At 46.4% G+C, this 228,245-nt stretch overlaps 4 protein-coding genes across 5 annotated transcripts; 2 read left to right on the top strand and 2 right to left on the bottom strand.

Annotated features, from left to right (window-relative positions):
- Positions 1-32,893: 32,893 nt before the first annotated feature.
- NPLOC4 (NPL4 homolog, ubiquitin recognition factor) lies at positions 32,894-122,763 on the bottom strand. Its single transcript, XM_066586668.1, has 17 exons — positions 122,626-122,763; positions 115,991-116,071; positions 108,503-108,615; positions 95,318-95,500; positions 87,449-87,497; positions 87,272-87,366; positions 85,005-85,128; positions 84,233-84,412; positions 82,719-82,805; positions 80,647-80,718; positions 76,839-76,965; positions 71,465-71,625; positions 70,940-71,011; positions 66,146-66,241; positions 55,106-55,222; positions 37,074-37,176; positions 32,894-34,708 (listed from the first exon to the last, which is right to left on the bottom strand). Exons 1-17 carry the CDS (start codon positions 122,638-122,640, stop codon positions 34,548-34,550), a joined length of 1,836 nt encoding a protein of 611 aa, XP_066442765.1. The 5' UTR covers positions 122,641-122,763; the 3' UTR covers positions 32,894-34,547.
- Positions 122,764-129,072: 6,309 nt separating this feature from the next.
- On the top strand, positions 129,073-136,138 carry TSPAN10 (tetraspanin 10). Of its 2 annotated transcripts, none has more exons than XM_066586245.1 (3): positions 129,073-129,192; positions 132,413-133,023; positions 135,471-136,138. In XM_066586245.1, exons 1-3 carry the CDS (start codon positions 129,100-129,102, stop codon positions 135,775-135,777), a joined length of 1,011 nt encoding a protein of 336 aa, XP_066442342.1. In that variant the 5' UTR covers positions 129,073-129,099; the 3' UTR covers positions 135,778-136,138. The 2 variants fall into 2 exon arrangements, with proteins under 2 accessions (XP_066442342.1, XP_066442343.1); XM_066586246.1 differs by having other exon boundaries at positions 129,099-129,192; positions 132,416-133,023.
- Positions 136,139-145,729: 9,591 nt separating this feature from the next.
- PDE6G (phosphodiesterase 6G) lies at positions 145,730-149,519 on the bottom strand. Its single transcript, XM_066586550.1, has 3 exons — positions 149,374-149,519; positions 146,996-147,036; positions 145,730-145,806 (listed from the first exon to the last, which is right to left on the bottom strand). The coding sequence occupies exons 1-3, from the start codon at positions 149,517-149,519 to the stop codon at positions 145,730-145,732; spliced, it is 264 nt and encodes an 87-aa protein (XP_066442647.1).
- Positions 149,520-186,960: 37,441 nt separating this feature from the next.
- On the top strand, positions 186,961-202,530 carry CCDC137 (coiled-coil domain containing 137). Its single transcript, XM_066586093.1, has 7 exons — positions 186,961-187,086; positions 189,451-189,578; positions 193,934-194,168; positions 197,275-197,357; positions 198,499-198,578; positions 199,483-199,681; positions 200,002-202,530. The coding sequence occupies exons 1-6, from the start codon at positions 187,016-187,018 to the stop codon at positions 199,678-199,680; spliced, it is 795 nt and encodes a 264-aa protein (XP_066442190.1). The 5' UTR covers positions 186,961-187,015; the 3' UTR covers position 199,681; positions 200,002-202,530.
- The last annotated feature ends 25,715 nt before the right edge of the window (positions 202,531-228,245 follow it).

Raw genomic sequence — 228,245 nt, 5'->3', positions numbered from 1 at the left:
TCTTTTAACTTTTTTTTTTTTACTATGTATACACGATTTACTATTATTGCGAGATGCACTAATCTCACACAAATATGATCCCATTCTTTGGAATGGGGTCATACACATGAGCGATGTGTTCCTGCATGGCACCGCGATGCCAGAAACAAATGGCAGCATGTTCTACCTTGCTACATGCTCTCGCATCACAGCATGCATTGTTTTCAATGGTGCCGGTGGCAGTACCGCTGGCCCCATTGAAAGCAATGGGAGAACTCTGCGATCCCCTGCTGCGGCTGTGACAGCTACATCGGAGGATCTCCGAAGTGATGGGAGGCTGTTTTCACATGAAAATGCCTCGCATTCTTGGGGAATTCACATGTCAGGGAGCGCAGGATTCACAGCCCCATATCGCACTCGCCCGTGTGAAGTTAGTCTAAGGCCGGGCTCGCATGAACGTATCTGGCAGGCTGCGAGATACACACACAACACGCAGTTAGTACACAATGACATTGCATACAGGCTGCATGCCGCCCATAGCCATGTACTATCGTAGCATGTATACGCACATAAAATGTGCCAAGACAGAACATGCTACGATTTTTCTTGCACAAGTCGTGTGAGCGGCAGCATGGCTGCCTACAGACCCACACGCAGAATACACTGTACTGACACACTTGTCTGAGCCCGCCCTACTGTCTGAAGAAAGCAATATGCAGACCGTGATGCCATACTCTCGGACACTTTACGGATCGGCCCTCTCCACGCGGTTCTGTTTTGTACGGCTTCTTTCAGTTCGATCATTTGCGCGTTGGTGTCGGCCTTGACAGTATCCAGCCAGCGCGTTCCTTGACGCCGGGTCTTCTTTTGCCGCTGACCACTCCAAGTATTATCGATGGTCCCAATGAATTAGCTCACATTATGTGTCCGAAGTATGAGAGTCTGTTTCCTAATTTCGCTCTCCGATGAACACTGTGGTTGGATGCCGTCTAGGACCGTTTTGCTTGCTATCTTGGCGGTGCAAGGAATTCATAGGAGTTTCCTCCAGCACCAAAGTTTGATGGCATCAATCTTCCTTTTGGTCTGTTTTCTTCATTGTCCATCATTTGCAGCCATAGGTTGTGATTGGGAAGATGATTGCGTTGACTATCCAGCATTTCATTGCAATGCTTATCTCTTTGTTTTTCCATATCTCATCCATACTTAACCCCTTAGTGACCAAGTCTGTTTGCTCCTTAATGACCAGGCCAAATTGTGGAAATCTGACATGTGTCACTTTAACATAGAATAACTCCGTAAAGGTTTTGCATATCCAAGTGATTCTGACATTGTTTTTCGGCACATATTGTACTTCATTTAGGTGGTAAAAATTGGCCGATAATATTTGTGTATATTAAAAGTGCCAAAATTGGGAAAAATTTAAAAAAAGCTATATTTTTTCACATTTTCAACTGCAATATTTGACATATGTGCAAACAGTCTACACATTTTTGATGAGAAATATATATTCCCTCTGTTTACTTTATTCTGGAAGAGCTTTTAAAAACTTTATTTTTTTTCACAATTTAACATTAATTAATAAAATTTTGAGGAACATTTCATTTTCCTACACCAAGACATGATTGCAAAGGCTCATAGGTGTCAGGATGATAGATACCACCACAAAGACCCCATTTAAAAAATACACCCCTAAATATATTCACTGAGGGGGGCCAGGAGTATTTTGACCCCACAGTTTTTTTTTCAGGAGTTAATGTAATTTAGAAGAGAGAAAATAAAATTTCATATATTTGCAAATATGTCATTTTAAAGATTGTTTTTTTTTCTTTGAGTGCACAAGGATTTGCACCCCAAAATAGATACTCCCTATTTTTTCCATGTTCAGAAACATATGCATTGTGGCGCTAATCTTATGTCTGTATACACAACAGGGCCCAAAACGAAAGGAGCAGCCAGTGGCTTTCAGAAAAAGCCAAAACGAGTGGCCAAAACGACAGAGAACCTCCACAAATGACCCCATTTTGAAAACTAGACCCCTTAACGCATTCATCTAGAGGTGTACTGCGTATTTCTACCCCACAGTTTGTGAATGAATCTAAGCAAAGTAGAAGGAAAAAAATTACAATTTTAATTTTTTTTGGCAATTGTGTCATTTTAAAAAGTTTTTTATACAGCACACATATGAATGAAGATTTGCACCCCATAAATGGATACCCCTTTTGTCCCGTGTTCAGAGACCTACCCATTAGGCCTACAATGGAGGGAGCACCCTTTGGCTTTCAGGGCACAACTGAATAAATTCCAGGCCCCATTGCTCACTTGTAGAGCCATCAAGCTGCAAAAACGATAGAACGCCCATCACAAGTGACCCAATTTTTAAATCTAGACCCCTTAGCCCATTTATCTAGGTGTGTACTGAGCATTCTGATCCCATAGTTTTTTGCTAAAATTCCTTTAAAGCAGGTAAAAAATAAATACAATGACAGTTTTTTCACAAATATGTCAGTTTCATGTCAGTTTTCTTTGTTTTAAGCAGGAAAGACTGGGGAGACGCACGCCAAATATTATAGCACTAGTTCTTCTGTGTTTAGCAATGGCCCATTATTGCCCCAATTTACTTATAGGACAAACGGCTAGGCCTATAATGGAGGGAACACTTGTTGGATTTCAGGGCACAACTGAATAAATTCCAGGCCCCATTGCTCACTAAGGCCGCCTGCACACGGGCGGAAATCCCGCCGCGGGATTTCCCGCGGGATTTCCGCCGCTGAAAGTCTGCATAGGAGTGCATTACAATACGCACTCCTATGCAGACGGCCGCGGCATGTACTATTTTTCTGCGGGGCACGCACTCACCCGGCCGCCGGCTCCGGTCTGCGCATGCGCCGGCTGCCGGCACATAAAAGAGCTGGGGCCGCCAGGTGCGGGTGAGTACGCGCTCGTCCCTGCAGCCTCTCGGGTCGGGTCCGGCGGCGAGAATTCTCGCTGCCGGATCCGACCCGCTCATGTGCAGGCGGCCTTCGGCAGAAAAAAAATTTACTCCTTAAAAAGAATCCCCCCCCCCTTCCCCGCGTCCTTTTTGGTATTCCCTAAATCTTAGATAAAAGCAATAATGTAAACTGTGTGGTATGTCTGAGAACAGGCGTGATTATGAAAGCTGGTTGGGATAGGCAAATAGGGCAATAAAACTGGGTATCCTCCTCCTCCCATGCTTGCTGACACTTTTTTGGGGGGTACTTCTTGACCTCAGCGGCAGGGATGAGGTGTACAAAGTGGTGCTCTGTGAAGCTTCGTCAGCTTGCTGAGCTACGGTGGTAGCACACAGAAGGCGGTCAACAAGCTGCAGGAAGGTGAGCGCTCCTGGGGACTTCTTGTAAATTACATAGGCATTACGGGTAGCGATCTAAATAAGGTAGATCGCTACATTTTTTATACCATTGGATAACAGTGATCATGTGACCGGGGACCGCTCATCAGGGCCTTTGGTCACTGCTCCAGGCTCTGGGCTACCTTTGCTAGCTGGGGTGCAAGGAGATTTAGAATTTCTTGGGCCCTCCCGACTTCTGTGCATGTGGCGGCCATTTTGCTGGCTAGCACATGTGCAGAAGCCGGATAAAGGTCTGTGGAGCAACATCACATCTGAGGTCATCGTTAGAGGCCTTAGGTGAGTAGTTTCTGCTCTCCTCACAGATCAGATCTCTGAGAGGAGATGAAACTTTAACTTTTTATACTTTTTTCTATACTTCACGTGATCACCATTATCTATTAAATGATGGCAATCACGTAACCGGGGACCGCACACCACAGCCCCCGGTGACAGCTCCAAGCTGTCGGCCACATCGGCTAGCCCATAGCAGGGAGCTGTCGCATTCCCTAACCCAGGGGCTTTATTCTACAGGGCCAACATGTTTTCATGGTCCTGTAGAATAAAGCCTAGACACCCAGGATGTTAAAACACGTATGGGTGGTTGCTAAGGGGTTAATATTGCGCTGAGACCTAGTGCGATTCGCCGTTTTTATTTCGAGACCTGATTTTCCATTGTGATCAGTTTTAGATTTGAGGAAGATGAAGTCTTGAACTGCTTCTAGTCTTCATTGTAGATTTAGACTTTTCCCGTACCGTTACCGGCTGTTGTAATCCACGTATTAATTATCCACCCCAAACTGCAGCTCACTTTGGTGCTTGAACTGTTAGGCTGGCTTCACGGGGTGTAAGCGCAATTGTGCGCACCTCAGTGCTGCATTTTGGCGCAATGGAAAAGGCTTTTTTGCACGACCGAAAAGCATGTGCAAAATATGGAAATGTGAATGAACCCATTGAAATCAATCAGTTCTATTCTCTTCGTATTGCAGAGAATAACCAACTTAGGCGCATGGGAAGCCAACCTAAGTAGTTTATGGTAATTTATGCAGGTGGCAAGTTCCTTTAAATGACTGATAATTGTAATTTAGTCACAAAAAAAAAAATCTTTCAACTTAAAGGGGTTGTCCCGCGAAACAAAGTTGGGGTATACACTTCTGTATGGCCATATTAATGCACTTTGTAATGTACATCGTGCATTAATTATGAGCCATACAGAAGTTATTCACTTACCTGTTCCGTTGCTGGCGTCCTCGTCTCCATGGTGCCGTCTAATTTTCAGCGCCTAATCGCCCGATTAGACGCGCTTGCGCAGTCCGGTCTTCTCCGTGTTGAATGGGGCTGCTCGTGCCGGAGAGCTGCTCCTCGTAGCTCCGCCCCGTCACGTGTGCCGATTCCAGCCAATCAGGAGGCTGGAATCGGCAATGGACCGCAAAGAAGACCTGCGGTCCACCGAGGGTGAAGATCCCGGCGGCCATCTTCGCAAGGTAAGTAAGAAGTCACCGGAGCGCGGGGATTCGGGTAAGTACTATCCGTTTGTTTTTTTTCAACACATGCATCGGGTTTGTCTCGCGCCGAACGGGGGGGCTATTGAAAAACAAAAAACCCGTTTCGGCGCGGGACAACCCCTTTAACTGCAACAGTGAGTGAAGTTGGGTAAGGAAAATGTTCTACTATGTGTTCATCTATTGCACCATGTGAACTCTGCTACAGATTGCATTACTGTAATGTGGTGGCGTCTATCCTGGGTAATAAGGGTGGGCTGGGGGCCAGTTTGGGCGCACGACACTTTAATAGGAAGCATAGGTGAGGAAACTGGAGTGATGTTTACGGCCTTATTCACACAAACGTTTTATCGCAGCATTTGCCACGATAAACCGTCGGCCAAAAATCGCGGCCATCTGAGGATTAGATTTCAATGCATTCGTTCAGATGGGCAATTTTCTGGCATGTAAATACGCTGCGGATTCCGGACGGACACTTTTACATGCAGCTGAAAAAGATGGATCTTGCCCTTTCTTTTGGCCGCGTTCAGCTGTCAGCTGCCATAGAAGCCTATGGGAGCTGGTGGCAGGGGAAGGGAGGGTGAGACCTAAACTCTTTCCCCAAGCCTACAAAATTCCGGGCTGCGGCGTATATTTGCTGTACTGACCATGTGAATGGGTGAGAAAACGCAAAATTTAGCTTTGACTTAGTCGGGCTTTCTTTCATTCATGAGATTTACGGATCGGCCCTCTCCACGCGGTTCTGTTTTGTAAGGCTTCTTTCAGTTCGATCATTTGCACGTTGGTGTCGGCCTTGACAGTATCACAGTATCGTGTGATTAAAGCCTGCACGGGCAGATTTGCATTGTGAAATCCTAAATGGGTGTCCACCTCCGGATTCCGCAGCAAATATCTCCCATAGCATGCTATGGAAAAGGGATTCTTCATGCACATGAGCGGAAAATAATTGCAGTTTCCGCTTGCGGCTGAAAAACCGCAGCATGCTCCAATTTTGCGTGGATTATGTGCAGATGGCTTCCATTGACATCAATGATCCATTGACTCAATTGACATTGCGGAAAGGTCATCGATTTCACCTAGCGCAGACACGGGAAAAGGAGGAGTTTAAAAAAAAAAATCTGTACTGCGCATGTCCGACGGCGAGCCATGCGGACCATCCACAGTACAGATTAAAGAAAAGAAGAGCAGGTACGCCGCTGCTGCCAGGGCCGGATTCCGCTGCGGGATTACACATGGGGAATCCGACCTGCGGCCTAAAACAGAGTTGGATGTTGCCTGAATAATGGTCCTTTTACACCGAACAGGAACCTGATAATTTCCATTTGCCGGAGCGAACTAGCTGGTAATGTCGTCATCACCGACTCGCTCCCGCTCCTGCAGCCCATTTAGACTTTAGACAGGCAAATCATCATTTAGACTAAGGCGGACGCTTAAAAACCTGTAAACGAAAAGTGAGCGATTTCTGTGCATTTATACTGAACGATTATTGCTCAAATTCATTCGTTTGAATGGATTTCGAGCGATAATCATCCCATATAAATGGCTCATTAGCCTGCAGTATCTATATACAGTGATACATAGAAGCTGCAGAAGGCAAACGGTGCTAAACCTTTAATTAAACCCTATTGCAAAAATGATTGTCAGCCCAAAATGCATGCATTTAAAGGGAATATGTCAGCTCGAAAACAAACTGCAAACTGCAGGCATGACGTTATAGAGCAGGGGGAGCCAAGTAGCTGGATATATAGTTTTATGGGGTAAGATTCAGTATAACTTGTATTTTATTCATTTATACCTCTGCTCCTTCTGAGCTGAACAGTCCAGTGGGCGGAGCTATCAGTGATAGACCGTTATGTGTATGACTGTACATAGAGTGAAGGCTGTCAGTCACTGATAGCTCCGCCTATTGGACTGTTATAAATGAATGAAATACAAGTTATACGGAATCTTTACCCATGGAATTATATATCCATCTGCTCAGCTTCTCCTGTTCTACAACATGACAGCAAGTTCAAACCAATAGATTACCTTTAAATTTTAAAAAATGCGTTCCCAAAGATGTCCATAGCCTTTAAGACCTCGCCCTAGAGAACAATTCAGGAATACATATATTGAGGCAAATAGCTTTGCACTATAAATGCACCAGATACATGTATAGAATATATTTATTATAAAACTATGTATGTTACATACATTTGTCATACATTAACCAGGTGGTCAGAATCAGAAGGTGACCTCACTGATGAGAAAGTAATAGTTAAAGGGCACCTGTCACCACTTCTTCCCATATGAAATAAAGTTATAGGTCCTGTAAAAAACCCGCTCAGGGTTAGAACTCATGTCCACAGGCGGTTTTCCATCACACATTATACATGTGATGCACAGTCACGTAATACATGGTGAATGGGGTCAATGGACTTTCATTGATCCATGTATATGTGCGTGTAGATACGCTTGAGAAATAGATTGCAGCATGCTCCATTTCTGAGCCCTATACATTTGTATAGGCGGTGTATGCAATGCTGTCCTAATGCAATACATTGTGTATGGGTGGCGTTTTCTGCCAGCAGACCCAGTATTTACAAACATCGGTAAATCGCTGCAGAGAGACCAGCAGGGTTTTATCAATACGGCCACGGACATAAGGCCTAACTCTTCATTTTATAAATTGCTGTGTAGGGGCTATTACAGCCAAACTACATTTGGTTCCACAGGCAGATAGGAGTCGCCCTCTGGTGGTCATCTGCAAATTTCTAGCCAATGATATGACAAATAGGCAACCCTCAAACTCATGTTGGCCATAATTAGTAGAGGGGCTGCACCCTGCCTCGGATCTCAGCTACAGTAATTTGTATTAGAAGTGTAATACATCTTGAGGGCTCCAATGTCCTCCATAGAGACGTTAATAAGAAACAAAGAGGAGAGTGGTCACCATAGTAAAGTTAAAATGGTTCCCCATCTGGTCCTGGTTGGCACCACTACATATCTAATCACTATGGATAGAAGAGACTTGGTGCTTGTTTGACCTGAATGTCCTTTTCATGAAAGCTTTATGCCCTGTAGAAAGGCATGTCTGTACCCATTAAAATAAGTCCAGCCAGGTCTGGATCCGCTCTCCCCAGGTACCCCACAACAGCTCTATGGTACACATGTCCTTGGAAAAGAGGTAACCTTGAATTGTCTGAAGTAATGGTCTACCTGAGGATGTCCAGCTATCGGGGCATACTGATAGTTGTAGTTGCCAACAACCGGAGTGCCCCACATTGTAGACCCCTATTTTGAAGGACCCATGTCTATTCTACAAGGGAAGATGTGGAAAGCCTGCCCAGCAGAAGAGTACATTGCAGATCAAGAGTATGAACTGTCCATTTAAATGCACTAGACACAGGGCTAATATAGCAGAAAGAAGTAGAGAAAGACCTGGTGTAAATCCTGTCAAGCCTCATTGCCCCTTCTCCACCCTCAGTTCTTCTTTAACACCTGAGACAAACTTGACCCTAGGCACCCACGGCTTGGCAATCATATTGCAGAAGACAATTGTTGTTGGGCAGTATATCCCTAGTAACCAGAATGTAAAATATTACTCAGCCATTCAAGTGGAAGCAAAGAAGGAGACAAGGAGCTTGAAAGCAGTAGGGCCATGCCATTTCCAACACCCCAAACCCCCATCATTGTTGCGTTTTAACTCTTTTCACTCTTCCTGTTTGACCACCTCGGTTTGTCAGGATGCCAGGTTGCAACTGAAGAGTTGGCACATTTGAGTCAACAGCTGTTGAGGGTGGCCTTGCAGGTGGGATTTGTCGTCTAGCATTCATCTGGTCCACAAAAGCTTCCACCCCATCAAATTTGGTGGTGAGCTCTCCAAGACGTTCCTTTAAGGAGTTAAACTCTTTATATAAGTCGTCAAGTGCCTCAGAAAGTGACTTGATTCTATTGGGAAGAGAAGGGCATCAAGATGATTAGACATTTGTTACAATTTCCAGTAAAGCTAGATCCTTTTTGCCTTTCAGTATTTTCTTTCCCTTCACAGATCTAGACGAAAAATAACTTTATTCTGATCCTTTAAAAACATATATGAGCCGACAAACAGACTAAACCCTACAGACAAGGGGATCGCTGATGATAAACAAGATAACCACTAACACTCATCAGGTAGATTTCAATGATGAAGTGTGATGACTATACGGTCTCTCTGTTTATTCAACTAGAATGTCACTTCGGACACGAAATGTGGAGATTATAGACGTTGGATCTAAATAGAAGGATTCCAGCATCTGCTTTAGTATAGAAGAAAACAGCCAATAATAGCTCAGTGTGTCTTATTATAGATGCTCAGACATAGATGCCGATCAAAAAGCTTCAAAAAGCCAACAAAGGAACAGCTCGACGCGTTTCCCTGCTTTAATATCAGCAGTTCATCAGGAGCTAGCGGTAAAGGCTGGTCAAAACCAGATATGTTCATTAGAATTTACTGAGCGTATAAACTACTAGGTAAGTAGCCCTTGTTATGATTGAACAGCAAAGCTTGGTGTTCTAAAGAACTCTGGCACACTGTTTTTGGCCTTCGTGCTGACACTATTTAAGCCATTTGTCTCTAAGGCCGTTTTCCGCTTAGCGGTTGTTACTGCAATCAGGGGCTCATCACCCCTGGGCAGCCTACCATACAATCCATCTCCCCCACACTTCGGATTGGTGGTACTACATAACCCAATTATATATAAAAAATCCCTATCTAATGTTACACTCTTCCGGGTACTCTGCCGGATGATGTGATACACTGGCACCGCTATATCAGTGTGAAGACTAGTTCAGTAATTTCTTTGTTGCAAATTCCACGTTTGGTCTGAAACAGAGGTGTGCAACCTGCGCCTGGGGGCCCACAGTGCCGCCCTTTGTGGCCCCCAGTAGCACCGTGTGGCTGGCACTACTGGGGAGCAGGGCGAGTTGTATTTTAAAGGGGTTGTCCCGCGCCGAAACGGGTTTTTTTTTTTTTTTTAACCCCCCCCCCGTTCGGCGCGAGACAACCCCGATGCAGGGGTTAAAAAAACAAACCGCTCAGCGCTTACCTGAATCCCGGCGGTCCGGCGTCTTCATACTTACCTGCTGAAGATGGCCGCCGGGGTCTGCTTCCTCCGTGGACCGCAGCTCTTCTGTGCTATCCATTGCCGATTCCAGCCTCCTGATTGGCTGGAATCGGCACGTGACGGGGCGGAGCTACACGGAGCCGGCATTCTGCACGAGCGGCTCCATTGAAGAGAGCAGAAGACCCGGACTGCGCAAGCGCGGCTAATTTGGCCATCGGAGGGCGAAAATTAGTCGGCTCCATGGGAACGAGGACGCTAGCAACGGAGCAGGTAAGTAAAAAACTTTTTATAACTTCTGTATGGCTCATAATTAATGCACAATGTACATTACAAAGTGCATTAATATGGCCATACAGAAGTGTATAGACCCACTTGCTGCCGCGGGACAACCCCTTTAAGCAGGAGAAATCTAGCCAAAACTGTTTCTGCGTTATGCCTAGTGCAGGACATAGAGGGCAGTATTCTCTTTCTGATGTTCTTTAACCCCTTAACACCGTAGGACGCAAGTTTATGTCTTGGGCAGATAGTACTTAATGCAACAAGACAAAAAACTTACGTTAGCATGACTGACAGCTGGCCTCCCACTGTTAACCCATTACATGCTGCAATCAATGTAGAGAGCTGCACCACCAAACTGGGCCACTGTGCTACAGCTGACATTTTCACAGTTCTGGCAGCCAAAATAGCTTGTCATCAGCTGATCGGTGGGGCTCTTGAGTGGTGCAACCCCACCGATCTGCTATTGGTTTAATCCTGAAAAAAAAAACCTTAAAGGGGTTGTACCACAATTCTAAATTATTCCTTATCGACATGATAGGGATAACTTGCTGATCGGTGGGGGTCTCACTGTTAAGACCCCCACTGATCTCAAGAACGGGACTCCCATGTCCTGCTCCCCTGACACTTTGGAGGTTGTTTCTCCTCGCTGCGACGTTACTCTATATGGAGCGTTGGATCAGCATGTGTGGTCAGTGCTCAATTCATTTCAGCGGGGCTGACCAAAATAGTGGAGCAGCACATGCTTCTGTATCTCAGCAGTCCTATTGAAAGTGAATGGAATGCTAGTGTGCCTGTGCAACCAGCACTCCATTCAGTCTCCTCCTTACTACTTGGGGTGCAGTAACCCTGCAGTGAGGAGAATGGGGGACAAGGGACCCCTGTGTTAGAGATGTGGATGTGGACATGGATCCACTGCGTCAACCTACCGGATATGCGATGACCCGATCCAGCAAGGCCGGCAGCTTATCCTCTAGCGTGCGGAGGAGAGATCCCAGATGGCTGTGACCCAGTCCGGGGGTGAGAACTAAAGGAACTAAAGAAGGTACCTAGCCCTGAGCTAGAATGAAAGGAGAAGGAAGACCCTTGCCTATAAGCAGGGCTGATGTCCTGATGAAGACGACCTACGGTCTTGCACTAGGCGCTAGCTGACCCTGACAGGACAGAACACCTATACAACAAAAGACAGAACCGGACTGGGAAAAATAAAGAGACAGGAGGAGAGACAGGTTTGCAAGGAAACACAGAGGAACAGGTGAAGACTATAGACAGAGGAATGCAAGTATGGACAGAACAACAAAGCACAGGACACAGAATGCAAACCGGATAACTGTTCAAACAGGAGCTAAGCAGGAAGTTAGAGAGCAGAACTCAAAACAACAACTCTGCAGCACTGAGGGAAAGTCCCAGCTCAGCTATTTAGGAAGGAGATTAGCAAAGAGCCTACAGCAGAGCTCAGGTTACAGAGAAAGCAGGACGACGCCCGCGTCTGCCAGAACCAGGGAAAGAGGAGTTAGTCTGAACAGTGGCTCTAACACCCTGTTCAAGATCGTCAGGGGTCTCAGCAGTGAGACCCCCACAGATCAGCAAGCTATGCCTTATCCACAAGATAGGGAATAACTTTTAATTATGGTACAGCCCATGTATTGATAATGTTCAATTAATAATCTAGCAAGGTCCTGAAACAATTAAAGAAGCACTCCAGCAAAAATACATTTTTCCATCTCTGCAAGCAGTACAATCTATCACAAGTCTTCTATGTAAATTGTTCAGATATAAATTAATAATTAAACAAGGTATGATCATGGCTAGATATTTCTCAAGTACACACGGCGGCTTATTCTGAAAAGTTATCTGAAAGTGTAGGTACGCTTTAATGTGGCATAGGGGGTAATCCTCTTGGTTGGAGACAGACAGCAAAAGCAGGGTGTTATTTGCTTGACCTCTATTGCAGTTAAAGCAAAGGAAGGAGGTTTCTGATGAGCAACCTGCCCTCCAGTTAGAGGCAGAGCTACACATTACATGGCATACAGTAGATATGCAGGCCTCAGAAGCTCACCTTCCGTAGTCCGGAAGTACAGTGTGATGGTCATATAGAAGCAGGTTCCTGAACTGCGTCAGGATGGCAAATTTCCAGTTGTCCAACACATTGGTTAGATTAGCACACCCCCGCATGTTCACTTTCTCAGCTGTGGAATGAAAGAAATGAGAAATCTCTGTTGTGTGTCCATATCCAAAAAACAGCAACCCACATCACACACGAATCACATATGCTTCAGCTTGGAATCTGCAGATCATGTGTTGAAAGTGGATGATGGCACCGAGGTCCTCCAACATAGAGACGTAGATATTGACTAGGGCTGTATGATTATTCAAATTAATTTGATTAGTTCATCGCTTTAATGCCACACAATTCACGTTTTCTTCTGAATCGTGAAATTGATGTTAGACCTGTGTGCGGGGCTAAGATCAGGCCCACAGGAGGTGGCAGCAGGAAGCAATATACAACCAGCAGTGGAATGGAGGCCAGGAGAGAAGGGACAGCATGTAGCGCTGTGATGATCCAGTCTACGGAGTGATGCTGCAAGTAAGCATGGCACTGATTGGCTGGGACTTGGCCAGTCAGTGCCACGCTTGTATAGTGTGCCGCGCGGTTTTCCATCTCTTCTTCTCAGAGAATACTGGGTGAATCTGGGGATTGGACAATACTATGCTGCAGAGGAGAATAATATGTGTGGAGGTTGTGGAGAACACTAGAGGGGGGACTGTTGAGAGGAGTCTGTGAAGAGGACAGTGTGGGGGGCTGCAGAGGAGAACACTATAGGGGGCTGTGGAGAGGACACTACAGGGTAACTGCGGAGATCACAGTATGGGGGGCTACAGAGGAGATGACTATGGAGAGTTCTCTCCGGCTCTGGCCATTGCAAAGCGCTGTCAGTCTTATATTACAGCTGGTACTTGCTGTTGAGCATGCAGGCACAGCTCCTACGCCCATGCCATCTACTGGGCATATCATTATGTCCTATTATGGTCAGAAGACTACAGTTCCGGTATAATGGTATGCACATTTGTGTGAACCGGTTAAAGGGGTCTTTTAGTAGGCACAGCACTGTAGTTGTATCTGTGCCATACATTAAATTCTGGCATATTTGGTACCGCAGGTCTCTCTTATTTAAGTGAATGGGACTGAGCTGTATGTAGTCCCCTGCTCACTGGAGTCCCACACCTCTACATTCAGCAGACTGATGGGGATAGCCGGGTTCTGATTCTAATGGATCAGATATTTACTATCTATCCTAAGGATAGGCCAGCAACATCATAACCTAGGAAAATCCCTTTAAATTCTCTTTTTCCAGAATGTTTCTTGATATCCCCGGTGTTAACCTGGATAATAGGAGAGGCAGGAGCAGTGGTCCCCTCTGTAAAATGTCCATATGTCCTAATAGGAAACCCCTTTAAGAGCATTTCCTCTAAAGATTTCTGCAGATTTGCCCCTATTGTATTCCCTGTGTAGCCATGACTAATGAGGTTTCATAGGTCCATCATCACTTATCGCTTTTGAAAGCCTTATAACTCACCTTCTGACCGATAGTCCCACTCTAATGGCTCTCGTTTCTGCTTAGAGGCAAAGCCTATGGCCAAGACGAACAACAGACATAGAAGGATCTTCTCCATGGCTGTTCTTGAGACTAGAGAGACAAGACTAGAAGTTATATTCTGCTAGACTAACCTGAAAACTGTATGGCCTTGGTGAAGAAACATCACTCAGCTATGATGGGTCCAAGACTTGGACTACTAGAACTTCTAAGAAGTGACTGACTCTATGAGTATTGAAAACTGGTGTTCAGGTGTTGTCTTGACTTTTTGACCTTCTTGGTTGGAAGCTGAAGCATCTCTTGATGTGATAAAGACGACTTTTGTGGTGGAAGTTCTGAGGGTTTATAATAGGACTATGAGAAGTATCCCAGACCAGGGGCGTAACTATAGGGGATGCGGTTGCATCGGGCCCAGGGCTCTTAAGGGACCCATAAGGCCTTTCTTGTCCACAGAGGAAGCCCAGTACTTTGAATAAAGAATTATATTTGGGGGCCCTGTTACAGATTTTGCATTGGAGCCAGAAGCTTCAAGACACGCCTCTGTCCCAGACCCTTTTGCACCAGCTGATGCCAACCAATTTGAAAGCTGTGCACCTTTGAGGCTGACCAGGATTGGGCAAGCTTAAAATTATACTTGCGCATGAGTTCTAGAACAATTGAGACTAAATAGACTAGATCCACCTGTGTGAAGAACATGAGGATATTGGAGAGAGTACAATGTCAGTGTAACATGGGGATGAAAATGTGTGACAAGACGCATCTGCTCTGGGAACCATGAAAGCATTCAGAATATTCTGTATCTCCTTCCTGCATTTTACTAGTCACATCCTGTACAGAATCATTTCCCGTAAACAGATGGACACCTACCCCAACAGACTTTAACCCCTTGGGGACGCAGACCTTTTTTTCCCCCTTTTTTTCATTTTTTCTCCTTCCTTATTAAAAAATCGTAACTCCTTTATTTACCCATCAATGTTGCTGTCTGAGGACTTGTTTTTTGCCGGACGAGTTGTATTTCTCAATTGTACTATTTAACCCCTTCCCTCCCCATGATGTAAGGGTACATCATGGGAGCAGGGTACTTTCTGCAAAATGGCATACCCTTCCGTCATAGGGATAGCGCGAGATCATGACAGATCTCGTGCTATCCCGCAGCAGACGCCGGCTGTCACTAGTAGCCAGCCCCCCACTGCAGCAGCGGGGGTGCATCGGAGATGCGCCCCCGCGCTGTTAACCCCTTCCCTGCCGCGATCTATGTAGATCAGGGCATGGGAAGGGTTCACAGAGGGAGCACGCTCCCTCTGTGAAGTTGGCGGGCTACCGCGATATAATCGCAGAGAGCCCGGCCTGTTGCCATGGGAACAGGACGCCAGATATTGGCATCCTGTATTGCCAGAGTCTATGATCGCTGTATAAGCGATAAGGCATGGCAGGACAGAACTCCTGCCATGCCTTATCTCAGCGATCATCAGTGCTGTACTTTAAGTCCCCCAGAGGGACATAGTGTAAAAAAAAAAAAATGTAAAAAAAACCTTTATGCTTTTTCTCATATTAGCATAAAAAAGGTAAAAAAGAATTAAAATGGCACATATTTGGTATCGACGCGTCCGTAACAATGTGTACAATAAGTTGAATATGCTTTTTATTCTGCATGACAAAAAGCGTTAAAAAAAATACAAAAAAAGAGGCAAAATGCTAATTTTTAGCATTTTGCCTCCCAAAAAAATGCAATAAAAGTGATCAAAAAAGCTGTATATTGCCCAAAATGGTACCAATAAAAACTACAGCTTGTCTCGCAAACAATAACCCCTCAGAGCTCTGTACATAGAAAAATAAAAAAGTTACAGGACTTTGAATGCAGCGATTTAGAAAAAAAAAAAGATTTCCAAAAAAGGGTTTTTATTGCAGAAAAGTGGAAAAACCTAAAATAAATATAAGTATTTTGGTATCATTGTAACCGTACCGACCTGCAGAAAAAATGTATTGTATCATTTATACTGCATGATTAACGGTGTTAAAAAAAACCCCAAAAATCTATGGCAGAATTAATGCGTTTTTTCTCGGTTATAAAAAAAAAAAATAAAAGTTTTACAATATAGTCTATGTACCCAAAAATGGCCGCATCAAAAACTACAGTTCGCCATGCAAAAAACAAACCCGCGTCGATGGAAAAGTAAAAAAGTTATGGCTTTTGAAAAATTGAGATGAAAATCCGCCAAAAATCGCTGTGTCCTTAAGCCCAAAATAGACATTACGGGGTTAATGTAATGAAAAATATTTAAAAAATTTTAACTGGAGTAAAATGAAAAACAAAAAACATTTCACCGTCTTTCTGTGCATCTTCTTTCTACAGCGCAAGAACTGCAACAAAAATGACAGGATAACTTTATTCTATGGGTCGGTACAATCACTGCGATACCAAACTTAGTTTTTTTTTTTCTTTTTGCTGTACTACTTTTATTTATTTTTCAAAAATTTCATGTTTTAAAATTATTTTCTGCCGCCATCCCCCTAGTGCAATAATGTTTAATTTTTCCATCGACATAGTTGTGCAAGGGCCAGTTACATCCTGTAGTTTGTGTTGATACCATTTTGGAATACATACGACTTTTCTTGGAGACAGGTTGGCACGTGTGATTATTGGGAGTCCGACCGCTGGGACCACCAGCAGTCCTGATGATTGCACTCCAAATGCCTTATGTAAATAGAGTAGCGGTGTGTATGCTCCACTGCTGATCCCTTCACTTGCGGAGGTTGACGCACTCAGCAATCTCCATGCGTCCCATAGAAGTGAATAGAGCGGTGGTCGCGCATGCGCACCATCATTGCATTCATAGGAGCGTTCGTGGGCACAGTTCTCTGGCTCGCTGGGGTCCCACTGGTCAGACTCCCAGCAATCAGACATGTATCTCCTATTCTGTGGATCAGGAATAAATATCTGTGATGGTAAAAACTTGCAATAATAGGAGCTTAGTAGTCAGTGAATGATTGCTGCGTTACAAATGTAACAGAGCTAAGTTACTTATTAGCATAACTCATGTTAGTCTGCTCTCACACCGGCGTTCAGCGTTTCTGCCTCTCACCTCTGTTTTTGGAGGAGAGAAACCAAAATAAAACGGATTCATTGATTTCATTTCGTTAGGTTCCATTCTGTCTGCTTTCAGTTTTTTTTTAAACTTCATTGAGATCAGTGGGGGGAAAAAACGGATCCCTTTTTTCCATTTTTATTTTAATGTATCTCCTAAAATGAAGCAGAGAGACAGAAACCCTGAACTGACCCCAGCGCAGGTGGGAAACAGATTCCTGTCATCTGTGGTTTCCCTTAGCACTGCATTATCAGACCCAGAGTAGACGCTGGTTAATGACCCACTGAGCTCTGCTACATCACTCTGAATAACAGCCGGACTCTTATGTAACAGAATGTTTTTCCGTGATGTGAGATTTCTCAGCTGCTGCCCAGATCTTCAGAGCGCTGCAGAGGGGAAGGTTCCTAAGTGCGCCAAGAGCCGGACTCCAGCTGGTTAATCCTACCTGCCGTAGCGCCGCTCATCCGTGTATCCCCCTTTCGTGGTCCTGGTTCCTCCAGATTGTCTCCAGTCCACGCAGTTTATAGTCTTCGCCCCCTTTGGGCTTCTCTGTCTCCTCCCTTTCTTGTCGGAGATCCAAACTTTTGCTCTCACTAAGTTTCCTCCAATAATTTCCAGGAATGGATGTGGTCATTATTGTGGCGGTCATCGTCTTCTGTTACGGCGCTCCTGCGTGTCTGTTGTAGTACTTGTATCTTCCATAACATCATCCTAGAACAACTTGGTGCCGTTCCTCTGTGATGCCTCCTAGAAGTTTATGAATAAGGCTGCATTCACACGGGCGAGCGCGATATCACTCGGAGAACCTCAGACCAATATCCAGCTTGGAAAAAAGTGTAATCCGGGATGCGAACGCAATGCGTTTTCGCTCTAGAAACGCGTCGCCTCGCAGCTATGGACTTCTGATTTTCATGCATGTAAAAAGATTGCAAGCGCTTCCAGAAGATTTCAATGCTAAAAATCACTCGGATGCAAATTGCGTGGCATGGAGGTGCTATTTTTTTAAGATCTCATAAGAAATATTGTGCGATTCCTTACAAGGAATTGCCCAAAAATAGGACATGCAGTAAATTTTCAATCTCGCGACATTGCTGTGAGCGAAAAATCAATGTGTTAACACGTACGAGTTCCTGGCTCTATTGCTATTGGACGGAACTCATGTGTCAAATTCGTCCGTGTGAATACACCCTAAATTGAGCCCTAAGTGCAACCAGTTGGGGGTGTCCCTACATACCGGTACATTGTACAGTGCTGGTAGTGGCAGACTGTGTAGTTGCAAAGCAGGTGGCACAGGACCCAAAAGGGTTAAATTGTAGACAGTATATATTAACTGCAGGGTGGGCGGTGGTACATGCGGCTGTGTGCTCTTGTCCCACAGTATATGTTGGGAAGTAGGTACAGGAGCTCAGGAAAAGGATTTGTACATTTTCCTGGAGGCGATACGCCTGTTACAAGACATATCAATATGGTGCGCGGGGTGAGGTTGACATTTCAAAATTTGGGGGCATTGTACAAATTTGTTTGGGCGCACGGTAAGGTAGCTTAGGTGCAAAATTGGTTAATGCAGACGGCCGGGTCAGATCCCGCTGCGAGAATTCTCCATGATGCGAGCTGTGCCCCTGCAGTGACCCGCGGCTCACCTCCTTCAGCGTCTTCTCTCTGCTCTGGTATGTGCTGGCTGGCGCACAGCCGCACATGCGCAGAGCAGAGCCGACGCGTCAGCGGTGACGTTTCTGTGTGGACCTCTGCGAGGCTCGCACAGAAATAGGACATGCTGGGATTCGTTTTCCGCGTGGCTGTCTGCATAGGATTGCATAAACCAATGCAACCCTATGGCAGCGTACACGGGCAGAAATTCTGCGGGAAATCTCGCAGCACAATTTCCGCCTGTGTGCATTCACCGAGGAGGAGAGATGGATTTTTTGCTTGAAGAGTAAAACACCAGATGGTCTGAATGAGGGCTTCTTATTTGTGTAAACGCTACATTATGTATCACCGGAAGTGATTATTTTTGTTTTAAAGGTTTATTTACTTAGTTGTGACTATTAGCACATTTGATCGCAGCTTGGCATGACAGTATATAATCGTGGAAGCGAACCTATGGCACGCATGCCACGAGGGACATGCAGAGCCCTCCCTGCTGGCACGCACGCTGATGGCTGCTCGCCACGATACTGATTACCAGCAGGGGTGCCGCTTCCAGGACGATAATCACTCAGCGGCACTAATCTGACCTCTTCTCCTTGGTTCCGCTTGAGGAGAGGAGAAGGCAAGAGGAGGGCGGGCAAACACAGACGTTCGCAGCAGCAACGAGATGAGAGTGAGACTACAAGGAGGAGGTAAGTATATGGGTCTCAGGGGGGCTGGCACTATTACTACTGAGGTTGATATAGGGGTCTCTATAGGGGTCTCTTACTGAGGGCCACTGCGGGGGGGGGGGGGGGGTCACTATTACTACTGAGGGCCACTGCTGGGGGTCACTATTACTACTGAGGGCCACTGCGGGGGGTCACTATTACTACTGAGGGCCACTGCGGGGGGTCACTATTACTACTGAGGGCCACTGCGGGGGGGGGGGGGTCACTATTACTACTGAGGGCCATTGTGGGGGGGGGGGTCACTATTACTACTGAGGGCCATTGTGGGGGGGGTCACTATTACTACTGAGGGCCATTGTGGGGGGGGTCACTATTACTACTGAGGGCCATTGTGGGGGGGGTCACTATTACTACTGAGGGCCATTGTGGGGGGGGGGGTCACTATTACTACTGAGGGCCACTGTGTGTGTGTGTGTGGGGGGGTCACTATTACTACTGAGGGTCACTGTATAATTATGGGCTGTAGCTTATTTAGGTGAATATAGAAGATAATTATAAACTGTCCCCTCCCCTCCCCCCCAGCAGGCAAAAATGCTAGCCTTTCTTGTGCCATTTATGGCCCGAGGTAAAGAAAAAAAATGTTATCTCAACATTATGAAATGTAGAACTTATTTTTGCTTCCATACAACTTTATGAGCTCCTGGTATACGGTACTTTTTCTGTGTAATATTTATGTGAAATGTATTGGCCAAGCAAAAAGGAAAAAAAAATAACTATTTCAAAAACATACCTGATCTTACAGGTGAATTTTCTGAATAATTTGTCATTTTTGTACATGAAGAATAACTAGTTTTTGCAGTTCTAGAACGGAGGTTTCATATCTGCATTAAGGATTTCGCTTCTGCTGCGAGAGACAAATTGCACATGTAAATACACCCATTATAAAGATCGTCTTATATTTTTGTGCGTTTCACAACAAATAACACTCACACGATTTTCTTACCTGTGTGAACGCACCTGTAGTCTGCCTGGTCAACCAAGGCAGAATTTAGCTTATTTTCATAGTAAGTGACCAGTTTTGGAGGGCGGGAGAGGCAGAGCCTGGTAAGTGGAAGCATTTTTTCTATTTAGATATATTATAAGAGTTTCTTATATTTACCTTGTGAGAGAAGTCAACATGTCTTCTGTCCTCCATCTTGTATCTTATTCTAGGCTACTGTGTTTCCTTTAGCCCGCACCCAGATGCTGGCACCAAAAGACCGTCAGAATTAGGATGCAAGGGCACTGGGAAAAGGCTTTTCTTAGAATCCAATTAGTGTCTCCAAACTAGAGCAAACTACGCGCAGCACCCAGGGACAGGATGCAGGAGGAACTGAGCAAGTGATTAAAAAACTAGACTTGTTGGACAAAATATAAGCACCTGTGTAATTAAAGCTGGATAATAAAACAGATATACATAGTTCTTTCCCTATGTAACAAAGGAAAAGAAAAGCGCTTTGGTAAATACAAAAGACTGGCAGGAATTTTGTACAAATATAAAAACCAAGCATTACAAGCGAATCCACTGGAAGGGGGAGAGGAGCAAAACCCAAAAGAAACACCCGATACTATAATATTAGTGATCCGGGAAATACAGGCACCCACAGGAATAACCATGGAGGACAGAGGAGTCTGCGCTACTTATAAAACACAATTGTGAATGCAGGAAAAATCACTATAAAGAAAATCCAATGTACAAAAAGTGAGCCTGGTAACTACAGGCCAGTAAGTCTCACTAAAATAATTGGAAAAATATTCGAGGGGTTTCTGAGAGACGCTATCCTAGAATACCTCAACGAAAGCAATGGTATAACTCCTCACCAGCATGGGTTCATGACGGGTCGATCATGGCAGACCAATCTGATCAGCTTCTAAGATGAAGTAAGCTCTAAGCTGGACCAGGGAGAGTCTATTGATCTCGTATATCTGGACTTCTCTAAAGCATTTGACACCGTGCCGCATAATAGGCTAATATATAAAATGAGACAGCTCGGATTGGGTGAAAACGCGTATATTTGGGTAAAGAACTGGCTGAGAGATAGAAAGCAGAGTGGTAATAAATGGTTCATACTCTGATTGGGCCACCGTCGCTAGCGGGGTGCCACAGGGTTCAGTATTAGGCCCCATTCTGTTCAATATATTTATCAACGACCTGATAGAGGGGCTGCACAGTACAATATCAATATTTGAAGACGATACAAAATTATACAAGACAATTAAGACAACAGAGGACAATGAAGGCTACAAAAGGACCGAGATAAGCTGGGGGCTTGGGCAGAAAAATGTCAAATTAAGTTTAATGTTGACAAATGTAAGGTTATGCACATGGGCAGGAGGAACGGATGTCACCAATATATACTAAATGGGGTACTGCTAGGGAAAAGTGATATGGAAAAGGATCTGGTGGAATGTAGATTTAACTGGAGCAATCAATGCCAGTCATCTGCTGCAAAAGCAAATAGGGGCGAGGGACGAGAACATTATCCTCCCACTATATAAGGCACTTGTCAGGCCTCACATGGAGTACTGCGTACAGTTATGGTCACCGGTGCTCAGGAAAGATGTCATAGTGCTTGAGGGAATTCAAAGAAGGGCAACTAAACTAATACATGGAATGACGGGGCTAGAATACCCAGAGAGGCATCTGGGATTATTTATTCTGGAAAAAAGACGGCTAAGGGGCGACCAAATAACTATGTGTAAATACATGAGGGGACAATTCAAGGATCTGTTTATACCCAGGACTGCGACAGTAACGAGAGGGCATCCGCTACGTCTAGAAGAAAGCAGGTTTCATCACCAACACAGAAGGGGGTTCTTTACTGTAAGAGCAGTGAGACTGTGGAACTCTCTGCCTGAGGATGTGGTGATGGCAAAATCCATAGAGCAATTTAATAGGGGACTAGATGTCTTTCTGGAGCGTTATGATATTACAGGATATAAACATTAGGTGACCAGCGGGTTGTTGATCTCAAATGTTGATCCAGGGATTACTCTGGCTGCGATTATGGAGTCAGGAAGGATTTTTTACCTCCATAGAAGCTAACTGGCACACAGTTTTTTTTTCCTTTCTCTGGATCAACAAGTGGTTAAAACAAACTGAACTGGATGGACACAGTATGTCAGGCTGAATTAAGACAATGTTACTATTTTACTTACTTAGAAGGGGGTCTAAGGAACGCTGACCACTGGGAATAATGGTGAAGTAATCCAACAGGCCGATGTGACATAGATACAGATGTAGTGACATCACGGTCCGCACCCTGCACAGCCACACTATTTTTCTGCACTTTGTGCATTGATTGGTCATGTTTTTTGCTCATGGGACACTATCACACCCTGATTTAAATGGCCTTTTAGCCTAATGAAGTCCAGATGTGTTTTCTTTTTCACATAATTGCCCAGCATATTGTGCATTGAGTGCCTACTTGCACACCTCTCATACACTTCTATGTGGACACTTGGTGCGCACAAAAATAGTGCAGGTCTTTTTTTTGTGCACACGAAAAATATGTGCACAAAATACAGTGTGGATGGACCTATTGAAATCAAGGAGCTCCATTCTCTGAGTATTGCGCATGCAAATACGCCCGTGAGAAGCCCGCAGCTCGAAGGGTAGCAGGGGACACAGATGAAATCCTAAGGGGTTTGGGAATTGGCGGTCTGGAAACCATTCCTGGATAATGTCGAACAATGTGCTCATTAACCAGTTACATGCCAAGAAAGAAATATTGTGCTTCATAAGCCAATATTTGAGGATTGTACAGCTTTTTCCCCATAGAGAGGGCCACATCTGTCCACAGGTTTGGGCGAGTTATTGCAGCTTACCTCCATTCACTTTAGTGGAGCTGAGCTGCAGTACCTGACACAACCCATAGAGCAGGTGTGGCACTGTTCCTGGTATTAAGCACTACTGAGCTCAGCCATCCCTAAGCTTCTCTGCTTTCTACTACCAACACCCCCTTCTCTTTTGGCAAGTCTATACGTGTCTTCCTCCTTACAAGCCAAGTGTAGAGACAATTCGTTAGCATTTACCATATCAGTCCTGTATACTTCCCCTTTCAGTACATAAGGCTGCTTTCACATCTGCCCTGGAACCTCCGGTCAGAGCGCCCGTCGCAGATCCAGCACAAAGTACTACAGCGTTTCCCCGAAAATAAGACACTGTCATATTAATTTTTGCCCCCAAAATGGCACAGTGTCTTATTTTCAGGGGGGGGGGGGGGGCTTACACTCACCTGGTCTTCGGTGTCCCGATGGTCTTGGGCGGCGCTGCGGTAAACTGTGTTGTCCTCATCTCACAGCTGAGCTTCTTCCTGGTGACGGGGCTTTAAATACCCCGCCTCCTCAAAGCGAGCGCTGTGGTTGGCTAATCAGGCGCCAGCAGCCAATCACAGCCAGCGCTCGATGAGCCAATCACAGCTCTCCCTTTGCTGGAGGCGGGATATTCAAAGCCTCTCCACCAGCAGAAGCGGAGATAGCAGATGGGGAGGACTCAGCAGTTTGCTGCAGCGCCGCCGGAAACCATTGGGATGCCGTGGACCAGGTGAATATTGACTATTTTTTTGTGGGGAGTCATGTCATCTAGGTCCTATTTTCAGGGGAGGCCTTATATTTCAAGCCTTCCCGAAAACCCGGTAGGCCTTACTATCGGGGTAGGACCTATTTTCGGGGAAACAGTGTAGGATAGAAAGCATTGCATGCAGCCCTCGTTTGTCCAGTTAAATGCTGGACAGCTGAGCGGGAACCAGACAGACCCTATTATAGTCAATGGGGTATGTTCAGCGCTGGTCGGTTCCATCATAAGATGGATTCGTTTGGCCAGGGGATTCCCCTTTCCTGCCTTCATAACAGAACCCCTGATGCAGATGTGAAAGCAGCCCTAACTTGTTTAGTGCACACTCATTTCTCCCTTTTCTGTGATTGCATGGAAAGTGGAACAAGACGGCACGGTTATATAAATATAAGCCCAATGGTCCTTGGTGCTGCTCTTAAGGCGACCCTCCAAGCCCAGACAAATATGGCTGCACTGCTTCTCGTACTACCTGCTGCACGCTGTGTATAGCATGTATTGGTAGTCTAAGACACTACATGCGGGTCTGACTGGTCAAGCGAAGCAGGTGTAGTGTCTTAGACGGATGATGTATACTAATACACAGTGGGCACCAGGTAGTCCAAGAAGCTACTGGGCAACTTTGTTTTTCCAGGCCCGAATGGTGGCTTTTAAGTGCTGCATTTTGAATTGCTAAATCATATTATACCAGTTGTAAACAAAAATTACTCCCATACACATCTACTACAACGTCGAGCAGAGTCTGGCTGAGCCGCCAATCAATGCCGCAGGTCAGCCAATTCATAATTCCCGCCTCCACAACACGATTAGTTCTTTAAACTCTGCTCAGCCAATCAATGCATAACTGGATGAAACAATCACAACCCTCGCATTGGTTCATCAAGCACTGCATTGATTGGTTCATCCAGCGCTACTCAGCCAATCAGAGCCATCGTTACCTGGAGGCGGGATTTTTGAATTCCCACAAGCAGGAAGTGATCTTCTGTGTGCAAATGAGGACTGCAGGACGCCCGAAGCTTCAGAGTGCTCTGACCCGGACCGAGCCTTTTAGGTAAAATTTAATTTTTTTTTTTAAGGAATGCAGCTAGAGATTATTTTAGGGGTGGAGAAATGTAACGCATTGCATGAAAATCATTAGTTCGTAAGATGTGATAAACTAGGAGGCTCCACTGGGAAACATGCACCAAGTTGCAAATCGCGACTGTATAGAGCATGCCGCGGTTTTTCTCTCTCGCAACATCGCATCAGATAAGACATAGCTATTGAGAAGGAACCCGTAGGAAGGCTTCACATACATGCGATTGGTAGCATGAGAAAATCGTGAAAATGTTGTGGCCCGTGTGAAAGCAGTCTAAATCTCAAAGCCTACATTTACAAACCCACACAGCCACCGCACACCCTGTACCTGCTATACATCTGCTTCTCCTCACTGCTCTTCTCTGTGCTCCTCTTCCCAGACCTGTCCTTGGCCTTTGACAGTATACCACTCCATCCTGCTACACAAGGTCTCCTTCCTCGCCATCACAGACTTAGCTCATTCCTGGATCTCCTTGTACCTCACTGACTGAACGTATAGTCTCCCCACTCATACACCACATCCTCGCCTTTCACCCCAAAGTATGGCCTTCCCCTACTAGATTTAAGTAAGCAGAGAGATGGAACAAATTCAGTTTTTTTTTATGGTTGCAAAGGGGAGGAGCCTGACTGTATGACATCAAGAAGTTCTTAAAAGGCATAATGGAGAGGGTTGGCCTCATGAAATCATCAAGTTTTTAAAGTGTTTTCTATACTGCAAATGTCTTGTTGCCATAGCCCATAGTTGGAGGTGCTTAATTCTGCAAATTTATCACCAGGACTATACATTTTCAGGCGCCACCGCCCCTTTTACCTGGAATAAGAGGGTCCCAGTTCACAGATCTGCATCCATGTTATCTTGGAAAGGATCCCTAAAATAACGCCCCTAAAATTCATTGATGGAGTCTTAAAACAAAAAACAGAACAACAGTTGGTAATTTTCAAGCATTTATTCAACAGTGCTAAAATACACACAGGCCTACCTGATGCCACGTGTCCCACATTCCTGCAAGCCCCAGAAAGAAAATACACCAGGAGGATAGAAGAAAAGAAAAATCAGAGGTCATACACTCCAAAAAGTATCTGCGGCCTATAAATGGCAAACAACCAGTGGACACTACAAGAAGGGTGGTTCAGGTTTAGTCCCTCCTTCTTGGTCGACCAATCGATGCCTCGAGAGTGTTCACATGGTGGTTGTGCAGTCAATGCACTCAGAAATGGGGCCATTGTGTGAAAGCAAAAGTCCTTATAGACTCTGACTCGGTACCCCAACAGCCGATTCCCCGGTAATAGTATTGGTGACTAGTCATTACAGCAAGTAAGAGAAGAGTTTTAGTACTGGTCAACCCAAACAGTTTTCCATCAAATGGTGGTTCCAATGCTAGTAAAAGATGCTTATGTATATATTCAGCTGTAGGTTCCAATAAAGATTTCCTGGAGATTACTCCAAGTATTTGGAAGCACTATTCATGGTCGTTCTGATGAGCCCCCCCATACCATAGTGCACGGAGGAAGTCGATGAGTCTTCACGACCCATCCCAATGTTCTCAGCATACTTGGACTGTAGTTACATGTGACTAGAGATAGCAAAATAGATTCAGCAGAGTCTACTACCTTTTGGATATTTAGTAGACACGGGTCTACATGGAACCCTTTTCCAACTGTAAATTGTGTCGTTTTTACCTCACAAAGTTCGAGAAAGAAAGAAAAAAAAAAAAACACCATAAAATCATGAAAGACTTGCAATTGCAGGCCAGATTGCCTTTTTACCACATCACTACCACTCCATGTGAAAGCACCTGGACTCTTGAATTGTCTAATTTAGAAAGCTCGTTTTTATATAATTAGGGAATTCTGAGCTAAAGGGGTTGTGTAGGGTTAGAAAAACATGGCTACTTTCTTCCACAAACAGCACCCCACCTGTTCATGGGTTATCTATGGTATTTCAACTCGATCGTATTCACTTTAATGGAGCTGAGCTGTAATACCAGGCACAACCCATGGACTGAGGTGGCACTGTTTTTTGAGAGAGAGAGAGAGAAAAAAAAAAGCAAAACATGTTTATCTAATTATGTGGAACCCCTTTAATAGAGGCGATCCATTGTTCAGGATACCCATCTCCTGACCAGAGAGTCGAGTCCTCACTCTGAAGTACCGGTCTCATCTTGCATTACACAAACAATTGATATGAATGAAAACTGTAAATTACGAAAGCTCTTTTGTGGTGGCGCTCCAGAAAAATCAAAGATTCCATGCCTGGTTCTCTCAGACATTAGTTGGTCATGGGGTTCCCAGGAGGACAACACTTTGTGATCAGCTTATTGTCAAGGGACCCATTTAATAAAAAGGGATAGTCCAATGTGTGCAACACCTTTAAAGGGATTCTGTCATCAGATTTATGTTGTCTGAACCATAACCGTGGGCCTAGCTCCTGGTATAGAGCTGTTCTTGCCAGACGAAGACACGGCTAGCCATTTTCCCGGCAGCAACCTCTGCTGGAAATTATACTACATGGCCGCCCTCAAGTCCCCGCTCCTACACAATGGCTTCCTGTTCTGGTTCCGAGAGGGGGTTCCAAGTTCCAATAGGACATATGGACAGGCTGTGTCTTGATTAAACAATCCTTTTAATGGCTGATAACAGCAATCAGACTGCGGGTGCTTTTACATTAGCGCTAACAGCCATAGTGAACATTCGCAATTTACTGCTAACGGCTGGGTTGAAATTGCAAGTTCAGATGTAGCCTAGCAATCAACGGTAAATTGTCTGTTAGCAGAAGGGCCACTAGTGCTCAAGTAATGGCACCCTAAGGCTTTTCTATGGTGGACTAAGCTTATATAATACAGATAACTTTTCACTGTCAGTCATCAGTCGCCCCTCTCCCAATATAACAGCTGATCCTCTTTAGCCTGGAAGAGGGACGGACAAACACAGTTGCAATCAAAATTATTCACCCCCCATTTCAAATTAGATTTGCGTCACTTCACCGAACAGCACCATAACTTAGTTTATGTTCCTGTTCATTGGTGACAGGTGCCTTTAACCCCTTAAGGACCACCCCCTTTTTTCCATTTTCGTCTCCCCCCCCCCCCCCCCATTTAAAAAAATTCATGACTTCTTTATATAATAGATGTAGCTATACAAGGGCTTTTTTTGCGGAGCGCATTGTATTTTTCAATGGTAGTATTTAATGTACCATATAATGTACTGAAAAACATTTAGAAATTTAAAAGTGAAGTGAAATGGAAAAAAAAATGAAAATCAGCCTTTTTTTCGAGGGGTCTTTTTATGGTGTCACACTGCAACAACGACATAACTTTATTCTACGGGTCAGTAGGATTACGATACCAAAATTCATAGAGTTTTTGCTGAAGTTATCTTTGGCCAAACAAACTTCTCTTCTGACAGCCATAACTTATTTTTCCATCATCACAGTTGTGGGGCTCGTTGTCTGCAGGGCGGCCAGTAGTTTCCATTGGTATCATTTTGAAATACATATGACTTGATCGATTTTTATTACATTTATTCTCAGACATGGGGTGACAAAAAAAAACAGACAGCAATACCAAATATGCTTTTTTTTTACATATGAAAAAAAGTTGTTTTTTTTAAACTTGATACCTTTTTATTTTTTCTAATATAATTTTTAAACTCATTTTTACACTTTTTTCTTAGTCCCCAAAGTGGACTTGAACTTGAAATGGTGTGATCACTCCTGCACTATAATATAATACGATATGACAGGCAGTCTATCAAGCCTCGCCGCACTCCAATCAGCCATGGCAGATCTGGGGCCTTCAGAAGGCCCCAGGCTGCCATGGAAACCAAAAGGCACCAAGTGATCTCATTGCGGGGGGGATTTAAATGCCACTGGCATTTACAGGGTTAACAGCTTCAATCAACGTTAACCAGCAGGCGTCAGTGAGAAACAGACGGCACCCACATCGTATGGAGTCAAAACAGCTCCCAATCCCCCTCCATACAAACAGGGCGTCCGGTTTAATCCCTTAACCGCTCCACACAACTAACATAAGTAGTTTCTCCAAATTCGCCACAAAATTCAACTTTTAATGACTACTGTAGTCTCCGATTTATTGAACCCTTCAAGATATGCTTGGGATCACCGACCTGTTAGTAGGGATCACCGACCTGACGCCCAAACTTGAGCTTCCTCGGAGAAGCCAGGACATCATCTCCTAGGATTTCCTGATACTTGGTTGAATCCATCTTGCCCTCCACATGCTGCAGGTATCCAGTGCCATATGAAGCGAAGCATCACCGACCCACCGCCATGCTTCACTGTAGGGTAGGTTTTATTCCTCCTCCTTCAGACTTACCGCTGATCCACAGACCCGAAAAGTTCCACAGAAGATCGTGGTTTTGAGTTTACTGGAGATGACTTTTCTTGTGCATTTGGTCCTATAAAGGTGTATGTCTTGGAGCTCAGGTATGAAGATCCTCATTGTTTAGTATGCGCCTTACTGTGCAAGCGTAACCCTCACCACCCGCTGCCACCAAATCCTGCACAGATCTTTAGCAGTGACTTGATGGTTTTCGACCACCTAGAATCCTAGAATGGTAGAGTTGGAAGGGACCTCCAGGGTCATCGGGTCCAACCGCCTGCTCAGTGCAGGATTCACTAAATCATCCCAGACAGATATTTGTCCAGCCTTTGTTTGAACACTTCCATTAAAGGAGAACTCACCACCTCCTGTGGTAACCTGTTCCACTCATTGATCCCCTCACCGTCTAATATCTAATTTGTGTCTTCTCCCTTTCAGTTTCATCCCATTGCTTCTAGCCTTTCCTTGTGCCAATGCGAATAGGCTGTCACCTGGATTTTGGTGACAGCTGATAGCTTGCTCTTTCTGAGATGTCCAGGTAGTTTAGTCAGCGCTCCTTTAAACTTTGAACTTGCAAACCGTGCTTTCACCTGTATCTATAGGAACATTCAGCTTTTTTTTTTCCTTGTTTGTGCAAGCCAATGGCCTCATTTCAACCTTTTGGACCACTCGCTTAACTTATCTATATTTTTAGCATGCAATCAAATGTCACTGTCAACAAAGTCCGAGTCAGTCCAGGTATTTGATGCATTTTATTTCAAGCACACCTGATGCAACTAATGAAGCCCTGATTGGTTGTATCGGGTGTGCTTGAGACAACATATGATCTGCAAAGGTTTGCTCTTATGAGGGATTTTATTCAGGGGGTTAAATAATTCTGAGACTAAAGTAGTCATTAAAATGACATTTTGTGTTGAATATGGGGAAAATACTTGTTATATTAGTTGCGTTGAACTATTTATAGTGACCCTGGTAGACGTTTTTGCTAACAGATTTGCCAAATTTACAAAATTACAGCTAATTTGCAATGGGTGTTGAATAATTTTGATTACAACTGGATATTAAGAGTTGTTGGCCCATAACCTCCTGAGATCTGCAATATCTGCAAGTGGCAATAAAAGGTATCAACCATACTGAACCTCTACAATGCTGGCTACCCTGCTCATACATCTGCCATTGACGTTAGCAAAGAATGACCAAGTCTCCACCCTCTTCTTTCTTGTGGAAACAAGATGTTAAAGGGCCACTCCAGGGATTATGTAGCTATGCCCCAAGTATATACAAGTGAGATCGTTTTACCTTGGCTACTTATTTCTGTCTTAAACTCCTGTCCCCTTTTTTTCTCAGAGTGTCATGCGATTGCTTGACTTGGGGGTTATATATTCATTTTCTAGCCACATTCTCAGTTTGTGTGATGCTATTACATGGATTTACTACTGAAACTGTCTGCATGGGGACACATGCACGTCTATCGTACTTACTGATGATCACACAGGTATAATAGAGGAGATCACAGCTCATCCTCCTGACTGTATACTTATAGTCTGTAGCTTATATAGGTGAATATAGAAGGTAATAATTATAATTACACTGTCCTGAATGGTATAACATCAGCTACTGCTGTGCTGATACATCATGGATGGTGCCTGATAAGCATCCGACAGGGGGTTACATTGCAGCGCTGTGGCAGGAATACACAGAGGAGACCTCCAGCGTGTGGCAGGTAATCAGCTGAGGGGGTCAGGAATGGAAAAAATGTTTCCGCTGGAGTGGCCCTTTAAAATAAGTAATACTTTCCACATACATCACTCAGCTATTGCTTTATCCCTTAACATTAAAACCAGCTAACAAGGTCGTAGATTCACGAAGTCAATATACAAATCCTGGCATATATCTGAGTAACCTGTGAAGGGGAGCTGCTTTGCAGCACACCCCCTGACCTTTAAGCCTCAGGCCCCATTCGCAAGAGCATGCATGTGCGTGATACGGAAAGCATAGAACGCCAATGCTTTGCGTTGCTGCATTCAGACGTGTATTTTTCACGTCTGAAAATGGAACAAAACTGGATATGCTGCACTGTTTTCAAAACAGCCTATTAAAGTATATGCACGTGTAAACCCCCCACAGTGAATATGGAGGTTTTCACTGCGTTTACGCATATTGTCAGCAAACAGTGGTGGGAAAAAAAACGAGACATCAGTTGAGCCTCCTTAGAGGTTTTCTTTTTTCGCGTGTGTGAAAAACGCACCAAATACAGTGAAAAGGCGATGCTTTTCACAGACCAAAATTGCACCCGCCCTTGTGAATGAGCCGGGAGACGTCAATCTGGTTGTTAGCGCCACAACACACCCTGACCACACTTCTATCGTCTCCTGCTTTATTAATCAGATTCTGATACAATATAGCGGTAGATTCTCTATTCTTTAGATGCATATAGGTAAAAATAAAAACAACACTTCCCTCTCATATAATGAAATTAACGGGCTATTGGGAAAATAATGGTCAACCCACTAGGGCAGTACTAATAAGGCACTCAAAGTTATGTGATCGCAGTGGGTCAGATGTACTGATATGTGGACTTTATAACTCCTTACCTAAACCCTTGACTGGCTTCGCCCCACGAGGCTGGGAGTGATTGTATCCGTCGTGGATGTGCTACTGGGATATATGAATACATGGAGAAGATTTACTACAAGAGCCTTGTGCATACTGACTCTGCCATTTATTCCAATCGTCTGCTACGGTCAGAGGAATACAACATTCTGCTCGTTCCCTGTAGTTAATGGGCCTTATGCATCGGGGGCTTGGTGTGACCTTACAAAAAGCTACATTTAAAAAAAATGTACACCAGTAGAGGTTGTGACTAATAACTTGGATACAGATTCCTCTGGTACAGGGGTTGTATGAGATCAGATAATAGGGTCTGTTATTTTACCCCCCTGAACAGAAGCACTGCTGTCGTCTATGGGCGGTAAGCGGTACTGCAGCTCAGCTCCATCAGTGAGGGATACTGCCCACTGACCAGAGTGGTTCTGGCAAAAAAAAAAAAAGATAAGCGTCTCCCTAAGGCCGGGCTCACACGATCGTATCCCATAGCGTGCGGGCTGCCATGTACTATCTTTACACATATGCACGCGTAATAGGCGCCTAGATAGAAAAAAACGTAGCATGTTCTTACATGCTTTATGTGGGTAGCAACATGGCTGCCTATGCGATATTGGTACAGCGAATTATGTGTGCAAAACTCACACACATAATACGTAGTTACTAGAGTTGAGCGAACGTACTCTGCCGAGCTTGATGCTAGTTCGAGTATTAGTGTACTCGATGGAGGGAGAGGGAGAACCAAGAGAAGAAAAAAAAAGCTTGGGGACCCGGCGTCCCACATACAAAAATGCTCGAGTATCCCATTGTAGTCAATGGGGTTCGTTACTCGAGTAGAGGTCTCAAATTTTACGAAAAGCTCGACTCGACCAACGCGGACCCGAGCATTTGGGTGCTCGCTCATCTCTAGTAGTTACCAAATGCTCGTGTGAGACATTCCTAAGAAAGGGTTAAACACTATCTCATGCCACCTCTGTAGGTGGTAACTTGTATGTTAAAAGGGGTTGCCCAGTGAAAAATTGTGAAATATTGTTTCTACTTAATCCAGCCAATAATTAGAAACTTTTGTTTATTATCTTCAGATATTCCAGGACTAATGTCAGAATAGCGCCACCTACTTCCAGTCCACTGCAGTACAAGTCCCAAGTTAGTCACACCTATTCAGTCTGGCTTCTCTCCAGTAACGCTGCCTCACTCAGCAGCTCTTCTGACATCAGAGAAGATGCAGCAACCTCAGAAGCAGCCGCTCACCCCATCAGGATCCCTCCACATACCCAATGGAGCAGAGAGAAGCCAGACTGAGGAACAATTACTGAGGTGGACCTGGAATAGACAGCAGGTGGCGCTCTTCTAACATTAGTGCCTGAATATCTGAGAAGATAAAACACTTTATTAAGAAGTGTAAACACCAAAAATGTTTAAAATAACTGGTTAGATTTCACTATAAAAATATTTTGTGGTACAAACCCTTTAATGTTGGATACCCAAAAAGCATTTAAAACATGCAAAAGTGGTTTCACATCTGCATTCGGGGTTCTGCTTTCCTGCTGTGTCCAGGGAGAAGAAAAGGGGAATCTGTGGCCGAAAGGCTTCATCTCTGGACAGAACCGAACAGCGCCGGATAAACCCCATTGACTATAATGGTGTCCATCTGGTTTCTGCCGAGCCGCCTGGCCTATTGCCAATAGAAAGCGCTATTTCTTCCGGTATTTGAGCCAAATCTGTAACAGAACTTCCGTCTGGAGGTTCCGACGCAGATGTGAAATCAGCCTTAGCCAAACCAAAGACACGCAGCAATATGGAGTACATTTTTTTAAGTTCTTAATTCAGGTTCTGGCATGAGTCAACTTTGGGGTATAACACAGATTTAAAGTGTAGCCAACTATAGGTGGTGATGGAGAGCTGGAGAGTTCAACTTCTCCCCTCTGGTGGGGATCTATTCTGTCTCAAAGTGTTGAGTCCCACTATACTTGGAAGGCCCACACTCCAATAAATCCAGATACACCGGGTATCACTGCAGAAGGCTTTTTTGCTGTTGTTAAACTTTTCTGATTTAAGCATTTCCCTTTAAGGAAAAAAAAAAAAAAATTACCAATGACATGAAGTCTACCCAGAAATGTGCCTTTAATCTAAGATTGTTAGCAATTAAAGTAATACTTGCGGAACAGGGTAATGGTGGATAAAAAAAACAATTGTATCTCCAACGTTGGTATTTGCATGGCACAAATACAAATGTTGCCAGACTGAAAAGTAAAGCAACGCCTTGCCGATGGATGCAAAGAATGGGACAGGCGAAAGCCTCCTCTCAAATAAGTTACATCTTCAATGAGAAAAATAATAATCGTCAAGACATAACTACCTTAACTAGGCTCCATTTTCAATCAAGGAGGTGAATGTGTAAAAAGATATGCAGGAAAGGTCAGCGGTGCCAGCCCAAGCTGTAGAACTGGCAAGACACAGTCCTGTAGGCAAAGCAAGGAGCAAGACAACATCTTTTCAATCCACCCCCTCCCATAGTAATGGGCTGGGCTTCGGTCGTGGCCGGTGGGCTCTTAAGCTCGGCACCCTTACATACTACCCTTGGAGAATAGACACACTCAAGACGTCTCCTTTATGCAGCCCTACACAAGCAACATAAGGTGGGGCTTGCATAAGATCAGCTTTCTAGAGTAGTGCTTTCTTGCTAGCCCCGTGGTCAGAGCTCCGATGTTAGGTTCGGGGCAGGCGACACATCTCGCACTGGTCTGTCCCAGCCTGGTTCATGAAGGTGCAGTGTTGACAGGACCACATTGATGTTGAAGACACAGCATGCGTTGATCCTCCGATAGCCCCATAATCGTGAAGCTCTGATGGTTGTACCCCAACTGTGCCTGAGGAAGGAGACAGAAAACATTATTCTTAAGAACTGGGAAAGGCAAAAGGATATAAACTTCAAATGTACAGATATGAGATAAATGGAGACGAGTGAGATGAACTGCCAGGTTGGGGCAACTCAGGTGAATGGATTTGTTTTTGGGGAAATTTACAGACTGGGCATCTGTGGCCTTGTAGGCTGGGGGCCACAGTTTAACACCCCGGACAGGTGCAGAGAGAGGACTCCGGTGTGGACAATGTACTCAACCAGCATACTAGCCAGCAGCAAGACTCAGGTGTGGACATTGTACTCAACCAGCATACTAGCCAGCAGCAAGACTCAGGTGTGGACATTGTACTCAACCAGCATACTAGCCAGCAGCAAGAACTGTTGGAAGAGGTTTACCCTGCTGGAAAATTTCAGAAAGGGACAGTAATGGCTAGGTGCCCCCCCCCCCCCCCCCCCCCACCCCACCTCTTCCAATAAGTTATCTGGGGGACGACGGGACTGTGGCACCCACTGGTTTATCTGTATAACAGCACATCTTTCAGGTGCCTTTATACAAAACGGATGGCCCGAGTGTTTCCTCATTCGATACATTCGGAATACGGTGTGCACCTTTACAGATGTTTTGCAGTATGTACAGCGCAAAATTCTGTTTGCAGCGGGGCAACCATCCTCACATACAGCGAGCGCTCCGAGTTCATAGGCACGTGAAAATCTATTGATAGGCTATATAATAAGTAACAAATGTGGGACTGATATTTTCAGCATCTGTATGGAGGCCAATGATGTTATTCATTACTTCATTCAGATCAGCCAAAAATTCCTCTCCTAGCGATCATCATCTCCATGAACGTTAGATTAGAAAGGTCTCATTCCATCCAACAGAATTATGTAGTGTTACAAGATATCCTCAACCAAAATTATAGGCACAGACTCCCTTTAACCCCTTGAGTGGCACGCCCGGAAAATTTCCGGGGACGAGCTCCACTGCACAGACCCACACAGAGCAGTGCAAGGGCTTTGAAAAATCGGCAATGTCCTGCTTTGTTTACAAGTTGCCATAGAGACCATCGGCTTGTCAGAAGAAAGCCGATGGTCTCTGTGGCAGGGAGAGCTGGTTGTTAGCTGTCAGAGGACAGCTAGGTACTAGCTCTTACAGCAGAGATCAGAGAAAACCTCCGATCTCTGCTGTGTTAACCCTCTACATGCTGCAGTCTATGTGACTGCAGCATGTAAAGGGTTGTCACTGCAGCATGTAAAGGGCTGTCACCATCGGACCCCCGGAATGTGATCAGGGGGTCCTGATGGGTCCCTGTGGAAGTCCCCTAAAGGGACAAAAAAAAAATAATAATTTTTAAACATTAAAAAAAAAAAGTAAAAAAATTATTAAAAAAATAAAAAAACACTTGTCTCCCTTTACTTTGTAAAAAATCAAAAATACAATCACACATGTGGTATCCATGCGTCGTAATGACCCAGAGAAGGAAGTTAATACATTATTTAACCCCTTAATGACATGGCCCCTTTTTTTCTTTTTTCCCCATTTCTTTTTTTCCTCCCCCCTGTTTAAAAAATCACAACTTGTCCCGCAAAAAACAAGCCCTTATATGGCCATGTCAATGAAAAAATGAAAAAGTTATGGCTCTTGAGACGCCACTGCAAAACTAGTTGAAATTCAATGATTAGACCATTTTAAAAAACCTGCCCTGGTGGGCACGACAGGGTGGTAGGAAACCCGCCACTCAAGGGGTTAAACTGATTTTCTTAGACTAAAAGAAAACCTGCCTTTGTTACCCCCGGTGCTGTAACCAATAACGGAGCAGCTATTGTTTTGTATGCCAGCAGCTCCGTGATTAGTGGTTCTAGGCCACAGACAGCATCTGGCCCTGATGGATGCCAGAGTTCGTATTTACAGAACTCCCCCCCCCCCCCCCCCACTCCCATCTGAACTTGTTGGTGGAAATGCACATGAAATGGGTCATCTGAGAATGAGAAGCAGCCTGAACTCCTCTATACTGAGAGCTATACACCTAATATAGGTCTGCTGCGGTAACTTTGCTTTCATCATGTTTTGTGCGATTCTACTAAGTTCTAAGCCATATAGACCTAACAGATGCGCGCTCCACATCTGGGACGCTCTACCTACAGAACACTGCATTCTGCACAGACTTCAATGGAGAGGTGTTGGCGATTTGCTCCTTCTGTAACTCCCATGCAGACACACTTTTCCCTTAACTCTCATAGACTTCAACGAAGAGCGGTACACCATCACATTCTCCTGTGTTCAGGGATTTATGATATACCACAAAGCCCCAAATTGGGATTACCCTCCTAAAGGGGTTATAATTTTGGTTACCCTGTCTTCTAGTACTCACTGCACAGCTGCTCGATGGTCGCCCACTGCTCCGATTTCTTCCACGTCTGAGCAAGGTCTTCATTCCTGGTTCTCACAGCATCCAAAAGCAAACTAATACTGTCCTGGAGACAGAAGCACATAATGAGGACTCCCGCTTGCAAGGGGAAATACATATGAAATGTTATCTCTATTTGCTGTAGATGTACACGCAGTTCCTCCCCGCCGGCAGGTCGGAGGCTGAATGGGGAAACTATAGTTTAAAATACAAATGCTAGCAAAAAAAAGGCAATAACTCTTTACATAAAAAGGCATAAAGCTTCCAGGGTTGGTCCTGACCACCAGGCGAGCACGGACATCCCAGCTGCTGCGCACATGCTGCACACGTGCACAATCATTTCCTGTCTATAAATTAGGGACTGGTCCCCTTCCAGGGTCACAGGCTGCCAACTGCGAGAGTGAATGGGAAGGTCCCTGGCATACATTTGTGCATGAGTTGGGATTCGTGTGGCTCATGTAGGTGGAGTAAGAACAGAGGATACGCTGGGATCGTGTGGACAAACATACTTCTGATGTTCATATAGGTCTGATCTGGGCACTCGCCCCCCGAATTACTATAGGACTGGCATTGTGTGCTGGTGGTTGGCAAGGTACATGGGTGTTTCTCTGCAGTGCTGTATAGGTCTGCATTATAGAAAGGCAGAAAAGCCCTTGTGCCCATTACATCCCTCCTAGTTTACCTCTTAGTACAGCGAGAACTAATGATTAGACTACGAAGTGTACAAGGTGAATAATCCGACTGGAGAAGACTATATACAATACTGGAACATGAAAATGTATATTGGCACGTGCACCTTTTGGATGGCGCACACTGAGTGCCCACTTTATTAGAGACACCGGCCCGGTCACGTGATCCCAAAGTGCGGCACCAACGTTTGGGTGGATCGGTTTGCACAGAAGCACTTTGGGGCTCATTCACACGGCTGTATGCATTGCGCAGCCTTTACCTCTGAGCCGCCTAGCTCTGCGTAGGGCAGCGATTGTGCGCGGTGTGTGACAGCGATGCCCACGCACACCGTTAGGCGCAGGGTGGCTAGTCTCGCTTTTATATCTTTTTTTAATTCTCCGCTTTGTCTTCGTGGTGTTCCCTATTAAATGTATTGCACTGAGCAGGGGGTCGGACCCGATGACCCTGGAGGTCCATGAGTCTAAATGTACAGCGTCTGATACATAACCCATGGAGAATAGGGCTGTACGCACGTAATACCAGATAAAAGAGAACAACCCTGCGCTCTTTTTTTGCACAATAAAAAACCGCTAGCGAGAGGGTCAATGAGAATCAGCGTACTATCACTGACTCCATCCACCGCGTGCATCGTGAGCGCAATACGCAGTGAAATCACTTGTGTGAATGAGCCCCTTAGAAAGAGAAAAGCAAGTGATCTGAGTGATTTCGCAGAAGGCCTGTTCATTGGCACTAGACTAGGGTGGGGGGGGGGGCGGGTATTTAAAAAACTGCCAACCTTGTAGGTTTTTCTTGTGCGGGCGGAGGCCAGAGCGCATAGAGGGGGCGGAGGCCAGAGCGCATAGAGGGGGCGGAGGCCAGAGCGCATAGAGGGGGCGGAGGCCAGAGCGCATAGAGGGGGCGGAGGCCAGAGCGCATAGAGGGGGCTGAGGGCGGAGGGCATAGAGGGGGCAGAGGCCAGAGGGCATAGAGGGGGCAGAGGCCAGAGGGCATAGAGGGGGCAGAGGCCAGAGGGCATAGAGGGGGCGGAGGCCAGAGGGCATAGAGGGGGCGGAGGCCAGAGGGCATAGAGGGGGCGGAGGCCAGAGGGCATAGAGGGGGCGGAGGCCAGAGGGCATAGAGGGGGCGGAGGCCAGAGGGCATAGAGGGGGCGGAGGCCAGAGGGCATAGAGGGGGCGGAGGCCAGAGGGCATAGAGGGGGCGGAGGCCAGAGGGCATAGAGGGGGCGGAGGCCAGAGGGCATAGAGGGGGCGGAGGCCAGAGGGCATAGAGGGGGCGGAGGCCAGAGGGCATAGAGGGGGCGGAGGCCAGAGGGCATAGAGGGGGCGGAGGCCAGAGGGCATAGAGGGGGCGGAGGCCAGAGGGCATAGAGGGGGCGGAGGCCAGAGGGCATAGAGGGGGCGGAGGCCAGAGGGCATAGAGGGGGCGGAGGCCAGAGGGCATAGAGGGGGCGGAGGCCAGAGGGCATAGAGGGGGCGGAGGCCAGAGGGCATAGAGGGGGCGGAGGCCAGAGGGCATAGAGGGGGCGGAGGCCAGAGGGCATAGAGGGGGCGGAGGCCAGAGGGCATAGAGGGGACGGAGGCCAGAGGGCATAGAGGGGACGGAGGCCAGAGGGCATAGAGGGGACGGAGGCCAGAGAGGGGACGGAGGCCAGAGGGGGGACGGAGGCCAGAGGGCATAGAGGGGACGGAGGCCAGAGGGCATAGAGGGGACGGAGGCCAGAGGGCATAGAGGGGACGGAGGCCAGAGGGCATAGAGGGGACAGAGGCCAGAGGGCATAGAGGGGACAGAGGCCAGAGGGCATAGAGGGGACAGAGGCCAGAGGGCATAGAGGGGACAGAGGCCAGAGGGCATAGAGGGGACGGAGGCCAGAGGGCATAGAGGGGACGGAGGCCAGAGGGCATAGAGGGGACGGAGGCCAGAGGGCATAGAGGGGACGGAGGCCAGAGGGCATAGAGGGGACGGAGGCCAGAGGGCATAGAGGGGACGGAGGCCAGAGGGCATAGAGGGGACGGAGGCCAGAGGGCATAGAGGGGACGGAGGCCAGAGGGCATAGAGGGGACGGAGGCCAGAGGGCATAGAGGGGACGGAGGCCAGAGGCCATAGAGGGGACGGAGGCCAGAGGCCATAGAGGGGACGGAGGCCAGAGGCCATAGAGGGGACGGAGGCCAGAGGCCATAGAGGGGACGGAGGCCAGAGGCCATAGAGGGGACGGAGGCCAGAGGCCATAGAGGGGACGGAGGCCAGAGGCCATAGAGGGGACGGAGGCCAGAGGCCATAGAGGGGACGGAGGCCAGAGGCCATAGAGGGGACGGAGGCCAGAGGCCATAGAGGGGACGGAGGCCAGAGGCCATAGAGGGGACGGAGGCCAGAGGGCATAGAGGGGACGGAGGCCAGAGCGCATAGAGGGGACGGAGGCCAGAGGGCATAGAGGGGACGGAGGCCAGAGGGCATAGAGGGGACGGAGGCCAGAGGGCATAGAGGGGACGGAGGCCAGAGCGCATAGAGGGGACGGAGGCCAGAGCGCATAGAGGGGACGGAGGCCAGAGCGCATAGAGGGGACGGAGGCCAGAGCGCATAGAGGGGACGGAGGCCAGAGCGCATAGAGGGGACGGAGGCCAGAGCGCATAGAGGGGACGGAGGCCAGAGCGCATAGAGGGGACGGAGGCCAGAGCGCATAGAGGGGACGGAGGCCAGAGCGCATAGAGGGGACGGAGGCCAGAGCGCATAGAGGGGGCGGAGGCCAGAGCGCATAGAGGGGGCGGAGGCCAGAGCGCATAGAGGGGGCGGAGGCCAGAGCGCATAGAGGGGGCGGAGGCCAGAGCGCATAGAGGGGGCGGAGGCCAGAGCACATAGAGGGGGCGGAGGCCAGAGGGCATAGAGGGGACGGAGGCCAGAGCACATTGAGGGGAAAGGAAAGACTCCAGTGGGCAAAAGAGCACAAAACTTGTATCACCGAGCAGCGGAAAAACATCTTCTGGTCAGATGCACCCAGATTCCTGTTGCCCCGTGCTGATGAAGGACCAGAATTTGGCGCAAGCAGCATGAATTGATGAACCCTTAGGTATCAACAGCTCAGGCTGGTGGAGCTATAGTAAGGCTGGAATCATACGAGCGTATGCGTATTTGCACCACATGCGTTCCATATTTGCATGCGCAGCTGTGTTTTCACTGTACTTTTGCACGTCAATTAAATGGCTAATTTGAGTTCTGTCGCTGCGCAAATATGCAGGAAAATTGAGCGGTTTTTTTTTGCATGTTGGAACTGCGCATACCAAATGCGCGCATGGAAAGGAACCAATTGAAATCAACAGGTTCTAGTTTCTGAGTATTGAGTGCAAAAATTTTTCGCACGCAATACTCAGAAACTACAACCCATTGGTTTCAATGGCTTCCTTTCCATGCGCGCATTTGGTATGCGCAGTTCCAACATGCAAAAAGGAAAAAAAAACAAAACGCTCAATTTTCTTGCATATTTGCGCAGCGACAGATACGTTAGTGTGAATCCGGCCCCAGGCATGGGGAAGGTTTTCTTGACACTCTGGGTCCTCCGATACCTGTGGATTTGAAGACCAACGGAGGTGGAACACTGCAAGAGGGGCGTCCCTAATGAAGCGGGCATTAAGTATATCTAGGAGCGGGTACAGAATTGTGCAGGAACACATCTGGTACGCAGACTAATTAGTCAGCTTAAAATCAGTGGGGTCTTTCCCCAACGTGCAAATGAAGATGCACTTGTGTGCAGAAGGACAGTAAAACCCACCGAAAAACTAGAAGGCATCGTTCCTTCTGCAAAAAAAAACGCTACGCTCATGTAAAAGGGGCCTCAGCATTCAACACTGGGTATCCGACCGGCATACAAGCTTGCCGTTAGTGACGGCCCCATAGTGTTTTTACATCCTGCCAATGCAGAAGGTGTATGGAGGGAGGCAGGACTACAGCGGGTTTTACAGACATCACTTCAGAGCAAGAGCAACAAGCAGCGCCCAGGTGATCAGCATGACAAATATACCAGTCATTGGGTACCATCTGCCTACCATACACGCCATGCGCTGCCAACCAGTTACATAACCTCCAGAGCCACAACTCACACTAGTTGTGCTCCATGTAATCGCAGGAGCACTCATGTATGTGCTGCCCACAAGGTAACTCCTCCTGTCCCAACAAGATATCCAACATCCTGTGCTGCCCACAAGGTAACTCCTCCTGTCCCAACAAGATATCCGACATCCTGTGCTGCCCACACGGTAACTCCTCCTGTCCCAACAAGCTATCCAACATCCTGTGCTGCCCACAAGGTTACTCCTCCTGTCCCAACAAGCTATCCAACATCATGTGCTGCCCACACGGTAACTCCTCCTGTCCCAACAAGCTCACATCATGTGCTGCCCACACAGTAACTCCTCCTGTCCCAACAAGCTGACATCATGTGCTGCCCACACGGTAACTCCTCCTGTCCCAACAAGCTCACATTACATGCTGCCCACACGGTAACTCCTCCTGTCCCAACAAGCTGACATTACATGCTGCCCACACGGTAACTCCTCCTGTCCCAACAAGCTATCCGACATAATGTGCTGCCCACACGGTAACGCCTCCTGTCCCAACAGCTCACATCATGTGCTGCCCACACAGTAACTCCTCCTGTCCCAACAAGCTATCCAACATCCTGTGCTGCCCACAAGGTTACTCCTCCTGTCCCAACAAGCTATCCAACATCATGTGCTGCCCACACGGTAACTCCTCCTGTCCCAACAAGCTCACATCATGTGCTGCCCACACAGTAACTCCTCCTGTCCCAACAAGCTGACATCATGTGCTGCCCACACGGTAACTCCTCCTGTCCCAACAAGCTCACATTACATGCTGCCCACACGGTAACTCCTCCTGTCCCAACAAGCTATCCGACATAATGTGCTGCCCACACGGTAACTCCTCCTGTCCCAACAAGCTATCCAACATCCTGTGCTGCCCACAAGGTTACTCCTCCTGTCCCAACAAGCTATCAAACATCATGTGCTGCCCACACGGTAACTCCTCCTGTCCCAACAAGCTATCCGACATCATGTGCTGCCCACACGGTAACTCCTCCTGTCCCAACAAGCTATCCAACATCATGTGCTGCCCACATGGTTACTCCTCCTGTCCCAACAAGCTATCAGACATCTTGTGCTGCCCACATGGTTACTCCTCCTGTCCCAACAAGCTATCCAACATCATGTGCTGCCCACACGGTAACTCCTCCTGTCCCAACAAGCTATCCGACATCATGTGCTGCCCACACGGTAACTCCTCCTGTCCCAACAAGCTATCCAACATCATGTGCTGCCCACACGGTAACTCCTCCTGTCCCAACAAGCTATCCGACATCATGTGCTGCCCACACGGTAACTCCTCCTGTCCCAACAAGCTATCCAACATCATGTGCTGCCCACATGGTTACTCCTCCTGTCCCAACAAGCTATCAGACATCTTGTGCTGCCCACACGGTAACTCCTCCTGTCCCAACAAGCTCACATTACATGCTGCCCACACGGTAACTCCTCCTGTCCCAACAAGCTATCCGACATAATGTGCTGCCCACACGGTAACTCCTCCTGTCCCAACAAGCTATCCAACATCCTGTGCTGCCCACACAGTAACTCCTCCTGTCCCAACAAGCTATCCGACATAATGTGCTGCCCACAAGGTTACTCTTCCTGTCCCAACAAGCTGACATTATGTGCTGCACACAAGGTAACTCCTCCAGTCCCAACAAGCTGACATCATGTGCCACCCACACAGTAACTCCTCCTGTCCCAACAAGCTATCCAACATCTTATGCTGCCCACAAGGTAACTCCTCCTGTCCCAACAAGCTGACATCATGTGCTGCCCACACGGTAACTCCTCCTGTCCAAACAAGCTGACATCATGTGCTGCCCACACGGTAACTCCTCATGTCCCAACAAGCTCACATCACATGCTGCCCACAAGGTAACTCCTCCTGTCCCAACAAGCTGACATCATGTGCTGCCCACACAGTAACTCCTCCTGTCACAACAAGCTGACATCATGTGCTGCCCACACGGTAACTCCTCATGTCCTAACAAGCCATCTGACATCATGTGCTGCGCACACAGTAACTCCTCCTGTCCCAACAAGCTATCAGACATCATGTGCTGCGCACACGGTAACTCCTCCTGTCCCAACAAGCTATCCGACATCATGTGCTGCGCACACAGTAACTCCTCCTGTCCCAACAAGCTCACATCATGTGCTGCCCACACGGTAACTCCTCATGTCCTAACAAGCCATCTGACATCATGTGCTGCGCACACAGTAACTCCTCCTGTCCCAACAAGCTCACATCATGTGCTGCCCACACGGTAACTCCTCCTGTCCCAACAAGCTGACATCATGTGCTGCCCACACAGTAACTCCTGTCCCAACAAGCTCACATCATGTGCTGCCCACAAGGTAACTCCTCCTGTCCCAACAAGCCATCTGACATCATGTGCTGCCCACACAGTAACCCCTCCTGTCCCAACAAGCTATCAGACATCATGTGCTGCCCACACGGTAACTCCTCCTGTCCCAACAAGTTGACATCATGTGCTGCCCACACGGTAACTCCTCATGTCCTAACAAGCCATCTGACATCATGTGCTGCGCACACAGTAACTCCTCCTGTCCCAACAAGCTCACATCATGTGCTGCCCACACGGTAACTCCTCCTGTCCCAACAATCTCACATCACATGCTGCCCACAAGGTAACTCCTCCTGTCCCAACAAGCTATCCAACATCATGTGCTGCCCACACAGTAACTCCTCCTGTCCCAACAAGCTCACATTACATGCTGCCCACACTGTAACTCCTCCTGTCCTAACAAGCTATCCGACATAATGTGCTACCCACAAGGTAACTCCTCCAGTCCCAACAAGCTGACATCATGTGCCACCCACACAGTAACTCCTCCTGTCCCAACAAGCTATCCAACATCTTATGCTGCCCACACGGTAACTCCTCCTGTCCCAACAAGCTGACATCATGTGCTGCCCACACGGTAACTCCTCATGTCCCAACAAGCTCACATCACATGCTGCCCACAAGGTAACTCCTCCTGTCCCAACAAGCTATCCAACATCATGTGCTGCCCACACGGTAACTCCTCCTGTCCCAACAAGCTGACATCATGTGCTGCCCACACAGTAACTCCTCCTGTCACAACAAGCTGACATCATGTGCTGCCCACACGGTAACTCCTCCTGTCCCAACAAGCTATCAGACATCATGTGCTGCCCACACGGTAACTCCTCCTGTCCCAACAAGCTATCCGACATCATGTGCTGCGCACACAGTAACTCCTCCTGTCCCAACAAGCTCACATCATGTGCTGCCCACACGGTAACTCCTCATGTCCTAACAAGCCATCTGACATCATGTGCTGCGCACACAGTAACTCCTCCTGTCCCAACAAGCTCACATCATGTGCTGCCCACACGGTAACTCCTCCTGTCCCAACAAGCTGACATCATGTGCTGCCCACACAGTAACTCCTGTCCCAACAAGCTCACATCATGTGCTGCCCACAAGGTAACTCCTCCTGTCCCAACAAGCTCACATCATGTGCTGCCCACACGGTAACTCCTCCTGTCCCAACAAGCTGACATCATGTGCTGCCCACACAGTAACTCCTGTCCCAACAATCTCACATCACATGCTGCCCACAAGGTAACTCCTCCTGTCCCAACAAGCTATCCAACATCATGTGCTGCCCACACGGTAACTCCTCCTGTCCCAACAAGCTCACATTACATGCTGCCCACACTGTAACTCCTCCTGTCCTAACAAGCTATCCGACATAATGTGCTACCCACAAGGTAACTCCTCCAGTCCCAACAAGCTGACATCATGTGCCACCCACACAGTAACTCCTCCTGTCCCAACAAGCTATCCAACATCTTATGCTGCCCACACGGTAACTCCTCCTGCCCCAACAAGCTGACATCATGTGCTGCCCACACGGTAACTCCTCATGTCCCAACAAGCTCACATCACATGCTGCCCACAAGGTAACTCCTCCTGTCCCAACAAGCTGACATCATGTGCTGCCCACAGGGTAACTCCTCCTGTCCCAACAAGCTCACATCATGTGCTGCCCACACGGTAACTCCTCCTGTCCCAACAATCTCACATCACATGCTGCCCACAAGGTAACTCCTCCTGTCCCAACAAGCTCACATCATGTGCTGCCCACACGGTAACTCCTCCTGTCCCAACAAGCTCACATCATGTGCTGCCCACAGGGTTACTCCTCCTGTCCCAACAAGCTGACATCATGTGCTGCCCACACAGTAACTCCTCCTGTCCCAACAAGCTGACATCATGTGCTGCCCACACGGTATCTCCTCCTGTCCCAACAAGCTGACATCATGTGCTGCCCACACAGTAACTCTTCCTGTCACAACAAGCTGACATCATGTGCTGCCCACACGGTAACTCCTCCTGTCCCAGCAAGTTGACATCATGTGCTGCCCGCCCACACGGTAACTTCTCATGTCCTAACAAGCCATCTGACATCATGTTCTGCGCACATAGTAACTCCTCTTGTCCCAACAAGCTCACATCATGTGCTGCCCACAAAGTAACTCCTCCTGTCCCAACAAGCTCACATCATGTGCTGCCCACAGGGTAACTCCTCCTGTCCCAACAATCTCACATCACATGCTGCCCACAAGGTAACTCCTGTCCCAACAAGCTGACATCATGTGCTGCCCACAGGGTAACTCCTCCTGTCCCAACAAGCTGACATCATGTACTGCCCACAAGGTAACTCCTCCTGTCCCAACAAGCTATCCGACATCATGTGCTGCCCACACAGTAACTCCTCCTGTCCCAACAAGCTCACATCATGTGCTGCCCACACAGTAACTCCTGTCCCAACAGCTCACATCATGTGCTGCCCACACGGTAACTCCTCCTGTCCCAACAAGCTCACATCACATGCTGCCCACAAGGTAACTCCTCCTGTCCCAACAAGCTGACATCATGTGCTGCCCACACGGTAACTCCTCCTGTCCCAACAAGCTGACATCATGTGCTGCCCACACAGTAACCCCTCCTGTCCCAACAGCTCACATCATGTGCTGCCCACACGGTAACTCCTCCTGTCCCAACAAGCTGACATCATGTGCTGCCCACACAGTAACTCCTGTCCCAACAAGCTCACATCACATGCTGCCCACACGGTAACTCCTCCTGTCCCAACAAGCTGACATGTGCTGCTCACACAGTAACTCCTGTCCCAACAAGTTGACATGTGCTGCTCACACGGTAACTCCTCCTGTCCCAACAAGCTATCCGACATCATGTGCTGCCCACACGGTAACTCCTCCTGTCCCAACAAGCTGACATGTGCTGCCCACACGGTAACTCCTCCTGTCCCAACAAGATATCAGACATCATGAGATTATCCTGTATAAAAATCAACTTGGTTAAAGCCAAAATATTACCAATTTCCCTTCATTGAACACCCAGCAGACAAACCCAAGACCGCTGATACTGGAAGGGTCGCTGCAGTATTTGGACCCCGCGTCCCATAAAGACATCTACAGATGCATCCTTATTAATGCGACTCTGTCTGAGGAGCGGAGAGAAGGGGATCTACAAACCTGGTGAATAATGCATTGTCTGCAGTGAACAGAGGTCTTCCATGCGTGCGCCAGATCGTCTGCAGTCTATGGGCCTTGTCTTTTTTTTAACCCCTTAGGGACCAGGCTGTTTTGTACCCTTAAGGACCAGACACTTTTTAGGGATTTTACCCATGTGGTCATTTTATTTTACTGCCCTATTTTTTTTCCTTTAACTACCAAAATTATTTTTGCAGTTTTTTTTCCCCCCGTGAAATTGAGCGCTGTGTACTAGGGGAAAGGAGAAGGAAGAAAGGATTAAAACCCCTTCCTGCCTATCAGCCATCACTAACAGCTGACAACCCGTCCTGCCTTTGATTGATTACAGAAGCAGGAGGCTTTAATCCCTACCGTAATTTTACATACGGCTGGGCTTGAAGCCCGGGACCAGGCGCCGTCCATTTACTGTGCCTGGCCCTTAACCCCTTAGTGACGAAGCCTGTTTGCGCCTTAGTGACGGAGCCAAATTTTGGAAATCTGACAGGCGTCGTTCAACGTAGCATAACTCCGTAAAGGCTTTACATATCCAAGTGATTCTGACAGTGTTTTTTCGCCACATGTTGTACTTCATTTTGGTTGTAAAAAGAGACCAATATAATTTGTGTATATTTATTAAAAGCGCCAAAATTGGGAAAATTTTGAAAAAATTGTCATTTTTTCACATTTTCAACTGTAATATCTCAAATATGTCCAAACATACTGTACAAATTTTTGATAAGATTTATATTTCCATCCGTTTACTTTATTCTGAATGCACATTTGAAAAACTTGTGTTTTTTTAACTATCTAGAGGACATACAAATTTAACATTACTTTTCAGCATTTTGAGGAACACTTTGTTTTCCTGCACCAAGCCAAGTTTGCAAAGGCTCATTAGTGTCAGAATAATAGATACCCCCCAAATGACCCCATTTTAAAAACTACACCCCTTAATGTATCCACTGAGGGGTGTCATGAGTATTTTGACCCCACAGTTTTTTTTCAGGAATTAATTAAATTTAGAGAAAAAATAAAATTTCATATTTTTGCAAATATGTCATTTTAAAGACTTTTTTTTTACTATAGTGCCCATGAAAATGAGGATTTACACCCCAAAAAGGATACCCCTGTTTCTCCCGTGTTCAGAAATATACCCATTGTGGCTCTAATCTTATATCTGAGCGCACAACGGGGCCCAAAATGAAAGGAGTAGTCAGTGTCTTTCAGAACATATATTTTCCTTGAAGGCGTTTTAGGCCCCATGGCACCTTTGTAGAGCTCTTGAGCGGCCAAAACCAAAGAGAACCCCCACAAGTGACCCCATTTTGAAAACTAGACCCCTTAACGAATTTATCTAGGGGTGTACTGCCCATTTTAACCCCACAGTTTTTGAATGAATTCAAGCAAAGCAAAAGGAAACAAATGTGATTTTCGTTTTTTTGGCAATTCTGTCATTTTAAAAACTGCTTTTTTTGTACAGCACACACATGAATGAAGACTTGCACCCCAAAATAGATACCCCTGTTTGTCCTGTGTTCAGAGACATACCCACGGTGGCCCTAATCTTTTGTCTGGATGCACAACGGGGCCCAAAATGAAAGGAGTAGTCGGTGGCTTTCAGAACAGAAATTTAGCATGAAGGTGATTTAGGCCCCATTGCCCACTTGTAGAGCTCTTGAGCGGCCAAAACGACAGAGAACCCCCACAAATGACCCATTTTGAAAACTAGACCCCCTAACGAATTTACCTAGGGGTGTACTGCGTATTTTTACACTACAATTTTTGAATAAATCTAAGCAAAGCAGAAGGAAAAAAAATTACAATTTTCATTTTTTTGGCAGTTGTATCAATTTAAAAACGGTTTTTTTTTGTACAGTGTACATAGGAATGAAGACTTTCACCCCAAAATGGAAACCCGTTTGTCCCGTGTTCAGAACCATACCCATTGTGGCCCTAATCTACTTAAAGGACACATGGCTAGGCCCATAATAGAAGGAGCACCCGTTGGATTTCAGGGTATAATGGAATAAATTCCAGTCCCCATTGCCCACTTGTAGAGCCATTGAGCGGCCAAAACGATAGAGAACCCCCACAAATGACCCCATTTTAAAAACTAGACCCCTTAACGAATTCATCTAGGGGTGTACTGCGTATTTTGACCCCACAGTATTTGAATAAATCTAAGCAAAGCAGAAGGAAAAAATTACGATTTTCATTTTTTTGGCAATTTCGTCAATTTTAAAACTGTTTTTTTTGTACAGTGTACATAAGAATGAAGACCTTCACCCCCAAAATGGATGCCGCTGTTTGTCCTGTGTTCAGAAACCTACCCATTGTGGCCCTAATCTGCTTACAGGACACATGGCTAGGCCTATAATGGAGGGAATGCCCGCTGGATTTCAGGGTACAACTGAATAAATTCCAGGCCCCATTGCCCACTTGTACGGAATAAAAATTGACACCTTAAAAAAATATCCCCTCCCCCGCACTCCGCACCCTTTTCAGCGTTCCCTAAATCTTAGATAAAAGTAATAATGTGAACTGTGTAGTATTTCTAAAGATAGGGGTAATTACGGAGGCTGGTTGGGATGGGTACATGGGGCAATAAAACCGGGTATCCCCCCTCCTCTCATGCTTTTTGGGGAGTATTTCTTGACCTCAGTGGCGTATGGGGTGTAAAAAGTGGCGCTCTGTGAGTTTCCGTAAGCTTGATGAGGTGCGGCGGTCTCACACAGAAGGCGCTCAACAAGCTGCTCCTGGAACTGCATGAAGGCGAGCGTTCCCGGGGCTTCTTGTAAATTGCGTATTACAGGTAGCGGTCTGAATAACGCCGGGCTCACGCAGCCGTAGGCAGAATCCGCTTGCGGAGGCCTGCAGTGGATCCCAGCTGTGAGCCTGGCTGTGACCCTGCGTACGGCCGCGTAATGTTCTGCGCATAACTGCCTACTCACACAGGCAGTCATTCGCAGTACTTTTTTTTTGTTTGTATTTCCCGCACCGTCGCTTAGCGATGACGCGGGTACCCGCAGCCCGTATACAAGGTAGTTGCGTATGGGCAGCGGGTATATCCGCGACCATGGAGCACAATGGGCTCTATGTTGCGGATATCCGCGGTAAAATAGAACCTGCTGCGTTCTCTTTTCTGCGAGTGGATTGCACAATTCCGACCCGCTAATGTGAGCGGAATTGTGTAATCCAATGCGAATGATCTGCGTAATACCGCGGATCAGACGCATGCGGAATCCGTAATTCCTATCCGGTCATGTGAGACCGGCCAAAGGTAGATCGCTACCTTTTTATCACGTGACCGGGGACCGCTCAACAAGGTCACTGCTCCAGGCTCTCGGTGACCATTGGTCGCCTGGGAGTACGGAGATTTTAAGTTTCCTGGGCTCCCCGACTCCTGCGCATGTGTCCGGTGTTTTACCGGCGGTCGCATGCACAGAATCTGGGAAAGTTCACGGAGCAGGATCGCGTCGGGGTGCAAATACGGAGGCCCCCGGTAAAAAGTTTCATCTCCTCTCACCGATTGCATCGGTGAGGGGAGATGAACCTTCACCTTTTTTTTACTTTTACATGATCGCCATTATCCATTGGATAACGGCAAACACGTGATCAGGAACCGCTCACCGCGGCCCCCCGTGAAATCTCCAGGCTCTCGGCTACGTTTTGTAGCCAGGAGCAGGGAGATTTTAAATTATCACAGCTTTTGCGCATGTGCCTGCCATTGTGGCAACGGCGGTGTGCGCAGAAGCTGGGGTAAGGTCCGCGGATAAATCCGCGGGCCTTAGGTACGTCATTTCATCCTCCCTCTCAGATATGATCCATGGGGGGAGATGAAATGCAAGCTTTTTTAACTTTTGAAAACTTTTTTTTTTTTTACTTTTTACACTTTTTTTTTACTTTACATGATCACTGTCATCCATTGGATAACAGTGATCATGTCCCTGGTGACAGCTCTCTGCTCCTGGCTACACATGGCAGCCTGGGGCAGAGGGATTTTAAATTTCCCGTGGCTCGAGCCCCTCTGTGCACGTGCCCGATGTCAATCATCGGGCGCGCATGCGCAGACGGGCACTTCAGGTCCCGGGACATCGGAGAGGACCCGGAGTGAGTATTTTCACCTCCTCTCATGGATCTGATCCATGAGGGGAGGAGAAACTATTTTTTTTTTAACTTTTTTTTTTTAACTTTTTCGCGATCGCCGCTATCCCATGGATAGCAGCGATCGCGTGCCTGGGGACCGCTCATAGCGGTCCCCGGTAACACCTCCTGGTTCCCGGCTACCTTCAGGAGCCGGAAGCCAGGAGTTTTAAAATTTGCCGGGGCTTCTGCGCGTGACGTCATCGTCTGGCGCGCATGCGCAGAAGGCCGGCGGCAGGTCCGGGAGGACCAGATCTTCAGCGGGCAGCGGGGAGAAGGCGGGTGAGTATCTTCAGCTGCCCTGATGGATCCGATCCATCAGGGCAGCTGAATATCTAACTTTTTTCACTGTTTTATTTACTTTTTTTGCGATCGGCGCTATCCATTGGATAGTGCCGATCGCAATACCGGGGGTGACTGCCTGCATCCTGGGATGACAGCTCCATGCTGTCGGCTACCTGCGGGCACCGACAGCATGGAGCTGTCACGTCCTCAGGCAAGTGGGCATCAATCCAAAGAGGATGCATAAAACTACGTCCTCTAGGATTAAAGCCCACTTACTGAGCACGTAGTTTCCCGATGGAGCAGTCGTTAAGGGGTTAATGGGTTAACTTTCATATGCTGTCGGTTTTTCACATCTGCAATTTTTTTAGAAAAACAGGTGTCATACAGACAGCATCTGAGTACTGTCCGGTTTTTATCATCCGAAAAACACAAATGGGCGAGTCTCGTGTGTACATTGAATCAGAAAACTGCATGACATTGTGACATCGCTTCTCTTCATGCAGTCTGTGTGTACGTCGTGCGTGGTGCCAGGCGGAGTAATTTGGATCCGTATTTGGTGCACACTGCCCATGTCCAGTTAGTGTGCTAGAAGCCTTATTTCTGTACAGCTGCCAATCTGTCAGTTCCTGCGGCCCTAACCCGGTGATCCAATAGGGCCACACCGCTTCTTATACTACTCCATGCACACTGCATCAGTAATCAGCCACTGCATGCAGCTTTCTGATTGGCAAGTGCTGAGCATCTTAGTAGCAGCATGTAGTGTCTGCTGATACACGGTGTGCATCAGGTAATGTAGTCAGCAGCGTGGCCATCTTGGACAACCTCTGCGGGGACACAAGCACCAGTATTTGTATGTACAGTGAATGTCGCAACAGTTTGTGAGCTAACCATTTATCTGCCTGTATAAACAGGCTGCACGAGCAAATGAGGAAACTCGGACGTCGTTCCCTCCTGCGAATGATGAATTGTTCCGGGTCCTCCCTCTCTACCACCTGCTTCAACACCACGGTCAGCACTAGAGATGAGCGAGCATACTCGCTAAGGACAATTACTCGAGCGAGAATTGCCCTTAGCGAGTACCTGCCTGCTCGGAAGAAAAGATTCGGCTGCCGGCGCGGGTGACAGGTGAGTTGCGGGAGTGAGCAGGAGGGAGCGGGAGAGATCTCCCCTCCGTTCCTCCCCGCTCTCCCCGCCGGCACCTGAATCTTTTCTTTCGAGCGGGCAGGTACTCGCTAAGGGCAATGCTCGCTCAAGTAATTGCCCTTAGCGAGTATGCTCGCTCATTTCTAGTCAGCACAGATTGTGGCGTTCTATTAAAAAGCTGCTATTTGAGCCATCTCCAATCGCTGCAGTCGGGTATGAAGTGGGCTCAGAACCCAAGATGTCTCCAAGCCCACCTCGCACAACGTACAATTACGTTAAAAGATTAAACCGGAACGAAACTTTTTTTTCTCTTCTTCTTCGTAAAATCAACAAATACAGATCCGATTAAAACAGAAGTCTTTGGATGGAAGGAAAAGGCAGCGAGCTGCACAGAGACGTGACCGCAGCACGGACACCAATACCGCTGTATAATAGGACCACAGACGAGGCGACGGACATTGGAGCACAACTTTAAGAAAGTTGGTGCATAACAATAAGCAAATATTTTATAAAGGCTCCCCTAAGAGAGGCCAATCCCCTATAAGGCCTTGTATTGGCTACAGTAAGAAGCACATGGGTGGTCGGAACGGAGTTAACACTTATCTGAACTGAAGAGCTTTTATTCGGAGCAGAGAAGGGAGCCCGGAGCTCAGATCGTCTGTGCACATAGCTGCGAGGACGGAGCACTGACTTCTATGTAAGGACCTCGGTTCTCGCCGCACAGAACAGCGGCAACTACATAAAGCACCGGGTCCCCTCGGCCCCCATATTCTGGAGGCTCACACTACAAAGCTTTGCGTCAGATACATTCACAATTCTAAATTCCCAACACAAGAGAAAAGCCATTGATCTAGAATATCAAAAACTGTCGCTCTCCCGTCTCCGCCTCCTGCCAATACTATTTTAAAAGGTTTTCTGAAAAGAAAAAAAAAAATTACCAAAAGAAAGAAATGTGATGAGACGAGACGGTATTAAGGCCTTATGCATAAACCGCAGCGTGGATCATGCAGCATTTTACTGCCTCCGGAGCCGGCTGTCTGTGTACGCACCGCGCATGACAGCGTATCTCACGCATGCGGTCATAAACAGTGTGACGACTTTTTTTTTTTTTTTTTTAAATCCCCCGCTGTGTCTTATAGCGGCGTTGTGTTGACTCATGCTCAGTCTATGATCTATTAGTATACCCAAGTCTTTTTCACATGTGCTGCTGCTTAGCCCAATTCCTCCCATTCTGTATGTGCTTTCTTCATTTTTCTTGCCCAGATGTAGGACTTTGCATTTCTCCTTGTTAAACACCCTTCTGTTAGTCACTGCCCACTGTTCAAGCTTTTCTAGATCTTTTTGAATACTCTCTCTCTCTCTCTTCCCTAGTGTTTTCTATCCCTCCTAGCTTTGTGTCATCAGCAAATTTGATCAGTTTCCCATCAATTCCCTCCTCCAGAACGTTTATAAAAAAGTTGTACAACACTGGCTAGGACAGAGCCTTCTGGTACCCCACTTGATACATTCTTCCACTTGGATGTGCAGCTACTTATGACTACACTTTGAGTACGATCACTCAGCTAGTTGTGAATCCACCTAACAGTCGCCTTGCCAATCCCATATTTGGTTATTTTTTCAATAAGTATGGTATGAGATACTTTGTCAAATGCTTTACTAAAGTCAAGCATTAAACTAGAAAAGCAGTAACTCGGTAAACAAAGATCAAAAAGGGCCCATTGGAGCAGCAGGTGATTTCACACAGTAATATAACTCATTTTGTTATTTTATCACATTTCCTCCCTTTAGATTTTTAAAATCTCTCTGAAGCCGCTTTAAATGGGCACAGTGTGGCTCGGCCCTTTTCAGAGCCGTCTATAAGGTCCAATGTCCACGGGCTGCAGAATCTGAAGCAATAACCCTCCATAGCATGCAATGGAATAATGATTTTTCATGCACACCAGCGTAGAGTAATTGCGGTTATTACTCGCGGATGAAAAATTGCAGCATGCGCCATTTCACTACGATTTCCACATGGACGGCTTTGAAGAGGATATTGAGAAGAGAATGGTGTGCGAGACCATATACTTCTAAATGTTGGTCCTCACCTGTAGTGGCATCACTTCATTGGTGACCAAGAAGAGGAGTAGATGGAAATCTGAGATGATCTCGAGGAAGATGGATGATGGATTCTGGGAGAGATATGTTGCCAAGCTGTGGAAATCCTGTGCATCACAGAGGAGAGAACAACAATTAACAGAAGTCGGTATCACATCACTATAAATTAGGGATAAACCCCGATAAAGCGTCACAAGGGCATTTATTACAAATGGAGCAGATTTTAACCGGTCGTAGAAAGTTATCCAATTGTTACAACCGCATTGCTCTCTTATCATAAACTGTGGCGCAGCGAGTTGCTACAATGTGTTAAACTTTGCTGCATCTGTACAATGGCAATAAGACAAACTATAGGCAAATGGCATCAAGATAAACACAACTATATAGACGCTAGATAGTAGGCTCACATCTGCCAAATCTATTGTCTAACAGTCCTTATCAAGGCATGATGACCACCACTGATCTCTAATTGGGCCGGTCACATTCAATTAGGGCAGCTTTCATTTTGACAGGAAAAATAGCAGAACGTACAATGCAATATCTCCCTGAAGAGCTGACAGATTCTGTGCTGGAGGCTCTGCTGCAAACAGCCCAATATATAATGGACACAGTCATGGGCAGACATACCGCCTGTACAGCTGTTCTGACAGTACAGGGCCCCAGAAGGGGAGGAGGGCCCGGGCCGAACGACTCCACCTTCTTCCCCACTGGACTCTCCTGCGACTCTATAGGGTGCCCGGGGGAAAGTTTTAAAAAATTAACATCACGGATGCTCAACCCAGTGGATCCCACCGCCGTTTCACTCAACTGCTCCACTCTCCCCCAGCATCCCAGTCAAAGCATGTGAACTGCTGTGGCCAAATCCCTGCCACCAGTAGGACTGAGGCCATACTGAGACACATACTAATGGGGCCTTTTACATCAGTGAATGGATGCTACATCACTGCAAGGAGATGATCCATCCGGCTTGCGGTAAGGTGCCCGGGGGACTGGAGAGTCAGGAGAAGATCAGTGAGGAGAAGATGTGGTAGCTGCCTGGGGAGGAATAGGTAAGCATAGACTTTTTTCTAACAATGAAACCCCTTTAATTATGGCCTTTAAACCGGCTTCCTATGGAGTGAACTAAGTTTGATTCTATTAATTGTGTTTTAGTCTTTGGTTGCTTTTGACTAACAGATTTCTTTAATTGGCTCCATTAATTTTCAAGGGTTTAAGATCCGGGTTATTTCCGGAACATTCTAGCAGTATAACATGGTTTTTGCAAGCAGCATCAGCCGGACACGGCGCCGCAACCTGCGGGAATATATAGGCTGCGTTATCTTGGTAAGAGATCCCAGAAGGCTTCGGTTTGGGTTCAGGGTTTTTTCACGGAGTCCTAGATTTAGCCCCTATTATTTCTGTCTGCACTGAACAGTCCTGGATCTCCACTTCACACCGCAATAAGACCGTTCACTTTCTGTAGACTCAGATGATTATTTTCGGTTATCTGGATACAATCTTCTATCACCCCCTGCTGCTGTGCACCTCTACCTGCCTTCATCCCTCTGGCTTTGTAGTGGCCGAGTCTTATACCCTTTTCAAGAGTTTCAGAATCCCTCCTTTGGCGGCCTTACCCATTACCACTGCTTGTTCTTCTAATGCCATCTTAAGTGTAGCTTCGTTTATACAAACTTATTATATATCACTTTGGTTTTTTTCCCATTACACCCAAGTTCTACAAGCCTCACCATGCAAAGGAAAACAATGCGGTGACCAACTTGATGCCAATTAACGCAGACAGATGCTCTATTGTCATCTAATACATGGCCCTGAGAGCTGCAGGCTACCGTATGAGCTCAGCGGCTCTTTAAACAATTATGCTCATTGGTTATATTCCAGTTAAGACAAGACTGTTCCCACCCCCCGAGGATGTTGTGCTGGCCTCTTCTGGTTATTTAGCTATAACTTGGGATAGAATTCATATAACTGAACACATTATGTGGCATTACATCAAACAATACATTATCTTTCCAACAATATATTTGGCGCTATATCATCATCCACCCCCGACACCTGTCCCGCATCGGTCACTTAACCCACTACCCGCCGTTGCGACCCTCTGGCTCTCCCGCTGCTTTTGTTTCTTCCCGGTGGCACTTGGCTTCCTCTTACGCTGGGGCAGACCATATAGTCGGCTCCCTTGCATTGCAGTCCCTCCCGGCGCAGGTTGCAAACTGAGCCCACTGCTTTTGCCGACTCTACTATAGCGCTCAGCTTCCCGCATTCTCCTGCGTTTTCCCCAAAGCACCAGGTCGCTTCCAATGATTGGGCTAGCTAGCCCAGTCTCCCTCCATTCTCTGCGGCCTACCCATAGCGCTGGGTCTGTGGCCTTCTTGGTTGGTCCTGGCCCCTCTGTCCTAACTGTACATACTCAGGATACAGCTGCTTGGGGCAGTGGCTGGACAGTGTTTTTGCTCTAGCCTCCAGCACATTAGCTACATGTGAACGCACCCTTAATATCATACGAACTCGACACTAGGTGTAAAGGTCAGCACAGGAACAGACTTCAGCCATACAGGTGTTCATGGGACGCCGAATTTCCAAACTTCAAAAGATGTGCAAAGAGGATCACAGAAACACAGAAGAGGTCCATAAAAATATTTACGCTTGGGGGGCGTGGCTAGCGACCAACATGGAGAGTCGCAAGTGAGGAGAGCTCCCCAGGGGAACTGCCAAAATCCGCATAAAATCCTGGCCTTAATGGACCTCTGATGTCCAGAACACCGCCTATGGACCCATAGCCCCTGCAAGAAGCACCGGACCGCAGCTGGGGGCAATTATAGTCTCCTGACGTCTATAACAAGACCGCGGGCCGAGACGGAAGAGGGGCCGCGCCAACTCCCTGCTGCTATTCCCGCTCGCTGCCTGCCGCCGGCCTCACTGACCCCGTCTGCAAGCCGGACCGTCCTCCCTCAACCCCTCTGGGACCCGCGGCTTGCCCGAGCACCTCAACCACACGCCGGCCGCCCCACCGCCGCCTGCCGCCGGCGTCCCGCGCTTGGTGACGGGCCGAGTCGGACCCGTCCTCCCTCCGGCCGAGAGGCCCGCCTTCTTACCTCCAACAAGGAGCTCCTGCTGCGGGATCCTGACCGGAGCCGCGGTCTGTGCAGCCGCCCGTCTCCTGTTTGCTTGGAGACCCTCTGCAACTGACAGGCGGCTGACCCCCTCCCGGACGGGGAGTGCAGCCGACCTCCCAGCCTCCGGACCTCATCCTCCACCGTAACAACTGCGCGGGGGGCTGCTGCTCACCCGGCCGTCCTGCCGCTCCACAACACCCTGCCAACACCTGCCGGCGACACTGAACATCCCGCGGAGCGCTGGCCGCGGACTCGGGGGACGACTCGGCCGTGGGCTGAAAACCTCAGTGCTCTGCCACCCCCTTTTACTGCGGGGGAAATATACACAATCCCGGCTAGAACCTCAGTCGGTCCGACTAACACCTGCAACTCACCCCATAACAGCCGGACCGTGGCACTCGGCGCCTCCAGAGACTTTGAACCATCTGAAGACCCTGTCCTCTGGACCCGGCCCAGCGGAGCCGGCGGCAAAACCGTGAGTAACATGTGGGGGCTGGGGGACAACACATCCACCCAACGTCATCGCCCCCTGGAGCTGTAAACCGGGCAAATAGCCCAAGACGCCACAATGCTCCTGAACCCTAGCTGCCCACACCATTATATAACGGTGCCCTGGAGAGGGAGAGAAGAATAGACTGCTTTAACACCTAAAATCCTACACGGACCTCGGTCCATCTGACCAATAAAGGTGCTCCCTGTATCCTAAATTGTGCTCCTGGAGCCCCGGGGCGGAATTGTGTCACCCTTGATAGGCGGTGTCGCCGCGTGAGGTCGGCGCGGTCCCCTACCTTTCTAACGATCTAAGAACTGGATAAATCCTGTATGATTGCAACCCAGATTGCGGGACCATTACTCTCTAACAGACACTAACTACATAATCCACAAAAGGTTCTACAGTCAACAACATCTAAAATTCTGAAAACCGCACCAAACCGCCAGAATCGCCACCCGGCCTCTACTACAAACAACAGTCTTGATATTTTTCACATTACACTACATCAGGCGGGAGAAGACAAAGACCCCTACTTTCTAACAGCTATCGCAACTGTATACTCACATGGACCCTACAGCCAACAACATCCAAATCCCATAAGAAACGCATCAACTTGCCAGAACGGCCAACTGGCTTACCTCACACGCAAAAGTTCCTGATACCGTCTATGTCATACTGTAGCTGGCGGGGAAAAGACAAAGACCTTTACCCTTCAACCGCTACTAGAATCGCATAACTCGGGAAAAGACAAAGACCTTTATTTTCTCACAGCTAACCTAACATCCTTCATTATGAGCACTCGTGCTAAAAGCGGATCGGCAGCCGAAAAGTTGAAAGAGTTCGCCCGCACTGAGACCCCTGATCATACCCCCAGAGCGACGCGACCCGAGAGCCCGAAGACGAAACGGGACACCCCTCAGAACAGACCATGCGACAACCTCTAGACGCAATCAATTCCTGCAAATCCTCGCTTACCAACAAAATAGAAGAGATAAAATCTGATGTCTCCTTGCTAAGGCAAGACCTACAGAACATGCGAGGCAGAATGCAGGAGATGGAAGACCGCATATCCAATGCAGAAGACTCCCTAAGCCGCTCTCCGCAGCGGTCAAAAAAGGCACACGAGCAACAGAATTTTGCCAGTCCAAAATGGACGACTTGGAAAACCGGTCGCGCCGCAATAATTTGCGCATAATAGGCCTACCCGAAAAGTCAGAAGGATCCCACCCAGAAACATTCGCCGAAAACTTGCTAAAATCCCTACTGGGTGACGACACTTTTTCCACTCACTTTACAGTGGAGAGAGCCCACCGGGTCCCAGCAAAACCGCCACAACCGGGACCCCCCCCCCCCCCCCCCATTCCTAGCAAGGATCTTGAATTGCAGAGTTAGAGATGCCGCATTGCGCCAGGCTAGGCTAAAGGGTCCACTAAAATACAATAATGCAACAATCTCTATATTCCCAGACTTCTCCGCTGAACTACAAAAACAAAGAGCTACCTTCATAGAAGCAAAGAGGAAATTCAAGGGAAGAAATATCCCATACTCAATGGCGTATCCAGCCCGCCTGCGCATCGCAACCCAAGGAAAAGTGATCTTCCTTCAGTCTCCCACTGAGGCCATGGAATGGCTGGACATGCACCCGGAGACACCGAAGGACAACTGACCCTACCGCATTTACGGCAGGACTTGAACCCAGTCACAATTTATGCGGCTGATACCCCTCTGACTTATAGATGGTGAAACGCAAGGCCATGGCATCTTTAAATTGCCTTTGGGACCTGGCGGATAGATACAACCCTCTATAGGCCACCGGGATACTTCTCCCCCCCCAACAACATAACATCTGCTACTTCTAGACAGATTGTAGCTAAATTGTTTCGTAATTTTTCTATATATTAGTTTTTGACATTCACGCCGAAATTTAAAGGGGTTGTCCCGCGCCGAAGCGGGTTTTTTTTTTTTCCAATAGCCCCCCCGTTCGGCGCGAGACAAACCCGATGCAGGGGTTTAAAAAAAACAAAAACGGATAGTACTTACCCGAATCCCCGCGCTCCGGTGACTTCTTACTTACCTTGCAAAGATGGCCGCCGGGATCTTCACCCTCGGTGGACCGCAGGTCTTCTGTGCGGTCCATTGCCGATTCCAGCCTCCTGATTGGCTGGAATCGGCACACGTGACGGGGCGGAGCTACGAGGAGCAGCTCTCTGGCACGAGCGGCCCCATTCAACACGGAGAAGACCGGACTGCGCAAGCGCGTCTAATCGGGCGATTAGACGCTGAAGATTAGACGGCACCATGGAGACGAGGACGCCAGCAACGGAGCAGGTAAGTGAATAACTTCTGTATGGCTCATAATTAATGCACGATGTACATTACAAAGTGCATTAATATGGCCATACAGAAGTGTATACCCCCACTTTGTTTCGCGGGACAACCCCTTTAAGCAAGATGTCAAAGGTTAAAAGTTTAAGTTGTTGTTTTCTGTTCCGCATCAACATCTCTAGCAAGTCTGCGCTGACACAACCTCTTTCCCCATACACGTCAACACCCTTCCCTCCTCCCCATCTCATGGGTATAGACGCAACACTTAAAGTACCTGCCCGCGTAGTCAGTTATGTCTTTAAAATGTCTTAGTTGGAATGTCCGGGGTCTAGGAACTGCACTTAAACGAAGGGCAGTTTTTTCATACATCAGGCAAATTAACCCACATATTGTAAGCCTACAAGAGACCCACCTCATTAAAGAAAAGGCTGATACCCTAGCAAAACCATGGGTGCAATGGATAGCCCACTCTTTCCACACCTCCTCCTCCAGAGGCGTTTCTGTTCTTGTTCACAGGTCGCTGCGCTGGAACCCCATTAACGTCCGTAGGGACCCCAAGGGAAGATTCATATTTATATATGGCGAAATAGATTCTAAACCCTATGTTATCCTGTCTATCTATAATCCGCCACATAGCAACCTCCATCTTCTTCAAACTGCTATAACATATGCACACCAATACCCCTCGGCAGGGGTAATCTGCTTGGGCGACTTCAATAAGGTAATGGACCCTAATATAGACAGATTTCACACACCCCTAACATCGCCCCCACCCCAAGCTCCTCCCTAAGACAGTTAATTGAAAGTGTCGGCTGGATTGACCTTTGGCGGTTCCGACACCCCGATACGCGGGAATTTACTTGTCTCTCCCCGGGTTATAATGCGCTGGCGAGGATTGACTACATATTTAGCTCTGCAGAACTAGCATTGTCCCTCTCTAACATTACTCACTGCCCAAGAGACACATCTGACCACAGCCCTATATTATTAACATTGAAATTTCCCCCAAAAAACATAGTTCCTACCTGGAAACTTCACCCCTTCTGGCTGAAGCTGATCGGACCAGATGATCAAACACCTTTCCACATATCCCTATTCTTAGATGCCCACAATGATAATACCCATCCCGCCCTGAAATGGGACACTCTCAAAGCTGATGTTAGGGGGTGCCTCAAGTCAGCCATTTCGTACATTAAAAAGTCGACATCCCAAACCGACAAAGAATTGGAAAATCAGACAATGGAAGCCGAAAAAACATATATAGCCAACCCCACAGCCGCCAACAAAATTACCTGGCTGAGTCTATTCCGCCTCCGTAAACACCAAATACACGCTAAAACCAAGCGTAAATTATTTTTTACCAAGCAACATTATTTTGAATTGGGAAATCAGTCTAGTCACCTACTTGCCAACCTCATCAGACGCGAAAACAACACTAAACACGGTCCTTAAGATCAAGAATCAGCATGGAGTGGAGCTGACCGATGCCCCGTCCATTACAAACTGCTTTAAAGAATTCTACACCAACCTATATAGCTCCTCCTCCCAGAACACCGTGACAGACATCCTAAGCTACTTAGAGGACCTAAGCTTCCCAACTCTATCCGCGGACCAGGTGGAGCTCCTGGAAGCCCCAATCACACTGGAGGAGATCCAACAGACAATTCAGGACATGGCCCTTAACAAGTCACCCGGCCCCGACGGCCTCCCGATAGAGACGTACCGCAAATATAGTGAACTACTAACCCCATTACTACTTGAAACATTAAACCAGGCCCAAATAGACAAATCACTTCCGCCTTCATTCTATAAAGCCTCTATAGTGGTGATACTGAAACCCGGGAAGGACCCTGTAGACTGCAGCTCCTATCGCCCAATTTCACTGGTAAACGCAAATTATAAGATCTTAAAGGGGTTGTCCCGCGGCAGCAAGTGGGTCTATACACTTCTGTATGGCCATATTAATGCACTTTGTAATGTACATTGTGCATTAATTATGAGCCATACAGAAGTTATAAGAAGTTTTTCACTTACCTGCTCCGTTGCTAGCGTCCTCGTTTCCATGGAGCCGTCTAATTTTCAGCGTCTAATCGCCAAATTAGACGCGCTTGCGCAGTCCGGGTCTTCTTCTTTTCTCAATGGGGCTCCGTGTAGCTCCACCCCGTCACGTGCCGATTCCAGCCAATCAGGAGGCTGGAATCGGCAACGGACCGCACAGAAGCCCTGCGGTCCACCGAGGGAGAAGATCCCGGCGGCCATCTTCAGCAGGTAAGTAAGAAGTCACCGGAGCGCGGGGATTCAGGTAAGCGCTGTGCGGTGTTTTTTTAACCCCTGCATCGGGGTTGTCTCGCGCCGAACGGGGGGGGGGGGGGGGTTTGAAAAAAAAACAAACCCGTTTCGGCGCGGGACAACCCCTTTAACTAAAATCCTGGCTACCAGGTTAAATCAGGTAATTCTGTCTATTGTTCATCCAGACCAAACGGGTTTCATGCCAGGGAAATCTACGACAATAAACATCCGCAGAGTCCAAACGGCCATCCAACTAGGCAAGCAATACAACATGCCCTGGGCTTTGGTCTCGCTTGACATGGCAAAAGCTTTTGATTCGCTAGAATGGGTCTTTTTGGAGGCCTGCCTGGTTCGATTCGGACCTAAATTCCAACAATGGGTTAAAACCATATATAAATCCCCAAGCGCAAAGGTTATCGTAAATGGCATTCCATAAACCGAATTTCAACTGGCAAGAGGCACCCGACAGGGATGCCCTCTATCCCTGGCCCTATTTGCCATAGCCATTGAGGCTTTAGCGATCCGTTTGAGAAACACCCCCGACGTGAACGGCATTAAATGGGCAGACCTCGAAAGTAAAGTGGGAATGTATGCGGATGACACAATACTCTTTCTATTGGACCCAATACACTCCTTTTCCCAAGCTATGGTTCACATAGATAGATTCTCCTATTTCTCGGGATTATGTGTCAATTGGTCCAAATCAACAATCCTTTATACTGACCTTAACCCAAAAAATGACCCCTGTGTCACTAGGTACGGATTAAAACCGGTCTCAACATTTAAATACCATGGGGTGTTTATGTCATACGACCACAATAACGCCATAGCAGAAAACATAATCCCACTGCTGGACAACATCAAACACAAACTGAAGAGATGGGCTAAGTTACCGCTCTCCGTGGCCGGACGCATAAATCTCATCAAAATGGCTATTCAACCCAAATGTCTATACATACTGCGACACATGCCGGTACGAGTCCCCAGGCGCTTCTTCCAATCCTTAAATTCCCTTATCATTACATTTATATGGAGCTCCTCCCGCTCCAAGCTAGGCCTGACCACACTACAAAGGCCCAAAGAACAAGCGGGAATGGCCCTCCCGGACCTTCGACTCTATTACCTGGCAGGACAGTTGAAAAAAAATATACGAGCCTGGGTCTTGGACAGGGAACTGCCTATAGCAGATAAACAGCTTGCAAAACAAGTAAAAGGTAATAATCTTCTAAACTTCCTAGAATTCCCAGAGTGCACTAACCCCGCCGATACAGTCCCGCTCCATAAATTAGCTCTTGGCGTATGGAGGGAGGTGAAGACATTGCAGCAATACCAAAACACAATACCCGAACTCCCTCTTTGGGACAATCCGGGTCTCACCGCACTACACTCAATCCCAGACCCACAATACTGGATGGCTCAGGGAGTATACACACTGAGTGATATATATATACAGAGGGAACACTTCCCACATTCACACAACTACGCGACAGGCTGCAGTCCCCGCAGCTCCAGCTATTTAGGTTTTTTCAGTTAAGACACGCACTGAACTCCCAATTTCCGCCCACCTCAACCCGCATATCCAAGCTCCACACAATCGGCATCCTCAAGTCTCAGGGACCTAAAGGGCTAATCTCTGCCCTATATACGCACCTTCTCTCGGCTAAAATAGACCCCAACCCACCTCCAGTATATGACAAATGGAAACAAGCCATCCCATCTCTCACACCCGAGGAGTGGCAAGACATCTCTGAATCCCACCTGTCAGTTTCCCCGGCTATAAACAACAAATTAATTCAGTCATACATAACTCATCAAGCCCATCTCACCCCCCCCCCGTCTACACGAAATGGGCAACACATCCTCAAGCTCCTGTCATAGATGTCGCCAACCAGAGGCGAACTTCTGGCATCTAATTTGGGAATGCCCTTCAGTTAACGATTACTGGTCAAATATAACCGACCTCATAAACTCACTACTACCGTCCCCATTAGCCATTGACTTGGACCCTAAGGTGGCGCTGTTTGGCCTGCTGGAGGAGGAGGTGTGGCCATACCACACCCGTGCCTTTCTTGAGAAAGCATTATTCCTAGCCCGAAAGGTAATAGCCATGAAATGGATGGCTACAGAAGCCCCTTCAGTCCGCACTGGATCCAGCTGGTAAATACCGTTTCCTCCTATGAGAAAATAATCTACCAGAACCGAGGCTGCCCGGCCAAGTTTCACAAAATATGGGGGATCTGGTTGGACGCCCACTCCACCCTATCAATGGAGTGAGTCTCGAGGCCCACTTCATACACGTCTCCCCATCATCCCCGAACCAACCACAATCCTCCCTATCCCCCCCCTTTCTTTTTCTCACTCTCCCCCCTTAATAAAAAGCGCTTACAGTCTTGCACTTTATCTCTACTGGAACTAGAAGAAGACAGAACAGAATTGTTTAAAAAAAAAAGTTAAAAGTTTATTGTTGAAACTGTTTAAGTAATTCAAGAAATACAGCAATAAGATAACACTGATTTACCTGTAACGAACTATACATATGTATACCCTGTATTCAACAAGGTTTCTCTTTTTCATTTATATTCTGTATTTTGCAATATATATGTTAATTAAAAAAAAAAATCGAATTAAAAAAAAAATAAATTTACGCTTTATTCACACCACATACACACGCTCTAGTGTCTTCCCATGTTAGATGGATGAACCCTGATCCTAAAGAGTAAAGCCGATCCTGATCAGGACGTGTAATGTTACAGAAAGCCACAACCAGGAATGGACGTCACTCATGGCACGTGACAAGCAGGACTCACCTGGGTCTCCCCGAGGGATTCTCGGTTTTCAATGGGAAACAAGTTGGAGGAGGTGAAGAATGTATATACTGGATCCTTTGGGAATGTGGTGGTAATCTGCAAGTGATAAAGTATGCGAAATATTAGCGATAATAGCAGACCCAAGCTGTAATCACTTCAGAAGTGTATTCAGACATACGGCATATACATATATGGATTGGCTATACAATGGATGTCTGATAATTGGAGGGTCAACCGCTGGACTCCACCAATACAAACATAAGGAGCATTCATGTTAACCCTTTCCAAGCCAACCTGTATCCTGGTTTTCCCAGGGGCCTTACTCTTTTTCTGCCGTTATACAATGGCGCTATATGCTGGCTAAAGCCGGTACTGCATGAGGTGACATGTTGGATAGGCTTCGACAGAAGAGAGGCTGGCAAAATACAGTACGAGAACCCCGACGGACGCCTTCCAACATCGGAGCTGTGCAGCCTTAAATCATAATGTCTTTAGACGTCAGACAGTGGATTGGAAAGGGTTAAGGCAGAGGGTAAACCTTAATGCCCTTCAAGAGGACTTGCAGCTCAACTTATTTGTCTTTTAGTAAATACTTATGTTTCCCATGAAGTAACTGTTGTGGAGTATATTTTCTCAGAACTCAGCACTGTGCGGTTCCTCCATTATTTCCCCTGGAAACATATGAACGAACTGACCATTCACTTGTCAACAAACGGCGTCTTCTTACAGTGACAGGCGACAATTATGAACAGCATAGCCGCTCAAAACGCATAAGTGTTGTACGAGGGCAGCTTGTTTGGTCCATACGCTTTTTGATCTCCCTTAGGCCTCATGTCCGCTCCGGATTCCGCAGCAATAACCCTCCACTGCATGCTATGGAAAAATTATTTTTCACGCACAAGAGCAGAAACCCAATAGCAGTTTCCGCTCACGGATGAAAAATCGTAGCATGCTCCATTTTACTGCAGTTCCCACATAAACAGATTCCACGGGAAAAGCAGGAGTCTGCAGGAAAAAAATCTGTAGTGCGCCGGCCGACGCTGCCGCACATATCCACAGTACACAACTTCAAGACACGGACGGATATGCAGGGTCGTCGGCCGCAGGCACAGGCGGATTCCATGCAGGATTCCCCATGCGGATTCCGTCCGTGTCCGTGGACATCAAGCCTTAGGCTGGTTTCCCACGGGCGAGAATCTGGCGCATCGCAAGATGCACAAAACTTACGCAAATATGATCTCCATTCTTTCCCTAGCATCGATGCTGTGAGGAAAAAGGTCATGTTATGTCCTACTTTTTTACGTTCCTCAGAACTCAACCATTGCTTTCAATGGGACCTTAAATACACTGCAGGGCACCGTATGCCTATGATGTGCATGCGAGGTTTCCACTGAAATCAATAGGAAACTCTGCAAATTGTTTATTGCACGCAAAAGGATCAGCATTTCACGGAAGCGATAAGGAGGCGTTTTTGCCTGAAAATCACCTGACATTTGCGGGTATAACGAACGTTGACAAGTGCGATATCAGACAGTTTCTCATCCAGATATTATGCTCGCCCATGTGAAACCAGCCTTATTACTAAAGTGGTTGCTGAATCTTCCACTTCTTCCTACAGTCTGTCACTGTGTGCACCAAGTGGGCAATGTCTGTAGAGACAGACCCATTAGACAGAGGAAATGGTGACGATTTTCAGGAGGAACAACAGAGGGATTGTACATGCTTTTTTTTTTTTTTTAAATAAAATCTTTTTATTGAGCTTTATCTCCATTTTCTGTTCTTTTCCACCATCACAACACAAAACATTCCTTTACATGACATGCAAAGTATGAAAGGTCCTCTTTAATGTGAAATACTAACAAGCTGGATTTTTGTTACTCGCCTAGAATAAACGGTTTTGGTCCATGGGGGAATACAGAACACTGCGGGCGTCGTTGCTGCCACTGGGAGGTGGACACTAAGCTATACCTCCCCTGCACACATGGAGCTAGATCAGTCCCCGGGAGAGGGAACAGAACCCAATATGCAGGCCAGTCCGCCTCCACCTGGAAAACTTTGTGACAGAGAAAAGTGTTCACTCTAGAGAAAGTAGTAAGGTGTCGAGAGACAAGCGTGTACGTACCCTAGAGGCAGACCTTGGAGAGAGGGAGCCTTAGCTCGGCTTACACCAAGTCCTACTACTGGGTAGTAAGAACACATGCAAGTCCTTCCTCCAAAGGAACTGTGGTGTTAGAAAAAAAGTAGGTGAAACACTTGTCCAAGGGTTATTTTAAAGGTCCTGGAGTGTGAAACACACACCCTCTTGTCCTGGGTAGCAAAAATCGGGCACCATATTAAAGGATTCAACTACCGCCATATGCTGCGGATAGCACTCCCTAGGAGCAGATGGAGGAATTAAGAACTCAAGACGGTATTGTTTTGGGGAATCCCCAGAGAAGGTGAATGGCAAGAGAAGAGTGACAACTAACACCCTTTGGATGGAACAGAGGGCCACCCAAATGGTCCAAAAAAGGAGCCAGGGAGAGCGGTCACGCAGACGACTTTGAGAGACAAGGGTTGAGAAGGGGAGCCACATGGGTGACCCTCGGGGAGAAAATGAAGAAGAGGGAGCTGTTTCTTTTGCTGGGGGAGTTTGTGATTTATTCCAGACAATCTCAAGTCTATGTTTGAGGTTCCCCATCAGGCACGTAACTGGTAGAATGCACTCGAGCGAAAAAGGTGCCAACCTTGAAGTTTATTCATGGGAGACGGTTTATCAAGGCGCAAATGGGAGCATTTCATTCTGTCCCATCTTAGTTTTTCAGTACACTGTACCATACATTAAATAGAGCCATTAACGGATACAACTTGTTCTGCACAATAAGCCCTCAGATAGTTACCTTGATGAAAAAATAAGAGTAAATGATTTTTTTTAATGTGTAGAGGACAAACCAAAAATACAAAAAAAAAAAAAAAAATAAGGGCTAAAGCGAGAAATGTAAGAAAGCAAAACAGAGACAAATGGGAAAGTGCGCTTCAAGTTAAAGAAAAAAAAAAAAAAGCACAGCAGAATGACATAAGAGCAGACTTCCTGCATTAGGGGGTCTCGACGGAGTACTTTTTGGCAATTCCATTTTGGGGAGTTCTGGACAAGATGACCTGGCAGAGACGACAAACCCTGTACAAAGAGTTTATAATGTCTGTTATGTTGCCTACAATGTAAAGGTGGTAACCTTTTGCCCATCGTAAGAACAGTGAGTCTTGCCATAAGCAAAGTTTGCCCATGTCTTCAGAGCCAGATGATTGGAATGGGGGGGGGGGGGGGGGGGGACCACAAACACACTCATTTGTCTAGGAGCTTCCACTCTTCGAGAGGGCTTTGTCAAAGTCCAAGTGGTTAAGAATAAAAAGCTTTTGGAAAACATATCCTACAATGGCCGCCTGCAGACGGCTGGGTCAGATCCCCTGTGAGAATTCTCGCAGCGGGACCCGACCCGAGGCCCTGCAGAGTCCAGCATGGCTGTCACCTGCTCTCGCAGCTCCGGCTCTTTGACATGTCGGCTGCCGAGCAGCCGGCGCATGCGCAGACCGGACACGGCAGCCGGGGAGTGACGTTTCTGCGAGCCCTGCGCGTGATTTCGCACAGACAAATCGCAGCAGTCTGCATAGGATTGCGTTTTCTAACACAATCCTATGGCAGCTTCCACAGGCGGAAATTCTGCGGGAAATCGAGCTGCAGAATGTCCACCCGTGCGCAGGGGGCCAATAAGTGAACATTTGCAACTGGATCTGAGGATCCACGGGACTACATCTGAGGATCCACGGGACTACATATGGAGTGTCTCCAAAACTACAGTTACAAGGCTGACCGCTCTGACAGCTGCAGTGTTTTTGGAGATCTGTTCAGCATCTAAGTCTAATTCGGGATCAGAGACTCTCTCTCATTCAATAAGACCTCAATCCATTGATAGAAAGTGCCAAAGTAATCTCCGGGAAAGAAGAGGGGGTAGAGAAATCTGAAGAGGTTGGGAGTTTCCCCTCTCTTAAGAAAAAATAAATAAATAACTTTAATTTTTGAAATTAACAAAAAAAAAACAAAACACCTTTTAAGTGATCGCTGTTATCAGTAAAATAATGGTGGTCACGTGACCGGGGACCGCACACCACGACCCCTGGTGACAGGTCCGAGCTGTCAGCTACCTCTGGTAGCAGGAAGCTGTCACACTGACAGACTCGGCAGCTTTATTCTGCAGGGCCAACGTGTTTTCATAGCCATATAGAATAAATCCCAGGTCACTAAGGGGTTAAAGAGGACATCACTTTTTTGCTATCTGCCTGCAGAAACGGAACAACTGAGCAATTCTCGTTCAGTTGCTGAACGCGTTTACACGAGACGATCACCGTTCAGGATCCCCAAGGGAGCGTGGGAATTTGAACGATTCCCAACGATAATCGTCCCGTGTAAATGGGCCATAAGGCTGCTTTTCCACTTCGTCTGCTCGGTAGAGGGAGCAGCTGTGTGATACCGTCATCGAGCGTTGTCCACCTTCCATACTTGTGTCCAAACGACAGAAAATGAGGAAAATACTTGAAATGCCACCAAGTTTGTTCTTCATTACGGACTCTATAAATGCCTCCTCGCACACTTAAGATGTAGTATATACCGGCATATACTCCAAATGCTAGTAAGAATATTTCAGTCACTTTGTGATGACTTTCACTCTACTGACAGCACGGCATCATTACAGACCGCTTGACTATGGGATGAGGAAGCATTCACACAAGATGCTGGTGATATAAATGGGCAATACTCACGTCAATGATCAAATACTCTACAGGTAGCGGCCGCGCTAATTGGGTTATTTCATTGCCAAATTTGTCAATATCCTGTAAAAGGAAAAACACTGAATTAAAGCAAATGAGCAAAATCAATACGCATGAGCAGGACTTGGCACTATGGCATCATCACCCACTTCCTGCTGAACCTGCTGCTAGACTACAGCCGTATATAAAAGTAGTCCGCGGGGAATCTAAAGAAGGACCAGAGGCGGTCGTCATACAGATTAGACACGGGTCATTATGTACCAGTATGTCAGATTCCACCAGCTAATAGTGGGCCAACAAGCAAGCAGCAGTTATCGTATGAGCTCTGTCCATCGCCGTGGATTGCTGGGAAGGACTATACGGTATTGCTTACACCTCCAAGCGATGTAGTGCGGTCAGGTAGGATGACATGATCCAATCAGCAGCACTGACAGGTCATAGTAGAGCTGTATTGGGATACGATGGATATGAGATGTAATGCTACTTTCCAAGTGGAGCCCTTTTTGTGACACTGACCTTATAAAAGACATCAGGAACATACTGCTCGCTGCTTGACTCTTTGGCATAGCCCAGCTCTGGGGCGTCTCTACAGGGCAGGAGGCACTCATCCCGTACTAGTGCCATACACTGATTGGACACCTGATATCCTTCAAAGTGCACTTGGTTATCCGGTCCCCCTAGAAAGAGGCAACAAAAAGGATGAGGCCATCAAGTACACTGGATATGTTATATAAAGGTGGGGGCATTTTGCTGGTATATTCCAGCAGGTCAATGCTGAACTACTGGATGCCAGATTAAAGGAATTGTGCTGCATGTACTTATTAGGCAAAACAAAGAATTCAGTTACCCAACATGAAGACTGCCTGCATTTCAGAAACGTGTGCTCAGAGGACCCTTTGTAGTATATGGCCGTTATCTCCAATCTGAGGGTCTTCAGCTGTTGTGAAGCTACAAGCCCCTCAGATGTATGTAACCCCGATACTGGTGTATTTTGTTGACACTGGAAGCTATGGGTGTGACAGCTGTCACCAGGAGTGAACGCCCCCATCATGCCCCTAGCTTTCGGATTGGGAGACAAGATGCAGCAGGAACAACCAGGACAACTTCAAGGGCACGTCCCCCTTGCATCCCGCATCCTGGTGAAATCGCCCTGGAAGGTAAGACATGTCTCCGGCTTGCTCCGTGTCCCCCACTTGTGCCGCGCTCATACCCACATGCCTGTTGCAGGTCACACATGTCCCAGCGCTCACAGCTGTCCTCCGCTCAGCTTCTTCCTGCAGCCGGGCCCGCTGTCACTGTGCTCCCCGCTGTCCCACTCAATGTTGGCTGTGTCTGCCCATGAGCCCCCCCCCCCCCCCCCGTTACCCTGCATGCCGCCGCTGAACATGTTCTCCCCGCGCGCCGAGCCACCAGGGACATTGGCAGCGGCGCAGCAGGACACTGAAGAAGGGAATGCGCCAGCCCGCTGGGGACACTGATAGCAGGAGACCAGTCCCGCCGGCGGACGCTGACAGCGGCGCAGCAGGCAGGGAAGACGCCAGGCCATAGCTGGACACTGACAGCGGGAGAGCTGTCCCGCCAGTGCACACTGACAAGGCAGAGAGGGAAGAGAGGTGAGGGACCAGCGTCAGGCACTGAGGAGCTTGGAGCATTCCCTAAGTTTACTAGGACCAAACCATTTCTCCACGGGACAACCTTTGTCTCCACCCATATTTCCGGTGGAGACAAGATGCAACAGTACCTTTAACCCCTTACTGACCAAGCTGTTGTGCATCTTAATGTCCAGGACAAATTTTGGAAATCTGACATGCGTCACTTCAACATAGAATAGCTCCGTAAAGGTTTTGCATATCCAAGTGATTGACAGTTTTTTTGCCACATGTTGTACTTCATTTAGGTGGTAAAAATAGTTCGATAGAATTTGTGTATATTTATTAAAAGCACCAGAATTGGGAAAACTTGGATAATTGTAATTTTTTCACATTTTCAACTGCAATATGTCAAATATGTGCAAACACACTGTACACATTTTGATGAGATACATATTTCCAGCTGTTTACGTCATTCTGGACGCACATTGGAAAAACGTTAGGTTTTTTTAACCATTTAGGAGACGTACAAATTTAACATTGATTATCAACATTTTGAGGAACACTTTGTTTTCCTGCACCAAGCCAAGATTGCAAAGGCTGATAGGTGTCAGAATGATGGATACCCTCACAAATGACCACATTTTAAAAAATACACCCCTTCATGTATTCACTGAGGGGGTCAGGAGTATTTTGACCCCCCAGGTTTTTTTTCAGAAGTTAATGCAATTTACAGGGAAAAAAATAAATTTTACATATTTTTGCAAATATGTCATTTTAAAGACAGTTTTTTTCCCTATTGTGTATTTAAAAATGAAAATTTGCACCCCAAAATGAATCCACCTGTTTCTCCCGTGTTCAGAAACATAGCCATTGTGGTCCTAATCTTATGTCTGTATGCACAACAGGGCCCAAACCGAAAGGAGTAGTCAGTGGCTTTCAGAACAGTCATTTTGCTTGAAGGCGTTTTATGCCCCATTGCACACTTGTAGAGCCCTTGAGCCACCAATACGACAGAAAACCCCCACAAATGACCCAATTTTAAAAACTAGACCCCTTAACGCATTCATCTAGGGGTGTACTGCATATTTTGAGCCCACAGTTTTTGAATGAATCTAAGCAAAGCAGAAGGAAAAAGTTACGATTTTCATTTTTTGGCAATTGTGTCATTTTAAAAACAGTTTTATTTGTACAGTGTACATAGGAATGAGGACTTTCACCCCAAAAAGGACACATTTTTGCCATTCCCTAAATCTTAGATGAAAGTAAACTGTGTGGTGTGTCCGAAGACGGGTAATTACGGAGGCTGGTTGGGATGGGCACATAGGGCCCAACCCTTCCCATGCTTTTTTTGGGGGGTATTTCTTGACCTCAGCAACAGGGATGGGGTGTAAAAAGTGGCGCTCTGTGAGTCTTCGTAAGCTTGCTGAGGTGCTGCAGTCTCAAACAGAAGGCGTTCAACAAGCTGCTCCTGGAACTGCAGGAAGGTAGTGGTCTGAATAATGCCGGGCTCACACAGTCGTATGTGGGATCTGCTTGTGGAGGCCCGCAGTGGATCCCAGCTGTGAGCCTGGCCGTTGCCCTGCGTACAGCCACATAATCTACTGTGCATAACTGCGTATTCACACAGGTGGTCATTTTTTTGTTTATATTTCCTCCTGTTGCACAGCGATGACACGGGTACCCGCAGCCCATATACAATGTAGTTGCATATGAGCTCTATGTTGCAGATATCCATTGAAATGAACACGCTGCATTCTGTTTTCTGCAAGTGGATTACGTAATTCCGACCCGCTGATGTGAGCGGAATTGTGTAATCCAGGGCATTTGATTGAACCGCATATTATTGCAGATCAAACGCTTGCGGAATCCGCAATTCCTATCTGCTGCTGTGAGACCGACCCAAAGATGGCTACCTTTTTATCACGTGACTGGGACTGCTCAATGGGGACAGCGGTCACTGCCCCAGGCACTCTGTGATCTTTGGCTGCCAGGAGCAAGGAGATTTTAGAAGCTGGAAAAAGTCCATGGAGGAGGACTGCGTGGGGGTTCAAATGCGGAGGCCTCAGGTAAGACATTTCATCTCCTCTCACTGATCACATAGTTGAGGGGAGATAAAACTTCAACTTTTTTCTACTTTTACATGATTGCCATTATCCATTGGATAACAGCGATCACGTGACCAGGGACCGTTCACTGCACTTCCCTGTGAACTCTCCAGGCTCTCGGCTACCTTTGGTAGCCAGGAGATTTAAAATTTCCTGGGCAATCCTCGACTTTTGTGCAGGCGAACACCATTTTGCTGACGGGCGCGTGTGCAGAAGCTGGGGTAAGGGTTGCAGATAAAAATCCCATCTGGGACCTTAGGTATGTAATTTTATCACCCCTCACGGATACAAACCGTAAAGGGAGGTGAAACTAACTTTTTCTAAACTGTATATGATTGCTGTTATACGATGGATAACAGTAATCATGTGACCAGGAACCGCATACAGCGGCCCTCGGGGATCTCTCCCTGCACTCGGCTATCTTTGACAGCCGGGCGCAAGGAGATTTTAAATTTCCCGGGCTTTCTGCCCACGCTTGCCACATTGTCGCATGCGCAGAAGACCACAGCAGGTCCAGATTGCCGCGGTTCATCACGGAGGATGAAGGTGAGTGTTTTCAGCTGCAACTGTACTTTTTTTTTTTTTTTTTTTACTTTTTTTGTGATCGCCATTATCCATCGGATAAGGGCGATCACAGGCCCAGGCACCACTCACCTTCAGTAGCCGTAAGCCAGGAAATTTCAAATCTCCCGGGCCTCCCAGCCTTCTGCGCATGCACATGACTTCAGAAGCTGAGACTAACCTTTCTGAAAGCTGAAACTAACTTTTTTCCCCACTTTGTTTACTTTTATACGATCAGCATTATCCATTGTATGACACCTTGTATTTTGCAGGACAAGTTCTAGTTTCATAGTTTTGTGGAACAACTTGTAGTTTTTATTGGTAACATTTTAGAATGGTATATTCACAACATTTTGATTATTTTGTCCTTCTGGTTTTAGGGGAGCAAGAGTAACAGAAAACTGCTATTTTGGCGTTTGGGGTGGGGGTTTGTACGCAATTAACTGTGTTGGATAATGTAATATTTTGTAGTATGATTTGTAATGAATGTGGCAAAACCAATTATGTGCAATTTTTTTATTTTTTCAATATTTAAAGCTTTGTGTAATGGAGGTTTTCTTTAACAGTTTCTGTAAAAACATTTAGACGACTGCAGGATCTGTGGGGTTAAACGGTGTAGAGGAATTTTTAGATGAGCAAGTATTCACCTTTTTACTCCTTTTCTGGGAAAAAAAAGGCCTTTATGTGTGACAATGAGAGTGCAGATATGAGCTGATTGATTAATTGGTGAGACGGTGGAGGTGTAAAGAAAAGTCCATGTCACCCCTTCTCTTGGACAGAGAGAGAATCACAGATCTTCTATGCTTGTCCCCTCTTCCCCTCACTCTCTCCTCTGCACACACAGACTGAAAAATGACAGCTGGGAATTCAATATTCCTGACCCAACCTCAAATGGCTGCATTTCTGGTTCTGTAACGGTACCGACACACTTTTGATGTCATTTTAAAGTCAATACCCTTGCACTGAAGGAAGAGGAGCTACAGCCATTTCAAGTAGAACAATCTGTTCGTCCAAAACTGTAATATTCTTTTTTCTAAAGAACAAAACAGAGCTTATCTTAAACCACTGGGAGGAAGGGGGGAGTAAAGAGGTTTTCTTGATGACCTATTCTCAGAATAGGTCAATAGTTGATAGTGTGCCTGCGGTTCATACCAAAACACAGTGTATGGAGCAGATGTTGGATCACTCCAAGCCCTGTGTAATAGCTGGAGCTGGTAATCGCATGTGCAGCTGTCATTGATGACAATAGGAACTGTGCCTGCAACTACCAGCGCCAACCGACAGTGGGCGCCCAAACAGCTGATCAGCTGGGGTCCCAAGTAGCTGACCCCAGCCGATGACCGTAGTCAAGAAAAGAAAACCCTTTTAAATACATCCAGTCTCAGCTTGACAGCAAGAAAACAGCAACAATATGTGAATGTAAGCCATGGCTGACCTATCATAACCGATATGCATTTTACCAGAGGCTTCATCTGGGGGATTGGCAGGTGAAGGAAGTAACAGGACATTTATATGGGCTAGGACAATTTGCAAAAGGAACAGTCAACAAGCATATATACCTGTGTGCACCTTGCTTCCAAGCAGATAAACACCCCCAAAAGAATGTACTAATTTATAACTTTATGATCTCACCTGTAGCCACCACAGTCACAAACTTGGAGCCAAAGTGCCCATCTGGAGACAGGCGGCATAGGTTTGGGTGCTGATTCTGGAAGAAGCCGGCCGTGATGCATTCTTCTGCGCTTAGGAAATATGAATCCTGGGGAGAAAAGGAAGATGGCTGACTAATGGAGTTCATACACTTGATGAGGATTATTGTATCACAGATTATGTGTTTGGTAGACCCAGTGAGTGAAGAAATATCACTAGTATAAGCCACAAAGACATATAGATACCACAGGGTTCTGCATCAGTATTTTCACAGCCGAGACTAAAAACACAAATTAAAATTCAGGCAATCCATACGGCATCAATTGTTGTACACGGCAGGATAGACTTTTCACTATTAATCCCCAGAATGAACCAGGAATTGGGTCAAGAAACACCTTGGGGCACTGGCGTACATATAGGGGGTGCTGGGGGTGCGGTTGCGACCCGGCCCCTGAGCCCCTGGGGGCCCACGGGGCTTACTTTCCGACACTGACTGACTGCACTTACTTTCACTATGGTCTCTGCGCAGGCAGGCAGCCTCTCCTGCACATCGGCGCTTCCTCCCAGGACCTCCGCTCAGACCCCTCCCCCATCTGGTTCTCCAGCACAGAGATCATCAGAGGGGAGGGGTCTGAGCGGAGGTCCTGGGAGGAAACGCCGATGTGCAGGAGAGGCTGCCTGCCTGTGCAGAGACCATAGTGAAAGTAAGTGCAGTCAGTGAGAGGGAACGTCCTCGGTATGATTAAGAGGGGGGAGGGGTGTTCTGTGTGTGATGGGGAGTGAGGGTGAGTGAGGGGGGTTCTGTGTGTGATGGTGAGTGGGGGAAACGAGGGGTGTTCTGTGTGATGGGGAGTGGGGGGGGACGAGGGGTGTTCTGTGTGATGGTGAGTGAGGGGTGTTCTGTGTGATGGGGAGTGGGGGTGAGTGAGGGGGGTTCTGTGTGATGGGGAGTGGGGGTGAGTGAGGGGGGTTCTGTGTGTGATGGGGAGTGGGGGTGAGTGAGGGGGGTTCTGTGTGTGATGGGGAGTGGGGGTGAGTGAGGGGGGTTCTGTGTGATGGGGAGTGGGGGGGGACGAGGGGTGTTCTGTGTGATGGGGAGTGGGGGTGAGTGAGGGGGGGTTCTGTGTGATGGGGAGTGGGGGTGAGTGAGGGGGGTTCTGCGAGCCGGCACCTGACTTCACTATTAGAGGTATGCTAGAACCGAGCCGCTGTATTGGTGACTAAGGGCTCAATGCCACAGCCGTAAGCCTACAACACTGTGGGAGACCACCAGCATCTCACACATTTCCCAGCCATGCACGCTGCCGGCAGCGACCACATATGGCTTTGTGTAGCACTGCACATGCACGGGGGGATTCTTTTTTTAATTCCCCACTCTGTTTAGAGTGACAATGCGTATGGAAACAATGTATTGCGTATGGGCAGCGTATCATACAAGTGTACAGGGCTCACGTTACGTGGTACGCAGAGAAAGAGAGCATGCTGGGATTACCACGTGTGCATAATACGTGGTGAAAACCTGGTCGTGGACATGAGCCCTAACATGTTATAAAAGTTAGCTCATGCTGTCTCCAATGTATGTGTGCCTGTATTATGTATGTGTATATATCATTATTTTTTTCTTTCTTGGGGAAGCAAAGCATGCCTTGAGGCTTGTGTTCTGGATGTTTTAAAAATCTAAAACCCCTGATTACTAATGATCCATTGATGGGTCATTAAAAAAAAACAGTAATGTAGCTAAAAGTGATATACAAGGAGTAGCTGTGAAAAGGAGTGGTGGGTGGACGGGTCTGGAAGGGGGCCCCAAGCTAAACTTTTGCACCCGGGCCCATGAGCCTCTAGCTACGCCCCTGCCTTGGGGTGCTGAAATAGTGAAAAATGGATTGTGCTTATAGGGCTCAATAGTGTATTACGAGGAGGGTTGAGCCACCAAGAAGTGGGGCTTCCTTTTTCAGGCAGCGTTAGTTTTAGTTTGAAACTAGGGATATTAAAGTATCTCCAATTCAGGTTGCCTCCCAGATTCCCTCCTATATTGGTTTATTGGGTATTCTTCAGAATTACCAGTGTGGAAGCCCTTTAAGGCCAATGAGGCATGTATAAAATCTTTCTCTATACTGCCCATAATAATTTATGGCTGCGAGCTTACCACTTTTGTCCCCAGTGTCATGTCTGCGCTCTTAAAGTACCAGTGCGCTCTTATTTCTATAGTAGTGGGCCACACGGTGCTACCTGCTAGATCACATTTCCATTCATGATTTATACTCGCCGTATATAAAATCTCTGCTTGAGGACTATACGCTGTGAACTTGTACAATGTAGGAATTGTTCTTGTTCACCCATAGCACTGGGGTGTTGGGTTTTGTTGACCTATATTGGCCAATTGTAAAGATAACTACATGTGGTTGCTATACAACTGTTCATCTCCTGAGGAGCAGACTAATGTAAATGAACAGAATGATCAATATTGAAATTGGCTGGTCTGGCAAGTACTCCATAGGGTAAATGTGATGCCCGATTATCCATACTCAATTGCTTTCTTGTTGAATTGCTTTATTACAAACTGAGCTTTATACAATATTTGCACTGTCTGCACCAACCTCTGGTTTGTGGTATGGTGCGGAGCAGGCTCAGTGTGTCCTTCCATACGGTTTGCTCCTCGGTCCGAAGTCATGCCGCCTGCCCCGACTTGGACTGCTATGTTCAGACACTTAAATACTGCACCTTGGTCTATAGTAGCATCAGCTGCCACTTCCAGAGTAATAGCCTGGGGGCCCCGCAGCAAAGCCAACACCAGGACTGCTGGGGTTAAAGCATGAAGACGAGGGCTCCTTAGCTGTCACCTCGGGCTATGGCCCTGAGTCAGATTAATGTGTGGCACAGTGGATCCACATCCGTAGGTCCAGCCATTATCAGATGCGCACAGCCTAATACACAGTGCAATTCAAGAAGAACAGGGCAAAAATAAAGCAGATTTCAAGCCGGCAGTCCAGTTCAGTTGAATTGATTAACCCTTTCCAATCCACTGTCTGATGTCTGAAGACATTCTGATCAAAGGCTGCACAGCTCCGATGTCGGAAGACGTCCGGCAGGGTATTCTTACTGTAGATTACTGGCCGCTCTGTTGTTGGGGGCCTCTCCAGCATGTCCCATACCGCAGTACTGACTCTAGCAAGCAGACAGCGCCATTGTATAATGGCAGAAAGAGAAACTCCCCTAGGAAACCCTGAATCCAATATTGGATTGCAAAGGCTTGAAGATGATATTGTTCAGACATGTTCGGGCAGATTTGACATTTGTCACCAATGATGTCCACAATGAACATCTGTAAGATACATTCAAAACTTGAAGAGTTAGTCTATTTTTTCACATCATCCTGACTGTTGTAGGTAAAATCATGTATGAATACATCAGCTTTTTGTTTTGCCCCATTCTGTTTGAATCGCCCTGTATTGGATCTATGCCCAAAGGCAGCTCTTTCTATTACAGTTAACAAAGGTTATATTTTAATTAATGGGTTTTCAGTTCTTGGCTGTGAAAATATTGCTAGTATGTGTCATTATCTGCTGATTAATAGGGAATTATTTGTTGTCCTAACTAATTAAAGCATATGAACATAGCATGTAGTAATGTGTACACGAACTACAAGACAGAAGAGTTATATCCACAATGACTGGAACAATTAGCCTCCACAACCATCACTCTGCACTGAATGATTCAACTAGCCATGTGCTGATAGAAGGGGAGCCGACAAGTGCGTACGGAAACCCAAAGCGTCCCGATGAGACCGTACCTTGTTCCTACTGTACCGGACAGTACCTTTTCTAGTATCTTCTGAAACCAAGTCCGTGAATATCCAACCAACCTAGAAAGAAACAAAAACAATCATCCGATGCTACTTTGTCTTTACTAAAGCAAACAGCAACAAATGCTTAACAATCGCTTAGACCGTTTAGTTTCAGATAGGAGGAGGATTCCCCCACCCTGACTCGTCCGTGGCTGGACTAGGTTACAGGGGGGGTCAGAAGCATTTTCACCGAGAGCCACATCAGCCTTTGGGCTGCTTTCAAAGGACCGTTTGTAATTGTATAGTAAGGGCTCGTTCACATGAACTTCCTTACACGCATAATATGCAGTGAACAGAACCCATTGTTTTCAATGGATTTATCACATGGGCCTATCTTTTCACGCGATGTGCAATTGCGGGGAACAAATGTGGAATGACCTACTTTGCTGCGTATTACTGCAATAGGCCATTGAAATTAATGGCGAGGCACAAATAAAGGGGGTGAAAACCACCGCCGATCCGCATCATATCAGCTAAATGTCAACACACGCCAAGGGTACGTTCACACGGGGCAAAAACACTGAAAAATGTCCCCTAAAAAAAAAAAAAAAATCACATAACCCCTGAGAAATCTGCATATCTTCCATCATAACGGCCACGTCATGTTGTTTTTACTTTTTTTGTGTGCATATTTTACGGCGTTTTTTTATGTGCATATTTTCCAGGATAGGCTGACCCACATTAATGGACCTCTGTATAATGCTATCTCTGCAGCGGGGCGCCTGGGAATGCTGGGCCCTCTAGTGCAGAGATAAAATGGAGTCGCTTCCTTTTCCTGCTCTCAATCTTTAATTTCATTGGCTAAAAATGTATTTCACTGCATATTACAGTAATGCGCATTTTTACACAGAACCGCACAAACGTCCGCTGGGCAACCATCCCTTGTGGTGGAACCTGTCTGTGTACAAATCAATCTATCACACGCTGCAGAAATAGAGCGATCCCGCCGCTCTAAAAACGCTGAATTTTCGCAGCAGGGAAAAACTAGCAATGTGTAAATGACGTCACCAAATCCCATCCCTTTGTGAGAAATGTAAACCGTGGGGGAATTTAACGCAGAAATTCCACTGTGAAAAATCCGTAGCACTTTCGCCCCGTGTGAACATACCCTAAAGGAGTTATATGACCGCAGAAAAAAGGGCCCTATTCTCTCAGCTAACAGCGTCTTAACAATTAGTTGTCTTGGTTTTTATTTAGTACATAGTTCAAGGGAACCATCAATAGGAGTGGAAAACCACTAAGCAGCAGCAGCCATAACCCCATCCATGTATTTTACATACATCCACCTGAATGACTGCCATGTAATATAAGACTTCCCCTGCGGTCACATGACCACAAGCACTAACTGCTGTAGTGTGGAATTAACAAGGGACGAGTACATATTTATTATTGCAAATGAACAAACAGAATAAATCATGGTGGGTTTTGCATTCATTTAGCAGGTTCCGGTCCCCTACAAGTCCACTAGTTCTGTTATATCAAAAGTTGGCAATGTAACAAACAACTAGTGAGCTTCAATCTTCATATAGCTAATGTCTACGGACGGATTATCGCTGCGGAATTCACGGCCAGACGCCCGCTGCAAATTCCACAGCAATGTTTGTCCACAGACATGTGGTAACAGATTCTCCCCTGCCCACAATCGGAAATCAACTGCGATTTTAAGCTTGCGGGGGAGAATCGCGGCATGTTCCAATTTGTGCAGAAAAAAAATAATCGCACGGACGGCTTCCATTGCAGTCAATGAAAGCCAAGCGCCCTGCAATATTCTGCGCTGTGAGCACTGCGGAGTATCGTGGGACTCAGTGTCACAGCTCAACGCCGACACGTCACGCAAGACACTCACAGCAGGTCAGGACAGGGGAGTATAAGGTCTCTGGGGGTCGCCGTGTCAGATTCCGCTGCAATATTTCGCAGTCGGAATCCGACCCAGCCGTGGGCATGAGGCCTTAGTACATTATAATTAAACCCTCGGGGTATATAAAGTTACAACAGGATAAAGCCTTCAGCTGCCTTACCTTTCTTAATCCAAGCTTGGCTGCAATCTCATCCACAACTTTAGCTTTAGGATCATCGAGCAGCTCCAGGCTGTTCTGCGTCCCAATCTACAAAAAGAGACAGACAGTGATATTACCCAGAGCGGACAAACAATGCACATACTATACTGCGATATAAGAAGTATCTTTGTATGTCGTGGAATCAGCCGTTGGACAAATGACGACGCCCTTTTTTTCCCCCATTTTCGTTTTTTCCTCACCCCTTTTAAAAAAAATCGTAACTTCTTTATTTATCCATCAATGTATCTGCGGGACGAGTTGTATTTTTTAATGGTACTACATATAGTGTGTCATATAATGTATTGAAAAACATTTAAATAATTCTAAGTGCGCAAACTGCAACAAAAGTGACACGATAAATATATTCTATGGGTGAGTGTGATCACTGCGATACCAAACTTACACAGAAAGAAAAAAAAACTAATTTTTTTTCAAAGACATTTATTTATTTATTATTCTCTGCCGCCATCTTCTGCTCACAATGGCTCTTTTATTTTTCCGTCAACCTAGTTGTGAGGGGGCTCATTTTTTGCGGGATGTCCTGTAGTTTGTGTTGGTACCATTTTGAAATACACATGACTTTTTGATCGCTTTTTATTGCATTTTTGTCTTGGAGACAGGGTGGCCAAAAAAAGCGCATTTCTGGTGTTTTTTCCCCCCATCGTGCGGAGTAGGTAATGCATTACTTTGATACATCAGACTTTTACGGACGCAGCGATACCAAATATGTATTTTTGTTTTAATTATAAATATGGCAAAATGGTTTTTATTTTTAAACTATCACTTTTTTCCTTTTAATAATAATTTGTAAAAAACTTTATTGATCTTATTTTTACTTTTTTTTTTTTTTATCAGTCCCCACAGGGGACAACAACTTGCGATGCTTTGATTGCTACTGCGAACTTGCAGGCACAGCTTGATAAACATTCTGCAAAGACAGCCCTGGCGCCTTTCAGAAGGCCCCCGGGGTGCCATGACACCTACACGGCTCCCTGCGATCTAATCGCGGAGGAGAGAGAGGGTGCGGGGGCGAACGGGACCCCCGAACATTGCTCGGGGGATTTAAATATCTCTGTCAGTAGTGACAGCGGCATTTAGAGGGTTAGCAGCTCTGATCGGCCGCGCAGCCGAGTACTGGCTGTAATAAACAGCCAGCGCCCGCGCTATATGAAGGGAGATCGCCACGTGATCTCTCTTCATACATATCTCAACGCTGCAGGATGTACATGTACGTCTTATAGCAGGAAGAGGTTAATAAACAGCATCCATAGAACTGTGCCATGAACACACAACTATGCCAATTACTGCCCCTCTTAGACCAAGTGACAGTGAGACAACATGTGGTTGCAGGTCTGACTCTCAAGACAGGTGCTATAGATGTGAGTAGGCGTAGTCTACATCCCAATTAGCTTATCACACCCCAAACAGCCCCAATTTTATGATGTTCCAATCATTGTGCACAAGTCACCAATTACCTGTGGCGGTTCATAGATGGCAGCCACCTCAGCCCGAATACCTAATGGGATGTCCTTGTGTTCAGTGTAACGGCCATATAAGTAGCCTATGCGCTGGTTTCCAGTTTTGCGCCAGAAGTCTAGGAAGCGGTCGGCTATGGTGTGATTCTCAAACATAATGTTGTCCACATGTCTATATTTCTATTAAAAGGAGAGAAAATATGAAGGAAGATGTAAAAAAACAAAAACAAAAAAAAACAAAACCTAAAATGTGAATGAAACACTGACTGTGGGTATCAATAGTTTACTTAGAACAGGAAACTACGATTATCACTCAAAATTTGTTTAAACAAAGAAATTGAACAAAAATCACCCTTTATATATGAAATTTTTTTTTACTATTTACCATTCGTTCACTTCTTGTCACCGACTCAATCAGCATAAAAAACGTCATTGGATCGCAGGATTCTCGCTCAGTGCTTCATATAGGTGAAGCGCTGAGCGAGAAACCCACGATCCAGCGGTGACCTGGTATGCCTGTCTGAACGCTCTACATGAGCACTAGCGACCTTAGCGATGTCAGCGCTCCTGCAGTCGTTTAGGTGACTCTAGGTTTTGTCTAAATGGGACATTAGGCCCCATAAAAACCCCGTTTACTGATAGAATCTCATGTGTTACTGCAACTTCAAACATTTGATGTTTAAGCAAGGTAACCGCTATCAAAAACCGGGGAACTCCTGACACTGCGGAACTCAGATCCCCTCCATGTTGTTCCTTGGCATGACTTGCTGACCTGTCGGTTGAGTGTAATAGCACTGGGCTGGCACTTGGTACAGATTCCCTCTGGCCACGGTGGGTGACCCTCACAGCCCGATTTAATCTTACAGCTGATGTTCTCCAAGGCCACAAATTTCCCCCTAAAAAATAAAAACAAAAGATTTAGTTTCTTGGACACGACATCAGGAAATACATCCCATCACCGCAGCCTAATGCCATCGCCAGAGAACAGGAATGGGGCAACTAGTTACTTTTTACCTTTCAAGTCATTCTTGCTGATAAACTCCATGAGAAATATTAGTTCCAATGGAAGAGTCAGAAATTGCCAAATGTAAGCGCCCAACAATCTCCGTCACTCCCGCTGAAACGGGCAGGCGTGACCTCTGACCCATCCATACAGGGTTCTTTGGGTCCTAGCGGTCAGAGTCCCACTGGGGGCAGGGGTAACTTTATAACACGCAGAACCCCTATATCAAAGTCATATGGCTACCAGACCTCTTCACAGACAAACACAATCATAAACAATGAGCACATTCTAATCCTGACTAAACGGATGACCCTCCGATCTGATAAAGGCGCATTCAGTGCCGAAATCCATTCTCTACATTTTAAGTAACTGTAGCTGATTTGTAGACTTGAGCCACGTTACACTCGGGTGTGTCACTGAGTAATATCAGATGTTCTGGTATTCTCAATAAAACTAGTTTAAAAAAAAAGAGAAATACATTTTCTCCATTAACCCCTTCCCGCTGCAGGGCGTAAGTTTACGTCCTGGCAGCCTGGTACTTCCCGCAACAGGGCGTAAACTTACGTCCTGGAGATAGCACGAGATCATATGTGATCCCGCGCTATCCCGCAGCCGGAGCCGGCTGTCAGTCACAGCCGGCGTCCTGCTGCAACAGCGGGGGGGCATCGGAGTTGCGCCCCCGCTGTTAACCCCTTCCCTGCCGCGATCTAAGTAGATCGCGGCAGGGAAAGAGTTCACAGAGGGAGCGCGGCTCCCTCTGTGTCTCCGGCCGGAACTCGCGATGTCATCGCGAGAGCCCGGCCTGTCACCATGGCAACAGGACGCCAGACACTGGCGTCCTGTATTGCCTATGCCTAGGATCGCTGTATAAGCGATAAGGCATGGGAGAGCAGTAGCTCTGCCATGCCTTATAACAGCGATCATCAGGGCAGTGGTTCAAGTCCCTCAGAGGGACACAAACAGTGTAAAAAAAACAAAGATTTAAAAAATGAATTAAAAAAAGGAGTAAAAAAAAACATTTTTTTATGCTTTTTCTCAGATTAGCATTAAAAAAAAGGTAAAAAAAAATATAAAATCCCACATATTTGGTATTGTCGCGTCCGTAACGACGCGTACAATAAGTTGCACATGCTTTTGACTGTGCACGGAAAAAAAGGCTAAAAAAAACGCTAAAAAACTGAGGCAAAATGCTAATTCTTAGCATTTTGCCTCACTAAAAACGCAATAAAAGTGATCAAAAAAGACATATGTACCCCAAAATGGTACCAATAAAATCTACAGCTTGTCTCGCAAAAAATAAGCCCTCATAGAGTGCCGTACATCAAAAAATAAAAAAGTTACAGGACTTTGAATGCAGCGATTTTGAAAAAAAAAAAAAAAGATTTCCAAGAAAAAGGGTTTTTATTGCAGAAAAGTGGGAAAACCTAAAAAAAATGTAAGAATTTTGGTATCGTTGTAACCGTACCAACCCGCAGAAAAAATGGAATGTCTCATTTATGCTGCATGATTAATGCTGTAAAAAAAAATAAAAAAAATCTATGGCAGAATTGATGCGTTTTCTCTCCCTGCTATCATTAAAAAAAAAAGTTTTACAATATAGTCTATGTACCGAAAAGTGGCACCGATAAAAAATACAGTTCGCCACGCAAAAAACAAGCCCTCATACGGCCGCGTCGACGGAAAAATAAAAAAGTTATGACTTTTGATAAACGGAGAAGAAAATCCGCCAAAAATTGTTGCGTCCTTAAGCTCAAAATAGGCCATGTGCGTAAGGGGTTAAAGGCTTTTCTTCATCTAATCAGAGAGCAGCCGGCGAGGGGTGCTGCGTAGGTAAGTGGTCTTACAGGAGGACGGAGGTTGGTGTGTCACGGCATTGGTAGGTGATGTTCTGGGAAGCAGAATACTTTACTGCACGTCTCACAGATCAGCTTACAGGAGGGGAAATCATCCTGCATATGTTCTAGGTTTAATGTGCCTTTAAATTCGGCTCTCCCTTCTGAGCGAGGCATGAGATACTTTGGACTCCGGCGACTCACTTGTCTGCACCTCCTGTCAGCTTGCGGATATAGGCATGGAAGGACATGTGTTTCACTGGGGGCTCCAGATGGTTGAGATAATCCTCATCGAAAGGCTGCAGGACAACACAGTGTTAGCTAAGGGGATAAGATACACACTCCCTCCAAGCAGAAACAAGCAATTGCCACAATCCCCACCTCTAGCGGGACGCAGTGCACACATTTACCCAGCGGGCCGTGGCGACATCTGCAGGTGAGAGAAAGAAGAGGCGGTTTTAATGGGGGGTTCAAGATACAAAACATCAATCCTTCAAGAATACTTCACAGCAGCGAGTCCAGTAATAACGCATATACATCGCTTGTCATATAAGGAAACACGTTCACGGATGGAAGGTATAAGCAGCAGGGGCCGACAGTAATGCCCAACAGTCATGTACCGTGACCCTCTTAAAGGTCAGAGATGTCAACTATGTATCGGAAGCGAACACAAGTGGGGTCCGTTCCACAATGCCAGTGATTGTTTTCTTAGTTTTCCTTGAGGGGTTCTGTCACAATGCAGTTTTTGGCGCCTGTAAGGGAACCCCTGATGCAATTATACAGCAGTTTTATCACGCTGTCATTCAATTTGGGGATTCCATCACAGGTGCAGAAAACAGCGCTGCAACGAAACTGGCGAAGACGAACAACCATCCCCAGGCACAGTGAAGCAGACACCACTTATGTGCCCGCTTTAAAAGGGTGTCCATTCATTTCTGTTTTAGGCCGGTTTCACACTGTTTTGTAGCCCATGTTTCCCTATGGAGCCTCCTTTCTGTTGCATCGCACAAAAATGCATTTTCCATGTGGTACAATGCAACTTTTAGGGCTCATGCCCACAGCCGGAATACCGCAGCAGAGTCCGTCACAGCGCCCTCCCAAAGACCCCATACTCACCTCCCGGATCCGCTGTGCAGGACCCGCATGATGCGCCGGCAGTGTCCTGTGACTGGATGGCGGGGAAACGTATTCACGCTATACTTCCACTGTGCTACAGAGGACGTATAGGATGATGGACGGGTCCCATTGACTACAATGGAAACCGGCCACGCGTTTTCAAGCGGCAAATAGGACATGCTGTGGGTTATTTAACGCTGCAGAATCCTGCAATGGAATTCTGCAGCGTGAACATTGAGCTATTAGGTTCAATAGAACCTAATAGCTGTGGTGAAACCCTGTGGATCTCCGCCGCCTTTCACGCGGCGGAAATCCGTCCATGGGCATTACCCCTTACAGTAGGGAATACTACGGTTTGTCCCTAAAATAAGCCCTAGTTGCATAAAGACAAACAAAAGGAAAAAATAAATCAGCTAACAGCCACTGTCCGCTCCGCCGCACACCTTCTCTGTAGGTCCCCAGGACTTGTCTTCAGTCATCATTTCCTAGTCAGGAGTTTGAAAAATCCCACCTCCAGGAAGCGTTGCCTCTGATTTGTTCTCAAGCTCCACAGCTCAGCCAATCAGAGCCAGCGCTCGATGAACCAATCACAGACATTCATTGGTTCATTGAGTGCTGGCTCTGATTGGCTAAACCACGGTGCTAGAGAACAAATTAGAGCAGCGCTTCCTGGAGGTGTTGGCTTTTTTTTCTTTTCTTAAACTCCTGACCAGGAGGCATCGCCTGAAGACCAGGTGTGCGGTGCAACCGACAGTGGCTGTTAGGTGATGCATTTGTTTTGTTTTTTTATGCAGCTAGGACTCATTTTTGGAGTAGGGCTTCTATTTCAAGCCTTCCTTAAAAGTTCCCGGCAAAAGAGCTCTACAAAGTTGCGCGACTTTGTAGCAACACAAAATCGTGATATCACTGCGTTTTCTCGTGGCGATATCGCACAAAACACTGATACGATATCACTGCAATTTTCTTATGGCGATATCGCTGTCGCCCGTGTGAGAGGCGCCTTATTTGGAATATACTGCAGTCGACTACATTATTCTATACTCCAAATACGACAGAAACCTTCTATAACCGGGCACACAAGTGGCGTCTGCTTCATGGTGCCTATGAATGGTTGTCCTTGTTTACATTTGGCAGATCCGTCACAGCGATGTTTTCTGCACCTTGGAGGAACTCCAAAGTGAAGTCATACAGCATGTTAAGCGATGTGAACCCTCCCGGTCCGTATAAGTCATGGTCAAATGTCTTCCTAATTGTATATAAACCAAAATGAAATAGTATAGCGCCTCAGAAGTAAGCTAATTAACTTAAAAGTACAAAGACAAAAGGACTTACCTGGCTCCTGCAAGAAGGTATCCCAGAAGAGGAACGCCCACCCGTGAGCACCTCCAGTACTAGTTAGCAGCAGTACATCATCTCAACTTCTAATGCCCATTCAAATAGATGAAGCAGCTCTTCCCCTCCACCTCCTACTGTAGTGTGTATGCAGAGTGCCACGATCCACCATCCCCACCAAGTATCTGAAGCAGCTCTTCCCCTCCACCTCCTGCTGTAGTGTGTATACAGAGTGCCACGATCCACCATCCCCACCAAGTATCTGAAGCAGCCGCTCCTCCACCCACCTCCTGCTGTAGTGTGTATACAGAGTGCCACGATCCGCCATCCCCACCAAGTATCTGAAGCAGCCGCTCCTCCACCCACCTCCTGCTGTAGTGTGTATAGAGTGCCACGATCCACCATCCCCACCAAGTATCTGAAGCAGCCGCTCCTCCACCCACCTCCTGCTGTAGTGTGTATACAGAGTGCCACGATCCGCCATCCCCACTAAGTATCTGAAGCAGCCGCTCCTCCACCCACCTCCTGCTGTAGTGTGTATACAGAGTGCCACGATCCGCCATCCCCACCAAGTATCTGAAGCAGCCGCTCCTCCACCCACCTCCTGCTGTAGTGTGTATAGAGTGCCACGATCCGCCATCCCCACCAAGTATCTGAAGCAGCCGCTCCTCCACCCACCTCCTGCTGTAGTGTGTATACAGAGTGCCACGATCCGCCATCCCAACCAAGTATCTGAAGCAGCCGCTCCTCCACCCACCTCCTGCTGTAGTGTGTATACAGAGTGCCACGATCTACCATCCCCACCAAGTATCTGAAGCAGCTGCTCCTCCACCCACCTCCTACTGTAGTGTGTATACAGAGTGCCACGATCCGCCATCCTCACCAAGTATCTGAAGCAGCCGCTCCTCCACCCACCTCCTGTTGTAGTGTGTATACAGAGTGCCACGATCCACCATCCCCACCAAGTATCTGAAGCAGCCGCTCCTCCACCCACCTCCTGTTGTAGTGTGTATATAGAGTTCCACGATCCGCCATCCTCACCAAGTATCTGAAGCAGCCGCTCCTCCACCCACCTCCTGTTGTAGTGTGTATACAGAGTGCCACGATCCACCATCCCCACCAAGTATCTGAAGCAGCCGCTCCTCCACCACCTTCTACTGTAGTGTGTATACAGAGTGCCACGATCCGCCATCCCCACTAAGTATCTGAAGCAGCCGCTCCTCCACCCACCTCCTGCTGTAGTGTGTATACAGAGTGCCACGATCCGCCATCCCCACCAAGTATCTGAAGCAGCCGCTCCTCCACCCACCTCCTGCTGTAGTGTGTATAGAGTGCCACGATCCGCCATCCCCACCAAGTATCTGAAGCAGCCGCTCCTCCACCCACCTCCTGCTGTAGTGTGTATACAGAGTGCCACGATCCGCCATCCCAACCAAGTATCTGAAGCAGCCGCTCCTCCACCCACCTCCTGCTGTAGTGTGTATACAGAGTGCCACGATCTACCATCCCCACCAAGTATCTGAAGCAGCTGCTCCTCCACCCACCTCCTACTGTAGTGTGTATACAGAGTGCCACGATCCGCCATCCTCACCAAGTATCTGAAGCAGCCGCTCCTCCACCCACCTCCTGTTGTAGTGTGTATACAGAGTGCCACGATCCACCATCCCCACCAAGTATCTGAAGCAGCCGCTCCTCCACCCACCTCCTGTTGTAGTGTGTATATAGAGTGCCACGATCCACCATCCCCACCAAGTATCTGAAGCAGCCGCTCCTCCACCCACCTCCTGTTGTAGTGTGTATACAGAGTTCCACGATCCGCCATCCCCACCAAGTATCTGAAGCAGCCGCTCCTCCACCCACCTCCTGCTGTAGTGTGTATACAGAGTGCCACGATCCGCCATCCCAACCAAGTATCTGAAGCAGCCGCTCCTCCACCCACCTCCTGCTGTAGTGTGTATACAGAGTGCCACGATCCACCATCCCCACCAAGTATCTGAAGCATCCGCTCCTCCACCCACCTCCTGTTGTAGTGTGTATACAGAGTGCCACGAACCACCATTCCAACCAAGTATCTGAAGCAGCCGCTCCTCCACCCACCTCCTGCTGTAGTGTGTATAGAGTGCCACGATCCACCATCCCCACCAAGTATCTGAAGCAGCCGCTCCTCCACCCACCTCCTGCTGTAGTGTGTATACAGAGTGCCACGATCCACCATCCCCACCAAGTATCTGAAGCAGCCGCTCCTCCACCCACCTTCTACTGTAGTGTGTATACAGTGCCACAATCTGCCATCCCCAAGTATCTGAAGCAGCCGCTCCTCCACCCACCTCCTGCTGTAGTGTGTATACAGAGTGCCACGATCGACCATCCCCACCAAGTATCTGAAGCAGCTGCTCCTCCACCCACCTCCTGCTGTAGTGTGTATACAGAGTGCCACGATCGACCATCCCCACCAAGTATCTGAAGCAGCTGCTCCTCCACCCACCTCCTGCTGTAGTGTGTATACAGAGTGCCACGATCCACCATCCCCACCAAGTATCTGAAGCAGCTGCTCCTCCACCCACCTCCTGCTGTAGTGTGTATACAGAGTGCCACGATCCGCCATCCTCACCAAGTATCTGAAGCAGCCGCTCCTCCACCCACCTCCTGCTGTAGTGTGTATACAGAGTGCCACGATCCACCATCCCCACCAAGTATCTGAAGCAGCCGCTCCTCCACCCACCTACTGTAGTGTGTATACAGAGTGCCACGATCCACCATCCTCACCAAGTATCTGAAGCAGCTGCTCCTCCACCCACCTCCTGCTGTAGTGTGTATACAGAGTGCCACGATCCGCCATCCCCACCAAGTATCTGAAGCAGCTGCTCCTCCACCCACCTCCTACTGTAGTGTGTATAGAGTGCCACGATCCACCATCCCCATCAAGTATCTGAAGCAGCCGCTCCTCCACCCACCTCCTGCTGTAGTGTGTATACAGAGTGCCACGATCCACCATCCCCACCAAGTATCTGAAGCAGCCGCTCCTCCACCCACCTCCTGCTGTAGTGTGTAAACAGAGTGCCACGATCCGCCATCCCCACCAAGTATCTGAAGCAGCCGCTCCTCCACCCACCTCCTGCTGTAGTGTGTATACAGAGTGCCACGATCCGCCATCCCCACCAAGTATCTGAAGCAGCCGCTCCTCCACCCACCTCCTGCTGTAGTGTGTATAGAGTGCCACGATCCACCATCCCCACCAAGTATCTGAAGCAGCTGCTCCTCCACCCACCTCCTGCTGTAGTGTGTATACAGAGTGCCACGATCCACCATCCCCACCAAGTATCTGAAGCAGCCGCTCCTCCACCCACCTCCTGCTGTAGTGTGTATACAGAGTGCCACGACCCACCATCCCCACCAAGTATCTGAAGCAGCTGCTCCTCCACCCACCTCTTACTGTAGTGTGTATAGAGTGCCACGATCCACCATCCCCACCAAGTATCTGAAGCAGCCGCTCCTCCACCCACCTCCTGCTGTAGTGTGTATACAGAGTGCCACGATCCGCCATCCCAACCAAGTATCTGAAGCAGCCGCTCCTCCACCCACCTCCTGCTGTAGTGTGTATAGAGTGCCACGATCCACCATCCCCACCAAGTATCTGAAGCAGCCGCTCCTCCACCCACCTCCTGCTGTAGTGTGTATAGAGTGCCACGATCCAGCATCCCCACCAAGTATCTGAAGGAGCCGCTCCTCCACCCACCTCCTGCTGTAGTGTGTATACAGTGCCACGATCCGCCATCCCCACCAAGTATCTGAAGCAGCTGCTCCTCCACCCACCTCCTACTGTAGTGTGTATACAGAGTGCCACGATCCACCATCCCCACCAAGTATCTGAAGCAGCCGCTCCTCCACCCACCTCCTGCTGTAGTGTGTATACAGAGTGCCACGATCAGCCATCCCCACCAAGTATCTGAAGCAGCCGCTCCTCCACCCACCTCCTGCTGTAGTGTGTATACAGAGTGCCACGATCCGCCATCCCCACCAAGTATCTGATATACAATTATTGTGTCAACAGCACATCTTCTGCCCATTAGGGCCAGACAGAGTCCCTGCAATGCACACTGTGGTCCGGATCCAATTCAGGCCACCGTATAGACAGTCCAATAAATACTTGACAAAGATTCATTGAATCGAAACGTCATTCGTTTGTTCTGGGAGGAATAAAGAGGATCTGTTTGCATCAGAAACTGCTGCCCGTGCTACTATTTATTGGACCACCAAGTATCTGACGCAGCCGCTCCTCCACCCACCTCCTGCTGTAGTGTGTATAGAGTGCCACGATCCGCCATGCCCATCAAGTATCTGACGCAGCCGCTCCTCCACCCACCTCCTACTGTAGTGTGTATAGAGTGCCACGATCCGCCATCCCCACCAAGTATCTGACGCAGCCGCTCCTCCACCCACCTCCTGCTGTAGTGTGTATAGAGTGCCACGATCCGCCATCCCCACCAAGTATCTGACGCAGCCGCTCCTCCACCCACCTCCTGTTGTAGTGTGTATACAGAGTGCCACGATCCACCATCCCCACCAAGTATCTGAAGCAGCCGCTCCTCCACCCACCTCCTGTTGTAGTGTGTATACAGAGTGCCACGATCCACCATCCCCACCAAGTATCTGACGCAGCCGCTCCTCCACCCACCTCCTGCTGTAGTGTGTATAGAGTGCCACGATCCGCCATGCCCACCAAGTATCTGAAGCAGCCGCTCCTCCACCCACCTCCTGCTGAAGTGTATATACAGAGTGCCACGATCCGCCATCCCCACCAAGTATCTGACGCAGCCGCTCCTCCACCCACCTCCTACTGTAGTGTGTATACAGAGTGCCACGATCCGCCATCCCCACCAAGTATCTGACGCTGTGGCTCCTCCACCACCTTCTACTGTAACACTCTGACCCCCTACCAGACTCCTCCGCTGTGCAAATGTCCACAATTCGCTGCCGTACTGTTCATGTATCTGAACCCGCTTTCCATAAGATATAAGCAGTGAGCCTCTCCTCCAGCTCCTGCGCAATGCGTTGGGGCCTGGTGCTGCCCTTATGAGGATATGTGCCTTGCGTGAGGCACGTCTGTAATAAGCCGAAGAAGTTGATAAGTTGATTAAAGTAATCGGTGCTGCGGTGGTGTGTTTGATCTCAAGTGGCAACCGGACAGAAAAACTTGGTCGTCATCTGCCAACTTTTGGTTGCATTGGTGACTATTGTAGTCGCCATGTAGAGCCCTGCATACCAGAGAACCTTTTGGCACTTGTCTTGCACACTGGTGCATCTGGCCACCTGCTGTGTAGGAACTTCCAGGTGAACGGGGCTGTGCGGCATTGCCCTACACAGTTATTAGCTGAGATTGCACTAGGTCATTCTGAGTATCAGGGGGGGATCCTGCAGATGGACCCCCACCAATGAGAAAGCAATGACATATACTAGCAACATGCCATCACTTTCTATAGTGCTAAAACTCTTTAAGGGTGCGCTTACACAATGTGGGCGGTTACAGCAGAAAATCCGCAGCGGTTCTGCAGGGTATGAATGCAGCCTCAGTCTCTAAAATCCCAGTAATACAGCGCTAGTATGATCCTATGTGCACTTCAAATAACCCAATACTGCCCACAGACCCACGACTGTCAAACTGTTGTACGTTATAGGCTTGTCACAATGTGTGGAGTCATTTCTACGCCAATGCGACGGACAAATTAATTGGAGAAAAAATAAATAAAAATACAAAACTTTTCCTGGCAGGACTCGTACATAATTCTTCATTCCCACACTTACAGCTGGGGGTCTCTGTTCCTGTAGATCTTTCCCTCTTGTTTGTTGAGATACTGATCAATGTCATCTTCCACCACTAGGAGCGCACTTGTCGGCCTGGAAGACTGAGTGAGTGCGGATGTATCCATAACCTCTGATGATGGGCCAGCCGTGCTGGATGGAAAGAGGAACAGCATGTCTCCATGTCTACAAGGGAAGCAGACAGAGCAGTCATCAGTCATGGGGAAGCATTATGGATCTAGTTGCAGGCAGTTAGAGTGCTGGACTCGCCTTCGCTGATCAGTCACCGCTAGGATATTACAGTCTGGAATGAGCAGCGCTTTGTGCACACACCTCGGCTGCAGACTGAATACAGGAGGTTTACTGTACCAAGACATCACACTTGTAAGACACGCTGCCCCTCCTCCAACACACTATATATTATATCTATCTAATCGCTCACATGACATACTGAGTGAGTTTTAAGCAATCATCTTTGTATAACTCTTAAGTAGCTAGTTAGCTACTTAAGAGTTAATGTAGGCGGAGCAGGATACAGCAGCAATAGCTCTGAAAACAAGGCAGCTGTTTTGTATATGCAAAGAGCTGCATTGTTCTCAGAGCTTTCGGTTTGTGTCCTGCTGAGAACTGCCTGCGGGATACCAGCTACAAGAATGCCATCAGCACAGCCTGCTGAGAAAATCAGAGTGCGGCGCTGATAACAGTCAGCGGTGATTCCTAGCTTGCTAGAAATCACTGATGAACGAATAGTGTACGATGGCCGCGCATTTAGATGCAATGGTTATTGCTCAAACGATGGCTTTTGATAATCGTTGTGTCTAAATGGGCTTGAAGTATCTTCTGGCCATATACCCTTTCAGGGAATTAGATACTGACCCAGAAAACACTTGAATTATTGGTTATAACCGTCTCTGCATACAAGACTCCAACAAAAGTCCTGAAAAGCTCCACAAGTCAGAACAGGGACACATCCGAATATTTAAGATGGGAGAGCAGCAGTCAGGGTCCGACAGCCGCAGGGGCCCGACTAAGAGAGCAGCAGTCAGGGTCCGACAGCCGCAGGGGCCCGACTAAGAGAGCAGCAGTCAGGGTCCGACAGCCGCAGGGCCCCGACTAAGAGAGCAGCAGTCAGGGTCCGACAGCCGCAGGGCCCCGACTAAGAGAGCAGCAGTCAGGGTCCGACAGCCGCAGGGCCCCGACTAAGAGAGCAGCAGTCAGGGTCCGACAGCCGCAGGGCCCCGACTAAGAGAGCAGCAGTCAGGGTCCGACAGCCGCAGGGCCCCGACTAAGAGAGCAGCAGTCAGGGTCCGACAGCCGCAGGGCCCCGACTAAGAGAGCAGCAGTCAGGGTCCGACAGCCGCAGGGCCCCGACTAAGAGAGCAGCAGTCAGGGTCCGACAGCCGCAGGGCCCCGACTAAGAGAGCAGCAGTCAGGGTCCGACAGCCGCAGGGCCCCGACTAAGAGAGCAGCAGTCAGGGTCCGACAGCCGCAGGGCCCCGACTAAGAGAGCAGCAGTCAGGGTCCGACAGCCGCAGGGCCCCGACTAAGAGAGCAGCAGTCAGGGTCCGACAGCCGCAGGGCCCCGACTAAGAGAGCAGCAGTCAGGGTCCGACAGCCGCAGGGCCCCGACTAAGAGAGCAGCAGTCAGGGTCCGACAGCCGCAGGGCCCCGACTAAGAGAGCAGCAGTCAGGGTCCGACAGCCGCAGGGCCCCGACTAAGAGAGCAGCAGTCAGGGTCCGACAGCCGCAGGGCCCCGACTAAGAGAGCAGCAGTCAGGGTCCGACAGCCGCAGGGCCCCGACTAAGAGAGCAGCAGCCAGGGTCCGACAGCCGCAGGGCCCCGACTAAGAGAGCAGCAGCCAGGGTCCGACAGCCGCAGGGCCCCGACTAAGAGAGCAGCAGCCAGGGTCCGACAGCCGCAGGGCCCCGACTAAGAGAGCAGCAGCCAGGGTCCGACAGCCGTAGGGCCCCGACTAAGAGCAGTAGTCAGGTTTCGACAGCCGCAGGGCCCCGACTAAGAGAGCAGTAGTCAGGTTTCGACAGCCGCAGGGCCCCGACTAAGAGAGCAGTAGTCAGGTTTCGACAGCTGCAGGGCCCCGACTAAGAGAGCAGTAGTCAGGTTTCGACAGCCGCAGGGCCCCGACTAAGAGAGCAGTAGTCAGGTTTCGACAGCCGCAGGGCCCCGACTAAGAGAGCAGTAGTCAGGTTTCGACAGCCGCAGGGCCCCGACTAAGAGAGCAGTAGTCAGGTTTCGACAGCCGCAGGGCCCCGACTAAGAGAGCAGTAGTCAGGTTTCGACAGCCGCAGGGCCCCGACTAAGAGAGCAGTAGTCAGGTTTCGACAGCCGTAGGGCCCCGACTAAGAGAGCAGTAGTCAGGGTTCGACAACCGTTGGACACTTGACTAAGAGAGCAACAGTCAGGATCTGACAGCCGTAGGGCCCCCGACTAAGAGAGCAGCAGTCAGGATCTGACAGCCGTAGGGTCCCCGACTAAGAGAGCAGCAGTCAGGATCTGACAGCCGTAGGGCCCCCGACTAAGAGAGCAGCAGTCAGGGTCCAAAAGCCGTAGGGCCCCCGACTAAGAGAGCAGCAGTCAGGGTCCAAAAGCCGTAGGGCCCCGACTAAGAGAGCAGTAGTCAGGGTCCGACAGCCGTAGGGCGCTTTTACACTGAATGATTATATTGTTCAGATTCCTGCAATCCAGCGAGAATCTGAACGACAATCAATGAGTATAAATGCCTGCACAATGTGATCAATGAGGATTTGTTCAGATCATGCTGGCGGTAAAAAGAAAGAAAAGAAACTGATCTGTCCGTGTAAACAGGCAGTCGTTCATTTATGAATGACTGCCTGTTTACTGTGAATGGCATGTGGAATGATCCCCGCTGCACTCCGCCCCCATCCACCAAGGGACGATCCTCCTGTGTAAAAGTGATCGATCGCTGGGACGACCGCCGGGCGCTTCTGCAGCCCACAGTTGTCTCGTGTAAAAGGGCCCTAACTGAAGAATTCGGAATAATTGCAGTTTCTTTCACTCTAACATGTTTGGGCTGCGGGGAGACTTGGCCTTTGATTATCCAGTCCTGGGAGGATCAGAAGCCTGCAAGATGCTAAGACAAGTTTATATGCAAGGAGTTCCCCGGCACAGCAAGGAACACAATTTGTCTGTCTGCGAGGAGAAACTCCCAAGTCTTGAAATTTACTCGGACTTTCAGTGATCAAAGTCAGAGTGTTTGTTACAGTGCAAGGCTGATTAAGAAAAATCTGATAACACTGATATGCCTGATGCAGAGCCATAGGGGGCAGTACATCACCCTGTTCTATCAATCATGGAATCATGCAGTAGGAATAACTAAATACAATCAGTTCTGCTCTGGGTGCTCCGTTAAAGGGGTCCTGTCATTAGAAAACAAAAAAGTCTATACTTACCTATTCCTCCCCCGTCAGTCTCCTTACACATCTTCTCTCCGACGATCTTCTCCCGTCTTCTGCAGTCCCTCCGGGTCACCTCACCTCCAGCCGGCCAGCTCTTCTTCTTTCTATGACATTACGTCCATTCTCTGCATTCTCCTTCCTGCAGGTCAATGTACCCGGTCACTAGTGATGTAGCGTTCACAGCCTACCAGGGAGTGCCGATCTACTGCAGAGACAGGGCATGTGTGCTGTCTCTCTTCAATAGTATATGAACTCTCGCGGAGAGACAGCACACATGTGCAGTCTCAGCAATAGATCGGCATTCCTTCCTAGGCAGCGAACATTACGTCACTAGTGAGGTAACCTACGCAGACCTGCCGGAAGAAGACTGCAGAGAATGGATGCATCATAACAAGAAGAGTGTCCGGCGGCCTGCGGTGAGGTGACCCGGGGGACTGAGAACATCAGCGAGGAGAAGACGAAAGCACCGACCGTCACCCACCGACCCCGACCGTCACCCACCGACCCCGACCGTCACCCACCGACCGCGACCGTCACCCACCGACCGTCACCGACAGACCGTCACCGACAGACCGACACCCCATGTCATAAATAGGAAAAGTTAATGGGTCCCACCTTGATTGTTCAATTCTAAGCGCAAAAGAATTAGCGTCCACATTTTACGTACGAAATCTAATTCTCTCACTTCCCGATGTCATAGAAACTTGAAATTTGGCACGGGCATTGATCATGTCATAAATAGGAAAAGTTAATGGGTTCCAACTTGATTGTTCAATTCTAAGCGCAAAAGAATTAGCGTCCAAATTTTACGTATGAAATCTAATTCTCTCACTTCCTGATGTCATTTTATCAGAAGGAAACGTCACATGGTTACCTCCCCGTGGTGTTTCCTGGGTAACGCAGAGAACTATGCAAAATGGTGAACATATGTTTTTCAGGTATCTCTAAAGTAACCACGACTTCAGAAGATTTTCCGTGTGAACACCAGATAAACACCAGTACCAAATTAACTCGGGCGAAGCCGGGTATATCAGCTAGTAATATAATAATCCTGACTGTCTCAGGAATATACTTTCATTAGAAATGTTGTTGTTTTACCACTGTAAATAAAGTTTGAAGTGCCTGCCACTAGGGGTCTCCCTTCCAGCTCCTGCGCAATCCACTGCCTGTTAGGAACTGAGCTTCTGTAATAACTGGGAGGCTGGGATGTTTTCCTAGATGTGGGGGGAGGGGCTATCTGCACAGAATCCTCCCCTACATTCACAGGCTGACAGATCTGCAGTCACTGTGTAAACAATCTCCACATTCTCTGCTTGTATACACATTACATTGGGTTTACTAACCATATGGCCAATACGTCTCTGGATGCCTGACTCATGCAATTGTCCTGGGGTGGGTGACAGTCATATATTGCCTTAGTGCTGATTGTGTCAGAGAGCAATGCAGCATGGGAGTCAAAGGAAAAGAAGTGCAGAACAGTGAACTAAGAGAATGCCAGGCTTCCTACACACCCCTTGCCTGAACGTGGAATGCAAACAGTGGGGAAGCAGAAAAATGGGGAAGGCCATCTGAAAATCAGAACTTAGAAACATGAAACAAAGTCCAAACAGCAGCAAATGAGTGTGTAAGGAGAACCTTATTTTATTTTACAAAATTTGTTGAAAACTCAAGTAAGCTCTAACACTTTGTATGGCATGACAGCCAAACTTAAATCACCATAGAGCACTTTGTGAAAGAGATATGCTTCAGTAGAACAGCAAGAGTCCAGAGGTTGTGGCCATGTGTACCTGGTGTATATACCCATTTCCCCAAAAATAAAACAGGATCCTATATTAATTTTTGTTCCAAAATATTTAACTTTTTTACACGTATAGCTGCCTGAACACTATCTAAATTGAGCCCTTTTTTTTTTATTAACTGTAACTAGGGGTTATTTTTGGAGTAGGGCTTATATTTTAAGCATCCTCAAAAATCCTGAAAAATCATGCTGGGGGTTATTTTAAGGGAAACTGGGTCGTAGTGTATTTAGTTAACCTGTGTGTAAGTTGTGCTTTTGTTTTGGGCTCTACGACCAGGTTGACGAGTGTAAGCGCAATTGCGCATGCCTTCGGACGCCTGTATTCCACTGCACCTTTTCTGCCCATAGAGCATGGGTTTTTTTTGCAGCAGGGACAGAAATATGCAGCGACTGAAATGTCTAATGAGTTGCAGATGTGTTCTTTTTCCAACAGAATTACGCAGTGTTTCAGGCATGTCTTTGCATATTGCGCACCCCCATCGAGTCGGTGGGCACCTTTGGTATGCAAATACTCGGAAAGATAGAACATGGTTTATCTTTTCTTGCGCGCCAAAATATGGAACTGTGAACAAAACTATTGACATCAATGGGTTCTTGTCTCTGTGTATTGCGTTGCCAGATTCGTGCGCAAAAACGTCCATGTGAAGCTCTCTGGGGATTTCTGCAAGCAAAATAATCTGGCTACAGCCCAGCCAGCGCCTTCCCAGAAAGAGCAGCAATCTGTGGTGTCGGCTGCAGCCATGCTGCATGCTGTGGGCTCTGCCTGTCTCCACAGGGAGAACCTCTTACATTACTCATTGGAAATCAGAGGGGGGTTTGACAGTATGAAAGCAGTGACTGGCCGGGACATGATGGAAGAAGGGAATATACTATGTGATTACATGAGATATCAAGTTTAAATGCCCTTTCCAGGACAGAACATTTGTGAACTATCCTTAAGGCTGGGTGCACACGAGACGGCTTAACAGTGGATTGGCCGCACCTAAAATACTCGAGAATTCAGCCAAAAAAACGCAGCTGCGGGTTTCGGAGTGGTTTCGCCGCCTGCATTTCCGCTGCGGTCATCTTTTCCCTAGAGGAGAGCCTGCTTTGGGAAGAAGGAAAAAAAAAAAAGAAAGAAATCGACATGCTGCGTCATCTTTCATTTCTGCACCGCATGGCTGTTTCCGCACGTCTTGGCCGCAATGGATTGGCCGCAGCGCGTGGACGAGGTTTTTGCAAAATCTCGTCCACTTTTCTGGCTAGTCCTGGGATTAGGAGCCGCGGGTGTACTTTACGTGCGGACAATCCACACAGAAAATCCACAGCAAATCCATCCCCATGAGACCCCAGCCTAAAGGGTCTGTGTTGTTTCAAGATAAAAACGTTTAAGGCTGGAGGACAAGCTAAAAACAAACACTCACCCCGAGGCACAGGTAACCAGCTCCTGCTGCCTAATCTCCGTCCTCTGCCACCAGAAGTCAGGTGTGGGTGTCGATGCCAAGACCTCCGAAGTTGATGCTGTGACCTCTGATCGGCCGAGCAGTCATCTAGCTTTCGTTGCAGGCGGTCAGTTCAGCGAGCGCTGGTTAGCTGTGCCCCGGGTGCAGCCAAATGTGTGTTCTGGTTTTTTTTTAATTCATGCCCAGCCCTTACATTTTTTTAAATCTTAGAACCAAATAACCCCGTTTGCACCCCCTCCTCTACAGTTTAGGACGAGCTCTGTTCGTTTTATAGGAAACGGACATGACAATTTTGGACAAACAGAGCTTGCCCCGGTTCTGTTGCATGAGTTACCAATGCGCTTTTGATATCATTTAACCCCTTAATGCTGCAGGATATACATTCAGGGGGCGATCCTGCTCCATACAATGTGGGTGCCGGCTGTTTCTTACAGTCGACATCGCCTGCAACAGCTCTGATCTGTACCACCACTGATCGCAGCTGTTAATCTTTAAATTCTGACAGCGGCCAATAGATGCTCCGATTAGAGTTCAGAGGTTCCAAAAAGCCTGCAATGAGATAGGGTATTATTTTATCTTGTCACCACCCGGAAGCTAGCAACACAGAAGACCGAGTGAGCTGGGCAAACAGTTGAGGTCACTCGCAACACTGGGAGTGGAAGGGCCGGCAGAGGCAGAGCGCAACAAAACAGTGAGTGAGTGGCCCAAACTGCTGTCAGCAGAAGACAGCCGGGATGGAGCAGAAAGCCGGCAGAGGGGGGAGCAAAAAAGTGGCCACACAGCAGTGAGGGAGCGGAGCCATAGCCTGGGAAGATGGTGGGGGGACGGCTGCTGCCGCGTGTGCATTGATTTTGTGCCTGTGCTGGAGGGCTAGTTTACCTGTTAGGCTTACATTACTAGCTGTAAATGCTTCTTCCATCATTCAGCCAATCGGGTGCTAGGGGCGTTCCTCCATGAAAGACCTGTCAAACCCCTAGCTTACGGTGGTGACAAGATACAATAGTACCATGAGCTTGCAGGGTGACGTTTGGTTGCCATGGCAGCCAAGGGTCTTCTAAAAAGCCCTCAGAGCTGCCACTGCAGACTGCCCATCAAGCCATGCTTGTGGCATGGCTTGATAAATTGCCTGTCAGATCGCGGTATAATGAAATGCTATGGTATTACCTCATACCACAGAAGCGATCAAACCATCACAAGTTCATGTCCCTCTATGAGGACTAGAAAAAAAAATGTAAACTGATCTTTAATTATCAAAAAAAAATTATAATACCCTTTTGTCATATTTAGAATAAAAACATTTTTGGTATTGCTGGAACCATAAAAGTATGATCTATCAACGTAACGCATTATTTACCCCACACGGTGAAAAATAACACACAACAGAATTTGGTCATCCCGTTTCCAAGAAAAAAACTGTAATAAAAAAAGCAATAAATAGCATTCAAAAAGCCACATGTACTCCAAAATGGTACCAATAGAAACTACAGAACGTCATTTTTCCCCCACTGGGGAGAAAGAACCGAATACTTTTAAAAAAGGGTTGCGTACTTAAGGGGTTAAAAGATAAGCTTCCTGACTTTAAAATGAAACCAGAAACTTATCTGTAGCACCAAAAGATACAGCTATTTGAAGTGGGGTTGGGAATACCGATTTACAGCTGTCATTCCAGTGTGTGTACAGAGTGGGGCGAGGAGGAGGAATAACATGGAGTTGTGTTCATGTTATCAAGCAGAGAACTTATTTGCTCTCTGGCTCTTATTTTTTAACCGCTGCTTATCCTTGCAAATGCCCAAGTCATTGCCGACCGCGGCATCTACAGGTCATCACAGAAAACTCTTAAAAAGTGTTTTTCTCCTTACATAATACTTTCAAAACATTGGAAAAAAACACTACACAAAATTGGTGTCACCAGATCTCTTTACAGACAATAAAATATTACATTTATGCAGCAGAGCAAAGTAAGGAAAAAAAATACCTAAAAATTGCAAAAATAGCTGTTTTCTGGTCATCTTGCTTCCTCAAAACAAGACAAAAAAATGTTATCAAAGTGGTCATAAAACTACAACTCGTCCTGCATGAATCAGCCTTATACGGCTCCGTCAGCAGAAGAATAAAGATGCTTTGGTCCTAAAACGTGCCGACACTAAAATTCTACTTTTAGGCCGAATGCAGATGGCCGGGTCGGATTCCAACTGCGAGACTCTCGCAGCGGGATGCCATCCTGTGCCCCTGCAGTGACCTCCGGCTTACCTGTCCGGCGTCTTCACTCTGCACTGTGAATAAAGAGTAAATCCCAAAAAGCCACTGAGTTATAACATACAAGATGACTAATGACTTCTTACAATCAAGTTGGTTGAGTACAAAAGAGATGGAACGTCATTTCAATGGAAAATAATTGGAATTAAAAAAAGAAAAAAAACCCCTTAAAAGCAATGCGGAAAATGCCCCCCCCCCACACACACACACACCTTCCACCGCTTCTCAACGAAAAAAAAAATAAAAAAGTTATTCAATACATTATATGTACCCAAAATAAGTTCCTATAAAAAGTAAAACTTGTCCAGCAAACTACAAGGTGTCGTGGGCTACGCTGACTAAGATGATAAAGTTAGGACAGCTGTAATACAGAATTAGTTATGCCCCTAAGTTACAAACGGCCATCAGGCGACTGAGTTGCGTGCCAAATATATTTACATGAGACAGATTCAAAACCTACAACAAAAAAAAAAGTGTGCCACGTTCAGGAGGGTTGTGCAGTGTTCATGTGGCTGTTGGGGCTGTTGGGGCTCCTGCACACTTGTGATCGCGATATCGCTGCGGTTTTTTTTAAACGCAAATGTTAATAGGACTTTCTAATGTTAAAAATGCAGCGATTGGCGATCGCTAGCGTGCAGGAGCCCTTAAAAAGCCACTAGAATTAAACCCCTTTTCTCCATCCCTGCTCCCCTCATCTGATTGTCTGTCGCACTCTAGACGTCTCCTATGTGTACTGCAGTCACTTCCGTGCAGTGCATCCTTCTGTGGTACATATCAGACACCATCTTAATACTTAGACTCCCCTCTGCTTCCTCTATGCTATGCTAGCAGAGGCATAACTTGAAGCTTTGGGGCCCCAATGCAAAATCTGTAACAGGGCCCCCAACTATAATGCTTTATCCATAGTACTGGGCTTCGTATTTGGAGAAAGGAAGCCTTATGAGCCCCCTAGGGCTCCTGGGCCAGGGTGCAACTGCATCCCTTAGGCCTCCTTCCCACGAGCGTGACGGGCTCCGCAGCGTAATATTCCGCTGCGAAGCCCGTCACGGCGCCCCCCAGAGCCCCTATACTTACCTGCGGGAGATAGCGTGAAATCGCTTCCCCGCCCACCGCCGCGCGTCACCGCCCGTCACCGCCCACCGCCCTCGCGTCACCAGCCGTGTCACGTGCACGGCCGGCCGTGTCACGTGACGCGGCCGGACCGCGTCATTTGGCGTCATATGACGCTCGGCGGTGGGCGGGAAAGCGTTTTTTCACGCTATCTCCCGCTGGTTACAGCGGGAGATAGCGTGAATGGACGGCTTCCATTGACTGCAATGGAAGCCGTCAGTGCGTACAGCCCGTCCTCACCCGCAGAAAATAGAGCATGCTGCGGGTGAGGACGGGAGAAATCGCGGTGCGTAATTCCGCGGTGGAATTACGCATCGTGAGCATTGTGCTATTAGGTTCAATAGAACCTAATAGCTGCGGGCAACGCAGCGGATTTTCGCCGCGAATTACGCGGCGGAAATCCGTTCGTGGGAAGGAGGCCTTATAGTTATGCCCATGCATGCTGGTAATTCCATGATACATCAGCACAATATCACATGACCAGCTAGAGCCAGTACCACCTATGCCTGCTGAGAGGACAATTTGATTATTACCACCCTCTGTATTCTCCCAAATAAGCTAAAGAGCATGAATATACAACCAGGCGGATGAACGGTCATCTCCTCCATCATACCTGTGGGACAGGAGCCTGTTACCATTATAAGTAACTGTGATAGAAGTTTCTGTCTCCCCCTATGAAAAGCCTGTGTGGTACAGTCTATGTAAGATCATTAAACAGGAATTGTGGTAATTGAAAAGTGAGAACTTGAGAGAGCGCACAAAGCCGCACAAATGTCAGACTGTCACAATGAGATCACATGACCTAACTGAAGGACTCTGAGAATGTTCACACAAGGGAATAAACAGAGTAATACACGCTGACTTTATTATTGGACACACACTGGGGACCAGTTACCTGAACGGCTCCATGGGATCACTCAGGCGTGTGTTGCCCGTGTATTTTTACGTGCATAATACACTGTGCTAAAAGCCCACTGAATTCCATTGGACCGCTCTCACCTGCGGGGTTTTTTACGTGCGTGTAAAAAAAAAAACCCCAAAAAAAACCCCCAGCATGTCCTATTTTGGTGCGTATTAGGCTGGGTTCACACAGGGCGGTTTTACCACGCGGAATTTCGCCGCGGCAAATCCACCCACGGCCGCTAATCTCGGGATTAGCCAGCCATGTGGACGAGATTTCTCAGAAATCTCGTCCACACGGGACGGCCAATCCGCTGCGGTAAGTCCGGCTGAAACCGCGGCTTCATAAGATGCAGCATGTCTATTTACTTTTACTTTTTTGTTTACTTTCGTCGCGGCCGCGCTCTCCTCTATGGGAGCGCGTCCGCAACAGAAAAGCGTGCGGCCGGGCCGCTTCAAAGCCGCCGCGGCTTTTTCCGCGGCGGTTCTCCCGGCGGAAATCTCGCGTTTTTTGCTGCGGCCAAACCGCGGGATTTCCGGCGTGAATACGCCCTGTGTGAACCCAGCCTAAGGCTGGCGGCACACAAACTATTTGGATTCCACATGCAGGTTCCAGCAGTGGAATCCAGCTGTGACCTCGGCCGGCGAACCCTTGTACCTGCCATTTCTATACTGCGGACGCTCGCCGCCGGTCATGTGCAGTACAGATTAATTTTTTTCCGTTAATATTTGTCTTTCCCCCACCATTGCTAGGTGATGACGCGGGTATTCGCCAGCCCATCCGCAATGGTAATTGTGGATGGGCTGCAGGTCAGAAGGCTTCTATCGACATCAATGGTGGCCGTCCGCCACAAAATAGAGCATGCTGCAATTTTTTCCTCCCCTTGTGAAATACGCAGTTTATTTCTGCGAGTGTGAAGGAAAAAGCGAAAGTACATTACCTTTCAATGAGGCAAGTTTGCGGTCCAGTCATCTGTCGCGAAGACTGCGACAACATGGTCATGAGTACCACAGCAGAGTGCAACTCCTTGAACCAACGCCACATCGCATTAATGCCTTTATTGCCCAACTTGGTGGCCTCACAACTTACTGATCATCCTGGTTACTGGGCCAAGAGGAAACATTAATGGTTTGAAATTAAAATTAATTGTTGAGAACTTAAAGGGAACCCGTCACCAGCTATGAGCACCATAACCTGAGTCTGCAGGAGCCCAGGGATGCATTTTTTAGACTTACCTGGCTCCTTGCTCCAGCAGTAAAAACCTCCAAAAGATGGAGCGCACCTGTGCAGTGGACTCAACGCTCCTGCCCATGAGCATCATAACTTAGTTTAAAGTGATGAGTTCCCTTTAATTCTCTGTGTTGAGCTTTGCCTATTTCTTTATGGTTTTGCATTTTCTTTGCCGCAGCTAGCATTACATTCTTTAATTATTCCTTTCTACCTGAAGCTCCTGGAGTCGTCCTCAGGTGGTCGTATAACCTCACTGTGACCAGCTGACACTTACTTGTCTCTATGTATTCCCCAGGAGTTCCTACAGTGACTGGAGACGTTAAAAGGGGTTTTCCCAATACCTAAAATTGCTCCACAACCACTATATACTTCCTGGTTGCAGCTGACCCCAGTGACTTCCTATCGCAGGTGATTGGCTACAGCAGTCACATGTCCTGGTCAGCTGCAACCAGGAAGTATAAAGTAGTTGTGGAGCAATTTTAAGTAATAGGAAAACCTCTTTAATGATAATTACAGCATCTTCCAAGCAGACAGACGAGGTACTGGCTCTAGCTGGTCGGGTGATGCATCATGGGAATGCCACCACTGCATAGAGGAAGAGAGAGCAGGGAGAAATCAAAAATCAAGATGGTGTCTGATAAGTATCAAATGGGAGGTTGAACTGCATGAAAGTGACTACAAATAAATGATAAATATAACATGAACAGTGTGACAATCAGGTAACGGGTCCAGGGATGAAAAACTGTATTGTAGCTGGAGTGGCCCTTTAAAACCTTTTAAAAGGATATCCTGGAGTCCGGGTGAAATTGTAGACTGCAGGGAAATCAATATCTCTGCAGCTTTGTAAACAAGTTATAACATGCAGTTTTGTAATACAATGTCATCGCCTTATGAAGAATATCCCTTTAAGTACCTAGGCCCGCTGGGGGTTAGTGGTTGTCAGACCCACCTCTGACCTGGTATAACATGTAATGGTTACATTCGCTGTAGTGCTGGCAACAGGATGGTGAACTCACTTGATTTTGAGTAGATTTAGTGACTTGTTTTGGCTAGCAGAGATCTCTCCTGTCCTGTTCCTGTTCAGGTACACAGAGAAGCCATTATTCCGGAAACCAAACTCTTTCGCTACCTGTAAAAAACACATAAAGAGAGATAATTTAACAATAAGACACTGTGCTGCGATGCGCCACTGGTGGTGGGAGGGAGGTCTCTCTGTCACCTGAAAGGCTCCCCTACAGTGAGATCATGGGGGGCCCATTTGCTCGTCATAAAAGGCTCGGGCTTTATGAAGGCCCCCAGCGCCGCCATGGTTGTTTGCCTATCAAGCCGTCTCTACAGCAGAGCTTAATAGAATGCTTACTCAAATACAATATACTGCAATACTGAAGCAGTATATTATATAAAGGTTATATGGTAGTGATAGAAAACTACAAGTTGTCCAGCAAAAACACAAGCCCTCACATAGCCCCATCGATGGAAAAATAAAGTTATGGACGGGTGTCAAAGTGGGGACTGAAAGTAACTTTGTATTTTTAACAACGGAAATGAATTTGGCATCGCCATGATCGCTCACAGTAAGCTTAACATGTCATTTGTTTGCCACGTTTTGCAATACATTGTATGGTAGATTAAATGGTAACCTTGAAAAATGCAGCCTGTCCTGTGAAAAACAAGCCCTTACGCGACTATGTGAACAGAAAAAGAAAAAAAAAAAGTCCTATTTTTTTTTTAAATGGGGAGGAGAAAAGAAAACAAAAAATGGCCGCATCTCCAAGGAGTCAAGTCCTTTTGTATGGAAGAGCGCAGGCAGAGAAACAGGCCTAGTGAAGCACAGCAGCCCACCGGAGACCAGAACAGCATTCTCGTGGTCAGGAAAATGGAGACATATAGATATGTTGGACGTATACCCCAGGAGCGTCTCCAGCGTACACTATAAACATATTGTCAGTGTAGACTATAGCGATGGATTCCTTGTAAGCATACACATAGCTGAATCACAAGGAGACATTGGTCAAGGATGAAATCCAAGCTTACAGAGTCTAGCAGATGATGGGAAACAAGAGGATTCCATATTGATGCAGCTGCTGTGCCACAATGTAATACTCATCCATCTGACGACTCAACAGCTTAAAGGGGTTGTCCGGCCAGAAACATTGCATGTCATTACTTCTGTTTGCCCATATCCATGCACTTTGTAATATAGATTGTGCATGGAAAATGAAGCAAACAGAAGTTTTGGACTTACCTGAACCGCTGCCTCCCCCCCCGTGTTGCTCCGCCGTCATCCCTGGTTACAACAAGAATCGTCTCTTCTTCTTGTCGGGCCGCAGCAGCTCTTGTCGGCGCAGGAACGAGCCCCTTCTCATCCGCGCATGCGCAGTTCTTCTCTCTGCAGCCGGGACCGATATACAATCTCCTTGTGTGCAGGGAGGAGGATGGAAGAGCGAGGAGCAGGAACTGAGCTCCCGCAACCTCTCCGCCTCTCTGTACTATTTTCAATGAGTGTCTTAGCCCCGCCCCCATCACGCCTCTCATCATTGAAAATAGTGCAGAGGGGCGGAGAGGAGGCAGAGAGGGGGCGGGAGCTCAGTTCCTGCTCCTCGCTCTTCCATCCTCCCCCCTGCACACAAGGAGATCGTATATCGGTCCCGGCTGCAGAGAGAAGAACTGCGCATGTGCGGATGAGAAGAGGCTCGTTCCCGCGCCGACAAGAGCTGCTGCGGCCCGACAAGAAGAAGAGAAGATTCTTGTTGTAACCAGGGACGACGGAGGAGCAACACAGGGCGGGGCACCCCTTCAGGTAAGTCCAAAACTTCTGTTTGCTTCATTTTCCATGCACAATCTATATTACAAAGTGCATGGAAATGGGCAAACAGAAGTAATGACATGCAATGTTTCTGGACGGACAACCCCTTTAAGGGAATAATCACATTTAACAAGTTTGCTGCAGAAATTTCTTCCAATGTCCTATTCACGCAAGTGGAAATTCAACAAATCCACCTGCAGACAGACTATTCTTGGGAGAGGAGATCATTTTGGCATTTACCAGTAATTTAACATTTGCGGGTACTGTCATTTTTTTAAAACTTTCACTTGGACGGGACAGAGCTTGAAGTACCGTATCAGACAGCTGCATTGCGTCCGAAGCTGTACACAGCAGCCCGGAAAGACAGCCAATAGGTGGGGGTGCAGGGTATTGGATCCCGCTGATCTGATAACGACCTATCCTGGTCATACGATATTAGTGCGCTGCGAGACGCACAAATATGAATCCCATTCATTTGAACGCAGTCATACACATGAGCAAGGTTTTCCTGCATGGCACCACGATGCTATGCAGGAAACACATCGCAGCACGTTCTTTCTTCCTGTGATATCACCCATGGTTTTCAATGGAGTGGGCGGCAGCAGCGTTGGCCCCATCAGAAGCAAGGAGTATACTCTGCGATCCTCTGCCGCGGCGCAGATTGCCTTTATCCCCGCAGTGGGGCATCACTGGGGCTTTCACATGGATGGTGAGGGCGATATCAGACCGCGATTCACCGCCCAATATCGCCCACGCCAGTGTGAAACCAGCCTTAATGTTCTTAAAAAAATTCTTTTTGGAATGCAGAGTAAATGAGGTCCGACAGATACATTCACTGTATACTCCATAAATCAGAGGAAGAGTAGCATATATTCAATGCCCCTCACTTTACCCGAGAAAGGCCATCCAAGACACCAGACTAGAATTAAATGCGATACTGACCCACAGAACGGAAAAAGCGCTAGCCTGGACCCAAGCAACTTACTTCCAATTTGCAAGCAAACCCGATAAACTATTAGGGAAAAAATTTAAGAGAAAAACAATCCATTAACACAATCCATAAAATTCACCTTAAGCAGGGCCACCTCACTTCAGACCGATACAACACTACCAGAAACTATACAAAGACCCACAAACTCCCTCCGAGACCCACACTACCAACTTCTTGTCCCAACTCAAACTCCCCCATATAACAGATCAAAACGTGACAGACCCCAACTCCAACATAAGCGAGGAAGATCTTGACTGGGCGATCAAACGCCTAAAACAGGGCAAGGCTCCAGGACCAGATGGTTTCACATCCCTATACTTCAAAAAATTTGCCCTGATACTAAAGCCCCACCTAGTTAGACTTTTTAATCACATCCTACATCAAGGCCATATTTATCCCGACTACCTACAAACCATGATCACCGCCATCCCCAAACGGGGAAAAGACCACAACCTTCCCTCTAACTACAGACCCATCTCCCTCCTTAACCCCTTCCCACTGCAGGGCGTAAGTTTACGTCCTGGGAGCCTGGTACTTCCCGCAACAGGACGTAACCTTACGTCCTGGAGATAGCGCGGGATCACATATGATCCCACGCTATCCCGCAGCGGGAGGCGGCTGTCAGTCACAGCCGGCGTCCCGCTGCAACAGCGGGGGGGCATCGGAGATGCGTCCCCCGCTGTTAACCCCTTCCCTGCCGCGATCTAAGTAGATTGCAGCAGGGAAAGAGTTCACAGAGGGAGCGGACTCCCTCTGTGTCTCCGGATGGCTCTCGCGATGTTATCACGAGAGCCCGGCCTGTCGCCATGGCAACAGGACGCCAGACACTGGCGTCCTGTATTGCCTATGCCTATGATCGCTGTATAAGCGATAAGGCATGGCAGAGCAGTAGCTCTGCCATGCCTTATGACAGCGATCATCAGGGCAGTGGTCAAAGTCCCTCAGGGGGACACAAACAGTGTAAAAAAACAAAGATTAAAAAAATGAATAAAAAAAAAAAGTAAAAAAACACTGCTTTTTTATGCTTTTTCTCAGATTAGCATAAAAAAAAAGGTAAAAAAAAAAAAATAAAACCCCACATATTTGGTACTGTCGCGTCCGTTACGACGCGTACAAGATGCACATGCTTTTGACTGTGCACGGAAAAAAACGCAAAAAAAAACGCTAAAACACTGAGGCAAAATGCTAATTTTTAGCATTTTGCCTCACTAAAAATGCAATAAAAGTGATCAAAAAAGCCGTATGTATCCTAAAACGGTACCAATAAAAACTACAACTCGTCTCGCAAAAAATAAGCTCTCACAGAGCTCCGTATATAGACAAATAAACAAGTTACAGGACTTTGAATGCAGCGATTTAGAAAAAAAAAAAGATGTCCAAAAAAAGGGTTTTTATTGCAGAAAAGTGGAAAAAAAACAAAAACAAAAAGTAAGAATTTTGGTATCGTTGTAACCGTACCGACCCGCAGAAAAAATGGAATGTCTCATTTATGCTGCATGATTAACGCTGTAAAAAATAAAATAAAAAAAATCTATGTCAGAATTGATGCGTTTTCTCTCCCTGCTATCGTAAAAAAACATTAACCAGCATAGCCCCCCACCAGGGGAGTGGTGGAGAATGAACAAATATTCCCCTATTGGTCATCAATCACACCCTCACAAACCAAGGTGGAACTGAACGCTCTGGAAGCTGTATGTAACTTTACCCCCACACATCCGGGGGCGAGGTCTCATTTTTACAATATGCTAAATAAAACACTCCAGAACTCCAAACTCCCCTTTATGATTCAGTGGGAAGCGGACTTGCAAGCTGCCCTAACACTGGACCGCTGGCACCACTGCTGCCAGACTGAGTAAAAACATCATATGGTGGGCATGCCCAATCGTACAGACTTTTTGGAAAAGAGTCTCTCACCTTATTGCCACGGTGATCGGGACAAGCCCTGGACCCAACCCCTAAGTCCTACTGTTGGGCAATAAACCAACAGGTATACGCTATGCCCCCTTCAATCTGCTACAATATATCACTATGGCAGCCCGTATTGTAATAGAAAAACAATGGCGTAAACCAACAATCCCATTTGGACCCCTCATAGCGAGTATAAATAAAACCCTTCTAAATTACAAATTAATAGCCATACGCCAAGACAAATTCCTGCAATTTGAAAAGATTTGGAACCCCTGAATAAACCACACTAGTGTAACTAATCTTCACTACGCCATTAACCCCTTAGTGACGGCCCCATTGGGATTCTACGTCCTGGCCTGCTGGGCTTTATTTCTAGAGGACATAGAAATATTCTAGGAATAAAGGCCCTGCAGGCTCAGGACGTGATAGCTCCACGCTGCCGGTTACCGGGCCGCGGGACCCCACCCCCGGTAACGCGATCGCCGGTATCCGGTGATTGCGTTAAAGTGAATGTAAAGTAAAGAAAAGTTAAGACTTCAGCTCCCTTTACGGATCGGATCCGTAAGAGGAGCTGAGGGTACTCACCCCCGGTCCTCCGCGCCGTCCGGCATCTTCAGTCTTCTCCCCAGCCCTGCGCATGCGCGCCAGACGCATTACGTCACACGCATGCGCAGAGAGCTGGGAGGCCCGGGAAATTTTAAAACTCCCTGCTCCCAGCTAGTATGAGTAGCCGAGAGCAGGGAGCCGTCACCGGGAGCCACTGCATGCGGTTCCCGGTCACTTGATCGCTGCTAGCAGCAATCATGTGAAAGTTTAAAAAAAAAGTTTAAAAAGTGTAAAAAAAAATAAAAATATACAAAGTTTGTTTCATCTCCCCTCATGGATCATATCCATATGGGGAGATGAAATTAGGTACCTTAAGCCCCCAGATTTATCCGCGGACCTTGCCCGTTCGTCGCCAAAATGGTGGACGCAGGCGCAAAAGCCGCAGACAAGTGGGGTAATTTAAAATCTCCCTGCACCTGGCTACTAAATGTAGCCAAGAGCCTGGAGATTTCATGGGGTGCCATGGTACGCTTTTCCCAGTCACGTGATCGCCGTTATCCAATGGATCGGATCCATGAGGGGAGGTGAAATTACTTAAATAAGGCCACCGGCGAGGTCCCCTGACAGGATCCTTATCTGCGGCCCTCCTCCCAGTTTTGGCGCATGTGCCCGTCGCCAAAATGGCGGACGCAAGAGCAGAAGCTGGGGAGGGCAAGAGGAAATTTAAAATCTCCTTGCTCCTGGCTACTAAAGGTAGCCAAGAGCTTAGAGATGTCATGGGGGCCGCAGTGAGCGGTCTTCGGTCACGTAAACGTCAAAAGACAGTTAAAGTTTGACGCTCCGTTCAGTTTGGGCCCCGTTGTGCATCCAGACAGAAAATTAGGGCCACAATGGGTATGTTTCTGAACACGGGACAAATGGGGGTATCCATTTTGGGGTGAATGTCTTCATTCCTATGTACGCTGTACAAAAAAAACTATTTTTAAAATGACATAATTGCCAAAAATCTTAATTTTTCCTTCTGCTTTGCTTCGATTCATTTAAAAACGGTGGAGTCAAAATACGCAATACACCCCTAGATTAATGCGCTAAGGGGTGTAGTTTTTAAAATGGGGTCATTTGTAGGGGTCCTCTGTCATTTTGGCTGCACGAGGGGTCTATAAGTGAGCAATGGGGCCTAAAACGCCTTCAAGCAAAATGTCTGATCTGAAAGCCACCGGCTGCTCCTTTGTGCATACGGACAAAAGATTAGGGCCACAATGGGTATGTTTTTGAACACAGGACAAACGGGGGTATGCATTTTGAGGTGTAAATCCTCATTTTTATGTGCACTATAGAAAAAAATCCTCTGTTAAAAATTACGTATTTGCAAAAATATGAAATTTTATTTTTTCTAGTCTAAATTGCATTAATTCCTGAAGAGAAACTGAGGGGTCAAAATCCTCCTGATCCCCCTCAGTGAATACACTAAGGGGTGTAGTTTTTAAACTGGGGTCATTTGTGGGGTTATCTATAATTCTGACACCTATAGACCTTTGCAATCTTGACTTGGTGCCGGAAAATAAAGTGTTCCTCAAAATGTTGATAATTAATGTTAAATTTGTACGTCTCCTAAATGGTATAAAAAAAACGAAAGTTTTTCAAACGTGCGTCCAAAATAAAGTGAGCAGATGGAAATATATATCTGAGCAAAAATTTGTACCGTATGTTTGCACATATTTGAGATATTACAGTTGAAAATGTGAAAAAAAATGACAATTTTTTCAAAATTTTCCCATTTTTGGCGTTTTTAATAAATATACACAAATTCTATGGGTCTATTTTTACCAGCTAAATGAAGTACAACATGTGGCGAAAAAACAATGTCAGAATCGCTTGGATATGCAAAACCTTCACGGAGTTATGCTACGTTGAACGATGCCTGTCAGATTTCCAAAATTTGGCTCCGTCACTAAGGCGCAAACAGGCTTGGTCACTAAGGGGTTAATCTATAAAGAGACAGAAAACAGACACTAAACCTGAAGAAAAGGATTGATATCCAATCTCTGCACTCCATTTACAGTCTGATTTACCCCCCTGCGAGGGGCATTGATTATTCAAATCCAATAAAACCTTTCGAAACATAAATGAGAGGAAGGGGTTGTGTGAAGGGGGACGCGGCCGAGGATGGAGCTGCGGCGGTGAAGAATTACATCACTAGTAGCAAAGACAAGACGTTTGTTACCGCGTCAGCAGTCAGGCAAGAAAACAAACCTTTTTGAGAAACGTTGCGGCCGATTCCCGCTTGCTTGCATTGATGCGTTTCACCCCCTCTGGAGACTGGATCCGAATGATCTGACAGGGAAATGAAGAATAGTCACGTTAACATTATAAACTATCAAACCTAGGAGGCGGTAAGTTACCCAAATAATACAATCACATGATCGTTATCTACACAGTGCAACGGATTCCACATCACTACAACACAGAGGGAACATTCTGGAAGGGATTATACCACCACGTATCTACTTATTATATGGCTGGCGGAGGGTTGCTCTGGTAGTAGTATACCAGTGGGGAGGAACGGAACGCCCCGGGCGTGATAACCACACCGCCGGAGGGGGGCGTCGTTACCACACCGCCAGAGAGGGGGCGTCGTTACCACACCGCCAGAGAGGGGGCGTCGTTACCACACCGCCAGAGAGGGGGCGTCGTTACCACACCGCCAGAGAGGGGGCGTCGTTACCACACCGCCAGAGAGGGGGGGCCTTACCACACCGCCAGAGAGGGGGGGCCTTACCACACCGCCTGAGGAGGCGCCGTTACCACACCGCCAGAGGGGGGGGGGCCTTACCACACCGCTGGAGGGGGGCGCCGTTACTACACCGCCGGAGGGGGCGGGCTGTCGTTCAGTTTTTATGCCTGCAGATTCTGAATGGCAAACAATAAGAGAACAAATATCCCTCATTGTCCGGTCGGTGCAGCATTCAGGAGTCTGAACAGTTTATTGGCCAGTGTAGAAGGCCCTTAAGATAAGATAGATATGAGAGAGATAGACAAACTCTGGACTGGACAGAAGGCCGTCCGGCAGACACAGCGTGTAGATATCTGCTGCTGACAGCGCAGTCTTTGGGTTGCTCTCTAATGTCTGATGGGCCTTGTTGCTGGATTATTACATATTTCCATCCGCCTCTTGGATTTATCTGCAGCACGCTGTCCCTCCCTGAATACATGTGATATGGCAGCGATGGCGAACCTCTTAGAGACCAAGCGCCCAAACTGTAACCCAAAACCCACTTATTTACTGCAAAGTGCCAACACATCAGGGGGCGGGGCTTATCACGACGTATGAGTTTATCCCCATAGTTCTAAAGAGGACAGGGCCGCTTCAAAATAGACAGCGTGCAGATTTGAACTGCTTTTTGGATGCAGAAATGCTGCAGAATTTGCCACAGAAATCTCCGCTGAGGACATCCTGCAGCATTTCCGCCACGTGTTAACATACCCCAGCGGTAACCGTACCGCCCCGCGGCGCGCCCCCAGGGCTAATAGCAACCGCCCCGCGGCGCGCCCCCAGGGCTAATAGCAACCGCCCCGCGGCGCGCCCCCAGGGCTAATAGCAACCGCCCCGCGGCGCGCCCCCAGGGCTAATAGCAACCGCCCCGCGGCGCGCCCCCAGGGCTAATAGCAACCGCCCCGCGGCGCGCCCCCAGGGCTAATAGCAACCGCCCCGCGGCGCGCCCCCAGGGCTAATAGCAACCGCCCCGCGGCGCGCCCCCAGGGCTAATAGCAACCGCCCCGCGGCGCGCCCCCAGGGCTAATAGCAACCGCCCCGCGGCGCGCCCCCAGGGCTAATAGCAACCGCCCCGCGGCGCGCCCCCAGGGCTAATAGCAACCGCCCCGCGGCGCGCCCCCAGGGCTAATAGCAACCGCCCCGCGGCGCGCCCCCAGGGCTAATAGCAACCGCCCCGCGGCGCGCCCCCAGGGCTAATAGCAACCGCCCCGCGGCGCGCCCCCAGGGCTAATAGCAACCGCCCCGCGGCGCGCCCCCAGGGCTAATAGCAACCGCCCCGCGGCGCGCCCCCAGGGCTAATAGCAACCGCCCCGCGGCGCGCCCCCAGGGCTAATAGCAACCGCCCCGCGGCGCGCCCCCAGGGCTAATAGCAACCGCCCCGCGGCGCGCCCCCAGGGCTAATAGCAACCGCCCCGCGGCGCGCCCCCAGGGCTAATAGCAACCGCCCCGCGGCGCGCCCCCAGGGCTAATAGCAACCGCCCCGCGGCGCGCCCCCAGGGCTAATAGCAACCGCCCCGCGGCGCGCCCCCAGGGCTAATAGCAACCGCCCCGCGGCGCGCCCCCAGGGCTAATAGCAACCGCCCCGCGGCGCGCCCCCAGGGCTAATAGCAACCGCCCCGCGGCGCGCCCCCAGGGCTAATAGCAACCGCCCCGCGGCGCGCCCCCAGGGCTAATAGCAACCGCCCCGCGGCGCGCCCCCAGGGCTAATAGCAACCGCCCCGCGGCGCGCCCCCAGGGCTAATAGCAACCGCCCCGCGGCGCGCCCCCAGGGCTAATAGCAACCGCCCCGCGGCGCGCCCCCAGGGCTAATAGCAACCGCCCCGCGGCGCGCCCCCAGGGCTAATAGCAACCGCCCCGCGGCGCGCCCCCAGGGCTAATAGCAACCGCCCCGCGGCGCGCCCCCAGGGCTAATAGCAACCGCCCCGCGGCGCGCCCCCAGGGCTAATAGCAACCGCCCCGCGGGGCGCCCCCAGGGCTAATAGCAACCGCCCCGCGGCGCGCCCCCAGGGCTAATAGCAACCGCCCCGCGGCGTGCCCCCAGGGCTAATAGCAACCGCCCCGCGGCGTGCCCCCAGGGCTAATAGCAACCGCCCCGCGGCGTGCCCCCAGGGCTAATAGCAACCGCCCCGCGGCGTGCCCCCAGGGCTAATAGCAACCGCCCCGCGGCGTGCCCCCAGGGCTAATAGCAACCGCCCCGCGGCGTGCCCCCAGGAGTAATAGCAACCGCCCCGCGGCGTGCCCCCAGGAGTAATAGCAACCGCCCCGCGGCGTGCCCCCAGGAGTAATAGCAAGGAAATATGATAAGAGACAGCAGAACTCACCACAACCCATAAGGGAGGGAAGAAGGGAATACTTCCCAAAAAGTGTATACTGCACGCCTGTACCGGGATTGAATCCAAGTCCCATAGAAGTACAGCAAACATAAAAGATGAAACTGGCAGCAGATTTTTGGTGCAGAAAACAGACTTTATGCCTTCATAGGAATGCTGGATAATTACCGCATCATCTCACAAATGGCGACGTTTCGACCATAACATTCGGTCTTTGTCAAGCTGACCAAAAATCTGCTGCCTGTTTCATCTTTTATGCCCCCAGGAGCAAGAGCGACGCCCCACGGCTTGCCCCCAGGAGCAATAGCGACGCCCCACGGTGTGCCCCCAGGAGCAATAGCGACGCCCCACGGCGTGCCCCCAGTAGTAATGCTATTACTACTGGGGATGATATAGGGGACAGTATTACTAACAGTATCTCCTATATGAGGCCCAGTAGTAATTGTGTCCCCAAGACCCGCATACTTCCCCCCAACTCCTCATGCTCCCAGGGCTAATCTTAGGTGCACACTGTGACGTCAGTGTGTGCTGCTGGACACCTCCTCTCCCTTGCTCTTATGGAACCATGAAGGAGACGTTAGGGGAGAGGATCCCGGCTGCACACTGACGTCACAGTGTGCGCTGGGATCAGCGCAGCCAGCAGCGCCGCTGAGTGAATACCGGCAGGGAAGCCACGGCCCATGCAGGTATTCACTAAGTTGGTGAGCAGCCGACGGCGGCGCATGCCAGCAGGGAATGCTCTGCGTGCCACCTCTGGGACGCATGCCATAGGTTCGCCACTACTGTGATACCACTAGATTAATCTGCGGGAACATCGGCCCCTGCGGACAGGAAGCTTCTTGTACTCGCCGCAGATTACATGGAGGTGCTGACATGTTCTGACCGGCTGACAGGAAGGGGTCATTGATTCATGCTGCTTGTACCAAATCCTGACCTCCCATCACCAGGGGATGTTTTTTTGCTGCTCAGTGATACAATTGTTGCGCTCTTTTGCCCGCCGGAGTCTCACCATTCTGTTTCTCTTAGGGCTCATTCCCACGAACATATTTACATCACGTATTACGCACATACAGCTCTCTTTTTCTCTATGGGTTGTGTATTCAATGCTGTACATACTAATACATTGTGTATGTGGGGCGGCGAACACACAATGCAGCTATGACACCGAGCAGGGAAGAAAAAAATAAGAAACAAGTCACACCGCGGATGACAGCGTGCGCGAGATATGCTGTCATGCACAGTACACACATGCTGACGTATACTGCAGCAGCCGGCTCGCACGGCGGTGAAACGCTGCACAATATATACAACGTTTTAAACATACGGTCGTGTATTATTTTGCGCGCACATGCTATGCGGATTTGGGCGTACAAAAACACACAATTTTTCTCTCATTGCTTTCTTTGGCAATTAAGTTTATTTTTGTGCGCAATACATACAAAAATAGAACATGCTGTGTAGACAAAAAAAACAAACACACGCGGCCGAACCTGTTGCAATCAATGGATTCTATTCACTGTGTATTGCCCGCATAATATGCGGCACAAACGTATTTGTGGGTATAAGCCTTTATACAGCAGCGGCATGCAAGCCGCCCGCCCGAAGAGCTCTGTGTGTAGAAACATTAGTTATGCTGCGTTTACACTGAAGGAAAATCGTGCGGTTCGCATTCGTCATCCAGAATCAGCCGGCAGCGGCTCGCTCACCTGTCGGCTGTTTACACACTGATGTCCAGCATATCACATGCCTGTCATATACCGAACAAGCGAACGAGATGCCGGATTCTCAACCACAATAGAACAGGCGGACGAGCCGGCAAAGACGCCGGCACCGACCCGAGTCCGGGCGAGCCGGCAAAGACGCCGGCACCGACCCGAGTCCGGGCGAGCCGGCAAAGACGCCGGCACCGACCCGAGTCCGGGCGAGCCGGCAAAGACGCCGGCACCGACCCGAGTCCGGGCGAGCCGGCAAAGACGCCGGCACCGACCCGAGTCCGGGCGAGCCGGCAAAGACGCCGGCACCGACCCGAGTCCGGGCGAGCCGGCAAAGACGCCGGCACCGACCCGAGTCCGGGCGAGCCGGCAAAGACGCCGGCACCGACCCGAGTCCGGGCGAGCCGGCAAAGACGCCGGCACCGACCCGAGTCCGGGCGAGCCGGCAAAGACGCCGGCACCGACCCGAGTCCGGGCGAGCCGGCAAAGACGCCGGCACCGACCCGAGTCCGGGCGAGCCGGCAAAGACGACGGCACCGACCCGAGTCCGGGCGAGCCGGCAAAGACGACGGCACCGACCCGAGTCCGGGCGAGCCGGCAAAGACGACGGCACCGACCCGAGTCCGGACGAGCCGGCAAAGACGACGGCACCGACCCGAGTCCGGACGAGCCGGCAAAGACGACGGCACCGACCCGAGTCCGGACGAGCCGGCAAAGACGACGGCACCGACCCGAGTCCGGACGAGCCGGCAAAGACGACGGCACCGACCCGAGTCCGGACGAGCCGGCAAAGACGACGGCACCGACCCGAGTCCGGACGAGCCGGCAAAGACGACGGCACCGACCCGAGTCCGGACGAGCCGGCAAAGACGACGGCACCGACCCGAGTCCGGGCGAGCCGGCAAAGACGACGGCACCGACCCGAGTCCGGGCGAGCCGGCAAAGACGACGGCACCGACCCCAGTCCGGGCGAGCCGGCAAAGACGACGGCACCGACCCCAGTCCGGGCGAGCCGGCAAAGACGACGGCACCGACCCCAGTCCGGGCGAGCCGGCAAAGACGACGGCACCGACCCCAGTCCGGGCGAGCCGGCAAAGACGACGGCACCGACCCCAGTCCGGGCGAGCCGGCAAAGACGACGGCACCGACCCCAGTCCGGGCGAGCCGGCAAAGACGACGGCACCGACCCCAGTCCGGGCGAGCCGGCAAAGACGACGGCACCGACCCCAGTCCGGGCGAGCCGGCAAAGACGACGGCACCGACCCCAGTCCGGGCGAGCCGGCAAAGACGACGGCACCGACCCCAGTCCGGGCGAGCCGGCAAAGACGACGGCACCGACCCCAGTCCGGGCGAGCAGGCCATGGCAGCAGCTCGTTCACTGGGGCAGATGAGAATCGTCCGGTTTAGAATGCGGATATTTGCGCACGACTTCTGCCCGCATCCAAGACGGGCGGAGCGCACACGGCACATGAATCCATTGAGTTGAACGTGTTCCTTTCAGCCCGATGGCCGGGAGTCGCCGCCGGCCGTCTCCCTCTGGGGATTCCTACTGATGCGATCCACTTCCTCACGTGATTTTACGTCAGAATCACAGGGATCATTCCCTACAGGAAAGCGCCAATCCTGACCTGTCCGCTGGCGTCACCACAGCGCTGACGCTGGCGGTCGGAGGGTCGCTCGCAGGTGGGGCACAAAATACCGGAAGCAATAGCGTCGCTTACAGCGGAAACCGAACGGCCGCCATTATAGTCAGCGGGGTCCGTCCGACACTGTACAGTTCCCTCCTGAGACGGAGCCGGTGACAATGCCCTAATATACATATATACTTGTGTAGATACAGAGCAGTCATGTGTAACAGCTGTGTGTATCTGTATAGAACAGTGACGTATACATCACATATATATCCCCCATGATATAAGGCTGTAAGTCTGTGTGTATCAGCCGCCCCGTATCCCCCAGGCGTGCAGATACAGCCCCGTGCAGCTGACATGACACAGCGCCTCCAGTGTACCACGCCGGGCCTGCTCCCTGGCTCCGGCCCCGCACACCGCCGCCCCCTCTGAACACACTTACCATACTCTCCGCCATGTTCGCCGCCTCCCGGCCTCCTCCTCCGCCTCACACCGCAGTTATTCCGGGGATTCCCGGCCTCTAACGTCTCCGACCGGCCGGTCCTGCGCACTGGTGTCACCGCGATATGCTTCCCCCACACTGTCAGCACAGACAACAAGGTTCCGGAATGAACGTTCCGCCTTGGCAGGGATGCGCCACCTACAGGTCGCAGTGTGATACAGTAGCATAGAGATGTAGGGGAAGTGATGAGTGTGCAGCAGGCCATGTCTTCAGGATATCCAGTAGTAAGAACGCCTAAGGCGCTGACAATATTCACAGGACATCCTGAAGACATGGCCTGCTGGGGGAAAACACTGGGCGCTGGACGAGGGTACAGAGGGGCAAGGTCTGCGGCATGGGCGCTACCCCTAGGAGTCACACCTGGCAGCACTACCCGAGGGGCTGCAGCTATCGGGTCTGCTAGGAGTTGTAGTTTACAAGACGGATCCATTTCTGTCCTCGTGCGGTGGAACTATTAGTCGCGCAGCATTTACCGCTGTTGCCGCGTTGGCAGTGACTCTGTGCTGCGCTGTCATGCGCCGTCTTCCGGGTTTATTTATTTATTTTTTACATTTTCCTCTGTGTCAGTCCGAAATGGCGCATATAAACGCCGCCGATACGCAATGTCACTGCTAGGTACAGCGTTGATTACACACCCCTAGAGAACAGTTGGGCTCTCTCATGCGTAATATACGGCAAAATAGAACATGCTGCCATCTTTTTTGCGCTCACGTAATACGCAATGCTTACATGCAAGTGTGAGCTAAACCGTGTAGGGCTAACCACACGGGTGAGGGCGATAGCGGGCCGTGCATCGCCATCCATGTGAAATCCCCGAGAATGCGACATGGAGGTTTGCGGAGATTCTCCCATTGTATTCAATGGTAGACCGCACATTGCGTGCACCTAGCAATGGGCGCTGTGAGGCGAGAGCACGCCCAAAGATAGACCGTGCCGCGATTTGATTCCTGAATCGCGGTGCCATGTGGGAAAAAAAAATTGCTCATGTGTCTGACCTCATTCGCAACACACAAATGTCGCACGATTTTCTCGCCCGTGGGAAGGCAGCCTAACTTAACCCCTTGAGTGGCACGCCCGGAAATTTTCCGGGACGAGCTCCACTGCTCATAGCGACACAGCCCGGAAGATTTCCGGGCTATGTATCACTATGGGAGCTGCAGAGCACAATGCCACAAGCTGTGACAGTGTGCTCTGCCTGCACAGACCCACAGAGAACAAAGCAAGGGCTTTGAAAAACCAGCAGAAGATATTGTCCATATGCCGGCAATCTCCTGCTTTGTTTACAGGTTGCCATAGAGACCATCGGCTTGTCAGAAGCAAGCCGATGGTCTCTGTGGTAGGGAGAGCTTGGTGCTTGGCTGTCAGAGGACAGCTAGGTACCAGCTCTTACAGCAGAGATCAGAGAAAACCTCCCATCTCTGCTGTGTTAACCCTTTACATGCTGCAGTCTATGTGACTGCAGCATGTAAAGGGCTGTCACTGCAGCATGTAAAGGGCTGTCACCATCGGACCCCCGGAATGTGATCAGGGGGTCCTGATGGGTCCCTGTGGAAGTCCCCTAAAGGGACAAAAAAAAAAAATTATAAAAACACTTGTCTCTCTTTACTTTGTAAAAAATCAAAAATACAATCACACATGTGGTATCCATGCGTCATAATGACCCAGAGAAGGAAGTTAATACATTATTTAACCCCTTAATGACATGGCCCCTTTTTTTCTTTTTTCCCCATTTCTTTTTTTCCTCCCTCCTGTTTAAAAAAATCACAACTTGTCCCGCAAAAAACAAGCCCTTATATGGCCATGTCAATGGAAAAATGAAAAAGTTATGGCTCTTGAGACGTGATAGGGGTCAATCATATTTTTAATAACCTAACATAAGAAAGATAAGGAAACAGTGTAATAAATGTGACATTAGTTATTTGGTTGTATAATGTTATGTAATATGGAAATGAAAAATATGTAAAACATTCCGGAAGTTGCTAATAGAATTTGGATATAGAATCATATGTCAAAAGGTATATTTGGATGATGATTTTAAAATACTAAATGTATTATTTTATTCAGCTATCTTGAATACAAGTCTGAATTTTCCACCAGAAGGTACTGAATACTAAGTAGGTGGCAAAACCAGTTTTATGTGCAAACTAGAAACAATGCCCCCTCTTTTGATGTACAAATTGTTGAACTTAATGGACTCTTAAGATTACATTCTGGTCTGGGAAGAGGTGTAATTAAGTATGTACTCAGACAGTATGGAGTCATCTTTATGATCATATGTAACTGTTTGATGTCCACTTCACACAGTTTTGCTGATACCTTTTGTTTAGAAGGCTTTTGATTTACAGCCATATTGTAATCTGTTGGAATGTAGACTTGGTCAGCAAAGTAGATTGAAACTAAGTATCAGGTAACATTTGGAAACGCCTTCTTTTCATCTTGCATAAAAACTAGCAATTGTTCAACAATAAACTAGAACTCATTCTGATTCACTAGACTGTCTGTGTGTAGTGGCTTATTATGGTTCTCACCTACGAGTACTCATTATAATTCTCCTTTGAATTTGGACTCAGGCAACATTCGCTCTGGTCTGCGTTGACAGACCCCCAACAGACGCAACTGCAAAATTAGTTGAAATTCAATGATTAGACCATTTTAAAAAACCTGCCCTGGTGGGCACGACAGGGTGGTAGGAAACCCGCCACTCAAGGGGTTAATAGATATGAATGCCATGAAATACCACGTTTAATGCGCAAGTACATCTCACGTGTAATACGCAATTTAAATCCGTGCATGTCAGCCTGGCCGTGGACTGCGTTCACATGTGCGTTGGAGTCTCCGTTGGAAATTACATTGCATGAAGCAAAAAAACAGCAGCACACGCGGCAGTAAAACGACTGACCCCTTCGCTAGGCGCCTCCATCATTAATTTCTGCAGAAATATCTGACATACAGGAAAATGGCAGCCTGAAGCCATCCTAGTCAGCGGCGTTGGGGTCAATTCTTTGGCTCCAGGCATGGAGCCAAACAATAGAAAATGCGCAGATGGGAGCTGGTGAGAATGAGCCGTCAGGGTGGGCGGTTGTGTGAATGAGCCGTCAGGGTGGGCGCTGGTGTGAATGAGCCGGCAGGGTGGGCGCTGGTGTGAATGAGCTGACAGGGTGGGCACTGGTGTGAATGAACCGGCAGTGTGGGCGCTTGTGTGAATGAGACGGCAGGGTGGGCGCTGGTGTGAATGAGCCGGCAGGGTGGGCACTGGTGTGAATGAGCCGGCAAGGTGAGCACTGGTGTGAATGAGCCGGCAGTGTGGGCGCTTGTGTGAATGAGACGGCAGGGTGGGCACTGGTGTGAATGAACCGGCAGGGTGGGCGCTGGTGTGAATGAGCCGGCAGGGTGGGCTCTGTTGTGAATGAACCGGCAGGGTAGGTGTTGTGAATGAACCGGCAGGGTGGGCGTTGTTGTGAATGAGCCGGCAGGGTGGGCACTGGTGTGAATGAACCGGCAGGGTGGGCACTGGTGTGAATGAGCCGGCAGGGTGGGCGCTGGTGTGAATGAGCCGGCAGGGTGGGCGCTGGTGCGAATGAGCCGGCAGGGTGGGCGCTGTTGTGAATGAACCGGCAGGGTGGGCGTTGTTGTGAATGAGTCTGCAGGGTGGGCACTGGTGTGAATGAGCCGGCACAGTGGGAATGAGCCGGCAGTGTGGGCACAGTGTGAAGGAGGCAGCAGTGTGGGCACAGTGTGAATGAGGCGGCAGGGTTGGCACAGTGTGAATGAGCCGGCAGGATGGGCACTAGTGTGAATGAGGCGGCAGGGTTGGCACAGTGTGAATGAGCCAGCAGGGTGGGCACTGGTGTGAATGAGCCGGCAGTGTGGGCACAGTGTGTTTTAGTCTCCTACCAGCCCTTCCATCCTGGGGTGCCGTCTGAATCACAAAAGCCTGAACATTCTTGAGTCGGGGCGGCATCACACGGGCGTATGCGGATTTGTTGAACAAACTGAGCATTGTTGCGCACATATGCATTTGCGTGCGGCAAAAAAATACACAGATTAAAATGGCTAATTGGTCTGATGAGTTCCAGACGTGTTCTTTTTCCTGCGCAGTGTTTTAGGCGTATTTTGTGCGCATTTGCGTATCCCATTGGGGGACTTCTGGGCGCAAATGTGCGGGAAAATAGAGCATTCAGAGCTTCTTTTTGCTCAACCAAAATGCGCAGGAAAAATCCGTGCATGTGAACGAACCAAGTAATATTAATGGGTTCTATTCACTGCGTATTACGTGCTCAAATACGCATGAAGGTACGCCCGTATGACGCTGGCATGAGGCCTTTGTCACATGATCGTATGCGTATTTGCACCATGTTTTTGCGCATCGGCATTGTAAGTTTGGGTAAGCACCAGTGGTTTTTACTGCCCTCTTTGTGTGTGCAAGTTATGCACAATTGCGTGTAAAAAAAACACACAGCGATGCCCTCAGACGTTAAAATGGCGACTTACATTAGTGAGTTGAAGATGCGCTCTTTTCCTGCACATTTGCGAATAGGGCATGCTGCTTTTTTTTTGCAAAATACAATTGAACATGCAAAAGAAACGCTTATGAGCGAACTTCTATTTTCTGCATATTGTGCGCATTACGGCGCAGTTCAGGGTTTCCGTTTTTCTGTTCCATTTTTGGAGGATACAAAACTGAAATAAAGCAAAAAAAAATCAATTTTTCCCCATTGTTTTTAATAGGGTTTCAGAAATGGAAAGGCGTCCATTTGCTTCTGTTCCATTAGGTTTCCATTTTCTGGGACGGGATAGCACAATTTGTATTTTTCAGTCTCAAAGAAACAGACACCTGATGGAATGGAAGCCAAAGGAGATTTTTCCGTTTTTTTGAAACCCTATTGAAATCAATGGGGAAAAAAATAGATCCTTTTATTCCGTTTTATTTCAGTTTCTCTCTTCCAAAAACAGAGCAAAGAGATGAAACCCTGAACGGCCCCAACACAGGCGTAACAGCAGCCTAAAGCTGATCCACTTTTTGGGTCAGGTGGCATAAAAACTGTACAAACGTCTCTAGATATAATTAAAGATGCGCCTAACTTATCAAAATTATGCATCAAATGATGCAACCCGGGCGGCGGGACTACGGGACGGCATCTCAAATCCAGGACTGCCCCACAGAATCCTGGACGGGGGGAGGCATGCTGTAACACGTAGGAATGATATATTTAACTTGAGCATACCCTTTAACCCTTTCCAATCCACTGTCTGACGTCTAAAGACATTATGATTTTAGGCTGTACAGCTCCGATGTTGGAAGACGTCCGTCGGGGTTCTCTTACTGTATATTGCCAGCCTCTCTGCTGTCAGAGCCTATCCAACGTGTCACCTCATGCAGTACTGGCTTTAGCCAGCATATAGCGCCATTGTATAACGGCAGAAAAAGAGTAAGCCCCCTAGGAAAACCAGGATACAAATTGGATTGGGAAGGGTTAATGATAGTTGCTCAATGTAAAAATCCCCTTAGGCTACCTGCACACAGGAGAGCGCGATATGAATCCCGTCCCCATATTGCCCTCGCCATCCATGTGAAATACTAAGGGATGCGAGGCATGTTCATGTGAATACAGGCTTGCATCACTTCGGGGATGAAGGGATCCTCCGGCGAGGCTGTCACAGAGGATCGTGGAGTTCGCCCATATGAGATCACGCAGCCAGATAAAACATGCTGCGATTTGTTTCCCGTGATGCCATGCGGGAATACCTCACTCATGTGTATGACCCGAGCGTTTGAACGCTGTTTGCTCTGTTTTAGTGTGTTTCTGTGCTTTTTGAAGAACGCTATCTTTTCTCCTTAGGGAGAGCACCTAGAAGGTGAGTGATGACTTATAAGGTCATGCATGCTCCTCTGGGTAATATGCAAATAAGGGAGATGGAACAATACCTCTGCAGCGCCACCTATTGGAAGGCAGCATCCTGCAAGGAGCAAACACCCCGAAACAGCTGTCTGTGTAAGGATTTCCATTCCTGGTCATTGTTACAGGGCTTGTATAAAGAGTCTAACATTGACTTGCAGGAATGCTGCCTTCCAATAGGTGGCGCTGCAGAGGTATTGTCCCATCTCCCTTTTCAGCGCTTTTTAACGCACTCATCACCCATTGCAATGATGGGGTGCGTTTAAAAACGCTGTTCGAAAATTATGTAAATCCATTCGGCCAGGGCATTCCGTGGCCGCAGATGTGGAAGCGGCCTGAGATACGGGATAACACGAAGGAGGTTAGATCAGGCTGCTGGGAGACATGGTGCTCACATGATGAGAGGCTGACCTCCAGTCTGCTGACTACTTGGAGGGGCCGGGGGGGGGGGGATAATCATCACAACGCTGCATTTACACAACACATTTTCTCCTTTCTGAACTGGATTTATGTGAAGATGAGCGTAAAAATGTATCGTCTGCTCAGGAAACTGTGCCCCTTCTCTGGGCTGCGGAGGAAGACGGAGGAATCGCAGAGCTTGTTACCCAAGGTGATAATTCCGTACAATCTCTGCGGCGGGCGGTTGATTGCTGTATGTTCTGCCGACACATATTGGGGTAGTTAGTGGTCCGGTTTTGTGCCAGAAAAGTTGGTTTCCTCTATTAGAACTCATCGTATCATTTAAGCTACTTTGTGTTTCATTCAATACCTCACAGTTGGATTCACATGAGCGCATGCGTATTGGAACATTTGCACTGCGTTTTTGCAATGGGTGCTGTGTATTTGAATATGCAAGTGCATTTTTTTATGTACTTTTTGCACATGCAAATTGTGCGTGCAAAAAAACACACAATAATGCTCACAGCCAATTAGGCCGGGCGCACACGGCCGTAAGCGTAAAACGCGGCGGGGGGTCACGCAGTGCTTTATAGCTCTGGAGCCGGCGGTGACCTAACATACATAGTAATATAGTATGCTAGGCTGAAGGGAGACGACATCCATCTAGTTCAGCCTGTTTCCACCCCCTGGCGTACTGCCGCGTATGGCGTCGAAATAGTACTGTGCATGACAGCGTATCTCACGCATGTTGTCATGGAGTACACCTGTTCTTGTGGGGGGTTTTTTCCCACATCGTCACAAAGTGACGACTAGTATAGATGCCAACAATACACAATATAATGGTGTTTGGGCGTGTGTATATATGCACCTATAGAGAACAATGGGCTCTAGCTCGCATATTTACGGTAAAATAGAACACGCTGCGCTCTTTTTTGCGCTTGCCTATTTGCTGACGCCGGCCACATTGAGAGCACTGGGTGATCTCGCAGGAAGATAGAACATGCTGCGATCTGTTTCCTGCATAATATTGAATCGCGGTGCCATGCGGGAAAACATAGCTAATGTGTATGACACCATTCAAAAGAATGGAGTTCATATTTCTGCGAGATTTGTACGTCTCGTAACACACAAATCTCGCACGTTTTTCACGCCACTGTGAAGGCAGCCTTAGTGTAATGAGCTCAATATGTGCGCAGGAAAATAGAGCATGCTGCATATTTTTTTGCGCAACCAAAATGTGCACGCAAAATACGAGTATGTGAACGAACCCATTGAAATAAATGAGTTCTATTCTCTGCGCATTGGGCGAACAAATGTTTCGTATACAAATACGCTTGTGTGAATACGACCTGTTTGCTGTAAGGGAATAGAAAAGATCTTGTCACATCCAGAGGCTGAAAACCTTGCAGATCCTGTCTAGCAGATATAAATATTGGGCGTAGATGAGCGCTGATACTAGAACGAGCCCTGTGCTCATGGCGATCAGGGCGGGTCTTCAGCCTGTGGATGTAGATGAGCCCTGATACTAGAACGAGCCCTGTACTCATGGCGATCAGGATCAGGGCGGGTCTTCAGCCTGTGGATGTAGATGAGCGCTGGTACTAGAACGAGCCCTGTGCTCATGGCGATCAGAATCAGGGCGGGTCTTCAGCCTGTGGATGTAGATGAGCGCTGGTACTTGAACGAGCCCTGTGCTCATGGCGATCAGGATCAGGGCGGGTCTTCAGTCTGTGGCTGTAGATGAGCGCTGGTACTTGAACGAGCCCTGTGCTCATGGCGATCAGGATCAGGGCGGGTCTTCAGCCTGTGGCTGTAGATGAGCGCTGGTACTTGAACGAGCCCTGTGCTCATGGCGATCAGGATCAGGGCGGGTCTTCAGTCTGTGGATGTAGATGAACGCTGATACTAGAACGAGCCCTGTGCTCATGGCGATCAGGATCAGGGCAGGTCTTCAGCCTGTGGATGTAGATGAGCCCTGATACTAGAATGAGCCCTGTACTCATGGCAATCAGGATCAGGGCGGGTCTTCAGCCTGTGGATGTAGATGAGCGCTGATACTAGAACGAGCCCTGTGCTCATGGCGATCAGAATCAGGGCGGGTCTTCAGCCTGTGGATGTAGATGAGCGCTGATACTAGAACGAGCCCTGTACTTATGGCGATCAGAATCAGGGCAGGTCTTCAGCCTGTGGATGTAGATGAGCGCTGATACTAGAACGAGCCCTGTACTCATGGCGATCAGGGCGGGTCTTCAGCCTGTGGATGTAGATGAGCGCTGATACTAGAACGAGCCCTGTACTCATGGCGATCAGGATCAGGGCGGGTCTTCAGTCTGTGGCTGTAGATGAGCGCTGATACTAGAACGAGCCCTGTGCTCATGGCGATCAGGATCAGGGCGGGTCTTCAGCCTGTGGATGTAGATGAGCGCTGGTACTAGAACGAGCCCTGTGCTCATGGCGATCAGGATCAGGGTGGGTCTTCAGCCTGTGGCTGTAGATGAACGCTGATACTAGAACGAGCCCTGTGCTCATGGCGATCAGGATCAGGGCGGGTCTTCAGCCTGTGGCTGTAGATGAGCGCTGGTACTAGAACGAGCCCTGTACTCATGGCGATCAGGGCGGGTCTTCAGCCTGTGGATGTAGATGAGCGCTGATACTAGAACGAGCCCTGTGCTCATGGCGATCAGGATCAGGGCGGGTCTTCAGCCTGTGGCTGTAGATGAGCGCTGGTACTAGAACGAGCCCTGTACTCATGGCGATCAGGGCGGGTCTTCAGCCTGTGGATGTAGATGAGCGCTGGTACTAGAACGAGCCCTGTACTCATGGCGATCAGGATCAGGGCGGGTCTTCAGCCTGTGGACAGACGTGTTAGTTCACTGACAGGAAGCTAAAAACATGGAAATAGTTAATAGTACAAAGCAGTATATTATGGATGGCGGCCACTGCAGTTACCAACATGCGAGGGTGAGGGATTGTATTATTGGGGGCACCATGATGGGGTATGGTGTTATGTGGACAGAACGATTATCTTTTGGTAATCGTTCCATCTAAACACGAGCCAAAGATTGAACGACAAATAATAAGCATTATTTTTCGTTTATTGTTCCTTTCCTGCAGGCATAAAAGCCATTGTTGGCTCGTATCGCTCTGTTCAACCAGCGCTCGTCCAGTCCTCTCAGTCACTTATACAACGAATGTGAACGACTGAACGATTGTCATGTGACCGAGCCAACGATGTATCCGCTGTATAAACAGGCTGCACGAGAGCCAACGAGCCAGCAGTGACGTCACTAACTCGTTCAAACGAAAATTGGCTCGTCTAAAAGGCCCTTTAGTCACGTTAGGAAGCAATAACTGTTGTAGCCCATACCAGGAGGGACAAGCAATGACTAATGCTGGAAATGACTGCTTTCACATTTTCAATACTCTTTCAGCAGGGTGCTGTCAAACAGAATGTAAACTATGGCCCGGAATTGGATGGCTTCCAGTACTGCACCCATGGCTACGGTGCTGAAGCTGACAGCTGCTCAACCACTATTTCCCTAAAAGACTTGCCTCCACCTCAACACCATCATCCTGATCCCCTTGTACCGTTCATCAAATATCTTATGTTCTTCTTCAACTTCATTGTCTTTACATTGGGCTTCGGTCTGCTGTGCATTGGATTTTGGGGCCTTGCAGATAAGCAGTCCTTGATAAGTGAGAAGATTGTAAATCTAGGCACTGACCCCATGCTTATATTTGTACTGGTGGGCCTGGTGGTCTGCGTCTTGTCTTTTTCAGGATGTGTCGGGTTCATCCGAGAGAACATTTGTCTCCTCAAGCTGTTCTTTGTAGGGATTGCTATACTATTGGTCGTGCAATGTCTGGTGGCCCTGGTGGTCCTGTGTTTTCATCAACAAATTGAGGATTCGGTGAAGACGACCATGCTGGTAGCCATAAGCAGATACCAAGGTGACTCGGACCTTAAGTTTATATTGGATGAAATACAACTTGGAATGGAGTGTTGTGGAGTGCAGTCCTACAAAGACTGGTCTATAAACCTGTAAGTTTCCTTTATACCTAATTATGTCTGAGGAACTTTTACAATGTAGCTTATCAGGTGCACTCACCTTTATGGAGGTCATTGTGCATGTAGTGAGCCTAAATTGCAGTCAATATCATAGTCCAGAGAGCATTCTGAAATGGTCCGTTTCTTGTGATGGCCAGAGAAACAGCCAACCAAAAAGTACAATTTCCCCTGAGTTGTATGAGAGTTAAAGGGGTTGTCCAGCGGCAGCAAGTGGGTCTATACACTTCTGTATGGCCATATTAATGCACTTTGTAATGTACATTGTGCATTAATTATGAGCCATACAGAAGTTATAAAAAGTTTTTCACTTACCTGCTCCGCTGCTGGCGTCCTCGTCTCCATGGTTGCCGTCTAATTTTCGCCGTCTAAAATGGTCGAATGGCCAAATTAGACGCGCTTGCGCAGTCCGGGTCTTCTTATCTTCTCAATGGGGCTCCGTGTAGCTCCGTGTAGCTCCGCCCCGTCACGTGCCGATTCCAGCCAATCAGGAGGCTGGAATCGGCAATGGACCGCACAGAAGAGCTGCGGTCCACGGAGGAAGAAGATCCCGGCGGCCATCTTCAACCGGTAAGTATAGAAGTCACCGGAGCGCGGGGATTCAGGTAAGCGCTGAGCGGGTTTTTTTTTAAGTCCCTGCATCGGGGTTGTCTCGCGCCGAACGGGGACGGGGGGTTGAAAAAAAAAAAACCCGTTTCGGCGCGGGACAACCCCTTTAAGGCAATCAGTTGGCTTCAGGACTTGGACATCTTTTAGCTCCTTCAGTGACCGAGTCCCTGGATAAGCTGCAGAAGAAGAACCATACTAAGTGCGAATAGCTGGAGATACGGTTGCAGTTTGCAATGATGAATGTAACCGTGTCTCAAAACATACCGGAAAGATCACAGGAGAGATGGGGTTCCAGAAGCATGATAAGGCAGACATCCCCAACAAGGGTCTAACAGATGCATTATTTTGGCATAGTTTGTTGAGTCAAAGTTCAGGTAACTAGTCAACTAGACACCGGTATGCAGTACTGCAGATGCTCATGCGGCTGAGTGTAAGGCTCACCTGGGAATCCAGGGCACTACTTAGTTATGCCTATTTGTAATACTGTAGTGAATAGTACAGAAGAGTAGTCAGAAGAGCCAAGGTTTTTGTAAAAAGGTCTAGCACAGCCAGCTATGCAGTACCATAGGGGGTAGTATGGGGCGGTGGTAAGACTGGGTCATAGTCAGGAGTAAAAGACATATGTTTATAAAGCAGACTACAGAGTGAAATCACACATAACTGGCTCTGATGTCAGTGTGTTGCCATTTTAAGTATGGCGCATCCCATTCTGATTGACCGTACAGCTCTGCATATGCTCTGTCCAGCATCACTGCCAGTACTAACACGAGAATGGAAAGTGATTGCTGGATAGTGACAAGGTGAGTACATTACACATTCACAATTCTACAAACTTCAGAGCTGAACCCCCCCCCCCCTCTAAAACCATCTTTACTCCAACTACTGTGTAATGTAGTGACTCAGGACATCCTGCAGCCACATGTGTTCCTCTCATGGCGGCTTCCAAGAGGCATCTTCCAGCAGGATAATGCTTGGCCGCACTCAGCAAGAGTGTCACAGGAAAGCCTCCACAATATTGTCACACTTTCGTGGCTACCCAGTACCAGATTTATCACCTATAGAAGATGTATGAGACCATCTGGGATGCCAACTTCAACAGCCTACGAGTTAACACAATCTAAGAGCTCCATTAAAGCAAATGTGCACTGCTATGCCACAAGATATCATACGGAACCTGCATGTCTCTGTGGCCACCCATATCACATCTTGCATCCAAGCTAGAAGCGGCCCAGCAGGTTACTAGAGCTTTCATGCCCACCCATATCTGATCTTGCATTCAACCTAGAGGCGGCCCAGCAGGGTACTAGAGCTTCCATGCCCACCCAATATCACATCTTTTATCCAAGTTAGAGGTGGTTCAACAGGGTACTAGAGCCTCCATGCTCGACCGTATCACATCTTGTATCCAAGCTAGAGGCGGTACAACAGGGTACTAGAGCCTCCCTTCAAGTGTTCAGTTTTCCACAGTAAATGATCCGTTTGCTCTGATATCGTAATCATTTACTTATACCAAAGTTGGAATCACACAGAGAACGTTTTGTTCAATTCTGACCACTCCTTCTAGGGTAGGGATTTTTTTTTTGACAATGAGTGTACAATAGGACCCCATGAGTCAGAACAGAGGCCACTCTGGTAAACTTGAGTTGTCCTTATAATACATGGCTATTTGCTGGGGGTGCAGAGAGCCAAACCCATGGTGGCTGCTATATGAAAGTAGTTGTCTCTGCTGAGACAAGCCTTTTAACCATGTATTTTGGGATTCCAAAAAATATTCACATTGATCTTGCAATTAATGAGAGTCTCTACTTTCACAGGTATTTTAACTGCAGTTCCCCTGGCGTCAACTCGTGTGGTGTCCCTTATTCCTGCTGCATTGACCCACTTCAAAATGGTACTGTACCCAATTTTCAATGTGGATTTGGAGCACTAGCTATGAGTGAAGTCATGGCTGGCAGCCTAATCTACCTTGGAGGCTGCGTCCCTCAGCTTATATTTTGGATCAACCGCAGAACTTGGGATATCGCCGCTGGTTACCTTTTGGTAATTGCCATAGAACTCACATGTATTGTTTGTGCTCAGAAGTTAATGAGAGAAATCAAGCTTGTAAAATCTTTTGGTTAAAGTCTCTGTTTAATCATTAACCCTTTCCAATCCACTGTCTGACCTCTGAAGACATTATGTTTTAAGGCTTTACACCTCCGATGCTGGAAGACATCCGTCGGGGTTCTCTTACTGTATATTGCCAGCCTCTCTGCTGTCGGAGCCTATCCAACGTGTCACGTCATGCAGTACTGGCTTTAGCCAGCATATAGCGCCGTTGTATAACGGCAGAAAAAGAGTAAGCCCCCTAGGAAAACCAGGATACAAATTGGATTGGAAAGGGTTAAAGGGTTTATTCGAGTGTGATTGTTCTCAGTAAGAGAAACCAAGTAATCTTCTAGATATGATACCTTTTAATGGCTAATAAAAATACATGATGTAATAGCGAGCTTTCAAACCTCTCAGAGTCCTTCCTCAGGCTTAATGGAACAAATCTAAAGATGTATTTATATTAAAACATATACACATGATCACATGGGAGGGCACCAACATGGTGAACTTAATTTGCACTTAGATAAATACCAGAGATAGGGTAAGAGGGCACGGATGTTTTGTGTTTAATAACACTTAGATACATACCAGGGAGGGATGAACATAACAGTAAGTCCAGTGACAAGGAATGGGAATGTTTATCTGGGGACTATGTATTTTTTACAAAGCTACCAAATATACAGTAGAAACATAACAAAAGCCATACTTGCTTCCCCCACTTCCCCTGTGGCTTCTGGTCTAGCGGTGCCCAGTCCCCACAGCTTATCACTTATGACTCCACAGCAAAGACCTTCCTGCACCCGTAAATGATGAGAAGCAGAGGCTGGTGCCAATGGACCAGAAGCAAGTATGGCTTTTGTTAAGTTTCTACATTATATTGGGTAACTTTGAAAATAAAACATATATAGCCCCCAGATAACCCCTTTAATGGATCGAATAGCACATAAGTGATGACTGTTGAAGCAATGGTTAATCATTCTGCCTACACATTCTTTCAGAGGTGATGTCATAACAGTGCAACCTGCCTATCTGTAAACTACATTAAAATCACAGAGGTGAGAAAAAAAACAGACATTCACTGAAAAAAACAAAAATGCAATACCTGATAGGCTGCAAAGGAGGCACAGTCGCCACAGGCACAATCACCATAAGGCAGGCTTAATCGCCACCGGCACAATCACCGTAAACCCTAATAGAATGCAGTTAGCCAGACTATGAACTACTTGTTCAATGTAGACTAATGTGCAGTCACCCACTCAACCCAGCCCAGCCTGCATGTGTGAATGATACTAAAGAGGCCAGCCAAAGATGGATGTGGCCCACCATACAGGATATCAACTCTCACTGATATAGCAGTAGGTTGTTCTGAATCTCCAAACTGGACTGCACTGGCTGACATCTTGGGCTCCCCCAAAATCCATGGCAAGCTGTATGGTGGGCCACATTCATTTTTGGCTGGCCTCTTTGGTATTATTCACACGTGCGGGCTATGTTTGTTTGCAGTCACTCCCCCCAATCTGGCCTGGGTTAAGTGGGTGACTACATATTAGTCTGCATTGAACAAGTAGCTCCTCCATATCCTTGTCTGGCTAACTGCATTTTATTAGGGTTTACGGCAATAGTGCCGTTAGCGATTGTGCCTGACTTATGATGACTGTGCCTGCTCTGCAGCTATTGTGCCTGTTTTGAAGCCTATCAGGTATTGCATTTTTGGCTTTTTCAGTGAATGCTCATCTGTAAACAGGTGCAAATAAGGGGGCTGTGGACAAGTAGTTCTATTGTCCTATATTCAATTTTGCAGGCAAGTTGCAGCATAACAAGGCAAATTACCTGCTGCCGGAACTACTTGCCCACCACTGCCTTCTGCCACCTCTGATAACAGATTAGTGTGAAGTTAAGCCTAAGTGCTGAAATCACATTACTGCATACAGTTGTTGGGACCATAAAACCTGGCATAATTTTACTACATATACACATCATCTTAGACAAGGGGCGTATACTACCGCAGTACGTGCCAATACACTCCCTCTCATTGACTAAAGGGGTTTTACCATAAATAATTCTTATGACATATCAGCCAGATGAACCACAAAAGCGGTGCAGAACTACTGATTTTAAAAATGACCTATGTTGGTTCTTTGGTGATTGAAATTGAAATGACCTACTAAGGACACTACCTCCTCATATAAAAGGAGGGGGACATTGTATGAGTGGCTTCTCCAATGGGATTACAGTCTGAGACTTCCTGATTCTTGCAGAGTTATTCCTATCATAAATTTATGGTATATTCAGATAGGTCCTACTTTGGGGATACTCGCCTCTCGGGAGAACCAATAAAGCCAACTCACAGAAGCAGCTATCCCCTTAGAACCCAGTGGAGAGGTGCCCATGTGCTCATCTCATTCTGTAACTCCTATAGACTGCAATGAAAAGGTTGTAAGCCCTTTCTACGTGTGGTCGCGTGAATCTGCATACGGGTGTCAAGGGATACCTATTCTACAAATGTAACTCTTGCATACTGGGTATTTATGGCATGTCAAGGGGATGGAAATCTGAGTTGGGAGGGGGAGGCTCATCTACTGGACAGACACTTGTCTGACATTTAGGACCGCCTCTTTAAATATGGTTGCAGAGTCTTATTTCAAAACAGTGCTAAACCTTGGAGGCTCTTAAAAACAACCATTGAAAGCAAAAAGTTGTATGAAAAACTGAACCTTAGTGAGTATCTTGTTCCAAGAGCTCTAGGAATAGTGATGCTTTCTGAAGGCCACACAATGGACCATGACACTCAATAAAATTATGATGTATTAAATGCCCTCTCCACATACAGGTTTCATCACTCAAAGATGGGTTTGTATAAGAGACAATTTTTTGTGTTGTGATTTTATCTAAAAATACAAGAATGTGTATCTGTAGTGGTCCAAAGCTGGTCCATTGAGAATTGAAGAAAGGGCAGCTGGTGAGCCCTTATAGATGTTGGACCTCATAGCAGCTCTTATGCTTACTACTCCTGATAGGCTCTGGTTTGCCTTTGGTGACTCAAAGCTTGTCTGTTAGACAGCTGCACATATAGCAATCTACTTCTGTTACCACTATGGGCGAAAACATGTAATCACATTGACCGTAATGAGGTTTTACCATAAAGACATTGCGGAGGGTCCAGTTGTGGAGACTCCCATTAAAAATAAGCCAGCCCAGATGTAGCGGTTATGTTCCACTGAAATGGAATCCTATAGTTTCAACAATTGAAGGTTCTTTGACTCCTCCCTTTGTAGAGGAATAGCACCCACTTCTCATTTGAACCAGTAACGGCAACCAATTTAATCTCAAGAATGGCATGAGACACTGCTGCTGGATAAACCAGTCAAGCCAGTCATAAATGGGAAATGGTAAAGATGCAGTTCCCTAGTATGTGATAAGTTCACTGGAGGTCAAGTTATGACATAACCACAACCCCACTGCTGGCCTGTGTCAAAATTTTGTAAATGGGAAGATGAAACAATACCTCTGCTGCACCACCTATTGGAAGGCAGCATTTCTGCAAGTCAATGTCAGACTTTTTAAACAAGCCTTGTAAAAAAATGACTGAAAATTGTGAGCCAAAGCCAAAATAACCATACACAGACAGCTGTTTCAGGGTGATTTCTCCTCATCAGTATGCTGCTTTCCAATAGGTGGTGCCACAGAAGTATTGTTCCATCTTCACATTTGCATATTTCCCAGAGGAAAGAGAAACAATACCCATCCTGAGCCAAAACTTTGTAAAAGATGTTACTATTTCCCTTTGTAGGTTTGGGACTTGTTCCAGGCTTCTCTAACCCCAACCCATTCATAGCTCAAGCTTCTACTCTTTCTGTCTATTGTGTATATGAAAAATTGCCTTGATTCTACGCCGTAGATACATTGAGAAAGGGTAGAGGATAATCCAAATTAGATATGTTATGATGTGTCCAATGTTTTGGGCCTTACACAAACCCATACACCATGTATGACAGTAATCAAACAATACTTATTGGTTTAGGCGTTCCACCTATGTACGGATGACCCGGAGGATGGGACCCATAGACATAACAAGCTGCTGAAGGCTATGGTCTGTGTATAGATAATTTTTTTAAGTGGATACAATAAATGTTGAAGTTTTATCTGGACACCATCTCGCTGCTGGACCTCTTTCCCTCTTTTTATGTCCATAAACAGATCAGTGTATCGGCTTATCTACAGGATTTCTTCCACACGTGCTCTTTTATCTTATAAAATCATTGTGTAGTCAGGATTAGATGAGCAGATTACAAGTGATTTATACAGACAGCGGCAAGGACACAGGAATATCTACAAGATTATATCACCCAGCAAGAAGGAAGCTGAGAGCTTATCTAGAGAAGAAGGATTAATAGAGCAAGGCAGCTTATAACTAGAGTTTCTGTAAAAGTTCAGAAGCCTCTAAATATCCATATACAAAAATGCAATAAATTGAAGTTGGGGAAAAGGGAGATGAAGCTGCATTCTGTCTCTGAGACTTACACGCTGTGAGAAGGGGAAAGGAACTGAAGTGGGGAATCACACTAGGAAGACCTTGCCCAACCAGTCAGCATGGAGAAGGAAAAACCTGCAGATAGTTTATGGGAGAGAGATCAGGAGTTTGACATTGCCAAATCATTTGCGGTAAATCTGGATGAGCTACAATATAACATGCAACCTGTGGATAAATATGGTACTGTTTTTGGAAGACAACAGCTGTGTTTTTCTAATTCTGGATATCCCTTAAAGTGCAGGTAGGCTCCATTCCTTCTGCTTCTAGTGAGTGAAACCATTAGATCTCCATAAGACTGGAAGGACTGACCATGTCACCTACTGCTGGAAGAGAATGAAAGTCCTTTGGGGGCAATTACTGTGAGGCTCTAATTCTTCAGCTCAGGGATTCAATTTAAGACATCCTGAGTGGATCCCCAACCCAGATAACGCATGTTTTCAACAGCAGGGGTGCATATTACTCATAGTGATTATACAAAGACCAACATTACTCCCATACAGATAGCTGTTCTATACCTGTGCTCTGCAGACTGTATACATGGTTACAGTAGGTTAAATCCAGTGTTTTATAGGTGACGTCATCTCTGACTGGAAGTGTTCACTTTTCACATCTTGTTCTTCTGGCCCAGACTACCATGATAATATCTTCCAGCCATGACTTGTCTTTGTCAAGTTTACAACATCGACATGTTTGGCTCATCACTTTTAGAGCACCCCTCCAATGTTTTGTCAACTTTCAAAAAAACTGTTTATTTTGCTGCTACCCCAAATTTTGTTCCTTTTGCTTTCCCTATTACTGTGCCTTCTATGTAACACGGTGGCCTGTACTTCAGAAATACCTGTTAGTTCCCCACATAGTAATACTCTGTGCTTTCATATAGTAATAATGTGCCTTTTGTGCCCCAACATAGTAATACCGATCACTGTTGTGTCCCTTACAAAGTAATAATGCCCCCTTTTTGATCCCTACACCGTAATAATACTGCCTTAAAAGTGATAATTGGTGCTGGTGTATCTTGTCTCCACCACAAGTATGGGTGGAGACCTAGTGCTGGGCTATATCCTCCCACTGTACGCCCAGACGTTACTGATTGGCTGCCTGGAGCAAGGTCCTCACAGCGTGGGGACTGAGGTTTGCCTTGCATGGAGGGTTAGGGTTCGTTAAAGAGTTAGGCTTACATTATTAGCTGTTGACACCTAATAATATAAGCCTAACACTGAAACTAACCCTAAGCCTCCATACAAGGCAACCTGTCCCCGGCAGCCTACCATCATGTCCAGTGACAGCTCTTGTCCATGGCAGTGCGTCGGGGAGAGGATCGGGGAGCATACTCACAGCGGTCCCTGGCGCAGGGGACCAGTATCGGAGATGAGAGTACGGCGGGGAGACGAGCAGGAACCCCAGTGACAGCATTCCCGGCTGCAGCGGCCGCAGGGGTAATGGAAGCCCACATTGGCAGTGTGGCGTGGAGAGGAGCCTGGAGCACATTGACAGTGGTCCCTGCGGCCAGCGGCTGACAGAGAGAACAGGAATGGAGGTAGGAGTCCGCCGAGGAGAGCAGCAGGGAGCTCAGTGACAGCGGTCCCGGCTTCAGCAACGTTCACAGGCTGCACGGGAGCAGTGTCCTCCCTGCCGCAGGAATAGCCAATCAGAAGCTAGGGGCGTGGCAGGAGCGTTCCCTCCTGTCACACCCCTAGCTTCCAGTGTCGACATGGTACAACAGTACTGTGATAATTTATCCTGTATGCCTCTTTCATGGTAATAATGCTTCCTCAAAAGTATTAATGCCCCCAAACATTAACTTGTCTAACAGAAAATATATACATTCCTCTAAACCTGAGAGCATAACGCCCTCTTCTGGCCCCACATTGGCGGCAGGATGCAGTAACATTATTGTACCACCTTCATTGGGACTTCGAGGTTCTAATTGTGGTCTTGGCCTCCTGTAGGCCGCAAGCCTGAAGTGGCCTGTTGCCTACAAGATAGAGAATGGTAAGCAGAGAGCCTATGGCCTCCTACTGTACCTTAGGTCTCAACTGTAGGATCGCTCTGTGGACCTTACTATGTACTGTTAGTGGGTGTGGGGCCATCACCAACCCCATTGCCCCCTAGACCTCTTCTTCCTTTGACACAACTAAATATCCCCAGTAACATGTGGATGTGATGTCAGCCGCTTGCAGAAGTTCATTCATTAGCAGCAGTCCATGCTCTTTATTGGGTTGCTGCTAGGAAACTGTTGCAGTTGTAAAAATAATTGCATCTTTTTTTGCAGTGTTTTTACCTGTGTTTTTTTTCTAAAAAAAAAAGTGTGGCCAGACGTCAACTGGAAGGTAATAGGCAAATGAGAAATGCCAAACACACAGTGCATTTTTGCACTGATTTTCCTCACCCTTGGTGCATTTCGGGGGTTAATAGCGCTTTTTTTTTTTTTTTTAAACATAACATACTCTAGGGATGACAACTTTTTTCAGAGGCTTTTTTTTAGGAAAAAACATCTTGAAAAAAATGCATTTTAAAAATATGTGTCTTAGCTAAATGCCACTAAAAAATTGTATAAAAAGATATATTTTAAGGGACCTTCTGCATGTATTTTGTTGTGGAATTTTCTGCATCTTTTGGTGTGTCTTGCAGAAATATTCCACATGTGTGAAAGGTCCCTTAAGAACTTCCTAACGAATAATTACAATAATCAATTCCAATTACCAAATTTTGGCTTAAATTTACTATAATGGCTACAGTGTTGGTATTACATGAGTTCTTGGTATTACTCAGAGTTATTTAGCTTTTAACCCTTTCCAATCCAATTAATTTTTTCTCATCCATTCTCCCTAGCTCCAAATAAATTAGAGCTGGTGAGAATGGATGAGAAAAAATACATTTCCCTGCACCCTCCTGAACTGACAGAGTTCAGGAGGGTGCAGGTGCTCACTGCACCATGGGGGGGCCTGCTTAGCTGTCCGGCGTCTTCCGCATTCTCCCTTCTGCCTCCCGGGCTCGGCAATCATGTGAACGCTGGGGTCAGGTGGTACCCAGAGGTCACATGATCGCCGAGCCGGGAGACAGAAGGGAGAATACGGAAGACGCCGGACAGGTAAGCCCCCCACGGTGCAGGCTCCCGGCTCGGCGTTCAAGTGACCGCTGGGGGTCAGGTGACACTGGTGGTCACATGATCGCCGGCCGGAATCTCCGTGCATTACATAGCGCTAATTGAGCGCTATGTAATGTGTAAAGGAGAAGGCAGAAAGAGTTAAAAACCCTTTCTGCCTTCTCCTCGGGGGTCCTCGATGAGGACCAGTGCAGGAGTGCATCTGCACTCGATGTGTCTGATGATCGGGTGCAGATGCACTCCTGCACTGCAGTGTCGGGCCTGCCCCGACAACGGAGCTGTGGAGGGAAATTATGATGTCGGGGCAGGCCCCGACATTGGATTGGAAAGGGTTAAGAGGGGTTTTCCCATGACTTACAATTGCTTCACAACCACTCTGTCCTTCCTGGTTACTGCTTACCAGAACATGTGACTACTACAGCCAATCACCAGCTATAGAAAGCAACTGCTATGGCCAATGATTGGCTGCAGCAACTGGGAAGGACAAAGTGGTTGTGAAGCAATTGTAAGTCATGGCAAAACTGCTTTAACCCCTTCCGTGGCAGGTTTAGGTAGTCTTCAGCACATTTCAACATTGATTTTTAGGAGATTTTCTGGGCGTGCCACTAAAGGGGTTGAAAGATGATATGAGATTAGAAAAGGGATCTGCGACACCAGAGGCATAATTTAAAGCTCCTGGACCCCAGTGCAAAACCTGTAACAGGGCCCCCAACTATAATGCTTTATTCATAGTACTAGGCTCTCTATATGGAGAAGAGAGGCCTTATGGGCCCCTAAAGGCTCCTGGCCCCGGGTACAACCGCATCCCCTGCATCCTCTATAGTTACGCCAGGGAACAGTCTGATTGCCATTAGGGAGTCGGGAAGGAATTTTTTCCCCAAAAGGGCTAATTGGCTTCTGCTCTTGGGGTTTTTTGCCTTCCTCTGGATCAACAAAACAGGAGGCTAACAGGCTGGACTAGATGGACATTGTCTTCATTCGGCCTTACGAACTATGTTACGATGACACTGTTGTCCACGGGCTATGTCTGCCATTGCAGCTTCACCCCATTCAAGTGTTACGTTTGACCTGCAGTACGAAAAACAGCCAATGTGGCACTGTCTTTTTTTGTCCAAATGTTATATAATCCCTTTAATTTGCTTCACTTTGATTTACTGGGTTGTATAGGATTAGAAAAACATAGCTGTTTTTTTTTCAAAAACTGTGCCACACCAATCCATGGGCTGTGTTTGGCAATACAGTTCAGCTCCATCAAAGTGAATGGATGCTGATTTGCAATACCACACACAACCTGTGAATAGGTGCGGCACTGCTTTTCGGAAGAAAGCAGACATGTTTTTCTAATCTTGTACAGCCTCTTTTAAGTATTAGCTGTGGGTGGGCTTTAGCTAAAAGTGTTGGGTTTTCCCTAAAGAATGGAAGATCTTGAAAAAGGAAGGAGACAAAATGGATATTTCCGGGTAGACATACAGTAGATTTTATTGTATGGTTCACCATTTGGATTATGATATGAAAAAGAGCCAAATGCTTATCTGGAGTGAGGGCTGAACAATGGATATGGACACAACATGGACAATCTTTTTCTCGTTAGAGGCAAGTCTTGCATCTCCATCACTCACCCCCTTTTCCTAGACAAAAAATGCCAAGAAATCCCACCTATTGCTGTGTTTCAATAGTGAATGAAGTTGTGCTTTTACAAAGGGACACAATGATCAGAGTTTTAGATCGCCTTCCTTCATTTAGGGCAAAGATTCAGTTTCTTGCCCCTGGCCTCTATCTAAATACCCTGATCATGGCAGAATGGCTTTTGCCAACTCTTGGCCCATAATGCAAAGAGAAAAGAACAAATTTGCCAAAATTCTAGGAGGAGAGACTAACTGAATCCTAAACAATGTATGTTGTTGCTGTCACACAGTAATGATGCTAGGAGAGGCAGCAGATGTACTATTGGGTTTTTAAGGGATTTTGGGGACAACAGGTGAAAAAAAAACAACATTGGCAAAAAGCAAAACATAGAAGAGGGTGGGAACTGTAAAATAATATAAATCTCATGATGGTTGATGTGTGGAGAGGTACATGATCATTCACTGGGGCTGTCTGGAGTATGTTGTACAACATGAAGGTTGTGACACGGATCTCTAGTGGTTGGGGCAGTTGCAGTATGTGTGCAGGTTTTTTTGATTTTGCCAGGGGAAAAAGCCAGCAGTTCAGCACCGAGACCTCAGAAAAGGAGAGTTGGGCGACCTTGTCCTGTACCGAGTCCTACACACACTACATCTCCCTGTAGCGACCAGCCAGGAAATACAAACAGGCTTGAGCAGAGGAGCAGGTAGAGGAGTAGGTCTCTAGATGATGCCGTACTGGGCCAGCTCGTGCAGCTCCAAGTGGTTGAAGGCTTCCCAGGGGCAGATGACGGTGATGTCTGCAAAGAAACAACAATACACAAAAGTGAGGAAATTCTCTAAACCTTGATCTTAACCCTTTCCAATCCACTGTCTGACATCTAAAGACATTCTGATTCAAAGCTATACAGCTGCGATGTCGGAAGACGTCCGGCGGGGTATTCCCACTATAGATTACTGGCCGCTCTGTTGTCAGGGGCCTCTCCAGCATGTCCCATACCGCAGTACTGGCTCTAGCCAGCAGATGGCGCCATTGTATAATAGCAGAAAGAGAAAGCCCCCTAGGAAACCCTGAATCCAAAATTGGATTGCAAAGCGTTAAAGAACCTCAGGACTAACCAGCAGGGCTTTCCCAAATAATTTTTTGCTCCCTACAGTTTCGGCTTTTTTTCTGCACTTAGTGGGGCATGTCCCAAGAATCGTGCCCACAGTGTACAGTGCAACAAGTTGTTGTTGTTTTTTAAATCATCCCTATAACATTTGAATTTTTCCACAACAACATCTAAAACTCAGCTTAAATAGTCAATACAATTTGTATCCTGGCAACTGGGATATGATTAACTATTGTTGAATATTTCTGGTGGTATTACATGGTTTAGGGTATTAATAAAGATATCCTTGGTGGTCTAGACTATCTTTGTTGTTACTGTATGTTATCTATGGGTGAAGATTTAATTTAAGTACATGCCTGGCATTCTAAAGTAGTTAAGGGGTTAATACTAGCATCCCTGGTGGTCTATGGTAGGAAAAAGGTGTGCATGCTAGGGTCTTTGGTGGTCTAGGGTAGGTAAATTATGGCCATATTAGAATCTTTGGTGATCTAGGGTAGTGAGAGGGTTATTGGCAGTCCCCTGGTGTTCTAGGGTAGTGGGTAAATGTTTCATATTTGGTGTTCCCTGATTTACTCACCTCCCACGCAACAGAAATGTGTTTTGTATCCTGTCTGACAGGAAGCTGAATGTGATGCACTTATCATGTTCAGCTTCCTCTGTTTTTAACCCAATAACCTCACAGATGATGCTATGTAAAGAGACAGCCCTTTTGTTGGTTTGGGGTGTTTTTAAAACCTCTCAATTTTCAAGATCTCTGCTTGCTGCCAGTAAATGATTAGACTTTATTTGTATAAGACTGGATTAGCCTTTCTCTTAGTATTGGTGATTTAACCCTTTCACCTTAGAGTAAAATAAGGCAATGCAAAGTTTATTTTACCTGTTCCTAGACCTTCCATTCCAGGGATGTCGTCACCAAACCTGTAAGGGAAGTATGGAGATATTTCAGCTTGCAGAATGAAAATTGTATTGATTGCAGTTGATGCTACTATTCAGTTTTGGCCGATGTACCCAAGCCCAATTTTTCAAATCTGACATGTTTCATGTCATGTGGTAATAACTTTAGAAAGCTGTTCTGAGATTGTTTTTTCATGACACGTTTTATTTTATATCTATGGTAAATTTCGATTGCTATGTTTTGTGTTTATCCTAAATCCCAATTTTAGAGAAAACATTAAAAAATTTGCATTTTTAAAAATTTGACATTTTCTTTTTTTAATACAGAAAATTATACCACACAAAATCCTGAAATAACATTTACCATATTCTCATATTATGGCACCCTAATTTTTAAAACTTTCCTTGTTATCTTTTCCATTCGTTACAAGGCTTAGGCTGGATTCACACAGGCCAGAATTGCTGCGGAGGGTCCGCACAGAAATTCCACATGCATTTTAAAAACTGAGACTAAGCAGCAAAGTGCACGATATTTGCAAAAATCTCATTCACATGCTGCCAACAGTCCCCTGCGGACAAGCCGCGCAGAATTCAAATCTACGACATGTCAATTTTGGCACCATTTCCGCTGCGGGCTCTCCTCTTTATGGGGAGAGATTTATGCAGCGGTGTACAGGCTGAAAAGTCACTTTCTGCTGCAGAAAGCTTGCTGAATTTCCGTGCGGTCCTGCTGCGGACATTCCACGAGATTTCCATCCTGTGTAAACCCAGCTTTACAAGTATAGCAGCAATTTTTCAAATTTGGAAAAACATTTAAATTATTTTTTTCTGGGACCTGTTCAGTTTTTAAGGGCCTGTGTATTAGAAACCCACTATAAATCACTCCATTATAAAAACTTCACCCCTCAAAGTATTCAAAACCACTTTTAGGAAGTTCATTAACCTTTCAGGTATTTCACAGGAAGTAACAAAAAATGGCGGTGAAATGTAAAATTTCAATTGTTTTGCAGATTTTAAAGGGAGCCTGTCACCTGCCTAAAGCACCATAAACTAACTTATAGTGCTGTTACACGAGGTGACAGGGAGCTGGGGGATGTATTCTGCATATTCACCAGCTTCCTGGCTCCCGCAGTGCCTGACTGTGAAGTCGCTTAACGGCCGAAAATCTGACTCTTTTCAGAGTCCCATGCAGGCTCTCTCCCATACAAGTCTATGAGAGAGCGCATGCACAGGACTCTGAAAAGAGTCAGATTTTTGGCCGGCACATGTACTTTACAGGTTGGCATCGTGGATACCAGGAAGTGGATTAAAGAAAAATAAAGCACCTAGCTCCCTGACACGTCCCCTAACAGCACCATAGGTTAGTTTATGGTGCTTTAGGCAGGTGACGGGTTCCCTTTAAACTTTTTTTTATGTATCAGAGCCAGAGTTATTAGAAAAACAAATCGCTAAATCTATTGTCCCGAATCTGCAGTTTTTAAGTAGACTTATTTAATTCACGGACAGCACACGGATTCATTGTAGACTATGAGGCTATGTATACTGCTGTTTTTTCAGGCGATGGTCCGCAAGAAAAAACGAATTGCATGTCCTATTCTTAGAGAATTGGAAGATGCAAATGCATGTCAATATGCGGGCCATCCGTATATCAGATATCCATGTGGTGTACAATGCGATTGTCCTCTTGGCCGTAACTCAGACACCAACTGACCAATTGACCAGATTGGCAATTTGACCAGATCTCCACAAAATCTACATGTGTCCTCTTCTTAGGCTAGGTTTACATCTCTGTTGGAGGTTCCAACAGAAGCCACTGTCACTGTTTCCAGAAAAAGACATAGAAAATATAGCACAGCATGCTAAGCTATATTTTCCAGTACATTGAGAAGCTCATTTGGGTGGAAAATCTGCCATGGACAAGCAGACTGCAGAATCTGCATGCCTTACAAACATATCTGCTGTGGGATTGCTTTGGATTTCATCCTTTGCAAGTCCACATCAAAATCTGCATTGAAGATGTGTTTTTTTTCTGCCACTTGTGAGTTCACCCTTTTCTCAATGGGGCTCATCAAGCGCTGTTGGTGTGCATCATGTGCAAGATCAAGCACGGCCTACAACAGAACAGAAGAATGGTAATTTGAGCACAGAAGTGAATCTAGCCTAAATGAGGTCTCTACTGGGAATCTGAAATACTTCTTCAAGGAGTTTTCTGGTTTAGAGAAGTGGGCAGCCACTTAATGGAAGGAAATGCATTTCCCTTAATAGTTCAAATGTCCTTGCCGCAGCCTTGATGAAACACAGTGGAGAATGATGCCTAGTGGGTGTCATCAACAAGTGCTAGCTAAGTCCATGTTTCCTTACCCCTGAACTCCTTTCTTCGGAGGTTTACTCTTAAACTGCCTGGTTTGTCGCTGCTTGAATTTGGGTGGTCCTTTCCTTGGGGTGGCAGGTCCCCCAGTCACACGTGTAGCAGATTTAATTTCATGCTTTGCTGGTTCAAGATTCATGGTGAGCTTGGAAGCTCTTTGGCTCCAGTAGACTCACAGGCAAAGTGGAAAAAATCTGGGTGACGCCAGGTGAAGGTAGGAATTCTAGAACCACCTGGAAGAGAGAGAATTCCATAAATACTCAAGTACCACCCTAAGGAAATGTAGGTCAGTTGTATGCAACATCTTTGGTATGATGGATATAGGATGGATTTCTACTATGGTCTACTTATAAGCCATCATTAGGTCTGTATTCATACGTGTCCTCCTCATTCCCATATCTATATTTAGAGATTGTTCAGACTTTTGTTACCACACATATTATTGGCCAGAAATTCAAAACCTTGGATCACACCATACATCCCTATTCTATGTGAGAAGGATCTGTTACTTCACCCCACCATTTGGAATAAGACAAAAGGCTGTGAGACTGTTGGGTTGATTCCTCTTCCCTTGTTTTCTACCTCATCCAATGCCTACCTGTGAGACCGAGGAATGGGTCCACGAAGAAGTGGGTCTCGTCCTATCCTTGACAAATAGACTACCTCTATGGTGTGTTTCCTAGCATGTTATCTGTTCTTACTAGGAGCCATGTCTGGAGAATTGCTGAGAACTTCCATCTTTGATTATAAGCCTAGCTTATCGTGAACTTTGACAGTTGGCAGATCTAGAACATTTTGATGGGATCAAACTTGACATTTATGGTGTACTATATACAGATCTGATTAGAGTTGCTCATTATGTTTACTTCAAAGGGGAGAGGTTTCTAGCAATGGTTTATCTGCTATGGAAAAGGAGCATGCTGATCTCCAAGATGCCAAATACGTTTTAACCACCACTATTTGCTATCGGTCTACCCCTTTGTTAATAGAAACAGAAAATTGACAGCCGAAGAAGACCACATGGTTCATCTAGGGCAGACTTAGATGGACCATGTGGTCTTTTCCTGTTGTCAATTCTCTATGATTTTTTTTAGCAAAGTGGTAGACCAGCTGGGACTGGGCCCCCTCCTACCAAGAGGCACATTGCAGCCATATAGCTTATTTGATGGTAAATACAAGCTTGTTGTCGGTGTCTTTAATCTGTTGTATGAGAGAAAGACCCCCAGGCTGGTATTTGTCTTTACTTTGTTTGAGGCCACTATGCAGATAGAGATCCCTGCTCAACTTCACAATGCCTAGACGTGAACCAAAGTTACAAAATAGAGTAACCAAAACCTGATTGATTGCAACATCATAACACCCCATAGCTACCAGAAGGCCAGTTTTAGATGACCCCACTATTATGAGAATTCATTAACTAAAGATCTATTTAACCATGTTTTCAAGCTCGGCATTGACCCTTGTTGCACAGTACAGTTGTTGGCATTGCTTTCTTGTCAAACTAAGATCCGAGGTTTGACTGTAACCAAAAACTTAAAATCTAAATTCCTTCCTGTTGTTTCTCTCCTTGACTTACCCATTTTTTACGTCAGTTTTGAAAAGAAACTCTAATCTATGCTGACTTATGTATTAAGTCGGCTCATGTCTGATCCTCTTAACCCAAGGACATGAGAGACAGTTGTGAGAATGGGATGTGTAGTAAGAGCAAAAATACTGCAGGGGGCAGTCTGGGAACACAAGTGCCCATATTAAATATGAATGTAACTGCTCATTGACATTGTATGTGTACAGCATTATAACAAGCAAATGACTCTTCCTGTAGTGAAACCCATAGTAACTTCTCCCTGTAACAGAGATGATGGTAGAGGCGAAGTACTATAGTATTTATAGTTTTTTACATATGGTAGCAACATAGAGGTCAGCATTATAGTACCATAGTTCTATTCTTGTACGTAGAAGCAGTATTATAGTGGTTCTATTCTTGTACATAGGGGGCAGTATTATAGTAGTTATATTCTTGTACATAGGGGGCAGTATTATAGTAGTTATCTTCTTGTACATAGGGGGCAGTATTATAGTAGTTATCTTCTTGTACATAGGAGGTAGTATTATAGTAGTTATATTCTTGTACATAGGGAGCAGTATTATAGTAGTTATACTCTTGTACATAGGGGGCAGTATTATAGCAGTTATATTCTTGTACATAGGAGGCAGTATTATAGTAGTTATATTCTTGTACATAGGAGGCAGTATTATAGTAGTTATTATCTTGTACATAGGAGGCAGTATTATAGTAGTTATATTCTTTTACATAGGGGCAGTATTATAGTAGTTATATTCTTGTACATAGATGTCACAGTGGCCTACAAGTTCTTTAAATTATAACAAACATTCACCAAAAAGAACTTTACTGATAGTTAAAATTTAACCTTTATTCATATGTATCTTAAAAAAGCCGTATGCATATATACGTAAGTAAATTCCCTAATAAAAGAATCCTTGTCCGTGATACACTTGCACAGATAGTGGTGGTTATTATGATTATTTGTACATGTCACCACTCTTTTCTTATACCCACATAGCCGAGGGTGTCAAATGTTGTGTGAACCGACACACTCTGTTATGCTAATAGCACTCTAACTGTCAATTTCACTCTCTTATCTAAATCAGATAGTAAAGCAAAATTGTTTAATATAGATAGTATGTTACAGTTGTCAGATAGCTTATTCCACATGTGTTTCTCTGGAGTCAGACTATTTTCAAAAAAGCGGAGCTTCAATCAAATTGTTCCATCTATCAATCCATCAACGCGTTTCTATAACACCGAATATACGTGTCATTTCATCAGGATGGAGATTGTTTGGTTATATCAAGTTTAGCTTATCAAAAGCCACCTGTAACCTTTCTGATATACTTTTAATTTTTGTATATGCTCCAGCCCACAATAGGTGGGATATAGCTTACTACGTTCGGGCTCGTCTTGATGTTAAGACTATAAACCCAGTAGTCACATTTGTTTGCAAAATCTGTACTGATAGAGACAGACAATGGTTAAGTGTATCAGCTTATATTACTGAAGGGCATCCAATCAAGACTGCCTACAGGTTGTTTCAGCTGAACACTTATCTATCGTCATTAAACCCTCATTTATGGGGCATGCAGAGATACTAAATCAATCTTGCTTACAATGTCTGTACTGATAAAGACAGGCAATAAATGAGTGTATCAGCCTATGTTTCCTAACAGGCATCCAATTGAGACTGCCTGCAGGCTGCCTAGGCTGAACACTAATCTGTCCTCACTAAGCCCACATTTACGGGGCATGTAGAGACACTAAGCCCACATTTATGATATGGAAAAGGATCTGGGGGTATTAGTGGATAATAGACTAAACTGGAGTAACCAATGCCAGTCAGCTGCTGCAAAGGCAAATAAAGTCTTGGGGTGCATTAAAAGAGGTATAGGGGCAAAGGACGAGAACATTATCCTTCCATTATATAAGGCACTTGTCAGGCCTCACATGGAATACTGCGTACAATTCTGGTCACCGGTGCTCAGGAAAGATGTCACAGTGCTTGAGGGGGTTCAAAGAAGGGCAACTAAACTAATACATGGAACGACGGGACTGGAATACCCTGAGAGGCTATCCAAATTGGGACTATTTACTCTAGAAAAAAGAAGGTTAAGAGGTGATCAAATAACCATGTATAAGTACATGAGGGGACAATACAAGGATCTCTCCCAAGATCTGTTTACACCCAGGACCATGACGGTAACAAGAGGACATCCGCTACGATTAGAGGAAAGTAGGTTTCATCACCAACATAGAAGGGGATTCTTTACTGTAAGAGCAGTTAGACTGTGGAACTCTCTGCCGGAGGAAGTGGTGATGGCAAAATCCATAGAGGAGTTTATAAGGGGACTAGATGTCTTTCTGGAGAAGAAGGATATTACAGGATATAAATCTTAGGTTAAGTGTCAATCCGGGTATACAGGAAGGTAGGAACTATTAGGGGTTGATCCAGGGATTAGTCTGATTGCCATTGGGGAGTCGGGAAGGAATTTTTTCCCCAAAAGGGCTAATTGGCTTCTGGCCTTGGGGTTTTTTGCCTTCCTCTGGATCAACTCAGTAGGATAGACAGGCTGGACTAGATGGACATTGTCTTCATTCAGCCTTACATACTATGTTACTATGTAAGAGAGTTGATACTCTAACCCAAGGTTTTTAGGGCACAGATAGCAGTCTCAATTGGATGCCTGTTAGGAAACATAGGCTGATACACTCATTTATTGCCTGTCTTTATCAGTACAGACATTGTAAGCAAGATTGATTTAGTATCTCTGCATGCCCCATAAATGAGGGTTTAATGACGATAGATAAGTGTTCAGCTGAAACAACCTGTAGGCAGTCTTGATTGGATACCCTTCAGTAATATAAGCTGATACACTTAACCATTGTCTGTCTCTATCAGTACAGATTTTGCAAACAAATGTGACTACTGGGTTTATAGTCTTAACATCAAGACGAGCCCGAACGTAGTAAGCTATATCCCACCTATTGTGGGCTGGAGCATATACAAAAATTAAAAGTATATCAGAAAGGTTACAGGTGGCTTTTGATAAGCTAAACTTGATATAACCAAACAATCTCCATCCTGATGAAATGACACGTATATTCGGTGTTATAGAAACGCGTTGATGGATTGATAGATGGAACAATTTGATTGAAGCTCCGCTTTTTTGAAAATAGTCTGACTCCAGAGAAACACATATGGAATAAGCTATCTGACAACTGTAACATACTATCTATATTAAACAATTTTGCTTTACTATCTGATTTAGATAAGAGAGTGAAATTGACAGTTAGAGTGCTATTAGCATAACAGAGTGTGTCGGTTCACACAACATTTGACACCCTCGGCTATGTGGGTATAAGAAAAGAGTGGTGACATGTACAAATAATCATAATAACCACCACTATCTGTCCAAGTGTATCACGGACAAGGATTCTTTTATTAGGGAATTTACTTACGTATATATGCATACGGCTTTTTTAAGATACATATGAATAAAGGCTAAATTTTAACTATCAGTAAAGTTCTTTTCGGTGAATGTTTGTTATAATTTAAAGAACTTGTAGGCCACTGTGACTTCTAGACTTTTTCTCTATGGCTGGTTTTTTGTCAGGACACATAGATACCGGCTCCAGGCTAACAGAAGCAAAGTCGGTCTTTTCTAGCCAAGATTTGGACACAAATACTCAGGTCATATCAATTAATCAGGCATTCAAAAACTTTACAAAGGCCTATAAGGAGTTTGTACGGACATGGTGGGAGGTCCAAGGGTTCTCAAATTATTTGGAAAGTAAAATTGTACCGTGAGGTCTTAGGGTCCATATCTCCCCTCCCCCAAGACTACATAATAGCCCCTTCTTAGCTAAATGGGAACAGGAGGCGACGGAAAGTTCCTTTAGGTTCATGAATCTCTTATTAGAAGAAGAGAAACAGAATCTTGACAGAAATAGCAAAACTCTAGAAGAACTGATAAAAGAAACAAAAACATTTTCAAACGAACAAGACTTTAAAAAAAGGGAGAACACACTTAAATTAACAGTAGAAAAATACACCTGTTATTTGAAAGAACGCAAGCATTTTCAGTTTTAAAAGAGATCTGACTGACTTTAAAGAAAACAGGGTATACGAATCAAGTTCTCATACAGAATCAGAGCTTAGTTCATCTGAAGGAGAGCAAGTACGGAAACGTCAAGAAGAGGTCGCTTCCCGGAAAAATTTAGGGGAAAAGGAGGCAATAGATCTAGGACACGTGGGAGAGGGAGATATGGTTCCAGTGAAGGCCGTTTTTTAGGCCAACCGATCTCCAGCTATATGCTGAGAGATCGGGGGAACATAGGAGCCTTCCAATAAAACCGAATGACCAAATTCCTAAAATTAGCAACAGAAGAGATGACCTAGGCAATCCCAAGGAGGATGAATTACAAATCATAAATCTTTCTTCAAGAACTTTATCAGTTGATGAACAAGCACTTCTAAAAAAAGGTCTATCATTCATTCCTACTAACAGGTATAATTGCTTCAATTGAACGAAAGACATATCTCTTTTTCTACGCAAATTGCGTTGGAAAAAGCACTTTGCAATAGAAGGGAGGAGGAAGTGTACAGAAATGGGTTTGGACCCCAGTGATCGGGGAGCTCTTGAAATACTGGAATCCTTAGAACAAGAGAATGAGAGAGATCCTGGACATGGACCTTTCACTGACCTTAGGCCCAAAAATACCAGCCTACCGTCAGGTGAATGTCCGTTCATTGATCTCTTTGAATCGATGGTAAACAGAGATCTTAAAGATCTGTCCCAAAATAAGAACTTTAAACAACAGAATTTAACATCTAAACAAAAGAAGGCGTTGTTAGCTCTTGAGGATGATACTGAGATCATAGTGAAACCCTCAGACAAAGGGGGCAACATCGTAATCCTAGACCGTAAGGATTATCGACAGATGTGTCTCAAGATACTTATTGATAGAACTACCTACAAAATCCTAGGGTATGATCCCACTGATAGTTTTCTGAAAGGACTTGGAGACATCCGTGTATCATCTAAGGAGAACTCCCTGATTGGTGACAAAGAATTCTCCTTTATGTACCCAAAAAACCCACAAATCGCTACATTTTATGGGTTACCCAAAGTACACAAGGGCTTAAAACCCCTAAAAGGGAGACCTATTGTCTCTGGCATAAATAGCCTAACGCAGGGAGTCAGTAAGTATCTTGATCAAATCTTAAGACCGTTTGTCGAAGCTTTGCCTACCTATGTCAGAGACACAATGGATGTTTTGAAAAAACTGGAGGGTATTTCCTTGTCACCAGGAACTATGTTGGCAAGCCTAGATGTGGAATCCCTCTACAGTTCCATCCCCCATTTAGGAGGGGTGGAAGCTGTGGAATTTTTTCTGTCTCAAAGAGGGAACCATCTGAAAGAGCACAACGCATTCTTATCTCGTCTATTGTCATTCGTCCTCGAACATAACTATTTATTGTTCGAAGGAAAATTCTTCCACCAGCTCAGGGGGACGGCTATGGGGAGCCCTTGTGCCCCCAGCTATGCCAACCTATACCTGGGCTGGTGGGAGGGGACGAGGGTGTTCTGTGAAGAAAATGAAAAATGGACAGCATCGATTGAATTATGGCTGAGATTTATAGATGACGTACTAATCCTGTGGACTGGTGGTACTGATGAATTCTACAACTTTATCTCAAGCCTGAATAACAACAATCTGAACTTATTTCTAACTTCCGAAATTGACCCGATCAAAATTACATTCCTTGATCTGGATATCTCAAAAACTGAAGATAACCACCTGGAAACCACGATTTTCCGAAAGAAGACAGCGTCAAACACTCTCCTCCATTGGAGTAGCCATCATCCTCTACCACTGAAAAGAGGAATCCCTAAAACTCAATTTATTAGGGTGAAACGAAATTGCTCAAATGAAAGCGAATTTAACGCAAAATCTCAGGAAATGTACCAAAGGTTTCTTGACAGAGGCTATCCGGAGAACGTGGTAACAGGAGCTCAGAACCAAGCCAAGCAATCTAAAAGAGAGGATCTCCTTGAAGTAAAATCCAAATCAGGGAATGACAAACTGATCAGAGTGATAGGCTCTTTTGAGGAAAAATCTCAAGATGTGCAGAATATTCTCACAAAATACTGGAATATTCTTATGAAAGATTCGGACATTAAAGAATTTCTACCAGAAAGGCCCATGATCACCTATAGACGTGGGAGAAACCTTAAGGACCGTCTGGTCCATAGTCATCTACCACAGATATCATCAATGAATACGTGGTTACAAAGAGAACCAGTAAAGGGCTCCTATCCATGCTCAGGGTGCAAAGCATGTAAATACATGCGTCGTTGCAAAACATTCAGAAGTTCTTCAACGGGCAAGGAATACATTATACAAGACTTCATCAATTGTAGATGAAGTGGAGTTGTGTATATGGCAACCTGCCCATGCCCAAGGGATTATATCGGTAAGACGATGCAGCAACTGCGACGTAGAGTACTCGCACATGTTGGAAACATAAATCGCAATGAACAAACGTGTCTGGCATCGCATATTAAAGAGAAGCATGGTGGAAATCCTGACGCAGTAACTTTCTGCGGAATTGAAATGATTAAAAGTAATGGCAGACGAGGAGATGTAGATAAAAAACTCCAACAAAAGGAATCTGGGTGGATCTTTAGATTAGACTCATGCGCACCCAAAGGATTAAATGAGTGTCTATCTTTTGCATCATTCATCTAATCGACCTTTAATATATGAGACTCCTTTAGATCTATCGCCTTACATGAGAAACCGCTTTACCACTTTGGCTATAATTATGCTAGAATTAAAGGGGTTGTCCCGCGAAAGCAAGTGGGGTTATACACTTCTGTATGGCCATATTAATGCACTTTGTAATGTACATCGTGCATTAATTATGAGCCATACAGAAGTTATTCACTTACCTGTTCCGTTGCTAGCGTCCTCGTCGCCATGGTGCCGTCTAATTTCAGCGTCTAATCACCCGATTAGACGCGCTTGCGCAGTCCGGTCTTCTCCCTGGTGAATGGGGCTGCTCGTGCCGGAGAGCTGGTCCTCGTAGCTCCGCCCCGTCACGTGTGCCGATTCCAGCCAATCAGGAAGCTGGAATCGGCAGTGGACCGCACAGAGCGCACGGTGCACCATGGGAGAAGACCCGCGGTGCATCGTGGGTGAAGATCCCGGCGGCCATCTTGCTAAGGTAAGAAAGAAGTCGCCGCAGAGCGGGGATTCGGGTAAGTACTAAACTGTTTTCTTTTTTAACCCATCCCTTGTGTTTGTCTCGCGCCGAACGGGGGGCCTATTGAAAAAAAAAAAAACAGTTTCGGCGCGGAACAACCCCTTTAAGTCATATTTCTTTGTAAAAAATTATGCAGGTTATGAACATCTCATAATGAAAGATTTTTGAGGAGTAATCGGCTATAAACAAGATTACATTCACCATCATTATCAATAAGCTGGAAGAAGTTATACAATCTATTACATTCTAGCAGATTACTCCCTCCGAAAGCTACCTGATATTGCAGTATATTGTCATCAACGTAATACAACATGGGAGTCTTATGCATCTTTGAACTGTTACAACATGCCAATGCATAATGCAGCATGAATTAGCAATACCTTGGTTAGAAATGACCAATTATGCAATAGAGTCTATTTGCAGCAATAAGACATGTAATAGAAAGGTCAAATATAGGCTATATGAGAAACAACGACTGAAAGCATGACAGGTACCATCATTATTAACCAGATTGTAGAAGAAAAACATGATAATGCCGTATAGTCCAATATACTATCCTCTACGCAAGCTAATGGATATTACATTTATTTGCTGCCAAATATATGGTTCGCTAACTAGAAAAACGGGATACCGAAATAAGAGTTACCTGTATGATGCAGTGCAAATTGACCGACACCGCATATATAAAGGATATCTTCATAACATGCTAATGCATAATGCAGCATGTAGAGGAAAAACATGATAATGCTGTATATATTAGCATACTATATTTGATGCAAACTAATAGGTACTACATTTATTTGCTGCCAAAAATATGGTCCGCTAACCAGAAAAACGGGATGCTAAAACAAAAACTACCTGCATGATGAAGTGTGAACTAACCGGTAATCCATATTTGAAGGATATCTGATAAACGATGCAACACAATCTATTTTTAAGAATATGACATAAAATATCATTGTCATTAATGGGCTATGTGAAAAAGAATGTATTCTACTTGATTCCAAAATGTCATTGGATGATGTGAATCACCAGATACCACTGTGAATAATTAAAAAGATAGGAGATTCATGAACTTCATCCTCGAACAACACAAGATGTCCTAAAGAATAATAAATGAATAATAAAAACAATGATACCTACCTGTTTAATGGATGCTCAAAAATGTGATCAAAAAATGTGATCTGAACTGTGTCTGGCTGACTAATATGACTGTTGCTTTATATATCATCTCTCTTGGGATATATCTGTCCTAGCACAATCGCTTCCCTCCCTGCCCATCCACGGTCCAAATAAAATGAATGTCGGTGGCTTAAAGGGGTTGTCCCGCGCCGAAACGGGTTTTTTTTTCTTTCAATAGCCCCCCGTTCAGCGCGAGACAAACCCGATGCAGGGGTTAAAAATAAAAACCGGACAGCGCTTACCTGAATCCCCGCGCTCCGGTGACTTCTTACTTACCTGCTGAAGATGGCCGCCGGGATCTTCTCCCTCGGTGGACCGCAGCTCTTCTGTGCGGTCCATTGCCGATTCCAGCCTCCTGATTGGCTGGAATCGGCACGTGACGGGGCGGAGCTACGAGGAGCCGCTCTCCGGCACGAGCGGCCCCATTGAGAAAAGAAGAAGACCGGACTGCGCAAGCGCGTCTAATCGGGCGATTAGACGCTGAAAATTAGACGGCACCATGGCGACGGGGACGCTAGCAATGGAACAGGTAAGTGAATAACTTCTGTATGGCTCATAATTAATGCACGATGTACATTACAAAGTGCATTAATATGGCCATACAGAAGTGTATAACCCCACTTGCTTTCGCGGGACAACCCCTTTAAGTACATCTAAACATCCATCACAATAAAGGCACATAAGTTACAATTGTTGTTATAAAGACAATTTATTCTAACATCCAAATAATAGGGACTGCATGCCCTGTAAATGTGGGCTTAGTGTCTCTACATGCCCCGTAAATGTGGGCTTAGTGTCTCTGCATGCCCCGTAAATGTGGGCTTAGTGTCTCTGCATGCCCTGTAAATGTGGGCTTAGTGAGGACAGATTAGTGTTCAGCCTAGGCAGCCTGCAGGCAGTCTCAATTGGATGCCAGGTAGGAAACATAGACTGATACACTCATTTATTGCCTGTCTTTATCAGTACAGACATTGTAAGCAAGATTGATTTAGTATCTCTGCATGCCCCGTAAATGTGGGTTTAATGACGATAGATAAGTGTTCAGCTGAAACAACCTGTAGGCAGTCTTGATTGGATGCCCTTCAGTAATATAAGCTGATACACTTAACCATTGTCTGTCTCTATCAGTACAGATTTTGCAAACAAATGTGACTACTGGGTTTATAGTCTTAACATCAAGACGAGCCCGAACGTAGTAAGCTATATCCCACCTATTGTGGGCTGGAGCATATACAAAAATTAAAAGTATATCAGAAAGGTTACAGGTGGCTTTTGATAAGCTAAACTTGATATAACCAAACAATCTCCATCCTGATGAAATGACACGTATATTCGGTGTTATAGAAACGCGTTGATGGATTGATAGATGGAACAATTTGATTGAAGCTCCGCTTTTTTGAAAATAGTCTGACTCCAGAGAAACACATATGGAATAAGCTATCTGACAACTGTAACATACTATCTATATTAAACAATTTTGCTTTACTATCTGATTTAGATAAGAGAGTGAAATTGACAGTTAGAGTGTTATTAGCATAACAGAGTGTGTCGGTTCCCACAACATTTGACACCCTCGGCTATGTGGGTATAAGAAAAGAGTGGTGACATGTACAAAATCATAATAACCACCGCTATCTGTCCAAGTGTATCACGGACAAGGATTCTTTTATTAGGGAATTTACTTACGTATATATGCATACGGCTTTTTTAAGATACATATGAATAAAGGCTAAATTTTAACTATCTGTAAAGTTCTTTTCGGTGAATATTCTTGTACATAGGAGCAGTATTATAGTAGTTATATTCTTGTACATAGGGGGGCAGTATTATAGTAGTTATATTCTTGTACATAGGGGGCAGTATTATAGTAGTTATATTCTTGTACATAGGGGGGCAGTATTATAGTAGTTATATTCTTGTACATAGGGGGCAGTATTATAGTAGTTATATTCTTGTACATAGGGGACAGTATTATAGTAGTTATATTCTTGTACATAGGAGCAGTATTACAGTAGTTATATTCTTGTACATAGGGGGCAGTATTATAGTAGTTATATTCTTGTACATAGGGGGCAGTACTATAGTAGTTATATTCTTGTACATAGGGGTCAGTATTATAGCAGTTATATTATTGTACATAGGTGGCAGTATTATAGTAGTTATATTCTTGTTCATAGGAGCAGTATTATAGTAGTTATATTCTTGTACATAGGAGGCAGTATTATAGTAGCTATATTTTTGTACATAGGTGACAGTATTATAGTAGTTCTATTCTTGTACATAGGGGGCAGTATTATAGTAGTTATATTCTTGTACATAGGGGGCAGTATTATAGTAGTTATATTCTTGTACTTAGGGGGCAGTATTATAGTAGTTATATTCTTGTACATAGGAGGTAGTATTATAGTAGTTATTATCTTGTAGATGGGAGCAGTATTATAGCGGTTATATTCTTGTACATAGGTGACAGTATTATAGTAGTTATATTCTTGTACATAGGGGACAGTATTATAGTAGTTATATTCTTGTACATAGGGGACAGTATTATAGCAGTTATATTCTTGTACATAGGAGCAGTATTATAGTAGTTATATTCTTGTACATAGGGGACAGTATTATAGCAGTTATATTCTTGTACATAGGGGGCAGTATTATAGTAGTTATATTCTTGTACATAGGAGCAGTATTATAGTAGTTATATTCTTGTACATAGGAGCAGTATTATAGTAGTTATATTCTTGTACATAGGTTACAGTATTATAGTAGTTATATTCTTGTACATAGGAGCAGTATTATAGTAGTTATATTCTTGTACATAGAGGGCAGTATTATAGTATTTATATTCCTGTACATAGGGGGCAGTATTATAGCAGTTATATTCTTGTACATAGGAGGCAGTATTATAGTAGTTATATTCTTGTACATAGGGGTAGTATTATAGTAGTTATATTCTTGTACATAGGGGGCAGTATTATAGTAGTTATATTCTTGTACATAGGGGTCAGTATTATAGCAGTTATATTATTGTACATAGGTGGCAGTATTATAGTAGTTATATTCTTGTTCATAGGAGCAGTATTATAGTAGTTATATTCTTGTACATAGGAGGCAGTATTATAGTAGCTATATTTTTGTACATAGGTGACAGTATTATAGTAGTTCTATTCTTGTACATAGGTGGCAGTATTATAGTAGTTATATTCTTGTACATAGGGGGCAGTATTATAGTAGTTCTATTCTTGTACTTAGGGGGCAGTATTATAGTAGTTATATTCTTGTACATAGGAGGTAGTATTATAGTAGTTATTATCTTGTAGATGGGAGCAGTATTATAGCAGTTATATTCTTGTACATAGGGGACAGTATTATAGTAGTTATATTCTTGTACATAGGGGACAGTATTATAGCAGTTATATTCTTGTACATAGGAGCAGTATTATAGTAGTTATATTCTTGTACATAGGGGACAGTATTATAGTAGTTATATTCTTGTACATAGGAGCAGTATTATAGTAGTTATATTCTTGTACATAGGAGCAGTATTATAGTAGTTATATTCTTGTACATAGGTTACAGTATTATAGTAGTTATATTCTTGTACATAGGAGCAGTATTATAGTAGTTATATTCTTGTACATAGAGGGCAGTATTATAGTATTTATATTCCTGTACATAGGGGGCAGTATTATAGCAGTTATATTCTTGTACATAGGAGGCAGTATTATAGTAGTTATATTCTTGTACATAGGGGTAGTATTATAGTAGTTATATTCTTGTACATAGGGGGCAGTATTATAGTAGTTATATTCTTGTACATAGGAGCAGTATTATAGTAGTTATATTCTTGTACATAGAGGGCAGTATTATAGTATTTATATTCCTGTACATAAGGGGCAGTATTATATAGCAGTTATATTCTTGTACATAGGAGGCAGTATTATAGTAGTTATATTCTTGTACATAAGGGACAGTATTATAGTAGTTATATTCGTGTACATAGTTGCAGTATTATAGCAGTTATATTCTTGTACATAGGGAGCAGTATTAGGGCTCAGTCACACGGGCGTTTAGTGCCGCGATTTGCGCATGCGTCCGGCGATTTTTTAAAACCATTGCTTTGCAATGGTATCGGACACATGAGCGCTTTTTATGCGCTCGTCCGATAAATTAGAGAACAGAAATCGCAGATCGCACCTATCTGCGATTCCTGTTCTCTTCTGTATATGCGCTCAATGGGGCCAGCGGCAGCAGCGCCGACCCCATTGAGAACATATAGAAGACAAATTATTCTTCTCTGCCACAGCTGTAACAGCTGTGGCAGAGAAGAACAATGTTTGCCCATTGAACTCAATGGAGGCGGCAATACAGCCGACTCCATTGAAAGCAATGGGCTGCCGGCGTGCGCGGGATGAATTGTCGGGAAGGGGTTAAATATATAACCCCTTCCCTGCAATGCATCCTGAAAAGTGAAAAAATAAAAAAAAAGGATGTACTCACCTGCTCCCGACAGCCTGAGATCCCCGCGGCCGTCCTGCAGTGGGTGTGAAGGGGGTGTGACTCAGGCTTGCCCCTGATTGGCTCAGCTTGAGCCAATCAGAGGCTGATCTCAGTCACACCCATTCATGAATTCATGAATGGGTGTGACTGAGACTTGCCTCTGATTGGCTCAGCGCTGAGCCAATCAGGGGCAAGCCTGAGTCACACCCCCTTCACACCCACTGCAGGACGGCCGCGGGGATCTCAGGCTGCCGGGAGCAGGTAAGTACAATTCATGAATGGGTGTGACTGAGACTTGCCTCTGATTGGCTCAGCGCTGAGCCAATCAGGGGCAAGCCTGAGTCACACCCCCTTCACACCCACTGCAGGACGGCCGCGGGGATCTCAGGCTGCCGGGAGCAGGTAAGTACATACATTTTTTTATTTTTTCACTTTTCAGGATGCATTGCAGGGAAGGGGTTATATATTTAACCCCTTCCCGACAATTCATCCCACACTCGCCCGCAGCGCTTGCATTCAATGGAGCCGGCTGTATTGCCGGCTCCATTGAATGCAATGCGCTGGACAGCTCCGGCCCGTTTCTAATGAAACGCGGCTAGGAGCAGATTTTCGGGCGATTTTTCGGCCGATTTTTCGGCGCCGGTCACGCGATTTGCGATGCGCATCCGTCATGCGATGCGCAAATCGCGTAAAAAAACGCCCGTGTGACTAAGGCCTTATAGTAGTTATATTCTTGTACATAGGGGGCAGTATTATAGTAGTTATATTCTTGTACATAGGGGGCAGTATTATAGTAGTTATATTCTTATACATAGGGGCAGTATTATAGTAGCTATATTCTTGTACATAGGGGGTAGTATTATAGTAGTTATATTCTTGTACATAGGGGGCAGTATTATAGTAGTTATATTCTTGTACATAGGTGGGTAGTATTAAAGTAGTTATATTCTTGTACATAGGGGCAGTATTATGGTATTTATTTTCCTGTACATAGGCGACAGTATTATAGTAGTTCTATTATTGTACATAGGGAGCAGTATTATAGTAGTTATATTCTAGTACATAGATGGCAGTATTATAGTATATTCTTAATATACAGCCTCTTAATATATTGAGCACAGCTTTGTGTGTGCCTTCACAAAAATGCACGCCAGATTCTAATGTAAGCATAGTAAATGTTTGGAATAAACTTGCAGCAGACATGGTTGGAAAATCAAAAATAAATGAATTACAAACTGCCTGGGTTAAACATATATCTATCCTAAGAGAGAAATGAAAAGGAAATAATATAATGGCGGATAGATAGACCATGTGGTCTTCCTATATTTATACATTTCTATGAGCATTCCAGAGATCAAGCCTAGCACGGGAAACGTCATTAGGAGGATTCGATAAGGAATGTTTTCAGTGGCGAGGACAGAGGTGGGGCAAAAAGATGTAGGAGGGTCCAGAACTGTAGATAACTTTTTAAGTAGAAACCAAAACTTTGACACGGAATTCTGGATTGGAAAGGCTGATATTCTATTCACTGGCATGAAACAGATTGATTGAAGAAGTGGGCTCAGAGCACTTGCTATGGAGGGTGCAGACGTGGCAGTCACATTTGCACCTTTGTGCCTGAGGGAGCTCCATGTCCCTCTGCCACATAGAAGACACCAGTATTATAAATGGCACTTGGGAGGTAGGGGACAGATTTTGCATTGGGAACCAGGAGATTTTACAGCCCTTACATGGGCTAATACAAAAGTAAAAGTGAGAGATGAGGTGGGTACTAATATTGCTTTAACAGTAATTCTACTAAATTAAATAAGTATTTCCATTTCAGACGGGATGAGATGATACTGCTCTGTACTTCATAGCCAGGAGTATGGAAGCAGTTGAGTTGACTATGCCATGCTATTGGCATGACATAACAGACTATGCTAGAATGGCATATCATGTGGCTATTTTATAAATGTCGGAGATGGGAATACCATTGGAAGCTCAAATATGGCATATATTTTCAAGCTTTTGCCTGGAGTGGAGATGCATAGTCAATCCTCAAGTTGTCATCTACACAAACACTGCCAATCCGGGGATCATATGTGAGCTCGTCATACAGGTACTGTGCAGCATTGATCATGAACCATCTGGGAATCTGTAGAATCTCTGATTGGTGCACCATGATATATGAGAGAATGTACAGTTGGCGGTCTCTACTTGGGACAAAAGCTGGCTTGTCACAGCATATCAAGGCTTTTTCTTGCAACCAGTCAAGGACCTGTTTGAGCAGAACTTAATTGGGAAAGGTTTGCAGCCTATTGATGATATTCCAACAATATCTGATTGCTGGGGATCTGACCTGAGTGTTGGTTTTTTTCTGCATGGTGTTACTTCTAAAATAATAAATTATGCAACTCCTAAAAATAGCCTCCATTTTTATGTATACAGCTCCTATGCAGATCTGTGTGACTCTATGGTTACAATTTACAAACAAGCCTGTATAACCTCGTCCTATCATCATGTGTAAGACATACATCAATCAGACATGACATTGAAACCACCTTATCTTGTATAGGTCCTCCTAATGCAGCAAATACAGCTCTGGTCTATTGAGGTAAGAGCTCCTCAAGACTTTTGAAGGTTTCATGTGATGTCTGGCACCAGGTGGGGCGTCCATGGCTTGGACTTATTTTCCCAGCACATTTCACAGATTATATTGAAATCTGGAGGCCAAGTCAACATCTTGAACACTTGGTCATGTTTCTCAAACCATTCTTGAACAATTTTTGCATAGTGTCAGAGGCCAGTGCCACTAGGAAATACCGCTAAAATGAAGGGGTGAGCTTCGTCTGGTAAAATGTTTAGGCACTGTAGATGATACTTGTCAAAGTTACATCCATGAAAATACCAGGATCCAAGGTTTCCCAATAGAAGATTGCTCAGAGCATCACATTGCCTCAGTCGGCTTGCCATCTTTGCATAGCGTCATCTCTTCTCCCGGTAAGTGACTTGCATGCATCCGGCTGTCCACACGATGCAAAAAAATGTGATTCATTGGACAATGTTCTTCCATTTCTCCATGGTCCAGTTCTGATTATAAGCGTTTTTGGACAAAGGTCATAGGGCGCATTCTGGCCGGCTTGTGGCGATGCAACAAGATATGATTCACTATGTAGTCTGATACCTTTTTATCATTTTGTAGCATTAACATTTTCAGCAGTTATGCTACAGTAACTCTTCTGTGAGATTAGAGTAAACAAGCTGGTCTTTGATCCCCATCCGCATCAATGAGATTCTGCTGCTGTTATCTCAGCATGTTCTGGATGTGTTTAGTTACTGTTTAGTGCCTGAACGCGAGTGCATGCAGCTGTCAACAGCCAATGGAGCACTTGTATAGATACGAGGATCATGTAAAAATATTGGCAACTATGTTTTTATTGGCACAGAATATATTTGGATGACAGGAAACATATTACATACCCTTGAAATATTCCACTGCCATGTCCACAATCAGCTTCTAGAACTCTGGAAGACATCTGACATCGTCAGGATCCCCAATGTTGTCAATGATCTTCAAAGAGCGCCCTATAGCTGCCAAATTTCTTCCCTCGGCATCTGCGCATGGGCTCCTTCATCTTTCAGAACAGGTAAAAGTCACACGTACTCATTTCTGGAGAGTAAGGGGGGTGCTTCAACACTTCCCAACCCCATTTTTGAAACTGTTGCTTCACACTTGCCTCCACATGGGCAGGAGAAACAGATGTCAACGATACACACTAAATAGGGTATTGCTAGGGAAAAGTGATATGGAAAAAGACCTGGGGGTACTAGTGGACTATAGACTTAACTGGAGTAACCAATGCCAGTCAGCTGCTGCAAAAGCTAATAAAGTCTTGGGGTGCATTAAAAGAGGTATAGGGGTGAGGGACGAGAACATTATCCTCCCACTATATAAGGCACTTGTCAGGCCTCACATGGAATACTGCGTACAGTTCTGGACACCGGTGTTCAGGAAAGATGTCACAGTGCTTGAGGGAGTTCAAAGCAGGGGAATTTAATTAATAAACGGAGTGAGAGGACTGGAATAACCAGAGAGGCTATCAAAACTGGGATTATTCACCTTGGAAAAAAGACGGCTAAGGGGCGATCAAATAACTATGTACAAATATATGAGGGGACAATACAAGGATCTCTCCCATGATCTGTTTATATCCAGGACTGCGATGGTAACAAGAGGACATCGCTACATCTAGAAGAAAGCAGGTTTCATCACCAACACAGAAGGGGGTTCTTTACTGTAAGAGCAGTGAGACTGTGGAACTTTCTGCCTGAGGACGTGGTGATGGCAAAATCCATAGAGAAGTTTAAGAGGGGGCTAGATGCCTTTCTAGAGCGGAAGGATATTACAGGAAAGTATATAGGAAAAAAAAACCTGCGCTCCTTAAGGAAAGTAAATCCTCTGGTGCCAATAGTAGATACAACCTCCGTTTATTTCGTACAACGCGTTTCGTCCTTAGGACTTTATCAAGTACTGTTTGCACACGGATCCCTGCAAGGATACGGCTGATAGAATCTGCTGGCTCTCCTTGTCTCTAGCCTGACAGGATAAAAAGGAACTCTGGAGGAGGATCAATCAATCATTTATTCAAAGCTCACGTGGATACGGGGTGTTAGTGGGTCCCTATTTAGGGTCCTACTAAACACCGGGTAAGTCTACATCTTACTAATTCAGCCAAAGAGGCCACATTAACTGAAATTCTCTCTGCGAGCGCTGTCCTTATATATTTTTTGTTATATTTTGTTCTTTATGATATTACAGGATATAGACATTAACTAACCAGCGGGGTTGTTGATCCAGGTCTTACAGTCAGGTAGGAACTATCAAACGTTGATCCAGGGATTATTCTGACTGCCTTACGGAGGAATTTTTACCCCAAAAAGGGCTAATTGGCCTTCTGGGGATTTTTGCCTTCCTCTGGATCATCAAGAGGGAAGGGGGTGGAAACAGGCTGAACTAGATGGACATTGTCTTCCTTCAGCCTAACATACTATGTTACAGGACATCGATTGTTGTTGAGCAGGATGATCGGCGAATTCTGCAGGAGAAATTGCTTCTTGTAACACAATGCTGGATGAAGATGGTGTTGAAAGAAAGAATGATAATCTTGGGCATTCACAATGGCGGTGCGCACCCTTGTATCACACCCTTGTAGTCAACAATAAGCATTACCATAACATTGCTTGCTGCTTGCTTGAATTTCTTGTATCGGGGTGAATGTTGGTGCCTCCACTCAGTAGACTCAACTCAGGCCCATAGTTCTATGCCTATGTCTCTTCAATTGTAAGAATGCTCTGGCCTCATGTTCGACATTTTCACGTCCTTCCTAAAATGCTGCTATCCATTTCACCACGCTCTGGTATAGCAGTGCCTGTTCACTACATGCTTCTCGAAGGCCTTGGTGCAACTTCCAAGAGCAACCTGAATTTTCAGAAAAGAAACCTGCTTATGTTAAGAGAACATTATGCTATAGGGCGGTATTTGGTGAGATGGCGTCACTTGACAGGTGCCGACAACTTCCGGTTGGTGGAAGAAGTATGAACAATACAATAGATATCACTCATGACCTCTATTTTCGAGTTATAGTCCACATTTTTCTGACTTTGCTATACTGCAAATGTAGCGCGATGTTGACACTATTTTTACATGAACCTTGTAAATCATGTAACACACAGGCAACCTGGCCATCCGGTTAACATAACAGAAAATGTGATTTATCAGACCAGGCCGCCTGCTTTCATTGTTTCATTCCATGGTCTAGTTGTGATGCTCACATGCCCATTGTAGGCACTTTTGGCAGTGGACAGAGGTCAGCATGCGCACTCTAACTGATCTCTGGTTATGTAGCTCAATACAAAGGAAGCTGGGAGACCTGCGTGTTCTGACACTTTTTAATCATAGTCAGCAGAAACGTTTCAGCAATCTGTGTTACAGAAGATATTTTGTGGATTCAGACCAGATGAGCTAGCCTTCATCCTCATGCATATTAATGAGCCTTGTGTGCACATGAGCCAGTTCACCATTCCTTGAACACCTTTTAACCACTGCATACCAGGAACACACCACAAGATCTGCCATTTTGGAGATGTTCAGATCAGCCATCTAGCCATTATAAATTGGTGCTTGTCAAAATCACTCAGATCCTTATATTCGCTCATTTTTCCTGCTTGCAACACATCAACTTCAAGAACTGACTGTTCACTTATTGCCTGATACAATATATCCCACCCTTTGACAGGTGCTATTGTCATGAGTGGATGTTATGTACCCCATCTGTCCGTGGTTTTAGTGTCATGGATGATCGATGCATTTCCCTAAATAATGGGACGCCTTATCTCACACTTATCCACCATTAGGTAAAGTGTTGCTTGGTTGTTCCTTGCTGGGATCCTCTAAAAAAAAACTTCTTCAGGAGGGGATTCACAACATTCGAAAAGGACTTGTCCAAAAGTGGACATTCCTTTAATTCACTTTACAGCAAGTTACACCATAGAAACCATTTCCTTATGAAAATGAAGTGCTCTTTCTTCACCTCTAACTGGAACACTCAATAGTGACTTGGGAGGACATCAAAAAGATTGTTGCCCCACAATCGAGTTAGGCCCAATGTCCACGGGTGGATTTTATTTATAAAATCCGCGCGTGGCCCCTGCACTGCGTCTTGCTGACCATAGGGATGCATTAGCATCCGTAGGGTAGCTAAAAGCATGTGGATGGGATTTCTTCCCGGTGTGTGGGTCGCAGGCGCAGAAAGAAATCGCAGCATGCTCCATTTTCCTTCGGGTCTGCCACACAGACGGCTCCCGCGACTTCTATTGAAGCCTATGGAAGCCATCTGTATCCGCGGCACACCCGCAGCTGAATTTCTGCTCTGCCGTGGAACCGCGGGAAAGCAGGAATTGAAAAAACAAATGTGCGCGGCGCATGTGCGTGGAAAGCTGCCGGCGTGCCAAGCACATCCGCCGGGCCGAAGAAAGAAGATCCGGCTGCGACGTAAGGGAGATCCGCAGCGTACAGACAGGTAAGTATGAAGTATTTTCTGGCCTCATGTCTGCGGGAAAGGAGGGATCTGCGGCGGGATTCTGCCTGAATTTTCCCCTGGACATGAGGCCTAAGTCTCATTATGGGAAGGTATAGTATGGACTGTTAGCTTTTAAATGACATGTGTCATGAACTTACCCCACCCAGCCAATCAGAGGCTTGGGCGTTTATTTAAAGGGAACCTGTCACTTCCCCACAGCACCATAAACTAAGTTACGGTGCTGTTAGGAGACGTGACTGGGAGACAGGTGATGTATTTTTTTTAAACTCACCCACTCCTGCGATCCACGGGTGTCCCCCTCTGAAGCTGGCATGTAGCATGAAAATTTGACTCTTCTTTTAGAGGTCTATGCAAGAGTGTGCACACGGGAGTCACAGTTTTGTACTGCGAGTCTGCATCAAAACCCGCGCTTGATGTGAATTTTTATGTGGTTTTTAAACATGTATTTTGGGGTGGAATTCACCCCCTCATTAAGAAGCCGACGATTCCGCAGCGGAAACAGTGCTAAAATTCACATGCTGCAAAAGTAAATTCTGCTCCGCATTTCAATTTCAGCTCGGGTTTGAAAGCCTCATCCACCTTACTGCTACTGTAAATGCTGCGGATTTTCTGTTCGGAGGGTCCGCATGTAGAATCCATGACAAATCTGCCCTGTGGGAAGATGCCTTACATAGGACAACGATCAGCCGAAAAAACACTCAAACTGCGACTTTAAGCAATAGTTGCCCTGTGTAAATGCAGAACCTGACGGTACCGAGCGAGAGATCGCTCATTAGTCGCTTAGTTTCAACTCACTGAAACAAAATAACTAGTGAGCAACTTGTAGCTCAGTGTGAACAGGCAGTCGATCATATTTGAATAACCGCCTGTTCACAGTGAATTGAGCCTCCCATATTTTACCGTATTTTTTGCGCCTGCAAGACATGTTCATTTGCGCGCGGCAAACAAAGACGCGCTGATTTAAATGTCTAATTAGTCTACTGAGTTCCACATGTGTTTTTTTTCTAGCTGAATTACACATCTCCTAGCGTATTGTGTATACAGTTGGCACCACCCATTGACTTCTATGGGGACCTTTGGTGCGCAAATGCACAGAAAAATAGAGCATGCTGCATTTTTTTTTGCACTACTGAAATGTGCAGAAAACATACATGCATGTGACTAACCCTATTTATATCAACCTATTGAACCCACTGAAATCTATTCTCTGCATATTGTGCGTGACACCAGCTTAACTACTTTTTGTCTGGTCCTTCTTTTGCCTTGCTTTAAGTAATTCTACTCTCAGTTGTTGACTCCTGGATGATGCGATTGGCCTGTTTGAACGGCTTTTCTGGTAACAACCTCTAATTTACACCTGAACTTTCCCTGTTGCTCATCTGTATTGCCATAGCCAACTGACAACTATTCTGAGGATTGCAGTCTCGGGATTCTTCTACAGCCAAGTCCGAACTTCACAGCCCAATCTAACCTGTGCCAAGTCATCTCTGAAGCCAAGCATATTCACTGTAGGTGAGCATTATAACAGAAGTACCTTCTCTACTGGAGCAGACTAAAAGTCTTGATTGTCTACCATAGTAACATAGTATGTTAGGCCGAAAAAAGTCATATATCCATCTAGTTCAGCCTATCCCCCCCCCCCCCCAATGTTGATCCAAAGGAAGGCAAAAAACCCCAATGAGATAGAAGACAATTTTTCCCATTCAAGGGAAAAAATTCCTTCCCGACTCCAATCTGGCAATCAGAATAATTCTCAGATCATCGACCCTTCTGAAGTTATTAATGATTATACCATGTAATATTGTAACACGCAAGAAAGACATCCAGGCCCCTCTTGTACTCTTTTAATGAGTTCACCATCACCATGTCCTCAGGCAGAGGATTCCATAGTCTCACTGCTCTTACAGTAAAGAACCCCCTTCTTTGTCACTGTAGAAACTTTCTTTCCTCCAGACGTAGAGGGTGCCCCCTAGTCACAGTCCTGGGTATAAATAAATTATGCAAAAGATCTCTGTACTGTCCCCTGATATATGTATACATAGTTATTAGAGCACCCCCTTGTTACAGTCTTGGGTATAAATAGATGATGGGAGAGATCTCTGTACTGTCCCCTGATATATGTATACATAGTTATTAGAGCGCCCCCTTGTTACAGTCTTGGGTATAAATAGATGATGGGAGAGATCTCTGTACTGTCCCCTGATATATGTATACATAGTTATTAGAGCACCCCCTTGTTACAGTCTTGGGTATAAATAGATGATGGGAGAGATCTCTGTACTGTCCCCTGATATATGTATACATAGTTATTAGAGCGCCCCCTTGTTACAGTCCTGGGTATAAATAGATGATGGGAGAGATCTCTGTACTGTCCCCTGATATATGTATACATAGTTATTAGAGCGCCCCCTTGTTACAGTCCTGGGTATAATAGATGATGGGAGAGATCTCTGTATTGTCCCCTCATATATCTATACATGGTTATTAGATTCAATATGAACGGCAGCAGGATGGCTCAAGTGCATAAAAACAGGTCTTTTATAACATCCCTTTAAAATAGTACAGGCAACGTTTCGACCATTCAATTGGTCTTTATCAAGCATCCTTCTTTCGGGAGCGGCTGTACAGCTTTTGCCTCCCCTGAGCAGGGGATGTATTGATTGTGCTGTGGGCATCTTCTCTAAATTTTGGATATACATGGTTATTAGAGCGCCCCCTTGTTACAGTCCTGTATATAAATAAATTGTCCACTGATATATTTATACATAGTTATTAGAGCGCCCCTCAGCCGTCTTTTTTTAAACTAAATAACCCCAATTTTAATAACCTCTCTGGGTTTTGTAGTCCGCCCATTCCATTTATTACTTTACCATGATTCCATCTAAGCCCACAGTGGAATATGAATGATACCGATGTTGATGTTCTGCTTGACATTGATCCGTCTAATTACAAGAAAACATAAGCTGTTATGGATGGAAGCCGGTTTTACAGCATTGCCTTCTGGGAAACGAGCATTGATGACATCACTTAGCCTCCTTAGCATGTAATCCTCTTAAACATTATTGAACAGATCATGTGGACATACCCTTATGTATAACCCCAGCAAGGTAAGAAGAGTGAGAAATTATGCTTGTGCGTACAAGCATCTGGGTCGCCTTGTGTTGTTGAAAACATGTAGAGGGATATTTTAACATAAATCATAAATTGTTCGAGGGTCTACATATACGGGCTCTTCCACACTTGCCGTTTTCTTTAACGTTTTTTCACGCGATTTTGCTGGGTTTTTTATGCGAATGTCAATGGGACTTTCTAATGTTAAAAACGCATCACACAAAAATCGCAAGTTTGTGCCTTGTGATTTTTGTGCTATGCGTTTCTAACATTAGAAAGTCTCATTGAGTGATACGCGCAAGAAAAACACAAGTGTGCAGGAGCCCTAATTCAGTCATCATTCGGATTGTGCAGGCATAGAAATCAAACAATCAGCCTTCGTAAACAGGCAGTTGTTCATCTATGATTTTGTTGGGCCAAGGCTTTGATGTAACAACATACTTTGAGCATATCTGGTCCATGAAATCAAGTTGAAGAAACCAAATCTGAAGCCAAGTTAGATCACATTCGGTCAAGGTCTATCACAAGTCCAGACTTTATGATGCAGTTTATGTGGACATTCACATGTTCTATGTAGCTATACGGTAGGTCTCCATAATTTTTTTTTATGCGAGTCCAAGATATCCCATTTGCAATTCCAATTGCCAAAGGCGAAAAATCCCCGTAGGTAACATCCCCTAAAATATGATCTAAATGCTGTATTATTCAAAAAGACAGAGACAACATCGAATAATATTAAAATAGAGGGGCAAATGGCGGTAGCAAATAAGATGTGATCAGCAGTCATCAGTTAGTATCATGGGTGTAATTGTGCATTTACACACTAACACATAGGCCTGGATGGCCAATTTCCAAAAGGCATCCAGGCCTTCCAAAAGCCATCTCTACGCTTTTGGAAGTTGGCCATCCAAGCCTATGTCTTAGTGTGTATATGCACAATTACACCCATGATACTAACTGATGACTGCTGGTCCCATTTCATTTGCCCCTTTATTTTAATATTATTTGATGTTGTATCTGTCTTTTTGAATAATAAAGTATTTAGATTATATTTTAGGGGATATTATCTATGGGTATTTTTTGCCTTTGGCAATTAGAATTGTGTTTGTAAGACCTGGAGTATTCCTAGGGCAACTTCATATTATATTATAAGATATCCCATTTGGACACTACTCTCAAGGACTGGGTTTGTCCATTAAAAGAAATCAATTTCCATAGATTTGAACAGGCAATACAATACACTGAGTGCTAATTTTGTCGAAACCCTGCTAATATAATCTGAGATATACAGTGAAAAAACGCCTCAAGAACATCACTGGAAGTCTACTGACTTACATGCAATGATGGTTGCTGCATTACAGACCCATATTCACAACAGTTAGATGGCCTAGTGGCCCTTCTAGGCCATTCCAATGTGATTATAATTTAGCGATAGCATTAAGGAATATGTAATATTAAAAGATGTCGTCATGGACAATATCTAAGAGCATTGAGCTCTTTCATACACTGCATGGGATGTTACAGGATTAGAGGGATGTTCTGCTGAGACGGCAAAATAACTTTCTTGCAAGCAGCTTATGAATGACACAAATCCATAGCTCAAATAGGTCAACCTACGCTGCACTGTGCACCTGTAGTCTCGTGTACCTGCCCGGAATGTCGTCACTTCAAGAATGTTTTCTACAGGTCACGTTACACAGCATATGAAGCCATTGAAGCTGTGTTTACCCCATAGAAACTTGGGTCTGTTCCATGCTAGAAGACAACATGGCAACTCCATTGCACTAGTTCAACATTACCTTAGCCAACATGGCAACTCCCTTCTACCAGGCCATAAAACACATAGCAAGTGATTCAAAAACTACAAGAGCCAGCTCACCAGACTTCTAGGAACTCCGATGCACGGATCCCACTATACCTTCAGTGGAGAAATCACAGTGAAGAAATGAATGTGATCCAACTTTACAAGGAATGCTTGATAAAACATAAAAAGACATTAAAAGTCTGTATAAACCCCCCAAAATAATTCAACACATTTGACGCAGTTCGAGTCTTTAGTTTGACTAGTTCAGAAATGCATGTAATTTACGTCTTGGCGATCATATGGACTTGTGATATGCTACAACAAAGGGACACATTTCATCAAGCATTCACAGACCCGGGTCACATTAGTCTCTTCACCATACACCGACTTCTCCATCTCTTACTGCCTTACCAAGCAGATTTAACGGGAAAAAAAATTATAGAACTTCTTTATACTGAATTTTTGTATTGATCAGTATATCACTAATATCCTTGACATATCTGATTTTTACCCTGGAACACAGTGTTACCCTCTTTAGCCAAAAAGTTGAAACAGTGGCATGTACCCTTACTTATGGCCCAAAATTGATATTATAGGGTACTCTATAAAACTTGGTAGACCGATGACCTTATCTGACTATGGGCAGAACAATACCTCTGATGATTCAGATGGTTAGACCAAGGTAAATGGCCTTGGAGGGTACAATATGACTGTTACCATTTAGCCAACCATATCTTGTTTGGTGTAGGGGTTAAGGTAGACCTAGACATCTGTTGGAGAGTATACATTCCCATTATTCCTCTGCCAAGGATAGGAAATGAAACCTGATAGTTCTACCACCAGATTACCTTGGTGGAAACTGTAGCAATCAACCAAAAACATTAGGGCTCCTTATAGACGACCAATTCTTATTTGCATAAACGAACAAGCGGGTGACGTCACCGCAAACTCGTTCGCTCTCGTGCAGAAGGCACAGGTAGATACATTGTTGGCTCATTCAACGAGAATCTTTCAATCTTTTACATTGGTTTAAACGGATTGACAAATGAACGAGCCAACGATTATTTTTATGGCTGCATAAAATGAACAATGAGAAACGACCGATTCTCATTTGTCGTATAGCTGTTGGCTCGCGTTTAAACTGAGCGATGATCGTTCGCTTTTGCTCGTCTGATTTTTTGAACGATCATTGGTCTGTGTTAAAGCACCTTTAGACGTTTACTCATATATAGTGGTCATGTGTGTTGATAGGCCCTCTTTGGCAGGAGGTGGGTGCTCTCTATACATGGGTCAGTGGCAACCAGACGCACTTAACCCCGGAACTCACACTATAGTCCATGTTTCCCGGATCGCTGGCTCAGGCCAAGAGTTCATTATTGAGATTTTTCATCCTAGCAGCACAACAGGTGATCCCTAGAAAATGGAAGTCCACATCCCCACCTTCCCGGATAATGTGGCTAGAAGCACTAGACAACATTAGGCACTTAGAGGAGTTATACGCCAGAGACCAGCTGAGATATAATAAATATCTATCAGTTTGGTTCGTCTGGAACCAGCTTCGAGACTCGCAGGAGGTGACCATATGGGTAGTGAACGGAACTATCCCACCCCCCCGATCACGTCCACATCTGGTTGCCGTGGGCCCCCACAATTGAGGGAGCCACTACTTCACCAACAGAAGTCGAATAGGTTGCGCCCCCCCATCTCCCTCCCCACAGCTTACTCCCCCCCCTCCCTCACCCCCTTCTTAACTTTCTCTCTCTCTTATTCCCCTCTTTCTTTCTAATCCCTTCTTAAACCATATGTCACTGAGTCGGTTTTTACTATTGGTGGCTAGAGTGAAACCGTAGAATATACAGCCATGTTTCTCATTTGTTCTCTCTTTTATTAGTTTGAACGATATTAGCATGCATCTAATAGCGACAGCATTCAACCCGGTGGCCCAGAAGAGGTTCACCGAAGAAATACGGACACTCGAGCTGATTTAAGGACTAGAGCTCAACAACAGTTTCTCTGTAATAACTTTGATTTATTTTGGTAAAAAAGTTATTGTTTACAAGGTAAAATCACTAAAAATATTTTGAACCATAAAAGCACCTTTAGGCCTCTTTCACACAGGGACCTACACGCATAAAAAGCTTGTGGCTATTAGAACCAATGGTTTAGCACAAAAAACATCTGAACATTCCCATAGAAACCATTGGTTCTAATAGCCACGAGCTTTTTATGCGTGTGATTTTTGGGCACGTAGGTCTCCCTGTGAAAGAAGCCTAAAGCTGATGTTAAACGGGCGTAAGCACACCTGTGCCTTCAAAAAACATACTAGCATGCTCCCATTCATTGAAATGGACAATTAAGTTAATTAGTTCAATATGTGTTATTTTTGTGTGTAAATGTCCAGGAAAATAGAGCAAGCTGCAAATGTTATTGTGTGCACAAATTGCTTATGTGAACGAACCCACTGAAATGAATGGATGCTATTCACTGTGTGCAAATTGTGTAAGTGCAAAATGCTGCGCAAATATGTTCGTGTGACACAAGCCTATACGTAGATTCACACTTAACGGAATTGGTGCACATTTTCTGTAGCAGATAATCCACATCAATATCTGCGTCAAATCCAGCATTAAAATCCATGGCAAAGCCCGCACTATTGGTGTCGATTTTGATGCGTATCACGTCAAAAACCTTCTCCAAATGGTGTGGATTTGGACATGGATTCTGGTGCAGATCCACAGCACAAAATAAGCGGAAGATTTTGATGAGGGTCCGCACCAAAATCCGCTACGTGTGAACATGTCCTAAAGGGGTTTTCCAACATTGAAAAAATAATTGGCTAAAGGGAGGAAATTCCCAGCTGCTCCAGCGCCACTGCCCTGGTGGGCCTCACCCGTATTACACTTGACTTTTACAGTTACATGCTTAGCTACCCATGGGATCCCAGCAACCAGTCATTGGCCTCAACCGTCTTGTGCCATATACTGCTTGGGTTGGATGTGGGAGTCGTTGGGTAGGTACATCATTGCTGCAGCCAAGTCAACAAAGATCAGCAAGGACCACCAGAGTGGTGGGGGATTTATCGGGTGAGTAATGGTTCTTTTGTTGATTTATAGCACTTCCTCACTTTAAAAAATTGTTTTCTGATCTCATTTGGTTGGCCTTTGATTGATGGAACCGTTGACTGGAAGACCTGGTCCTGTTGTAACTGGTGTCATTAAGCCTCACCAGAAGACTACCTCTTAGAGAAGACTGACACATTGATCTGGACCTGACTCCCTCTTCCATCATATACTATGTGTAGTCGCCATCATCTGAGTTCACCACCCCTCTAGAAGACCATTTTGAAATGCAATTTGAAGTTCAATAAAATAACTGTAGTTCACAGTAAATCTAATGTATGTGACCCCATAAATCGGTTATGGATCCCAGCTAGAGTGTGAAGGACAACAACCTTCCCAATGACTTCCATACGATATAAGCTCACGTGAAAACATCGCTGAGGAACCCAAGTTTGACCATAGATTGAGACAAGAAACAAGTGGCTGTAACATGATTGGCTCAAAAAGCTCTTAAAAATCTGCTGAAATCTACAGTAATGTCTCCTCACTAGTTTTAGGCTCTTGCCATTTCCTTACCTTATGTACACAGTTTTCACATATCCAGACGCAGCAATACCTGGCGTTCAGTGGTAAGCCCCTTCATGTGTTCTCTGGGAATGTGTTGATCCGCCTCACCTCTGAGGCTGTGCATTTATTTGGCTCAGGGGTAATAGGATTACACTTCTCTATCGCACATGGTAATCTGATCGCCTATCTGCGGACATAGATAGTGCACCGCTGTAAGGAGCTCTGACCCTTCCCTGTGATTGCTTCCATTATTTCTTACATTTTGTATCATTTTTGGATGACAATTACAACAGTAACATGGTTGTCCAACTTGGCTGTATGTGCATTGTAAATAGACATGAGCGGAGATAAGCAGCTTTCAGACACCTGTGGGGCAACTGGAGATAAGCAGTTGTCAGACACCTGTGGGGCAACTGGAGATAAGCAGCTGTCAGACACCTGTGGGGCAACTGGAGATAAGCAGTTGTCAGACACCTGTGGGGCAACTGGAGATAAGCAGTTGTCAGACACCTGTGGGGCAACTGGAGATAAGCAGCTGTCAGACACCTGTGGTGCAACTTATGCTGCATTTAGACGTAACGATTATTGTTCACAAAACGAACAGTTCTCAGTGATGATCTGCCTGTCTAAACAGGCAGCACAAGAGTGAATGAGCTAGTTATGACATCTCCCGCTCGTTCAAACGAGAATCAGCCCGTCTAAAAGTAGCCTAAAGGCTCTTTGACGCACAACGATTATTGCTCAAAATTTGTCCAAACAGCTGAAAATGAGCAATAATCGTTACATGTAAAAGCGGGTATCGTGAGCTTTACGTTTGAACGATGGATTTTAGCTCACATAAAATCCATCTATCAGCCGCTGAAAGACTGAGAAAATATGTTCCATTTGAATGTTTTTTGCTTTTTTTTCAATAGACTACAGGATGTTCTCCCAGCAGCACATTTACACTAGCGGGAGGAGAACAATGGAATGTACCGGAAGCCGTTAGGAGAACAATGGAATGTAACCGCAGCCGTTAGGAGAACAATAGAATCTAACGGCAGCCGTTAGGAGAACAATAGAATCTATGGCAGCCGTTAGGAGAACAATAGAATACACCGGCAGCCGCTAAGAGAACAATGGAATGTACCGGCAGTCCTTAGGAGAACAATGGAATGTACCGGCAGTCCTTAGGAGAACAATGGAATGTACCGGCAGCCGTTAGGAGAACAATCGAATGTACCGGCAGCCGTTAGGAGAACAATGGAATGTACCGGCAGCCGTTAGGAGAACAATGAAATGTACCGGCAGTCCTTAGGAGAACAATGGAATGTACCGGCAGCCGTTAGGAGAACAATGGAATGTACCGGCAGCCGTTAGGAGAACAATGGAATGTAACGGCAGCCGTTAGGAGAACAATGGAATGTACTGGCAGCCGTTAGGAGAACAATGGAATGTTCCGGCAGCCGTTAGAACAATAGAATGTACTGGCAGCCGTTAGGAGAACAATGGAATGTGTCGGCAGCCGTTAGGAGAACAATAGAATGTACCGGCAGCCGTTAGGAGAACAATAGAACGTAGCGGCAGCCGTTAGGAGAACAATGGAATGTAATGGCAGCTGTGAGCAGAACAATGGAATGTGCCGGAAGCTGTTTCCACAGCTGGGAGTGTTTAAACACAAGCTGGGCTCTGCAAACAACTCCTGGGAGTCCTTTTACATGCAAATGAAGATGATAACATATTAATGGCCATTCACACTTTATACAAATACATCGCTAAAAGTTTCAATGGTTTGAAAGATTATCTTTGCGTGTAAAGGGGCCTTTATTTTACAGCCCTTAAGGCAATTTTGCATAAGAATGTATACAAACAGTTCTAAAGAAGGGATATAAGCTTACCACACATGCTGTATACAAGAACCAATAGGTGTGAAGCATGTAAACGAGTGCACTGTGCGTCTGGGGCAACGTCTTAACCCGTTTTAACCTTCTTAATAAAGAGCACTTTTATTTCACTCGGATGTGCCGTATTTCTTTTCTATTTGGTCTTCTAGGAACGCCCCCCCCCCCCCCCCCCTGTGCAGTTAAAGGGGTTGTCCCGAGGCAGCAAGTGGGTCTGTACACTTCTGCATGGCCATAATAATGCACTTTGTAATGTACATTGTGCATTAATTATGAGCCATGCAGAAGTTATAAAAAGTTTTATACTTACCTGTTCCGTTGCTGGCGTCCTCGTCTCCATGGTGCCGACTAATTTTCGCCCTCCGATGGCCAAATTAGCCGCGCTTGCGCAGTCCGGGTCTTCTGCAGTCTTCTATGGGGCTCCGTGTAGCTCCGTGTAGCTCCGCCCCGTCACGTGCCGATTCCAGCCAATCAGGAGGCTGGAATCGGCAGTGGACCGCACAGAAGAGCTGCGGTCCACGGAGGAAGAGGCCATCTTCAGCGGTGAGTAGAGAAGTCACCGGAGCGCGGGGATTCAGGTAAGCGCTCCGGTGAGCTTTCTTTACCTCCCTGCATCGGGGTTGTCTCGCGCCGAACGGGGGGGGGGTTGAAAAAAAAAAAAAACCCGTTTCGGCGCGGGACAACCCCTTTAAATAATAGAACTTGGAGCTCACAGAACGTGGAGTAGATTAATTTTACTTTCTGCCAACAGAAACGCATAAAATACAACTTACATTAATATAAATATATAATTTATGTTAAAAATCCGCCACACAGCCCACATCCACTGCGTACAAAGTTGGTACCGAAACATTGAAAATGCCCATCCAAGCAAATTGCTTGACAGCGGATATGGAGACACAACTGCATGCTGGGTGGTACGGTAGCCAAGGCTAATGTATGATGCCCAGCGGGTATAATGCTCAGGACTCACGCATGATACTTGCTGGGCGTTGCATAATTGCTTTGGCAGCTGTACCGCCAGCATGCAGCTGTGCCTCTCCACACCCCGTGTCAGGGCAGGCGGGAGAGTATGCCTGGAGATGCATTAAAGGGATTGTACAGAAGAACATTGTAGCTTTCTTCCAGAGACCGTGCCACACCTGCCCATGTGTTGTATCTGGTTTTACATCTCAGCTCCACTGAAGTGCAATACTACACAAAACCTGTAGACTAGAGGGGCACTATTTTTGAAAGAAAGCAGCCATGTTTTTTTAATCCTTTTTAAAGGGACACTATACTAATTTGCCATGAATGCAACTGTAAGGCCTCCTTCACACGGGCGACATGGCATCGCCGCAAGAAAATGGCAGCGATATCGCATCTCTGTGCCGTGCGATATCGCTGCATCTTCTTGCGGCAATACTGCAATTTTGTAGTGCTACAAAGTCGCATGTGACACTACAATTCCCGGCCAGAAGATGAAGAGGAGAAGCAGTGCCGGGACCCAGGAAGAAGCTGCAGCTGAGAGCGCTTCTAAGCTGATGTATCTGGTTAGTTTTTTTTCTTGCAGCCAGGGCTTAGATTTGGCTTTGACAGTGTCAAAGTTGCATCGCACCGCGCGAAAATCGTCTTTTTGTGTGATGCAACAGAGAGGAAAGCTCCATAGAGAAACATGGGCTACAAAAACCTCACGAGTCAAGGGCATATCGCCGGACCCCGAGAGGTTTTTGTGTCAGGTTGTCGCATGCTACAAAACATCGTATGTGTGAAGTAGCCCCTAGGAAAGCATGGGATTCACATACATGCGATTTGTGGCATTGTAGCAACGCGACAAAATTGCACAACTTTGTCGCCTGTGTGAAGGAAGCCTAATTATTGTTCTATCGAGGTGACCGGCTGAATGTCCCCACGATGACAAAGTTATCACAAGTATCTCTCCTAACACTACAGGCAACCAGATATTAGATAGCCTTTAGGCGTGAAGTCCCATTAAAGGGCTGTTCCCACCTTAGACTTTCATGGCATAGGCTATATAAATCTGATAGCTGTGGGTCCCACCTCTGGGACCCCACCTAACTCTAGTTCTGCTCCTGGCTCAGCTGAATGTGTCGACTGAGGATGGTTGGACTTCCGGAAACAGTGATCGGCATTGCTACATTGTTTCCGTACCTCCCACAGAAGTCAATGGAAGTTATGGATACTGCACAGCGAGCTGTATCTGTAACTTAGGAGTTGCGGACACAGCGTAGCTCATTGTGCAGCTCTTTTTCCGTAACGCCTTTTGATGCCTGCTTTGCTGTTTTTGTAAGTCCCGATCACCACTTTTAGTCGGGCCAGGGTCAGATCTAGAGATAGGTGCAGGTCCCAGAAGTGGGGCCCACGCATATCAGACTTTCATGGCACATCCTGTGGATAGGATATGAAAGTCTAAGATAAAAATACCCCTTTAAGTCCACAAAATGGCTGCCTCCACAGTCATACTATGCCAAAAGGTTCATAGTGATGGAAGTTCATGCAGCTGTGGCGATGCCAGGAAGTTGTACAAAGTCAAAATGGTGCCACAAGGTGGCAAAGAGGAGCAGTGCAGGCAAATGAAGTGGCCATGACTTTCACCCATGGGTCAGTGGACCCATCTTCCACTACTGTGGCCACGCTTCAGTTGTCACACAAGTTCCTATGGACGGGTTTTGCTCTGAATTCGGAACCTTATCTCCATCCTTATGAACATCTTAATGTTCTCATCGTCTATCTGCTTCTCCATGGCTTCCAAGGCTTGCTCTCCTCCATCTTTGTAGAGGTCCAGAAGTTCCTCAGCATATGCGATCCACACACAGTTATGGCAGCCGCTCATACAGCAGGTAGTCGGAGGAGGTGGAAGAGGTAGCTCCTTGAGGTTGTGGGGATCCTTGGTCTTCAAGGGGTCGCTCCTCACAGTGGTCCGAGAGTTTGACTTCTCTGTGCCTTGACCATAGGTTCTTAGGGACGTCCTAGAAGAAAGTCCTTCTCTACTGAGTAAGATGGACGCCCCGCAAGACGTGGAGGAGGGAAATCTTCTTAGAAGGCAACTGAGCAGCTGCAAAACACAACAGTGAGAAGTATAATATGGCGCCATGTCTTAACACGAAACACCCTGTGGGCACTGAAGCCGCCACTACTCTGGGAGTACGGAGGTCACAATCATATGGGCTCATCTTGAAAATGTTTATGTGCGCAATACACAGAGAATAGAACCCATTGATTTTAAAGGGTTCATTCACATGCGCGTAGTTTTCTTGTGCATTTCAGGTGCGCAAAAATAAAAACGCAGCATGCTCTATTTTTCTGCGCATTCGCACAGCAAAAGACTCCATAGAAGTCAATGGGGAAGCGCAAATGTGCACACGACATGCGCTAGGAGATGGTTTCAATTTTTTTTAAAACGCCCCGCTCTGTTGTATAAACCCCACACATAACGCAAATTTAATTGTATATGTACAGCGTTTAGTACGCACCCATAAAGAACAATAGGGCTCTGTGATACGCACTGAAATACAACGCGCTGCGTTCTATTTTACTCGCGTATTATATGAAATGAAAAAATGCCAGCATGAGTGTAACAGCGAAAATCAACGGATTTGAATTGTCGCAAAGTACTGCGTATTATATGCGCATGCATCGCACGTGTAAAACACAATTCAAATACGTGGGCCTGGCATTAAAGGGGTTGTCCCGCGCCGAAATGGGTTTTTTTTTTTTTCAACAGCCCCCCCGTTTGGCGCGAGACAACCCCGATGCAGGGGTTAAACAAGAAAACCGCACAGTGCTTACCTGAATCCCCGCGCTCCGGTGACTTCTTACTTACCTGGTGAAGATGGCCGCCGGGATCTTCACCCTCGGTGGACCGCAGGGCTTCTGTGCGGTCCATTGCCGATTCCAGCCTCCTGATTGGCTGGAATCGGCACGTGACGGGGGCGGAGCTACCAGGAGCCGCTCTCCGGCACGAGTGGCCCCATTCAGAAAAGAAGAAGACCCGGACTGCGCAAGCGCGTCTAATCTGGCGATAGACACTGAAATTAGACGGCACCATGGAGACGAGGACGCCAGCGCAGGGAAGGTAAGTGAATAACTTCTGTATGGCTCATATTTAATGCACGATGTACATTACAAAGTGCATTAATATGGCCATACAGCAGTGTATAACCCCACTTGCTGCCGCGGGACAACCCCTTTAAGTGCACATGCCTTGCAGAAGGAAAAAAAATACTGTCAAATACGCCGATGCGCATGCAAAACGTTAATTTCCCCAAAATGCTAGGCTTATGCATGGGCAAATTCTGCTGTGAATGTGAAATTACTAGTGGCGGTCACGGGAAGGGCTCATTCACACGGGCATAAATACGCAGTGAATAGAACCCATTGATTTCAATGGATTGGTTCCCTTGGGAGTGTTTTTTCACGTGATTTGCGATTGCGTGAAAAAATACATGACGTGTCGTATCCGGGGGCGTATTGTGCACCATGGAAGCCCGTTAAAATCAATGTGTCAGCATAAATACACGCAAAATACGCAGGAAATTGGTGCATGCCGTATTTATACACAGAATCGACGCGACTTTGTGCGTTCGCATTTATGCGAGTATAAAGATTGACGATGGGCGGGAAAACACCGAACAACAGTGTATATGGCCCGTGAATACGCGGACGCAAATACGCCCATGTGAAAGCACAGCTCTGTTATGGGGCCACCGAGGCGGGCGCTGGGACTCGCAGAACTATGGAGGCACTAGAGCGCTCCCTGGTAGATGGCGATGCAGGTGCGGCTGCTGCTGGTGGAAGAGCACGACTTGCTTTGTTAGGGCTTATTCACACGAACGATATTCTCGCGATGCGCACAAAACTTGCACGAATATGAAATCCACTCTTTTGGCCTCAAGTCCACGAACAGATCGCTGAACCCCGCTGCGTTTTACCGATGCTTGTAAACAATGGCTCCGCCGGCAGGGACCGCGACTGTTTGTGTCTCGCGTGCAAAAAACCAAGCCCTGTGGACGGAAAAAGGACAGTGAAATACGCCAGCACAGATGTAAAAACGCCTCATTCATAGCGCTAAAGCGTGCACAATTGCGCTTACGCCCGTGTGTGATCCGAACACGCAAGTGAGTTCTGCAATTTCACAGAAGCGATGCGATTTTTAATCGAAAACGCTTTGCGTTGCTGTGGGGGATCGCAAGTTGCAATAATTCGCTCGCCCGTGTGAACGTACCCTTATGGGGGCACTAACGCTCCCTGTTATGGGGGATCATGGCTCTGGCAGGTTGGGAGTTATGGGCTGTATACAGGGACTCCTATATACGGCTCATTCACAATCACTATATAAGGCACTTGTATAAGTCACGTGCTCCTCGCATGGTTACCATAGTAACGCGGTTCCCGGCAGGTCTCCGACTCCCCCTGACATTGAAAAGCGAAAATAACGCAAACAGACTCTGGTTGCAAAAAAGTTCCAGTTTCAAAGATGGCGACCTCGTGACGTCATCGGCAGCTTCCCGCCATGCACAGCAAAGAACAGCCAGAGTGCGCAGGTTTCACGTGACGTATAATGCAGGCGCCGGAAGCTCGCGCGGCCCACGTGTGTTTACTGGAGTGATCATGAAGAAGCAGCGAGTAATGAAAGCCGCAGGGTCTTCTGGCCCCGGTGCTGACACGGGGCGGCTTCGAGGGTTTGTAGTTGTCTTTGTTTGACTAGTAGTACAGCTGCTGACATCTTTAAAGAGGGGAGGGGGATTGTTTGCTTCTGGTTTCACCCCTTAAAGACACAGTGTGGTGTGGCACCTAGGGCACTGCTCACATGGGGCGGAATGTCTGCGTAACATTTTTCTTGGCTGATGGTGCTGATTTTAGTGCGACTCTGATCTACATTTATTTAGGCTGGCCACACATGACGGGATTTGAGTTGCGGAGTCTGCGATCGTCACCCGCACAGATCATCTGTGGTATTCCGCACGCATTAAAGGGGTTGTCCCGCGAAAGCAAGTGGGTCTATACACTTCTGTATGGCCATATTAATGCACTTTGTAATGTACATCGTGCATTAATTATGAGCCATACAGAAGTTATTCACTAACCTGTTCCGTTGCTAGCGTCCTCGTCTCCATGGAGCCGTCTAATTTTCAGCGTCTAATCGCCGGATTAGACGCGTTTGCGCAGTCCGGTCTTCTGCTTTTCTCAATGGGGCCGCTCGTGCTCCTCGTAGCTCCGCCCCGTCACGTGCCGATTCCAGCCAATCAGGAGGCTGGAATCGGCAATGGAACGCACAGAAGACCTGCGGTCCACCGAGGGAGAAGATCCCGGCGGCCATCTTCACCAGGTAAGTAAGAAGTCGCGGGAGCGCGGGGATTCAGGTAAGCACTCTCCGGTTTTTATTTTTAACCCCTGCGTCGGGTTTGTCTCGCGCCGAACGGGGGGGCTATTGAAAAAAAAAAAAACCCGTTTTGGCGGGGGACAATTCGCTCGCATGAGCAGATAGTGGTTTCAACTTTTGAAAGTGGAAATAAAATCGCTTCATTTTCTGTGGACTCCGCGTGGACAACCTTCACTGAAGTCAATGGAAGCCGTCCGACCTGCGCTCCATCCGCAATGGACGCTGTGGATTGGCCGCGGGTACCCACGTCATCGTCTAGCGACGGCGCAGTATAAATAAAGATTTATTTTTAAAAACCTGTGCTGCGCATGAGCGACGGCGAGCGTCCGGTGCTACAGAAAAGAGAAGGTACTCGCGGACGCCGGCTGGAGACGGACAGATTCCGCTGCGGGCTCCCACATGTGGAATCCAATCGCCTGTGTGCAAGGGGCTTTACTCAACTGCGTCAATGGAGGAACAAAGTGAATTTACAGGCGGCTCCGCCCTGAAACCCATAATACAACCAGCCCTTCCGGGAACACTTGTGGATTTGGCTTTTATATCACTTTTATGTTAAATTCTGCTGTGGGAACGTGCAGTAAAAGCCGCTTATACGCTAACGTACAAATTCACTCCGCGAGGACAATTACGCAGCGGGTATTTTCCTCGCAATGTAAATGAAACATAGCCGGGATTTCAAAATATTGCGGATTGTGTGCTGGAAACGCTGCAGCGGCTCCATTGCGTGTGAACGTGGCCCTCGGACATGACAGTGTTTTGGGGGGACTCCACTTTGTAAACACCACTCCTTAATTTTTTGTTTTCTTCTGCTGCGGCCAATCAGAGTTGTGGATGTGACGTTGCGGCCTCTGATTTGCTGCATCGGTCACATGCTGCCTACCCAGAAGTTATTGAAACTCTGATACATAAATTTGATATCAATAGAAGCAAACTCAAGGCTTTCGTTTAGCGAAACTGTTTATCATAAGATGTCCTTGTTGCCCATAGCAACCAATCATAGCGCAGCTTTCACCTCTGAAGCTGCTGTGGTAAAATGAAAGCGCTGTGATTGGTTGCTACGGGCAACAAGAAGTGTCTTGCTGGTAGACAGTTTTGCTTAAATGAGGCCCAAAAAGTTTTATTCTGCTGTAGTCGTCGCTAGGAGAATATGAGACACAATGGCTGCCAATGAAGATAGGAGAGCATTTTGTGTCCTTGACTTTCATGTCTATTAGTCTGACATTAGTGTGCAACGTCCTTTTGAATTAAAGGGGTTGTCCCGCACCGAAACGGTTTTTTTTTTTTTTAGGAAATCGCAGGTTCCATCCTCAAACAGGACGGGGCAATCTTTACATTACTTTCAATTGTGCCTCTCGCACACAGATCGCAAAGTGCGTGTAAACGTTCACTGCATGGTCTATCTTGGCACATGTTACGCTCGTATACACGCCAAGATATGAGTGTATGAGGATTGTCGGCACGCAGCAGTACACAATGAGCGAGAGAGCCTTTAGTACTGCTGCTTTATACAGCTTCCTGATATCGCCTCATTTTTTTCCCCCTTAGTTCTGGACATCCCCTTTAATTTTGGATCCTTTTATTAACCACATTCTATAATCTCCAGGCTGGAGCTTCATGTGTACATAATGAGTCATTTATAATGCTCTGATGTGTTTGTATCTAGACATCAAAAGAAAAAAATGAATAGTAAACCGAAGGACCTGGATACCCAGGAAATCCCCTTCAAGCTTCGAGAGATCATGAGGAGCCGCATGGAGATGAACAAACCAAGGAAAAAGAAGAAAAAAACAGGTGAGGGGATATAGGGATAATTTTAAAGGGTCTGGCTGCTTTAAAGAGTACCTGGGTTTTTAACAAGCTTTCCAATGTTGCCCCGGTTCTCCTTACACTCATCTGTTGCTGTTTGACCCCAATTTCAAGTCTGTAAATTCTGATTCTCAGGTGGTCTTTATCGTTTCTCTGATGTTTGCAATCCCTTTTCATGTAGGGAGCTTGTAGCAAACCTAGAATTCTGCCAGTAGTTCACTGTCCTGTACTTCCTCGCCCTTACTTCCTATGCTGCATTGCACTGTCTCTGGTCCAATCAGCATGGAGGCAGATTTTGAATTCCTATCCCAATGCTTTCCCAGGACAATTCGGACATTCTGGCCAAATGGTTAGTAAACCCACTATAGTGTGTGTGTGTGTTTATATATAAAATTATTTTCTCTGTAATCACAGGAGATGCAGAGATTGTAGAAATCATTATCACAGTGTCTGCAGATCTGTCAGCCGGCTGCCTGTGACATTAACAGCAGGCGCAGGAGCTTTGGAAATGTCCCTGTGTCCTTGTTACTATAGAAGCTCTGTACCCAACAGAGAGCAGATTACAGAGTAGCTGGAAGGGAGAGCCCTAGCAGCAGCCACTTAAAACGTGATTTACAGTGGTAAAGCAATAAAACATTTTATGCAAGAATGTTACAGAAATGATGAGACTAATATAAGCTAGTAGATAAGCATAAGATGCCTAAAAAGTTAACACCGCTTAACCCATTAAGGACCAGGCACATTAAATTTACGGCGCCTGGTCCTGGGCTTTAACCCTTTCCAATCCAACGTCGGGCCTGCCCCGACATCATAATTTCCCTCCACAGCTCCGATGTCGGTGCAGGCCCGACACTGCACTGCAGGAGTGCATCTGCACCCGATCATCAGACACATCGGGTGAAGATGCACTCCTGCACTGGTCCTCATCGCGGCCCCACAAGGAGAAGGCAGAAAGGGGTTTTTAACTCTTTCTGCCTTCTCCTTTACACATTACATAGTGCTCAATTAGCGCTATGTAATGCAGGAGATACCGGCCGGCGATCATGCGACCGCCGGTGTCACCTGACCCCCAATGGTCACATGAACGCCAAGTCGGGAGCCTGCACCGTGGGGGGGAGGGCTACTTACCTGTCCGGCATCTTCCGCATCCTCCCTTCTGTCTCCCGGCTTGGCGATCATGTGACCGCTGGGTGCCACCTGTCAGTTCAGGAGGGTGCAGGGAAATGTATTTTTTTTCTCATCCATTCTCACCAGCTCCAATTTATTTGGAGCTGGGGAGAATGAATGAGAAAAAATAATTGGATTGGAAAGGGTTGAGCACCGCCGTATGTAAAATTACGGCAGCACTTTAAGTGTCCTGGCTCTGCAATCAATCAGAGGCAGGAACGGGTTATCAGCTGTTGGTGACAGCTGATAACCCAGAGGAAAAGGCATGATGGGTATTTAACCCTTTCTGCTTCCCTGAGTACACAGCGCTCAATGAGCACTGTGTACTAGAAAGTAACATGTAACTTTCACTTCGGGAGCCGGGGAGGGGGTCAAATGACTGCCGGGGTTCCCTGCTACAGCATTTTGCTCCCAATAAAACTAAAAAACGGGGGGAAAAGTCAGTGAAAAAGATATTTAAAAAATCGCCCTATATGTCTCGGAAAAAAAACGCAGTAAAAATAATTGGTAGCTAAAGGAAACAAAATAGGGCAGTAAAACCACCACATGGGTAAAATCCCTAAAAAGTGTCTGGTCCTTAAGGTACATAACAGCTTGGTCCTTAAGGGGGTTAAAAAAAAATCCTATACTATGTAGAAGAATAGATAACCCATTGAGAACAGTCTTTTTTTTTTTTTTTTTCCCCTCATTTAAAAAAATAAATCATAACTTTTTTTTTTGCTGTTGATGTAGCTGTCTGAGGACTTGTTGCTTTATGGGACAAGTTGTATTTTTCAATACTGCAGTGTGCCCTACACTACCAATCAAACGTTTTTGAACCTCAATTTTATCAGTTACTTCTGACACTTAACGCAGTTCAAGTCCAGCAAATGACGTGAAATTGTTCAAAAGTATGTTAAAAACATAAAAATATTAGGAAGTTTTAACCTGAAAAGCAACAATAGTCTGAATTTTTTACTTGAAGCAGAGGGCTTTTTCAGAGAGCACTTCAAGGATGGCTGCTCTGTAGCACAGAAGGCAAATTATGGTTTGAAATTGGAAGCAAACTATTCCTACAAGTGTCTCAACTTTTGTTGATTACTCTCAAACTCTTTGATTCTACATAACCAGTGTGGGAACAGACTGCATTCCAAAACCCTATAGGGCAGGATTTGGACAGTTTTGCTCTTCAGGACAGAGCACATTGCTATCATAGTGACAAGAAAAAGGTGATTAATCAGGGACGACAGAAGTGTAGGTCTGTACTAACATTGAAATTGTCAAAAAAGCCAAGGTGGCAGTCAGTACAGTTACCTATACAATCACAAGGCACTTGGAAGCTGGAGGAAACTCTGACAGGAAGAGGCCACAACAAGATCAGATGACACATTTTTGAAAATAGTTTGTGTAATCGGCACTCCACAATATAAAATCTTCAAGCGCAGCTTAATACAGCAAGAAATAAACACGTTTCCATTCCAGCCGTGAAGGGAAGACGTTCATCTGCAGGTCTGACAGGTAGAGGATCTGTAAGAAAGCCACTGCTAAGATTTCAAAATAAAGACTTTCCTGGACAAGCTGCACCACCAGAGGACTGCTGAAGAGTGGAAGAAGGTCTTATGGACTGATGTACCAAAGATGTGAAATTTTGATTTATCACATGCTGTTAAGTAAGTGAAAGGATGGTTCCTGAGTGTGTGACACTGTCAAACATGGAGGGAGAAGCGTGATGGTCTGAGGCTCGTTGGATCCAGAGTTGGCAACTTGCACAGGGTGACTAGTACACTGAACAAAAAAGACTACCACAGCATTTGATACGCAATGCAATACCCTCTGGTGATCACCTAGTTGGTCATGGGTTTATATTGCAGCAAGACAATGATGCAAAACATTTTTCTAGGTTACATCAGAACTTCTTAATTGAATTGCCTGTAGTCTCCAGTCTTAAACCCCATTGAGCTTGTTGGGGATGAACTGGACAGAAGGGTGAAAGCCAAGCCGCCTACAAGTGCAGCACATTTGTGGGAACTTCTGCAACAATGCTGGGAAGACATTCCTGAACAAGATATGCATGCAGTTGTAGAAAGAATGTTTTGTGTAAAGCTGTTATGTCAGTTAGAGGGGGCTGCTGTTAAGAGTCAAAAATCTAGTGTCATTTAATGAAATGACGTCAACACATTATTTATATTCATCTTAAAGGTGTTAGTCGGGGCCATAGTTTGGTTTAAAAACTTCTTCAACCTGCAGTAGTAAAATAACAAAATTCAAACTCTCTCTCTGCCATGCGCCCCTGGTGCATGCTGAACATCACTTACTGAAGGGGAGTGATGACGACTGGGTCTTGTGAGCGCTGCAGCTATCCACCCGCTGAAGGGAACTGGTGATTGGCTGCATCAGTCATGTGGCCGATACATTAACTGCTTTCCTCCCAGGGAAGTGAAGACCAGCAGGGAGCAGAGAGACGCAACAGCAGGGAGCGAGGAAGGGTGAGAACAAATTCCGCTATTTTACTAATGCACGCTGAAGTTTTTGAACAAAACTACGTCCCGGATAACCCCTTTTAATTTATTATTTCTATGCTTTCAATTCAAAGGATATTTGAGACATTAAATTGTATAAATATCAATAAAACCTGGAAAAATCGAGATGTTCTAAAACTTTTGACCAGCATTGTACTTAGGGAAGAGATGGCAGCGGAATCCATTATGGGAAATGGGCAAGGAGGCAGTGTGATGGTATGGGCAATGATCTGCTTGAAATCGTGGGTCCTGGCATTCACGTGGATGTTACTTGGACATACGCTGCCTACATAAGGGGCGTCTCACAAACAGAAGTACCTTTTTAAATAGATCGTGGAAAAACTAGCCTTTCCATAATTTGATGTGTTTTAAGAAATGTTGCTGTGCTGAGATATCGCTATAATAAACGTCGGCTATATAAGATTGTCCTATTATAATCCTATGCTATAGATTTCAGTTTGGTGCCCTATCAGGAATCGGCTGGTCGCTTCAGCTCAGACTCAAGGCAAAAGGCTGGCCGGCCATTACTTCCTCCAGCAAAATCAGCCATTCGCACTGCAAGGTGTCATTCAGATAAATGGGCATCCTTGTAGTACATGGTTGAGCTTGAATCTTCCAGATCGGAGCCGAGATATTCTGATGACATAGCTATGACGTTGCCATTCTCATTTTCAGTAAAGAATCAAGGTCCAAACAATAAAGAGCTACAGACTGACATCAAGGTCCCCAAGTTCAAGCGGAAGAAGCGGGAGTCTGAGCACTCTTATCTGAATCGAATGAACCGGGAAACTCAACACGTCATGTTCCTCAGCAAGAATCAGCTGGAGCGGATGCCGGAGAAGGAGCTGGAGGAGAAGGGGGAACCTGTGAAGGATGTCCCCCTTAAGGAGAAGTCGCAAAAGAAGAAAGAGTGAGTTGTTTTGTACAGATCGAAAGATTTGGTTAATCCAGTATGCACCAACCATAAACAGAATTTTAGTTTTGGGGAGTTTTAGCGAAATGCATCCCTATAGAGTTTTACTTACTGACCGTCCTTGATTAGGAAGATCAGTGGTGTCTTCTCCCATACCGGGCAGCTAAAAGTGACCGGCATTGAAGCTCTCATGAGTTCCTTGTGCCTAGATGGAGAATAATGTCTATACGTATAGGACCAGGAAAAAACACCATAACAAGGATAGGCAAAAATCACGCGAGCCGAGGATGTGGGTGAACATCAACCATTTGTTCGAGATAAAACATCCAGCAGAAAGCATTTCAAAGTCGACTCAGATCAGATGTATAGATAATAAGACGTCTTGATAAGTTCTTCAAGAAATAATAAAAAGTATAGAGTATAAAACAAAATCTGCCCTTTTCAGAAGGTCAAACCTAGGGTGGTTTCACATCCGCGGTGGAGCCTCCGTTGATGGTTCCGCTGCAGATCCGTCTGAAAATACCAGAAGAAAAATCTCTGCAACACCTTATCCTCCGTCTAAAACCCGGCAGGTGTGAAACCACCCTAACTGATGTGATACATAATAACAATTTACATTCATAACAAATATAGGCAGATATAAGCCTGGTTACCTTTTAACCCCTTCCCGCCTCAGGGCGTAACTGTACATCCTGGCTCCCTGATACTTAGCGCAACAGGACGTACAGTTAAACCCTGAGGAGAGCGCGAGATCAGAAGAGATTCAAGGCTATCCGGCAGCAAGAGACTGCTGTCACCGATAGCTGGCCTCCTGCTGCAACAGCGGCGGTGCATTAGGACAGCGACCCCCGCTGTTAACACCTTACCTGTCGTGATCTATGTAGAAGGGTTCACAGAGCAAGTGCTCCCTCTGTGACGTCATTGGACTGTCGTGGGGGTGGGAGGGGACGCGACGGGTTAAAAGCGCCAGTATGCAGCTACTGAGAGACACAATCATGTGGAGGGAACTGAGAAAGGCCCATGGCCTCACCTTCCTCATATCTAAGAATGGGGACACGAATATGCCCCAGGGGACAAGATGACAAGGTACACAAGACATGGCACGTAAATGGCCCTAACCGAGCTGCCCACTCATGCATGACACAGAGCAAAGATGGCTGACCCAACTAGAACTACAACATAAATTCTACCTCCCTCACAATTCTTAAAAATCAAACAGGCCCTCTCCTTCTGTAAGAGCAGGTCAGCTAACATCAAGAGAAGCCCCTGCCAGCCGTTTTTGACACTTTCATTGAGCAGTCACATACGCCAGCATCGCTATCAACAGTATAGAAAACCATTAAAGGCAAATTCAACCGGTCAGTCACATAAACTCTTTACACAATGGAGAAAAGTCATACAAAATGACAACTTGGAGAATGAGCTTCTTCAAAGCTGGAGCCCGATACACAAACTGTACGGAGCGAGGTGCAGAGAGAGGCCTTGTTCACAATAATGCACTATATATGGCTTTAACAAATCCTGAGTGACGGGTCAAGTGCCCAAAATGTGGCCTTCTGGCCACAGACTTCCATGTGGTCATACAAACAAAAACAATTCTGGGAATCTATAGCACAATACATCCAAACTAAATGGAAGATACAAATAGGCGTGAACAAGCTCTTCCTACTCTTCCATCCCAAACAGACAACAGACGTGACCGAACAACCCCCCCCCCCCCCCCACCCTTCATACATGTGTTCCTCCTAGCTGCCAAGCGTGGAATCCTAAAACACTGGCTCTCACAGACGCTCCCCGAGGTAACAGAAGTGGGTGGCCCGACTCGCGTAATGACCATGGAAAGAATAGAAGTAGAGGCACAAGGAAAGGGGCGCAAAAAGACACTTAAAAAAAACTGAAGGGATTTCTCACTTCCTGCTTCTCAGAGGCGGAAAAATCCACTATAGTAACCCCCTTTAGATACACAGAATGGTACCTAATGAAGGAACTTAGGGGAACATTGGGCAGGCTAGCGGAGAGAAAGCAAGGGGCAGGGAAACCCAACCATAAGGCAAAAACGGCTCCTGGTCTGTCTCTTGTAGTAAACGTATCCACTTCACCTACCCTAACCCCAACCCTCCCTTATCCATACTCCTCCCACCGGACTCTCAGGACGGGGCTGAGGACATTATGAGTCAAGACTGTCCTGAAACTTCCTCATGATAGAGAGAACTAGAAGCTACTGCTCTGGCCACCAAATAAGGAATGTAGAAACAAAAACCGATGGCAGGAAATACTGTAAGATTATCTCCAGAGATGTTTGTTCAAGAAAGATGTCGCTTTCCGTGTGACTGGTCCTGCGTGATCAGGATGTAAACTGATGCTTCTCCTTATTACTATGTAAATGTTCTTGTATTCCATTGGGTGATTAACAAATACATTTTAACCCTTTCCAATCCAATGTCGGGCCTGCCCCAAAATCATCATTTTCCTCCACAGCTTTGATGTCGGGACAGGCCCGACACTGCAGTTCAGGAGTGCATCTGCACCCGATCGTCAGACACATCGGGTGCAGATACACTCCTGCACTGATCCTCATCAAGCACCCCCGAGGAGAAGGCAGAAAGGGTTAAAAACCCTTTCTGCCTTCTCCTTTACACATTACATAGCTCTCAATTAGCGCTATGTAATGCACTGAGATTACGGCCAGCGATCATGTGACCGCCGGTGTCACCTCACCCCCAGCGGTCACATGAACGCCGAGTTGGGAGCCTGAAGGGAGAATGCGGAAGTATTACTTCCACATTTCCCCCACGGTGTAGTGACCACCTGCACCCTCCTGAACTCTGTCAGATCAGGAGGGTGAAGGGAAAACTTTATTTTTTCTCATCCATTCTCCCCAGCTCCAATTTATTTGGAGCTGGGGAGAATGGATGATAAAAAATAAATGGATTACAAAGGGTTAAAGGTGTAAAAACTAAATAAATGTGAGCGTGGCCTAAGGTGACAGCTCTGAGGGAGAGGAGTCATTACAGTAGTAGGTTCTTCACCTTTTTGGGTTGAAACGTTGTCTAACCTGCTGCTGCTAGATGAAGTTGCATGTAAACTTTGTGTTCTGTTTCAGCTTTGATCGAAGACGTCTTGATAAGTTCTTAAAGAAAAAAGAGGACAAGAAAGAGTCTCGTTTAGAAAAAGACATGTTCACAGGTGATGTATAGTAGGAGAAACAGAGCTACTCTATCGTGAAGTTACACTCCTAGCCTCGTGTTATGAAGTCAGTCACCCACCTACCTACACATGCATAGACTCCTTCCCTCTCCCCTATGCATGCTTGTATTTAATATGCAGGGCTCTGTGCCATGGAGATCTTGCCTTTTGCTTACATTAGCGGTGGCTTTTGGAGTATTCCATGACACATGCTATACGTGTTTATTCTTCGCTCACTGTATGGGAAAGGTCAGCAGACTACAGTTTCCTATAAATAAGAAAAGTCTTGCCAACAGATGCTGGCTGAGCATGTAGCAAATGGACAGTCTTTTGGCATCTACTTGGTACGTTAGGAGCCTATGGACACATTGAGAGCTATCCCGCTACATGGGCCAAACCTAAAGTGAAAATAGATGTGAACAGAACCTTTAGTTAATAGCAGTGTTGACTAAATGTAGAAATGCCTACATGCATTTAGTTACCCATTAGGGTAGTATGGTGAAAATGCACCCCTCACTTGTTTGCCTGTCACACTCTGGATGTCTCCTATGTACATTGCACCCACTTCCATGCAGTGCAGCCTCTTGTCTGATGCTTATCCAGCACCATTCTTGATGCTGGGATTTCTGCCTGCTTTCTCTTTCACTATTCTGTACTATCCATCCCACGATGAGTGTCCTCCATGCAGTGCGACATGTTCCATCTCTGCTGCATGGAGGACACTCATTACCTTCTGTGTTTTGTATTAGTCTAACTAAGCTACAGACAAGAAGTATACAGTCAGGAGGATGAGCAGTGATCCCCTCTATTATAACTGTGTGACAAGAGCAGTCTGATCATCATCAGTGACAGGAGTGTCTGTGTCCCCCACTCAATAACTTCTGTGGTAGCATCCAGGTAATAGCATCACACAGATATTGGGTTGACTGAGAAACTGACTACTTTGAGAATACACAACCCCAAGTATATCTGAGCTGGTTAGAATTGGGATCATATGACCTCCAGAAGGGCTCCAGGGGTGGGGGTGGGGTGTTAGTTACATAATGAATGGATTAAATAATTTCAACAGAGTGGCCCTTTACAAAGATACTGCAAATGCCATGTAAGAAATGATTTTTAATCCAGTTGTTTTCTTGAGCAGACCCCGTAATGTTTGGGGAAGTGGTAACGGAGCCTCCAACTCTCACAGTAAAGCCGCGGAAAAGTACAGCCGAACTTAAGGTGAGCCAACGCTCTATAATGGGATCTGTGGTTAAGGTAGGCATGGGGACTTATCTAGAATTTTAAGGAGAATACCTTTCAAGTCTGACTCGTATCGTAAGAAGATAACCTTGGTGGATATTTGCATTTTGAGTGCCTTCGGCTCTTATAGGAGTTCTCCGCTTGTAAACTATTGATGGCCTATTTTTAGCATAGACCATTAATAGTAGATCAGCGGGGGTCTGCCGCCTGGGACTCCCACCGATCAGCTGTTTGCCAGGTCATTGTGCTTGTGTACAGAGTTGATTTCTGCAGGAAGCGAACAGCTCCTTTTTCTACTGCAGTGGCCAGGCTTGGTATTGCAGATAAAGTTCCCATTTACTTCAATGGGAATTTTGCCTGTGGTACCAATTGAGCCATTTGCTTACTGTAGAAATTGGCTTGGTACACAAGCACACCGGCCTGGTAAGCGGATGACCGGTGAGTGTCGATTGGCAAAGTATAGTAGTGCTCTGGTAAAAGTCAGTAATCTTTTCTGCATGCACCCTCTACTCTTGATCTGTTGTCCTTAGAGAGTATATCATTGTATCCTGAATTATATGCACCCGTTTGTTGTGATGTTCAAAACCACTAACTAGAAGGGGGGTGCACATACTTTTGGCCATGTAGTGTATCGGGAACAGTGAGATTTTATGGTTTTTGAGCGTAGAAAGGTTAGCCATCAGCCATACAGAATTGGATACTACGACCCAAGCTGAACACGTCTAGTTGTGTTTTAGCACATTTCTAATCGCCAATTGCTCCAAATTGGGTAACTATCCATTGGAATTTATTGACCTATCAGTTTGACTACTTGTACCTGGGACTTGCTCCTATTTTCACAGTATCCGTGTTTGATGGTCTTCTCTTTTTTTAACATCTCCAGCCCGGAGAGAAGAAGCTTCTGTTGAAAAACATCTTGGACAAGTCCAACTCCTCAGCCCCCATACCGGCTCCGTCCTTAGCCAGAAAGAGACTATTGGAGGATGAACGGCAGCGAGTTGTCCAAGTTTACCGGGACCTTAAAAAGAAGAAATTGCTACAAAGTCAGGGTGCCAAATGCTTCAAAACTCACTGCACATGACTAGAGATGAGCGAGCGTACTCGGATAAGCACTACTCGCTCGAGTAATTGGCTTTATCCGAGTATCGCTGTGCTCGTCCCTGAAGATTCGGGTGCCGGCACGGAGCGGGGAGCTGCAGGGGAGAGCGGGGAGGAACGGAGGGGAGATCTTTCTCTCCCTCTCTCCCCCCTGATCTCCCCTGCTCCCCGCTGCGACTCACCTGTCAGCCGCAGCGGCACCCGAATCTTTAGCCCCGAGCACAGCGATACTCGGATAAAGCCAATTACTCGAGCGAGTAGTGCTTATCTGAGTACGCTCGCTCATCTCATCTCTACACATGACCCATGATCGTAAAGGAAGACTAACCAATGGAAAGTGCCCTACAGCAACATGGCTGGTGGTTGGGATAGATATCTTGTTTAAAGACAGATTGTTTGGGGTTTTTAGTCGTTCATCTCACTGCAAATGTTTTTAAGGGCAAAAGTCAGAGAATGAGATGTCTTGGCAACTCGGACTGGTGGTTTGGATCTTCTACTGGTGGAACTATGACGCTGTAGTCAAGTCTTCACTGATGACAGATTTGTAAATTCAGACTCTTACCTTGGCCAAATTATAGGCGTTTTCCGTATATTCCAGCGTTCCTCTGTTTGACCCACTGAAGACCCTGAACTTTTCACACAATGAATATTTTTAACAGTTTAAGCCAGCAGTATAAAATCATTTTTACCGTGGGTCACATTGGCATCATGTTGTCATCAAACAGCCATTTATAAGGGCTTATTCACATGGGTGTATTTGTGCTTCGTAATACACATGTATTTTATATATGCGTAACACGGGCAGCATAAACGCCATTTAACCTCCATGTTTTTCACGTGCGTGAAAAAAAAAAACCTAGCATGTTCTATGTCCATGTTATGGACCAACATTCCCGTTAAAGTCAATGGGATTACGTGAATAGGCAGGATGCATGTGTATTTACGCATGAATAGAGAGAATTTCTGGGATATTTATATTTTTTTGCGCACATGAAAACCACAGTGAATACTTATGCAAAGAATGTGAGAATATGTATGCAATAAAGTCAAATATGGGGTGAATACACAGTTTCAGTCTGAAGATGCTGTGTATTTCATAGACTGAACCTGCATACGCCCGTGTGAATGAGGCCTAAATATAAGGATTCCTTACCCTGGCTATGGAGCGCTACGCACTATGGTGGGGGTTACTCCCCTTACTCCACTGTAGCCCGAAGCTTCCTACCTTGGAGGGTGGCTGGTAGGGCTGTTAGAGCTGAGCCACTGCCTGGGAGTTGTTAAACAGAGCGGTTTGGAGTTCTATGCTGGAGCTAACAATCCAAAATGGTAGCTGTGCCCTCTGCTGGCTGCATCCTCCATGGAAAGGGGAGAGCTGGTCCTTCTGCATCCGGACCTTGCAGTTGGCCACATGGAGGGCAGATTCAGCACGCGGGCCATGAGTTTGATACATGGTTTAAACCATTGCATTTTCATCTTGAGTATCTTCCTACTGTTATCTTAGTCTTTGTCAGTGTCTTCACTGACCCAAGCACAACATTGTATCACATGGGGACACGTAAAGGACTCAGATGGCAGTTGGAGGATCCTCTGTGTGGAAAGTCAGTCTAAGGGACCGTTCACAGGTGCAGAATATTTCCTGAAGATGCTGCTCATTCTGCTGCTGCACGTCTCTGTTCCATAACTTGTCTTATAGTTGCAGACTTTGGTGCCGAGTTTTCTGTGTCTTTAGTTGCATCTTGCAGAAATGGTCTGAATGTGTGAACGGTCCCTTAGACTGATTTCCCACGCCGAGGATCCTCCAACTGCCATCGAAGTCCTTTACGTTGTCCTGTGTGATATAATGTGATAAAGACTAGGAGAACAGCAGGAAGATCCTCCAGATTGTCTTCAGCTGTCTTCCTATGCCACTGCGGGATTCCATAAAAGTTTCTAGAATTGCTACAATGGAAAGCTAAATGTGTTGCTCGTGGCTTTTATTAGGATGAACCGTAAATATTTGGTGGGTGAATTTCCAGTGGAAGCAAGCGCTACGTCCCGGCCTGTTTTAATCTCTCCATCTAAATGGGTAAGAGAAAGATTAGGTTCCCTCTCACTCCATCATTGTCACGGCAGCAGGAGCCTGGATGAACGCATCCTAACGAGCCCTGAGGGATTGCAGTACTATGCGTGATCAAGCACTCACATTATCTGGTCCCCTAGTGGGGCTAAAAGTATATAAAACTAGGATGATTAAAAATGTTTCCATTAAAACATATCTACATAATCCGTGTGTCGTATACAATTTCACAGTTCTGGTCCGATTTGAGTGAAATTTTGCATGAGCGTTCTTCAGCACCAGGCGACTCGCCGACTACCCCTGTAATTTTTGTTGCCAACAGCAACCAATCACAACGGAGCTTTCATTTCTTATACTGCTGAGGTAACATGAAAGCTGCGCTGTGATTGGTTGCTATGGGCAACATAACTTTTCTTTTGCACAGCTTTTATAACAGTGCGGCGCTTGGCTTATTTTTGTGGCCGCTTTGTATATTGCAGGACTGCGTTTTATAAAATCTTTTTGAAAGCCCAATTTTCAATAACCAATCCCTGCACTTATAGCGCCATGCAGTGCTCCGGTCTATCTACATATAACTTTTTTTTTTTTTTAAACATATATTTATTTATCTTGGCAACTGTCACAATATTTATCCTGCACAGGAAATATAAATGCTAGAATTGTTAGTTTGTTTTTTTTTTCTTCATTTGTTCATTGTGCTTCATAGTAAATGGAATAAAAAATGATCAAAAAGTCTTCTGTATCCAATAAAAACTATAACTCTGCCTATAAAAAGCAGGCCCTCCTACAGCTCCATCTACAGGGAAATAAAGGTGCTGCAGTATGTTGTTCTTCGAATGTCCCCATACAAAAAACAAAGTGTTTGGTCCCGGCAGCCCTCACATTTGTATTCCCGCACTTGGAACTCGGAGGGATGTGACGTACCATTCCAGAAGTGGGGAAATTAGGAGTTGTACAACTTCTGGTCAGAGAGGAGCGAGATGAAAATCTCAAAGAACTCTGCTTCCAGCAAATAGGAGGCCAGAAAAGCAGCAGCCACTCTGCGCTAACTGCACTTCATGTGGCCACAGTGCAGTTAGCGCAAAATAGCTGTTGTCTTCCCTGTGTACCTGCCTGGTCAGCCACCATCGCCGGTGCCTCTTCTGCTGCACCCGACCGCCTCAGCCACCATCGTTATTAGCCGCCTGCCTTTTCAATTATTCCAGAGCGGGGGTTATGATTGTGTAAAAGTTGGAGCAAAATGGTCCCAGATGCTTCCTAGATTCGTCCTCCCCTCTTGGAGGTGGTGTGTGCGGTGCCATTAATGCCATCAGACTTGTTCCTAACCTTATTAGTGACGATTAATCTTTTGGTGCTGGGTATTTGCTTCGGGGGTTGCCGAAGTGGGTCATATGCACTATTGGTGAATCCAATGCCCCAGGTTGGTGGCGCAAACCATATACGTGGAACAGCAATAGAAGACTGTCTGCTTGCATTAACTGTTGCATAAGAGTACCAGTAGGGGGCATCAATGTTCCTTTGTACAACATCTGACTAACTTTACCCATAGTTGTGTCATGCAAACACAAAATGCAGTGAACAGAACCTATTTCAATGGGTTCGTTCACATAGGCGTGTTTTCCTCATATAGTTAGCCTATGGCCGTTTTCACACTGGCAGGAAAATCGCGCTATGCGAGAATGAGTGAAAACACAAAATTATGAATTCCTTGCTTTTCTATGGCTTCATTCACATCTGTGATGTTTTCACTGCAATTTGCTCTCTTTCATCGCCCCTGTTCCCTATAGAGTCTTCATTTGATCCCATTGCAATGCAAGAACTTGCAATTTTCGTGCGAGGCGCTTTTAACATTAGAAACACCTATCGCGCAGGACAATCGTGGGCAGCAGCGGCGATGCGCGATGGTTCTCCAGACATCGCATGAACACATATGCAATTTTGCCGTGATTTTTCTCACGGCTATATCACAATCGCCCATGTGAAACTAGCCTAAGGCTGACTATTAGATGAACGCCAGGTTCCCCACAATTGCTGGGCTGAACCTGTAAGTGCAGGTCCACCCGGCCGTTAGCACTATTACATGAGCGTTAATGGGGCTCGTGTTGTAGCACTGTAGGGTATGCCTGTCCATGGGTTGTGCCTCAACTCTATTGACGTGATGGAGCTGAGATGCAATACCACACGCATCCCATGGTCAGGTGCGGTGCTGTTTTGGAAGAAATCGGTCATCTTCTCCTATGGCCGGCTTCACATGGGTGTATTTGCGCTTGCAAGACGCAGAGAATAGAACCCGTTCATTTCAATGGGTTTGTTCATATGGGTGTAATTTTCCTGCACATTTGGGTCGCACAAGAAAAGAAAAAAAAAAACTGCAGCATGCGCATCTACACACCAAAAACCTCCAATAGAAACCTCAGCGTAAAAAAAAATCTTTAGACGTGTGATTTTTTTTCGGTGCGTCAAAAAATTGTCAAAAAGAACCCCAATTTTTTTTTTGATGCGCTTAATCTGCATCAAAACAATGTTCGTGTGAAAGAGTCCCTAGGGCTCCTGCACACTGGCGAGAGTGGTATCAGGCCGTGATTCACACCCCGATATCACCCTTGCAATCCATGTGAGACCCCTGGATCCGAGGCGTTTTCATGTGAAAACAGCCTCCCATCACTGCTGGGGTCCCCTTCATCCCATTGCTCTCAAAGGGGAGGCAGCAGGGCTGGGCCCATTTAAAAAACAAAGGGAGAACATCACGATTTCCTGTCTGCTGTGACATCAGCGACAAGAATTCCTTCATCCCTGTGTCGAATCCCGTCATCACTAAACACCTTGCAGCAGCTGTCACAGTGTTCAGTGGTGAGGGGAATCCCCGCAGGGATGAAGGAATCCTCTGCCGCTGCTGACACAGTGTTCAACGGTGAGCGGAATCCCCGCAGGGGTGAAGGAATCCTCTACCGCTGCTGTCACAGTGTTCAGTGGTGAGCGGAATCCCCGCAGGGATGAAGGAATTTCCTGCAGAGGATCGTGATGTTCTCCCTTCGTTAATCACCCGCCAGGACAAGGTTAATCCCTTGGATGTGCTGTCCTGGCGGGTCTGAAGGAATCACCTGCTGCGGATTCCCATTGTTGTCAATGGGGCCGATGCTGCTGCCGCTGGCCCTATTGGGAGCAATGGGCGATATTTCAAAAAGGATAGACATGCTGTTATCTTTTTTTTCTCCCATGGAACATCGCAGGATTGAAAACATCACAAATGAAATTGAAACTATTGAAATTCATTAGTTTCATAATCGCGAGTTTTCACTCACTATCGCAGTGTGAGAAAATCACCTGATTTGTCCTCCCCATATAACAGAGGGGGAAAGTGCAGAATATTGTGATCCAGGGGACTATTAGAGGTGTGATAATGGCTTTCAGCTGGCATGCAGTCAGACTGCGGGTGGTTTCTCATCAGACATGGAGTATTATAAGATGTTGACAAAGTAGGTGAAAGGGCCCAAGACGTCATAATCCACATTCCAGGACCTCCGCTTCTAAGCCACACAAAGAGAATTCCAACGATTCCTCGCAGAATGACCCATGAAACCTGAAACTGACTGGAGTGAAAATGTCCCCCGGGCTGCACTAGAGGCCAGAAGGGTTTGTATCAGAGCCATCATATCAAAACAAAATTGGAAAAATGCATGAAGACTAAGGCCTTCTTCACACGGCCGCCAGCGATGTGAGAAAATCACAGTGTTCTGTGTGATATCGTGATTTTGTCTCGCTCTTTTGCTGGGATTTTTGGGGGGGCTTGAAATATAAGCTCTACCCCGAAAATAAACCCTAGCTACATAAAAAATAAATAAATCCATTACCTATCAGGCGCTGTCCGCTTTGTCGCACGTCTTCTCTGAAGCTCCATCAGACTTACTTGTAGTTTTCACCCAGCACTTCCTGGTCAGGGGTTTCAAAAACCCCGCCTCCAGGAAGCACTGGCTCTGACTGGTTCTCAAGCAAATCACTGTAGTGCTTAATGGACCAATCACAGCCATTCAATTCGACGGCTGTGATTGATTCATCGAGCACTGCAGTGATTGGTTCCCAAGTGCCGCGGCTCAGCCATTCAGAGTGAGGCTGACTACATAGTGGGTGAGTTGGTGAACAAACTATGCTTGCTGTCAGTGAATAGGTATTACTATAATAATCTTTATTTGTATGGCGCCAACATATTCTGCAGCGCTTACAAGGACAGGTGGAATACAGAAAGACAAAAGTACAAAAATTACAGAACCACGGTGACATAGTAATCAGTTGATGGAAACAATAGGGGTGAGGGTCCTGCTCCAACGAGCTTACATACTACAAGTAATGGGGTGATACAGAAGGTAAAGGGGCTGGAGATGTGCACGGTATGGCGCGGTGGAGAGTGAGGGATGATATACACATAGACAATGGTCAGAAATTTAGCTATGTGACGGCAGAATCGGTATGACTGCAGGGGGCAGTTGATTACGGCTAGCAGGGATAGCAGTCAGTAGGTCAGGGAGCATGTTATCAGATGGTGTACAGAGGAGTTTGGTTTAGGGGATGTGGTATGCCTCCCTGAAGAGGTGCGGTTTTAGAGCATGCCTGAAGTTTAGTGTGTCAGTGATTGGCCGGATATTTTTTGGTAGTGCATTCCAGAGGACAGGTGCTGCGCTTGAGAAGTTTTGGAGGCGGGAATGGTTCGAATTAAAGGGGCACTCATCCTGATTTCATTAGCAGAGCGGAGGGCCCGGGTTGGGTGATGGATTGAGATGAGGGAGGCAATATAGGGGGGCACTGCGCTGTGGAGGGCTTTGTGGATGAAGGTGGCGAGTTTAAATTGAATTCTGTATTTGGCAGGCAGCCAGTGCAGTGACCGGCACAGGGCAGAGGCGTCCGAGTAGCGGCTGGACAGGAAGATGGGCCTGGCTGCCGCATTCAGGATGGATTGGAGATGGTAGAGTCTGGTGCAGGGGAGGCCGATCAGCAACGAGTTGCAATAATCGAGCCGAGAGTGGATGAGGGCAACAATATAACTACTTTGTAGTGCTGTGGGAAACAGTCGCAGGAGATCTAGCTAGACAGTTTAGACTACAGCCTGATACCTTTTACCATTCTACCTAGGTTAGGCTGCTTTTACACCTACGTTAGGGTTAGTTCAGGGTTTCCATGTCTCTCCCATTTTTGGATCAGAAAAACTGAAATAAAACTAATCTGTTTTATTCCTTATTGATTTCAATGGGTTAAAAAAAAAAGGAAAACAAACCAAAAGGCTTCCGTTTGCTTCCATTCCATCAGGTTTCCGTTTTTTGAGTGGGAAAATAGCGTAGTCTGCAACGTAATTTTTCCATCCAAAAGTTGAACCCTGGCAGAATGGAAGCAAACAGAAGCATTTCCGTTTTTTTGAAAACCCATTAAAATCAATGAGGAAGAAAACTGATTATTTTTTTCCGTTTTATTTCAGTTTTTCTCATCCAAAAACGGAGCGTAGAGACGGAAACTCTGAACTGACCCCAACGCAGGGGTGAAAGGGGCTTTTGTTTTTAGCCACTGGGTGTAAACAGTGTTTCTAAAATGTTTCAATTCCTCTCTGCTTGTTGTCAAACTACATTAGAAAGTTATACTTCACATCAAATAACTGCTGCAGCGCCGGCCACTCAGCTTTGGCCTCATGCTGCAGAATACCGCTCGGAATCTGGCAAAACCGCAGCGATTGACCCTGAGTACCTGTCGTCTTCTTCGCCGGCGTCCGTACGGACCTGTCTTGTTCCAGCTTCTCTGTACTGAGGATGGTCCGCCCGACTCGTCGTCGGACATGCGCAGTAAAGAGTCTTTTAAAAAACTCCTGCTTTACCTGCGGAATCTGCAGCCCGTCTGCAATGTCATTAGTGGACGGTCCGCGGGTTGGACAGCTTTCATTGACTTCAATGGAAGCTGTCTGTGTGGGAACCGCAGGAAAATTAGTCATGCTGCGATTTTTCATACGTGAGCGGAAACCAAACTGTGCATGAAGTGTCATTTTTCCATAGCATACTATGGAGGGTTAATTCTGTGGAATCCAGAGGGGGGCGCCAGCCCCGGGTTCCGCAGCAAAAAAAACCCTGCAAATACTTTTGTCCATATAGTGTACTGTAATAAGAACACCCGTGGCTAAGCCTGAGGACTGACAATTACATCCCCTGTGTAAGGCTGGTCTCACACGACTGGATTGGAATTGCGGATTCCGCAAGGGTATGATCCACGGTAATACGCAGCCAATCAAATGCATTGTCTTACACAGTTCCCATCACATTAGCGTGTCAGAATTGCATAATCCGCAAGTGTAAAATAAAAAGCAGCATGTTCTATTTTACCGCGGATATACGAGACGTAGAGCCCATTGTTCCCTATGGTCACATATATCCGGACAGCCCATACACCATTGTGGGTATCCGCGTCATCGCTAAGTGATAGCGTGGGAAATATACACAAAAAAACAAACAGGTGTACTGCGTATGACCGCCTGCATGAGTACGCAGTCATGCGCAGTACAATCTCACGGCTGTACGCAATGTCACATCGTCCCATGATTATCTCTACAGGAAAACGGGGAGCTCAGACTTTAAGGTTCGTACATCCAGGCGGCTCTTGTATCGCTGTGTGTATTTTGGGATCCCTGCATCGTTATTGGTCACATCTCTGGATCCAAAGAAAATAGGAGCAGAAACCGAAGGTCACCGCTAACCAAGGCGATGCAACCTGTCGGGGTGCCTAGTTGTGTTTGGCCGTTTGGATATATGAACTTTACAGCTTTTACACTTCCTGTTTTCCGGCACCAAATATTACCTGTAGAGATAATCATGGGAACGTAACCGCAGTCAATGGAACTGGCCTCAGCCGCCACCGATCCATCGCTTGCTAGAATGGGATCCGTGGTCCTAACACAGTGACCGTTATTCCTGGGTCAGGAGCTGTGATATAACTGCATGTATAACATGTTATAACGCTCTCGTCGGTGATTCAGTGGTGTAATCACAGTTCGGATGGGCCAAATAACTCCAGAAATAAGATAAGAAGTGGGAAACTCCTTGTACTTGCAGATGCACTTGTCTTGTGACCAAGAAACTATCGGTACTCACCCTGTCGGCTCAGAATATAATCTCTGCACGCAGAAGTTTTATAAAATATGAATTTAACTGCTCCAAAGGACAAGTTTCCCATTAACAGAGTCTGACGGCCACCCGACCCCAAAAGAGGCCGCAGCCAAGATCAGCGCCAGCTGTTGAGGACTCTGTCTTACATGGTCACGCATTCTGTTGGGTGCAGTAAAGAATAAGCCGTGCTTGACAAAGATCTGTCACCAGATCGAAACGTTGCACAGAGAAATAAAGACAACGCTTGACTAATCATTGCATCCTTATTGCCGCTATGGCTTATTCTTTACTGGATACATTTCTGGAGTCTATTGATCCGGACTTCTGCTGTGGCTGGCAGCCCTTTTTTGTGGGTCCCTCCTTACTGGTTTTGTGGAGAGTGCTGTTCCCATACTACTTTGCATTCTGTTGGGTGGGTGGTCATCACATTTCACTGGTTTTCTACTACAAAAAGTGTGATTGCCCACAGCTGCTGGCCCTGGGGTGGTAACTCAATGGCCAGTAGGTCCTTATTTAGGCTGGCTTCACAGGGGCGTATTTGTGCGCACAAAACGAGCGCATGCAATATGCAGAGAATAGCACCCTTTGATTTCAATGGGCTGGTTCACATGCTCTTTTTTCCTGCGCATTTGTGCACCAAAAATCCCCATAGAAAGCGATGGGGATGCGCAAATAGGTGAGCCATACGCTAGGAGAGTCGTGAAACACTACGTAATTGCTCAGGAAAAGGAACACATCTGGAATTTATTAGACTAATTAGCTATTTCAGTCGGGCCCTATGATCCCTGATTCGCTTATATCCCTCCCATCAGAGGTGTAAATAGAAGCTCTTGGGCCCCAAATCTGCAAAATCTGTAACGGGGCCCCTTACCTACCATGTGCTATTTATTATACTGGTATCTTCTTATGTGATGGAAGGGTCTTCGGGCCCCCCAAGGCTCCAGGGCCTAGTAGCAGCTGCGCTCCCTGCACCCTCTATAGCTATGCCGTCCTCCCATGGCCATGAACAAGCTCTACGGACCTCTAGAGTGGGAGTCGGTACTATGTATCAATGACTGGATGCCAGCTTCCACACAAATTTCCATAACCGTCTGTATTTGCATTGTATTATGTTCTTGGCACCGACTGCTGCACCTGCTGAAGTTTTTCCGCTCCTATCAGCCACAATTCTTACAAAATGTCAGTGTATTCACTTTTTTAAACACAATGAGGGACACTTAAAGTGGTTTCTATACCAGTTTTCTGTCATAGAATATTTGCAAAATTTGGCACAAGGGCCTCTTGTGCAAAATGTTTTGACTTTTCAGCCTTCTGCGCCAGTCCTGCCACTTTTTTGAAAAGTGGGCACAGCTTATAAGGAGGGAGTGTGGCCATCCCAGACCAGCAGATTTATATATAATTTACGCCAGAAACTTGCGTAAATGATACCAGAACTGTACGCCATGTTGCGAGCAGGCGTCCATTGCTGTAAAGGTACACATAAGAGTCGGGGATGCGCCAAATACAGGAAGAGTCCTGTAGCTCTTCATGTATGCAGTGCGCCTGGGGAGACTGCAGTAAGCCTGGTGCAGTAAGTGCCGGGCTTAGTGAATTTCCCTCTATTTGTGGTGTCTTTTTACATTTATTATTCTGTAGAAATTCACATGATCTGTCTTTATTTTATCGCATCCATCCGTGACAGGAAGAGGTTAATGTGTTGCTGACGCTGCATTAAGCTGTCAAGACAAGGTGATGTTTGTAGGAAAATCCACTATGGGTCTGAGTAAACTAAGAAGAAAGTGTTTGCTTTACTCTATAAGTGGTGACAAGACCCTGTCACCACCTAAACAAACTGAGCATAAGCTCCAGGCGTGAGGGATCAGCGGCATTATTACCACACTGTTCAGGGGAGAAGCTATTTGTTAATGTGAGGATAGGGCTAAAGTGTCCATATTATTGTCCACTTTGAGGATACGGTGTTGTCAGATCGATATCTACTGTATATCTATGCTATTCTATTTTCAGGGGAGAAACTTTTGGTGAGTTAAAGGGGTTTCCCACTGCGAAAGTATTACATTGCATTTCATGCAATAGTGTTGTGTGCATAGCAAGAATCCTAGAATCCTAGAATGGTAGAGTTGGAAGGGTCCTCCAGGGTCATCAGGTCCAACCCTCTGCTCAGTGCAGGGTCACTAAATCATCCCAGACAGATATTTGTCCAGCCTCTGTTTGAACACTTCCATTGAAGGAGAACTCACCACCTCCCATGGTAACCTGTTCCACTCATTGATCCCCTTCACTCTTTGATATCTAATCTGCGTCTCCTCTCTTTCAGTTTCATCCCATTGCTTCTGGTCACCAAGAAGCACATGTGCAAAAGACACAAATTGTAGATGAAGTTTTGCTAACAGGGTCTCAGACGCTGAGCATGCAGCTTTGTCGTAATTAACCTTTGTAATGTTTTACTAAGAGATAAGTATCACACATGCTGTAGACTTTGAATTGTTGACTTCATGGGGGAGGCCACACTATATAACCTCTTGTATTGTAAAAATGAAAACAGAAGTGCTTAGAAACATCAGTTGAACGAAATATGGCATCATTAATAAGTTGTGGCCTGACACCCTATTTGCCCTCTTTTTGTGGAAGAATAGTACTGAACAGCCAGCCCCATCAATATAAGGAAGGTGTGGGATTGGCTTGTCATCAGTGCCTTCCACATGTGCGGTGGCTCCTCCAATTAGCAGTTTGAATGAAACTAATTATCTTCTTTTCTTCTGTCCAGGATTAGATCATGATGAAGACTTCTTCCAGCCATGACTTGTTTCCGCACACTCTCCCCACCCTGTTGCTACTGCCCAGGTTTGCCAGGTGCCGACTCTAGCCTTGGGGCAGAAGGAGTATGGCAGCAAATGACTGTAGGATCAGAATTTGGGTCTCCTATTTTTCCTCTTCTTTCTCCTCTCCCCACATTAAAGGTAGAGAAAATGCAAGGGTGGACTCCATGTTTACATGAATGCTGCATCCTGCAGTCAGGACATGTTGCTGCACCCATATCCCACAGTGCCAGCCATAATGCTCTTTGCTCCAGGCATGGCGCCTCCAGTGTCATCCACAGTCCGGGGCACTTTAAAGATATGAATGAACTATTAAAGTGCCATACCCATGTGGTCCCATGTCCTGAGTGGGCAGACACACATTGCAAATTCAGACTGTATGTGTCAATATAATAATTGGAGTTATGTGTGGAATGTTGTAGCTCTCTTATGAGTGACGTCATGGGACTATATTTACTTCACCTGGCAATCTAGAACAAAAGGTGTTTTGTGTGGCTTTAGGCTGAGGAATGCAAGACCCAACCTTTAATTCTATTAGATGTGTATCTGGTTCACAGGACGCTCACTGTCACTTTTGTGTATTGTTTGTGTAGAGTATTTCCAGCTACACATAGGTACCCACGCATGGACATAGCATCAGGACAAAGTCTTCAAAGTCATCTCCAAAGCAGGGAGGATGCTTCAGACACTATTGGCTTAAAGTCCTACCCTTGATTCCTCCAAGAGGAGACATCAGAAGGCAATCAAGTTGTTGTCATACACATGCAATCTCATAAGATCCACAAACAAATATCTAATGTGTATGGCCAACGGAGATGTTCATGAGCTCCACCGTTTGGCAACCAGAGGCGGAAATTGAAACTTCTGGACCACAGCTTCCATATGCCATTTATGATATTGGGCCCCCTTAGTCACCATGACCCAGATGCAATTGATAACACCGCATCTTCTATAGCTACATTCCTGATGGCAACTCTAGGTTCATTGAAATAATGGAGGACTTGTATCTTCTTTTACTGGAGAGAATGAACATATTGGGTGTTCCTCATCTGTAGCAGTATATAATAATCATCTTTATTTGTATAGCGCCCACATATTCCGCAGCGCTTACATAGACAGGGGATACAGAAAGACAAAAGTACAAAAATTACAGAAGCACGGTTACATAGTAATCAGCTGATGGAAACCATAGGGGTGCGGGTCCTGCTCCAACGAGCTTACATACTACAAGTAATGGGGTGATACAGAAGGTAAAGGGCTGGAGATGTGCACTGTATGGCGAGGTGGAGAGTGAGGGATGCTATACACATAAACAATGGTCAGCCGTTCAGCTGTGTGACTGCAGGATCGGTATAACTGCAGGGGCAGTTGATTTTGGTTAGCAGGGATTGCAGTCAGTAGGTCAGGGAGCATGTTATCAGGCAGAGTACAGAGGGGTTTGTTTAGGGGATGTAGTACGCCTCCCTGAAGATGTGCGTTTTTAGAGCACGCTGAAGTTCTGCGAGTCCTGGATTGCTCGGGTAGCCTTTGGTAGTGCGTTCCAGAGGTCCGGTGCTGCTCTGGAGAAGTCTTGGAGGCGGGAATGAGAGTATATGTATAATGTTATGGTGACAGGGAGTGGGCCCCCGCTGCAGAACATCATAATACACCCCTATTTATATTTATATTTATCTATATCTACGTACATGCATACATACATCAGAGCATATCTAGACATGTTTTATAACAGCTCAGCTCCGTTTATGTAGTACACCTTTAAATAATGCACTCACCAGCAGTCAGATAGCAGTTCTTCACAGAGAAGAGTAACTACAGTATAGTCAAGGTCACACCTGTAGCCATATTGAGATGTTTTTCCCAGTGTGAGGGTAGTTTCACACAGGCGATCGCAATATCGCCGCGAGAAAATCGAGGCAAAATTGCATCTTTGTTACTGCGATCTTGGAGCATCAGTGCTGCTTTTTTCTCGCAAAAACATTGGTGATGTTTGCAATTTTGCAGCAATTTTTTTAGAGCGAGAGTCAATAGGGCTTTCTAATGTTAACGCATCGCAGCGCACACAAATTCCGTGCGCAAGTTCGTGCGTTGCGATGCGATAAAAAGGAGTCTCTATAGGGAAGCATGGGCGATTTAAAAAAAAAAAAAAAAAAAGCAGAAAAATAGGACATGCTGCAATTATTTTTTATTCCAACATCGCATGAGTAAAAACATTGCAAATATGAAGGAAACCATTGAAAATCGTTGGTTTCATAATTCTGCGTTTTAACTCGCATCGCGCGAAAATCACACAATTTTATCGCCCATGTGAAACCAGCTTAAAGGTGCTTTTAGACGGAACGATTATGTTCAAAAATTCATTAAAATGAGCAAAAGTGAACGATAATCGTTCGATCTAAATGCATATTTTTTTGCATTTTTTGACGCTTTGCGATTTGTAAAAATGCAGCATGTCCCATTTGTCGCAGTTTCTTTCCATAGAAAGCTACTGGATGACGCCATAAACAAGAAAAAACAATGAGAGTGTTAAGGCAGCAGAAATGCAGTCCTAAGCTCTCGCTCACGACCTGAAGGTTGCAGGTTCAATCTCCGCTTGGTTCAGGTAGCCGGCTGAAGTTTGACTCAGTAGCCTTCCATCCTTCCGAGGTCCGTAAAATGGGCACTCAGCTTGGTGGGGGGTAATAAATAATAATTACCTGAAAGCGCTGTGGAATACTTTGGCGCTATACAAATAACAAGATTTATTTTTTACATACTGTTTTCACAGCAGTTTTTTACCAGCGCCAATACATAGAAGCCACTTGATAACCACAGCTAAAATACTGCATTTAGAAACTGCACTAAAGCTGCAAGTTAAAAATGTACTTAAGACCTCCTGCGCATTGGCGTATTTGCATTGCAAAATCCGGAGCGGGATTCCGCAGCAAATCTAGCCCATAGCATGCTATGACAATACGCGATTTCCTGCCCACGAGCAGAAATCGATTGCGATTTTCCGCTCGCGGGGCAGAAATCTCAGCATGCTGCGATTTTGTGCGGGCTATGCACAGCCAGCTTCCATTGAAGTCAATAGAAGCCATCCGTCCCGTGGCTATTCCGCAATCATCATTGCAAACTGGTCGTGGCAGCCGCGTCATCGCCATAGCTTTGGTGCGGCGTCCTCTCTAGTGTGCATGTGCTCAGGAGTAGAAGACAGCGAAGAGGTACGCTGGGGTCACCCGCCAGGCACCGGGTCGAACTCCACTGCGTTTTTAAGAACATTATTTTTCTACACGTGTAAAACAGTCAGCGACTCACACGTTGAGTCATCCAGTTTTCCTTTTCTTCTGTATCTTCACGGCCATGATGACTTCTTTCAGCCATGACTTGTCTGTGCACACAAACCTTCTACCGTATAGTGCCTTCTTTGTGGCCCCCTGCAATAATAGTGCCCCCTTTGTGCCCTCTACAGTACAGTGCCTTTCTTTGTGCCCCCTATAGTAATAGTGCCCCCTTTGTGCCCTCTACAGTATAGTGCCTTCTTTGTGCCCCCTATAGTAATAGTGCCCCCTTTGTGCCCTCTACAGTATAGTGCCTTCTTTGTGCCCCCTATAGTAATAGTGCCCCCTTTGTGGCCTCCTACAGTACAGTGCCTTTCTTTGTGCCCCCTATAGTAATAGTGCCCCCTTTGTGCCCTCTACAGTATAGTGCCTTCTTTGTGCCCCCTATAGTAATAGTGCCCCCTTTGTGGCCTCCTACAGTAAGGCTATGTTCGCACATAGAGGATTTTGGTGTAGATCCATGTTCATGTAAAGAGTCCTTTACAGATGAGATCGGACTAACTGCTACATGGGATAATGTTCCTGTGATGCTGTTAGAGGGGCACACATGCCCGGGGTGTATGCCTGTAGTCTGTTCTATCTGTGGAACCTGTATTCCGCTGTAATTGTAGTTTTCTACCGTAATTACCTATTTGCTTTGTGATATATGTAGAAGGAATATAAAGTAGAATGAAAAATGTGAGCATGCCAAGACAGCCCAGGATACTAAAGAAAGATCTGGAAAGAAGGGGCGGAGCTCTAAGCTGGCAGGGGGAGGGGCTGTAAAGAACTGCACTGTTGGAAAAAGTAGCAGTAGTGTAGAAGTTATGGAGTTTTGCCATGGTCACTTGCTCCTGACCTAAGTAAAGATAAGGCCCAAGTAGAAGCATCCCTCAAGGAGGCATATTAACACATTCTGCCGCAGTTCTCCAGCGCGGCCGATTCACCCAATCAGCTGGCTGGAATCGGCACATGTGACTACACAGCGTGCACGGGGATTGCCTGCAGCAGCCGTGTGCACTACACAGTACAGTTAAGCAGCCGTGTACTACACACTACACTTAAGCAGCACGGGGTTAGGGTTTAGGGTTAGGTTTAGGGTTAGGTTTAGGGTTAGTGTTTAGGGTTAGGGTTAAGCTTTAGGGTTAAGGTTTACGGTTAGTGTTTAGGGTTAGGTTTAGGGTCGGGGTTAGGGTTAGGTTTAGTTAACCCTAACCCTAAACCTAACCCCGTGCTGCTTAAGTGGAGTGTGTAGTACACGGCTGCTTAACTGTACTGTGTAGTGCACACGGCTGCTGCAGGCAATCCGCGTGCACGCTGTGTAGTCACATGTGCCGATTCCAGCCAGCTGATTGGGTGAATCGGCCGCGCTGGAGAACTGCGGCAGAATGTGTTAATATGCCTCAAGGAGAGACACTGCAGTAAAAGAGAGAAAGAAAAAGTCTCAGCGCTCGGGAAGAGGGTACCAATAGACTATGCAAGTAAAATGTAATAATAGACTTACTTCACGGAGGCGTCCGTTAGTAGACGCCTCCGGTCCCAGAAAGCATAAAACAAAGTCCTGCGGCAAAGGCGATCCGTTTCACTAGTTTATTCACTTACAATGATGGTAGACGTGTTTCGGCCAGTTAAGGGGTCTGGCCTTCATCAAGTACAAAATAAAATATGGCATACATGCAATATATAACAATAAAAGAAATGAGTAATTACCTTCTCATGGTGTGTGGGGGTGTTGTTCTGTTCCGCAAATGGTCGCGTTCAGAGAGGAAGGGCGCCGCAAGATGACGTAGCTAGACGTAACTCTATACCTAGAGTTGGAGATAAGAGTCTCTGGATAGTAGTTACCCGCATAGCGATGACACATAGCCATGCCCCCCGGCATGGTCACGTGTCTAACGTGACAACGTCATCACGTTTAGCTACAACCTCCCTATAACCTCCACTCCTCTGTTTTAACAGTCACGTATTGCCGCGTTATCACGCGGCTGAGTCACTGTCAGCCATCTTAGAACAGGGCAGGGAGAGACGCCGCTACGTCATCTTGCGGCGCCCTTCCTCTCTGAACGCGACCATTTCCGAAATGGAACAACACCCCCTCACACCATGAGAAGGTAATTACTCATTTCTTTTATTGTTATATATTGCATGTATGCCATATTTTATTTTGTACTTGATGAAGGCCAGACCCCTTAACTGGCCGAAACACGTCTACCATCATTGTAAGTGAATAAACTAGTGAAACGGATCGCCTTTGCCGCAGGACTTTGTTTTATGCTTTCTGGGACCGGAGGCGTCTACTAACGGACGCCTCCGTGAAGTAAGTCTATTATTACATTTTACTTGCATAGTCTATTGGTACCCTCTTCCCGAGCGCTGAGACTTTTTCTTTCTCTCTTTTACTGCATATCTTCCCCCTTCAATCAATTGTTTGGGGGTCATCTCAAGCCGCTCTGCAGCCTCCATTTACCTGCATGACCTGGGTACACATCACCTTGACTTCAGGATTTATCTTTCCAGTCACAACTCATCAACTATGGTCATCTGAATAGTGAGCGCTCCCTTTCTATAACATTGTCAAGGAGAGACACTGTGAGACTTGCGGGAACCATTGCTGGTGTGGACTGTAGATGCGCCAGCCCTGCATTAAAGGGGTTAAACCGTGAGTAACATTTTTAGCACAAACCCTAGACTTTCTGTAAATTAATAATCCAGGCTATACTCCCTCCTGTGCTTCAGTTTCTCTGGTCTTCGCTCACTTCTGGGTAGCTTGGTCACGTGCCATCTAAACACATGATTGCTGCGGCCAATCCCTGGGCTTACCATTGTTATAGCTGAGGCCAGTGATTGGCTGAACCTGTCATGCACCGAAACAGCCTCCCTTGTGACAGAGCTACCCGGAAATTAGTATAGACTGGAGGAACTGGAGCGGCGTAGGTGACAAAACAGTGGAGTATGGACTGGTTTAATATTTTACAAGAAGTCACTGGGGTTACGCTAAAAATTGTACTCCCTGCAAACACCTCTTTAAATTGACCAGTGAATAGTGAGAAATTGTCTCTCCTGAAAGGGTTTTTGTCCTCCCAACAAAAGCCTGTCCTCCCGGCAGTGGCGGCCTGAAATAAAAAAAAAAAGAGGGCATACTCACCTCTCCTGGAGCCTCGGGAGACGGACGGTTGAAGTCAGGTGTCCACTGCAGCCAATCAGAAGCCGCAGCATCACCGTACATACTCCTGGTAAGTAGGTACAGTCACTCTGCGGCCTCTGATTGGCGGCAGCAGACACCTGATTCCACTGGGCTGTCTCCCGGGGCTCCAGGAGTGGTGAGTATCCCCTCTTTTTTTTCTTTTAGGCCAGTCCTAGCGGGTGGACAGGGTTTTATTGTAATGAGAAAACTCCTTGAAGCCTAGTTAAGGGCCTATAAATACAGCTCAGCAGTGTAATAGTTCAGGTATTTCACTGTATTGCATCCATAAAACTATTAATTATTGTTACTGTTGTTGGAGAGAAAATGAATTTCTTCTGTTTTACTACAACTACATTGTCTGCAGTCATCATAAAGGGACCCTTCCCCCTTATAGTGGCCCTAAACTTCCAGATTCCAGGCCAGGAAGGTTTGTCATGGGTACACACTCGGAATCTTTCTCCGCAGAAAGCCTCTGGCAATAAGATAGATATTTTTGGAATACACCAAGATGCGCAGCAGTGTTTCTCCGCTATGAAGCGGACCAGTGTTCTGCCACCTGACTTGCCGCCTGTTGTGCTGGGAGTCACGTACCTACTGGAAGCTACAGGGTTAAGCCACTGCTGAGTTCCTGGTTGTGTTTGGACTTGTCATCAGCTTCTGCTTGAAAAAAGCCTTTTACAGAACTAATTGGCCCCCAGGCGGCAGGGGGTGGGGCCCGCCGGAGCCTCTGCAGGGAGTCATGTGTCTTCATTAAGAGTTAAGTGTAATAAACAAACACACAATGCAAATACCAAAACAATAGAAACATATCCAGTGTGAAACGAATGAACATTCGTGACCTCAGTTCCCGATACATGAGATTCTTAGTGCATCTTGTTTTTATCTAAAGGTGGAACGATTATCGTGGCAAAAATCGTTCAAATGAACTAAAGTGAATGATAATCGTTCCGTTTAAACGCGAGCCAACAATGAACGTTCCGTTTCAGCCGGCATAAAAATCATCGTTGGTTCATTCACTTCCTGCGGTTCCATACTCCCCGCTCAGTGTGTGACATATCTGTGAAGGAGAACGGAACGATTCTCAACGATGAATCTCTCTGTCTAAACAGGCTGCACAAGCGCGAACGTTCTAGTGATGACGTCACCAACTCATTCGCTTGGGCAAATGAAAATCGTGTATTTCTTGTGTGTAAAAGGGCCATAATTTGTATGGAAAACTACCCCCCTTTTTTGGGTGGGGGTAGAGGGTCTGACAATCATTCCTATGGGTCCTTTTAAATAAGCGGGTGACATCACTGCTGGCTCGTTCACTTGGGCAGTCTATTTATACATCATTGGCTCGTTTTAACGAGAAATCGTTCAGTCGTTCACATTTGCTGTATAAGCGACTGAGAACGGCTGAATGAGCGCTGCTTAAACCAAACGAGCCAACGATGGTTTTTATGCCTGTAGAAAATAAATTATGAGTCAAAAGTAAACTATACATTTTTGGTCGTTGGCTGCATTTAGACTGAACTATAACCGTTAACTCTCGCTCGTTTTAACGTTTTTTTTTAAGGTTAATTGTTCCATGTAAAAGCGCCTTAAAGACCTCTGATCTACGGCGCCTCCCCTGCAACGGCCCCCCCCAAGCAATTCATCGATTGGGTGGGCACCACAAGTTATGTATAGTAGGGGTACATTGCACTTGAAGGACCTGTAATGGGGTATTCCCGTCATGTAATGTTATGGAATATTGCTAGTATATAGCATAACATCACCAGTAGGACCTTTGATAATTCCTCCATGCTCCTCTGGCAGTTTCCCTGCACAGACTCCTGCATAGCCAGTAGACAATTGCATTGCTTTGTCCAGAAAATGTAGTTCTACAAAGCTTTCACTAATTGTCCCCTCCTACCAACAAGCGCCGGCATATCCCATATCCCAATTAGTTATCTGCTCTTCTTCTGTTCCTCTGTGCCATAGATAGGACCCGACCCATCTTTGGTGCATGCTTTCCATAGAGTCCTATGGGAGTTGGATAACATTAGAAAGTCCCATTGACAATCGCGTGAAAATAACGCAGCGATATCGCGTGAAAAAAACGCGCAGGAAAAGCAAGTGTGCAGGAGCCCTAACAGGGACCTCCTGTTACAGATAACTTGGAAGTGAGACAATTGGTTAGTTTGGGAGTGATGAAGAGAAGACTGTCTATAGACTTACATTATAGTCATTAGAGTAAAACTAGGGAAAACCTATGGGAGTCAGAAGATTATTATCCTAGGGAGAGGGTCCCCATTGATGGAAATGTCTGATACATTTCAGTGACACATCTGATGTGTAATGTCACTGGAGGTGGAGAATAGTAGTCAAAAAGACTGGTGAAATGGCGCGCCCCTTCAGATATATGTACACATACTTGGAATGAAAAACATTGCTCATTTAGATTTCCCTTTACTTGTACTACAACGCTGTGTTTTTATTATGCAGACAACATTTTTGTGTATATGTGATTGAATTATGTATTTCATGTATTTTACACCTGATTTATTGTAATGTGTTACCTCTGTATAACCAATATAATTGGCAATAGGTACGTATTTTCCATATATGCATTCATTCCTCCTACTACATGCACCTCTCTATTTTGGCTCACTTCATTCATTGACATATTTTTTCCCGTTTATTATTCCTTTTGTCTTTTAACTATGTTTGTATCTATAGTTACATAGAATGGTAGAGTTGTCCCTGGAGGTCCCTTCCAACTCTACCATTCTATGATTCTGTGTATATCCACACTATATTATATCTACATTTTACAACAGTTTATGTACATTATGTGCAGTGTGTGTCCAGCACACCTAAGGAAGAGGCATATGGTTCTGAAACGCATAGCGTTGCGTTTTAAGCTGGTTTTATTCAACAAAACATCACAACTTTTTTAACTATACTCTGAGTATGTGCACATATATCTAAAGGGTTGCACCATTTTACCAGTCTACTATTCTCCACGTAAACATTGGCCAACCCTAAAGGTTGTACAGTTACTGGCCTGGCAGCACCCATAGCTTGATGCACATATCTCTCTGACCACCCCACCATATGAAAACGACCAGTGCAAACAGAGGTGACAGTGGGTGTCAAAGGCAGTATACTGTATGTAATGGGCGCCATGAGACTTTCAGCCAAGCACTTAGAAATGGTTCCAGCAGATGCAGGGGTGTAACGATGGCGCCACCTGTCTGTGGATGGCGGACAATGAAACAGTTGTCGGATGATCAGACGCTCCTCTCTACTGGTGGTCTGTAGGGGGGTCCTGAGCCCAGTCACCTTGTGTGCCCTCACACATCCACTGGTCCCAACACCTCCTAACAGTCTGGTCAGACATTCATCTCTACTGGTGGTCTGTAGGGGGCATTCTGAGCCCGGTCACCTTGTGTGCCCTCATACATCCACTGGTCCCAATACCTCTTAACAGTCTGGGCAGACACTCCTCTCTGCTGGAGGTCTGTAGGGGGTGTCCTGAACCCGGTCACCTTGTGTGCCCTCACACATTCACTGGTCCCAACACCTCCTAAGTCTGGTCAGATGCTCCCCTCTACTGGTGGTCTGTAGGGGGCGTCCTGTGCCCGGTCCTCTTGTGTGCCCTCACACATCCACTAGTCCCAACACCTCCTAACAGTCTGGTCAGACACTCCTCTCTGCTGGTGGTCTGTAAGGGGTCCTGAGCCCGGTCACCTTGTGTGCCCTCACACATCCACTGGTCCCAACACCTCCTAACAGTCTGGTGAGACGTTCCTCTCTACCGGTGGTCTGTAGGGGGCGTCCTGAGCCCGGTCATCTTGTGTGCCCTCACACATCCACTGGTCCCAACACTTCCTAACAGTCTGGTCAGACATTCATCTCTACTGGTGGTCTGTAGGGGGCATCCTGAGCCCGGTCACCTTGTGTGCCCTCATACATCCACTGGTCCCAATACCTCTTAACAGTCTGGACAGACACTCCTCTCTGCTGGAGGTCTGTAGGGGGTGTCCTGAGCCCGGTCACCTTGTGTGCCCTCACACATTCAGTGGTCCCAACACCTCCTAAGTCTGGTCAGATGCTCCCCTCTACTGGTGGTCTGTAGGGGGCGTCCTGTGCCCGGTCCTCTTGTGTGCCCTCACACATCCACTAGTCCCAACACCTCCTAACAGTCTGGTCAGACACTCCTCTCTACTGGTGTTCTGTCGGGGGTATCCTGAGCCTGGTCATCTTGTGTGCCCTCATGCATACACTGGTACCAACATTTCAGTGACAACATTTCCTAACATTCTGGTCAGAACGGTCCAGGTGGGGGGCAATTCGTACAAATACTGAAAGGCATAACATTGCATGTAGCACTTTTTCTTCCGGAAAAATGCCGGGCAGCTGAGTGGAAATAAAACAGACCCCAGTATAGTCATTGGGATCCGTATGGTTGCATCATAAGACGGACCAGTTCGGCCGGGGGATTCCCCTTTCTTGCTTCCCAGATGGAACATGAAAAAGTAACCCCCACCACAGGTGTGAAAGCAGCCTGACAGTGACCACCACAGCACCCATAAAATAGGATGCCTATAACAGAGCGAACCACAATGGCTTTATACCATTGCCTGTGCCAGTAACTCTATAACAGAACCAGCCATGTTTCCTATTTTCCCTAACAGTTGGAAAAGGTATATGTATAACACTGCCATCCACAGTGTCCCCATAATAGCACCATGCACAGTGCTCCCATATTAGTGCCTGCTACAGTGATCCAGCCACGGGGCCCCTATATCCGTGTCAACCAAAGTGCCACTATGGTTCTAGTGAATGTGATGCCTGTTCTGCTTAGTCTGGGGAGTGTGGCGGTCTTCCCTCCTCTAACCCCCCGCTCTTCCCCCCCCACCTATGACTCTTAGAATAAGATTATTCAAGTTTATTCTTTTGTATATTATTTCTTGTTCAGTTCAGATATCTCATATGTCCCGCCTTTCGCCCCGTTTCTGCGTCATTCACCCCTTCACCTGTGCCGCTATAAACTTTTATCCTCCGTACTCTTGTGTCCTTTCATCCTGACAATGTAGGAGATTTCTGTGACTGAGGCCGCCAGCCGCCATGGCACGGTGCCCACAATCATCAGGTTTCCCTTCAGATTCTCTGCCAGATCCTGGGGTCACCTCCTGGCTTCCAACCATCAGACTGCAATCCTTTCTACTTCTCCATGTTCCTGTGTACACGAGGGCGGGGGGGGGGGGGGGGGATTAGGTTCTGTTTTTTTTAAAACTATATCCATACTCTTGAATAATTACAGCCAGGAAGCTGAGATACAGGCTGCTGTTTGATGGGCTCATCATACTGTGACCTATCCTCAGTACAGGTCACCAACAGCAGATTGGTTAGGGGCCACCGCTTAGGGCTCCCACTGATCAGCTAATTACATGCTGTTTTTTTGTTAATTCTACAGTGTTAATCATGCTACATAAATGTCATGCTAACTTTTTTATGTGGGCCGGTACAATTATGACAATACCAAAATTATTGTTATTCTTTGGCCGCCTGCACACGAGCGTTCCGGATTCCGCTAGCGGATTTTCACGCGCGTATGGTACCTAAATGTGCTTGCGGAGGCGTGAAAAATCACGCGCGGATATACGCGGATGTGTTGCGGAAAAAAACGAGCAGAAAAACCAGCAGACACCCCTTATTGTAAACCCAACCCCTAGAGAACTGCCCATTCCTTGGAAAACAGCTTAAAAACCAACACTCAGACTCCGTTTTGTCCCTCTTGCTTGTGCGAGCACCGTTAAATTATTGATGTCTTTGTGGGCATGGTTGATCCATGTAACTTTTTTCGGGCGCTTCTCCGGCGTGACTTTATTTCAGTCACTGCAAAAAAATTCACAAGAGGAATTCATTACTACAGATTTTGCATTCTTACATCCTGCATTGGCAAGAAATACTACCTATCTCCCTCTACACATTGCGGGTGTCTGCTGAACAAGGCTATTAACCCAATAAATGCCGCTTCAGTGGCACCAGTGGAAAATACAACTGTTCCCGCAAAAAACAAACAGGGAGGGCTTAGTAACTTGGGCGCATCCTGGCGGCTGATGCACCCGTCTTCCTGCACAAGACGGCCGCAATGCAGGATGGACGTCTTTCCACAGAGCTGGAGGAAAGAACACAAGTCCGGCAATGGAGCCGGTCATGTGCTCTTTTCTGCCGGCGTTGCGGAGAGTCGTCCGTCCTGCAGTGTGACTGTTTTGGTATCGCTACATCCGTAAAAGTCTGATCTATCAAAGTAATGTATGATTTACCCTGCACGGTGAATGTGGGAAAAAAAAATAAAGAAACTACGCCCGAAATGCACTTTTTCGGTCACCCTATTTCCGAGAAAAAATGTAATAAAAGGCGATCAAAAAGTCAACTGTATGCGAAAATGGTACCAACAGAAACGTCAGGACATACCGCACAAAATGAGCCCTCACACAACTATGTCGCCAAAGAAATAAAAAAGTTATTGCACGCAGAAAATGGACACAGAAAATAATTTTAAAAAATTAAATATCTTAAAAAAAAAAATACAAGTACTACAGCAAAAAAAATACTATATAAGTTTGGTATCGTAGTAATCGTACTGACCCATAGAATAAAAATATCAGGTCGTTTTTGTTGCACTTTGCGCGCTGCAGAAACAGGACGCACCGAAAGATGGTGGAAAGTCTTTTTTTTTTCTCTCCGATTACAATTTTTTAAAGGTTTTTCAGTAAATTATATGGTACAATAAATAGTGCCATTGCAAAATACAACTCGTCCCGCAAAAAAACAAGCCCTCATACAGCGACGTCGATGGATAAATAAAGGAACTACGATTTTTTTAGGGAGTAGGGGGAAAAAAAGGAAAACAGCAAAAAAGCTCCGTCACTAAGGGGTTAAAAGTGGGGATGGAAAAAAGCACAATAAAAACAAAAGTAAAACTGCTTGGCCACTAAGGGGTTAAAATGAAAAAAAAAGGACATTTGACGCGTTCGTCCAGGCATCCCCATAAACCTGAGCGGAGATTTGAAGCCAGGATTGTTCCTTTCGATTCTTGTTTAAGTACTCTGGGGAGTTACTGTCCCATATGCTAGGGAAGTCCTGTATCATTGCAACAAGTTTGCCCATGTCGATCATTATTCGTTACGCCTGGTGGCTTGTGGCAGGCTGGTGGCTTGTGGCTGCTGTCTGGTGGATGAGGTGACTGGAAGGACAGTGCTGCTGCTGAAATTTGCCTGTGAAGCTCTGTGCTGTGTGTTGGGACGCCTCCTACCATGCCTACTTCCTGTAGTCATAGCAACCAGTGAGTCCATCCGCAGCTGCACTGCGGATGTACTGCGTGAAAAAACGCACCCATTCACTTGTATTGGAGGCTTCACGCGCAGAATCCGACCCAAATTAGAACAGGTCGCAGATTTTTTCACGCGCGTGAAAAAACGCGATACAAATCCGTCCGTCTGGGGACAACTGCGGATCCTCATAGGAGTATATTGGCTGCGGTCTGGGGCAGATAGGCCGCCTGCACACGGGCGGAAACCCCGCGGGATTTCCGCCACTGAAAATTTGCATAGGAGTGCATTACAATACGCACTCCTATGCAGACGGCCGCGGTTTGGCCGCGCGAAATCTCGCGCGGCAAACAAACCGCTACATGTCCTATTTTTGTGCGGGGCACGCACTCACCCGGCCGCCGGCTCCGGTCTGGGCATGCGCCGGCTGCGCCGCAGCCAGCACATGAAAAAGCTAGGGCCGCCAGGCGCTGGAGAGTACGCGCTCGTCCCTGCAGGCTCTCGGGTCGGGTCCCACGGCGAGAATTCTCGCTGCCGGATCCGACCCGCTCGTGTGCAGGCGGCCATAATGTGCCTAAAATAACGCGCTGGAAATTCCGTTCGTGTGCAGGCACCCTTTAGGTTTTTCCACTTAGAAATATCTGCACAATAAAACCCCCTTTTTTGAAAAACTTTTCTTTTTTTTTTTACATCGTTGGATTTTTTTTGTTTGTGAGGGCTTGTTTTTTGAGTGAGGAGCTGCAGTTTTTATTGGTACCATTTTGGGGTACATACCTTTACTGTAAAATCATTTTTATTGCAATTTCTTTTAGGATGAGCTATCCTTAGGATAGGTCATCATCAATAGTTGATTAGCCGGGGTCTGTGGCTTGGGACCCTGACCAATCAGCTGAGTGGGAGCGCCACAAATATACAGAGGTTGGAGTGGAAGCAGTGGAAGTCTCCGCGCCGACTTCTGTGTAGTGGCCGGCGGTTGTAACTGCAGGTACAGCTTGCCTTGATTCAACAAGAGCTGTGCCTGCAGTTACAAGCGCCGGCCACTACATAGAGGTTGGCGCGGATACTTCTGCTGCTTCAGCTCCAACGTCTGTGTACTTGCAATGCTGACAGCACGCTCCCGCTCAGCTGATCGGTCGGGGTCCTGAGCGACAGACCCCGGCTAATCAACTATTGATGAGCTATCCTGATGACATCATCAATAGTATTCTCTACAGAAAACCCCTTTAACTATGTGCAGGAAAGATCTATCAAGTTCTATCTTTTCTCGGGCATTGTATTCACGCCTGAGAAAAGAGCTAGTGAAAACTAAACCATTGGAATCAGTGGTTTTATATTGTCCCATTATGCGGCAGCGATTATCATGGTCGCATAACGGGCTAAAACACGTTTGCCTGTTGAAGCCCCTACTGTGAGAGAACTGCGGATTCCAGAGATATTTTGGGGCTGCAGGTGATTATTCATAGTAGAAAAAATCCACATGAAAATGTGCCTCAAAACCCACATCCCATGGGGGGGATTCTGACGCATATTCTGGTGCCGCTCTGCAGCAGGTTTGATTTAGAATTTGCTGTGGATTTTTCCTGCTGTTGAAAACCCACATCTAATCCGTCACATGGGCAAAACCCGAACAGCTACTATGTATTAACCCTTTCCAATCCGATTTGTATCCTGGTTTTTCTTGGGGCTTACTCTTTTTCTGTTGTTATACAACGGCGCTATATGCTGGCTAAAGCCAGTACTGCATGAGGTGACATGTTGGATAGGCTCCAACAGGTTGGCAATATACAGTAAGAGAAACCCGATGGACTCTTCCAACATCAAGCTGTACAGCCTTAAATCATAATGTCTTCAGCCGTCAGACAGTGGATTGGAAAGGGTTGACCAGAGGGCCTCACCAAAGAAGACCCTGAAGCCCAACATCTGATACTCCAATGCGAATCACCTAGAGGGGGAAGAGATATTAAGGTTCACTAATATCACCCCAGAATTCTCAGCTGTAAGTGCCGTGCGATCTGATTTTCAGCCGTGGAAAGGGTTCTACTTAGGTTAGCGCAGGAGAGAAAAGCCGTTCTCAAACACACTTTCCCGTTCAGGAAGAGGAAGTCTTACTTTTCACTAGTTTGGTTTGCCAAGAATGGAGAGGTCAGCAGAAGAGCCGAGAAGGTGAATCATTTCTATAAAGGTGATACATCTCAGGATGCTTGTATAGGTGTGCGGAGCTGAGAGCCGATGCCGAGGGATCTCAATCTAAGAGGAAAGTAATGACGTCTCGGGGATAAATCTCCGCTCCTTCATGTGTTCAGCCATTTGTTTGCCCTGCAATATTAATAAAATCCTACAAATTTTAAGGGGGAGGTAGCAACCGCGGGCTCTGGTGCTAATTTTGGATGCTTGGTTTACCTAACTAAATACACAGATTCCTATGATGGTCCTGGAACGACTACAGTCCAGCATTTGTTCACGTCTTAAAATTTCGCAAGGTTGGAAGACGAAAACGGAGCAGAAATAGCCCAGCTGAAGATTATCTTAAAAATATTCTTGTTGACAAGATCCCAGTCCATTTCCCTACTAAGGCGCATGGAGGTTAAAAAGGGGGTTTCAAGTTAAAGGAACTTTATATGGACCAAGAATCGCCTGAAAAATCATAAAAAGCATAAACATGGCCGGCGAGTAAGGAAGACAACACTTGTTGTTGATTGCTGATATCGACATAAGGATGATCATTTGTTGGCAGCACACCCCTCAGAATGTAGTTC

The sequence above is a fragment of the Eleutherodactylus coqui genome, chromosome 13 (assembly GCF_035609145.1).
Source record: "Eleutherodactylus coqui strain aEleCoq1 chromosome 13, aEleCoq1.hap1, whole genome shotgun sequence".
In the NCBI taxonomy this organism is placed as follows: Eukaryota; Metazoa; Chordata; class Amphibia; order Anura; family Eleutherodactylidae; genus Eleutherodactylus; species Eleutherodactylus coqui.
Note: the sequence above shows the minus strand (reverse complement) of the source record. Positions and strands in the feature narration are given on the sequence as shown.

Bases quoted from the DNA above. Each gene is read 5' to 3' on its own strand.
- TSPAN10 (XM_066586245.1), top strand. From the start codon at position 129,100: ATGAGCGTAAAAATGTATCGTCTGCTCAGGAAACTGTGCCCCTTCTCT. The intron at 129,193-132,412 runs GTGATAATTCCG...ATACTCTTTCAG, and splicing joins CGCAGAGCTTGTTACCCAAG to CAGGGTGCTGTCAAACAGAA. The intron at 133,024-135,470 runs GTAAGTTTCCTT...CTACTTTCACAG, and splicing joins AAAGACTGGTCTATAAACCT to GTATTTTAACTGCAGTTCCC.
- PDE6G (XM_066586550.1), bottom strand. From the start codon at position 149,519: ATGAATCTTGAACCAGCAAAGCATGAAATTAAATCTGCTACACGTGTG. The intron at 147,037-149,373 runs GTAAGGAAACAT...CTTCCCTTACAG, and splicing joins CCGAAGAAAGGAGTTCAGGG to GTTTGGTGACGACATCCCTG. The intron at 145,807-146,995 runs GTAAAATAAACT...GTTTCTTTGCAG, and splicing joins AATGGAAGGTCTAGGAACAG to ACATCACCGTCATCTGCCCC.
- CCDC137 (XM_066586093.1), top strand. From the start codon at position 187,016: ATGAAGAAGCAGCGAGTAATGAAAGCCGCAGGGTCTTCTGGCCCCGGT. The intron at 194,169-197,274 runs GTGAGTTGTTTT...GTTCTGTTTCAG, and splicing joins AAGTCGCAAAAGAAGAAAGA to CTTTGATCGAAGACGTCTTG. The intron at 198,579-199,482 runs GTGAGCCAACGC...TAACATCTCCAG, and splicing joins AAAGTACAGCCGAACTTAAG to CCCGGAGAGAAGAAGCTTCT.
- NPLOC4 (XM_066586668.1), bottom strand. The intron at 95,501-108,502 runs GTGAGTTCACCA...CTTCCCTTGTAG, and splicing joins CTAAATCTACTCAAAATCAA to ACATGGAGACATGCTGTTCC. The intron at 34,709-37,073 runs GTGAGTACTAGA...CTCCTTCCTCAG, and splicing joins GACCATCGAGCAGCTGTGCA to GCACAGTTGGGGTACAACCA.